Source organism: Pan troglodytes, chromosome 5, assembly GCF_028858775.2.
Source record: "Pan troglodytes isolate AG18354 chromosome 5, NHGRI_mPanTro3-v2.0_pri, whole genome shotgun sequence".
Taxonomy (NCBI): Eukaryota; Metazoa; Chordata; class Mammalia; order Primates; family Hominidae; genus Pan; species Pan troglodytes.
This window is the reverse complement of record NC_072403.2, coordinates 120,204,924-120,453,844: the sequence shown is the minus strand read 5'-3', so window position 1 is coordinate 120,453,844 and position 248,921 is coordinate 120,204,924. Positions and strand designations below refer to the sequence as shown.

At 39.5% G+C, this 248,921-nt stretch overlaps 1 protein-coding gene, 1 non-coding gene and 1 pseudogene across 8 annotated transcripts; 1 reads left to right on the top strand and 2 right to left on the bottom strand.

Moving 5' to 3' along the window:
- Positions 1-9,188: 9,188 nt before the first annotated feature.
- AFG1L (AFG1 like ATPase) lies at positions 9,189-248,283 on the bottom strand. Of its 7 annotated transcripts, none has more exons than XR_010158135.1 (16): positions 247,921-248,283; positions 219,476-219,699; positions 196,501-196,552; positions 187,809-187,910; positions 186,743-186,873; positions 177,214-177,313; positions 135,386-135,444; positions 90,242-90,324; positions 60,573-60,643; positions 60,216-60,316; positions 27,138-27,278; positions 17,634-17,747; positions 15,025-15,149; positions 13,883-14,145; positions 11,484-11,622; positions 9,189-10,804 (listed from the first exon to the last, which is right to left on the bottom strand). XR_010158135.1 is itself a non-coding variant. In XM_009451788.5 (14 exons), exons 1-14 carry the CDS (start codon positions 248,057-248,059, stop codon positions 14,109-14,111), a joined length of 1,479 nt encoding a protein of 492 aa, XP_009450063.1. In that variant the 5' UTR covers positions 248,060-248,283; the 3' UTR covers positions 11,661-14,108. The 7 variants fall into 7 exon arrangements, 4 of the variants coding, with proteins under 4 accessions (XP_009450063.1, XP_063669413.1, XP_518672.2 ...); XR_010158136.1 differs by having other exon boundaries at positions 10,551-10,804; positions 13,894-14,145; XR_010158137.1 differs by lacking the exon at positions 27,138-27,278 and having other exon boundaries at positions 10,551-10,804; positions 13,894-14,145.
- On the bottom strand, positions 151,028-151,132 carry LOC112209575 (U6 spliceosomal RNA). The gene has a single exon (XR_002944412.1). It is a non-coding gene; the product is annotated as a U6 spliceosomal RNA (small nuclear RNA).
- LOC134810348 (mitochondrial import receptor subunit TOM5 homolog) lies at positions 170,265-170,557 on the top strand (annotated as a pseudogene).
- Positions 248,284-248,921: the final 638 nt, after the last annotated feature.

Sequence of the window (248,921 nt, the reverse complement as noted above, 5' to 3'; positions counted from 1 at the left end):
TCTTCATTTTTGTCTCAGTCCTAAACACACCCTGTTGTTGTCTCATTTATTTTTATGGTGATTTGTTTACTATCTGTCTCCCCCACTCCACCCACCACCTCCACACTAGACTATAAGGGTCAGGGATGCTGTGATCACTGACCATAAAAATGGAGTGAGTGGCTTCACCCTGGTCCTCTTAAAGTACTTTGTTATAAAGTCTAGTTTGATGAAATGGCCTCACTTGAGATGACCTCAAAACCACTTAATGGAAAAAGAGAGAAGGGAGAGTGAGACAGAAATATAAAAGAGTTGGATTGCTCCAGTGAAATTTGATGTGTGAGGTTACCACGCAGTTTTAGTTTAATGCCTGTTTCAATCTACTTTGCCTCATTTCTCTAGTTTCAGTTAAAAACAAACAAACAAACAAACAAAAACTTACTGTGCTTCATGTATCTCTCAAAGCTGCCTTAAATTGTCAGAGAACAGTGATCAAACTAATAAATATATTTAAAATACTTTGGGGATATAACATCAATTATTTGATTTCTCAAACAATTTTATTAGGCCAGACTCGGTGACTCATGCCTGTCATCCCAGCACTTTGGGAGGCCAAGGCTGGAGGATCACTTGAGCCCAGGAGTTTGAGACCAGCCTGGGCAACATAGGGAGACCCTGTCTCTACAAAATCAAAAAAAAAAAAAAAAAAAAAGTAGCCGGCCCTGCCTCCCTGTAATCCCAGCACTTTGGGAGGCTAAGGCGGGTGGATCACCTGAAGTCAGGAGTTCACGACCAGCCTGACTAACATGGTGAAACCCCGTCTCTACTAAATACAAAAAAATTAGCTGGGTGTGGTGGCACATGCATGTAATCTGAGCTAATTGGGAGGCTGAGACAAGAGAATGGCTTGGACCTGGGAGGTAGAGGTTGCAGTGAGCCGAGATGGCACCATTGCACTCCGGCTTGGGCAACAAGAGCAAAACTCCATCTCAAAAAAAAAAAAAAAAAATTAGCCAGGCATGGTGATGTGTATCTGTAGTCCCAGCTGCTTGAGAGGCTGAGGTGGGAGGATCACTTGAGCCCAGGAGGTTGGGCTTGAGCTTGCAACGAGTCATGATCATGCCACTGTACTCCAGCTTGGGTGACACAGTGAGACCCTGTCTCAAAAAAAAAAAAAAAAAAAAAGCCTTCTTTAGGAAGGTTAAATGTTACTCAATATTAAGTCCTTGTTTCCTAATCTTAGTTAATCATTAGGTTCACTGATGACACTTATTTTAAAAGTACAGTTTTTTGGGCCTCTCCAAAGAAGATCCAAGTTCAATAAGTTTGGCATGGGGCTGAATAGTCTGTATTAGCTTCCCAGGTGGTTCTGATGGTTCACTAGGTTTGGGGAACAATGTAGGAAGTCATCCTTAATTATCATCCAGCAAACAGTATCAATGGTGAACTCTACTTGCATGAGAGCTCAATAGTGTGAAGAAAATAGTGTTAAAGAAGTGAACATTTTTGCTGAGAATGTGCTGATAATAATGTTCTCATATGTAATATAATGACATATTTGGTCAGATTCTCCCAATGAATGATGATGTCCAGAACATGCCGGCACCTCAGGGTGCCCTCTTCAGGAGCCTCTTGGGTGGCTGAGGACCCCCAGTCCTCCCAACCTGAGAGGAGGGTCGTACAGGTCACCCTCAGTACTTCCAACCGCAGCAACTCAGCCCTTGGAAAAACCAACACCCTGACTTTGTTAATCTTCCAGAGAGCAGGCGAGCACCAAGACCCTGGGAGAGGCTGCCGCACACACACGAGGAGGGACCAGAGCTCAGGTGTCTGAACTTGTGGTCATGAGCCCCTGGAGAATCTATGCAAAACCTCAGCAGATTTTTGTGCAGAACTTGGTTACAGTGGAGATTTCTGAGCATTCATCCTCAGCTTCTTGGTGGAGCCCATGACAACAAAAGGTTAGGGCCTCAGCTTAGAGAATGAGTTCACGTCACCAAGCGCAGATTATCCTCGGCCCTTTGCAGTCTGTCTCACAGGAGAAGGTTTGCACTGGGAGGAAGACCTAAAGTCCACCCTCCATTCTGCTTCATGTAGGCAGAGGGAGCAGAAGGCACACGTGCAAACATGAAGGGCCGTTGAGTGCTGCGCAGAGAAGCCAGAAGGTGAAGGTCAAGCTACCCCAGGCCAGGGTCCAAGAACAGGAGTGGAGGAGTGACATCTGGCCATCATCTGTGCCTCTGAGCCCCTAGCAGGTTCCTCAGGGCTGCCTCTACTCATCTTCCAGGTGGAACTGAAATGCCAGCCTGAAGAATGGGAGCCTGTGACCCAGCATCTCTCTCAGAATAGGAAGGGGGTTTGAGGACAATCGTAGATAACAATTGCTGGCTAATGAATGTCTGCGCAGTGCTGGGCACTGTGAGTAATGATCTCTGATGCCCACAGCACCCTGCAAGGTTGGTATTCTTTCCCCCATTTTACGAATGGGGAGATGAAGGTTGAGCAACTTTGGCTAACACACCAGGTCACACAGCAGGTATTTAACCCGGGTCTGAATCCAAATGAAGCTGGGTGAGTGAGGAAGCTGAGCTCCATACTAACTGGGGTTTGCCTATCATGGAGCTGAGAACCTAGCCGGCCTCTCTTGATCCCAGTCCAGACCCTTCTGCCACATGTGGAGCTTGGAAAGAATGAATGAACACAGAAAGCAGGTTTGGCTCTGCAGAGGATGTAAATAGGAGCAGATGCAGGCTGTCAAGTAAAGAACAGGCTGAGGACACCCTCCCTGGCCCCTGCCCCCTGGGGCATAAATTCTAGCCTTCAGGCACAGTTGAAGGGGACTGAAACTCAGTGGCACAAACTGGGGACAAACCAGAGCCTTGGAGGAGAAAGCCTTCCCCAAACCAAGCGTCAAGGTGGGTCTAGAGAGCACACACAGGCTGCAGATTCAGTTCAGTCTGAATAAGGACGGTGCCCTGGGTCACAGCAAGAAGAGGGACCTGCCTTTAGCTGTCATCAGGTTGCTGTGGGGCCCTCTAACTTATGCTATGACAAGAGCTCTGAGTGCCAATATTCTGCCTGCTCCTTCTCCATCTCCATGAAGGAGTCCCCTCCCAACCACCACAGCAAATCCTCTCTTCCTTCCTCTTTCTCTCTCTCTTCTTTCTTCATCTTTTTTCTTTTCTTTCTTTCCTTTTCTTTCTTTCTTTCCTTCCTTCCTTTCCTTCCTCCCTCCCTCTTTCTTTTCCTTCCTTCCTTCCTTTCCTTCCTTCCTTTCCTTCCTTCCTTCCTCCCTCTTTCTTTTCCTTCCTTCCTCCCTCCCTCTCTTTTCCTTCCTTCCTTTCCTTTCTCTTTCTTTTTTTCTCTTTCTCCCTTCCCCTTCCCCTTCCTTCCTCTCTCTCTCTCTCTTTCTCTCTTCCTTTTTCTTTCTCCCTTCCCCTTCCTTCCTCTCTCTCTCTCTCTCTCTCTCTCTCTTCCTTTCTTTCATTGATAAAGAGTCTCGCTCTGTCACCCGGGCTGGAGTGCAGTGGTGCCATCTCAGCTCACTGCAACTTCCACCTCCCAGGCTCAAGCAATTCTCCTGCCTCAGCCTCCTGAGTAGCTGGGATTACAGGCGTGCACCAGCACACCCAGCTAATTTTTGTATTTTTTGTAGAGATAGGGTTTTACCGTGTTGCCCAGGCTGGACTCTTGAGCTCAGGTGATCCACCTGCCTTGGCCTCCCCAAGTGCTGGGATTACAGGCATGAGCCACTGCACCTGGCCCCTTCTCTTCCTTATTCCCCACATGCAACTATGGGCTACAAAGTGGTGATGGTAAGGTGGGAGTTTAGCTCATCCATACATCAGCTGTCTATTTTGCCCCAGACTTAAAGTTGCTTTGTCATGGCTTGAGCATTATTTTTGTGCTGTTAAATCTAATTATGTCAGTACCACAAAAGCATAAGCAATTATTTTTAATTCTACAAACTATGTTGCTCTAATTAATAGAAATCAACTGATACTTCTTTAGCAATTGAATTTAATATTCTGCCTTTTCAAAGTTTGGTTAAAATGTGATAGGTTATTAGTGCAAAATGAGGGACACATTTTGATGATAGCAGCAGTTTTTAAACTGTGCACCCTGAATTTTGGGTTCTAAAGGGGAATTGTTATGTCTTGAAGGACCAAATTATGTCTAATTTCTCTTGGAACATTCAGAAGAATAACATTCATTATAGCTCCCTCTTCTGAATTGCCAGAGCACTTTGTAATTTCTCGTTGTATGGATGACACTCGGCCCTGCACTGGTACTCTCTCAACTCTTTTCATCTCCTGGAGACTAGGGATGGGTTTTGTTATTCTGCATCTCTCCTCCCCAGCACAGTGTTTGTCCCTCGGTCCTTTCTATGCCTTTTACTACATTTCCTGGCTGACTTGAGTGCCCTGGTCTTCCCAGGATACCTGGGCAAGGCTCTTCCTTGACACCACATTATGTCTGTGTGTTGTCCCTAAAAGATTACAAGCCTGTCATGGTGAGGGAGTTTGTCTCATTATTCTCAGTGTGCCCGGCTCCTGGCACAGAGTAGACAGCAAGTAAATGATGAATGAATGAATGAATGAATGGTGAATATCTGTACACCTTTTTTTTTTTTTTTTTTTTTTTTTTTTTGGCCAGAGTCTCACTCTATCACCCAGACTGCAGTGCAGTGACATGATCTCGGCTCACTGCAGCCTCCACCTCCTGGGTTCAAGCAATTCTAGTGCCTCAGCCTCCCGAGTAGCTGAGATCACAGACGTGCGCCACCATGCCCAGCTAATTTTTGTATTTTGAGTAGAGACAGGGTTTTGCCATGTCGGCGAGGCTGGTCTTGAACTCCTGGCCTTAAGTGATCCGCCCGCCTCGGCCTCCCAAAGTGCTGGGATTACAGGCGTGAGTCATCGTGCCCAGCCCTGTACACTATTTTTAATAGCTTGATAATTCACATACCATAAAATCCAACCATGTAAGGCACACAGTTCAGCAATTTTTAGTCTAGTCACAGAGTTGTGCGATCACCACTACAATCTAATTTCAGATGTTTTCATTACCCCTAAAAGAAATCTTGTACCCATTAGCAATTATTCCTCATTCCTGCCCTCACCCCCAGGCCCTACTCTTTATCGCTATAGATTTGCCTACTTGACATATCATACACATGGAGCCATACATATGTGTGCCCTTCATGATTGGCTTCTTTCACTGAGAATAATGTTTTCAAGGTCCATCCTTGTAGCAGCACGTATCAGGACTTCATTTTCGTTGCTGGATACTACTACTTTGTATGTAATGCCACATCATGTTTATCCATTCATCAGGTAGTGGACATTTGGGTTTTCACTTTGGGGCTAATATAATAATCTTTTGCAAACATTCATGTACAAGTTCTTGTGTGGATATATATTTTTATTTCCCATAGGTATCTAGGAGTAGAATTGCTAGATGCTTAATATTTTGAGGAGCTGCCAAACTGTTTTCCAAAGCTATACCATTTTACATTTTCATCAGCAGCATATGAGTTCCAATTTCTTCACATCCTTGCCAGCCTTTTTTATTCTCCATCTCTTTGATTCTAACCATCCTAGTAGTGTGAAGTGGTGTCTCACAGTGATTTTGATTTGCATTTCCCTAATGAGTCATGATACTGAGCATCTTTTCGTGTGTGTATGGGCCATCTGTATACACCGTTTGATCAAACTATAAATCATCAGAGCTTCACAGAAATAAAGGTCTTAGATGAGGCCCAAAGAGTAACATTAAGTGACTTACCCAAAGTTATGTGCATGAGATTATATATGATTAGTAGCAGTACAGGATCTCAGATACACTCCTGACTCCTAATGGTGCTCTGTTCTTCCCACCTGCCCCTTCTCTCAGGATGCCTCTGGATCCCCACCTGCTGGAGGAATGAAAGGCTGGATTCCTTATGGGTCAGGTTAAGCATGTGCCTTGGCACTGCTTGATTTTATGCCCTGCCTATTCTTCTTTGGTTAGATTGATTTCAACTCTGAAAATGGTTTTCTATAGATGCAGACTTCATATGTGAACAAATGGTTTTTATAACTTGCATCTGCTTAGAGTTTTAAACAACTGACGGCTCAAGTCCAAGCCCTAAAGAATTGGAAGCAGCTTTCTTGGCCACTTGAGTATCAAAGTCGGGTTTACAGTCATCGGATGCATTTAAACCTGTCTACCTAATATTTTCACTGTGACCCAAAAAACACAAAACCCAAGTAAGACAGTATTTAAAGTTAAGGGATGCAGGGGGGTTCTTCTTGGGGCAGTTATAGCATATGTGTGAATGTTGAGGTTTGGGGCAATAGAGAGATGTGTTGCTATTGCTAAGCCCTCCAGAGACAAGCCACATGGGTCTGGAGATGAAGCCAAGGAGAGCAGCCATTCTTAGTGTCAATTCCCAAGGAAGGGTCAGGTCCTCAGACAAGAAACAGACCCAGAAGGGGCTGGCCTGCGGGCCGTCTGGTGCATAGCCAAGACAAGCTGGATTATGCTGCCATAACAAATAACGCCAAAGGTCTCCATGGTTTATTAGAATGTAATTTATTTTTATTTTTTCCCTTATTTCTCCAAGAAAAAAACAGAATGTAATTTTATTTCTTGCTCACACAGCATTTGCCATGGGTAGTTTGGCATTTTCATGTGGTGGCTCAGCCTTCCAGGCAATTTTATCTTGGGTGTCTCTGTCTCAACATGGTATTTCCAGGTTTTCCATGCAAAAGAAAAGAGATCTAAAAGTTCTCAAGCCAGCTAGTAAGAGCTTCACCTTGGAAATGACACATGTCAGATCACTTCCACTCACTGCCAACTAACTGCTCAGAAATAATCACATGGCCTTGCCTAACTGCCAAGGGGGCAGAAAGTGTGACCCCACCTGTGTGCTTGGAAAGAGAGAACTGGTTATGGGCAAGTTCTAGCAATGACTGTCATGGAGAAGAGGCTTCTTTTTGGACTCTGCCCTTTCCAGGAAGCACTCAGAGGTATATGCATGTCTGTGAGTATCGTCTTGTGGAGGGGATAGAAGAGGTATCTGGAATCTGGAAGGAGAGCTAGAACAAAGTGGAGATTCATGCTGAAGATGATCACATTAAATTTTATTAGCCATATCATCTAGATTCCAAGTATTTTCTGAATTTATTATCTGTTTCCCCAAAATATATATATATTTTTGAGAGTTTCATTCTGTTGCCCAGGCTGGAGTGCAAAGGCACAGTCTCGGCTCACTACAACCTCCGCCTCCTGGATTTAAGTGATTCTCCTGCCTCAGCCTCCCGAGAAGATGGGATTACAGGCACAAACCACCATGCCTGGCTAATTTTCATATTTTTTGTGGATATGGGGTTTCACCATGTTTGCCAGGCAGGTCTTAAACCCCTGGCCTCAAGCAATCCACCTGCCTCAGCCTCCCAAAGTGCTGGGATTACAAGTATGAGACACTGTGCCCGGCCTGTATCCTCCAAATATTAATGAAGTCTTTCTCTTAGCTGAGAGTTGGAAAACTGAACAGGTGTGGCTCACGCTAGCCTGGTAGACAATGGAGAAGGTGATCTTAGGTGCAAGCGGGAGCCACATGTTCCAGATGAGGTTAGCCAGTTTTAGAGATTCAAGCTTTAATTTTGATTTAAATTGCTGACTTTTCCTTAAGGAGCAATGTAACCAACCTATAGATTCTCCTATTAAAATAATAACTCTTTTTCTTTTTTCTTTCTTTTCACTCCTGGCTTTAAGTGATCCCCCAACCTTGGCCTCCCAAAGTGTTGGGATTATAGGCGTGAGCCATCGTGCCTGGCCAAAATAATGACTTTTTTTTTAAAGCTGTAAACTTCATTATGTCCCACATAGCATCTAGCAGAGTGCCTTGTCATAAGAAGCACTTGACAGTGTTTATTCAATAAATTAAAGAGTGAATCAGAGAAATGAGAACCATCTACTGCATTCCCAAAGGCCAGCTTGTCCTAGGACTCTCTGGAGTCTTATCCCCAGCCCCCAGGTGGATAATGAGAACTGGGAGACTCCAGAACTGATCCAGTCACTGTAGACGAAACCATAGAAACATGCAGGACAGGCTGAAAGTCCTGGGATCACCTTTGCTCAAACTGCTCCTGTCTTCAGATTGTTGGATTTGCCATTCATTCCAATAACTAACCATTCTCCAAGTCCTGTCCTGCACTGATACTTATCTTGAACCCTTTCTCCATCATGTAACATGATTCTAATGTCTATCCCTTCTTTTCTATTCCCAACATCACTGGCTCTTGTCGACTGCCAAGGGGCCAGTGGCAGAGTATTAGAGTACTGCAGCTGTGTGAGTGCCTGAGACAGTATCATTGCAAAAGGTGTAGCACTGCCAGAAGATATTTCAGTGTGGAGGATTGGGTTGGGTAACTATTTGAGACACACTGAGTTTAAGCAACATTCAAAAGGAGAGATCCAGTAGGCAATTGGAAGTACAGAACAGGAGACTGGTGGAGTCAGGGATGGGAAGACACACTTGAGAATAACTGGCATCGGCTGGTATTTGTTGCTATGGACATCAAGAAAAGAGTGTGAAAAAGACGTTATGTGTGAAAGTACTTTGTATAATATTGGGTGTTGTTTTTTATAATCACCATTTTTATGTGGATCCAAGAAAGAACTTAGATGGTGAGAAAAGGAAAAGGAACCAGAAGCTTTCAGAGAAGGAGGAGCTGAGACACAGGAGGAGAAGCTAAAGAAGAGAGTTGCAAGGTTGGGGCTGGGCTGGCAAAGTGCTTAGGGCTCAGAGCAGCAGGCAGCAACAAGGATGACATGAGGCAGTGGCTAGGGGGTCTCAATGGGTAGACTGGCTACCATCTTCTCCTGTATTCAAATTCCCATCCAGCTTGGCCCCACCCTTCCCATGCTTAGCACCCTCTCTCCACTCCGGTTGCCAATACCAGCTCTTACCAGTGGGCTCCAGTGGGCACATGGGAATCCTTCATCCCATTAGCAATAAACTCAGCCTTGTCCAAGGGTGGTCCAGGGACCCTTGAGGGACCTGTGACTCTTAGTGAGTCCATGAGGTCAAAGTCATTTTCCATAAAACCACTAAGACATTATTTACCTTTCTCACTCATTCTCCCACATGCACACAGTTGATTTTTTCAGGAGCTACATGATGTGTGATATTCCAACAGATTGAATGCAGAGGCAGGTATGAGAATCTGTCTGTATTTTACTAAACCAGACATTGGCAAAAATTTAAAACAATGCCACTTTTCTCACTAACTTGTTTTTTGTTTTGGAAATGCTGTTACTTTTCATAATGCTATTTAGGTAATATTTCATGTGCTTATTGTTATTTTTAAATGAATTAAATATCTAACAATTTCTGTTTGATTTCTAATACTGGTGATTATATATCCCACCCACATAAAAGCTCTTTGGGGTCTGCAAGCATTTTGAAAGTGGAAAGTGGGGCCAAACGTGGTGCTCATGCTTATAATTCCAGCACTTTGGGAGGCCAAGGTGGGAGGATCACTTGAGCCCAGGAGTTCGAGACCAGCCCTGCCAACATAGCCAGAGCCCATCTGTGTTTTAAAAAAATTTTTAAAAATTAGCTCAGCATGGTGGTGCATATCTGTAGTCCCAGCTACTTAGGAGGCTGAGGTGGAAGGATCACTTGAGCCTGGGAGGTCAAGGCTGCAGCGAGCCATGATTGTGCCTGGGTGACAAAGTAGGACACTCTCTCAATTATTGTGAAGATTAAATATTTCAAAGTTTGCCAACCACTGATTCCAGTTCTTTGCCATCACATATGGGGTTGTGCAAAACAACACCCTTGTGCATACCCCTACACCCACATCTTTCCTGTTCTAGCCTCAAGACCCACGATGACTTTAAAATGGGGGCTACTATTATTACTACTACCAGAAGGGCTGCAGAGCACAGGGTCGGGATCCAGAAGACATGTGCTTACTCGATATGCTTGTGAAACCACTTACCCTCCGAGTGCCCCAGTTTCCTCATGGGTAGTAGGATAATCGCATCTCCCTTGCAGAATTTGCTGTGGACGACGAGTATGGTAGGAGCAAATGATCCTTCCGCCTTGGCCTCCTAAAGTGCTTTCTAAACTAGGAAGTGCTGCGTGGTTACCTATTTTGACGTTGTTAGTGTGGGTGGAGAAGAAAGGCAGAGGAGCCTTGGTCCCCAGGGAGGAGAGGGGTGGGCTCTGGGAGGTGACTTTGTGTGTGCCAGTGTGCTGATGACCTGGGCTCCAGGAATCATAGCAACAGCCTCTGCTCCCTGGAAAGTGCCGTGGTCTCTGCATCAGGCGCCCAGAGTCACGACCCAGCTGCAGGCAGGGCTCTCTGTGCGTACCGGCTGTGTAGTCACAGGCAAGAGCTCCACGGCCTGCCTGATTGGCGGTGATCAACCCTGCTGCACCTTAGAATCTTACAAGGAACATTAACAAGTGCTGATGCTGGGGCCCCACATCTGACCCACCATACCTGACCCTGGAGGTGGACCTAGGCCTAGGAATGTGTAGCCTTGAGAACCACTGGCCTTTTTTTTTTTTTCTCCTGTCAGTTCATGCTACTGACCACAAGATGGTGCCCTCTTTCTGGGAAATCTTTGATGTTCACCAAACAAGCAACAATTCATTTTCTGTATTAATCCTGAAAACATGGATTTGAATTTAACAATCTTCTCCAGCATCTCATTAAGCCAGACCCGTGTGCTCTTGGTGTCTAGCCATTTAATGCGTATCTTTTCCCTTCTGTTAGAAACCAGTGGGTTGGAATGTGTCTTCTGTTTTGCATTCCTCAAAAGGCTATAACACAAAGCAGAAAGTAGGATTTATGATCATAATCATTAGTATCAATAATAACTGATGTTCGTTTAATCCTTTGCCATTTGCAAAGCGCTTTTCACCAACAATCCTCATAGTAACTCTATGAAATGGGCATTATGATTCCCATTTATAAGATGACACAACTGAGGCTCAGAGCACTATCTTGGTCGAGGTCACAAAACAATAATTAGCAGAACTGAATTTTCCAATGCCAGATCTCAAGCCCTTCCCACTGCATCATTAGAGACCAGCAATCAACCACCGGGAACCCAGAAAGTACAGCCCTGAGACAGGAAAATTCTCGGGACGACATCCGGAAAGCCCCCTAGGCAAGCAGGTAAGACAGACTGATGGCTCCACACAGCACAGACGAAAGGCCAGTGGACAGGCATGTTTGACTGGACCAAATGACCAGCTAGGGCAACAGATGTGAGGGTCCTAGTGAGCTGCTGGACTGAGTCAGTAGACACTCGACAAGAGGGCAGATTTTAACATTTGTAATTTTCTGTTCCAGAAAAATGAACTGCTATATGCCAATAGGGAACATTCATCTTAATTCTGACTGTAAAAGAAGTTATAAACTCATTTCCAAAGAAAATCCTTTCCTACCAGCAAGTGACTTCTTTTGAGATTAGTAAATCTAATAAAGGTAACTTACAGACTTGCTGCAAGACAGATTCCCGTAACTGATCAGGAACCCAAATGTCAGGGACCCAGGCGCCCAATCCTTCTGCATGTTTTTAATCTCAGATAAAGCAGCCGTCAAGTGTAGGTTCAAGTTACTTGGACCAGCAATACTGTTTTCAGGACAGAGGCAATGAAATGGAAAATTTAATACGTTAGCACTTTGCTAATTTTATTGACTTCGGTTATATCTTAGCAATTCATTAATCTGTTTTAGCTGTTTTCTGTGTCTCAGCTTCCCTGTCTATAAAATGATTATAATGGCACCTATCTCATAAGACTGTTATATGGATCAAAAGAGTTTATTTATAAAGCACATAGAACCATGCCCAGGACACAGAAAACATCATGTGTTTCTTAAATAAATAAATGGATATAAGCACATCCACTTATTTTACAAGTGAAATTTTAATTTTTTTCAATATTCCAACTAATTTTAAAATTATGTCATTTGCACACTTATAAGTACAGGAAATATACTTTAAGAAGATAAAAGTATTGCCTTATTATTAAAATTTGAAGTCCCACTGAAAATGCATAAATTTGATTAAAATAATACTACAGTCTTTTTGGCCTCAGAAATAGGTTAAAAATTACTTAAGTCCATCCTGTTTTTCATCTCAGGATTAGTGATATCAGCAAATAAGCTCATACACTGCCTAAAGAAATATGAGAAGTGATAAGATTTTTCTTTTTCTTCTCTAAAGAAAGTTTTCCTTTTTCTCCGCTTGACCTCTGTTAAGTCTGGGAACTAGTCATCAGTTTGGAGAGCACCCTTGGCACATGATGTTTTCTCCTGACTCTAAAGACATCCCCCCCGTCTGTGTTTTGAATTGAGCAGGAGCTTTCCACAGCAGTACTCAGCTCAAACCTCTGTCTCAAAGTATACATTTAAAGCATTTCAAAAAAAGAGCATTTGCTGAGAGACTTCTATGGAGAAAGACTGGAATGCTGAGAATGTAATAGGGGCAGGGCTCAGAAGAAAGACATACAAAGTGAAATGTTGCTCTCCAATCTAGGGGTTGTTTTTCATGTTGGCATTACTTTTCTTTTAGTAGAGCTACCATACTGTTTCCTAGTGATGGCTATTCTTGAAGACTTGGGTTTTTTTCTTGCATGCTATTTTATGAAACCAACTTTGGAGATTTCCAGCCACCATGGAACTCCCTCCCCTCCAGAGATCCAGCCAAAGCCTTCTAGCCCCACTTTCTGCATAAACCCTTCTCCCAGCTCAAAGAGCCTCTTCCACTGCAGCCAATCCCAGCAGGCCCCTGGAACTGGGGAAGGAGATTGCGGATTGGGGGCACAGAAGTGGGCACATGCTCCAGTTACTTAGGTGGAGACTGAGCTACAGTTTTTTTCTCAGGGTTTAAGTTCTTTCGTACCAAAATGACATTATAGGGAAGCTACACTGAGAATTACATAGGCTTCTATGCGTTTGACCAGCACCCCAACTAACATTACGTGATTGTTTCAATGGAAAAATGAAACTTTATTCCCAATATCTGACCTCAGATGAACTTTTATAACATAACTTGACAGGGGGACTCTTCTACATACACTCACACTCAGGGACAGGTCTGTCTATCGGTCATACTGTCCATCTATCTGTCTGTCCATTCACATGATTTTTTTAAAAATTAAGATACAGAATAATTACCAAAGGAATGTGAAAAGTAAAAAGCTAAGATCTAAAGAATAAAGTTAAACATTTTATATTCACTGAGTTCAAATCAATGGTTCTGTTGTAAATTTATCTTCAACTTCATTCACTGAGTTAAATGAATCAATTTTTAAAACAATCTCTTTTTTTTAAATAGTAAGAGTAAGAGACAGTGTGGTATAAAATATAGTATATGAGTTTTGTAGTTGTAAACTGTGAATCTCAGGTCAAGCTACTTAACTTTCCCAAGACTCAGTTTTCTTATTTTTAAACAGGGGTTATAATATTCACTTTCTAAGACTATTTTTTTTAACTGAGCTAATGTAAATATATAGCATTCAATCCAGCACAAAGTGGTTATTTCCCATCCTTTCTCCCTATTACATAACCTCTTTGAAATTACTGTGTTTCACTTCAATAAAAATATCTTTAAACCACATTTCATTTATAGAAGGCTTGATTTAAACTCTTCTCTCGGCTTGGGTACTCATCCATCTACCTGCTTGCCTTAATTAGGTTAATATCTAAAAGAGACTATGTGATGGATTATTGACTAAGAAATTAAATAGGGCCATGCTGTGCCACACTACCCCTGCCAGGAGATGGCTAGAGTGGCCAAGATATAAAAAATAAAAATAATAATAAATAGAAAATAAATAGGTTCAAAGAGCTTACTTATGTTGACCATTGTATTCATTGGACTGACTCACCTATGCCTTACCTTCCCCCAAATGCTTAATTTTCACAAGATTTTGTGGATTTTATATTTTTTCTGTTTTTCACACTCATCCACAGCCGAAGATCCACTTTGTGACAATAGTTAGTAAAGCCAGGTTTTACTCAAAGAAGCAAAAGATGAGCTCAGTGAAGGACAAATCAGATTTCCTGTGAAGCAGGCTTGTCAGGCGTTCTTTCCTATTTCCTATTAGGTCCATCTCACGGCAGAGTTGGCGGCAAGGGCGGGGGCAGCATGCTGCAAGGAGAGCAAGTGTCTACAACAGTGGGAAGGAGCCTGCTGTCCACTGGGGTACGGCTGGCCTCATGTGAGCGGGAGTCTCCTCTGCTGTTGGAGTGCCTACGACTCTGACACCCACCCCCCCGCCCACACTCTCTCACTGGTCCCCATTCCTGGCTGCAGAGTTTGTAGCTCTGCCTGCAGATCTGCCTGTTGGCTGGAATTTGACACTTGCTCCTTATTTGATCCCATCATAATTTTCTATTTTTTTTTAGAAAACTTTGTGACCACTTGAGATCAAGTCCTGCCTACTAAACTTGATCTCAGGGTTAAAAACATATTCTTCCATTACGTAGAAATCTGAAGGCCTGGGAGATTTACTGTAATTCATAACCAAAAAAAAAACCACATATAAGCCCATATTCTAAAACATTATCCCTTTTAGTTTATATCAGATTGGAAAACTGTCTTTGTTTTGAATTGAAACATAGGGCATTCTTCCCCCATTATAAAAGATGTATTTCTAACATGCCACCACCATGCAGCCAAAGCTTGAAGGTATCCAGACGTCTTGCATTTACTTGTGCATTCAAGGTTCATTCAGGTGGTTTAATGTGAAGCTAAAATGTCTGGTCCTACATTCATCTTCAGGAATGAGATGATTTTAATTTCATGGTGCAGAAATAAGGCCAAATAAGAAAAAGCAGACCTAAAAAATGTTAAGTGTTTAACTTACTAATCCACTAGATCCTTGAGAGCAATTTTAGATTAAAATGGTCCAGAGGACAAAGTGCATAATTAATGATGAGGAAATGATTCCTTCAAGTCCCACAATAAGGAGTTCTGCCTGCGTTAACCATTTGTCTAGAGTTTTATTTATGCAAAAGTGGCAGTTACTTCTTGGTTCTGTCTCCTTCGTTCCAGTACTGTTCAGTCTGCATTTCCGTGAGTCGGGAAATTGTGCGCTGAAATGCAAAGATTTCCTCTTCTCCGGTAAACATGGAGAGTCCTTCTGCTGAATCCTGGTTATAAAACAAAGAAATTAAAATAAAGCTATCACAAATGAAAATTTACAGAACCTAAGTATAGGTTTAAAAAAACTTTTTAGGCTTACCGGTTTAGATTATGCCTTTTTTTATAACTTTTTTTTTCCATATACAATCTCTTAAATGAGACTAGAGAGTCAACCAATTTAAACTGATAGGCAGTAAACACATCAAATTATCAGAGAGAAAACTTAAAAGGGAAAACTTTCTCCAAAAGTGTACACCAGAAATAAGTAATGGCAAAAAAAAAAAAACCAGTAGTTCTGAGAAGCTAGAAAGAGGCTGGTGTAGGCCTCCAGACAGGGTCCCAGTGCCTAAGGGGGAGGCCCTAAGGACAAACCTCTGGAGAGCCTTTTCCAATCCAACCAATGACTAAAGGAGAGCAAATGCAAATGAGCAGTGGGTCTGGGTTCTGGAGAATGTGCCTGGGATCTAAAAGCCAGGGCTGAAAGGCAGGGCTGTTTTTAGTCTTCAGCTGCTGGGACAACTGATCCCACCATCTAGGACCAAATTGGGAAACTCTGTCTCTGTGAGGCTGGTAACCCCAGACTGGTGATACCAACACAGACTCATGGCCACTAAGTGGGCTTGGAATTTTTCTCTTTCCTTAGGGGTTTGCTAGTATGCTTTTTCGGAGAAAAATTCTAGATTCCTAAGTCCATCTTCTCCACTGATCCATTGTGAACCTTCATGACCCTGAGATCACATTCCCTGATTTCTTCATGCATGATTGGCTCTGTCTGCTGAGCTTATTTTTTCTTGATCCTAGGGGAATTTGAGATAGGGTCTCACTCTGTCACCCAGGCTGGAGTGCAGTGGTGCCATCTTGCCTCACTGCAACCTCTGCCTTTTGGGTTCAAGTGATCTTCCTGCCTCAGCCTCCCCAGTAGCTAGGATTACAGGTGTGTGCCACCACACCTGGCTAATTTTTTTATTTTATTTTTTATTTTTTGTAGAAATGGGGGTTTCACCATGTTGCCCAGGCTGGTCTTGAACTCCTGAGCTCAAAGCAGTCTGCCCACCTCGGCCTCCCAAAGTGCTAGGATTATAGGAATGACCCATTGCACCAGCCTAGGGGAAAAAAGTTTTAAGAGCCAATGATGTAAACTTTACCAACCTTTTGGCAACAGGGGCCAGTTTCGTGGAAGACAATTTTTCCATGGACCAGGGGCAGGGGGATGGTTTCAGGATGAAACTGTTCTAGGTTAGATCTGAGTGTTTATGTACATCCAAAATTCATATGCTGAAATCCTAACCCATAAGGTGATGGTATTGGAGGTGGAGCCTTTGGGAGATGATTAGGTCTTGTGGGTGGAGCCCTCATGAATGGGATTAATGCCTTTATAAAACATGCCCCAGAGAGATCCCTCACCCCTTCCACCATGTGAGGTTTATACAGAAAAGACAGAGGCTTAGGAACTAGGAAGTGGGCCTTCATCAGATGCCAAATCTGGCACCCTGATCTTGGACTTCCCAGCCTCCAGAACTGTTAGAAATAAATTTCTGTTGTCTGTAAGCTACCCAGTTCATGGTGTTTTGTTATAGCAGACTAAGACATACACATAGGTTTAAGTCACCATATTGGAAAGTTCACTTTTTAAATTGGCCTCGTTCTCCCAAACTCCTGAAAATGCCTCATTTCTATTCAGGTTGATAAGGAATTGTTTCCTTGTTCCAGAGGTCTTTCACCTGTGGGGCTGGAAGAATTGGGCTCCCCTCATGGGGTGAGTGTTGATAGTTGTAAACTTTTGACTAATATTTCAGTTGTCGATAGTTGAGAAACACATCCCGTAACGTTCTTATAGAAGAAGAAAACGCAAAGTCACTTCTAGTTGGCCTGGGGTGAATCACCAGACTCCAAGCTCCAGGAGAACTGGGCTAGCATCTGTTTGTTCCCTACAGAGTGTCCTCAGAGCCTGGCACCCACAGGTACTCCATAAATGTTTGCAGAATGGAGGTTGAGAGGTTAGGGATTTCTTTTCAAGCCTGGGGCCTTGCTAGGCACTCCATGGTCCTGGACTAGCCAGCCTACATGCTTGGATACTGTATCATGCACTCTACAAATCCAGCAATCATTTAGAAAGATACCCAGAAAGGGCAGCATGGTATAGCAGAGCAAGCCCAGAACCGGGCACAGGTGGTTTGGCATCCAGCTCTGGCCTGCCATTATTCAGCAGTGTGACTGTGGGCACCTTAGTCCACCTCCGTGGGCTTCATTTTTATCACATGCAAAATGGAGCACTGAACTACATGACCACTAAGGTTCCTTCCACTGTAAGTTTATAATTTTCTATATTCAGTGATATTGAGAATGATAAATTTGCTACATGGGCTTATACAAGAAGCGCCAATCAATGGTTAACTATACACTGCATTTCTTCTTCAAAATGTAGCCATGCATCAAACCAAAAACAATTAAGCTGTTTTATAATAAAAAGAGATTATGTTAATATCGCCTACCTGGCTCAGCCCCAAATCATCCATCAGTATTCTGCTTTGCTCCAACTCACTGTCATGATGTTGATGCAAAAATAAGCTTGATATAGGAGTCGACGCAGAGCAAATTATACGCACCTGAAATAGAAGAAAATGGGTAAATGTGTTACTCTTTACATTTCACAAGTTGAAGGTAAGAAAAATCTCACAAAATAAAAGCCTGTTTTTCACATACAGGAGCTTGGATCTTTGCTTTTAAGACGTCCATTTTTTCCCCTTAATTGTTTATCTCTTTAAAGCAGTGTTTTAAAACTGCATAGTACTTTTCAGAATATTTCCACACAACTCATACCACCCTGTGAAGTAGGGCACAAAGGTTTATTGGGAGACTTCAGGGCTGGAGAGGACTCAGCTCAAGATGTCAGCCCAGATCTTCAGTTCTTAGTCCAATGCTTTTGCCATTACTGCTCTGGTTTGAATGTTTTTGTTCCATCCAAAATTCATGCTGAAACTTACTCCACAATGCAACAGGATTAAGAGGTGTGGCCTCTAGGATATGATTGAGTCATGAGGCTCTGCCTTCATGCATGGGATTCGGTGCCTTTATACAGGATTTGATGGAGGGAGTTCACCACTTTTTGCCTTCCATTCCTTCCACCATGTGAGAACAACATTTGTGCCCTCTGCTGGCAACAAAGCAGATAATAGCCCTCACCAAACACCCAAACCTGCTGGCTCCTTGATCTCAGACCTCCCAGAACTGGAAGAAATAAATTCCTATTATTTATAAATTACCCAGACCATGGTATTTTGTTATAGCACCACATACTGACTAAGATGATTACACTGTGATGTTGACATTTATACCTGGCTGTTTGGAGCTGGTCTGTGCACCTAAGACGCTGCCCAGGGACACTGTAAAGAGGTTAGTTACGCTTTTGCTGCACAGCAGACTGCTAAGTTCAGTGCATTGCTATTCTAATTAGGCCAGTGAGTGTCCAGAACCTACATTTATTATCTCAGCATCCTGCTAGGACATTCTTCAAAAAGACTAAGATTTACATTAATATCTCTTGATTACATAAGTATTTGAATGAGTGTTCATATGTGATCATATATTGGAAACAGCTTTTATATTTTTTATATCCACTAGTTTAAATACAAAACATATTCTTTTTTTTATTATTATACTTTAAGTTTTAGGGTACACGTGCACAACCTGCAGGTTTGTTACATATGTATACATGTGCCATGTTGGTGTGCTGCACCCATTAACTCGTCATTTAACGTTAGGTATATCTCCTAATGCTATCCCTCCCCCCTCCCCCCACCCCACAACAAGCCCCGGTGTGTGAAGTTCCCCTTCCTGTGTCCATGTGTTCTCATTGTTCAATTTCCACCTATGAGTGAGAACATGCGGTGTTTGGTTTTTTGTCCTTGCCATAGTTTGCTGAGAATGATGGTTTCCAGCTTCATCCATGTCCCTACAAAGGGCATGAACTCATTTTTTATGGCTGCATAGTATTCCATGGTGTACATGTGCCACATTTTCTTAATCCAGTCTATCATTGTTGGACATTTGGGTTGGTTCCAAGTCTTTGCTATTGTGAATAGTGCCACAATAAACATACGTGTGCATGTGTCTTTATAGCAGCATGATTTATCATCCTTTGGGTGTATACCCAGTAATGGGATGCCTGGGTCAAATGGTATTTCTAGTTCTAGATCCCTGAGGAATTGCCACACTGACTTCCACAATGGTTGAACTAGTTTACAGTCCCACCAACAGTGTAAAGTGTTCCTATTTCTCCACATCCTCTCTAGCACCTGTTGTTTCCTGACTTTTTAATGATCACCATTCTAACTGGTGTGAGATGGTATCTCATTGTGGTTTTGATTTGCATTTCTCTGATGGCCAGTGATGATGAGCATTTTTCCATGTGTCTTTTGGCTGAATAAATGTCTTCTTTTGAGAAGTGTCTGTTCATATCCTTCACCCACTTTTTGATGGGTTTGTTGTTTTTTTTTCTTGTAAATTTGTTTGAGTTCATTGTAGATTCTGGATATTAGCCCTTCGTCAGATGAGTAGATTACAAAAATTTTCTCCCATTCTGTAGGCTGCCTGTTCACTCTGATGGTAGTTTCTTTTGCTGGGCAGAAGCTCTTCAGTTTAATTAGATCCCATTTGTCAATTTTGGCTTTTGTTGCCATTGCTTTTGGTGTTTTAGACATGAAGTCCTTGCCCATGCCTATGTCCTGAATGGTATTGCCTAGGTTTTCTTCTAAGGTTTTTATGGTTTTAGGTCTGACGTTTAAGTCTTTAATCCATCTTGAACTAATTTTTGTATAAGGTGTAAGGAAAGGATACAGTTTCAGCTTTCTACATATGGCTAGCCAGTTTTCCCAGCACCATTTATTAAATAGGGAATCCTTTCCCCATTGCTTGTTTTTGTCAGGTTTGTCAAAGATCACATAGGTGTAGATATGTGGCATTACTTCTGAGGGCTCTGTTCTGTTCCATTGGTCTATATCTCTGTTTTGGTACCAGTACCATGCTGTTTTGGTTACTGCAGCCTTGTAGTATAGTTTGAAGTCAGGTAGCGTGACGCCTCCAGCTTTGTTCTTTTGGCTTAGGATTGTCTTGGCAATGCGGGCTCTTTTTTGGTTCCATATGAACTTTAAAGTAGTTTTTGCCAATTCTGTGAAGAAAATCATTGGTAGCTTGATGGGGATGGCATTGAATTTATAAATTACCTTGGGCAGTATGGCCATTTTCATGATATTGATTCTTCCTACCCATGAGCATGGAATGTTCTTCCATTTGTTTGTATCCTCTTTTATTTCATTGAGCAGTGGTTTGTAGTTCTCCTTGAAGAGGTCCTTCACATCCCTTGTAAGTTGGATTCCTAGGTATTTTATTCTCTTTGAAGCAATTGTGAATGGGAGTTCACTCATGATTTGGCTCTCTGTTTGTCTGTTATTGGTGTATAAGAATGCTTGTCATTTTTGCACATTGATTTTGTATCCTGAGACTTTGCTGAAGTTGCTTATCAGCTTAAGGAGATTTTGGGCTGAGACGATGGGGTTTGCTAGATATACAATCATGTCATCTGCAAACAGGGACAATTTGACTTCCTCTTTTCCTAATTGAATACCCTTTATTTCTGTCTCCTGCCCGATTGCCTTGGCCAGAACTTCCAACACTATGTTGAATAGGAGTGGTGAGAGAGAGCATCCCTGTCTTTTGCCAGTTTTCGAAGGGAATGCTTCCAGTTTTTGCCCATTCAGTATGATATTGGCTGTGGGTTTGTCATAGATAGCTCTTATTATTTTGAGATACGTCCCATCAATACCTAATTTATTGAGAGTTTTTAGCATGAAGGGCTGTTGAATTTTGTCAAAGGCCTTTTCTGCATCTATTGAGATAATTATGTGGTTTTTGTCTTTGGTTCTGTAGATATGCTGGATTACGTTTATTGATTTGTGTATGTTGAACCAGCCTTGCATCCCAGGGATGAAGCCCACTTGATCATGGTGGATAAGCTTTTTGATGTGCTGCTGGATTCGGTTTGCCAGTATTTTATTGAGGAGTTTTGCATGGATGTTCATCAGGGATATTGGTCTAAAATTCTCTTTTTTTGTTGTGTCTCTGCCAGGCTTTGGTATCAGGATGATGCTGCCCTCATAAAATGAGTTAGGGAGGATTCCCTCTTTTTCTATTGATTGGAATAGTTTCAGAAGGAATGGTACCAGCTCCTCCTTGTACCTCTGGTAGAATTCGGCTGTGAATCCATCTGGTCCTGGACTTGTTTTGGTTGGCAAGCTATTAATTATTGCCTCAATTTCAGAGCCTGTTATTGGTCTATTCAGAGATTCAACTTCTTCCTGGTTTAGTCTTGGGAGGGTGTATGTGTCCAGGAACTTATCCATTTCTTCTAGATTTTCTAGTTTATTTGCGTAGAGGTGTTTATAGTATTCTCTGATGGTAGTTTGTATTTCTGTGGGATCAGTGGTGATATCCCCTTTATCATTTTTTATTGTGTCTATTTGATTCTTCTCTCTTTTCTTCTTTATTAGTCTTGCTAGTGGTCTATCAATTTTGGTGATCTTTTCAAAAAACCAGCTCCTGGATTCATTGATTTTTTGAAGGGTTTTTTGTGTCTCTATTTTCTTCAGTTCTATTCTGATCTTAGTTATTTCTTGCCTTCTGCTAGCTTTTGAATGTGTTTGCTCTTGCTTCTCTAGTTCTTTTAATTGCGATGATAGGGTGTCAATTTTAGATCTTTCCTGCTTTCTCTTGTGGGCATTTAGTGCTATACATTTCCCTCTACACACTGCTTTGAATGTGTCCCAGAGATTCTGGTATGCTGTGTCTTTGTTTTCGTTGGTTTCAAAGAACATCTTTATTTCTGCCTTCATTTTGTTATGTACCCAGTAGTTCATTCAGGAGCAGGTTGTTCCGTTTCCATGTAGTTGAGTGGTTTTGAGTGAGTTTCTTAATCCTGAGTTCTAGTTTGATTGCACTGTGGTCTGAGAGACAGTTTGTTATAATTTCTGTTCTTTTACATTTGCTGAGGAGTGCTTTACTTCCAACTATGTGGTCAATTTTGGATTGGTGTGGTGTGGTGCTGAAAAGAATGTATATTCTGTTGATCTGGGGTGGAGAGTTCTGTAGATGTCTATTAGGTCCACTTGGTGCAGAGCTGAGTTCAATTCCTGGATATCCTTGTTGGCTTTCTGTCTTGTTGATCTGTCTAATGTTAACAGTGGGGTGTTAGAGTCTCCCATTATTATTGTGTGGGAGTCTACGTCTCTTTGTAGGTCTCTAAGGACTTGCTTTATTAATCTGGGTGCTCCTGTATTGGGTGCATATATATTTAGAAGAGTTAGCTCTTCTTGTTGAATTGATCCCTTTACCATTATGTAATGGCCTTCTTTGTCTCTTTTGATCTTTGTTGGTTTAAAGTCTGTTTTATGAGAGACTAGGATTGCAACCCCTGCCTTTTTTTGTTTTCCATTTGCTTGGTAGATCTTCCTCCATCCCTTTATTTTGAGTCCATGTGTGTCTCTGCATGTGAGATGGGTTTCCTGAATACAGCACACTGACGGGTCTTGAATCTTTATCCAATTTGCCAGTCTGTGTCTTTTAATTGGAGCATTTAGCCCATTTACATTTAAGGTTAATATTGTTATGTGTGAATTTGATCCTGTCATTATGATGTTAGCTGGTTATTTTGCTCGTTAGTGGATGCAGTTTCTTCCTAGCCTTGATGGTCTTTACAATTTGACATGTTTTTGCAGTGGCTGGTACCGGTTGTTCCTTTCCATGTTTAGTGCTTCCTTCAGGAGCTGTTGTAGGGCAGGCCTGGTGGTGACAAAATCTCTCAGCATTTGCTTGTCTGTAAAGGATTTTATTTCTCCTTCACTTATGAAGCTTAGTTTGGCTGGATATGAAATTCTGGGTTGAAAATTCTTTTCTTTAAGAATGTTGAATATTGGCCCCCACTCTCTTCTGGCTTGTAGTTTCTGCCAAGAGATCCACTGTTAGTCTGATGGGCTTCCCTTTGTGGATAACCCGATCTTTGTTCCGTTGCTAGTGAGGAGCTGCGTTCCTTTGGAGGAGGAGAGGCGCTCTGATTTTTAGAATTTTCAGTTTTTCTGCTCTGTTTTTTCCCCGTCTTTGTGGTTTTATCTGCCTTTGGTCTTTGATGATGGTGACGTACAGATGGGGTTTTGGTGTGGATGTCCTTTCTGTTTGTTAGTTTTCTTTCTAACAGTCAGGACTCTCAGCTGCAGGTCTGTTGGAGTTTGCTGGAGGTCCACTCCAGACCCTGTTTGCCTGGGTATCAGCAGTGGAGGCTGCAGAACAGCAGATACTGGTGAACAGCAAATTTTGCTGCCTGATCGTTCCTCTGGAAGTTTTGTCTCAGAGGAGTACCCGGCCATATGAGGTGTCAGTCTGCCCCTACTGGGGCGTGCCTCCCAGTTAGGCTACTTGGGGGTCAGGGACCCACTTGAGGAGACAGTCTGTCCATTCTCAGATCTCAAGCTGTGTGCTGGGAGAACCTCTACTCTCTTCAAAGCTGTTAGACAGGAACATTTAGGTCTGCAGAGGTTTCTGCTGCCTTTTGTTTGGCTATGCCCTGCCCCCAGAGGTGGAGTCTACTGAGACAGGCAAGCCTCCTTGAGCTGCAGTGGGCTCCACCCAGTTGGAGCTTCCCAGCCGCTTTGTTTACCTACTCAAGCCTTGGCAGTGGTAGGCGCCCCTCCACCATCCTCGCTGCCGCCTTGCAGTTTGATCTCAGACTGCTGTGCTAGCAATGAGCGAGGCTCTGTGGGTGTAGAACCCTCCAAGCCATGCGTGGGATATAATCTGGTGTGCCGTTTGCTAAGACCGTTGGAAAAGCACAGTATTAGGGTGGGAGTGATCCGGTTTTCCAGGTGCCATCTGTCACCCCTTTCCTTGGCTAGGAAAGGGAATTCCCTGATGCCTTGTGCTTCCCGGGTGAGGCGATGCCTCGCCCTGCTTCGGCTCACGCTCGGTGCGCTGCACCCACTGTCCTGCACCCACTGTCTGACAATCCCCAGTGAGATGAGCCCAGTACCTCAGTTAGAAATGCAGAAATCATTCATCTTCTGCGTCGCTCATGCTGGGAGCTGTAGACTGGAGCTGTCCCTATTTGGCCATCTTGGCTCCACCATACAAAACATATTCTTCTTGATGTTTTAAAAGTCCTGAATTTGTCTTCAGGATTCATAGCTATCTTTTAAAATCATTATTTAAATAATAATACACCAGTACTTAAAAATCGTGTGTTGACATTTGACACTAGATTTTCCATATCCAAATGGCCTTCTACCTCCTCTTATAAGTTATTTTAATCAAAGACAATTTTTCATTATTTACATGGGTATATCCTTCTTTCACAAATCTCCATGAATACATTCTAGAATAATGTCTGTTTAATGCTACCAATTTTTGAAATAAAATGGTTTTGACTACACTTTAATAAAAAGTATAATCTCTAAATGTGTGATTTAGTTAAAGGGAATGTTAGGAGGGTAGTTTGAATATTCTATCATGTTGCCAGAAAAATTCTTTTTTCCTTCGATTAAGAAGTGAAAAGGTGGGGGTGAGGTAGGGTTAGGGGGTGGGACTGAGGGATGGGGACCATAAGCTTTTTGTAAGGCATTCCTAGCTGAAATATCAAAATAACGAGTCTCTCCATCCTCCACTATGAGCCATCCTATTCATGCCCCTCTGTTGTCTTCTTCTTGAAGCCTAGTCCTGTAAAAACAGCAGCCTCCAGGCCCCTGCCCTTCATTCCACCCCTGCCCTCCCCACCATTACTGTAGAGTCGAGTCTGTGGAAGGCCACCACTCACAGCTGATGGGCCTCCATCCCCCAGCTCTGTGTCCTCAGCCTTCTGCCTCTCCAGATTCCCCATCACATGTGTGTGGGCTCCGCGGGGATGCACAGCGGCTTTTGATAGCACTCCCTTACGTGGGCTTCCCTCAGCTTCTGCATCAGAGCCACACTTGCTGCCTTTCACACTCGGCCCATCCCAGAGAGGTTGCTGCAAACTCCCCATGCTGGTTACCCATTTTCATTCTGTGCATAGAGTTTAGCCCTCACTCTTCTCAGCGTTTATAAGAAGCACCTGAGAAACATGAGAACATGCAGTTCCTGGCCCCATGCCTGGTACTCATTTGCTGGGGTGGGAATGGGTGAGCTCTGGAATCTGGATTTTTAAGTAGGCCACATGGTTCTGCCACAGGTGGCCCTCAGAGGATTTCCCACCCCATAGATCAGTGCACTCTCCCCTGCTAGACTCTCACAGCACCATATGCCTCCTTCTCTGTCTAACAGGTCATCCCACAGTGGTGATTTTACATTGAGTTCTGTGGACATCTGATTCACGTTTCTCTGATATCAGGCTATCTAAGCTCTTTGAAGGCAAGCACCATCTATTTTCACTTGCCACTGAATTTCTAGTGCTTGGCATGATGAAGTTTACAGAATGAATGAGCAAATGAAACATTAAATTGTCACCTCTCCCTCCCAGCAGATTCTGTTGCTTATCTTCTTCCCACGAAGCCCCTTCAATTTAGAATCACTGCTCTATCTAATTCTGTGCAAAGAATAGGGAGAAAAAAGTATATCTAATGGTAAAATAATATTTAAATTAACTCTAACTTCAAATTGTACTTTTGCTATGAATCTATATTTACAGATATATTCTACTAATAGCTCACCTTTACTGAGAGCGTACCATAGGCCAGACAACATTCTTTGTGCTTTACATGCTTGTTTAATACTCACAACAACTTTATAAGTACCATTATTATCTGCTTTTTCTAGAAAAGGCAGTTGAAGCTCAGAGAGATTAAGGTGGCCTTTAGGATAGACAGCCTGACCCCAGGGCCCACTCTTGAACCAGTAGGCCATGCTGCCTTTGATGAATGGGCAGTGACTTGGCAATTCACACTAAAACATGTGGATTAAAAACAAACAAACAACAAGATGGTATAATGCTAGCTACTGGGGTTTCTGGGTCACAGGGAGAGAGAGAGCTTCAATATTCAGAAGGGTCCTCTAGTCATTCACTCATTTGTTTTCTTCTCCTTCTCCTTCTCCTCCTTCTCCTTCTCTTCCTTCTTCCTTCTTCCTTCCTCCTACCTCCCTCCTCCTCCTCCTCCTTCTACTTCTTCTTCCTTCTTCCTTCCTCCTACCTCCCTCCTCCTCCTCCTCCTTCTACTTCTTCTTCTTCTTCTTTTTTTTTTTTTTTTTGAGAGATAGGGCCTCACTCTGTCACCCAGGCTGGAAGGCTGCAGTGCAGTGGCGTGGTCATGACTCACTACTGTAACCTTGAACTCCTGGGCTTAAGCAATCCTCCCACCTTAGCCTCCCAAGTAGGCAGGATGACAGGCCCTCATCACCACACCCAGCTAATTTTCTTATTTTTTGTAGAGCTAGGATTTTGCTATGTTGTCCAGGCTGGTCTTGAATGCCTGGCTTCAAGCGATCCTCCCTTGGCCTCCCAAAGTGCTGGGATGATAGGCATGAGCCATCACACCTGGCTTGCTCATGCATTATTCTATCAGTGCAATCATTTATTCATGCAACAAATACTTACTGAGCATTCAGTTTATGCAAGACATTGTGTTTTAGAACGTGATAGATGAAGCGCATAAGCTGTCTGGTAGAATGATGCAATCATTCATATAGCAGAGTGTCTTGTGATGGGAGCTTTACTATAGTGCTACTGCTGCTTCTACTGATAGTGCTTATACAGCATTCAGCTTGTGCCAAATGTTTTAAATGCTTTACATGCATTTGCCTTTTTAGTCCTCGCAACAACCCTCAGAAGTAAATAATATTATCATCCCCAATTCACACATGAGGGAATGGAGGCACAAAGAGGTGCGGTAAGTGATAGAAGTATGTTAAGTCAGGATTTCCAGCCCAGGCAATCTGGCTTCACAATACAAAGTGTTTAGTTTTAAGAAAATTTACTACATCCTTACCTTGAGATCATAAAAGTTATCGATGAGAGTTATGAATCTTCGACCTTGAGTCCTGTTTGCCAGAGTAAATTGCGGAATGTTTCGTAAAAATATTGTATCAAAATTCTTTGATAGTTCCAAATAGTCACTGGCTCCAAGTGGCTATGATAAAATGAAATAAAAGAAAATTTAAAAATAAACCAATTCTGGTTGCCTTTGGAGTGGTTTAGTGTAAAAACACCTCTTTCTTGTCATGGTGTGATCTAGGTGGTAGCTGTGGGTAACTTGACCAAGTTACCCACAGGCAGTTGCCCTAGGCACTTCAGTGCACTTCTGATAATGATTTTCCTTGGGCATGTAGTTATTCTGATAGAAATCACATCCATGCATAACAAGTGAGCTTAATTATACATAACTACATACCTAATATGAGGTTTTACATTTTTTTACATATACTTTCCGGCTTACAAAAGATGAGACACTAAATCCTAACTGAGCTCCAAAAAAGTAGTGTACCCTCAGAGCATGAGAGTCCTAATGTATGAGTTTTCCTTTTTACAAAAAGACACTGTATTTTGCCCTCCCCTCTCTCCCTTTCGGGGATTGTTTTCACTATTTGGTGAAACCAAGGGCAGTGTTTTCAGAGTAGGCTAAGGACACAGATAACATACACTGTGTTGCCTTAATAGTGATGTGAAAAAGGGGCAAGAGAGAAGACAAGAGTGCGGTGGGGAGTTAAAGAATATCTCTAGCCACAGCCTTAGTTGGTAGTCTTTAGGTCTCTGTCCATATTTTTATTTCTATGACATCACTTTAAACATGTCCTAATAAACCCTTCCCGTGACTCAACTGCAAACTGCCACTATTGGTCAATGGAGCTATTTGATAACGGCATGCTGAAGATTATGCCACCATTTTGAAATAAAGATTGTGCTTCAGTATGAAAATCATCAGAAATTATGTTTAGTTTAATTTAAGGTACAATTATTCAAGTGCAACACTGCTAACCTCTGTAGGAAATACTGAAGGGCTTAAATAAGCAGGAGCAGATGAGAGCTCCAGAATAACTGGAGGCAGTACACTGCCTCCTGATACGAGGAGAGTATGGGACTCAAGGTCCACAATATTATTCACAAAAGTGCCACCTACAGATGTAAAGTGCTTGTTTCTGAAACATGAATTTAACTCCTGAACATTAGGAACACAATCTGCAAACACATTCTTTGGGGTTAGGAACACTCCCAGGAAATGTTACCTCTGCTCATTTTAAGCTGCCTGTGGATGACTGTACTCTGTGAGCAGCAAACCATGAGCAAATGTTGGGAGAGTGTTTCTGGCCCTGCTGGAGTCGGGAGAAGGCAGAGACTGAGTGGCCCAGGAGCTGCTCTGAAGTCCCTCTGGAAGCTCCTGGGTCACCCTGACCGACCTCTAGGACACAGGTGGCTGAGCCTCCTCAGTTTCTGGCAGAATCCATCAATATTCCTCCCTGTCCAGAAATGTCTATCTCATTTGGGAAGTCCTTTGCATGAAACTTCTTTCAGAAATGTTGATATGGCGATATTCCTGGGAGAATTAGGAAACCGTGAGGAGGAGGAGAGTCATTCTCACCTTTGTCCATTCACTTAAGCCTACCACTCTCCTACCAACCAGCTGAAATCAGTTATGCTCAGGAAAGAAGAATTTGCATGGAGGTGTGGGGAGGTACAAGTAAATCCAGAGAGTTAGGTTCTGGAGAAGTGGTTCCCTAAATAGAGAGCAGTTCTAAGAAGGATGCAGCAATTATGGGACCTAGGCAATGGGCACAAAACCAGAGACAAAGAGCACCAAGAATGACCCGAGTCCTTTGGAAATGTGCTGACAGTGCCCCTTCCTCCCATCTCTTCTCACCAACCAGATAACAAATGGCAGCCAGGAGGAGGCAAGCTCCGCCCTTCCCATTTTCCTTCCCTGGCTGGAAAGCCTCTACCTCCAGACCTCGTGCCTGGCCTTAGCTGAGACAAGTCACTCACCTCAGCCATGGAGGTTTCCAGCATGCTGTGGGTTTTTCTGGGAGTGGGGTGGGGTTGGTTTAAACCTACTTCTGTTCCAAGAGAATCCTGCTGTTGAGCCCAGTACAGACCAGGAGCACGTGTTAATAGAGAAGGTGGGAGTGAGGGTTCTGGAAGGCCTGGATCTGACTCCTCAGTTGCTACTTATCAACTGGGTGCCACTGGCAAATTACATCATCTTCCTGTTCCTTAGTTTTCCCATTTGTAAAATGGGGATTTGATTCCTATCTGACAGAATCGTGAGAATTAAACAAAATAATATATGCAAAGCGTTTAGCACAGTGCCTGGGGCATACATTAGTATTCAAACCATCTTGGCTACTTTTATTTTTATTATTTTGAGCTCAAATGATTGGGATCAGTACAAATGAATTGAGTATGTCATTCTCAAGAGGAATCCAAGACCCTAAATCAGCCTTTGTGCACTTGTCTGTCTTGGGAGTCACAGCAGGCACCAGATGAGACGGTGGAATCACCAAATAGTGAAAACAATCCCCGAAAGGGAGAGGGGAGGGCAAAATACATGTCTTGTTGTAAAAAGGAAAATTCATACATTAAGACTCTCATGCTCTGAGGGTACACTACTTTTTTTGAGATCAGTTAGGATTTAGTGTCTCATCTTTTGTAAACCAGAAAGTATACATAAAAAAATGTAAAACCTCATATTATGTATGTAGTTATGTATAATTAAGCTCACTCGTTATGCATGGATGTGATTTCTATCAGAATAACTACATGCCCAAGGAAAATCATTATCAGAAGTGCACTGAAGTGCCTAGGGCAACTGAAAAATCAGAATTTTGCCCATTCAGCTATTTTACAAATTACATACCTTTGTCAGTAGGTTCTGCATTTGCCATTACATTAGCAACTATTCCTTCCCCTCATATCCCTAAAACAATTACATGCTCATTCACATAAAGAAAACAAAGCTCAGTAGAGTTATCTTTCTCCTTTCAAGACAACAGTCATTGGGGGAACGCGGAATTGTTGTTTAATACATTCAGTCTAGGATGAGGAAAAAGTTCTAGAGGTAGACAGTGTTGATCACTGCACAACAATATGAATGTACTTAATGTCACTGAACTGTACACTTAAAATTAGTTAAAATGGTCAATTTTATGTTATATGGTATTTTACTACAATTAAAAAAAAGTCATTCAAACAAGGAGAGGTTATTCATTGCCAAAGAGATCTCTCTCAATTTAGGCCACGAGAGATAGCAATATTACTTTTTTCTTTAAAAACATGAGAAAGAAGAATGAAATGTATTTATCAAAGAAGGAAGTTTTTTCCCCCCAAAAAATCAGATCCAATAAGAATAGGACTAATTTAAAATAATGACATTTTGGTTTTCAATAAATTCATGGGTAAGCATATTTCTAAAAAGAAAAGTTCAAAAAAGTCAAAAATTAAAAAGAGAATAATAAATAGGAAAGATAAACAAGAAAAACAATTCAGTTGGCTCCCCATATCTGTGGGTTCCACATCTGCAGATCCAACCAACTGCCAATCAAAATATTTGGAAAAAAATGTAACATAAAAACCAATACAAATTAAAAAGCAATACATTATAACAACCATTTACATAGCATTTACATTGTACTAGGTATTATAAATAATCTGGAGATAATTAAAGAATATGGAAGGAAGCCAGGCCCAGTGGCTCACGCCTGTAATCCCAGCACTTTGGGAACCTGAGGTGGGTGGATCACTCGAGCTCAGGAGTTGGAGATTATAACAACTATTTACATAGCATTTACATTGCACTAGGTATTATAAATAATCTGGAGATAATTAAAGAATACGGGAGGAAGCCAGGCCCAGTGGCTCACACCTGTAATCCCAGCACTTTGAGAAGCTGAGGTGGGTGGATCACTTGAGCTCAGGAGTTGGAGACCAGCTTGGGCAACATAGTGAAACCCCATCTCTACAAAAGATACACAAAGTTAGCCAGGTGTGGTGGTATGTGCCTGTAGTTGCAGCTACTCAGGAGGCTGAGGTAGGAGGATCGTTTGAGCCTGGGAGTCTGAGTTTGCAGTGAGCTGAGATCACCACCATTGCACTCGAGCCTGGTCGACAGAGACCTTGTCTCAAAAACAAACAAACAAAAAATATGGGAGGATGTGCATGGGTTATATGCAAATACTACTCCACTTTATATCAGGGACTTCAGGATCTGCAGATTTGGTGTCTGTGGAAGGTCCTGGAACCAATTACCCATGGATACAGAGGGGTGACTGTACTTTAAAGTAAACCAGTCAAAACCCGTGACCACAGTCCAGGTCAATATGCTCCCATTTATAGCATGTCTTAATTTTCGCAATTTTTCCCCATGTAAGCATGATGACTAGTGTGTTGTCCGTATTTTTCTCCATAAATGTCAGACAATATCAAGTACATCTACATATGTATATTGCCTCTGCTCCATTCCCTTTCTCTTCTCCTTCTGATACTTTAAATGCACCTAGGTTAAACGTCATACTCTCCTTTTATCCTTTATTTTGTATATTTCTTTATTACTTCTCCATGATTCATTTTGGATAGTTTTTCTGATCCACTGTGCTTCTCCTTAGCTGTGTTTAATCTGCTCTTAAGCTCATCCCTTGAGCCCTTAATTTTGGTTACTGCACTTTGTAGCTCTAGAATTTCCACTGATTCTTTTTCAAGGTTGAGATGTCTCTTTTTATTATCTCTAGATCCCTTCTGAAGCGTAGTTCCAAGCCCACTTTTTTTTTTAAAAAGTTCTTTGAATATGTAAGTCTAACTGTTTAAAGTATAGATTCATACTTCCAATATCTGGAGTTCCTAATTTTATTGTCTGTTGTTTTTGTTTGTTCTCATTCACAATGTCTTGTCTCCTCATATGCCTGGTTATCTTTGTACATCCTGGATTTTACCTTTGAAAAAAAATACATATAGAAAAAAATCTGGCTGGGCGCAGTGGTTCACGCCTGTAATCCCAGAACTTTGGGAGGCCGAGGCGAGTGGATCACGAGGTCAGGAGTTCAAGACCAGCCTGGCCAAGATGGTGAAACCCCATCTCTACTAAAAATACAAAAATTAGCCGGGTGCGGCGGCAGGCGCCTGCAATCCCAGCTACTTGGGAGGCTGAGGCAGGAGAATCGCTTGAACCTGGGCGCGGAGGTTGCAGGGAGCTGAGATCGTGCCATTGTACTCCAGCCTGGGTGACAGCGTGAGACTCCATCTCAAAAAAAAAAAAAGAAAAAAGAAAAAAAAAAATCCAAGCTCAGGGCTTGAGGTTTTCTAAGTATTCAGCTGAAAATCTGGCTAAAGTCCATGAGAGGGCTGGCTTATTTCTGCTTTACACTAATTCCTAAGTGCAGTCCTTCAGGACTTCAGGATGAAATCCACTCAGGACCTTATCCAAAGTGGGGGATACAGGCAGTTAAATAGGTTCCCATCCTTGGATGGCTCTAGTCTCTGACTTTTGTCCCACTAACCCAATAAGGCTGCCAAAAGTAAGCTCAGCTCACCTCATTTTGAAAACAAGATTGCTTAGTGCATACCAATATCCATGTTTTTCTCTTCTTTCTGGGCACACAGATAGACTACAGGCACACTTCATTTTATTGTGCTTCATTTTACTGCATTCTGAAGATACTTTTGTTTTGTTTACAAATTGAAGATTTGTGGCAACTCTGCATCAAGCAAGTCTGTTGGTGACATTTTTCCAACAGCATGTGCTCACTTCATGTCTCTGTGTCACATTTTGTTAACTGCCACAATATGTCACACTTTTTCATTACTATTACATCTGGTATGGTGATCTGGGATCAGTGATCTTCCATGTTACTGTTGTAATTGCTTTGGGGTGCCACGAACCACATCCTTATAAGATGGTGGACTTGATACATTTTGTGTGTTCTGACTGCTCCACCACTGGCTGTTCCCCCATCTTTCTCCCTCTCCTCAGGCCTCCCTATTCCCTGAGATACAACAACATTAAAATTAGGTCAATTAATAACATTACAGTGGCCCCTGTGTTCAAGTGAAAGGAAGAGTTGTACATCTCTCATATAAAAGCTAAAGCTAGAAATGATTATGCTTAGTGGGGAAGGCATGTCAAAAGTCAAGACAGGCCAAAAGCTAGGCCTCTTGAGCCAAACAGTTAGCCAAGTTGTGAATGAAAAGGAAAATGTCTTGAAGGAAATAAAAAGTGCTACTCCAGTGAACACACAAACTATAAGAAAGTAAAAAAGCATTATTGTTGATTTGGAGAAAGTCTGAGTGGTCTAGATAGAAGATCAGACCAGCCACAATGCTTCCCTAAGACAAAGCCTAACACAGAGCAAGGCCCTAACTCTCTTCAATTACATGAAGATTGAAAGAGGTGAGGAAGCTGCAGAAGAAAAATCGGAAACCAGCAGAGGTTGGTTCATGAGGTTTAAGGAAAGAAGCCATCTCCATAATGAAAGTTCAAGGTGAAACAGCAAGTGCTGATGTAGAAGCTGCAGCAAGATCTAGTTAAGATTATTTATGAAGGTGGCTACACTAAACAACAGATTTTCAATGCAGATGAATCGAAAGAAGATGCCCTCTGTGACTTTCATAGCTAGAGGGAAGTCAATGACTGGCTTCAAAGCTTCAAAAGGATAGACTGACTCTCTTGCTAGGGGCTAATGCAGCTGGTGACTTTAAGTTGAAGCCAATGCTCATTTACCATTCTGAAAATCCTAGAGCCCTTAAGAATGATGCTAAATCTACTCTGCCTGTGCCCTAAAAATGGAACAACAAAGCCTGGATGACAGCACATCTTTTTATAGCATGGTTTACTATGTATTTTAAGCCCCCTTTAAGAGCTACTGCTCAGAAAAAAAGACTTCTTTCAAAAGATTACTGCTCATTGACAATGCACTCGGTCACCCAAGAGCTCTGGTGGAACTGTACAAAGAGATGAATGTTGTTTTCATGACTGTTAACACAACATCCATTCTGCAGCCCATGGATCAAGAAGTAATTTTGACTTTCAAGTCTAATTATTTAAGAAATACATTTTGGAAGGCCATAGCTGCCACATATAGCGATTCCTTTGATGGATCTGGGCTAAGTTAATTGAAAACTTTCCGGAAAGGATTTATCATTCTAGATACCATGAAGAACATTAGTGCTTCATGGGGAGAAGGTCGAAATATCAACATTAACAGGAGTTTAGAAGAAGAGGATTCCAACCCACATGGATGACTTGGAGAGGTTCAAGAGGAAGTAACTGCAGATGTGGTAGAGAGATATGGCAAGAGAACTAGAATTAGAAGTGGAGCCTGAAGATATGGCTGAATTGCTGCAATCTCATGATCAAACTTGAACTGATAAGGAGTTGCTTCTTATGGATGAGAAAGAAAGTGGTTTCTTGAGATGGAATCTACTCCTGGTGAAGATGGTGTGAACACTGTTGAAATGACAACAAAGGATTTAGACTAATACATAAACTTAGTTGTTAAAGCAGTGGCAGGGGTTGAGAGGACTGACTCCAATTTCAAAAGAAGTTCTGCTGTGAGTAAATGCTATCAAACAGCATCACTTGCTAGAAAGAAATCTTTTGTGAAAGCAAGAGTCCATTGTACAGCAAAGTTCATTGTCTTATTTTAAGAAATTGTCAGTCATCCTAACCTTCAGCAATCACCACCGTGATCAGTCAACAGTCATCAACATTGAGGCAAGAGGTTGGGTATGGTGGTTCATGCCTATAATCCCAGCACTTTGGGAGGCCGAGGTGGGCGGATCACTTGAGGTCAGGAGTTCAAGACCAGCCTGGCCAACATGGGGAAACCCTGTCTCTACTAAAAATACAAAACCAGGCCAGGCACGGTGGCTCATGCCTGTAATCCCAGCACTTTGGGAGGCCGAAGCGAGCGGATCACCTGAGGCAGGGAGTTTGAGACCAGCCTGACCAACATGGAGAAACACCATCTCTACTAAAAATACAAAATTAGCCAGGCATGCTGGCACATGTCTGTAATCCCAGCTACTCAGGAGGCTGAGGCAGCAGAATCACTTAAACCCAGGAGGCAGAGGTTACGGTGAGCCGAGATCACGCCATTGCACTCCAGCCTCGGCAACAAGAGCAAAACTCCAACTCAAAAAACAAACAAACAAACAAACAAACAAACAAAAAGCAAAACCAGGCATGGTGGCTGCACTTGTAATCTCAGCTACTCAGGAGGCTGAGCCAAGAGAATCGCTTGAACCTGGGAGGCAGAGGTTGCAGTGAGCCGAGATCACGCCACTGCACTCCAACCTGGGCAACAGAGTGAGACTCTGTCTGGGTAAAAAGAAACAAAACATTGAGGCAAGAAAAGCCTATAACAGTAAAAACACTACAACTCACTGAAGGCTCAAATAGTTGTTAGCATTTTTTAGTAATAAAGCATTTTTAAATTAAAGTATGTATTTTTTTGACATAATGCTATTGCACACTTAATAGACTACAGTATAAACGTAACTTTTATATGTACCAGGAAACAAAAAAATTCCTGTGACTCATCGGTTCCAGTGGTCTGGAACCAAGCCAGCAATATCTCCAAGGTATGTCTGTATTATTGCCCAGCCTCCCTTAGATTTAAGTGTGGCTGTGTGATCAAGTTCAGACCAGGGAGTGAGAGAGACAGTAATATGATCACTTCAAGGTCTAGCCCATAAAAACACTCTACACAGAATCTTCCTTCTTTTCCTCATCTGCAGGTGAATAGAGAGGAGTCTAGGGACTTAAAGGAGAGATGAAGTCTGAGTCCATGAAGGACTGCATGGAGCTACATTTCCTTGTCAGCCTGCATTGGACAGTAATATGATCAAGAAATACATGTTTGTTTATTAATCCTCTAATTTGGGGGTTATTTGTTGCAGCAGTTAGCCTATCCTACTACTAATTTCATCTAGCTTCCTTCATTGCCCTAACAAAAAATGTGGTGCAAATTACAGAGAGTCAACCATTACTGAAAATACAAAACTTCTTAATGTCTCCTTGTATGAATGAGGATTCTTGTTCACATAGATGGTAACTATCAAAAATTTCTCTTCGGCCAGGTGCGGTGGCTCACGCCTGTAATCCCAGCACTTTGGGAGGCCAAGGCAGGCGGATCATGGGGTCAGGAGTTCAAGACCAGCCTGGCCAACATGGTGAAACCCCATCTCTACTAAAAATACAAAATATTAGCCAGGCATGGTGGTGCGTGCCTGTAATTTCAGCTACTTGGGAGGCTGAGGTAGGAGAATTGCTTGAACCCAGGAGGCAGAGGTTGCGGTGAGCGGAGATCACACCGTTGCACTCCAGCCTGGGTGACAGAGCAAGACTCCGTCTCAAAAAAAAAAATTATCTTCAAAGTGGGCAAAAAACATGCACAGACACCTCTTAAAACAAGAAATACAAGTGGTCAACAAAGATAGGAAAAAATGCCCAACATCATTAATCATCAGAGAAATGCAAATTAAAACCACAATGAGCTATCATCTCACACAAGTCAGAATGACTATTACTAAAAAGCCAAGAAATAGCAGATGTGGGTGAGGAATGTGGAGAAAAGGGAATGCTTATACACTGTTGGTGGGAATGCAAATTAGTTCAACCCCCATGGAAACAGTATGGAGATTTCTCAAAGAACTAAAAATAGAACTACCATTCAACCCAGCAATCCCACTACTGGGTATCTACCCAAAGGGTAGTGCAAAAGACACCTGCACTCACGTTTATCAAAAAGACACCTGCATTCACGTTTATAATAGCACTATTCACAACAAAGGCATGGAAGCAATCTAAGTGTCCATCAATGGTGGACTGGATAAAGAAAATGTATGTGTGTGTGTGTGTAAATATATATGTATATATATCACTATTGGTCACATTGATCAAGATGCCACACATCAAAAATGATATCCTTTGTGTGATACACAGGCTTATATAAGATGATTTGGCAGCATCGATATGTAGTTTGGTGAAAACATTCATTATATTTCTGTATATTATATAATCATGAGAAGAAAAATAAACTTACAAATATATTTTGAAATATATCGGCTGGGCATGGTGGTTCATGCCTGTAGTCCCAGCACTTTGGGAGGCCGAGGCAGGCAGATCACCTGAGATCAGGTACACACACACACACACACACACACACACACACACACACACACGCACCATGGAATACTACACAGCCATAAAAAAGAATGAAATCATGTTCTTTGCAGCAACATGGATGCAGCTGGAGGCCATTATCCTAAGCAAATTAACAAAAAAACAGAAAACCAAATACTGCATGTTCTCACTTGTAAATGAGAGCTAAACAATGGGTACACATGGACATAAAGATGGAAAAAATAGACACTAGGGACCCCAAAAGCAGGGAGCAAGAAAAGGGGGCAAGGGTTAGAAAAATTACCTATTGGTCACTATGTTCACTATTCAGATGACAAGCACCCTAGCAGCCCAAATCCCAGCATTATACAATACACCCATGTAACAAACCTGTGCATGTACCCCCTGAATCTATTATTTTTTTAAAAAATTCCTCTTCAAATTTTCTTCAGGTTTTTTTTTGAGGGTGACGGGGACAGGATCTAGCTCTAGCTCTTTTGCCCAGACTGGAGTGCAGTGGCGTGATCTCAGCTCACTGCAGCCTTGACCTCCTCGGCTCAAGTGATCCTCCCACCTTAGCTCCTGAGTAGCTAGAACTACAGGTGTGCTGCACCTACCAATGGAGCCCAGCTTTTTTTTTTTTTTTTTTGGTAGAGATGAGGTCTTGCTATGCTGCCAAGGCTGGTCTCAAAATGCTGGGCTCAAGCAATCCCAAATACCTTGGCCTCCCAAAGAACTGGGATTACAGGCATGAGCAACCATGCCTGGCCTGGATTAAAATTTTAAAAGTCTTAATCAGGAATTTCATTCATCCCATTTCAAGTATCAAAACTGACTTTTAGAAAGTTATGTTTATGGGCTGGGCATGGTGGCTTATACCTGTAATCCCAGCACTTTGGGAGGCTGAGGTTGGTGGATTGCTTGAGCTCAGGAGTTTGAGACCAGCCTGGGTAACATGGCAAAACCTCATCTCTACAAATAATACAAAACTTAGCCACATGTAGTGGCACGTGCCTGTAGTCCCAGCTACTTGGGAGGCTGAGGTGAGAGGATGGCTTGAACCCAGGAGGCAGAGGTTGCAGTGAACCAAGATGGCGCCACTGTACTCCAGCCTGGGCGACAGAGCAAGAACCTGTCTCAAAAAAAAAAAAAAAAGTTACATTTATGGAGGGAAGTTTCTCATTACAAATTTGAAAACATTTTATTTGATAGTTTTATTCAAATTCAATATTTCATGTATATATATATTTTTGAAATAGAGTCTCACTCTGTCACCCAGGCTAGAGTGCAGTGGCACAATCTTGGCTCACTGCAGTCTCTGCCTCCTGGGTTCAAGCGATTCTCCTGCCCCAGCTTTCCAAGTAACTGGGATTACAGGTGCATGCCACACGCCTGTCTAATTTTTGTATTTTTAGTAGAGACAGGGTTTCACCATGTTGGTCAGGCTGGTCTTGAACTCCTGATCTCAGGTGATCTGCCTGCCTCAGCCTCCCAAAGTGCTGGGACTACAGGCATGAACCACCGTGCCTGGCCGATATATTTCAAAATATATTTGTAAGTTTATTTTTCTTCTCACGATTATATAATATACAGAAATATAATGAATGTTTTCACCAAACTACATATCGATGCTGCCAAATCATCTTACATAACCCTGTGTATCACATAAAGGATATCATTTTTGATGTGTGAGATCTTGATCACTGTGACCAATACTGATTTAAATACAATGTTGCCACTCACCCTTTTGTTCCCAAGCATTCATTATTTAAAAATGTTTGGGTTATTTAAAGATGTTTACTTGGATTAACTAAAAAATTCTCTAGAACTAAATTATGATAATTTAAAACCCATTGGAGAATTGAAGAAGGCCTATGTGGGGTGGGGGGTCATCTGATTATAGTAATGGCTGCAATTGTTCTTGCCTCCTTGTCCATATCCTTTGGATTGCAACTTTCCAGCTCTTGCATTGTGACGTGGAGTCTATTCTTTACCATGGCTCAACTTTACCACGGCCAACAGAATGAAGCAAAAGTCACAGTTTTCAAGTTCTGAATTTAGGTCTCAAGAGGCTTTGCATGCTTCTGTTCACTCTTTTGCAATACCTCGGCTAGCCTGCTGGAGGAGGAGAGAACACAAGGAGGACAAAAGCCAAGAGAGCATCCTAGGCTGCATACAGCCAGCTGGCCCCACACAGATGAGAAGAGCCTAGCCCAGTGCAGCAAATTGACTGCAGATGCACATATGAACCCAACAGAGATCCAAAGAACTCCCCCATAGCCTGTAGACTAGAGGGTAATAACAAATGCTTATTGTTACTCAGTTTATGTCATTGAATTTTGGGGTGATTTATTATGCAGCAAGAGCTAACGAAAACACTATACTTGCTACAGAGATTTACTAGTGAAAGCTTTTAAGTCATTAGCAAGTCCAGCCCCTGCAGAAAAATATGATCCAGCTTTTATAGTTAAGAATTAGTTTTGCATAATTGATAAGTATATTTAAACACATATATCATCATTTATTTTATGTTCATTTATTTTTATAATCAATTTTGGAATTTTTATGGTGTAATATAAAACTTATTTCCAGAAATAAAACTTATGATTTACTGTATACAAGAACTAGAAGGAAAAAGTTGGTAAATTTTGTGGTATCGTTTTAGAATACAAGACATGGACCCAATCAAATACAAGCAGAGAAATGCAGGGAGAGAGCAAACTGATATGAAAAAGGAATTAAGTGAGACAAGGATTGACTACAATAAAACTAAAATTGTAAGAGCATTGCAACAGAAAAAAAATGAATATAGAATTTGAATAGACAATTCATGGAGCAAAGAATATAGTAAGTAAAAGAGGCTAATAAACAAATGAAAAAATAGTGAAGCTCAGTAGTAATAAAGAAATTCTTATTTCAAAGAAATAAGAATGTTATATCATTTTTCAAATAGCAATTTGGCAAAGAAAAATAAATTATGCAATTTGATGCCGGCAAACATGTAATGCAGCATCCATCGCTGCTGGAAGAGCAAATCAGTTTAGTTGTTCCTGAAAACAGTTTGATGGGTTGTAGTAAGAGCCCTAAAAAAAAGTTATAAACTTACACCAGTCATTTCACTTCTAGAAATCAATCAGGAGAAAGTGATCAGAAATTCAACCGAAGGTTATACATAAGATTATAACTATGTCACCAAAAAGCAACTTTAATATCTGATAACAGAAGAATGGTTCAATAAATTAAGGCACATTGATATAATAAAATAATATGTTGCCAACAAATAATGGTGTCCATGAAAAATATTTTATGATATGGAAACATGCCATGATAAAAAAAACTAAGTGAAAAAGCATAATGCAAAATTATATATTTGTTTTGCTCAAAATATATATGCAGAAAAAAGCATAAGTAAATATATTTAAAATGTTACTTGTTATTTCTAAATGGTTGGAGTGAAAGACTTAGAGGTATGTTTAATAATCTTCATTTTTTTTAGATTTGTCAGTATTTTCCAAAGGAGAAAGAAGCAAAATAATGACAGAAAAGAGTCAAACCAAAATAATGATGTAGAAAAACAACATTAAATATTTTTATTAATTCCAAAGTATATTCACTGTGCATTTTTATTTTTCAGCTATTTCATCCCCTGCATCTTCCCTAATATTACAATACATCATGAATATGTAAAATATTCAACACAAAGCATATACTAAAGACCTTGAGGAGCTACAATGCCATTTACATTTGCTGTTGCCACACTCATTTACGTCATTGTACAAGGCAGGGAGTTCTATTCACCTCAGTGTCCCCAGCACCTAGCACAGACTAGGGAACAGAGTTTTGCATAACACATAATTAATGAATAAATAAAGACACTATCACCAAGTCTTCAAAATCAATTATAACTATTGAATGCTTAATAAATATGAGGCATTGTATTAAATCCTACAAGAACTTTGCAAAACACGGGGAAAAGACATTTCTCTACTCCTTTGACCACATTAACAAACAACTAAATTACATGCACAGTATATCTATGGCAGTTGCAAATATTTATACTTTTGTTTTGCATTAGTTGATCCTCCTATGTAACTAAATCATAGCATAATACACTTTTTGAAACCATAATTAGTATTGTGAATTCATGCATTGTGCCCTAAGAATAATTAAAGCATATGATTACTTTTGAGTACTAAATGGCACTTCAGTTAGTAGCATCCTTGAGTATGTTATTCTAACTCAAAATTCAAGTAGGATTATCTAAGGCTGATTCTTCTTATGATAGATAATGATGACATTCTCCATCTTTCCACCTGAGCAATTAAAAAGTTTAATAGTCTTTGATGTGGCTGGTTATCTGAATAATTTTCTTAACAGGAACAATTAAAATCCACTTACTCGATGGTTTGTGCATTCTCCACTATTGTTTCAAACTCTTTGTTTCTGTGGAAACCTGATGAAAACTTAAAGAACTTTAAATCTATAATGACTTTGCAAAGAGTATTTGTTTTCCTTAATTACCAAGAGTATACAGCTTGATTATATGTAGCCCAGTTTCTCTAACAAACTTAAAAATAAAGAGCTTGCTTGCTGTCTTTTTTCTCCTATATGTGAAATGGTCCAGTTGTCTGCTTTGGTATTGACCCTGGTGCCAGAAGTGGGAATTTTCTCAATGCCACACCAATGTGAAATGCACGAGCATTACCATCAGACCACCTTCTGCCCTACAATGATCCACTTCAGTATACCCAAATGAGCTGTCAGCTGGAGTTTCTTTTTCCTCTGCCTCACTAATGCTCTGCTCTGCTACCATTATTTCAGCTGAAGTAGGACGATTATGATTTCAAGCTCTATCTAGATTATACGGTCCTAAGGGTTACTCTTTATCTGTATAGACTCCTCCTTATAAACCCTTTGTAGGAATACGCTGATAGCTGTTCATTAAACGAACATGCGTGGTATCTTACTTTATTTACATGGCAATGACAATACTTCATATCTTAAAGAGAAGTACCTTTTAATAGAAAATGCTTGAATGGAATTAGGATGAATGTATCCTTTTCAAAACAAACTGAAAATATCACATGAATTGATGTTAAGACTATTTTTATGGGCCAGATTCCAAAATAATAAATATAATAATTAGAAAAACAAGGCTGGGCGTGGTGGCTCATGCTTGTAATCCCAGCACTTTGGGAGGCCGAGATGGGTGGATCACTTGAGGTCAGGAGTTGAAGACCAGCCTGGCCAACATGGTGAAACCCCATCTCTACTAAAAATACAAAAAAAATTTAGCTGGGCAGGGTGGTGCACGCCTGTAATCCTAGCTACTCAGGAGGCTGAGGCAGGAGAATCACTGGAACCTGGGAGGCGTAGGTTGCAGTGAGCTGAGATGGGACCACTGCACTCCAGCCTGGGTGACAGAGCAAGACTCTGTCTGGAAAAAAAAAAAAAAAAAGAAAAAGAAAAGAAAAGAAAAAAAGAAAGAAAAGCAGAGCACTGAAATGTGTGTATTTGCAGAGTAAATAATTTCCCAAGATTCATATGGCACCTCAATATGAGAAATCTCATGAATATGAAGTCCAAACACCCAGCTGGGAAATATCTCACCATTCTAGAAAATATCACCAATTCTTAACACATTCTGCTTCTCAGGGTGTTCTTTGGAGTGCTGAGGGAAAGTTTTGCCATTTGATTTACACAGTCTCAATGGCAGGAGGTTGGTTCTACCTAAATCTGCCAGATTTTTGCTAAATTCTCATCCCCTTTTAATGGTTAATACAGTATTTTTTTGCGGGGTGGGGGGGCATATTTTGCTTGTAGAAACAATGACTTAACAAAAAAATCAATGTGACAAACTAGAGGAGGGTACACTCCTCTACTCTACTTGACCAGCTTTGTGTATGTAATAAAGAGATCTCCAAATTCTGGAGATGTCTAATTCTGGGGATCCTGGAACTGACAATTTTCTCAAGACACAAGCCACATCAAGTCAGGTCTATCGAATCAGATCTACCAGGTGAAAAGCACCGTGCTGGACTCACTGGGGCAGGGGAGCAGGGGGAGCGGGGATGGAAACAATTGGCATAAAAACAGAAAACCAAAATGAAAATGTGACGCCAGGTGTGGTGACTCACACCTGTAATCCCAGCAGTTTGGGAGGCCGAGACGGGCGGATTGCTTGAGCTCGAGACTGGCCTGGCCAACATGACAAAACCCCATCTCTACTAAAATACAAAAATTAGCCAGGCATGGTGGCACAGGCCTGTAGCTACGCGGGAGGCTGACGTACAAGAATCGCTTGAACCTGAAGGGCGGAGGTTGCAGTGAGCTGAGATCATGCCACTGCACTCCAGCCTGAGTGACAGTGAGACTGTGTCTCAAAAACAGAAGAAAAAGAAGATGAAGAAGTAGGAAATCGTCCTAATTAGCATCATCATCATTAATGAACATCGCTAAATGTAAGCATCAATACAACTCCAAGACATACATAACAACTGCAAAAGCATATCCACGACATGGTAAAAATTAGTGGAATGGGTTGTACTAACCACCTGGGATTGAATGAACCAGACTATACCTTGCTAATTACCTGGTATCTGTTGTTCGGTAGACATCTAAAATCTAGGAGAAGTCAAGTTGCTCCTTTTGGAAATGGGATAAACTGGGTTCGACCGTACAACAGAATTAACAACAGCAAATGAGCTAGTGTAGCTCAGAGCCCCCACTCAGAAAGACCCTCCATATTTCTAGAGTTAGAAAGTCTTGCCTAGCTACTTTATTCAGCTTAAGTTTTCAGCTTAACTGTAGTGTGAGGGGCAGTCAGAAGGCAGAGGGAGCCTGCGAAGAACAAGGCTGCTGCTTTGGTTTGTGAGGCTGGAGGAAATGGGTCTTCACACAACTTGGCTCACCATGTTCTGGAAGCTATCTTCACCACCAGACGATTTAGCCTGGCTCGACTCTCCTCCTAGTTCTCACAGTATCTAAGGTTTCTGAATTAAAGAAACCAGAGGTTTAAGCTTTGGAGTTTATCAGATGCTGTGGGAACACTTCGGATCACTAGGTTTTGATTCTCACGGCTCCCTTGCTAAGATTTGTTTAGCTTCAGGCCAATCCTAAGCAAACCCTGTTCTAGAAAAACAGGAACAGCACAAGTGAGCTGGATAGTACATTACAGTAAGCATTTAGCCTAATAAAAGAACCCATACTTTCCAGATCCAGGAACATAGATAATATAACATTTTTTAAAAACATGCCGTTACAAATGTATGTCTCTCTCTCTCTGTGTGTGTGTGTGTGTGTATAATTATTTGATTGGTTAGTTTAATATTTTTGAGAAGCTTTTTGTTAAAAGGCATTTACTTTAACATGATCCTGTACTGTTAAACATGTACAATTCACCCTTTAAAGTCATAAAGAACAAAGAAAAAATTTATTGTAACTGCATTAATAGCTAGTCCTGTGAAATTACTCTGAATATTAGCAATCCAGTAGATACAAAAAAAAATACTGGCAAGGGGAAGAAAAATAGCCCAACTGTTGCTAGAATTATTTCACAAGCTCCTTTATTAAAATAATGTTGTAATAACTCCTTCTAATTTCCCATTGGAAAAGGTATTTTCTTAGCTAGTTCAAAACAGAAGGAAGTTTAAACATTATCATGAATGCCTCAGACATAGTGCTGTGATATCTGATTGTCCAGACTACAGAACATAATAAGTGAATGTGGCCAAGGCTGAAATATGTTTCCACCACTTTTGTATTCTCTTTCTGAATATAATGATTTTAATAAGAAAGTATATAATAATGATGAAGTAATTAGTACCAGCATTATTCTACCATAATCATTGAAATCAGTACTTAATCATTAACATAATCAAGCCATCCTGATTGTATCCTCAGTAGAGGGCAGTATTTGCTACATCTCCGTGGGAGGAAAGACTTGTACATTTGTCTGGCTTTGAGATCTACCCAGAAGAAATGGGAAAGATGAGCTGCATAGTGCAAGGTCAGGTTCTAGACTCTCTGACACCAGTCTTGCATGTGCATGTGACAATGAAAGGTGAACCAGTGTTAACTTTTTCCTTTGGAAATCAGAGCTAAGTGGCACGAAAAGAGATATTTAGGATCCCAAAATGAAAAAGGAGAAAAGGCTTTAGAATAGCCAAGAAGTTATTTTAAATTTGAGAACTGTAACTTCTGAACACGTTAAAGTCTTGTAAATGCAGAGGTTTTGTTACTTTTGTTTTGCTTTTTGCTGTTGTTTCTGTTTGTTTTGCTTTCTTTGTGAGAGTTCATTGGAAAGAAATGGAACTCTCTCAGGCTTGGATATTTGAAAAGCTTAATCAGAGCTGGAAAAGAAGTGGATATTGAAGAGTTGCTTTCTTCCTCCCACTCTTCTGCTTTCCAAATCATGGAAATACTCAGTTAAAAATTCTAATTCATATTCAAAAGATATTAAAAAGTGAATCAGGGCAAGACTGAATATCTCCCCGTGCTGCTGGAATAAAGGGCCAAGCCCTTCAAACTATGAGTAAGACGAACAGAATTATTCACTTCATCTTCTTGCCAAAAGACAACCTTGAATTATCTGCTGCCCAAATTTTATTAAAAGATAAAAACATCCATGAAAGGCCGGAACAACATGCATTTATTCAATCTCTAAACATTTAGAACTATTTTTTCTGGATCAAGCCAGATAAATAAAGAGAAAAGCTCAGCTGTAAAGTACTATTTTTGCCCTTATAGCATAGTTTCATTAAACTTTACTTTGTCATTATGTTCTCAGCTTGGATATAAGAATCTATCAGATACAAGCATATGTCAGCAGCAGGAATGGTGCTGAGGAAATGTCTCCTGGCATCTTTCAGAAGTCCATTTATGAAAGGTACAAGTGCCAGTAAAAATCATCACTTCTGAGTAACTGGTTTGTTTTTATCTTCTAACTTACTGAATATCTTTTCCCCTCTTTGGCTGATAGAAGGCTGAGTGTTGACTTAATTGTTTGATTTTAAGAACTATGTAGAAGTTTATGACGTAGATTTATGTATATTAACTTTTCTGTCTTTCAGCTTAAGTATTCATTATTTTCCCTTTGTCCTGATTTTTAAAAAATTTAATTCTGTGTGTATATGGTTGTGTGTGTGTATCTGTACACACATATAAAATACTTTTTGGAATCAGATAAGACATAAATAAATCCATGCTAAAATTATTCTATTTCTGCTTAAAGCTTATTTCATCTGCTTTCAGTTAAACAAGAGGCAAAAGAGAATCAGGGAAATAAAATGTCAGTAAGAACTTCAGATAATAAATAGCAGTGCCTCTTTTGATTTTGTTAGTTACCAAGTATGTACTGAGCATCCGTCAGTAGAGAGAGATATTCTTAGAGAAGGTGGGTTTTCAACAGAGGGAAATAGCCCAGTGTAGGGAAGTAGAAATCTATTTCATGAACACAAAATTGAATGGAATTTGGCATAAAGAAGTAGCCTGAGAAAGACAAAGCATCATTGGCTTTAATAAAGCAGTGAAGGGGGAGATTAAGAAGTGCATTGCAAAGGCTGCAGTTCGGATGATGTGACTATGTAACTATTTGGATTTATATAGGACATGATAGGGAGACAATGCAGAAAGTTCAGGAAAGAAATTGACAGTACAAACATGTATGCAAGATAATTTTTATATTCCCATGTAAATGTGTATAGTAATTTACAACTTACAGTTTTTCACATATGCTAAGGCTAAAAAGCAGTAAGATTAGGTAATTAATAAACTTACGACAGTGGCTTACTATATTAAGATTTTCTACAAAGTAACATCCAAACCCTAAGATATTACTGATCTAGTAAATTACTTCTGTTTTTTTGTTTGTTTGTTTGCTTTTGAGACGAAGTCTCTCTCTGTCGCCAGGCTGGAGTGTACTGGCGTGATTTCGGCTCACTACAACCTCCGCCTCCTGGGTTCAAGTGATTCTCCTGCTTCAGCCTCCCGAGTAGCTGTGACTAAAAGGCATGCGCCACCACACCCAGCTAATTTTTGTATTTTTAGTAGAGATGGGGTTTTACCATGTTGACCAGGATGGTCTCCATCTCTTGACCTTGTGATCCACCCACTTCAGCCTCCCAAAGTGCTGGGATTACAGGCGTAAGCCACCGCGCCTAGCCTAGTAAATTAATTCTATGTTTTAAAAGTCTTCAGTAAAATGGTGAGGAACGTGTATAGTTTCTCCTGTGCCTTTGATTAAACTATACTAGTCCTCTGGCTCTGTTTCCTTCCACTGACTCTAGTGAAAACATACTTTTCAACCCCACCCACACCCTCATCTCTTCCTTTTTCTATGTCAGTTCAGATGATGTCATTGACTCCTTTAGGCTCCAAACTAACACACCTTTATAAATGACCTCTACATCTTTATCTTCAGTCCTAAATTTCCAACTGTTTGTAAGCCCCGTTCTCCTACCTGTAGCATTTTGGTTTGTCTGTTAAGGGTCCTGCCATTTCTCTGGTTATTCAAACTGAAACCGTTGGAGCCCTAGGTGGCTTGTCCTCGTCCCTGACCTCCTCCATGCCCTATCCTCTGATTTCTCTTCTATTTATCTTGTTTCGTGCAATCTCTCAAGTATACCTGGTTCATGCCCCTCCTCGAGGCAGCAATTAGGAGCTGAAATCCAGTCCATACTCTGTCCAGCCATGTACCCTGATGAGGGGCATGGTAACTTGAGACTGTATTCTGGACATTGTATATGGTATGTCGTGGAGACTTGGGATTCTTAAGTATATTGATTTTTTGTTGTTGTTGCTATGTTAGCAGGTAATTAACTTGGTTAGCCTCAAGCTCCAAACTCTGTCTCCTCCATGATGCATAGCAGCGAAAATCTCCGTTCAGTTATTTTAGCATTTGCTGTGTATGTATATTTCACAGGTCAGCCCAAGATTTGGGCAGAGTTTACAGGAAAAATTTCAGGCTATTCCTCTGTGGTTCTCTCCTTTCCCAGATTTCTCCTTATACTTTCCAGCTGTTATGGTCACTGATTTGCTCTTCTCTGGTTCTTCGAGCTAAAAACAGCAGGTTTCTACTGAGTTTTAGACATCCGTATAAGACTAACTGTGATCTGCCCTCAGGAGAAAAACTATAAAAATGAGAAACTCACCAGTATCAATCCTTTCTTCCAAGTGTTGGCTGTGCTCTACTTTCTCCCTGCTTTTGATAAGCAGTGCCTTCTGGATAGTTATTTTTCAGATTTTGTCCAGAGTTTGCAGAGGTGATCTATAGGTAATTTGATCAAATAGGAGCTACTCTGACATAAATGGAAGTAGAACCTTTCTGAGTCTGTAGTTCTCTGAATATACTCTGTAATTGCCAACTCCGGTTTTTTGTTTGTTTGTTTGTTTCTGGAGACAGAGTCTCACTCTGTCACCCAGGCTGGAGTGCAATGGCGCAATCTTGGCCTCCTGGGTACAAGTGATTCTCATGCCTCAGCCTCCCGAGTAGCTGAGATTATAGATGTGCGCCATCACACTCAGCTAATTTTTTTTTTTTTTTTTTTGGTATTTCAGTAGAGATGGGGTTTCACCATGTTGGCCAGGCTGGTCTCGAACTCCTGAGCTCAGGCAATCTGCCCTGCCCACCTCGGCCTCCCAAAGTGCTAGGATTACAGGCGTGAGCCACTGCGCCCAGCCCCAACTCTTGTGTTTTCCCCAGAAACATAAAACTTCAGAGAAGGAAGAGATGATAAAGATGCCCCTCATGATTTCCTTTGCTTAGGAAAAACCAAACAGCTACTGCCTCATACTCCCCCCAACCTTTGCACCAACAGAATCTCCAACCCTCCATCCAGCCTTCAAGGCCCAGTTCCACTTCGATCATCCATAGCATTCTGGTCATACTGATCCTGTAGTACTAATTATAATCTGCCTCACATTCTAGTGATCTATGTGCTGACCTCATTTTCTCTTCTAAATTAAGACTCCATAAAAGTGGAGACTCTTACTCACATCTTGGTACCCACTACAGTTCCTAGAAATATGACAGCCTTCTATTAAGTACTCTATAAATATTTGGTGGATGATTAGGGAGAAGTGTGAGTAAAATATTAAAAGGGTAGGACTGTGTCTGTTACCCTGCATAAGGGAACAAACAAATATCTAGCATGTTAGTTTATTTAACCAAGTTTCCTTCTGGAAAGAAGAATCTTCCCAAGAGGAGATACTATTTGCTGGTCCACTGGACATGTTGGTGAAAGTTACAACCTCTCCCAGAGTATACTGACCTGTTAATCTTCCTAAAACATTACTCTAGGTACCACATTCCTGCTCAAAACCTAAAATGACTCTTTCTGGATTACAGTAAGAAGACTATTTCTCTGCCTGATTTTGATGGTAGAATCTGTCTGAGATCTGTTTCATCTTTATTTCCTTTTCCTCCCCAACACGCACTCTGCTCTCATTAGGCATCAGTCTGTCCTCCTGAAACACGTGATGCTTGGCTTCTGATTATGGTTGAAATACTTTTACTCCACTCATCTAAATTCTGCTCACCTTTCCAGGTCAAGGTCAATTTCCTCTTTAAATCTCATATCTTGTTGGAGCCTTTCCAACCCTTAGCATCCTTACTTTGAACTCCTGATATACTCATATTATGTAGCTAACTAGTGAGCACTGCTCTTTAAAGGAGACTGTTACAGCTAAAAGGAACGACAGATCAGTATTCATCAAAACTGATGGTATAAAAATAAAATGAAATAAAATAAAAGGAATGACAGAAATGTGCTGATCACATCATGCATTTCACAAGTGAGGAACTTAGACCCAGAATGGTGAAGTGGTTAAGTGATCTGCCTAAGGCAACTCAGCAAAATAGTATCTTTTTTTGGTAGGGGTAGTCAGAGTCTTGCTATGTTGCCCCGGCTGGAGTGCCTTGACTATCCTCAGACATGATCATAGCACAGGACAGCCAAGAACTCCTGTACTCAAGTGATCCTCCTGCCCCAGCCTCCCAAGAAGCTGAGACTACAAGTGTGTGCCACAGCGCCCAGTGTCAGCTAAACAGTATTTGAGTTAATGACTGGAATTGTTATCTCCTGACTCAGTTGGGCCTCTTTCTACTCTGCTTCGCTGTATAATATTTGGCTCATGTTATTTCCTTTATTAAACTGTAAACTCTTTGAGAGAAACTTCTTACTGACTTCTTTTATATTCCTCATAACATAGGCATACAGATAGAGAAGTACTTAAGAAATAGTTGCTGACTGGCTGGGCATGGTGGCTCATGCCCACAATCCCAACACTTTGGGAGGCTGAGGCAGGTGGATCACTTGAGGTCAGGAGTTCAAGACCAGCCTGGCCAACATGGTGAAAACCCATCTCTACTAAAAATACTAAAATTAGCTGGGCGTGGTGAGGTGTGCCTGTAATCCCTGCTATTTGGGAGGCTGAGGCACAGGAATTGCTTGAATCTGGGAGGCGGAGGTTGCAGTGAGCCAAGATCATGTCTGGGTGACAGAGCAAGACTCCGTCTCAAAAAAAAAGAAAAAGAAAAAGAAATAGCTGCTGACCAAAGTCAATGTAGTAATCTTGGAGGGCTGGATCTTACATAGCATATATTTCTTGATTAACAATAAAAGACAAAAGAATGAAGTAATATTTAACCCTAAAATATGTGAAAATCTTATAATTCTTAAGATATTATGGCTCCTTTGCTCCTTTCTAGTTTTTTCTCAAAATCTTTTGCCTGACTCAATAATATCTTCACCAAGCCATTTTAAAAAACAAAAATAGTATATTCTAACAATTTCTAAACTTTTTTCCATAAAATATATTTCAAAGTGATAAAATGGAATATACCTTATTAAATATTCTAATTGGCAATGTAATAAGTAATTACTAATTTTGGGTCAACTGATCTAATCTGGGAGAAGGTACTATGGAAAATGGCAAATCATACTCTATGACAGGAAACAAACACTTAAGGATTACTTGATTTAAAAAAAATTTCTGTTTAAGAAAAACCAGGCCAGTTGACAGGTAAGCAACAGAAAAACCATCAGTGTTAAAGCTTTTTAAAAAAATCAAACAAGTACTTTTAAAGTGTTTTATATTCATATTAATTGGTTGAATTAGACTTGTTTTCTCTCGGCACTTTACCAATCTCTTCATACAGGTCTTCTGTTTAGAGAGCTATTCTTAATTATTATTTAGAGCTCTGATACATTTATTATTAAAAGTCAAATGAGATCATTTATCTTTAAATTAAAAACAAATTCTATTTTTAAAAAATTAATGACCATGGGCATGGTGGCTCATGCCTGTAATCCCAGCACTTTGGAAGGTTAAGGCAGGGTGGATTGCTTGAGCCCAGGAGTTCGAGACCAGCCTGGGCAACATGGCAAAACCCTGTCTCTACAAAAAATACTAAAATTAGTTGGGCATGGTGGTGCACGCCTGTAGTCCCAGCTACTTGGGAGGCTGAGGTGGGAAGGATTGCTTGAGCCTGGGGGGCTGAGGTTGCAGTGAGCAGTGATCACACCACTGAACTCCAGTCTGGGCAAAAGAACAAGACCCTCTCTCTCAAAAAAAAAAAAAAAAAAATATATATATATATATATATATATATATATATATATATAATATATATATTTAAATTCGTATTTCTTAATCTTTGTACTTCTTAATTATTGTCTCAGCAAATGAATGACATATTCCTCTCAAAGACTGAGGCAAATATTAAATATTAGTTTCTCATACTTTCCTAGAGTAGAAGTGACCTTAAAACAAACATGAGGACTTGTGTCTACTACTAGATCCAATCCTCAAAATAATATTATGGAGAACATATTGAAAGTATACAGTTTTTGGCACACTTACTCTTCCATTGAGACCCTCTGGGAATCCTTGGGCATTTTCTCCCCATTACAGGAGAGACAATATTTTTGAACCATTTCAGCTAACAACATGACATAAATATATTCACAGAAAATGAAAGCACGTTTTCTCCTGCAGAGGAGCTTCAGGCTGCTGAGTCTGAGAAGTCCATGGCTTGCAGAGCTTAAAATGTGCAGCCCTGAGTGGCATCATCTAAGAAGCTGCTCTTGCCTCAGTTTGGGAACAGAAGCTGGGCAGGATTGTCCAGCCTCACTATGTGTCCTATTACAGAAAATTTGCCAGTGAAGAAAGGAGGAAGGTGTTCTCTTCATTCCTTTAATCCTTCTTCACTCCCTTTTCATCATGGAAACGTTCACAATTATTCAAAGAGGCTACAGTTTTCAAATTTCTAATCCAGACCTTCTTTTTCAGACATTTCTTTTTCCTTTAAATAGTAAGATATAAAAAAAAATCAACAACTTTTAACCTGATATACAGTGATTTCTTTGGAAGATATAATCAATCAACAATTAGCAAAAATGGATCCCTCAGTCCAATCTCCAGTCTTACAGAGAGTTCACTTTTTCTTTTATGTATAAAATATCAGAACAAAATAAATTCATATAAGAAGTTACTTGTGTACATCTTACTTTTTAAAATCAAATTATAAGTCAATTATGGGATTTTATTCCAAAAACCTTCTTTATCATTCTGAGGACTCATGAAATAGGCTAGGTCTAGGTGTGTATGGTAAAATTTTGCACCTATCTGAACATGTCCTATATTTCCTCTCACATATTTAACTGCATTCCCCAATTTGGCATTGCAAGGCAAGTGGAGGCCTGGGGTCTTGTAGGATTCAGGGTTGGTTGAATGGTTAGATAAGGTGACCCTTGAGGTGCCTGGCAACACCAAGACTATGACTCTTTAGTTTAAGGATTGACTAGGAATGTGGATGGGGAAAGATAGACAAAAGACTTATGGCTCATTTGTGACAATGGATTCATATTCCTCCCTACAAGAATCTGACCCATTCTCTATTAAGCTCTTTGCAATCTCATTTCTGTCCTCCCTGTCACTATGCTGTGGCCAGGCTGGCTGGCTGCCTTATTTGGACACGGCAAGGCCAGAAATCAGGAAATGTGGGAAATGAGCATACACAGATCAGCAATGCTATAAAAATGGTTTTGCTTCTGGGAAGGTAAAAGGCCAAGGAGATTCCTGGGCTGCCTCAGCTCTGGTGATTAATGCCCTTATTCCTTGATGCTAATTACCACTGTTGGCATCCCAACACCATCAGCCTTGACTCTTGGCCAAGTAGTAGAGATAAAAGCTATTCATCCTTTAGTATGATATTTACTGAGAGTGAATGAAGCACAGGACACAAACCAGAAGTAGCTCCCAATCAGTGGTTTCACTTGGAATAAAGCTAAATAAAGCATAAAAAGAGCAAGAGAAGGGAAATGTCACTTAACAGCTCCCTAAGGGATACTATATGGTATACTTTAAGTCTAAGGATATATACACTAATATGATATAATCAAGATTAATAGTAAAATGGAGGCCAATACACTTATGTGATGGGCTTTCATTTCCTGAGTACTAAAAACCAAAGAAGAAAGGTAATAAACAAGAAGTTGATAGTGAGCAATGCGTACACCCATGCATATGCATCAACTGATATATTTTTCTGCCTAGACTTTTTGCAAACACACCTGGCCACCTGTCATTATTTTTAAGACACAAATAACAAACTGCTCTTGCAAACAGTTACTTTTGAGCACAGTTATCAGTTAAGGAAAATTTTCTGCAGGTGTAAAAATTATATTTCTCAACAAGGAAAATTCAGGTCTAGTCAGTTTACTGATTAAGCCTTTAGAATTTAGCTTTGGCTTATTTTCTTTTGGTAGGATTCTTTCATTTTTGGTCCATGAAAGTTTAACCCTAAAGCAAGGAGTTCTCAAACTTTTTGGCTCCAGGACTCCTTTATACTTTTAAAAATTATTGAGGAACCCAAGGAATGTTTGCTTATATGGGTTATTTCTCCCAGTGTTTACTGTAATAGAAATTAAAACTGAGAAAAATTTAAAATATTAATTCATTTAAAGCAAAAATGATAAAGCCATTACATTAAGCCCATCAAATTAACACAAATCACATTTTTATGAAAAAATACTTCCGTTTTTTGAAATGAAAATAACTAAGAAGAATGGCATTGTCTTACATTTTTGTAAATCTCTTTAATATCTGGATTAATAGAAAATAACTGGATTCTCATATCCATTTTTACATCCAATCTATTGCAACTCAGTTATTTGGGTTGAAGTATATAAGAAAATCTAGCCTTATGTGGATATGTAGTTGAAAGAGGGAAATGTATTTTAATAGCCTTATCAGATAATTGTGGATATTCTTTGATGCTACATGAAAACTCAACAAGAAGCTACTGCCAACGAGTACACTGTGGAAAGGGGGAGAAAGAATAACTTTAGGGCAAAAAAAAAAAACCTGACAAACATTATCTCAGACAAGTATGATGAAGGTTAGCATCAACAGTTATAAGCCATGTTGACAGTATGAATCCTTGACATGATGTGATGAAAGTAGTACTTGATTTCTGTGGTCTATTCCCCAAAGACCATCATTCTAGTCTAATCATAAGGAAAACATCAGACAAATCCCAGTTGGGAGACATTTTACAAATACCTAACTAGTACTCCTCAAAACTGTCAAGATCATCAAAAACGAAAAGTCTGTGAGAAACTGCCATAGCCAAGAGAAGCCTAAGGAGACATAGCTAAAGGTAATGTGGTATTGTGGAACAGAAAAAGGACATTAGGTAAAAACTAGGGAAATCTGAATAAAATATGGACTTTAGTTAATAATAATATATTAATATTGGTTCATTAATTGTAACAGATATACCATATGAATGTAAGATGTTAATAGGGGAAACTAGATTAGGAAGTATATGGAAACTCTCTGTACTAGAGTCTTGATTTTCTATAAGCCCAAAACTGTTCTAAAAAATAGAATCTATTAAAAAATTTTAACTTGAAAGGAGGTCATTTTTAAACTGTTAGTTGCAATGTAGAAACTGAAGTAGTATCAGTATACTTTTTGAATTCTGTTATATTAAAATCCATTAGTCTTTCCTGCACTTTAAGTAGATCTTTTGTCATGTATGATTTTGTAAGAGCAAGCATTGGTTATTGGAAAGTATTGGTTCATTGAGTTATGCAGATCTTCCAAATGTTGACACATTTAATTAAACAATTATCAAAACATTGCATGTGTTAATATCACCATCAATCTCATCTGAAAGATGTTTAAGAATTGGGAAGCTGTCAAGCTCATGATGGCAGAAACAAGTTTTCCAAAATTCTAATTTTCACTTGTTTGCTCAAATTTTATCACTGGCAACAAATATTGTCAGTTGTTTTCCTTGAAATGACAGCCTTATTTCATTCATTTTCAAGAAAATGTCTATCAAACATTGTGAGAAAATGTCTGCCAAATCTGAATAACCATAGTTTGTCTGTCAAGCAGTCTTCCAAGTAAAAATGGTATTCTGTGAAAATAGTGGCTAGTTCAGCTTGCAACTCTAACAACCGTACAAGTGCTTTTCCCCAGGACAGCCTTCATATTTGATATAGTGTAGAAGTGTTTTATTACGTGTACTTTCACTTCATCACAAAGAATATTCAAAAGACATGTTCTCAAAGTTGAGATTTAACAAAATAATTGTTACTGCTTCTTTAAAGATATTCTTAAATGAAACTGGGTTATTTATTATTTATTTTTACTGTGAGTATATGATCAGTGAAAAATATAGTATTTTTTGGTGCTATTGCCTTGATTCCTGCTAAGGTGCCAGCAGTTTCACCTATCAGTGCTTTTGCATCATTACTGTAAATACTACCAGAGTGAAAAAGGCAAGAAGTGTTACAGAGAGTTTAGATTCCCAGGACCCCTAAAAGGGTCTCGGGGACCCCTAGAGGTCTATAAACCACATTTTGAGAACTACTGTCTTCAATAACCATATTTCTAACTTCTCCACTACCCTTGGATTAAACCAAGTAGCTGTATCAAGGTAAGGAAAGGAAACTTGAAAGCTCATGTCATGTCCACAGAGATGGATCTGCTTCATGTTCCTTTGCCACAGCTCTGATATGGAGGGAACGGCAGGGAACAAAGACCACCCAAACATATTCTCCTCCACCCTCCCACACTTCTCTAAGGCAGCACTTCCCAACCTTTGTCATGGCAGGAAGAGAAAGTATTTTTATTAATGGGCAAAGGGATGAGGCTGCCTAAGGCTTGGGGCCTCTTGCCTGGAGCCACAAACCCTGGAGGTACAGCCTTCAGAAGAGCAGAGGGGCTCGTAGCTGGACTTCCCAGTGGGTATGCCAACACACATGAGTTGGGCAGGTCCGTACTAAGGTTTTCAACACAGAGGGAGGCTCTCAGGACTGGAGGATGTCTGTTCCCCATTCAGCTTCATGCTCCATAAAATTCTTAAAGCTTAGCTCAGATGTGAGAATTCACAAATTATCTGATTACACTTTATTTATTTTTGTTGTCGTTATTTATTTATTTATTTATTGAGACAGAGTCTCTCACCCAGGCTGGAATGCAGTGGTGTGATCTTGGCTCACTGCAACCTCCACCTCCTGGGTTCAAATGATTCTCATGTCTCAGCCTCCTGAGTAGCTGGGATTACAGATGCTTGCCACCATGCCCGGCTAATTTCTATATTTTTAGTAGAGACGGGGTTTTGCCATGTTGTCCAGGCTGGTCTTGAACTCCTGACCTCATGTGATCCGCCTGCCTCGGCCTCCCAAATGATTACACTTTAAGATAGAGTCCAAAGTATATTAAAGATTGAGGAAAAACTTGTCCAGAACATCTTCAGATACAATGTAGTGATTAAAAGCACAGAATCTGACTCCCAAACTACCAAGAAGTCTGAGCTCTGGCTACACCACTTATTAGCTTTGTGACCTTGGGAAGGTAACTTAACATCTTGGTGTTTCAAATTCTCTACCTATAAAATGGGGACAATATTAGTGCCTACCTATTGTAAGTATCAAATGAGTTAATATATAAAAGCGCTTAGAATGATACCTGATGTGTGGCTATATTCATTATTATTATTATGTATGTGTTGCAGGGTCTCCTAACTCAGACTGCTGAACATGACGGTACTGAATTACAAATTTATGAAGAAAGAGAATCCAGGAGATACCAAGAAGCTAGATGTTAACCTGCAGGATTCTAAATCTGAGGAACTGTGCTTGGAACAGTGAGGGAAGAGGTGTGCAAACAGCAGAATGTGTCAGGCTTTTTCATTTTACTTATGGCATATGTCAAGGGCTTCCAATCTAAACCTTCTTTTACCTTATCAAGACACAGGTAAGTTTCTGTATTATTTTTTCCTTGGAAGGGGCCATGGCTCAAAAATAGTCATTATGGACTGTTAACCAATCTACTCCTTGCCAAAGACTTTTTCATGATGGTATCAGGTGACTGGGCAGGTCTTGGGCTTCAAGAGCCTTCTAGAAAATTAGGATAGATGATCCAAAGCTGGGACTGTCCCAGGCACACCAGATAGATGCCTGCTTCTTTACCTTAGGTTGGATGTGTTTTTATCTTTACTTAATGGTTTTTGGCAATTATTTAGCCTGGCTCATAAGATCATTATAACTCATTAAGAGTTTTAGGCTACATCTGAAGTTGAGGGATTTCAATTGTCCTCTTCATGCAAGAAATCAATATCTGAATTGCAGTTACAAGGTTGCAAAGCAATGCAAAATCATCATAACAAGAAAATAGTCATAAACAAACTAGCTACTTAAAAACTTAGCCCTTCCTGAAAGATCCCTCATAGCTTAACACTGCGACCTAACCCCACTTATCACGTCAATGCCTTTTGCAGGTCATTCAGTGCTTGTGTAATGTAGTAAACACCCCACAATTACAGTCTAGATAAGGGGCAAACCTGTCCATGCAAACTCACTGACAAATGAAGATCTGGCCAACTTGGAGAAAAAAAAAATCAACAAATAATAACATCACAAAAACTTCAAAAGAAAATAATTGACAAGGCTGGTCATGGTAGCTCACATCTGTAATCCCAGCACTTTGGAAGGCTGAGGTGGGTGGATCTCTTGAGGCCAGGAATTTGAGAACAGCCTGGACAACATGGTAAGACCCCCATCTCTACAAAAACTTTTTAAACTAGCCAAGCATGGCGTTGTGTGCCTGCAGTCCCACCTACCAGGGAGGCTGAGGTGGGAGGATTGCCTGAGCCCAGGAGGTCGAGGCTGTAGTGAGCCATAATCATGCCACTGCACTTTTTCATTGTTTAATCTAAGAGTTTAGTTTGTAGTTGCTATTATAATCCATATTTTTGTCAAATAAGACAAAACAATTTATTTTTATAAGTGTTATTTCATTTTTCAAGATAAAGTCTCAATCAATCTTCTTCCCCATCACCCTTGGACAGTAAATAAACTGAAGATTTTGGTTCCTGATAAGTGGCCTTTTCCTGTTACTAAAACTCCTAAAACAATGAGCATATTTTTAAAATGTGGATAAAACTCAGTGTCTGCTCCAAAAGAGACCATCTTTTCCTTCCTCCCCCAAGATTCAACAGGCCTGTCTTTTCCCGTTCCCCTCTTCTGCAGAAAGTGGAGGAGCTTCATCTTTTGGATATACAAGATTCTTCTCAAGTTTATTTTCCTTGCAAAATAAGTCAAACCTAAGTGGGAGCCTTAATAGAATTTTGTCAGGAGATGTTAGGTTATCAGGACCTTAAAGATTGATCCAGGAGAGGTCTGAAAGGTCCATATCACCCAGAATGACTTTCACTAACAGAGATCAACATTACCACCCTGTCGGAGGATCCTCATTGATCCTAAACTATACTGGTTCTGAAGTGCTAAATAATTGCTTTTTCGAGACGGAGTCTCGCACTGTCACCCAGACTGGAATGCAGTGGAGCGACCTCGGCTCACTGCAGGCTCCGCCTCCCGGGTTCACGCCATTCTCCTGCCTCAGCCTCCCCAGCAGCTGGACTACAGGCGCCCGCCACAACGCCCGGCTAATTTTTTGTATTTTTAGTAGAGACGAGGTTTCACCGTGTTAGCTAGGATGGTCTCAATCTCCTGACCTCATGATCCACCCGCCTCGGCCTCCCAAAGTGCTGGGATTACAGGCGCGAGCCACCGCACCCGGCCGTCACTAGCTTTTAAGAAAAGCACTCATAAAATGGCCACAGGTATAAGTATTTTGTCTTTTCCCTTACTGAAAAGCAACTGTTCTTTAGTTACCTAAAAGTCAAGATAAATCAGAGACCAGCTAGAATGATAAATTAAGCATGTCAATCGAAAAATTATGCTTAAAATTATATCTAATTTGGATTTGTTTTCCTCAAGATTTGCAATCAATAAATACATTGAATATCCACTGAGTACTTAGAATTCCAGATTTTTTAAAAGACAGAATTCATATCTATAATGAATCTGCAGTCAAGATCTTTCTCAGTTATATGAATATGTGCATATACAGCTAAACATTTTTTCTCTGTTGAACATATTATTTAATATATAATATAGATGCCACAGTTATAGAAATTCACCTTCTTTCACCCTGGCCCTAGTAGGTCCAATGTTATGGCAATATCAGATGGGCAATCAGTACAAGGAGTGGAAATTCTTTTATGTGATGCTTCCTTGGATCATGATAGCATTATTTCATCTTCCTTTTTCCTAACTCTCACCTCAAATATTTTTCCAAAATCTCTTATGTTTGACTTTTACAAAACAGCCCCAGAACTGATTTTATTTTTGCTTCTAGCAACAGTTGACAGTTCTCTCTGCATTTCTAATTTTGCATTAGAGCCCCTCTAAGTGCAAATTTTGTGCCAATATCTATAAAAAGCACATGGCAAAAATAGATGAGTATTTCCCTTAATGAGACTTTTAAATCGATTCTGACTCTGTGAATGGTATTTTAAAATCTGAAATGGGCAGAGAGGAAAACACGAAGTATTTTAACATGTGAAAAGGCCAGTGAGTCTGGACGTGCCTGGATACTTACTCTCTCACACAGCTCTTCAAATGTGCAGTCGGCAACGGTTCCACAGGCTTTATTCAGGCGCAGCTCTCTGCCTTGCACTTTTAGAATCCTTGGTCTAGTTACTATGGGAACATGAACAAAGACTCAATCTTGTCTGGATAATTACTATAAAATTCATCTCTTACAGATAGGAAATGCATAGCTTGATGAATAATAGCACATGATTCAACACATAAATTAGACAAAATGCTGATACAATGACTGCCACTTGAGCGTGGCATCAACCCATATACAGCAATGGAACTTATTAATTGGTCAGTGGAGATTGGGCATTGTGTTCTAAATGTATTCTCTTTCAAGAGAAATTAACTTACGTACAATCATTTTGTTTCTGAGCCAGCTCATCAAACAACTTATCCATGACAGCCTCCACATCAGCTTCACTTGTGCTACAGTGAAAAGAATAATAGAATATGAAATTAATAACACTTGAAGCCAACATCAAACAGCTGCCTGAGCCTGCTTAGCTTTTTGCCCATAAAAAAAAAAGAACAGGATGTTATGCTCTAAATACAAACATTAGATTTAGAATACACTTAAAAGCAGAGAATATTAACTCTCAGGTAGATGATTCTGCCCTATTTGCATACACTGAAAGACTTCTGTGCTTCTAGCTGTTTCCAGTAATGAGACGATACAGGCAGAGTAAATCCATTAATACCATGTGTACACAATGAGAAGAAAGCTTCTGGCTCTCTCTTGCATGCAAAACAAGAGCAAATAGACAAGGCAGTCAAGCATCCAGCAAAGTATCCTTTGAAATCTCTACTGAGAGGGTACATGTGAAATTAAATATTGAAGCTGCATTTTAAAAAAATCAAGTCAAGCCACTGACTGAGAGGATCAAACCTCCAGAATTAAATTACTACCTTCGAAATGCCAACTTGATCTGCACATCAATAACTTTGTCAGACTTCTAGTATAAGGACAATTATAGACCACACAGTTTCTCTCAAAAGTCTCCTTGTTGGAAATTGAAGAAAACTCTCTCCTTCTGTGATGCCCACTGTTACAGCTACTATGAAGTTAGTCTCATCACAGAATCTTTTGTATTCTAATTAGAAATCACCATATGGTTTAGGGAACTCATATATAAATGTGATGATGCTATGGCCTTTTTCCTCTCGCCTTTTTTTTTTTAAGAGGGGTGGTAAATTAACAGTCAATAAAATAACTGGCAGAAGAAATAAACTGTTAAAAAGAGCTTCAAGTAAAAATGTAAGTTTACTTCAACTCCACATACAAACTTTTACAGGTTGACCTGCCAATATGCTTAATTTTGACACACAGATCACTCTTACATAGTAGTGGAAGCAATTAAACTAAATTCTGGACATCCATCTTACTAAAGTCTTATTGAAAATTAGTGTGACAGGTTATCTTTTATTTAGATTAAGCTTAAACTAAACAAATTCTCCCTTGAGATAATTATCAGGTGGTAGGCATTTAATACACAAGCACCCAATTCTTCAACTGTTCTAGAGCAAATGTCTTTAAAATGCAATAAAGCATATAGTTATTATGAAAAGTTTGAAATTGTCACATTCCAAGTAATAACCACTCCACCTCAAAGGACATTAAAAACATCATTTGCAATGGTCAACTTTGCAGGAGAAATGCTATTAGACTTCCATGAGGTCTAGTGTCATATTCAAATAGAGTGGTATTAAAATAATGAAATGACACTATAGAAAGTAATTTTAGAGACAGAAACAATCTTAAAGGAAAAAGAAATCACACAAACCAATGTAAATGTCAATGCTCATGCCAAGCACATGTCTGTTTAGACATTATTCTAAACCACCAACCTTTGGTGTATACAACCAACACCACCTTTGGTGTATACAAGCAAAAAAAGAAAAAAAAGAGCTTAAAAGTAAGCTACTTTTGAGCCCATATAGCCAAGACAATCTTAAGCAAAAAGAACAAAGCTGGAGGCATCACGCTAGCAAACTTCAAACTATACTACAAGGCTACAGTAACCAAAACAGCCTGGTACTGGTACCAATACAGACACATAGACCAATGGAACAGAACAGAGATCTCAGAAATAAGACCACACATCTACAACCATCTGATCTTTAAGAAACCTGATAAAAACAAGCAATGGGGAAAGGATTTCCTGTTTAATAAATGGTGCTGGGAAAACTGGCTAGCCATATGCAGAAAACCAAAACTGGACCCCTTCCTTATGCCTTACATAAAAATTAACTCAAGATGGATTAAAGGCTTAAATGTAAAACCCAAAACCATAAAAACCCTAGAAGAAAATCTAGGCAATATCATTCAGGACATAGGCATGGGCAAAGATTTTATGATGAAATCACCAAAAGCAATTGCAATGAAGGCAAAAATTGACAAATGGGATCTAATTAAACTAAAGAGCTTCTGCACAGCAAAAGAAACTATCATCAGAGTGAACAAACAACCTACAGAATAGGAGAAAGTTTTGTAATCTACCCATCTGACAAAGGTTTAATATCCAGAATCTACAAGGAACTTAAACAAATTTACAAGAAAAAAGAAAACAAACAACCCCATCAAAAAGTGAGCAAAGGACATGAACAGACACTTCTTGAAAGAAGACATTCATGCGGCCAACAGACATATGAAAGAAGGCTCAACACCACTGGTCATTAGGGAAATGCAAATCAAAACCACAATGAGATAACATCTCATACCAGTTAGAATGGCGATTATTAAAAAGTCAAGAAACAACAGATGCTGGTAAGGCTGTGGAGAAATAAGAACGCTTTTACATTGTTGGTGGGAATGTAAATTAGCTCAACCATTGTGGAAGACAGTATGGTGATTCCTCAAGGATCTAGAACCAGAAATACCATTTGACCCAGCAATCCCATTACTGGATATATACCCAAAGGAAAATAAATCATTCTATTATAAAGTTAAATGCACACATATATTTGTTGCAGCACTATTCACAACAGCAAAGACAGGGAATCAACCCCAATGCCTATCAATGATGGACTGGATAAAGAAAATGTGTACACATAGATTATATGGAATACTCTGCAGCCAGAAAAGGAAGCAGATCACGTCCTTTGCAGGCACATGGATGGAGCTGGAAGCCATTATCCTCAGCAAACTAACACAGGAACAGAAAACCAAACACTACATGTTCTCGCTTCTAAAGTGGAAGCTGAACAATGAGAACACATGGACACATGGAGGGGAACAACACACACCAGAGCCTGTCAGGAGCCGGGGGGAGAGGGAGGAAGAGCATCAGGATAAATAGCTAATGCATGTGGGGCTTAATATCTAGATGATGGGTTGATCGGTGCAGCAAACACCATGGCACACATTTACCTATGTAAAAATCTGCACATCCTACACATGTATCCCCAAACTTAAAATAAAATATATATTTTTAAAAAGTGAGCTGGCCGGGCATAGTGGCTCACGCCTGTAATCCTGGCACTTTGGAAGGCTGAGGTGGGTGAATCATCTGAGGTCAGGAGTTCGAGACCAGCCTGGCTAACATGGTGAAACCCCGTCTCTACTAAAAATACAAAAAATTAGCTGGGTGTGGTGGCATGCGCCTGCAATCCCAGCTACTCGGAAGGCTGAGGCAGGAGAATCGCTTGAACCCGTGAGGCGCAGGTTGCAGTGAGCCAAGATTGTGCCATTGCACTCCAGCTTGGGCAACAAGAGCAAAACTCTGTCTCAAAAAATAAAAAAAATTTAAAAAAAGTGAGCTGCTTTTTAAGGAACGAAAAGAGAGCAACACCACCCACTCAGTATGGTCTGCTGTCATTTAGAAAGTTAATCTTTCCTTAGGACAGGCACATTACTCAACATAGGAGTAAAACTGAATTCTGAAAAACAACCAAGAAAGAAGACAGGCCTCCAAAAGCATATTTGGTGAATAAATAATTCCTTGCAATCTTCCTCAGTGGTGATTTCTTTATTACTCTATGGTCTCATATATACTATATTATCAAAATGTGACTCACTAAACTTCAATCAGGTCACCTCTCCTAAGTCACCTGTGAAATTACAATACTTGATTTTCTATATAGTGAAATTACATGTGAAATATCACAAAATTATTTTTATTATAACAGTGTCTTATAAGAATTCTATTATAATCACTCAGAAGTTACAAAATGCAAAATAAAAAATTTTATTGGTGTAATCCAGGCGTGGTGACGCATGCCTAGAATCCTGGCACTTTGGGAAGCCGAGGTGGTCAGATTACTTGAGGCCAGGAGTTGGAGACCAACCTGGCCAACACAGCAAAACTTTATCTCTACAAAAAATACAAAAATTAGCCGGCATGGTGGTGCGTGCCTGTGATCCCAGCTACTCAGGAGGCTGAGGCATGAGAATCCTTGAACCTGGGAGGTGGAGGATGCAGTGACCCAAGATCATGCCACTGGACTCCAGCCTGGGCTACAGAGGGAGACCATGACTCAAAAAAAAAAAAAAAAAAAAAGAAAAGAAAAGAAAAAGAAAGGAGGGAGGGAGGGAGGAAGGAAGGAAGGGAGGGAGGGAGAGAGATTGTGCCACTGCCCTCCAGCCTGGGCGACGGAGTGAGATTCCGTCTCAAAAAAAAAAAAAAAAAAGATAGCTCGGTGAACAAGCCGCATATGTAAAATCATTCTGTTTTTAACAAGTAATAACAAATGCAAAGTAAAATAATAAGATGCCATTCTTCTATCCAAATTGGCAGAGAGAAGGAAAAAGATAAACTATCCTAAGCAAATGGACATTCGTTTAAAAAAATATTTTAAACTTTTTTGTTGTATATATTAAGGTGTACTACATGATGTTTTGATATATATAGTGAAATTATCACTACAGCCAATCAAATTGACATATCCATCATCTCAGTTACCTTTTTTGTGTGAGGGGTTGGGGGTGGTAAGAGCACCTAAAATCTATTCTTTTAGCAAATTTCCAGTATACAATACACTATTTTCAACTATAGTCCTCATGCTGTATATTTGATCTTTAGACTTAGTCATCCTTTGTAATTGCAACTTGCTATCTTTTGACCTACCTCTCCTCATCCCTTCCCCTTCTCCTCACTCAACCCCCATCCCTGGTAATGACTGCTCTATTCTATTTCTACATATTTGATTTCTCTGTTTCTAAGTATTTAACTTTTTTAGAAGATCCCATATCCAAGTGAGATCTTGTAGTATCTTTCTGTCTGTATCTAGCTTATTTTACTTAATATAATGTCCTCCAGTTTTATCCATGTTGTTGCAAATTGCAGGATCTCCTTTTTTAAGGTTGAATAATATTCCATTGTGTATATAGACCACAATTTATCCATTTATCCATCAATTGACACTGCGTCCTTAGAGACTTTTAAACATAATGCTTTCCCAGTATGCTCTGTTCTGTATAATTACTCCAGAGGAACTTGGGAATATGAAAAGAGAAGAGTAAGCAAGTTTCGGAATGAAGCAAGAAGGCAAGATGAAAACATGGTCCCATAATTATATTTCTTGTCGAAGTATCCTCTGGTGTAAATAGGAGGCAGCATGTTTTCAAATTTTTAATAAGAACACGATGGATTTGGGAGGCCGAGGCGGGTGGATCAAGAGGTCAGGAGTTCAAGACCAACCTGGCCAACATAGTGAAACCCCATCTCTACTAAAAATACAAAAACTTAACAGGGCATGGTGGCGGGACCTGTAATCCCAGCTACTCGGAAGGCTGAGGCAGGAGAATCACTTGAACCCGGGAGGGGGAGGTTGTAGTGAGTCAAGATCATGCCACTGCACTCCAGCCTGGGCAACAGTGTCAAAAAAAAAAAAAGAAGAAGAAGAAGAAGAACACGATAGAACATCAATTTAAATGAAACATTCTGAATTTCATTTCTATGGCCCAATACTATCTTAGGAGTGATGGGAGATCCAAGAGTATTGATAAAAACATATTTGCATCAGAGGTTTAGTCCAAGAAAAATGATCAGGTCCAGTCCTGGGGCCAGTGGTATTTAGTTCAGTCTTATACGGTGTCTCTGCCTTCGTCATAGTGCTGAAGGTTGAGAATTTTATGTTCTCATTAATTATTTCCAGAGGTTTCAAATCTCGCCCTCAAGAAAGATTCACTCACATTCACTACATTCCACTTAGTCACCTTTTAGGAAGATGATCAATTGAGAAGAGTTGAAATGATTCTGTCAGCATGTCCTCACATTTCTCCCTCCTCATGGTCGACCAAGATTCTGGTCGACCAAGATTCTTGTTTAATAGTTTATTACAAAGGATATCTTAAAGGAAATAAATACACAGCCAGATGAAGAGATACATACAATGAGCTCTGCAAGGGTCCTTAGCACAGGAGTATCTGTCCCCTTGGAGCTGGGCTGTGCCACCCTCCTAACATGTGAATGAGTTCTTGTTCATGTTCCTGTGGCTCTCCTCCTGTTCAGTTATCTCAAACAACACTCTTATGTACAGCTGGAAGGAGTACAAAAATAGTACCAGATTTCAGGCAAACAGATAATATTTAATGAAAGTACTAAAAACGTGTATGTTTTTATGAAATATGAAACTCATAGGAATTTTACCTATGGACATAATAATGGTTAACTACTACAAGGGTGATCACTGTAATACTGTTCCTAGCATCACAAAAGTGAAAAAGAAATGTCCCACAATGGGGAATTTGGTTAAGTACATTTGGATACACTTATACAATGGAAGAGTAAGCAGTTCTGTAAGTGTAATATTTCCCTCTTGTCCTAGAATTACAATTAAGGCACAAAGTTGATGGTTAGAGTGTTAAGTATCCCCCTACTTTCTAAACAGAACTGCCAATGAGCCACCTAGTGCCAATAGCCACTAGGTCTATATAAGCCCTCATGGTTATATAAGCAGTGCCACTTCTATTGCCACCCCTCCTCCACCATCTCCTGTTATACCCCACAACACAGTGTCTTTATAAGGAGGGGGAAATGGAACAACAGTCACTAGCTTTTGGGTATAGTATGTGTGATAAGAGCCTTTCCCTGCCTTCCCCTTGGGAAAGAAGAGGATGACAACTTATCCTCCCCAAAGGCAAGTGATGAGGGAAGTGTTCTCTAAGAGAATGACCTGGAAACATTAGGGAGCCTAGAAGAAGGAATGACTGACATTGCTTTCCTTACTTGGATGAGCAGAACCTTAATTGATGGGAAATCAGAAGGTGAGAGGTGGAGTACAGAGCCAAAATGAAGCAGACCAGTTCTCACCAAAGAACTCTCCAAAGGCTTGGCACTAGCAGATACAACTGAATGTACAGGTGAGGAGTTAGGCTGCAAACGGGTATTTGTTTGAAAATAAGATAAAGACAGTTCCTTAGATTCTCTCCTTCCACTTGGATAGCCAGATTCCTGCCCTCCTCCACTCCAGCAGAAACTGGCAAGTCTGGAATTCTAATTAAGGGAAAAAAGTCAGGCTGGCAGGACCAGAGGAAAGCAAAAAGAGAAAGCAGATAAGTCTGCCTTTCTTGATGGTCCAGGACACATACTCCTCCTGTGCAAATAACTCAAAATCTTCCTATGCCCAGCTATCACCAGCCACTCAGTTGATAGAAAAATGCAAGTTAGTTCACTGCAACCTTGGCATTATCACTGCACAAAGCCCTCTTCAGCACACAGCACAAGTACCAGCCTATAAAATCCCCAGCAAACCTCTGTCTCCTTGCAGCCACCTTCTTTCTTGCTGACCTGCCTGTTGCACCCTTACAACGTATTTTCATACTTTCTCTAATACATTTGTCTTTCTTTACCCACAACTGTCTTCTTATCACTCACACAACCAGCCAGACAGTCATTACCCACAACAGTAAGTTTAGCAGCTGGGGTAAATTTAACGATGAAGAAAAAGGGAGAGATACCATACTGAAAGCCTACATTAAAATTTTCTTTTCTTTTTTTTAATGTCCCTTGAGTTGTATAAAATCCTACATATTAAATAGTGTAACTAACAATCTGTACCTTTTCAGCATCCAGAACCCAACCAGCAAAACTTCTATCCCAGGAATTAGACAGAAAGATTTACCTTTGGAGGAAACTGAATAGCCGAAAGAAAGACTTACAGATATTCACATTTGGAGATCTCCAATGAAAAACATGACCAGCCACCTTATCACCCTCCAGTGAAGCCCACCAATCAATAAAACTCTGCTTATGCACTCAGAACTTCTGATTAGCTTTTTAATGCCTTATTCTTACATGTGAATGGACAACCAAGTATTTCCAAAGGTAAAAGACAAAGACCCAAAATAAAGACATTTTTAAAAGGACCCTGGAGGAAGCAAAGAAAAAAATAAGAGAGCAGAAAGGGAAGAACACACTATAATATGCTTGGAGAGAATAAGATATTGCACCCATAAGACAAAGAAGAATGCTGCAAACCAAAAGAACAACAAAGGCATAAGGAAGAGCTCTAAATAGGACTGCTAGATCCAAAATGCAGGAAAAGGATTGAAGGAAAAAGTTGAGGTCATATCAGAAAATAGAACAAAAAGACCAAAAAAAAAAAAAAAAAGGAAAATAGAAGAGAAAACAAAAGAACATTAGAAGATCAATTCACAAGATTCAGTTCAATTCACAAAGTTCAGGAGGAGTTCCGGAGAATATGAGGTGGGGTGGAGGGGTGGGGAGAAGAAAAGAATGAGAATAAAATTGACTTTCCTAGAACTGCAGGACATGACTTTCTAAAGCTGACAGGGTTCAATGAATACCCAGCACAAAGAATGGAAAAAAGCTCCATTCCAAGGCATATCTTATGCAATTTCAGGAAACCAGGAACAAAGAGACTATTCTAAAAACTTCAAGAGGAAAAAACAGGTCAAATATAAAAAGTCAAGAAACAGATTCACATCCAACTTTGTAACAGCAATAATGGAAGCTTGAAGATAATGGTATAGTGTCTAAAATATTCTAAGAGAATATTATTGTGTGATAACCGTGATCATTCAAACTATTAATCAAGTAAAACAAATATATTTTTAGGACATGTGAGTTTTCAAAATATATATTTCCCATGTACCCTTCTCAGGATGATACTCAAGGGTGTGTTCTATTTAGAACAAGGAGAAGAGTTCTGCTTCTAATAGGACCAAGTTGGCTCTGCTTCAACCAACCCTCCCTGTTGATAACAACTATATGTAAACTCTGGAAAAATATAAAAACAGGCATCTGAAGGCATGGGACAGTGGACAGAAGTGAACAGATTCTGGTGGGGTGCTGACACTTGGGAGAAGGGATAAATATGGGTTTAGTTACCCAGTCTTACAGCTTTCAGACTGAAGACAGTGCAGTCAGTACTGCTCAGGTCAACTAAAACTCCAGTAGAAAACCTGCAGTCTTCTGACATGAATAACCAGAGGAAAGCTGCAAGTTGGGGAATCCCAGAAAACATGTTCCCAAATTCCCAATAGATACTAATCTTAAAAAATATCCTGAAACCATAAGTTATTCTGTATTTATTACATTTTATGTGTTTTCAAACAATAATGCATGCCCATAATAATAGTGAATCATTTCTCTACCATAGGGTTATATTCAGTAGTTTTCTGTAAAATAACAGTATAATAATAAATGCATGGCTTATCACTATTATAAATCAATGTACTGTGACAAGATTATATGTTGCAATAATATGTAAAAGTGATCTCTACCTGATACAGACATGTAAAGTGGAAAACAAAAGACCATTAACACAAAATAAATGCTAAGTAAAAATTACTTTAAAATGTAAGTACCCAGTGGCTCACACCTGTAATCCCAGCACTTTGGGAGGCTGAGGTGGGTGGATCACCTGAGGTCAGGAGTTTGAGACCAGCCTAGCTAATATGGCGAAACTCCATCTCTACTAAAAATATTAAAAAACTAGCCAGGTGTGGTGGCGGGGGCCTGTAATCCCAGCTACTTGGCAGGCTGAGGCAGAATCATTTGAACCCGGAAAGCAGGAAGTTGCAGTGAGCCAAGATCGTGCCATTGCACTGCAGCTTTGGCAATAAGAGCGAAACTCCACCTCAAAAAAAAAAAAAAAGTAAGTACCTCAAATATTTAATATGTAAAAGTTATTATTTTTAAAATTAAAAACTTCTGAAATACAATGCATTAATTACCCTGACAGTCCTGATCTTTGCTGGTTGACAAACATTCCAGACACAGGAAAATTCTTTGATTTTGCACTGACATTGGTCAAATCTCTAAGAGTGCATCCTAAATCAGTTTCAAGCTGGGTATAAGTACATATTGCTTCATATAAGCTCATTTCCCTTATTCACATGTATGTGACTTCTCTCACTCAATATTGTGTTTGTGAGATTCATCTATATTGATGTGTGTAGAAGTAGTTTGTTTATTTTTGTCACTGTATTGTATTGCATAAAAATATCACAATTTATTATCATTTTACCGGTGATGGGTGCATTTGTCTGCTAGGGCTCCCATAACAAAATACCACAGACTGGGTGGCTTAAACAACATATATATATATTGTTTAAAATATATATATATATTTAAAATATATATATTTTAAGCAATATATATATATAATTTTTTTTTCTCACACAGTTCTGGAGGCTAGAGGCCAAGATCAAGGTGCTGCCAGGATCGATTTTTGGTGAGGGCTCTCTTTCTGGCTTGCAGACGGCCGCCTTCACTATGTCCTCACGTGGCCTTTCTTTCCTCTGTGTGCACGCACTCCTGGAGTCTCTGCCTTTTCTTATGAGAACACCAGTCCTATTGGATTAAGGCCCTATCCTTATGACTTCAGTTAATCTTAGGTACCTCCTTAAAGGCCCTATCTCCAAATATAGTTCCACTGGGGTAAGGGCTTCAACCTGTGAATTTTGGGGGACACAATTCAGTCCACAACAATGAGCATTTGTGTAGTTCACATTTTGGGGATACTGTGAATAGTGCTACCATGTACATTCTAGTACATTCCTTTTGGTAAACTCATATATACATATCTGTTGGGCATATGGCTAGAATTGCTGCATACGGGGTATACCTATGTTCAGTGTAGGAGATGTTGCCAGTTTTCCAATTGGTTGTAGCAATTTATACTCCCACCAGTGATACAAAAAAGAGTTCCATTTTCTCCACATCCTTGCCAATACTTGGCATTTTCCATCTCTTCCATTTTAGTGATTATGGTGGATAAATTATAAATGACTTCAATATAAGTTGCCTCAAGTTTATTTTTTAACAAGGATTGGGCATAAAAACACAAATATAATTTAATTTAACAAAAGACTTAATCCATAGTGTAGTGACTCATGCCTATAGTCTCAGCTACTAGGGAGGCTGAGGCAAGAGGATCACTTGAGCCCAGGAGTTTGAGGCCAGCCTGGGCAACAGCACTTTTTTAAAGTGTCACTATGTTTTAAAGTGTTAAACATAACTCTTTAAAAAAGTTAAATTAAATTAAAAGAACTAATTAATTAAAAATTAAAAATAAACAAAATAGTTAATCTAGAAACATTTTCTCAATTGTCAGGATACACATAAAATTTTAAAACCCGTGCTTCAAGATATCTTCACTTTTTAAAGTAGGAAAATTTAAGAACACAACTTTATTGTAAAAACTTTGGCAGCAGCAGCAGCAGTGACTCTATGACTCTAGGGCCCTCTTGTTAGTTCTGTAGTGAAACCATTTAAAAAGATAGTAACATTGCCTTACACTAAAAATCTCTATTCAGAAATATATCCATGCTTGTGAGGCTCTAAAGAAGGACCAGGATTATCTCATTTTTAAAAATCTGGTATTTGGGACATAAGACCTAAGGTCAGCAACAAGCCTATATGAAAAACAAATGTACAAAAAATATGCAAGGATATAGATTATATAAAAATACAAACAGTGATTAAAATTAAACTCAAACTGTAAACATAATTGAAAGATATTCCAGCCTAACCAGTAAAATTTGAGGAAGTAGAGACATCTGGTAGTCAACAGTAGTTGGATGGAAAGACCCCAGCATGAAGACGGCACTAAATTTAACATGATTTTCTTTTTCAGTGTAAATAAGGAGCTAAATTTAGAGTTTTCTTTTGGGGCTACAAGAATATAATGTCACATGGCATAGAAGAAAATATCCCGTTCAGCTTTGTATAATTCCATTTTAACCACAAAGAAGAGTATCTTGACTAATAGTGACCTGGGTAGCATAAAAATGATCAGGTGGAAATAAATAAATTAAGTTCAGTTGCTATAAATCATCTCCTCTTCCTTCTCCTAAGGAGAGACAGACACTGAGTAAGGATAAAGAATTTAAGTGACTTCCTTTCATTCCTGTGAAACAGCTCCATTCTGAGTAATTGCCCCATCAGTGGGATGCTACAATAAAGTAGGCCTTTGTGCAGATAATGCAAACAAGAAAGTCTACCCACAGATAATCAAACGTTGATCACAGTAAAGAAACTGAAGTCATATCTGATGAAGAAGCAGAGTCACTCTTTTCAAGTGTTTTTTTTTTTGTTTGTTTTTTGTTTTTTGAGGGGAGGGGGTTGGGAGGTAGGGTTGAGGAGCAAAGCTCAACAGAAGATGGGCTCTTTTTTCTTTTGTTGTGCAATGCCCTGATAAAACCCATCCATTTCATTGCTTCTGTCACCTTTTGTTAAACTCAGAAACTGCAGCGGAGGGGCAGGTTTCTATTTTCTATTGAGTAGTACCACTGTGTCTTTAAGTCAGAAAAACCCTGGAATCGACCACTGTTCAGTTGCCAGGAAATTTGGCATCGACTCCTACAGGAATCCTGTGAGTACAGTACCCTGGATGAAAAGCCTGAGTGCTTTGGGAGTATGAGAATCATGATTTATTTTTCCATATTAAATTAGTGAACAGAGAGGAAAGTAATCAAGTCATTTCCATTTTGAGAAAATTTCTACAGCTAAAATCAGGCATTCAACATAAAACTTAGACTCTCAAAGAAACAGAACATGTCAAAAAAGACCTTATTATTGCTGGATCATTTGAAATTCTCAACAAAAATTCCAAAACACTTGGGGGTTTCTGGAAGAGGGTCACGCATGAATTTAAATGGAAATTAATTTCTTCAAGAACCTCCTACTTCATTAGGATTGACTCAAGGGAACAGAATGCTACCCACACTTTGCTTCTTTATCCCTTTTCAAAAATCAACAGCTTGTTAAGGTATCAACAAGTAGAATAGGGTTGGCTTTCCTTAGTCCCTCTCTCTCCATGTTCTCTATTCCAGAGAGCCAAAGTTGATTCGACGCAGAAATTTCCCCTTCCTCTTAGAGTTCTTTGCCAAACTTCCCTGGCAGTGAGCCTTCTCACTCTACTGATTGCCTGCGCATTCATGCTGTACAGCTCTTTGTCCTTATACCAAACATAATCTGGGGCTGGAGGCAGGTCTAAAATTAAGTTGGTTTATACTTGCCTTAATATAAAACAGACTTGGTTGCATTTCAAATCCTGTAGGTTTGTTTTACATAACGAAATCAGTTGTTAGAATGGATTTTGTCTGAGTATTTATCTTCTCAATCACTCAAAGGCTTAACTGACTGTTCAGAGATCCATTTCAGTCTCTAAATTTCCCACCCTTCTCAATCACCTGGAGAGTAACTTACCTGGTTCCATTAATCTTGACCTGTACATTATGCAGAAAGTGGTATCTAGCACCCTTAGCTCTCAAATTCCAGACCTTCACCTCCTCTTCTCAGCCACAAACTCCCATATAAAATTTCTATCAAATCTATATATTGTATTTTTCCCCAAATAAATCAGTACCATAACATCTAGAATTGCAACTTGGTAGATATAAAAATACTTCTTTTTAAAAGGGAATTTCAGAAAGGATATAATGATTGAAGATTTCAAAAAAAAAAAAAAAAAGAGGGAGAAGAAGTTGGAGAGTAAAAAGCTCTAACCCCTCTTCAGGAGAAAAAGATGGTCACATCCACTTGGGAAAGAGAGGCCAGAGGCCAGGGAATTTTTTTTTTTTTTTTTGACAGAGTCTCACTCTGTCACCCAGGCTGGAGTGCAGTGGCGTGATCTCAGTTCACTGTAACCTCTGCCTTGCAGGTTCAGGCAATTCTCCTGCCTCAGCCTCCTGAGTAGCTGAGATTACAGGCATGCACCACCATACCTGGCTAATTTTCGTATTTTTAGTAGAGATGGGGTTTCACCATGTTGGCCAAGCTATCTTGAACTCCTGACCTCAATTGATCCACCAGTCTCAGCCTCCCACAGTGCTGGGATTACAGGCATGAGTCACTGCACCCAGCTGAGGCCAGGGAGTTTTAATAGCTAAAAATGAACACAGCAAATAACTAAAGACCTAGGGTTTTTGCCAGATCAGCTTTTCTTATGCAGCAGATTGATCTTCAGTTATAACTGTGATCTATTTGGAGATGAAATAATGCAATGAAAATTCTAAGGAAATCTAAATACCCTCTTCCGTATTTTTATACATATAAGAATACATATTATCTACTAATATACACATTATATATATACACAATTATTATTTACACTCTACTAGATGACTGTGGCCATACAATTGGATATTTTGTCCATGTGTTTAGCTGGATATAGTGGGCCAGCTCTATTCTGGTTCTCCTGCTGGAAAACAAACACTATTCAATAAAGGAATAGGAGATAAAAGGCATACTAAACTGACTGGTAGAACCTGGTACTGAAGTCTATATTAGATGGACTTCTTTTGTTGCTGTACCACTTTATAGGTGCTGTTTCAAATAGTGAAATTAATTTCTAGTTCAGTAGTTTTTGAGTTAATGCAAGATTAATTAATAAAGATTTAGAAGGACATCTAAATTATACCAAATGTACAATTTTGTGATTCGGGAGTGTTTTTTTTTTGTTTGTTTTTTGAGACAAGGTCTCACTCTGTCACCCAGGCTGGAGTGCAGTGGCACAATCATGGCTCACAGCATCCTCGACCTCCTGGGTTCAAGCGATTCTCCCATCTCAGCCTCTCAAGCAGCTGGGACCACAGGCACACACCACCAAGCCCAGTTAGCTTTTTTTTAACCTTTGTAGACATGAGGTCTCTACATGTTGCCCAGGTTGGTCTCAAATTCCTGGGCTCAAGCAATCCACCCATCTCAGCCTCTCAAAGTGCTGGAATTATAGGCATGAGCCACTGCACCCAGCCTTTTGTGATTTTTTTTTTCTTTTTTTGAGACGGAGTCTTGCTCTGTCGCCCAGGCTAGAGTGCCGTGGTACAATCTCGGCTCACTGCAAGCTCCACCTCCCAGGTTCACGCCATTCTCCTGCCTCAGCCTCCCGAGTAGCTGGGACTACAGGCTCCTGCCACCACATCTGGCTAATTTTTCTGTACTTTTAGTAGAGACAGGGTTTCACCATGTTAGCCAGGATGGTCTTGATCTCCTGCCCTCGTGATCCGCCCACCTCGGCCTCCCAAAGTGCTGGGATTACACGTGTGAGCCACCGTGCACTGCCAGCCTTTTGTGATTTTCAATAGACATAAAACAATTTTTTAAAACAGTCTACTTGGGCTGGGCACAGTGGCTCATGCCTGTAATCCCAGCAATTTGGGAGGCTAAGGCAGGTGGATTGCTTGAGGCCAAGAATTTGAGACCAGCCTGGGCAACACAGTAAAAACCAATCTCTACCAAAATAAATACAAAAATTAGCCAGGCATAGTGGCACGTGCCTGTAGTCCCAGCTACTCAATAGGCTGAGGCGGGAAAATGGCTTGAGTCTAGGACGAGGCTGCAGTGAGCTGAGATGGCACCACTGCACTCCAGCCTGGGCTACTACTGAGCCAGACCCGGTCTCAAAAACAAACAAACAAGAAGAAACAGCCTACTGGATCATGTCCTATAAAATACAAAACAAAAAGTTGTTGTTTTGTAGTTGTTTATAATATACAGTTATAAGTGTACAACAGGGCTTTACTCATTCATAAAATATCAACAGGAGTTCTTATGACAAAGATACTACTGTGCATCTACTCTTGAGAACCAACTATATTTCCCCACCACAGAGCCCTTCCCCCTCCCAGGTGTTCTTTGAGCACAGATTCATTACCATTACTGATCAGCTACTTATCAAAAACATATGGCAACACACAATGCTTTGATTTGAATCTGAGACATCTCAGTTTGAATACTTTGTATTTCTCATAGAAATAAATAGTTCTTCACTAAGAAAGTAACAAAAATACAATGAAAAAATTATTCAAAAAATTAAAATGTTACTAAAAAGTCAGATTTAGCCCCAGCTACATGAGAGGCTGAGACAGGAGGACTTCTTTTTGTTGTTGTCGTTGTTGTTGTTGTTGTTGTTGTTGTCGTTGTTGAGACGGAGTCTCGCTCTGTCGCCCAGGCTGGAGTGCAGTGGCGCCATCTCAGCTCACTGCAAGCTCCGCCTCCCAGGTTCACGCAATTCTCCTGCCTCATCCTTTTGAGTAGCTGGGACTACAAGCACCCGCCACCATGCCCAGCTAATTTTTTGTATTTTTAGTAGAGACAGGGTTTCACCGTGTTAGCCAGGATGGTCTCGATCTCCTGACCTCATGATCCTCCCGCCTCGGCCTCCCAAAGTGCTGGGATTACAGGCGTGAGCCACCACGCCTGGCCAGGACTTCTTGAGCCCAGGAGTTTGAGACTAGCCTTGGCAGCATAGTGAGACCTTGTCTCAAAAAATCAAAAAACAGAAAACACTTAATGTAAGAGAAAGCAGTAAAGGAAGAACAGATGAGGGGAAATGAACAAGAAACATAAAGAAAACAAAAAGTAAAAAGCAAATGTAAATTTAATTCCATCTATAATAACATAATTTGCAAATGAATTAAACAATTTAATCAAAAAGCAGAGATTGTCACACTGGATAAAAAAAGACCCAACTACATGCTGTCTATAGGAGACAGGTTTTAGATTCAGAGATACAAATAGGTTCCTGATGTTTTTCTATTCTCTATTTCATTAATTTCTACTAATCTTTATTATCTACGTCTCCTTTAAACTAAAGGTTCCCTATCCATCTCTCTCTCTCTTTCTTATTTATTTATTGAAGAAGCAATTGATTTATGTCATTTAAAATTGCATCTTGATAAAGCTATAAAAATAAATTTTAAAAATAAGTATAATACCCTATCACACCTAACAAAGTTAACAATAATTCCTCAATGTCATGAAACATCCTGCAGTATTTGCATTTTTTATTGCGCTGTAGCTTTTTTTTTGTTTTGTCTTTGTTTTCATTCTTATAGTTTGTGTGATTCAGGATCCACATAAGGCCCATGCACTGTAATTTGTTGATATGTTTCTACGTCTCCTTTAAACTAAAGGTTCCCTATCCATCTCTCTCTTTCTTATTTATTTGTTGAAGAAGCAATTGGTTTATGTCATTTAAAAAATCTACAGTCTACATTTTGATGGATGTATTCCTGTGATGTTACTGAACATATTCCATTGCCCCTATATTTCCTGTAAATGGATAAAATTCAGGTTTCATTTTATAGCAATTATTATAGAATTTGTGATCATTAACTAGATCCATTAAATTATGAGTGTTTTACAAAATGGTGATATTCTAATTCTATTATAATTCTCTCAACATTTTTTCAATTGCTACCTAGAAAACTTTTATAAAGAGAAGCTTCCCCTCATCAACTATTTTGTTATACTATGGATCAGTTATTTTAAAACAGGCAGGAAAAAATACTTGATTCTTTCCTTTTATTTACCAATTTTTCAGAATAATGGTCTAGACACTTCCACTTCTGGCCATGATGGGAATAAGAGGGCCCAGAGTTACCTATCTGCCTTAAACAACCGAAACAATCTAAAATATATGAAACAATGGTTTGCAGACACTGGATAACAAAAAGCACAGTACAGCGATCCCCAGGGAAAGGGAAACAAATCAGTTCAGCCTCAATTTACTGCCTAGTGAGTTTCCAGACTTCAGGAATAGGGACACAAATACAGCTCAGCATTTAGGAGGTTGAGAAAATAGAATTCAGCATTTGGGGAGGCTAGCACAGCTAGAATTTGCAAGGTATAATACTGGAAAAAAAGATATAGAGACAGAAGTCCAGTGATCTGCAGAGGGCTTCCCTGAGTCTTTAGTTGAGTACTAAACTGTGTATGCATAAGCAACTACTTGAAACAGGCAGGTGGGAGAGGACCCACTGGAATCACAAAGCATTACCCCTGGAGCTCATACATGGCCAGGAATAGTTCATGTTCCCTCTAGTCAGAGGAAAGTCCTACTAAAGCATAGGGTATCAGGTGGAATTCTCAGAAGGGTATTGCTTCAGGAATAATTAGCCCTAGAATAAAGGCACTCTGGTTCTGCTTTACAAAGCCTAGCCTCAAGAGGATAAAATTGTTTCCAAGTAACTTAACTGTGTCCCAGAACAAAGTCTCAAAGTACTTAAAGGAATACAAAAAACTCCAGTACCCGACAATATAAAATTCACAGTATCTGAAACGCAGTAAAAAAAAAAGCATGAAAGGCAGGAAAATCAGCTCATAAAAAGGACAAAAACTTATCAATAGAAACAGACCCAGAAATGACATAGATGATAGTATTAGTAGACAAAGACATTAAAACTGCAATTATAAATATGCTGCATATGCTCAATAAGGTAGAGGAAGGCATGAGTATAAGAACAAACAAAGAAGATATAAAAAAGAAACCCCCGCAGCATGGTGGTGTGTGTCTATAGTCCCAACTACTGAGAGGCTAAGGGGGGAGAATCTCTTGAGTCCAGGAGTTCAAGACCAGCCTGGGCAACATAGCAAGACTTTGCCTTTTAAAAAAGAAAAGAAAAGGGAAAGAAACCCAAGTTTAGCTTTTAAAAAGGAAAAACGCCACCTCTAACATGGACAAATACACTGGATTATAATTAATAACAGATTAGACACTGCAAAAGAAACTACCCAAAATGAAACACAAACACAGGAAGAAAAAAAGAATGAAAAAAGTGAACAGAGCATCAGTGAGCTGTGGGATAATATAAAGAGGTCTAATATAAGTGTAACTGGAGTCCCAGAAATTGAAGAGGAGGGGAAGGGATGGGGAGAAATTGTAAAGAAATGAGAGAAAATTCTCCAAACTAATTGAAAACTATAAACCCACACATCCAAGAAGCACAACCAAATCCAGGCAAAAGAAACATGCTGAAAACCACACCAATGCACATGATAATAAAACTGTTTAAAACCAAGATAAAAATAAAATTGTAGAAGCAGCCAGTGATAAGACTTATATCCTTATGCAGAGAAGGACAAAGAATGCCAGCAGACTTTTCATGAGAAACAATGCAAGCCAGAAGAGAAGAAAGCAACATCGCCAAAGTACTATAGAGAAAAAGTGAAGGAAAGAAGAAAGAGAGAGGAAGGAAGGAAGAAAAGGGGGAAGGAAGAAAGGAAAGCCAGCCAGCCTATCAGCCTAGAATTCTCTAGCCAGCAAAAATCTTTCAAAAATAAAAGCAAAACAAAAACTTTAATATGAGAAAATTCATCACCAGCAGAGCACTACTATAAGAAATGTTAAACCGTGTCCTTTAGGAAAAAGAGAAATTATATCGGGGGAAATTTCAATCTATATAACAGAATGAAGAATACAAGAAATAGTAAATATGTAGGTAAATTAAAAGACTTTTTCTTATTTTAAAAATCTCTTTAAAGGATTATTGACTGTTTAAGCAAAAGTAATGACAATGTATTATGGAGTTTATAACCTAAAAAGATAATAAAGTACTGCATATAATAATATTATATAATAAAATACACAATTACATAATAAAATAACAAAAAAGACAATAAAAGCACAAAGCCCAGGATAGTAAAAATGGAAGTATACTATAGGTTTTTATGTTATACATCAAGTGTTATACTCTTACTTGAAGGCAAGCTATGATAAGTTAAAGGTGCTTACGCTAAGCCCTAAAGTGACTGTTAAAAGAAAAAAATCAAGGAGGTATAGCTAATAAGAGGTAAAAGGGAATCTTAAAAAAATAACTAATATGAAGTCAGAAAAAGGGGGAAATTGGAAAAAAGAACAGATGGGACAATAGAAAACAAACAGCAAACAACATGGATTAACTTTGAAAACATTATGCTAAGTGAAAGAAGCCAGGCACAAAGACCACATCTTATAGTATTAAACTGGTAACAACAGATAACACGCTTGATCTTAAACAAAAGACTGAGAAGTAATATACATCGTATATACAGTGGCACATTACTTAACAATGGTGATATGTTTTAAGAGTGTTGTTAGGTGATTTTGTCATCATACAGACATGATAAGAGTATACTGACACAAACCTAGATGGCATAGCCTGCTACGCACTTGTGGTGTACGGTATAGCCTAATGCTCCTAGGCTATAAACCTATACAGCATTTTACTGTACTGAATATTGTAAGCAACTGTAATATAATGGCAAGTATTTGTGTATCTAAACATAGAAAAGATACAATAAAAATACAGTATTATAATCTTATGTGACCACCATCATATCTATGCTATGGTCCATCATTGGCTAAAATATTACTATGCGGTGCATGATTATATTACATCTTATGTGATTCCATTTATATGAGATGTATAAAATAGGCAAATTCCATAGAGAAGGTAGATTGGCAGAGGGTAGAGGGGTGAGAGGTATGACTGCTAACGGTTATGGGTTTCTTTCTGGGGTGATAAAAGTGTTCTGAAATTAGATAGTGGTGATGGTAGTACAACTCTAAATATACTAACAAACCACTGAGTTATAGACTTTAAAAGAGTGAATTGTATCTCAATAATTTTTTTCTAAAAAATACAAAAAAAACAAGTAGCAAGATAGTATATTTAAACCCAGCCATATCAACAATCACATCAAGTGTAAATGGTTTAAATATCCCCAATTAAAAGAAAAAGATTGTCAGATTGCATAAAAAATAAATACCCAAATATATGTTGCCAAAAAGAAACCCATTTTAATATAAAGACACAGATAGGCTGAAAGTAAAAAAGATGAGAAAAGACATATCATGCAAACACTAATTTTAAAAAAGCTGAAGTGGCTACATTAATATTAAGCATAGTAGAAGGAATATTACCAGGAATAATGAGGTTCATTTCATAATTATGAAGAGGTCAATTCATCAAGAGAACATATCAATCCTAAACATTTATATACCTAATAACAGAGCTTCAAAATACATGAAGCAAAACCAGACAGAACTGTAAGAGGGAATAGAAAAATCCATAATTATACTTGGAAATTTCAGCACCTCTTTCTCAATACTTAATAGAAAAAGAAGACAAAAAATCAGTAAGAATATAGGAGACTTGAACAACCCTGTCAACCAACTTGACCCAATGGCATTTAAAGTACACACTACTAACAATAGCAGAATACATAATCAAGTGCATGAGAAACTTGTTCCAAGATGCATCATATTCTGGGCCATAAAGCAAGCCTCAATAAATTCAAAAGGATTCAAATCATACAACATAGATTCTGTAACCATAATTAGTTAAATCTGGGAATCATTAACAGAAAGATGTATAAAAAAATCACCAAACGTTCAGAAAGTAAATAACACACTTTTAATAACCCATGGGCCAAAAAATAAATCACGAGAGAAAACATGACATAATAAAACATGTGAGATGCAGCTAAAGTTTAGTTTGAAAGTGCTTATATGAGAGCAGAAAGGTTTAAAATCAAGGACTTAATCTTCTACCTTAAAAAACTAGAAAAGGAAGAGCAAATTAAATCCAAACTAAGCAGAAGAAAGGAAATAATGAAAGTTCAGAAATTAAGGATATAGAAAACAGAAAGTAATAATAGAGAAAATCAACACAACAAAAGCAGTTTCGTTGGGAAGATCAATAGACTTAAAACTGCAGTAAGCATGATCAGAAAAAAACAGAGAAGGCTATCTTTTTAAAAATCTTTTGATTATGAAAAATTTTACACATAAACACATGTGAAGAGAATAGTTCTATTAAAACCCCAATGTAAAATCACCCACTCAATACATGGCATGGTCAATCTTGTTTCCTCTATACCTCCCCTCAATTCTCCTACACTGGATTATTTTGAAGCAAATCCTAGACATTGTATTATTTCATCTGTAAATATTTTCATTTCTGATTATTTCTTATGTAGAAAAACCTAAATGTTCTTCTGTGCCATGATGCTAAGAAGAAGTAAAACATAATCTGTAAACATCAGAAATATCCCAAATATCTTCATCCCTTCCCCAGACTGAGGAATTAGCCAGACAACAGTCAGAACCTCAAGAAAGTAGACAGTTTCTTTGATTGCCAGAGACAGAAATTCTATCTCTTGTTCTCTGAGGAACAGACTTCAGGGTCAGGCACGGTGGCTCACTCCTGTAATCCCAGCACTTTGGGAGGCCGAGGCAGGCGGACTGCTTGAAACCAGCCTGGCCAACATGGTGAAACCCCAGCTCTACTAAAAATACAAAAATTAGCTGGGCGTGGTGGCATGCGCCTGTAATCCCAGCTACTCGGTAGGCTGAGGCACGAGAATTGCTCGAACCTGGGAGGCGGAGGTTGCAGTGAGCTGAGATCGCACAACTGCATTCCAGTCTGGGCAACAGAGTGAGATTCTGTCTCAATAATAATAATAAAAAAGAACAGACTTCAGGAAGGCCCAGTGACTGGTGCTGCTGAAGGATGGGAAACTGACCTTTGATTTACACTGACAATAAACATTCAGTCATGGCTTAGGGTTTGCACCTGGTAATTCTACCTGGCAAGCAGGCAGGCATATAGCCAGAGTCTCCACAGCAATCAAGACTTACCAGGAGGGTATAAACCCACTCACCTAAGAATGACAAAGGTGATCTAATGGGATCCTTATCTTGATCAGGTGCTATCTTTGTCACCTAATGGGCCCTCAAAGGCCAAAAAAACTTACAGCTTCATCTGGGAATATGCTCTATTATCTTCTGTTTTGTGCAAGTGTCTCCATGTGGATACATTTCTGCAACCTTGACTGCTAAATAAATTTTATAGTCTTAAACTGTGTGGTATTTTTCCATTGATACCATCACTATTCCATTGTGACACCATGCAAACTAGTGTGAGAAGTAGAAATGATAGGAATATAATAGAGTCTAAAAGACACATGAGAGAATTTAAGGAACTGGAGGAGGAGTAGAGCCAGCTCATATTTGGCATAAGACCATAAAAATTTTGTTGCAGAGGATGAAATAAATATTTCAATGGGGTGTGCATACTGCCTGCTACAGGACTCTGGGCAGTCTAGCACAACGTATTGAAACAAATGACGGCCTAAAAGGAAGGGGGCTGGACTTAAGCATTTTCAAGTTGCTTGCACTGGTCAATGTTTCAGAGGTTCTTCAGTGGGAATTGAAATGGGAAATGACTGGGCTAGCTGTCTAACTGGTAAGAAAAACTGAGACTGAAACTGCAGATTCCAGTGTCTGGGGCAGAATTGTACTGGTAATGATGGGTGGTGGAGAGAAGGTACCAAGCTGTCCTAGACACTCCACTAAACCAGAAGGTGGCAACCTTAGAGGCAGAAGCTGGGTCTCAGCCAAAGTTTAGGTATGGGAAGATGTGATGATCATGCTAAGAAATGTTTTTAAGTTTCATTAATCTGATTCTCACAGTTGAGAGCAGAGGAGTGTTTGTAAGTAATATCACAGGCAAGAAACATGAAGTTTTTAACTATGGGGAAGTATGTTTTAACACATACAAGCTTCAGTCTTAGTTTTCACAGACCTTTCTTCTGAAACAGAGCTATAACCTTGAAGCTGTGTGTCTTTTTGTCAGCTAATTGTTATTCTTTTTAAAAATGGTGTTCAAAGTTATATTCTCCAAAATGATTTTCTATTTGGAATAGATATTTCCCAAGTGGAAAACCAAGAGTGCTTGAGACATAAAACTTCCACTAGTAAAAGTATTTAAGAAAAAACTTTTTTTTTGAAATCTGTTCAAAAGATGGGTAAATACATTATATTAGCCAAGTACAAATATGTGAATATTTGGGCTGTATCTAAAAATCCATAAATTAGATTTTTTACCATTTTCAGGATGATCCAAAATCCCCATATTGAAATGGTCTTGAGACAATTTAAGTTTTAAGCAACTGAACAATGTGCTTCAGATGTAGTTTTGTTGAAGTGGTGGATTACTTCAGTGGACAGAAGCCAACTGAAACAAAGGGAGGAAGCCCGGTTCTTTAAGGTCTAATGTCTGGTAAATGCCCCCTGTTGGGAGAGACAAGCCCCTCCATGGGTCTCTCCATCACATCTTGCTGAGTATGCCAAGAATGCGAGGCCCTAACCATTTCTCAAGGTTGTGTGTGTAGTGAGCAACCTTGAAAGATGAGACAATGTCTCCCTCGAGACAAAAAGCAGACTTGCTTATGTCTGGCTATAAAATGGCAGATTTCACAAGCTCAGAGCTATTTTCCTGTAACACAATTCACTGCCTGTTGCAGGAATTATCTAGGCCCTCAGCAAAACACCCTCCCCTCCACTCCATGGGACTAAGGAGCAAGGAGGGAACTGACACAACATGCTAATGCTCATACTGCTATCTGTGCCAAGGCTAATAAGATCCTGTGTCTCTGACCCAGGTCTCTGTTGTCTTCTGCCAGCACTTATGAAATAATAAAAGGCAAACCTATTTTAGGTTTAGGCTCGTAAGTGGGGTAAAATAAAATCCCAGGACCAATGCCTGCCCCCATCCCTTTTGGTTCAGTTTAAAACTTCCCTTGAGGTTATGGCATCTGTGTGGAGGGCAGAGTGTTTGTATGTGAGTATGGAAAGATACGGTGTTTGAATAGAACCCTCCCTTCAACAGACTTAGTAGAGAAAAGAACCTATAGGACTCAGCCTTGGAACAAAAAAGAGACAGCAAGTGTGAGTCCAGGGTGATGTGAACTCCTCTCCCCAGGAAACCAGTAACGCTTCACAATAGGGACAGCAAAATGGCCTGGGGCAGCATATCATGGATCCTTCAGCAATGGTGCTTCCTGTTTAAAAAGATATGCATATATAAAATAATAACCTCTAGTATTACCAGCCCCCAAACAGAGAGCTAATCTGAAGCAGTTAAATTCTCTGTAAGCATGAGATGGGGTCACCCTTGATCAGTACCAGACAATTCAAAATAGATTACTGTCCAAGTCTCCATCCAGATGTGAATGGAAGCCCAGTGCTTGATTGATCTGTTTGGACTTCAGCATGGGGACCTTGTTGAGTGCTATTCACCAAGCAACTAGAAAAGAAACAAACTGGCCGGGCGTGGTGGCTCAACGCCTGTAATTCCAGCACTTGCAGAGGCTGAGGCGGATGGATCACCTAAGGTCAGGAGTTCAAGACCAGCCGGGCAAATCTGGCAAAACCCCGTCTCCACTAAAAATACAAAAATTAGCCGGGTGTGGTGGCGTGTGCCTGTAATCCCAGCTACTCAGCTGAGGCAGGAGAATTGCTTGAACCCGGGAAGCAGAGGTTGCAGTGAGCCGAGATCACGCCACTGCACTCCAGCCCTCCAGTGACAGAGCAAGACTCCATGTCCCCCACAAAAAAAAATGAAAATAAAATAAAAAGAAACAAACTGTGCTCATCTCTGGAGTGATCATGCATTTAGTACAGAATAAAAAACTGGACAAGCATGGGGTGTTTTAATCTATGCAAAAGTTTGGATATTTGCAATCAAGGTCTCTGTTTTGTAGCTTGCTAAATTTAAATTCTCTGAATTTGCTGTATATGAGGTTGTTACAGGGCCAAAAACGTCTGAAACTTACTTACGAAGGTACTCTAGGATTCCTAAATTTAATGTGATATATATTACATACAAACATGCAATGTCTTATGTGAATTAGTTCTTGTGGGACTCAGGCAATATTACGAACTACAGAAATTGCTCCATGTCAACTTTTTGGGTAGTTTTAGAAATCTGTGGTAATTCTTGATATTATTTGGATTGTATTTTGGATATTCTTAATTGGTGTTGGGAAATCAAACTAATAAAATACTGACTGAGTTGATGAAGATTAATATTTCTGTTTCATTAAAGATCTTATGTGGGATTCTACTTGTATGAAATTCTGAGATAGCGCTTGGTGTTCCCCTAGAAGGAAGCTAAAATTTTGTTTTTTATGTTTTTGTTTGTTTGCTTGTTTGTTTTCTGGCAGTTGGGGCTCCAGTGAAACTGACAAGGGGGTAGTCTGGACTTGCATCTTCAGGAATCGATTCCAGATGTCTGGCCAGATGGTAATAAAGAGAAACACACGCTTTAATAGGGCAATATTTAGCATAGCACATTAAAGTCTGTTACTTTTAAAGGGTAAAGTTAATAAGTTTTTCTTTTTTTTTTTTTTTTTAATACCAGTGGAACAGAACAGAGCCCTCAGAAATAATGCCGCATATCTACGACTATCTGATCTTAAGAAATGGGGAAAGGATTCCCTATTTAATAAAAGGTTCTGGGAAAACTGGCTAGCCATATGTAGAAAGCTGAAACTGGATCCCTTCCTTACACCTTATACAACAATTAATTCAAGATGGATTAAAGACTTAAATGTTAGACCTAAAACCATAAAAACCCTAGAAGAAAACCTAGGCAATACCATTCAGGACATAGGCATGGGCAAGGACTTCATGTCTAAAATACCAAAAGCAATGGCAACAAAAGCCAAAATTGACAAATGGGATCTAATGAAACTAAAGCGCTTCTGCACAGCAAAAGAAACTACCATCAGAGTGAATAGACAACCTATAGAATGGGAGAAAATTTTTGCAATCTACTCATCTGACAAAGGGCTAATACCCAGAATCTACAATGAACTCAAACAAATTTACAAGAAAAAAAACAACCCCATCAACAAGTGGGCAAAGGATATGAACAGACACTTCTCAAAAGAAGACATTTATGCAGCCAACAGACACATGAAAAAATGCTCATCATCACTGGCCATCAGAGAAACGCAAATCAAAACCACAATGAGATACCATCTCACACCAGTTAGAATGGCGATCATTAAGAAGTCAGGAAACAACAGGTGCTGGAGAGGATGTGGAGAAATAGGAATGCTTTTACACTGTTGGTGGGAATGTAAATGAGTTCAACCATTGTGGAAGTCAGTGTGGCGATTCCTCAGGGATCTAGAACTAGAAATACCATTTGATCAAGCCATCCCATTACTGGGTATATACCCAAAGGATTATAAATCATGCTGCTATAAAGACACATGCACACGTATGTTTATTGTGGCACTATTCACAATAGTAAAGACTTGGAACCAACCCAAATGTCCAACAATGATAGACTGGATTAAGAAAATGTGGCACATGTACACCATGGAATACTATGCAGCCATAAAAAAGGATGAGTTCATGTCCTTTGTAGGGACATGGATGAAGCTGGAAACCATCATTCTCAGCAAACTATGGCAAGGACAAAAAACCAAACACCGCATATTCTCACTCATAGGTGGGAAATGAACAATGAGAACACATGGACACAGGAAGGGGAACATCACACACCAGGGCCTGTTGTCGGGTGGGGAGAGGGGGAAGGGATAGCATTAGGAGATATACCTAATGTTAAATGAGGAGTTAATGGGTGCAGCACACCAACATGGCACATGTATATATATGTAACAAACCTGCAGGTTGTGCACATGTACCCTAAAAGTTAAAGTATAATAATAAAAAAAAAGTTTTTCTACAAGAACAAGATAAAAAGAAACCTAATTAAATCAAATGTTAACATAACCTCAGAAAATCTTCATGAAAGAAGTTCTACCCAAGTCCTCATGTGAAACAATATAATACACATCTCTAGCATCCTGTCTTAGTAACTCATATTATTTTCCCACTTCTGAGATGATTTTAATTGCTAATTCTCTTCAGGGATACTTACATATCTGCCTTCTCCTCTGACTGAGGGGTGCCCCCAGGCTTTCTATTCTTGACTATGGTCAAGCCCTTTGGATGTTAAATTCAGGAACAAATTTATCTTCCTTGAGGATTAAATGAATAGATAGATAGATAATAGATAGACATCTATCTATCTATCTATATCTATATGTCTGTGTATATATATGTGTGTATATATATAAGTGTATATATGTAAGTGTATATATATACACTTAAATATATATATATATATACTTTTTTTTTTTGAAACACGGTCTTGCTCTGTCACTCAGGCTGAAGTACAGTGGTATGATCACAGCTTACTGCAGCCTCCACCTCCCAGGCTCAAGCGATCCTCCCATCTCAGCCTCCCAAGTAGCTGGGACTACAGGCAGGTGCCACCACACCCACTATTTTTAAAATTTTTTGTAGAGACAGGGTCTCCCTATGTTGCCCAGCTGATTTCAAACTCCTGGGCTCAAGTGATCCTCCAACCTCGGCCTCCCAAAGTGCCTGGATTATAGGCATGAGCCATTGTGCCTGGCCTTTGAATTTATATACTTCTCAGGAAAGCTGGTCCAGAGTTTCCTGGTGTCCTTTGTAGGTCTGGTTTCCTGGACTCTGGACATTGTTAGTGTTGGTTTTCCTCTAGCATATTTTTAAAGATCAAAACTGAACTTCACTGGGTTAGAATGCTATTACTTTTATCAGGAAAAGGAAGGGGTAACACAGGGTAAGTCAGAGACAAAAAATGGCTATGCTCCAAGCAAAAGTAGCCTTTTCACCTCCAGTAACTTCCAAGACCTCTTTGGCACTATGAAACAAATTTTATAATTTAGACTCAGACTACCATCTTTATTTAAGGAACTCCCCATCAGGAAAATATTTTTATTCTTCCACATGAGGATACACTTTTTGAAAAAAAAACAGAGAACAAGAATTACCTCCTTTAAAAAAAGAATAAAGAGAATAATAATTAATTAATGCATTGGTACCATACATCTGGAATATCAAGACACAGGTAGCAAAAAATCAGGGAAAGGCTGTGAATATTAGAAAAATAAAATATCCAGTAAACACAAACATAAAAGAAACTGGGAAGAAAAAGTCCAAGTTAAAGCAGAAAAATGTGCTCTATGAATTTTTTAAAATTATAAAGTACTTTAAAGACAAAGTACTTGAGGACAAATGAAGAATCTCCTATAATAATCATCAGGATCTGAATAATAAACTAAAATAGTCCCCTTGGTACACTGTAAAGTATGCAACTTTAATTATGTGATTTTTCTAGCTAATTTCTGCTTCAAAAACAGTAAAGTACTTCTGCTTACAAGGTGGCAGAGACAAGAACTTTTCTCAACCTCTCAAATGCACGTTGTCATCAAAATTTAAATTACCAGAAACATGCCTTTTAGTTAAATTACAATTAGTCCTTAGACAGATCTATTTACTGAGAATTTGCTATGTGCCCAACACTGTTGGCATATACTAAACAAGTTTGCTTTTTTAAAGCACTTTTTCCTTTTCACATTCTCACAAAGGACATTTTAAAACAAACTATATTTGTTTTTCAGTATTAACTGCACGTGCTGAATACACCTATTATTATAAATCGCTCCTACTCAGGAGTATCTTAGCTTTTAAAAGACAAAAATATATCCAGTTGTATTTGTGTATATATATTGTATATCAGTTATATATGGAAGTCAATCAACAATGATAAATACAAACAGATTGACAAATAAAACAACAATTTTGGGGGGAACGGAAATGGCACACTTGTCAGATGATATCCACAAATAATTAATTACCTCACACATTAAAGATATTCTCGTAATAATAGAGTCTCTTATAAAAGGATACTCATTACATTCTAACCATCTGTCATCATTCCACCCCAAAAAACTAATTAGGGTTTTGTCCAATCACACATTATAAATGATGCAAATATGGATGGTAAAGACATGGGTTGAAGAAGTTAACATGAGAACATTTGCAATTTAAAAATCATGGGCTTCAGAACCAGCCTTTCACGTTCCAATAATTAAACTGCTTATTTTTATGTTCTTTTTCTGATTAACGATTAGACATTAAACTTTAAAAATTAAAAACACTTACAGGTAGTAGAGTTTTCCTGCAGCAGGAAGTTCCCTTTTCCGGTAATCTATCCCAGAATCTAGCTGGACTGTATTACAATATTCCTACAATCCAAACAAATGAAGTGCCTTTTTAAACAAGTAGTGGCTCAGAATTACAATCCTTCCCTTATACTATACATTTTTAAAATTTTTCAAATGTTTGCTCAAAAACTAATATAATGAGATGACAAGAAAACAACAGAACTCATGCAAGATTCATAAAACTAAAGTTGCAATATTAAATATATCAAGCCACTGAAATATCAGTTTAAAAAAATTAAAATTTGCATCATGTTTTCTGAAACATTGCCCAAAAAGTGCTGTCAGCAAATTCCCCAAATAACTTCATCTGGGTTTTTTTTAAAATAGCCCAATTTCTAATACCCTGGAGTGAGAAACTAGAGGCTACCAGAAAGAATAACTCATGGGTCTTAAGCACCACAGGAGGGCAGAGGCAGCATAAGAGAGCTGGGAGTGGACAATGGTGGCTCACGCCTGTAATTCCAGCACTTTGGGAGGCTGAGACAGGCAGATTGTGTTTGTCCAGGAGTTTGAGACCAGCCTGGGCAACATAGCAAAACCCATCTCTACAAAAAATACAAAAATTAGCTGGGCGTGGTGGCACACGCCTGTAGTCTCAGCTATTTGGCCGGCTAAGGTGCGAGCATTGCTTGAGCCTGGGAGGTGGAGGTTGCAATGAGCTATGATCGTGCCACTGCACTTCAGCCTGGGCAACAGAGCAAGACCTTGTCTCACACACACACACACACACACACACAAAAAAAAAAAGAGAGAGAGAGAGAGTTGGGCCAGAACATTAGTGTCCACATTTTAAACCAAATGACCAAACTAGAATGATGTTGTAGGTATGCCCATCCTTCGCTTCTAAATGGCTGCCACTGCCCATGTCTCCCTTTTAGTTTCCTCTCTGGCCACCAACATTTCAGTGCGCTTTCCTGCTGTGGATGCCTCCTTTCAACCCGAGTCACCCTGTGCCACTAATGCCCTTCTCTTCTCCCAAGTGCTCCTTTCTTTCCATTCCCCCAGGGTGCATATGTGCACACAAGCACATACACCACACACATCCCAAATTCTTACTTTGAGAGCAAATGTACTTTTGCAACACCTATCTTCTTGGTCAGTTGGATTTTGGGGGCCATGAGAGGAATATATGTAGGGGTGTGTGTGTGTGTGTGTGTGTGTGTGTGTGTGTGTGTCTACATAGATAAGAGGCATACTTCATTTTGTTGTGTTTCCCTTTATTGTGCTTCTCAAATATTGCAATTTTTACAAAGTGAAAGTTTGTGGCAACCCTGCATGAAGCAAGTCTATTGGCCTCAATTTTCCAACAGCATGTGCTCACTTTGTGTCTCTGTATCACATTTTGGTAATTCTTGTAATATTTCAAACTTTTAAAAATTATATGTCATTAATTATATGATCGGTGATCACATATTATGTGATCAGTGATCTTTGATGCTATTACTGTAATTGTTTTAGGGTACCACAAACTGCACCCATAGAAGAGGGTGAACTTAATTTATACATGCTGTTTGCATTCTGACTGCTATACCAACTGGCTGTTTCTCTCTCTCTCTCTCTCTCTCTCTCTCTCTCTCTCTCACCTTAGGTGTCCCTATGCTCTGAGACACAAGAATATTGAAATTATGTCGATTAATAGCCCTACAATGACCTCTAAGTGTTCAGGTGAAAGGAAGAGTCACACATCTCTCACTCTCAACCAAAAGCTAGAAATGATTAAACTTAGTGAGGAAGGTATGACAAAAGCCACAACAGACAAAAACCTAGGCCTCTTGCACCAAAAAGTTAGCTAAGTTGTGATTGAAAAGGAAAAGTTCTTGAAGGAAATGAAAAGTGCTACTCCAGTGAACACATGAACCACAAGAAAGCAAAACAGCCTTATTATTGATATGGAGAAAAGTTTGAGTGATCTGGATAGAAGATCAAAACAGCCACAACATTCTCTTAAGCCAAAGCCTAATCCAGAGAAAGGCCCTAACTCCCTTCAATTCTATGAAGGTTGAGAGAGGTGAGGAAGCTGCAGAAGAAAAGATGGAAGCTAGCAGAGGTTGGTTCATGAGGTTTCAATAAATAAGCCATCTCTATAACATAAAAATGCAAGGTAAAGCAGCAAGTGCTGATGCAGAAGGTGCAACAAGTTATCCAGAAGACTTAGTTAAGATCATTGATGAAGGTGACTACACTAAACAACAGATTTTCACTGGAGATGAAACAGCCTTCTGCTGGAAGAAGATGCCAACTAGGACTTCCATAGCTAGAAAGGAGAAGTCAATGCATGGCTTCAAAGCTTCAAAGGACAGGCTGACTCTCTTGTTAGAGGCTAATGCAACTGATGACTTGATGTTGAAGCAAATGTTCATTTACCAATCTGAAAATCCCAAGGCCCTTAAGAATTTTGCTACATCTACTCTGCCTGTGCTTTATAAATGAAATAACAAAGCCCTTGGATGGCAGCACATCTGTTTACAGTATGGTTTACTAAATATTTTAAGCCTACTGTTCAGAGCTACTGCTTAGAAGAAAGATTGTTTTCAAAAGATTACTGCTCATGACAATCCACTTGGTCATCAAAGAGCTCTGATGGAAGTGCACAAGGAGATAAATGTTGTTTCCCTGCCTGCTAACATAACATCCATTCTGCAGCCCATGCATGAATCAAGAAGTAATTTCAACTTATAAGTATTACTATTTAAGAAATACATTTTGTAAGGCTATATCTGCCATAAATACCTTTTGTGAAAGGAAGAGTCAATCTATATAGCAACCTTCAACATTATCTTAAGAAACTGCCACAGCCACTCCAACCTTTAGCAGTCACCATCCTGATTAGTCAGCAGCCATCAACATCGAGGCAAGACCAGCCAAAAGATGACCACTCACTGAAAGTTCAGATGATTATTGGCATTTTTAGCAATAAAGTATTTTTTTAATTACGGTTTTCTTTAGACATAATACCATTGCACACTTAATAGACTATAGTATAGTATAAATATAACCTTTATATGCACTGGGAAACCAAAAGCTTCCTGCAACTCATTTTATTGCAATACTGTTGTATTGCAGTAGCCTAGAACCAAACCCTCGATATCTCTAAGGTATGCCTGTGCAGATATAGATAGATAGATAGATAGATAGATAGATAGATAGATAGATAGGGAGATATTCACTTCAGTAGAAGAATGGTGACTAAGGGATTTCAGGACAAGTCAAGAAACAACTATAGGCTGACATTTTGTTTGCATTCAAAATGAAAATTGTCTTAATGGCAATTCATGGGAAAAATATATTTTAACAACATCACTATTTTTTTTAATGAAAAAATGCAATTTTTTTTTTTTTCGACAGAGTCTTACTCTGTTGCCCAGGGTGGAGTGCAGTGGCATGACCTTGGCTCACTGCAACCTTCTCCTCTTAGGTTCAAACAATTTTCATGCCTCAGCCTCCCAAGTAGGTGGGACTACAGGCATGTGTCACCATGCCCCGGTAATTTTTGTATTTTTAGTGGAGACAGGGTTTCTCCCTGTTGGCCAAGCTGGTCTCGAACTCCTGGCCTCAAGTGATCTGCTCCCCTCAGCCTCCCAAAGTGCTGGGATTACAGGCATGAGCTACCACGCCCAGTCAAAAACTGCATTTTTCAAACCTTCGGAACCAACGTAATTGTGGTGGGTTTTAAGACTTGTACATTGTAAAATAATCTCTCCATCCCAACATGTTCTTCTTACAATGTGATGTTGATATTCCAGTTATCAAGAAGTGAAGTCTATGTCCCACTCCTTGAATGTTGTTACTATGATGGAAATGGTCTATGCAATAATATCCTAGGTGACACTTGAGGCAGCTTCTTATTGGTTGGAATGCTTGCTCCGGAACTCTGAAGTGCCAATTGAGCATTTAATTGCCTGGAGGCTACTATGCTGTGAGAAAGCTTAAACTATCCCATACAGAGAGAGGAGGCCCTGGAGAGGCACTGAGATGACAGGAAGACAGAGGTGTTGACAGTCCCCAGCTGTTCTAGCTGTAGCCACTCTTACTGAGGGAGCCAGAATTGCCAGTTGAGCCTTTACCAAATCCCTGACCTACAGAAACCAGGAGAGAATAAAGTAATGTTTTTTAAACCTCTTTTACAGTCATTTTACAGTAATTTGTTATGCAGCAAGAGAAAATCAGAACAGCAATATCTGGGCACACTTGAGAAGTAGCAATGTTCTTCCTCCCTGAAAGTGCATCCTGGGTTGTACTGTTACGCAAGGGCTGAGAGCTGTTTATCATCTGCATCCAGGGCATAGATTGCATTTCCCCTCCTCCCATGCTGCAGGTGCTAAGGGGCTCAGGAGAGTAAAATAGGTGACCAACAATCCCCTGGAAATGAGGGGTTTCCCCAAGACTAAGGGAGGTTTCTGGATATAGAACTTTCAGTGCTAACACTAGGACAATCCTAGACAATCTGGGATGCTTGGTTACCCTGAGTGAAGACCCAAAGACTGGGTTGTGGCTAGTATAGGTATAGCATTTTGATTATATATCAGCAATTCTGAATTTGATTAGCATAAAATAACACCCAAGAAGCTGGTCCTCTAGGGAGGCCTACAAACCTAGGCTTTTGAACTAACATTTGAAGAACAGCCCTGAAAAACTAGCAAAAGTCATGGCTCCCTGCAATGCTGGCATGAGCAACCTGTTGGAGTCTCTATACAGATATCTCTAGCTCATTACTCCAAGTTGTCCAAACCCAACTCCCCAGGCCTCTCCTTTAGGACCTGGGCCCTATAACCAATCCCACCAGAGGAAAATACAGCATTGCCCAAATACATGCATTCTACTCTCTCTCTGCCTCAAGATGTCCTGTGTTTTATATATATACTACATTACTTCTTGAGAAGAAAAGAGATATATGAATATATATTTCTCCCCTTGCCTCAAGATGTTCTGTGTTTTTCTTGATGTCATAAATGTGAAAAAATACTTTCTTTCCCTTGTTCCTGCTATAATTGCGAGAGCTCAGTCACCCAGTAAAAAAAAAAAAGAAGAAGGAAAAATGTCCTTATGTAGGGAACATGTCTTACTCAATCTCCCTGAGAAAAACCTGCCCTACTATGGTAAGCAATGGTCAATTTTTCATAAGCTATCTTTACTACAGACATCAAATACAGTGTCACAATACAGTCATATAAATATATTTGCCAGGTTCTCTATTTCTTTTAAACTACAATTTATCTTATATGACTCAGTATTCCTAATTTAGTCAAAAAGTTTTCTTATTTTTTGCTATTAAAAAATAAGGCTAATGAAAGTTATACAGCTTCAATTTCTCTTTCTGGGTAACTAACTTCTCGATCATATGAGTGATTAAGACCTACCAAATGATTGCATTTGTACATTCACTAATCACCACTGAGGAATACCTAATCAGCAGCAAAAGAACTATTACCAAAGCGCTTAGATGTTAGCACTTAATTGTCTGAAAAATACTAACACTCAGTTTAGATATATATATATATATATATATATATTTTAAATAAACCTCAGATTTTCAGATTTCATTCACTTACACTAGATTCTTCAAAGCTCTTTGCAGAAGGGTGGAGGTGGGGGGAAGCTAAGCTGCAAGTTGACAGTGGATCTAGTCAAAAGAGCATGATCTCTAAGAAATTTCCTAATTTCCAGTGATATTTACAAGGCCTGTGACCTCTTATCACCATCCGATTCTAATATACAACACTAATCAGCCAGCAAACAAAATTTATTTTAAAATAGTTTGCATATTTATATATACAAAGGACAAATACAATTACACAATCTAAAAAAAATGCAATTAGAAAATTTGGAGAGGAAAAGGAGGGAGGTTAGCACACCCTTCTGAGCATACTCATGTGTCAAAGGCCTTTGAGTTTGGAAAGAAAAATGTATGACTAAAGGAACTGTATTAAAGCAGTTTATATTGTCCCCAAAATCTATTGTGTGTATTTTTAGCAATCCTGAATAATACCATTAGAAAAACAGCCATCTCACAAAATAACTTTATATAGCTTCTACTCCATCCCAGTTGGAACAAAGAATAAAGATATTGTGGAGAAAATCTTTTAAAACTATAACATACTAACCTCTTAAGCAAAGATTGAAATAATAAACACAGATTTGCCCATCTTAGCATTTTTTATTATAAAAGCAATTTCACTTATCATAGAAATTTGGAACATGAGGAAAAAATCCCAAATACATAAATCGAACTTCTATCCCTTATCTAAGTGACTATATTAAATAGGCATTTAAAGAATCAAAATTATTAGTGTTTTTCTTGATAACAGTCAACTAATTTATTTTATAAATTTTTAATGAGTAAACAATAAAAAGAAAAAATGGTTGAGACTTTTCTTTTCCTTTTTTCTTTTTCTTTTTTTTTTTTTTTTGAGATGGAGTCTCACTCTGTTGTGCAGGCTGGAGTGCAGTGGCATGATCTCAGCTCACTGCAACCTCTGCTTCCTGCGTTCAAGCAATTCTCCCTGCCTCAGCCTCCCAAGTAGCTGGGATTGCAGGTGCCCGCCACCATGCCCGGCTAATTTTTGTATTTTTTAGTGGAGACGGGGTTTCACCATGTTGGCCAGGCTGGTCTTGAACACCTGCCTCAGCCTCCCAAATTGCTGGGATTACAGGTGTGAGCCACCGCGCCCAGTCGAGACTTTTTCTTATTCCAGGAAATAAAATTTTAAATAACTAAGATATATCATTTTACTTGATTCTTTAAGAAACGTATCCTTTTTAGGCCAGGTGCCGTGGCTCACGCCTGTAATCCCAGCACTTTGGGAGGCTGAGACAGGCAGATCACCTGAGGTCAGGAGTTTGAGACCAGCCTGCCCAACATGTTGAAACCCCATCTCTACTAAAAATACAAAAAGTAGCTGGGTGTGGTGGCATACACCTGTAATCCCAGCTACTCAGGAGGCTGAGGCAGGAGAATTGCTTGAACCTGGGAGGTGGAGGTTGCAATGAACTGAGACTGCTCCAGCCTGGGCAACAGAATGAGACTCCATCTCAAAAAATAAAATAAAAATGTATCTTTTTTGAACTGAAAAAGTGATCCATGCTTATTATAAAACATTCAAACAATATTAAAAGCATAACAGTAGAAATGAATATCCCTTTCTCAGAAAAAAGTTTGTTTATAGCTTATATAAGTTTTTCCTATACATATGGAGATTACAGAGGTAGAAATCTATCAGATTATATATAGTTCTATGCTTAATTTTTTTGATATCTTAAAAGTTCTATGAAAGAAAATAAACACTTAAATACAGAAAAGCTTAATTGCATACTGTACTAACTTTTTTTGCTAAGAATACAATTTAAGGGTGGGAGACTGAGTGGAGACTGCCTTTTACTGTATTTTGAGGCAGCTATCCATTCTAAGACAGCTGTTTGAGTCATATTTAAAGTAATCATGTACTACTACTTCTAAGCTTAAACAATGATATATAAGAAAATTCAATACATAAGCTGCTCCACATTTTAAGGTTTTTATAATTTAAGTATAACTTAATACAGGAAAGTATACAAATTATAAGTGTCCGGCTCAGTCATGAAATAGAATATCACCAGAATCTCTGAAGCCCCCCTAATATCACCTTCTACTCCCCAGAGGTAACTACTATTCTAAGTCTAGCACCATAGAATTTTGCCTGTTTCTGGAGCTTTTTATAAGTGAAATCATACAGTATGTATTCTTTTGTGATAGGGTTCTTTTACGTCTGTGAGATTCTTCCATCTACATGGAAGATCAGGATGATACTAAAGATGTTTCATACATTTAATAAAATGTGCCACACTGTTTTATATCACAAAAATGTGCACTTATGGTTTAACAAGTCCCCTCCAAATTTAATATTTATTTTGGATCAACCTAACAAACATAATTGAATACTACAGGTTGGGCACTTCCCTGGCTACTAGAGATATAATGATGAATAAGATATAGCTTTTGCTCTGACAGTCTGGTAGTAATCAGATATTTGTTCAAGTTATCATTTTCTTCTCTCAATCATAGACGTAATTTTTCAAGTTGATAAATTGAGAAGTCCTCTGCCAATTGTCACGCTGTGTGGTTTTAGCCTGTTATGTAACCTCTCCAGATGTCAGTTTTCTCCTCTACAGAATAAAGGAATTGATTACGATCCCTTTAAACTCTAAATTTTTAACATTATCGTGAAGTTCTCTCACTTCAGGGCTCTTCAGGGCTGAGTTCTTCCTTGGGCTTACCTCACTTTAGAGCAGACCACACGGCCTGAGTCTACCTTAAGCTATATCAGCCTCCTTTGCTTTCTTGATCATCTCATATACCAAAGTAAATCAAAAACATTTTTTTCCATATCTCCCCACTCCTCTTTCCCTAGCTACCCTACTTGTCTCACACTTCAAATACCCATACCTGATTAACTTATTAGGTAAGGCCTGTATCCCTTCTTTTTATCAAGCAGTTTCAGAATTTCTTTCTCCTTCCAAAAAGCGGGAAGGGGGATATTTAAGCATCATGAAGTGCTTATCATGTGCTTTAGATGGGCTAGGCAACTGACTTGGCTTTATCTCTTATCTTCCTCATAATATCCATCTACAGGGCAAGGCAATATTTTTTTTAAATCCCCATTTTACAGTTGAGGAAACATAGGATCAGAGAGGTAACTTAAAAAAAAAAAGTAATATTATGGGCTTAATTGCATCTCCCCAAAATTCATGTTGAAACTCTCTCAGTACCTCAGAATGTGACTGTATTTGGAGACAGAGCCTTTAATTCAGTTAAAATGAAGTCTGACTGGTATCCTTATGAGAAGAGGAAATGTGGACATGTGGATACAGTTATGTGTGTACCCCACAGAAAGGCCATGTGAAAACACAGTGAGAAGGTGGCCACCTGCAAGTCACGGAGAGAGGCCTCAGGAGAGACCAAACCTGCCAACGTCTTTGTCCTTCTAGCCACCAGAACCGTGAGAAAATGAATGTCCATGGTTTAAGTCATCCAGTCTGTTGAATTTTATTTTAGCAGTCCTAATAAACCAATACAATCACCAATATGCTACCTTGCTCCAGTAATAAGCATACAGAAAGGCATTTTCTAAAAGAGCAAAAAAAGAAAGAATAATTGCAAGATTCAAAAAAGCAAGCAAGCAAGTCAGGACAGAAGCTAAAAGCACACCTCCATACACTTGCTTGTGAGGTGAGTCACAATCTGACTCTTTCTGCAGCCACAGCCAGAAGAAAACATCACAGTAAATTCACAATTCACAGTGCATCCAAAAAGAGGCCACATAGTTTGTAGGTGGCTGAGCTGTGATTTGACCAGGACAATCTTGCCTCCACCAAATCCATGGTCCTCCCACTATGTCACACTGAGTTATTCAACAGTAGCCACAGGATCATTTTTCTTTAGTCTTACACAACTTACATAATTCATTTTTGCTCCTCCACCTCTCCCTCCCATCTCAAATTAATTACCTCTGCACAGTGTAAATATACTAATTACTCTTCTGGGGGCCATACAATATGATTTTATATTATTTCCTTTACGTATTTAGTCCAAGACCATGTATGAGATAAATGTACCCCATACTAAATTCTATACTATAATGGGTTATATTATAGTAAATTTCCATTACATAGGACATTTTCTATGTTTATCTAAAATGTCTGCTCATCTCATAGTCCACTGTTCCTATGGCTTTCACTTGATCATCTAAACCAAGGATGTCAGTCTTGGAAACTCCAAGACAGTGGGACTGCCTCTTAATCCTACACAACACCATATACTCACAGACCCTTCAAAGCAGAAGAGAGTCTAACAAGGATGATGATTTCCCCGCTCTCTCTCAGAGGTGCCAAAGTAATCTCGGACAATTACTCTCTTCCACAAAATACACATGATAATTCCTCTCACATTTTAATAGGTCCCATAATAAGACCTGGCATAAACTTGGTAAGGGAATTTGAGGTGTAAATAAATGAGTCCATCATTATCATCTGCTATGGTCTAAATATTTGTGTCCCCCCAGAATTCATATGTTGAAACCTAATCTCCAGTGTGATATTAGGAGGTAGGGCCTTTGGGAGGTGATTAAGTCCTGAGGGCAGATCCCTCATGAATGGGATTACTGCCTTTATAAAAAAAAGGCTGAGGGAACTTGTTTGTCCCTTCCTTCCATGATGTGAGGACACAGCTAAAAGGTAACATCTTGGAATCAGAAAGGGAGCCCTCACCCGATACCAAATCTGCTGGTGCCCTCATCTTAGATTTCTCAGCCTGGACTAAGACGCCATGGTAATAGCAAACACTGGTATAAGGGCTTACCATGTGCCAGGGACTATTCTAAGATCCTTAAATGTATTCATTTAATTCTTTCAACCACTCTATGAGGTAGAAATTATTATTATTCTATTTTACAAATGGATAAAGAAACTAAAGCACAGAGAGGCTAAGTAACTTGTCCATTGTCAAACAGCCCAAAAGTGACAGAACCAGGATTCAAACGCAGGCATTTTGGCTCTGGTGTTTCATCACAGCCCATGATATGCTCAGGCAACTATGGCTCTTGCTTGGATACACAAAAGGCAATGGAAGATTCACATGGGCTTGTTGGGAGGTGTTCACAGTACTGACAGCTTGCCTCACAAAATCCTACATCTGTTGCCCTCTGCTCCTGTGCTCACTGAGTAAGGCCCAAACTTGCTTGCTTTCCTGAGAAATAGCTATGTTGCAATAAACAGATTGGTTTATTTGTTTAGAACCTAATCTCAGCCGGGTGCGGTGGCTCATACCTGTAATCCCAGCACTTTGGGAGGCCAAGGCAGGCAGATCACAAGGTCAAGAGATCAAGATCATCCTGGCCAATATAGTGAAACCCCGTCTCTACTAAAAATACAAAAATTAGCTGACCATGGTGGTGTGCACCTGTAGTCCCAGCTACTCAGGAGGCTGAGACAGGAGAATCACTTGAACCCAGGAGGTAGATGTTGCAGTGAGCCAAGATCGTGACACTGCACTCCAGCCTGGCAACACAGCGAGACTCTGTCTAAAAAAAACCTAATCTCATACAAAAATGATATGGGGCAGCTTTCAAGAAACTTTGTGTAGCTGTTATATATTACATTGTAACATAACAAAATGGGTCATTTTTCTATACTGAATGAGATTGTAGAGACAGATTTGGGTTTCAAGCCTGTAAGTTCTATGTGACCAGGATCATGTCTGTTTTGCCATCATTGTCTCTTCAGCAGTTACTATCTAGCACATAGTACATAGTAAATGCTCAGTAAATATTTATTAACTGAACAAACCATTAGCAGACACATATGTGTAAAGCTCTAGTGCAAGTTAGTATGTTAGGAACTACAGGAAGAAGCCAACCAGTGCAGTCCCTTTCTCAAGGAGCTTTTATGACAAAATGAAGCATTCTTCCAGCTATGTTCTGCCAGTTAAAAGGTCAGCAACTGAGAAAACGGCAGGATTTCCAAAAGGCTGCACCCTGGAGTTCACAGCCCATCTCTACCTACTCATCATCAGGTCTCATTACCCACACCCTGAGTGCCACACACTCGAGTCTATATGAGGAAACATCTTCTCTCCTGGCCTCAAGCGATTCTTCCACCTCAGCCTCCTGAGTAGCTGGGACTACAGGCATGTGTCATCATGCCCAGCTAATTTTTGTAATTTTTGTTGAGACAGAGTGTGGCTTTGCTGCCCAGGTTGGTCTCAAACTCCTGGCCTCAAGCGATCCTTCCATTTCAGCCTCCCAAAGTGCTGGATTACAGGCGTGAGCCACTGTGCCCAGCCCTGTTGTAAGACCTAAACACTCAGGTGCTACCTTGACATTTTTGAGCCTCACAGAGCCATTCCCTGCTCTTGTCAGATACACCCAGTGGTTCCCATGCCCAGAGGTAAAGTCCTCCTACCTGGCCAGTATCCCTATCAGCCAGACCAGCTGTATCCCACCTTCATCTTACTACAAAGCCTGCCTCCCATAGCCCCTTCTGGTTTATAATCGTTATGTGTGTAGTGTCCCTATCCCTCAGGCTGTGAGTTCATGTGACTAATACACTGTTGCCAATCTCGTTTGTCCAATGTCGGGCATCTTAATCACTATTTGGTTGGGGATCCCTCCTTTACTGACAGGGTAAATAGGAGGTGATCAGAACATCCGTCTAGCAAGGAAGACAGATGGTTAAGAATCAGAACAGGATGCTCTGGAACACTGAACAGTAACAACTAACCCCAAAAAAGTGGCAAGTAGCCTCATTTAGCAGGTGAGGGAGAAGATGTAGGAAAGAATGTTTCAAACTCAAGAAATATCACCTATACATCTAGAGATGCAAAAGACAGCTTAGCGAATTGGGGATCTAAAATTAGTTCAGCATAGCAAGAATGCAGAGTTCAAGCATTAGGATGCTTTCAGTTGCATGTATTCTAAGAGTGGCCCAAAATGGGGCTATAGAAGCTGGCAAGAGCTCATGTCGTAAAGAGCTTTGCAAGTTAAATATCCTAAGTCCATAAAATGGAAGTAATGTAAAGATTTAGGAAGGGAGGTGACAGGCTCGGATCACTGCTCCAGAGTTGGGAAAACAATGGAGGGGGGAAGAAAACTGCATAAACGTCGCTGAGTTAGCAGGTGTCAGAAAAATCTAGGAAAGATGTGAAAGTAGCCTAGAAAAGCAATAGAGTAAGGAGAGAGAGAAGTGGATAGATCAACAGAGCTTGATTGCTTTAAAGGTAAAGAATGAGGAAGAAAGAGTCAAGAAGACTGTTGGGTTTCTGGCTTAGGCAACCACATGGCTATGCCATTCAACAAAGAACTGGAGTAAGAGCAAGTGGGGAAGAGGATCATTCAGTTTGGTGGCATGGTGAATTTGAGGATCTTGGGACTTCTCTAGGTGCAGATGTCCAGCCTAGATATTAGGCTTGGCACTCTAGGAGTTGGAGCCAAGACAAAAATTCTGAGTTAGGAGCCATCAGCATAGAGCTGTAATACATTTAAATGTTAAGTCTCCATCCCAAGGTGAACATGGGTACTATGCTACATGCATGTTTGTTCAATATACATGTGTCAGAACCACATTCATAAATATTCATAGCTCCTCCTATAACCTGTTCAATATGTATATTTAGACAACCCATTCAGCATAAAGCTCCTATTCCAATTCCTGTTCCCTTTAAGTGCCTGTCTTGGTCTTTGTCAAAGGCTATGCTTCCCAGCCTGCGGGATGGCCATGTTGCAGGCTGTAACCCTTTAAAAGAAATAGTCTCTTTTTCTAAAGTTACATTTCTGTGATTTTTAAAGTTAATGTATGTGGCCGGGCACAGTGGCTCACGCCTGTAATCTCAGCACTTTGGGAGGCAGAGGCGGGCAGATCACCTGAGATCAGGAGTTCAAGACCAGCCTGGCCAACACGGTGAAACCCCATCTCTACTAAAAATACAAAAATTAGCCAGACATGGTGCCTTGTGCCTGTAATCCCAGCTACTCAGAAAGCCGAGGCAGGAGAATCGCTTGAACTGGGAAGGCAGAGGTTGCAGTGAGCTGAGATCGCGCCACTGCACTCCAGCCTGGGCAACAGAGTGAGATCCATCTCAAAAAATAAAATAATAAAATAATAAGGCTGGGCGTGGTGGCTTACACATGTAATCCCAGCACTTTGGGAGGCCGAGGTGGGTGGATTACCTAAGGTCAGGAGTTCGAGACCAGCCTGGCCAACACATAGTGAAATCCCGTCTCTACCAAAAAAAAAATACAAAAATTAGCTGGGTGTGGTGGTGCATGCCTGCAGTACCAGCTACTTGGGAAGCTGAGGCAGGAGAATCGGCTGAACCCGGGAGGCGGAGGTTGCAATGAGCTGAAGTCGCGCCACTGCACTCCAGCCTGGGCGACTGAGCAAGACTCTGTCTCTCAAAAAAAAAAAAATAATAATAACAATAATAAAGTTAATGTTTGTGGTTAACTTAGTCACATGTATCAGAAGACCAATTAAATAATAAAGCAGATTTATTTGTTCACATAACTGAAAAGTCTGGGGGTATAAAACAGTTTAATCAGGGCCCTGGTTCTATTCTCTTCAAATCTGTCATTTCTGCCCTCTTCAAAGTAACAATTTCATCCCACGGCAGGATTTCCTCATAACAAAGGGAGGAGACTGAGAACTTTTCTATGTCTATAAAACGAAAGTCCTGAGCTACCCTGATTATGTTGATTATAACCACGACAACCAGTTCCTGTAGCTTGGGGAATGGCAAAAGCTAACTGGCATAGGTGTGAATTTCCTGAACCAATGTCAGTGGCAGGGAAGATGGTAGACCAGTGGTTCTCAACACTGGCTGCCCATTAGACTCACCTGGGAAGTATCTAGAAAGTGCCAACATCCAGGCCCCACTCCCAGGCATTTCAGGGAGGAGGATTTGGTTGGCTGATTTTTTTCTGTTTTGTTTTAAGCTCCTTAGGTAATCCCAATGGGCCAGGATTGAGAACCACTGGCTTAGCCTAATCAGGCCCCATCTCTGGTCAGTTCCATCCAAACCACATGGCTACTACACAGTAGCAGAGAGTGAAATGAATTTTGGGTAGACAACCACAATGTCCACCATGGGTGGCAACTAAAGCCATAGGATCATCGAGGGCTGCTGGTGTTTGTGATCTTAGAACCATAGAGGTAGAGACTGGTGGCAATAACTTCCTTCTGGTTTATATTTGGATAAAATAAAATGAAAAGAAAACCACCATTACTCCGCAATGGAGGTAAAGGACATAAAAGTATATGAGTAGTCCAGAACTATTTGAATAAACTGAGAAGAGTAGGGTACTGTGGAAACAAAGGACTGGTAAAGCTAAGGAAGTGTTCCAAAGCTGAAGTAGTTTAAAGAGGGCTTGAGAAAACACATAAGAATGTACAGAAGGGGTAGAAGAAGTCCTGGGTGGTGAGATACTACAGATTATTCAGTTAGACATTTCAACATCTCAAACCAGATGACCGTAAGTTATACAGTTGGGTTTCCAACCCATATTGTAAATAAGGTGACATTTTTATCTTTTTGAGGACCACTATGATTTGGAACATACCAATCTCCCTCTGAAACAAAGACTTTCTGGATATGTCACTAAAAATATTTTCAAAGTACTTAGAACCAAAAATAATAATAACCAGGCAAAGCGCCGGCACCTGATGGCATACCAGATAGAACTACAAGTGTATCACTGAAGACCAGCAGAGAGAGTTGTAGGGTCTCCCTGTCAGTGTCTGGAACTCTGTGGAGGACCATAGTGCTTCAAAGACACCATCACTCTAATTATAAAAAGAAAGGTGAGGGCTGGGCTGAGCGCGATGGCTCATGCCTATAATCCCAGCACTTTGGGAGGCCGAGGCAGGTGGATCACTTGAGGTCAGGAGTTCCAGACCAGCCTGGCCAACATGGTGAAACCCCGTCTCTACTAAAAATACAAAAAATTAGCCAGGCGTGGTGGCAGGCGCCTATAATCCCAGCTACACGGGCACTTGAACCTGGGAAGAGGACGTTGCAGTGAGCTGAGATCGTGCTATTGCACTCCAGCCTGGGTTACAACAGCAAAACTCAGTCTCAAAAAAAAAAAAAAAAGCAACAAAGAAAGGTGAAACATCTGACTGTGGCAACTGCTACTGTGTAACACCAGAGGTCTTGTTCAGAATGCCAATGACTTACTTTTTCTTCCATACTCTATCTTAGACATAATAATTTCTACAAATTATTCAGACTCTTGTAAAATATAGTATTTGTAATCTTTAGAATATCAGTAAGAAATTATAAAGAATAGCCAGGCGCGGTGGCTCATGCCTGTAATCCCAGCACTTTGGGAGGCTGAGGCAGGCGGATCGCCTGAGGTCAGCAGTTCGAGACCAGCATGGCCAACATGGTGAAACCCTGTCTCTACTAAAAATACAAAAATTAGCCGGGCGTGGTGGCAGGTGCCTCTAATCCCAGCTACTCAGGAGGCTGAGGCAGAAGAAGCGCTTGAACCTGGGAGGCGGAGGTTGCAGTGAGCCGAGATCACGCCACTGCACTCCAGCCTGGGTGACATCAGCAAGACTTCGCCTCCAAAAAAAAAAAGAAATTATAAAGAATAAAAATCTGTACCAACATTGTCAACTTGGTCAAGACCTTGGGTCTATTAGCATATCAGGAAACTGATGTGAATGATCTAAGGTACTAGTTTGCATTCTAATAGCTATGTGCCAGGATGCCGAGCAAGTAAGAATTGATGAAGTCTTGTCCTTATACTATTCAAATTATTTGGCATGGGAGTGGAAAACGAAACAAAAAATCCTAATGTTAATATGAAGAGTTACTTCTGTTCATCCAAACAATTTACAAAATGGTAAAATTTGAGAGAAGGGGCACTATATAGTGCTTATGTGTTTTTATCTGTTAGACAGAAAATGCCCCACTGCCTTTTAAACCAGAGAATAAATGTTTAGCCACAGTTATCTTTATAACACTGTTACAGAAGAATAAAAATAACAAGGGCCATCATTTATTGTGCAGTTAATTTTATAGCTTTAAAGATAAGATTCTTTAAAGACAGGCTCATTGGCTCCAATTTGTCAATGCATTACCTGATGTTCAAAAGGATCAAGTATTTTGATCTCTATCTGTCTAGAGTTATTAAGCCTGTTCATGGGTGTGGGAAGCAGTAGCTGAAATCAGGTTTGCAGACTATGTGCTCTTAACCACTACACACACCTCCCATGTCCAGAACAAGGCACAGAATAAAAGTTCAAAACTTCCACCACCCTTAAATATTTTGGTAATGATAATTTTGCAATAGCTTGTTGTTAATTCAATATGTATAAGCAACACCCAATAAAATTTCCAGAGTATGATACCTCAACTTAGATGATTTCTTGTCATTTATTTATATGCCCTACTGTATTCTAGAAAGGTTAATGTGGCTTCTTAAAAAATACCATCTTATGACTGGGCACAGTGGCTCACACCTGTATTTAGCACTTTAGAGGCCGAGGCGGGTGGAACACTTGAGGTCAGGAGTTTGAGATCAGCCTGGCCAACATGGTGAAATCCTATCTCTACTAAAACCACAAAAATTAGCCGGGCGTTGTGGCGGGTACCTGTAATGCCAGCTACTCAGGAGGCTGAGGCAGGAGAATTGCTTGAACCCAGGAGGTGGAGGTTGCAGTGAGCTGAGATCGTGCCACTGCATTCCAGCCTGAGCAACACAGCGAGACTCCATCTCAAAATAAATAAATAAATAAATAATAACATGACACAAACAAATGAAACTACCTCCCATGCTCATTGATTGGAAGAATCTATATTGTGAAAATGACCATACTGCCCAAAAAAAACTACAGTATTTTGAAAGGAATTGCTTTGGGCAGCAAAGCAATTTTCCACAGAATTAGAAAAAAAAATCCTAAATTCATATGGAATCAAGAAAGAGCCCTAATAGCCAAAGCAATCCTAGCCAAAAAGAACAAATCTGGGGGGTATCACATTACTCAGATTCAAATTATACTGCAAGGCTATAGTAACCAAAACAGCATGGTACTGGTATAAAAGTAGATACACAGACCAATGGAACAGAACAGAGAACCCAAAAATAAAGCCAAATGCTTACATCTAGCTGATCTTTGACAAAATATACTGATATGGTTTGGCTGTGTCCCCACCCAAATCTCATCTTGAATTGTAGCTCCCATAATTCCCACGTGTGGAAAGGACCTGGTGGGAGGAAATTGAGTCATGGGGATGGGTCTTTCCCGTGTTCTTCCTGTGGTAGTGAATAAGTCTCCACAAGATCTGATGGTTTTATAAAGGGGAGTTCCCCTACACAAGTTCTTCTTGCCTGGCACCATGTAAAATATGACTTTGCTCGTCATTTGCCTTCAGCCATGATTGTGAGGCCTCCCCAGTCATGTGGAAGTGTGAGTCAAACCTCTTTCCTTTATAAATTACCTAGTCTCGGGTATGTCTTTATTAGCAGCATGAGAACAGACTAATACACATACAAAAATATAAGTTGGGGAAAGGACACACTATTCAATAAATGGTGCTGGGAAAACTGGATAGCTACAGGTGGAAGAATAAAACTGGATCCCTATCCCTTACCTTATACAAAAGTCAACTCAAGATGGTTTGAAAACTTAAACCACAAACATTCTAGAAGAAAGCCTAGAAAAAACTCTTCTGGACATTGGCATAGGGAAAGAATTTATGACTAAGACCCCAAAAGCAAGTACAGCAAAAACAAAAATAAATAAATGGTACCTAAACTAAAAAGCTTCTAAACAGCAAAGGAAATAATCATTAGAGTAAACAGACAACCCATAAACTATGTGTCTAACAAGGACTAATATCCAGAATATACAAGGAAGACAAGCAAATCAGAAAGAAAAAAACAAATAATCTCATCAAAAGTTGAAAAATAACACGAATAGATACTTCTCAAAAGAAGATATACAAATGGACAACAAACATATGGAAAAATGCTCAGTATCACTAACTGCCAGGGATATGCAAATTAAAACCACAATGAGGTACCACCTTACCCCAGCCAGAATGGCCATTACTAAAAAGTCAAAAAACAATAGATGTCAGTGTAAATGTGGTAAAAAGGAAACTCTTATACACTGCTCGTGGGAATGTAAATTACTACAACATCTATGGAAAATAACATACAGATTTCAGAGAACTAAAAGTAGATCTACCGTTCTATCCAGCAATCCCACTATTGGGTATCTAGCCAAAGGAAAAGAAACCATTACATCAAAAAGACACCTCCATGCATATGTTTATCACAGCACAATTCACAATTGCAAACATGGAGAACTAATCGAAGTGCCCACTGACCAATGAGTGGATAAAGAAAATGTGGTATATATATACACCATGGAACGCTACTCAGCCATAAAAAAGAATTAAATAATGTCTTTTGCAGCAACTTGGATGGAGGTAAAGGCCATTATTCCAAGTGAAGTAACTCAGGAATAGAAAACCAAATACCACATGTTCCCACTTACAAGTGGGAGCTAAGCTATCAGCATGCAAAGCATAGACAGTGATATAATGGACATTAGAGACTCAGAAGATGGAGTGGTTATAGAGGGGTGAGTATAAAAAACTACATATTGGGTACAATGGATGCTACTCAGATGATGGGTACACTAAAATCTCAAACTTCACCACTATACAATTCATTCATGTAACCAAAAATCACCTGTACCCCAAAAGCTACTGAAATACAAATATATAATAACTTTTTAGAAATGTATTTTATAATTTAATGTTTAATGTTAGCTAATACACAAGTAAAGAGCAATATGACAAAATCCAGCAAAGTTTTAATTACAAGAGCCTTTGACCTAGAAATTCCATTTTGAGGCCAGGGTGGTGGCTCACGCCTGTAATCCCAGCACTTTGGGAGGCTAAGGTAGGTGGATCACTTGAGGTCAAGAGTTCAAGATCAGCCTTACCAACATGGTGAAACCCTGTCTCTACTAAAAATACAAAAATTAACCGGGTGTGGTGGCGTTCACCTGTAGTCCCAGCTACTCAGGAGGCTGAGGCAAGGGAATTGCTTGAGTCCGGGAGGCAGAGTTTGCAGTGAGCCAAGATTATGCCACTGCACTCCAACCTGGGTGACAGAGCAAGACTCCAACTCAAAAAAAAAAAAAAAAAAAAATTCCATTTTGAGAAATCTAACCTACAGAAATATTGGCTCGTATGCACTAAAAACACATTTGCAAACATATTTTTAAGGCATTACTTTAAAAGTAAACTAAACTAGAATAAACCTAAGTATACAAAAATAGCAGATTAGTTTTAAAATAATAATGCAGCCATTTAAAACTGAGAGTGGGAGGTAAGAGAATTATATAAGGCCACGGGTTTGAGACCAGCCTGGGCAACATAGCAAGACACCATCTCTACAGAAAATAAAAAAGTTAGCCAAGTGTGTAGTCCTGGCTACTCAGAAGGCTGAGGCAGAAGGATAACTTGAGCCAGGAGATGGAGTCTGTAGTGAGCTATGATCACACCACTGCACTCTAGCCTGGGCAATAGGGAAAGACACCGTCTCCAAAAAGATAAATAAATAAAAATTAAAAAATTAAAAATGAGATTGAATTATATCTAATATCAAAAGATCTTTAGGATATCTCTGGGGATAAAAGTATAACTCAGACTAAGGTATATATATTACCCTCATTAACTTACAACAAAACAAAACTATATGTTTGGACATATATATAGATATGTATGCACATAAATGTAAAGAAAAATGCTTGAAAAGATACAAACGAAATTTTTAATAGTGGCTACTCCTGGGGAGGGAAGTAGGAATGAGGTGGAGTAGAAGGTGGAGGAGGGATGGGAAGAGGGAAGAGTGGTGAAGGGGGAGTTTTAATATTTAGTTTATATATTTATGTGATGTTGGCATTTGTTAGCCTATCATGCATTCATTTATCTCTTATGAAAATTTACAAAAGGAAAGATCTTTGAGTATTGTCCCCAAAGACTGGTGCTGGTGCTGGGAAAAAGCTGATAGCTGTCTTATGGAAATCACATCCATTATACATTTCCAACTCTGTCATAACAAACAGAATTTTAATTAATATTCCATTCTTCTCCCACTGTTTACCTTATCCAAGAAAACCAGAGTCCTCATTCCTAGGGAGAAAAAGAAAAGAAAAGTAGAAGAGTGGCACACCACAGGCTGCAAAGAAGTTGAAATGTGCACTTTTTGAGGATCTTTTTTATAACTATACTACCAAACACACAACTGCAGCTCCTGTAAGCTTTAATTTTCTCCCACAGAAAGGAACTATGCAATACAGCTTCAAGCTAATAGGAAGTTCCCACTATACATGCAGCTTTGCAAAATTAGTTTTTCAACATCCAGTAAATTTACCCACAAGATTTTTTCTTCTTCTGTATAAATAATCATAGGTAAGCATAACTTTTCTAACTAAAAAAAAAAGTGCACTATAATTACACAAAGCCCATAAGGCATATGATTCATTTACACTGTAATTACCACTCTGGAATAACCAAGAAAAAGAATATCTCAATAAAATATTTAGCTTAAAAAATGACCCCTACCCATTTACAGAGGCTTCATTATTTAGAGTTTTAGTATCCAGGATAGCATTTATAAATATTCTAAACTTTGGTTCTGTTCTTTCTTCATTGTATTTGCTCAACTTTTTGTCATTTCACTGCTTATTAGTACCTTTATCTGAAGATGAAAAGAGACAAATTTAGTCACTCTTAACAATAGTCAATTGTTATCGCTGATAAAAGATCTGAAGAGTAAATTTTAAGCTATTATCTAAAACAGTATCTGGATATCACTATATTTAACTTACCATTGTGTATGACTAAAGCTAGATTAATAAGATAGATTATACTTTTATATAAAGGAAAGATAAAGAGTTCCTTATCAATAAGAGCAATTGAGAATATAATTAATTCCACCTAAAGACAATAAGGTATGCAATATGTAAATATAGTGAATATATGTATATATGTGTATGTATATATGTCTTCATACATACACATACACACACACATATTGTGCAACATGGTTTGGCAGAAAGAGCTCTCAATAAAAACTAGGAAATCTGGATTGTAGACCTGGCTCTGCTGCTATCCAGGCAATCTTAGGTAAGATGATCTCAGGCATGAGCCTCAGTCGCCTCCACTGTATAATAAGGTGGTGGGATAAGTGTTTCTAAAGTGCCTTCAAATTCTGTGAGTATACACATACACACACACACACACACTTCTATTTATAGGTAAGGCTGGTACTCACTAGCATACACCAGTATGGGGCAACTGATCACAACCCAGCATCTGCTATGTTTGGTCTGTCAATGCTATACCAGTTTTTAAAAAGTGTGAACAACCATCCTTATTTACAAGCATTCTTAAATTATAAAATGTCTACCATGTGTAACCCTCTGTTTGTATTCTGCCTTCTACACACAGTGACATTCCAGGAGTTAAAAAGGCTCTCTTAACCTCTGGTTACAACCTAGAGTGCCATCCCTTTCCCACTGCCCCCCCTCAAAAAGAGTTTCTACATATGCCTTGCTCTGTATTTCTCAGCTGTCACTATGCATAACTTATTCAGTTCTACGTCAGGTAACTTCTTCTGTATACACTGAAACATTTTTAGCTTTCTTCCTCTGCTCTTTCTGTCTAAGCTTTGTGCAGTTTTCTTAGGAAATCTCCATTTCATTCCAGTATCATAAGCATGACTATTAAACCAAGAGTGATGGCAGTGATACATTTATATAAAGAAAACAAAAGGCAAAACAAAACTCCAGTTTCATCAACCTCTGAAACTTGTAAACACATACAGGAGTCCTTTCAAAATTCACAAACATTACTATCTCATCCTTTCCTCCTCCACAATTACCAGCATCACAGAGGGAGAAAACGGATTTAAAAGTTGTGTTTTTAATTTAATATATTGCAATTTACATAATTGCTAGTATTATAACCTCCCACCACACAGCTAACCACTTCTAACTCATTCTCTATTATATATGTTACAATATATCTCTAACATTATAATATTTTTATATGCTATATAATAATCATTTTTTGTCTACTTCCCCTACTAGAACATCCTAATTTCCCTGATGGCAGGATTCAACTCAGTAACACATTTATCATTGTAACCCCAATGACTAAGCCCTTCGTAAATGCATGTTGAAATCTAACTATTGCTTTCTTCTACTTCATTTTACAAGGGTACAATAATATGAGCTATTTGGGGCAATTAGGCTTTTGTAGACTAGGTAGCCTAAGACTTTATTATCATATTTAGAACACTATTTGAGGGAGAAATCTATCATAGTTTAAAAGAAATAATTTATAAGTAAACTTCTGAAACTTAATCTTTTTGAAAATAAATAGCTTCATGAGAGCCTTAGCAACCTTGTAGTCCAATCCCATCATTTACAGAGGAAATGAGCTCACACAGGTTTAAGAGGCTTGCCAGTGACAGAGCAAAGTCAGTGACAGAGCCAGGTCCACAAAGATTGCCTTCTTATCCCATTGATTTTTCTGTTACATCATGGAAACCAGAAAAAAAGAAAAGTGTGATGTGATTGTGTAGTTTGTGTATATACATATACTAACACACACACATACATGCATGCATATTACATATATATATTCCACATTCTTCTACTTTCAGTTAATAATTATAAAGATTTAAGTTATTTTAAACAGTATGTCATAGTTTATTCAGTTAATCAACTATGTATTTATAATACATGAATCCTATCAATCATAATTGGCTAAGGAATACATGATAAGGATTTCCACATACATTTAGAGACAAATTACAAAGTTCACATTTAATAAAAACCAAACTATCAGTAGTTAGTGTTCAAATTGTATATTCTGATGAGTATATTCTGATTACACATTAGTAAGTCCTTTTATGTATTCTAACTTAAATGTTAGTACTCATTTTGTTCTTATTACTTGTATATGCTTGTGTATATATTTAGAGGTGACACTGTCCCAATAACCTATATATACTATTTAACGCAACTTAAAAATGGGAGGTGTAGATACAGTCAATAGTAAATAAATATACAATGTATTTTGTACCAAGCACCCCTAATATACTATAATTTTGATACAGAAAAACTAAATTCACTATGGCAGAAGAAGATTTCTTAGATATCTTGAAGCCCTAAAAACTTAAGCCAAACTATTGTTCAATGTGCACACAGTTTGTGTCTTCATGCTCAGATGTTGTTGAAACAGCAGACTTAAAAGAAATAATGTCAATGAATCCTACCAAGCACTATACATGACCTCTGGGGTAATTAGCAATCATTCAAAAGCAACAAGACTAAAATGTTCTATTCTTTATTACTGTCAGCTCTTATCTTGATCAGCATTTTAATAAAGATGGTTCGTTTCTAAGACAGTTTCATGAATCAGTCATAATTACATTCTGACATGCAGTGAATAGTAAAGCAAAACTAAATATCACTTCATCAACCTTTCTAACCTTTATGCAAGTATTAACTGTAAATAATTTTTACACAGTCCTACAACAGAAAATCTGCATATTTCTTAGCTTTGTGCATACTTTACCCCAAATGAATTTCCTGTGACCTATACCTGAAAAACACAATCAGCCATAATTATCCAGTTTTGTGAGATGTTCAGGTGTTGCCTTTCAGAGTTCAAATCAACTTCAAGTATAAAAGGCTATTTTATTCTACAAATGGCACAATATGCAAAATGGGTTAAGTAGCCAAAAGCATCTCAGAGCATTGTGGCTTGAAAGAAGTCTATCCAGAATCAAAACGTCATAGTAAAACTACTCTAAAGCAGGGCAATGCTTATAAAAATAGCTTCACAGATTACACATTAAGGAATGGATCATGGATGACTACTGCAGAAAGTCCTATAATTAAAATACGTTAAAAGAATAATATTAATTAGACGGAAACCTGAGCACTGAAGTATTTGAAGGGTAGATTTTTTTAAACGTAGTTTCAAAGTAGCTAATAAAGAGATTGAACATTTATCAGAATTATAAAACTTACTTAGAGATGCTATTCTGATATTGAGGATAATATACAAATTATTTCAGCACCTCCTTCCCCCAACAAAATACCTGATTTACTTTAGATTCTGAAATAGAGCATTTCTTCTTCTTTTTTTTTTTTTTTTTTTTTTTTTTGCTGAGGACTAATTTTAAAAAAATATTTTGGATAGACAAAGTGAACATAATTCAACTGCCAGAAAAAGTTGATAACTGCATTTTAGGTGACTTATTGTTTCAGTGCTTCAGAAAATTTCAAAATAAATGCAATGCTTTCTCAAACTCCTGAGCTCAAGTAATCCACCTGCCTCAGAATAAATGCAATGCTTTCTCAAGAATAATTTCTTGACTTCCCAGTAGTGGATATCGGACAAATTAACTATTCTGGACACAGGTTCTCAAACCTATGTTTTAACTATGCCTCTTGAATAAACAAAGTTTGCAGTAAAGCTACTAATATTTTTAACCAAACTGATTTCCACTTAAAAACTTAAATTCTGTGAAACAGTAACCTACTTACCATTTTACTTTGCGTAATTTCAATTTGAAAACAAGTTCTTTCCAAAAACAATCTAAAATTATTCCCTATATGTTTTCTTACATTTTCTATTACAAAACAACTTTACTAGAATGTTACTGATTTAAAGGCAAAAGGGAATATAGCAAGCATCTTTTTCATGTGGGATTAAAAAATGTATACATCTTTTATGTGATAATTTTTGTTTAACTTTTCCATTTAGCTTTCTTAAGCATGATTCCCATCTCTTATTGGAGGTGCAAGCAAAGAAGAAAAAAGAAGTGTTGATTTAAGAAAACAGATTTCCCAGAAAGAAAAAAAACTGAGATTAAGGTTTAAACAAAAGCTAAAGATGGCTTCCTCTGAGCCCTGATGAGGTCCGCTACCTCATTACGAACAACTGAAAACTTGTGATGCATTTTGTTTCAAGAGAATCCAAAAGTCCTTGGTCTAAAGCAGACGGGGGGGGGGGGGGGGGGGGGTGCAGGGTCCATTCACTCTGTCTGTATCACAACCATTATGTAAAAAGTATAAAACACTGCCTTTATGCTGCCAAGCCACAATGACTCTTCCTACATCAAAGGATTTTCACCACTAGGGTTTTTTTCTTCAAAATTTATTCAAGCTAAGGGCAGAGAGACAACGATTCATACACGCTAATTACGCCTAATTATCTATTCCCTTTTCTGACCAGCTTCGGCCAGTGTTATTTGGTATCTGGATTTCTCACAACCTCCCTTTGCCCTGTCCATCCAGCCCAACAGTGAAGGCTTTGAAGAAAACAGTTGTGGCTTTTTAGAGTTTCCTCAATATAGAGTTCAAGCAAATTAAATAATGATTCTGTTAGTTTTGACACATTTATGCGTTCAATATGAGGACCTCTTGGTTAATTTGGCAAATTCCTCACATCTCTTCATGGTTGGAATCATAGTAACACCCTCTCTTACAGGAGCTTCTCCTCATGCTTTCTTTTCATGATCTAAATGAAATGTTTATTGGATTAAAGTTCTTCTCTGCAGACCTCCATGGTGGCCTATGACAAAGAGCTTAAAAGTTCTATTAATTGGCTTGAGTTTTCAGGGAGGGGAAAGGGAGAATTTTATTTCACATTACATCACTAGCCAAGAAAATTGCCACGTGTAATTAAACTAATTTATCTCATCATTCAAAGAACTAGCTAATCCATATTTAAGACACACTTCCTTTAAGCCATTTTTGTCATCAAATAATTGATATCTTGTGATTTAACCAAAAATAACTATTTATTGTTCTAAGAGAAGAGAATTCAAGTCCTAAACAGTATATATTTTACATGTAAGCAATAGCTTGTTTTTTTCCAGATAACTACAAATATATAATTTACATATGTCACGAAAAATATTTATTTTTATTTTATATGAGATAATTAGAGAAAATATTTTAAAAGGCATACACCTAAAATTACTTTTCTATAGATAGGCCCTGACTAATACAAGGTCTACATTCTGTTATGAAGATGGAAAAGGACTGTATTTTAAATCCACATCACAACAATTTTCATCTTAGATATTTATTAATTGCAACGACACAGCACAAAAACACCATTACAAATAAAACTTTAGTGCCTGTTACTACAGCCAATTTTCTTAAATAAATTTTCCCAAACATATATGGAATAGGTTAATTTAATAAAATATCTTGGGTAGATTTCCTAGACTTAGACTAAAACTTGATAATTTTAGAAATATTTTACCACATACAGTTTGTAGGGGAAAGCAACAACTCTTTCCAATTCAGGAGTTGTCTGCTACTTTTGTTCTGTCTTTTGTTTCTTTCAATCTTAAGTATTAAAAAGCCAACTCATAAGTAAAGACATTATCACACTAACAAAGGGTTAATCCCTGCAAGGCTGACTCAGGTGACAACGCAGTAGAGGTCATAGAGGCTGACTGACACTGACCTCAAAGGCTGATTCTGATTATTTAGCACTCTGGAAGCTCTGGTATTGAAAGTTACAATGAACAAACTGACAAATCAATTTCACCAATGAAATGAAAACTGTGGCAGGAAAAATGGCAAATATACATTTATTTAGCAAGTCTATAAATCCTAATGCAGATGGCTGGACAAAGGCTGAACACTGAAGCATTTTATCTAAGGGTTATAATCAAACAAGTTTTCTAAAGTTTGTAGCTGGAAATCACACCATGGGAATATTCTAGTTTACTATCAGGAAAAATTTTCTTATCATTGGAAAAATTTTCTCAGGAAATAAAAACATAAAAACTAATATATCACTTAATTTTTTTAAGTTTTATGTAAAGGATGCACAACAGTCAAGAAACACGAACAACCAAGTAAAAGATATGATGTCATTACCTGAACATTAAACAAATTACAAAAGTAGCAATAATAAGAACAAAATTGTTACTACCTCAGATTATAAAGTATCACTTCTTTATGTTACATATTTAAACCGAACAAATAAATCAGATAGTGATGCCTTCCAAATGGGCAACTCTTTATTAGGAAAAGGAAAATTCATATTTATAAGAGTTAATGCTGGAATTATTTTTCTCTAATCGAACCATCTGAAATTCATCAAGAGAAAATTCTATTGTAGAATGCCTTGTTGGTTATTTTTCACCAGTTTAGTTATCATTCAGCAATCTAATCATCAAACATTTAATTTTAAGAAGAAATTTAAAAGTTAAGAAAGAAGATAGCATGCTAAGCTGTCATTGTGAATGAGAATCAAACTGCTAAATTACTGATATTAAGATCTATCATTGTGTGCAAAAACACTACATACAATCTTGCACAGGAACATTTCCCCTGGGGAGATTATTTTAGATTATTTCACACTGTTAAACTGATTAAGAAAATCATAAAAAGAAAGCTAATGAAATTCACATTGATAATTTTTTTAACCTTAAAACTTATGAATAGCATTTATCTCTTTTAGGGTTCATTATGGAATGAAACAAACTAAATGGTTTATGAAAGTGTAAGTGATGGAGTAAACAGACAGATTTTTACCCAAATGGAAAAATTTGTGTAAAATATCATGAATTGCTGGACCTTGATCAGATGAGAATAGCAATGCTTGCCAGGCAATCTAATCTTCAAGAAGGCTAGTAATAGTAAATTGAAAGTAACCTAATAAACTATTCTTCTGTTCAAAATATCAACTGGTTCCCTTTTCCTTTTAACCACACTAATTTTAAATAATGTTTACAAATGCAGTGAGATTATACTCCATAAATATTGTTCAGTGAATGTACATTTAAGATATATTATTCCTTTTAAATGTATGAAATTGAAGATATTTCTAAGAAAGTTGATCCTAACAAAGCTGATATTTCTCAAGTTACTAAATTATCTGAAATTGATACCGAACCACTATCTTTGCTTTTGGTTCACTCACCAAGCTTCCTCCCTTCGATCAACCATTTATCCAGCAAGCTCTTGGAATGCCCCTTTCTCCAAGACCTACTAATAAATCTATGCTGACACAGGATTTTCATCACATAAAACAAGTCATACTTCATAGAAAAAAAAGGTGCTATTGACATATGTCGTTTTAAGCAATTGTTTGCCCTTTGTATATTATATAGATCAGGGCCAGCAAACTTCCTGTAAAGGGTCAGATAGTAAATATGTTAGGCTTTGAAAGCCGTAAGTCTCCACTGCAGCCACTCAACTCTGCAACTGTACTCCAAAAAGAGCCATAGGTAATACATAAATATATGAGCATAAAATTTTTCAAGAAAACTTGATTTATAAAAACAGGCAGCAGGCCAGATTTGGCCACTGGCTATAGTTTGTCCACCCTGGTATAAACTATCACAGGCTACTTTAAAATACTTTCAGTGCAGAGGGTAAAATGAATGCCTTTAACTTTATAAAATGATGCTATATAGATACCAACAAATGCTTTAACAATTATATTTGTCTTTGGGAGGCCGAGGCAGGTGGATCTTGAGGTCAGGAAATTGAGACCATCCTGGCTAACGTGGTGAACCCCCGTCTCTACTAAAAATACAAAAAATTAGCTGGCGTGGTGGCAGGCACCTGTAGTCCCAGCTACCCGGGAGGCTGAGGCAGCAGAATGGCATGAACCCGGGAGGTGGAGCTTGCAGTGAGCCGAGATTGCACCACTGCACTCCAGCCTGGGTGACAGAGTGAGACTCCATCTCAAAAAAATATAAATAAAATAAAATAAAACAATTATATTTGTTCTTATACTTTAGGAGAATACCTAAGTTTTATTAATATTGGTAAAATAAAGATACTATGTCATATGATCAGAAGGAAATTTCAAGTTAAAGTACAGACTTATTGAAGGAGGGACAATTATTATAATTACAACCAAGAGAAAAAGAATTACCTAAATTTTTCTATTTAAATACAATACAAAACATATCTTGCTTTTATTTGGAGAAAAATCTGAGTTTTAAATAAATCTGCCAACCTCAAGTAAACAGACTAGTGACAGTTATTTTATGAAAATTATTTTTCTCAATGAACTGATTACTGAAAATAAAATTTTTAATTACAGTTCTCATACTTCTATGTCTTTTCCCTGCATGGTAAACGTCCTTTCCCACTTTTCTTGGTAACTTAATTGTCTTTTAAGTCTCAGTTTAAGCATCATCGGCTCTTTGGAAAAATACTCCTGACATGTGCTACCTCCTCCACTCAAACTGCCAGTGTGGGTCAGGGCCCCTTTTCTTTTTCTTTTTTCCCCGTTTTTCTGTGTGTGTGTGTGTGTGCGTGTCTGTCTGTGTGTGTGTGTGTTTAAGACAATGTCTTGCTCTGTCGCCCACGCTGGAATCCAGTGGTGCAATCGTGGCTTACTGCAGCCTGGAACTCCTGGGCTCAAGCAATCCTCCCACCTCAGCTTCCTAAGTAGCTGGGACCACAGGCATGCACCACCATGCCTGACTAATTTTTTTAATTTTGTAGAGATGAGGTCTTGCCATATTGCCCAGGCTGATCTCAAACTCCTCAAGCAATCCTCCAACCTCAGTCTCCCAAAGCACTGGGATTACAGGTCTGAGCCACCACACCCAGCCCAGGCCCCTTTATTTATTTATTTATTTATTATTATTATTATACTTTAAGTTCTAGGGTACATGTGCACAACATGCAGGTTTGTTACCTATCTATACCATATCTATACATGTGCCAAGTTGGTGTGCTGCACCCATTAACTCCTCATTTACATTAGGTATATCTCCTAATGCTATCCCTCCCCTCTCCCCACACCGCATGACAGGCCCCAGTGTGTGATGTTCCTCACCCTGTGTCCAAGTGTTTGCATTGTTCAATTCCCACCTATGAGTGAGAACATGCAGTGTTTGGTTTTCTGTCCTTATGATAATTTGCTCAGAATGATGGTTTCCAGCTTCATCCATGTCCCTACAAAGGACATGAACTCATCCTTTTTTATGGCTGCATAGTATTCCATGGTGTATATGTGCCACATTTTCTTAATCCGGTCTATCATTGATGGACATTTGGGTTGGTTCCAAGTCTTTGCTCTTGTGAATAGTGCTGCAATAAACATATGTGTGCATGTGTCTTTATAGCAGCATGATTTATAATCCTTTGGGTATATGCCCAGTAATGGGATGGCTGTGTCAAATGGTATTTCTAGTTCTAGATCCTTGAGGAATCGCCACACTGTCTTCCACAATGGTTGAACTAGTTTACAGTCCCACCAACAGTGTAAAAGCATTCCTATTTCTCCACATCCTCTCCAGCACCTGTTGTTTCCTGACTTTTTAATGATTGCCATTCTAAAACTGGTATGAGATGGTATCTCTTTGTGGTTTGGATTTGCATTTCTCTCGTGGCCAATGATGATGAGCATTTTTTCATGTGTCTGTTGGTTGCATAAATGTCTTCTTTTGAGAAGTGTCTGTTCATATCCTTCACCCACTTTTTGATGGGGTTGTTTGACTTTTTCTTGTAAATTTGTTTGAGTTCTTTGTAGATTCTGGATATTAGCCCTTTGTCAGATGAGTAGATTGCAAAAATTTCCTCCCATTCCGTAGGTTGCCTGTTCACTCTGATGGTAGTTTCTTTTGCTGTGCAGAAGCTCTTTAAGTTTAATTAGATCCCATTTGTCAATTTTGGCTTTTGTTGCCATTGCTTTTGGTGTTTTAGACGTGAAGTCCTTGCCCATGCCTATGTCCTAAATGGTATTGCCTAGGTTTTCTTCTAGGGTTTTTATGGTTTTAGGTCTAACATTTAAGTCTTTAATCCATCTTGAATTAATTGTTGCATAAGGTGTAAGGAAGGGATCCAGTTTCAGCTTGCTACATATGGCTAGCCAGTTTTCCCAGCACCATTTATTAAATAGGGAAACCTTTCCCCATTTCTTGTTTTTGTCAGGTTTCTCAAACATCAGATGGTTGCAGATGTGTGGAATTATTTCCGGGGGCTCTATTCTGTTCCATTGGTCTATGTATCTGTTTTGGTACCAGCACCATGCTGTTTTGGTTACTGTAGCCTTGTAGTATAGTTTGAAGTCAGGTAGCATGATGCCTCCAGCTTTGTTCTTTTGGCTTAGGGTGTCTTGGCAATGTGGGCTCTTTTTTGATTCCATATGAACTTTAAAGTAGTTTTTTCCAATTCTGTGAAGAAAGTCATTGGTAGCTTGATGGGGATGGCATTGAATCTATAAATTACCTTGGGCAGTATGGCCATTTTCACAATATTGATTCTTCCTATCCATGAGCATGGAATGTTCTTCCAATTTGTTTGTATCCTCTTTTATTTAGTTGAGCAGTGGTTTGCAGTTCTCCTTGAAGAGGTCCTTCACATCCCTTGTCAGTTGGATTCCTAGGTATTTTATTCTCTTTGAAGCAACTGTGAATGGGAGTTCACTCATAATTTGGCTCTCTGTTTGTCTGTTATTGGTGTAGAGGAATGCCTGTGATTTTTGCACATTGATTTTGTATCCTAAGACTTTGCTGAAGTTGCTTATCAGCTTAAGGAGATTTTGGGCTGAGACGATGGGGTTTTCTAAATATACAATCATGTCATCTGCAAACAGGGACAATTTGACTTCCTCTTTTCCTAATTGAATACCCTTTATTTCTTTCCCTTGCCTGATTGCCCTGGCCAGAACTTCTAACACTATGTTGAATAGAAGTGGTGAGAGAGGGCATCCCTGTCTTGTGCCAGTTTTCAAAGGGAATGCTTCCAGTTTTGCCCATTTGGTATGATATTGGCTGTGGGTTTGTCATAAATAGCTCTTATTATTTTGAGATACATCCCATCAATACCTAGTTTATTGAGAGTTTTTAGCAAGAAGAGCTATTGAATTTTGTCAAAGGCCTTTTCTGCAACTATTGAGATAATCATGTGGTTTTTGTCTTTGGTTCTGTTTATGTGATGGATTACTTTTATTGATTTGTGTATGTTGAACCAGCCTTGCATCCCAGGGAAGAAGCCAACTTGATCATGGTGGATAAGCTTTTTGATGTGCTGCTGGATTCGGTTTGCCAGTATTTTATTGAGGAGTTTTGCATCGATCTTCATCAGGGATATTGGTCTAAAATTCTCTTTTTTTGTTGTGTCTCTGCCAGGCTTTGGTATCAGGATGATTTTGGCCTCATAAAATGAATTAGGGAGGATTCCCTCTTTTTCTATTAATTGGAATAGTTTCAGAAGGAATGGTACCAGCTCCTCTTTGTACCTCTGGTAGAATTCGGCTGTGAATCCATCTGGTCCTGGACTTTTTTGGGTTGGTAGACTATTAATTTTTGCCTCAATTTCAGAACCTGTTATTGGTCTATACAAGGATTCAACTTCTTCCTGGTTTAGTCTTGGTGGGGTGTATGTGTCCAGGAATTTATCCATTTCTTCTAGATTTTCTAGTTTATTTGCATAGAGGTGTTTATAGTATTCTCTGATGGTAGTTTGTATTTCTGTGGGATCGGTGGTGATGTCCCGTTTATCATTTTTTATTGTGTCTATTTGATTCTTCTCTCTTTTCTTCTTTATTAGTCTTGCTAGTGGTCTATCAATTTTGTTGATCCTTTCAAAAAATAAGCTCCTGGATTCATTGATTTTTTTGAAGGGTTTTTTGTGTCTCTATCTCCTTCAGTTCTGTGCTGTTCTTAGTTATTTCTTGCCTTCTGCTAGCTTTGAATGTGTTTGCTCTTGCTTCTCTAATTCTTTTAATTGTGATGGTAGGGTGTCAATTTTAGATCTTTCCTGCTTTCTCCTGTGGGCATTTAGTGTTATAAATTTCCCTCTACACACTGCTTTGAATGTGTCCCAGAGATTCTGGTATGTTGTGTCTTTGTTCTCGTTGGTTTCAAAGAACATCTTTATTTCTGCCTTCATTTTGTTATGTACCCAGTAGTTCATTCAGGAGCAGGTTGTTCAGTTTCCATGTAGTTGAGTGGTTTTGAGTGAGTTTCTTAGTCCTGAGTTCTAGTTTGATTGCACTGTGGTCTGAGAGACAGTTTGTTGTAATTTCTGTTCTTTTACATTTGCTGAGGAGTGCTTTACTTCCAACTATGTGGGTCAATTTTGGAATAAGTGTGATGTGGTGCTGAGAAGAATGTATATTCTGTTGATTTGGGGTGGAGAGTTCTGTAGATGTCTATTAGGTCTGCTTGGTGCAGAGCTGAGTTCAGTTCCTGGATATCCTTGCTAACTTTCTGTCTTGTTGATCTGTCTAATGTTGACAGTGGGGTGTTAGAGTCTCCCATTATTATTATGTGGGAGTCTAAGTCTCTTTGTAGGTCTCTAAGGACTTGCTTTATTAATCTGGGTGCTCCCGTATTGAGTGCATACATATTTAAGATAGTTAGCTCTTCTTGTTGAATTGATCCCTTTACCATTATGTAATGGCCTTCTTGCTCTCTTTTGATCTTTGTTGGTTTAAAGTCTGTTTTATCAGAGACTAGGATTGCAACCCCTGCTTTTTTTTTGTTTTCCATTTGCTTGGTAGATCTTCCTCCATCCTTTTATTTTGAGCCTATGTGTGTCTCTGCACCTGAGATGGGTTTCCTGAATACAACACACTGATGGGTCTTGAATCTTTATCCAATTTGCCAGTCTGTGTCTTTTAATTGGAGCATTTAGCCCATTTACATTTAAGTTTAATATTGTTGTGTGTGAAATTGATCCTGTCATTATGATGTTAGCTGGTTATTTTGCTCATTAGTTGATGCAGTTTCTTCCTAGCCTTGATGGTCTTTACAATTTGGCATGATTTTGCAGTGGCTGGTACCAGTTGTTCCTTTCCATGTTTAGTGCTTCCTTCAGGAGCTCTTTTAGGGCAGGCCTGGTGGTGACAAAATCTGTCAGCAGTTGTTTGTCTGTAAAGGATTTTATTTCTCCTTCACTTATGAAGCTTAGTTTGGCCGGATATAAAATTCTGGGTTGAAAATTCTTTTCTTTAAGAATGTTGAATATTGGCCCCCACTCTCTTCTGGCTTGAAGGATTTCTGCTGAGAGATCCGCTGTTAGTCTGACGGGCTTCCCTTTGTGGGTAACCCGACCTTTCTCTCTGGCTGCCCTTAACATTTTTTCCTTCATTTCAACTTTGGTGAATCTGACAATTACGTGTCTTAGAGTTGCTCTTCTCGAGGAGTATCTTTGTGGCGTTCTCTGTATTTCCTGAATTTGAATGTTGGCCTGCCTTGCTAGGTTTGGGAAGTTCTCCTGGATAATACCCTGAAGAGTATTTTCCAACTTGGTTCCATTCTCCCCGTCACTTTCAGATACACCAATCAGATGTAGATTTGGTCTTTTCACATAGTCCCATATTTCTTGGAGGCTTTGTTTGTTGCTTTTTACTCTTTTTTCTCTAAACTTCTCTTCTGGCTTCATTTCATTCATTTGATCTTCAATCACTGATACCCTTTCTTCCACTTGATCAAATCGGCCACTGAAGCTTGTGCATGCATCACATAGTTCTCGTGCCATGGTTTTCAGCTCCATCAGGTCATTTAAGGACTTCTCTGCACTGTTTTTTCTAGTTAGACATTCATCTAATCTTTTTTCAAGGTTTTTAGCTTCTTTGAGATGGGTTCAAACATCCTCCTTTAGCTCGGAGAAGTTTTGTTATTACCGATTGTCTGAAGGCTTCTTCTCTCAAGTCATCAAAGTCATTCTCCGTCCAGCTTTGTTCCGTTGCTGGCGAGGAGCTGCGTTCCTTTGGAGGAGAAGAGGCGCTCTGATTTTTAGCATTTTCAGCTTCTCTGCTCTGGTTTCTCCCCATCTTTGTGGTTTTATCTACCTTTGGTCTTTGGTGATGGCGACATACAGATGGGGTTTTGGTGTGGATGTCCTTTCTGTTTGTTAGTTTTCCTTCTAACAGTCAGGACTCTCAGCTGCAGGTCTGTTGAAGTTTGCTGGAGGTCCACTCCCGACCCTGTTTGCCTGGGTATCAGCAGCAGAGGCTGCAGAACAGCAAATATTGCAGAACGGAAAATGTTGCTGCCTGATCCTTCCTCTGGAAGCTTCGTCTCAGAGGGGCACCCAGCTGTATGAGGTGTCAGTCGGGCCCTACTGAGAGGTGTCTCCCAGTTAGGCTGGGAGTCAGAGACCCACTTGAGAGGCAGTCTGTCCATTCTCAGATCTCAAACTCCGTGCTGGGAGAAGCCCTACTCTCTTGAAAGCTGTCAGACAGGGACTTTTAAATATACAGAAGTTTCTGCTGCCTTTTATTCAGCTATGCCCTGCCCCCAGAGGTGGAGTCTACAGAGGCAGGTAGGCCTCCTTGAGCTGCGAAGGGCTCCACCCAGTTCGAGCTTCCAGGATGCTTTGTTTACCTACTCAAGCCTCTGCAATGGCAGATGCCCCTCCCCCAGCCTCGCTGCCGCCTTGCAGTTCAATCTCAGACTGCTGTGCTAGCAGTGAGCAAGGCTCCATGGGCATGGGACCCTCCAAGCCAGGCGCAGGATATAATCTGGTGTGCCGTTTGCTAAGGCCGTTGGAAAAGCGCAGTATTTGGGTGGGAGTGTCCCGATTTTCCAGGTACCGCCTGTCATGGCTTCCCTTTGCTAGGAAAGGGAATTCCCCGACCCCTTGCGCTTCCTGGGTGAGGCAATGCCCCACCCTGGTCCAAGGACTGCACCCACTGTCTGACAAGCCCCAGTGAGATGAACCCGATACCTCAGTTGGAAAGGCAGAAATCACCTGTCTTCTGCATTTGCTTACGCTGGGAGCTGTAGACTGGATCTGTTCCTATTCGGCCATCTTCAACCTCCTAGGGCCCCTTTATTTTTTAGTTAACTCAATTACAGAAGTTCTCACATAATATGATAAAAATTTTTATTGTCTGACTTACAGATCAGAAGAAGACAATGTTTAGTCAGATTCAATGACCACCAATATTTTCTTACCACAATATCTCCATTTATATTATTAATTTTGACTGGTGGTATAAAATCTTAAAGTTGTTTATTCAGGAAACTTCACTAAGGACTATAAATCCTAAATTATCATATATCCAAAACATATATCTGTGGGCGTAGAGGTACATGACAGCCTAGCTGACCAGATGTCACATTTTTAAAAAATTGAATTTAGTAAAAACTCTTCTCTTCTCTTCTAGTATCTATTTGCAGTTTACAAGCCTCAGACCAGCTTGACTTCTTTTCCCATTGATTTTTCTTCCATATGATTGTAAGATTCTTTTTATAATCCTTCAGGTTCAGGTTCAGTTGTGCATCAAAAAATTTATGATCTTTTTTTTTTTTTTTTTTTTTTTGGAAGACAGAGTCTCGCTCTTGCCCAGGCTGGAGTGCAGTGGCACAATCTTGGCTCACTGCAACCTCTGCCCCCCAGGTTCAAGCTATTCTCCTGCCTTAGCCTTCCAAGTAGCTGGGATTACAGGCACCCACCTCATGGCTGGCTAATTTTTTTGTATTTTTAGTAGAGATGGGGTTTCACCATGTTAGCCAGGCTGGTTTCAAAATCCTGACCTCAAGTAATCCACCTGCCTCGGCCTCCCAAAGTGCTAGGATTACAGGTGTGAGCCACTGCGCCCAGCCAAAAATGTATGATTCTTGATGGGGGGATCATACAATGGGAAATAAACAATGAACACTTTGAATCTAGACTTTCAACCTAACTTTCTTTCATGAAAGTTTTCTTCTGATTTATCTTTGTGTTTTCTTTTTTAGAAATATGAGTTATGTGAATGTATGATCTCTGCTGTCTGCTTTCCATATCTAGCATTTTTTTCTGCAGTAGTTTTCATGTCTGATTATTCCAGCATCATTTTATATGATCTTTCATAAGTTTGGGCTCTTTATCACTGATTTTATTTTCAGCAGTGTTGATTCTATCATTTGCTTTTTCTAAGATGCTTTTCCTTTTCTTAATGGTCTGCTCTCAGTTTATTTGAGAGCTGCTCTGCCAGCTCACTTATCATCTAATCTTATAATTATTTCATGTCTAATCTCTTATGTCATCAGTACCATGACTACTTTAATTTCTCTTAGAATATAGAAAATTTTACCTGAAAAATTCTCCCATTTCCTGAGGTAGTTCTTCCTCCAAAATATATCTATCACGTGCTTTTACTTGTTAGTTCGTCTCTGCCTCTCCCCCCACTCCTGCTCCTTCCTCCCTGTGCCTGCCATCCCATTTATTTTTGTAATAATGGTCTCTACAGATAGGACCCATGTTCAATCCATTTTGCTTTTTGCTGATTTCTCAACTTTGATTATGAGTTCTCCTAGTCAGGTCTGCTGATTTCCAAAGAGGAGTGAGCAAAATTCACCTGTTCAAAAATGGTTTTCATTATAAAAATAATACAAGATCATTCCAGAAATCTTAGAAAAGTCTAAAAGAGAAAATTTAAATCACTCATAATCTTAATATCCAGAAATATATTCTATTAACATTTTGGGATATTTCTTTCCAGTATTTTTTGATGTATGTATATTATTTCCACAGTTGAGACAGGAATAGATGTACCCTTGCATCATACTTTTCCACTCATGTTATCTGTAAGCATTATTCTACATTATCGAAAGCTTTTGAAAAATATTCCGTATAACTGTTATATCCCCTCATGTGACTGCATCATCATTTACCTAACTGTTCCTCTAAATGTGTGAAAGCTGAAACAAAATTCCTGTGCCCACAACTGTCTTTTTATTGTTATCCTATTTATTTTTTTGTTTCTATGAAAAAATATGGCTCTAAGTTCCTAAATTACTAAAAAAAAGAAAAAAGAAAAAAAACCTGATCTTCTTTTCCTTTATAACTAAAAACTAAGAAAGAGATTTATGCTTTTGGCCAAGGCAGAGTAATTGGAACTGGATTTTGCCCTTCTGTAATAAATAACTAAAACACTGGACAAAACATGTGAACCAGCTGATACCAGACATTACGTAATAGGTAGCAAAAGACAGCAATCCCTGAGATATGAGGGAAAAAAATCAGGCAAGCAAGCTGGCCACATTCCCTGGCTTTCTATCTAGAGGCAATTTCTAGACTGCAATAGAACAATCTAAATGAGTTGAAGAGACAGTCCTCAGAGTTTTGGGATGCTGAAACAGTTGGAATTTGCACAGTAGAGTTCAGCACAGGAAAATGCTATGCAAAAGAAAAGCTCCAGATATCTGCATAGGAAATGTAATCTTTGGCTGAATAACAAATTGCATATGCAGAGTTGGGCAAAGAACAATACACATAATCTGGGAGATATAAGCATTCTGATATAGTCAAAGCTGAAATACCTCAATGAATACCACAGGGATTCAGTAAAGAGCTTAGAAAGGTCCTAAAACCTAACACCTAGAAGGGCTAAAACAGACCTGGAATAATGGCTAATCTACATTCACCCTATCAAAGTTTAAAAATAAGCCTCACGCCACTGCACTCCAGCCTGGGCAACAGAGTGAGACGCCTGCACAGGGAAAAAAAAAAAAAAGCCTCAAAAAGATCAACCTGATCTGCAAGAAACTTAACCACTTGCCAAAATAAAATTTGACACCCTTAAAGGAAGTAACAGACTCAATGTAATAATCACTAAATGCAGCATCCAATCAAAACTTACTTGACTTGCAAAGAAGCAGGAAAATAGGACTCACAACCAGGGGGAAAAAATCAAACCATAGAAACAAAACCAGAAATGATGGAATTAGCAGACAAGGACCTTAAATAAGCTGACTTCTGCTTCTGGGAAGATGGAGATGTACTTTTCCCTATCCCTCCTCATATGTACAATCTGGAAATTATATATAAAAGAAACATCAGGAGACCCTGAAAAGTAGAAAGAAGGAAAAACAGCTAGACCTGTTCAAGACCTGAAGAACAACAGATGGTGAGGTTCCCTCCTGTGGGATTGATTTTTTTTTTTTTTTTTTTTTTTTTTAATTTCCAGAGACAGGGTATTGCTTTGTTGCCCAGGCTGGAGTACAGTGACACAATGATGGCTCACTGCAGCCTCTACCTCCTGGCCTTGTGTGAGCCTCCTGCCTCAGCTTCCCAAGTAGCTTGGAGGACAGGTACACACCGCAATGCCTAGCTAATTTAAAAAAATTTTTTTTTTGTAAAGATGGGCACTCACTATGTTGCTCAGGCTGGTCTCAAACTCTTGGCCTCAAGCGATTCTCCCATGTTGGCCTGCCAAAGCACTGGGATTACAAGTGTGAGCCACAGGGTTTATCTTTGACTCATATATCCCAGACTTAGAGCTAAAGAAGCCAGCAACCCAGAAATGCTGATGGAAATATACAAATGAGGCCCCCATAAAAGTCTGTTCTCTTTAGCCAAAGGAGCAGGAAAAGGGCAACTTAACAAAACATAAAACTTTTAGACAATAACTGTTCTAACTAAAGCAAATACCACAGAGAAAAACTGTAGCTCCACCTCCCCAACCATGCCGGCAAAGGCTAAGGGAAGCCTAGAATTCCACCCTCATAAGGCTGTCATGAGGAATCCCAATACCACTGCCAGGGTGATGTCACAGAAGGCCAAGTAGGAACTGGAACTTTCATCCCAGCCAACCAGTAATGAGCATCCTCCTCCCACAGTGATATCAGTGGAGATCACATGGGAGTCAGAACCCTCTTTCCAGCAGTAACAGGTAACAAGGAGCATACCCCAAACCACAGCTCAGGTGTCAATGGAGGCTGAATAGGGAACCTGGATTTCTAGCTATATCCGGTAGTAAAGGAAGCAAGCAGTGCCTCCCCTTCTCTTGACAGAATAATGTCTAAAAAGAGCTAACTAAAACAGAAAGTTCAAATAAGATCCACAAAGACAAACAGAATAACAATCTATTTTGTAGAATGAGATGTTGCCCAATTTGAAAAAAGAGAAGATAAGGCCAGGCGCAGTGGCTCACACCTGTAATCTCAGCATTTTGGGAGGCTGAGGTGGGCGGATCACCTGAGGTCAGGAGTTCGAGACCAGCCTGGCCAACATGGTGAAACCCCATCTCTACCAAAAATACAAAAATTAGCTGGGTGTGGTGGCATGTGCCTGTAATCCCAGCTACTCGGGAGGCTGAGGAATGAGAATCACTTGAACCCAGGAGGCAGATGTTGCAGTGAGCCAAGATCATGCCACTGCACTCCAGCCTGTGTGACAGAGCAAGACTCCATCTCAGTCAATCAATCAATCAATAAAATAAGCACATGAAAAGATACTCAATATCATTAATCATTTGGGAAATGCAAATCAAAGCCATAATGAGATATCACTTCACACCCACTGGGATGGTTATTAACAAAAAAAAAAAAAAGGGAAAAAGAAAATAAGTGATAAGTGTTGGGGAAAATGCAGAGAAACTGGAATGCTTGTGTATTGCTGATGGGAACGTAATATGGTACAGCCGCTATGGAAAACAGTATGGCAGTTCCTCAAGAAATTAAACATATAATTACCATAAGATGTAGCAATTTCAGTTCTGGGTATGTACACAAAAGAATTGAAAGCAGGGACTCAAACAGATATTTGTACACAAATGTTCGAAGCAGCAATATTCATAATAGCTGAAAGGTAGAAACAACCCAAATGCCCATTGGCAGGTGAACGGATAAACAAAATGTGGCATATCCTTACAATAGAATATTATTATGCCATAAAAAGGATTAGAATTCTGACACATGTTACAACATGCATAAACTTTGGAGACAATGTGCTAAGTGAAATAAGCCAGAAAGAAAAAGACAAATAGTAGGTAATTCCACTTACATGAAGTATCTAGAAAAGACAAATTCACAGAGGCAGACAGCAGAATGGTGGTAATCAGGGTTGGGAAAGGGGGACAATGGGTGGTTATCATTTAGTGAGTACAGAGTTTCATTTTGATAAGATGAAAAATGCTGGAGATGAATCATGGTGGTGCTTGTACAACAATGTGAATGCACTTAATGCCACTGAACTGTACCCTTAAAAATCATTAAAATAGGCCAGGTGTGGTGACTCTTGCCTGTAATCCCAACACTTTGGGAGGTGGAGGCAGGCAAATCACTTGAGTTCAGGAGTTTGAGACCAGCCTGGGAAACATAGTGAAACCCTGTCTCTACAAAAAATACAAAAATTAGCTGGGCATGGTGGAATACGCCTATAGTCCCAGCTACTCAGGACGCTGGGGCAGGAGGATCACCTGAGCCTGGGGAGGTTGAGGCTGCAGTAAGCTATGATTGTGCCACTGCACTCCAGCCTAGGCAACAGCGTGAGACCCTGTCTCAAAATGTATTAAAATAGTAATTTTTGTTATGTATATTTTGCCACAATAAAAAATTTGGTTAAAACATTAAGATTCAAAGTCTCATGACAAATTATGAAAATGCCAGTTTCCATTGTAAATCACTTATACCAAAAATCAGGAAGACCTCAAACTGAATGTAAAGAAATGGCAACATCAAGATGGCAGAGACGTTAGAATTATCTGATAAAGATTTTAAAGCAGTCATGATAACAATGTTTCAAGAGACAGTTACAAACACACTTGAAAAGGAGCAATGCTACTCAATAATATTTAAAAGCTCCATTTACAAGCAGTATTTAACTACTGTAAATCTGGCCAGGTGCGGTGGCTAACACCTGTACTCCCAGCACTTTGGGAGGCCAAGGCAGGCAGATCACTTGAGGTCAGGAGTTTGAGACCAGCCTGGCCAACATGGTGAAACCCCATCTCTACTAAAAATACAAAAATTAGCCTGGTGTGGTGGTGTGCACTTGTAGTCCCAGCTACTCAGGAGGCTAAGGCAGGAAAATTGCTTGAACCTGGGAGGCAGAGGTTGCAGTGAGCCAATATTGTACCACTGCACTCTAGCCTGGGTGACAGAGCAAGACTCTGTCTCAAAATAAATAAATGAATAAATAAAATAATTATTATAAATCTGTATGCAACTTATAACATAGCCTCCAAATATGTAAGGCAAATGACAGAATTACAAGAAAAATAGACAAATTCACAATTATAGTGAGAGATGTATCCCCTAAGTCTCTCAGTAATTGATAGGAAAAAAAATATGAGAATAAAGATTTGAACAGCATAATTAACAAACCTACACAATAATACAAAACAACCGAAGAGTACTCACTATTTTGAAGAAATATTTTAAAGAAAATATTCACAAAAATTGTCCACATGTTGGGCCATAAAGCAGGCTTTACTAAGAGCTTATATACATTTTTGTTATTTTTCAATATCCCAAGCAACAAACCACAAGCTTCTGTGGTGAATTACAAACTTATAACTATTTGGTTTATAGAGAAGAACATTTTTGAAAATGAATTTTACAATATACTTTTTCCTCAACAAATTTCTATCTTGTTTATAATAATTTCTTTTTATTAAACTAAGATTCTCAATTTGTTTTAAGATTGACTTTTGCTATACCTTTCTCTCAGCTAGGCCAGAATGAAGAAGTAACACTAGCATCTGTGAAGAGGCAAAACGTCACTTAAGTTAATATTAAACTACCTTTCCTTACAAAAGAAACTTTATATGCCCAAACAGAAAAGCTTCAGAGAAACCAGCTCTAGTTTTCATTTCATTGATGTTTTGTCATATACGAAAAGTCTCTTGAATAAATTAGACATTTTAGACCTTTTCTCATCTAATCTGGTATTTAGTTTCCTGGGAAGTTCAGTCCATGTTCAACTTTAAATTGTATATTATATCTCTCAGTTCATGTTCACTTTCAAATTGTTACTATTCATTTTGCCTATTAATACTGCTATTATATATTGAAGTATGACTACTGGCCAAACAAAACAACAACAAAATATTTGGAGGAAAAAAAAAAAAGTACAGCTACAAAGTTGTTCCCTCAGAACCCCTTAACTTGTTTCTTTCTGAGACTTCTCTTTTTATATTTTGTGTATTTTATGCTATATGAAGACACTATTTTTAGCACCTATTTTTCCTAGCTTCCTCTTTATATTTTGGTATCTGTGTATACCATATTACTTTGGATTCCTAGCATGGAGAAAACGTTGCAAGTCTACGTCCTCCCTAAATGCAAAGCATGAATATAAAGGGAAAAAAATTACTAACAGCATAAATCTTCCAAAAGTACTTTTCCTACATCTATAAATATCTCCGAGAAATTAAAATCCTTGGGAACCTAAAATTGGTCAAGGAAACAGATGTTTGAATTCTCCTAAGTATAGCACAGGGAATAAAGTTTGGCACGAACAGTAATTCCAACCAAAGTACACGTCAAAAAGATTGTCTGATTATGTCTTTAGCATGTCTGAAGGTAAAACATTTTAACCCTTCTTGGGTAAGAATTTTTAAGGTTTCAAGTTTTAAAAAATTCTTTATCCTTTCTTCAGATTTGTTGATGTGCATGGGGAGAAAGTATTTATCTAAAATTATGGGAATTATATTTTGGCAAATTTTGCTTTCTCTTATAGGGATTTTTTAATATATTTTACATCCTCAACTAGATTATAAATAATGTGCCAGAAAAACAGCTTAGTTCATAATTCTATTATCCATTATGCCTAATGCAACACATTGTACATAGTAGGTTCTCAATAAATATTGGCAGAATGTGAAATCATTAAATAATCACGTAAAATATTACTTAAAATTAATAGTAAAAAAGGAGGCTATTTTATTCTTAATCATATTGTAATGAAGACTATTTTAAACTCTATGCAGTGATGATACACACAAATATTTAAACAATTTATGTGCCTCAACTTGACATAATTTCATAACTTGATGGCAATCACATTTAAATATATTAGAATATTTTTGTAATAATGCTATTCTAGAATAGCAACTTTAATAGCTGGGAAAACATGTTAATAATGGCCATTAACCTGAAGGAAACAGGGAACATTAAACATTTTTTTCAGAAATAAATGTATAAGTTTAAATATTCCACTATAATATTTATGAGCATACCTCAATTTAAAATTTATAAAATGCAAACTATTCAATGTTTCAGTTAGATAATAATTTAGACTATATTTTGTAATTTTTTCAGTGTACACATGGATGAATATTATATCAAAAGATTCTTTTCTCCTTTAGTGTCTTTGACTATTACTATCTAGAGAAGAGGTTTTGCCATGTTGCCCTGGCTAGTCTCCTTTTTTTTTTTTTTTTTTTTTATTCGAGACGGCGTCTCGCCCTGTCACCCAGGCTAGAGTGTAGTGGCGTGATCTCGGCTCACTGCAACCTCCGCCTCCAGGGTTCAAATGATTCTCCTGCCTCAGCCTCCCCAGTAGCTGGGATTACAGGTGCATGCCACCACACCCAGCTAATTTTTGTATCTTTAATAGAGACGGGGTTTCACTGTGTTGGTCAGGTTGGTCTTGAACTCCTGACCTTGTGATCAGCCCACCTTGGCCTCCCAAAGTGCTGGGATTAAAGGCATGAGCCACCGTGCCCGGCCCCTGACTATTACTATCTAAATGCCAAAATAAATTCTGCTTGAATGCCAAGACTAAGACAATCCTACTAAAGCCCTTGATTGTCAATAAGTATGATCTTAGTAAACACAAATAAATAATTTGTTTTTACCTTCAAGACTGCTATGAATGGTACAAAGTTAGCTCTTTGGAGTCCATTTTTATAGAGATCTGAAAGAAAAAAATGATATTAGTTTTTTGCTTAGCCTAAATCATGATGTTAATTTATCGTTTAGCCTGGCAAATAAAGCTTTCTACTGATTTAAAAAAAAGATAAAGGAGCAAAAAGAAAAAAAGACCAAAATTGATTTCTCTTTGGGTCCTACACACATTTTATTATAATTTTAATAAAAGAAAAAAATTAACAGCCACAGAAAGAAGATCAAAAGGTATTCAATCAAATTAGTTTTAAACTGTAATAAGAGGCAATAAAAGAATTTGGAAAGTATCACTTCCAAAATTCAAAATCAATAACCCAATATGAGAAGATTAGATATCAAGCATTTAATACTTGAATATACAGAATTCTACTATAAAAAAATTCTCTCCTTTTCTCAATCTATAATGAAAATTCTTAGTAAAGAACTTGGACGGGCTCAGTAGCTCATGCCTGTAATCCTAGCACTTTGGGGAGGCCACTTGAGGTCAGGAGTTCGAGATCAGCCTGGCCAACACGGTGAAACCCCAACTCTACTAGAAATACAAAAATACAAAAATTAGCCAGGCATGGTGTTGGGAACTGTAAGCCCAACTACTCAGAGGGTGAGGGAGGAGAATCACTTGAACCAGGGAGGTGGAAGTTACAGTTAGCCAAGATCACACCACTGCAATTCAGCCTGGGTGACAGAGCAAGACTGTCTCAAAAAAAAAGAAAAAAAGAATTAAACATTGAGTAATAAGGTTAGCCTTTTTAGAAAATACATCAATAGAATTGCTCATGTATTTGCATTACATATATTTGCATTATATATAAATATATATTTTATATATTATATATATTTATTATATATTATATAATTTTATATATTATATATATTTATTATATATTATATAATTTTATATATAACATATATTATAAATATATAACATATATATCATATATAATATATTATATATAATATATAATATATAATAATATATATAAAATTATATAATATATTATATATAATATATAATATATATAAAATTATATAATATATAATATATATAAAATTATATAATATATAATATATAAATTATATATTATACATAAATTATAATTTATATAAATTATTTTATATAAATTATTATATATAAATATATAAATTATATATTATAATAATAAATATGTATTTATATAAATATATAATGCAAATTATATTATATATTTGATATCAAGGTTTTAAAAAGTCACTTTAAACGAAATTGCCTAAAAATTAAAACTCCATTCTTTGAAGGACAAAAACCATATAATAATTTCAATTGATGCTGAAAAATTATCCGATAAAGCTCAATATCCCTTCATACTAAAAACCCTCAGAAAACTAGGTATAGAAATAACAGACCTCAACATAATAAAAACTATATATGACAGACCCACAGCTAGTATCATACGAAATGGGGGAAAACTGAAAGCCTTTTCTCTTAGATCTGGAACATGACAAACTATGCCCACTTTCACCATTGTTATTCAACATAGTACTAGATGTCTGAGCTAAAGCAATCACATGAGAAAGAAATAAAGGGCTTCCAAATTGGAAAGGAAAAGTAAACAGTCAAATTATCCTTGTTTGCAGGTGACATGAGCTTATATTTGGAAAAACCTAAAGATTTCCCAGGGAGGAGCCAAGATGGCCGAATAGGAACAGCTCCGGTCTACAGCTCCCAGCGTGAGCGACGCAGAAGACGGGTGATTTCTGCATTTCCATCTGAGGTACCGGGTTCATCTCACTAGGGAGTGCCAGACAGTGGGTGCAGGCCAGTGGGTGCGCGCACCGTGCACAAGCCGAAGCAGGGCGAGGCACTGCCTCACCTGGGAAGCGCAAGGGGTCAGGGAGTTCCCTTTCCGAGTCAAAGAAAGGGGTGACGGACGCACCTGGAAAATCGGGTCACTCCCACCCGAATATTGCGCTTTTCAGACCGGCTTAAAAAACGGCGCACCACGAGACTATATCCCACACCTGGCTCGGAGGGTCCTACGCCCACGGAATCTCGCTGATTGCTAGCACAGCAGTCTGAGATCAAACTGCAAGGCGGCAGCGAGGCTGGGGGAGGGGCGCCCGCCATTGCCCAGGCTTGCTTAGGTAAACAAAGCAGCCGGGAAGCTCAAACTGGGTGGAGCCCACCACAGCTCAAGGAGGCCTGCCTGCCTCTGTAGGCTCCACCTCTGGGGGCAGGGCACAGACAAACAAAAAGACAGCAGTAACCTCTGCAGACTTAAATGTCCCTGTCTGACAGCTTTGAAGAGAGCAGTGGTTCTCCCAGCACGCAGCTGGAGATCTGAGAACGGGCAGACTGCCTCCTCAAGTGGGTCCCTGACCCCTGACCCCCGAGCAGCCTAACTGGGAGGCACCCCCCAGCAGGGGCACACTGACACCTCACACGGCAGGGTATTCCAACAGACCTGCAGCTGAGGGTCCTGTCTGTTAGAAGGAAAACTAACAAACAGAAAGGACATCCACACTGAAAACCCATCTGTACATCACCATCATCAAAGACCAAAAGTAGATAAAACCACAAAGATGGGGAAAAAACAGAACAGAAAAACTGGAAACTCTAAAACGCAGAGCGCCTCTCCTCCTCCAAAGGAACGCAGTTCCTCACCAGCAACGGAACAAACCTGGATGGAGAATGATTTTGACGAGCTGAGAGAAGAAGGCTTCAGACGATCAAATTACTCTGAGCTACGGGAGGACATTCAAACCAAAGGCAAAGAAGTTGAAAACTTTGAAAAAAATTTAGAAGAATGTATAACTAGAATAACCAATACAGAGAAGTGCTTAAAGGAGCTGATGGAGCTGAAAACCAAGGCTCCAGAACTACGTGAAGAATGCAGAAGCCTCAGGAGCCGATGCGATCAACTGGAAGAAAGGGTATCAGCAATGGAAGATGAAATGAATGAAATGAAGCAAGAAGGGAAGTTTAGAGAAAAAAGAATAAAAAGAAATGAGCAAAGCCTCCAAGAAATATGGGACTATGTGAAAAGACCAAATCTACGTCTGATTGGTGTACCTGAAAGTGATGCAGAGAATGGAACCAAGTTGGAAAACACTCTGCAGGATATTATCCAGGAGAACTTCCCCAATCTAGCAAGGCAGGCCAACGTTCAGATTCAGGAAATACAGAGAACGCCACAAAGATACTCCTCAAGAAGAGCAACTCCAAGACACATAATTGTCAGATTCACCAAAGTTGAAATGAAGGAAAAAATGTTAAGGGCAGCCAGAGAGAAAGGTCGGGTTACCCGCAAAGGGAAGCCCATCAGACTAACAGCGGATCTCTCGGCAGAAACCCTACAAGCCAGAAGAGAGTGGGGGCCAATTATTCAACATTCTTAAAGAAAAGAGTTTTCAACCCAGAATTTCATATCCAGCCAAACTAAGCTTCATAAGTGAAGGAGAAATAAAATACTTTATAGACAAGCAAATGCTGAGAGATTTTGTCACCACCAGGCCTGCCCTAAAAGAGCTCCTGAAGGAAGTGCTAAACATGGAAAGGAACAACCGGTACCAGCCGCTGCAAAATCATGCCAAAATGTAAAGACCATCGAGACTAGGAAGAAACTGCATCAACTAACGAGCAAAATCACCAGCTAACATCATAATGACAGGATCAAATTCACACATAACAATATTAACTTTAAGTGTAAATGGACTAAATTCTCCAATTAAAAGACACAGACTGGCAAGTTGGATAAAGAGTCAAGACCCATCAGTGTGCTGTATTCAGGAAACCCATCTCACGTGCAGAGACACACATAGGCTCAAAATAAAAGGATGGAGGAAGATCTACCAAGCAAATGGAAAACAAAAAAAGGCAGGGGTTGCAATCCTAGTCTCTGATAAAACAGACTTTAAACCAACAAAGATCAAAAGAGACAAAGAAGGCCATTACATAATGGTAAAGGGATCAATTCAACAAGAGGAGCTAACTATCCTAAATATATATGCACCCAATACAGGAGCACCCAGATTCATAAAGCAAGTCCTTAGTGACCTACAAAGAGACTTAGACTCCCACACATTAATAATGGGAGACTTTAACACCCCACTGTCAACATTAGACAGATCAACGAGACAGAAAGTCAACAAGGATACCCAGGAATTGAACTCAGCTCTGCACCAAGCAGACCTAATAGACATCTACAGAACTCTCCACCCCATATCAACAGAATATACATTTTTTTCAGCACCACACCACACCTATTCCAAAATTGACCACATAGTTGGAAGTAAAGCTCTCCTCAGCAAATGTAAAAGAACAGAAATTATAACAAACTATCTCTCAGACCACAGTGCAATCAAACTAGAACTCAGGATTAAGAATCTCACTCAAAGCCGCTCAACTACATGGAAACTGAACAACCTGCTCCTGAATGACTACTGGCTACATAACGAAATGAAGGCAGAAATAAAGATGTTCTTTGAAACCAATGAGAACAAAGACACAACATACCAGAATCTCTGGGACACATTCAAAGCAGTGTGCAGAGGGAAATTTATAGCACTAAATGCCCACAAGAGAAAGCAGGAAAGATCCAAAATTGACACCCTAACATCACAATTAAATGAACTAGAAAAGCAAGAGCAAACACATTCAAAAGCTAGCAGAAGGCAAGAAATAACTAAAATCAGAGCAGAACTGAAGGAAATAGAGACACAAAAAACCCTTCAAAAAATCAATGAATCCAGGAGCTGGTTTTTTGAAAGGATCAACAAAATTGATAGACCGCTAGCAAGACTAATAAAGAAAAAAAGAGAGAAGAATCAAATAGACACAATAAAAAATGATAAAGGGGATATCACCACTGATCCCACAGAAATACAAACTACCATCAGAGAATACTACAAACACCTCTACGCAAATAAACTAGAAAATCTAGAAGAAATGGATACATTCCTCGACACATACACTCTCCCAAAACTAAACCAGGAAGAAGCTGAATCTCTGAATAGACCAATAACAGGCTCTGAAATTGTGGCAATAATCAATAGTTTACCAACCAAAAAGAGTCCAGGACCAGATAGATTCACAGCCGAATTCTACCAGAGGTACAAGGAGGAACTGGTACCATTCCTTCTGAAACTATTCTAATCAAGAGAAAAAGAGGGAATCCTCCCTAACTCATTTTATGAGGCCAGCATCATTCTGATACCAAAGCCAGGCAGAGACACAACCAAAAAAGAGAATTTTAGACCAATATCCTTGATGAACATTGATGCAAAAATCCTCAATAAAATACTGGCAAACCGAATCCAGCAGCACATCAAAAAGCTTATCCACCATGATCAAGTGGGCTTCATCCCTGGGATGCAAGGCTGGTTCAATATACGCAAATCAATAAATGTAATCCAGCATATATACAGAGCCAAAGACAAAAACCACATGATTATCTCCATAGATGCAGAAAAAGCCTTTGACAAAATTCAACAACCCTTCATGCTAAAAACTCTCAATAAATTAGGTATTGATGGGACGTATTTCAAAATAATAAAAGCTATCTATGACAAACCCACAGCCAATATCATACTGAATGGGCAAAAACTGGAAGCATTCCCTTTGAAAACTGGCACAAGACAGGGATGCCCTCTCTCACCGCTCCTATTCAACATAGTGTTGGAAGTTCTGGCCAGGGCAATCAGGCAGGAGAAGGAAATAAAGGGTATTCAATTAGGAAAAGAGGAAGTCAAATTGTCCCTGTTTGCAGACGACATGATTGTTTATCTAGAAAACCCCATCGTCTCAGCCCAAAATCTCCTTAAGCTGATAAGCAACTTCAGCAAAGTCTTAGGATACAAAATCAATGTACAAAAATCACAAGCATTCTTATACACCAACAACAGACAAACAGAGAGCCAAATCATGAGTGAACTCCCATTCACAATTGCTTCAAGGAGAATAAAATACCTAGGAATCCAACTTACAAGGGATGTGAAGGACCTCTTCAAGGAGAACTACAAACCACTGCTCAAGGAAATAAAAGAGGATACAAACAAATGGAAGAACATTCCATGCTCATGGGTAGGAAGAATCAATATCGTGAAAATGGCCATACTGCCCAAGGTAATTTATAGATTCAATGCCATCCCCGTCAAGCTACCAATGACTTTCTTCACAGAATTGGAAAAAACTACTTTAAAGTTCATATGGAACCAAAAAAGAGCCCGCATCACCAAGTCAATCCTAAGCCAAAAGAACAAAGCTGGAGGCATCACACTACCTGACTTCAAACTATACTACAAGGCTACAGTAACCAAAACAGCATGGTACTGGTACCAAAACAGAGATATAGATCAATGGAACAGAACAGAGCCCTCAGAAGTAATGCCGCATACCTACAACTATCTGATCTTTGACAAACCTGAGAAAAACAAGCAATGGGGAAAGGATTCCCTATTTAATAAATGGTGCTGGGAAAACTGGCTAGCCATATGTAGAAAGCTGAAACTGGATCCCTTCCTTACACCTTATACAAAAATCAATTCAAGATGGATTAAAGATTTAAACGTTAGACCTAAAACCATAAAAACCCTAGAAGAAAACCTAGGCATTACCATTCAGGACATAGGCGTGGGCAAGGACTTCATGTCTAAAACACCAAAAGCAATGGCAACAAAAGCCAAAATTGACAAATGGGATCTAATTAAACTAAAGAGCTTCTGCACAGCAAAAGAAACTACCATCAGAGTGAACAGGCAACCTACAACATGGGAGAAAATTTTCGCAACCTACTCATCTGACAAAGGGCTAATATCCAGAATCTACAATGAACTCAAACAAATTTACAAGAAAAAAACAAACAACCCCATCAAAAAGTGGGCGAAGGACATGAACAGACACTTCTCAAAAGAAGACATTTATGCAGCCAAAAAACACATGAAAAAATGCTCATCATCACTGGCCATCAGAGAAATGCAAATCAAAACCACTATGAGATATCATCTCACACCAGTTAGAATGGCAATCATTAAAAAGTCAGGAAACAACAGGTGCTGGAGAGGATGTGGAGAAATAGGAACACTTTTACACTGTTGGTGGGACTGTAAACTAGTTCAACCATTGTGGAAGTCAGTGTGGCAATTCCTCAGGGATCTAGAACTAGAAATACCATTTGACCCAGCCATCCCATTACTGGGTATATACCCAAATGACTATAAATCATGCTGCTATAAAGACACATGCACACGTATGTTTATTGCGGCATTATTCACAATAGCAAAGACTTGGAACCAACCCAAATGTCCAACAATGATAGACTGGATTAAGAAAATGTGGCACATATACACCATGGAATACTATGCAGCCATAAAAAATGATGAGTTCATGTCCTTTGTAGGGACATGGATGAAATTGGAAACCATCATTCTCAGTAAACTATCGCAAGAACAAAAAACCAAACACCGCATATTCTCACTCATAGGTGGGAATTGAACAATGAGATCACATGGACACAGGAAGGGGAATATCACACTCTGGGGATTGTGGTGGGCTGGGGGGAGGGGGGAGGGATAGCATTGGGAGATATACCTAATGCTAGATGACGAGTTAGTGGGTGCAGCACACCAGCATGGCACATGTATACATTTGTAACTAACCTGCACAATGTGCACATGTACCCTAAAATTTAAAGTATAAAAAAAAAAAAAAAAAGATTTCCCAAGAGGGCTGGGCATAGTGGCTCACACCTGTAATCCTAGCACTTTGGGAGGCCGAGCCAGGTGGATCCCTTGAGTCCAGGAGTTCAGGACCAGCCTGAGCAACATGGCAAAATCCCATCTCCACAAAAAATACAAAAATTAGCCAGGCGTGGCGGCATGTGCCTGTAGCCCCAGCTACTCAGGAAGTTGAGGTGGAAGGATCACTTGAGCCTGGGAGGCAGAGGCTGCAGTGGGCCAAGATCTTGCCACTGCACTCCAGCCTGGGCAACAGAGTGAGACCTTATCTCAAAAAAAAAAAAAAAAAAAAAAAAGAGAGATACTTCCACACCCCACCCCAGCCTCCCCAGTAGCTGGGACTATAGGCACACGACACCATACCCAGTATTTAAAAAAAAAAAAAAAAAAAAAAAAAAAAAGGAAAACTATTAGAACTGATAAACAAATTCAGTAAAGTTGCAGGACACAAAATCAACATAACAAAAATCAGTAGCATTTATATATGCCAGCAGTAAACAATATGAAAAACAAATAAAACAAATTTAAAAAATAATCCCATTTACAACAGTCACAAATAAAATCAAATACCTAGGAATTAACCAAAGAAGTGAAAGATGGCCAGGTGCTGTGGCGCATGCCTGTAATCCCAACACTTTGGGAGGTCGAGGCAGGCAGATCATGAGGTCAAGAGATCGAGACCATCCTGGCCAACATGGTGAAACCCTGTCTCTCCAAAAACTACAAAAATTAGTGGGGTGTGGTGGCACGCACCTGTTGTCCCAGCTACTCAGGAGGCTGAGGCAGGGAAATCGCTTGAACCCGGGAGGCGGAGGTTGCAGTGAGTTGAGATTGTGCCACTGCACTCCAGCCTGGCGACAGAGTGAGACTCTCCCTCAAAAAAAACAAACAAACAAACAAAAGAAGTGACAGATCTTTGCAATAGAAACTATAAAACATTGATGAAAGAAATTAAAGAGGGCACAAACACAAAAATGGAAAGCTATTCCATATTCATAGATTGGAAGAATCAATTTTGTTAAAATGCTCATACTATTCAAAGCAATCTACAGATTCAATGCAATCCCCACCAAAGTCACAATGCCATTCTTCACAGAAATAGAAAAAGCAATCCTAAAATTTATATGGAATCAGAAAAGATCCAAAATAGCCAAAGCTCTCCTGAGTAAAAATAACAAAACTGCAGAAATCACAATACCTGACTTCACACTATACTACAAAGCTATAGACAAAAACAGCATGGTACTGGCACAAAAACAGACACATAGACCAACAGAACAAAACAGAGAACCCAGAAACAAATCCACATACCTACAGTGAACACATTTTTGACAAAGGTGCCAAGAATACACACTGGGGAAAAGACCATCTCTTCATTAAACAGTGCTGGAAAAACTGGATATCCATATGCAGAAGAATGAGACTAGACCCCTATCTCACCTTATAGAAAAATAAAATAAAAATAAAGACTTAAATCTAAGACTTCAAATTATGAAACTACTGTAAGAAAACATTGGGGAAACTCTCCAGGACATTGGTCTGAGCAAAAATTTCTTGAGTCATACTTCACAAGCACAGACAACCAAAGCAAAAATGAACAAATGGGATCACATCAAGTTAAAAAGCTTCTGCACAGCAAAGGAAACAGCTGGCAAAGTGAAGAGACAACCCACAGAATGGGAGAAAATATTTGCAAACTACTCATCTGGCAAGGGATTAATAACCAGAATATATAAGAAGCTCAAATAACTCTATAGGGAAAAAATCTAATAAATCTGATTAAAAGATGGGCAAAAGATTTGAATAAACATTTCTTAAAAGAAGACATACAAATAGCAAACAGGCAAACAAAAAAGTGCTCAACATCATTGATCATAAGAGAAATGCAAATCAAAACTACAATGAAGTATCATCTCACCCCAGTTAAAATGGCTTTTAAACAGACAGGGAATAACAAACACTGCTGAGGACGCAGAGAAAAGGGAACCCTCAATACTCTATTGGTGGGAATGTAAATTAGTACAACCACTATGGAGATGAGTTTGCAGGTTCCTCAAAACACTAAAAAAAGAGCTACTACATGATCCAGCAATCTCACTGCTGGGTATATATCCAAAAGAAAGGAAATCAGTACATCAAAGATATATCAGCACACTCATGTTTGTTACAGCACTGTTCACAATAACCAAGATTTTGAAGCAACCTAAGTGTCCATCAACAGATGAATGGATAAAGAAAATGTGTTATTTATACAAAGTGGAGTACTATTCTGCCATAAAAAAGAATGGAACTTGCAACAACATGGATGGAACTGGAGGTCATTGGGTTAAGGGAAATGAGCCAGGCACAGAAAGACAAACATCGCATATTCTCACTTATTTGTAGTATCTGAAAGTCAAAACAATTAAACTCACAGAGAATAGAAGGATGGTCACCAGAGGCTGGGAAGGGTAGTGGGGGATGGGGGAAGGTGGGGATGGATAATGGGTACAAAAAAAAAAAATAGAAAGAATAAAAAAGGCGGAGCGTCATGGCTCATGCCTATAATCCCAGCACTTTGGGAGGCCGAGGTGGGCGGATCACTTGAGGTCAAGAGTTTGAGACCAGCCTGGCCAACATGGTGAAATCCCGTCTCTACTAAAAATACAAAAATCAGCCAGGGCTCACACCTATAATCCCAGCACTTTGGGAGGCCAAGGGGGCGTGGATCACCTGAGGTCAGGAGTTCAAGACCAGCCTGGCCAACATAGTGAAATCCTGTCTTTACTAAAAATACAAAAATCAGCCAGGTGTGGTGGCACACGCCTGTTATCCCAGCTACTTGGGAGACTGAGGCAGGAGAATCGCTTGAACCCAGAAGGTGGAGATTGCAAAAAAAAAAAATTAGCCAGGCATGGTGGTGTGCACCTGTAATCCCAGCTACTCAGGAGGCTGAGGCAGGAGAATTGCTTGAACCTGGGAGGCAGAGGTTGCAGTGAGCTGAGACCACGCCACTGCCCTCCAGCCTGGGCAACAAAGCAAGACTTTGTCTCAAAAAACAAACGAAAACAAAAAAGAATGAATGAAAAAGGCCTAGTATTTGACAGCACAACAGAATTATTATAGTTCAATAATAATTTAATTGTACATTTAAAATAACTAATAGAGTATAATGGATTGTTTGTAATACAAAGGATACGTGCTTGAGAGGATGGTATATCCAGTTTTCCATGATGTGAATATTACCAAATAATCTCATACCTGTACCAAAATATCTCACATACCTCATAAAGATATACACCTACTATGGCCTGGGTGCAGTGGCTCAAGCCTGTAATCCCAGCACTTTGGGAGGCTGAGGCAGGTGGATCACTTGAGGTCAGGAGTTCAAGACCAGCCTGGCCAACATGGTGAAACTCCATCTCAACTAAAAATACAAAAATTAGCTGGGGGTGGTGGCGAGTACCTGTAATCCCAGTTACCTGGGAGGCTGAGGTAGGAGAATAGCTTGAACCCGGGAGGTGGAGGTTGCAGTGAGCCAAGATTGCACCACTGCACTCCAGCCTGGGCGAAAGAGTGAGACTCTGCCTCAAAAAAACAAAACAAAACAAAAAAAAGATATACACCCACTATGTATCCACAGAAAATTTTTAAACTATTTCTTAAAAACTCTTAATAAGCTGTAAATATAATGCAATTATATCATAAACAGGTAGTATTTATTGCCTTAGGAAGATGTTTTTTAATATACGTAACTGTCACAGTGTATGTATATTTACACACACATACATGTAAACATATGTATTGTCAAGAACAAATAAATGAAAAGGGACAAGTTTTAAGCTCTTCATATTTTTCTTAAAAAAATGGAGGTTGAAATTTTATTTCATATAAACATTCCTTTTAAAAGTCATTCTATAGGTGTGCATGGTGGCTCATGCCTGTAATTTCAGCACTTTGAGAGGCCAAGTCGGGAGGATCGTTTGAGCCCAGGAGTTCAAGATCAGCCTGGGCAACATAGGGAAACCCCATCTCTACAAAAAAAAAAAAACAAAAAAACAAAAAACAAACAAACAAACAAACAAAGACACCTAGCCAAGTGTGGTGGCACACACCTGTGGGCCCAACTACTTGGAAGGTGAGGTAGGAGGATTGCTTGAACCCTGTATGTCGAGGTTGCAGTGAGCTGGATAGTGCCACTGCTCTCCAGCCTGGGTGACAGAGCAAGACTCCATTCTCTCTCTCTCTATCTCTCTCCCTCTCTATCTCCCTCTCTCTCTCCTTCCCTCCCTCCCTCCCTCTCTACCTATCTCCCTCCCTCCCTCAAGGTCATTCTATAAAGTTATGAGATTTTTAAAATTTTATGAAAATAGATACAGTAGTAGACCCAGCACGCTGGCTCATATTTGTAAATTCCAGCACTTTAGGAGGCCAAGGCGTGTGGATTGTTTGAGCCCAGGAGTTTGAGACCAGCCTGGGCAACATGGTGAAACTCTGTCTGTACAAAAAATAGAAAAATTAGCCTGGAGTGGTGGTACATGCCTGTAGCTTCAGCTACTCAGGAAGATGAGGTGGGAGGCTCACCTGAACCTGAGAGGTTGAGACTGCAGTGAGTCATGATAGTGCCACTGCACTCCAGCCTGGGTGCAGAGTGAGACACTGTCTCAAAAAAAAAAAAAAAAAAAAAAGAAAAGAAAAGAAAAAAGGAATAGTAAAAAATTTTCAATAATAAAAAACACAAATTAGATTATGTGTCTCAATTTTTTAAAAAAAGTATGGCATTATGGGATTTTTTCCATATTTCCTTGTTTAGAGAAAATTCGATAACTATGATAGACTTCAAATGCCACATATACTTATGGAAATAAAATATGGTCATTAGGAAACATTTATTCTCTTTAGAAAAGATTCATCACAACATCATTATAGTAAGCAAAGTATTTGCATAAGCTCTTTGGGTAATTAAAGACTACAGGTTTCAATTTGGTTATATTTAAAATTTTTATTTAGGAATGTCATAAAAGGTAAAATAATGCTGGCCAGGCTATTTAGATTTCAAGATTCAAAATGAGATTTTTTTCTTCCCTATAATAAACACCTCTAATGAGTAAAAGGATTCAAATGCAGGAAATGGGTTTAATGTTAAATATTTTCAGTCTTTCCTAACTGCCAAGTTGCTGAGGAAGGTGGATAAAAACATTGGTGTATGTTAAGAGTTGATAGCCATGATTGTGGGAAGTGGTAAAAATGGAAAATCAGACAATTTTTAAATCATACTCGATGTTTACAGCAGCTTTGTTCATAAATAAGCTAAAAACTGCAGCTTTATTTGGGATAACCAAACACACAAAGAAATCTAAATATCCATCATCAGGGGAATGGATAAACAAATTATGCCATATCTGTACAATGAAATACCACTCAGCAATAAAAAGGATAGACTATCATACACATAGCAAAATAGATTAATCTCAAAATAAGTATGCAGAGTAAAAGAAGCCAGACCAAAAAAATGAGTACATACTATGTGACTCCATTTATATAAAACTCTAGAAAATGCAAACAAATCTATAGCAACAGAAAGCTAATCAGTAGCTGCTTGGGGAAGGGACGATAGGTTTGGTAGTGACAGATAAAAAAAACGGCAAGGCCAGGCATGGTGGCTCATGCCTGTAATTCCATCCCTTTGGGAGGCCAAGGCAGGTGGATCACCTGAGGTCAGGAGTTCAAGACCAGCCTGACCAACATGGTGAAACCCCATCTCTACTAAAAAAAAACAAGATTAGCCGGGTGTAGTAGCACATGCCTGTAATCCCAGCTACTTGGGAGGCTGAGGCAGGGGAATCACTTGAACTCAGGAGGCAAAGGTTGCAGTGAGCCAAGACTGCGCCATTGCCCTCCAGTCTGGGCAATAGAGTGAGACTCTGGAAAGAAAGGAAAGGAGAGGGGAGGGGAGGGGAGGGGAAGGGGAAAGGAAAGAAAAGAGAGAAAGAGAAAAGAGAGAAAAGGAAGGAAAGGAAAGGAGGAGGGAGGGAGGGAAGGGAAGGGGAAGGCGAAAGACAGAGAGAGAAAGAAAGAAGAAGAAAAAGAGAAAAGGGCAAGAGGAAACTTTTTGGGGTGATGGAAATGTTCACTCTATTAGTTGTGGCAATGGTCTCATGAAGGTATACATATGTCAGTATTTTTAAAATTGTATCCTTTAACTATGTGCAGCCCATTATATGTCAACTATATTTCAATAAGCCCTTTAAAAATTTTATTGGGAAAAAAGCCATACATATAATTAGTGATTATTAAAGAGCACAATGTTATAGAATTAAAACTAAGATACTACACTAATGAAAGTTCATCTATGTTAAGGTAACACTTTGGTCCTACTTGTAGAATAACATCTTTTTTATGGATGTATAAGGCTCTGAGATGTAGTTTAACAAGCATGCACCTTTTAGTTCATTAATGACAATGAGAGATGTAAAGACCCACTTGTAATATTCTTGATTAAAAGAATTCCACTCATCAACAAAGTTAAAGTAGAATACCAATGCCTTTAAGTCTTACGGACTTAATTTTTTAAAGGATGAACTTTTTAAAAAATCAGCCTTTACAAGGATATATATATCATCCAAAACTATATGCTCTGAGAAATGTATTCTAAACAGAATTCTAAACAGAAATCATTTGGCTTAAGAACCTTTAGGTTTTTATAGAACACAAGTGAAAATGGACCATACGCATTAAATTGAAGAGTTTTTTGTAATTCAAATATCATGCTAATTATCAATGCAATACATCCATCTCTTGAAATGTTATTTAGCCACCAAAATTTTTAATATTAGCTGTTTAATATTATTTTTCTTAGACATAAAGATTTCATAATACATTTATATCAACATTTGTCATTACTAAATACTATTTTAAAATTCAGGAGTTCTTGACTATGATTCCTTCATGATCTCTAAACAGAGTGAAATGAGCACTTGGTCATATAAAACAGAATGCTAGAATTATGGGACATTCATTTTGTAAAAAATGGTATAAGTACCTCTAAATTCTCAACAGTGAATAGCTATAATACCTACAGATGAAACACAAGCAAAGAGGATTTTTAAAGTAATTACAAGTACCTAAATAAATATTTTGGAGATGCACATGGATACGCAGATCTTTTCCTTAAAAATCCAAGTGTCAAACCAAGAAGCTGAATAATGCTTATTTATATATATACATATCGATTTAGAGTAAGAAAAACTTTTAAAACATGTTGTTAAAGGAGGTTTCCTATAAATTATCACACAATAATTTTATGGTTTCATGGAACCAATTTGATTTATCCTTCTAGGAGATTCTTATTGTATTACAGACTAAAAGAAAAGACTACCTATAGACTATTTAAGCAGCTGTTGCTGAAATAGCTTCTTTTAAAAGAACTAAAGTTCAAACAACAATTTACTAAATCTGTAGGTAGTACAGCTCATTAAATGTTCCCATTTGATAGTATATTATAGCTTGATATTCAATTCAACACACATTAATGAATTCTACTATGTCTTCACTGAAACGAGTGCTGAAGACAACAGATAAATAAAAAGAGGAACCAAGATTTACAGAATACCTACTAGAAGCTACACAATTTGCCAGGCACTGTACACAAATCATAATAAGTAAGACCCAAGTCAAAACACGAAATTCATTTATGTTCCATATATAACTTATATACATCACCTAAAAGTAATTTTATACAATATTTTTAATAATTTTGTGCATGAAACAAAGACTGTGTACATTTAATGATCAGAAAGCGAAGGTATCACTATCTCTGCCACCCATGAGGACAATCTGTGGTTGTTAAGCATCACCATCATTCCTGTCTTTATATGCTACCAATATGCAAACATTTTCTTTTTTAAAAAATTTTACATCTTTTAAATAAAACTTATCCTTGTGCAGAAGCCATGCTAATCTTCTCTGTATCATTCCAATTTTAATATATGTGCTTCCAAAGCAAGCACAGCAATCATTTTCTTACACTTATTCACATATAAGTACTCAACAGGAAAAAATATGACATATCATTAATACAATAAAAAATAATGTGTTCATGGTAAGTAAGCAGCATGGTAGCATCATCAGAACACCTACGCTGGTTGCAAACAACATTAACAATGGCAGGCTTTCAGTCTCTACCTACAATGTTGAGCCTTGTACTGTATGCTGTATTTTTATTATTATTACTTTTTAGGTGAGAAAAGACATGAAGCAGTTGAGGGACCAAGAAATGCATCCTCTAGAAACGCATTCTGTTGGATGGCTTTTTAAAATGTTTCATCCAAAAAATTCCAGAAGATAACATCAAAAAAACCCTTCTAGACATTGGCTTAGACAAAGACTTCATGACCAAGAAACCAAAAGCATATGCAATAAAACCAAAGATAAATAAGTGGGACTTAACTACACTAAAGAGCTTCTGCTCAGCAAAAGGAACAGTCAGCAGAGTAAACAGACAACCCACAGAGTGGGAGAAAATCTTCACAATTTATACAACTGACAAAGGACTGATATCCAGAATCTACAAGGAACTCAAACAAGTTGGCAAGAAAAAAATAAATAATCCCATCAAAAAGTGGGCTAAGGACATGAATAGACAATTCTCAAAAGAAGATACATAAATGGCCAACAAACATGAAAAAATGCTCAACATCACTAATGATCAGGGAAATGCAAATCAAAACCACAATGCAATACCACCTTACTCCTGCAAGAATGGCCATAATCAAAAAATCAAAAAATAATAGATGTTGGTGTGGATGCGGTAAAAAAGGAACACTTCTACACTGCTGGTGGGAATGTAAACTAGTACAACCACTAATGTGAAGATTCCTTAAAGAATTAACAGTAGAAATTCCATTTGATCCAGCAATCCCACTCTTGGGTATCTACCTCCCACTCTTGGATATCTACCCAGAGGAAAAGAGGTCATTATACAAAAAAGATACCTGCACACGCATGTTTATAGCAGCACAATTCGCAATTGCAAAAATACGGAACCAGCCCAAATGCCCATCAATCAACAAATAGATAAAGAAATTGTGGGGTGATGGGGGTTCCAAGATGGCCGAATAGGAACACCTCCAGTCTACAGCTCCCAGCGTGAGGGACGCAGAAGACGGGTGATTTCTGCATTTCCAACTGAACTTTGAAGAGAGTAGTGGTTCTCCCAGTATGGAGTTTGAGATCTGAGAAAGGACAGACTGCCTCCTCAAGTAGGTCCCTGACCCGGGAGCAGCCTAACTGGGAGGCAACCCCCAGTAGGGTCAGACTGACACCTCACACAGCGGGTACCCCTCTGAGACGAAGCTTCCAGAGGAATGATCATGCAGCAACATTTGCTGTTCAGCAATATTCGCTGTTTGCAGCCTCCAATGCTGATACCCAGGCAAACAGCGTCTGGAGTGGACCTCCAGCAAACTCCAACAGACCTGCAGCTGAGGGTCCTGACGGTTAGAAGGAAAACTAACAAACAGAAAGGACATCCACACCAAAATGCCATCTGTAAGTCACCATCATCAAAGACCAAAGGTAGATAAAACCACAAAGATGGGGAAATAACAGAGTAGAAAAGCTGAAAATTCTAAAAATCAGAGCACCTCTCCCCCTCCAAAGGAACGCAGCTCCTCGCTAGCAACGGTACAAAGCTGGACAGAGAATGACTTTGACAAGTTGAGAGAAGAAGGATTCAGACGATCAAACTTCTCCAAGCTAAAGGAGGAAGTTCGAACCCAACTCAAAGAAGCTAAAAACCTTGAAAAAAGATTAGACGAATGGCTAACTAGAATAACCAGTGTAGAGAAGTCCTAAAATGACCTGATGGAGCTGAAAATCATGGCATGAGAACTACATGATGAATGCACAAGCTTCAGTAGCCGATTCAATCAACTGGAAGAAAGGATATCAGTGATGAAGCTGAAATGAAGCGAGAAGTTTAGAGAAAAAAGAGTAAAAAGAAATGAACAAAGCCTCCAAGAAATATGGGACTATGTGAAAAGACCAAATCTACGTCTGATTTGGTGTACCTGCAAGTGAAAGGGAGAATGGAAGCAAGTTGGAAGACACTCTTCAGGATATTATCCAGGAGAACTTCCCCAACCTAGTGAGGCAGGTCAACATTCAAATTCAGGAAATACAGAGAACGCCACAAAGATACTCCTCGAGAAAAACAATTCCAAGACATGTAATCGTCAGATTCATCAAAGTTGAAATGAAGGAAAAATGTTAAAGGCACCCAGAGAGAAAGGTCGGGTTACCCACAAAGGGAAGCCCATCACACTAACAGCGGATCTCTCGGCAGAAATTCTACAAGCCAGAGGAGAGTGGGGGCCAATATTCAACATTCTTAAAGGAAAGAATTTTCAACCCAGAATTTCATATCCAGCCAAACTAAGCTTCATAAGTGAAGGAGAAATAAAATACTTTACAGACAAGCAAATGCTGAGAGATTTTGGCACCACCAGGCCTGCCCTAAAAGAGCTCCTGAAGGAAGCACTAAACATGGAAAGGAACAACTGGTACTAGCCACTGCAAAATCATGCCAAATTGTAAAGACCATTGAGGCTAGGAAGAAACTGCATCAACTAACGAGCAAAATCACCAGCTAACATCATAATGACAGGATCAAATTCACACATAACAATATTAACTTTAAATGTAAATGGACTAAATGCTCCAATTAAAAGACACAGACTGGCAAGTTGGATAAAGAGTCAAGACCCATCAGTGTGCTGTATTCAGGAAACCCATCCCACGTGCAGAGACACACATAGGCTCAAAATAAAAGGATGGAGGAAGATCTACCAAGCAAATGGAAAACAAAAAAAGGCAGGGGTTGCAATCCTAGTCTCTGATAAAACAGACTTTAAACCAACAAAGATCAAAAGAGACAAAGAAGGCCATTACATAATGGTAAAGGGATCAATTCAACAGGAAGAGCTAACTCTCCTAAATATATATGCACCCAATACAGGAGCACCCAGATTCATAAAGCAAGTCCTTAGTGACCTAGAAAGAGACTTAGACTCCCACACAATAATAATGGGAGACTTTAACACCCCACTGTCAACATTAGACAGATCAACAAGACAGAAAGTTAACAAGGATACCCAGGAATTGAACTCAGCTCTGCACCAAGCAGACCTAATAGACATCTACAGAACTTTCCACCCCAAATCAACAGAATATACATTTTTTTCAGCACCACACCACACCTATTCCAAAATTGACCACATAGTTGGAAGTAAAGCTCTCCTCAGCAAATGTAAAAGAACAGAAATTATAACAAACTATCTCTCAGACCACGGTGCAATCAAACTAGAACTCAGGATTAAGAAACTCACTCAAAGCTGCTCAACTACATGGAAACTGAACAACCTGCTCCTGAATGACTACTGGCTACATAACGAAATGAAGGCAGAAATAAAGATGTTCTTTGAAACCAACAAGAACAAAGACACAACATACCAGAATCTCTGGGACACATTCAAAGCAGTGTGCAGAGGGAAATTTATAGCACTAAATGCCCACAGGAGAAAGCAGGAAAGATCTAAAATTGACACCCTAACATCACAATTAAAAGAACTAGAAAAGCAAGAGCAAATACATTCAAAAGCTAGCAGAAGGCAAGAAATAACTAAAATCAGAGCAGAACTGAAGGAAATAGAGACACAAAAAACCCTTCAAAAAATTAATGAATCCAGGAGCTGGTTTTTTGAAAGGATCAACAAAATTGATAGACCGCTAGCAAGACTAATAAAGAAGAAAAGAGAGAAGAATCAAATAGACGCAATAAAAAATGATAAAGAGAACAAAACTTAGACATTTCTGGGAATCCTTTGTGTGTGAAAAAGACCCAAAACCCATGTACAAACTAATGGCAGTGACCAGAATCCTCCTGTTAACTTTTAAAACTATCTATTTCATTATGAAGTATGAGTGACTGAGGCTCAGCCAACAATAGCTTCTACTTTGCCTCTAGATTGTCTTTGGAGTCTAAAGGCCTTACTACCAGATGGGGTGTTAGCGTAAGTGGATGGAATTATTCAACTCATTTGTTTAAAGAGTTCATTTAAGTTCACTGTGGTCTTTTGCTTTTCTTAAACTAAAAAATAAATAAATAAATAAATAAATAAATTCTAGCTGCTAGACAATGTGAGACATTGTGGTTTTTGAACTACAGAAAAATTGTATGAATGAATTGGCGCAGTCTGTAGCATCTTTCTCTGACTTCTCCTTTGTGATAATAGCACACATTTGTCAACTATAAAATTAGATAGGGCTTGCTGTCAAAAATTTTTTAATCTATGACTTGTCCCTTGATATAAGAAAGAAAAAAAACTTAAAAATCATGTAATCAATTCCTTAATGTTGAAAATATTTCTTCTTTTTGATATCATAAATGATTATAGCTGAAGCTAACGGTTGTTGAACTGATCTTAGAATCAAAACTGTCTTCCACAAGCCACCATACAATACTTGATTTATCTACAACCTAATCCCTAGAAGACAAACTTCAGCACTATGGCCCAGGAACAAGGGACACAGGCCTAGTTCTGCCAGAAACCAACGAGGGAAAGGCTGAGCCCTGCACAAACATCCGCTGGTGGGGCCCATAGCCCAGGTGTATGTGCAGGGCATGCAGAGGGGACAACTGCCTGTTTTCTCCACTCACCATGGCCTACCCACTGGCAGTCACATAGGCCTGCCTCAGCATCTGAGACCATGGTGTGGCCACAGCCTTCGCCACCTTGGGAAGCCACCCTGGGAAGCTGACCTCCCCATCCACCTCAGAATCCATCTTTGCTGTGAAAGAGAAGCCCAGCTTTTCCTGAAGTTTATTTAATCTGGCACTAATACATCCATGTTAGCCGTCTATCATTACTGTTTGGATGCTATATCTTTTTGCATACAATTGCTTTCAATCTATCTGTGTCTTTATTTTTAAAGTATATCTCTTGGTATTTTTAAAATTTGTTCTGATAATCTCTACCTTTTAATTGGAATGTTCATTAACATTTAATATTTAGGTCCATGATTTTATTATTTGTTTTCCTTCTGTCCCTTCTTTTACTTTTTGCCTACATTTTTTGGATTATTTGAATACATTTTAAAATTCCTTTTTAATTTAATCTATCAGCCTTTATTTTAGTTGTTGTTCTATGATTACAATATACATCCTTAGCTTTTCATGCTCTACTTAGAATATCATATCACTTCAAAAAAATGTAGAAACACTGCATTCGTATAGAACCAACTAAACATCCCCCTTTCTGCTACTGGTGTCACATGTATCACATCTACATACACTATAAACTCTATAAGACAACACTATAATTTTATGTAAAACAATCAATTACATTTTAAATAAACTAAGAGAAAAAACTAGTGCTTATATTTACCCCACTATTCACCATTTTCATTTCTGATGCATTTCACTTCTTCATCACTGAAGTACCCATCCATCATTTTCCTTCTACCTGAAGAACATGTTTTGGAATCTCTTGTAGTACAAGTTTGTTGGTGATAAATTCTCTTAGGTATTTTTCTTTTCTTTTCTTTTCTTTTTTTTTGAGATGGAGTTTCGCTCTTGTTGTCTAAGCTGGAGTGCAATGGCACAATCTTGGCTCACTGCAACCTCCACCTCTCAAGTTCAAGTGATTCTCCTGCCCCAGCCCCCCAAATAGCTGGGATTACAGGTATGCGCCACCATGCCCAGCTAATTTTGTATTTTTGGTAGAGACAGGGTTTCACCATGTTGGCCAGGCTGGTCTCAAACTCCTGACCTCAGGTGATCCACCCGCCTTGGCCTCCCAAAGTGCTGAGATTACAGGCATAAGCCACCGTGCCCAGGAGAGGCATTTTTCTTTTTAATCTTAGAATGTCTTTATTTTGCCTTCATTCTTTTATTTATTTATTTATTTGAGAGACAGAGTCTCATTCTGTTGCCCAGGCTAGAGTGCAGTGGCACAATTATAGCTCACTGCAGCCTCAAATTTGTGGGCTCAAGTGATTCCCCAACCTCAGCCTCCTGAGAAGCTCCCACTACAGGCATGTGCCACCACACCAGCTAATTTTTTCTAAATTTCTTGTAGAGATGGGGTCTCACTATGTTGCTCAGGTAGGTCTTAAACTCCTAGCCCCAAGCAATCCTCCTGCCTCAGCCTCCCAAAGCACTGGGATTACAGGTGTGAGCTACTGTCTTCATTCTCGCAGGAAGTTCTAGAATAAGATTCTAAGTTGATGGTTCTTCCTCTCAACATTTTAAAGATGTTCCACTGTCTCTGAGCTCCAAAGTTTCTAACAGAAGTCATCAGTTCCCAATCATCATTCCTCCATGCAGAGACCAGCTCGCTTGTGGAGACCCTAACCCAGCGGCGCTAGAGAAATTAAAGACACATGTACAGAAATATAGTGTGTGTAGTGGGAAATCAGGGGTCTCACAGCCTTCAGAGCTGAGAGCCTCGAACAAAGATTTACCCACATATTTATTGACAGCAAGCCAGTGATAAGCATTTTTTCTATGGATTATAGATTAACTACAAGTATTCCTTATGGGAAACAAAGGGATGGGCTGAAATAAAGGGACGGGCTCTGGCTAGTTATCTGCAGCAGGAACATGTCCTTAAGGCATCGATCACTCATGCTATCATTTGTGGTTTAAGAATGCCTTAAGCGGTTTTCTGCCCTGGGTGGGCCAGGTGTTCCTTGCCCTCATTCCAGTACACCCACAACCTTCAGCGTGGGCATCATGGCCATCACAAATGTGTCACAGTGCTGCAGAGATTTTGTTTATGGCCAGTTTTGGGCCAGTTTATGGCCAGATTTTGGGGGCCTGTTCCCAAAACCTCTATATTTAATGTGTCATGTTTTCTCTGGTTGCTTTCTAGATTTGCTCTTTACCTTAGGTTTTTAGCAGTTTTACTAAAGTGTGCTTAATTTATTCTGCTTTAAGTTCACTAAGTTTCTGGAACCTATAAATTCATGTGTTTCAGATTTGGAAATTTTTCAGTCACTGTTTTTTCAAAAGTTTTTCTGCCTCATTCTCTCCTCTTTGTCTTCTGGGATTCTAATTGGAAATATGTTAGAAGCTTGCACAGTTCCTCACATTCCTAATGCTCTGTTTCTTTTCTTCTAATTATTTTCTTTCTATTCTTTACATGGGATAATTTTAAGTTATTTGAACCTTTCCTCTGTTATCTCCATTCTGCTATTAAGCCCATCAAGCGAATTTTTATACAAGATATTATATTTTATAGTTCTAGAATTTAAATTTTTTATGATTTCAGTTCTCTGCTGAGATTTCTTGTCTTTTCACTCATTCTGAACATATTTTCTTTACCTCACCCTCTCCCAGCAATTGCTTCCCCAGCTGCTTTATAATAGTTGTCTGCTAATCCAGTTCATATTGGGGGATAGTCTCTGTTAACTGCTTTTTGTCTTCAGAATGGGACACATTTTCCTCATTTTCAATTTTGGATTGTATCCTGGACCTCATGAATGTTATACTGTGAATTTCATTTTCTTCACTGAAGAGTGTTGATATTTTTGCTTTAGTAGGCAATTATCTTGCTTGGATTCAAACTACAAACTCTTCTCTTGGGCAGCAACTCAAATCTCAGTTCTGGACCTACCCCTAGTTGGGTAGCTGTTAGTCTGCCCTGCATATGCATGGTTCAGAAGTCAGTCTGAGATTTGGGCAGGGGTTACACACAGAACCTCAGGCTATACCAATCTAGTTCTCTCTGGGATCCATTTCTCATTTTCCAGCAGTAGTTCTTACCGCAAACTCTGTCATCTGGTTTTTCAGGCCAGAAAGACTGGATTTTCTATGAGAATAGCAGGTATCAATGCAGCACTGACTTCACCCTGCCCTGAGGCTGGTATCATGAAAAACAGGAAACTCTCCATGCTGGACATGCTTCCAAGTGTTGTCTTTCCTCAAGAATCTGCCAGCCTTTTTTTTTTTTTTTTTTACTCTCCAGGACCTTCACATAGTTGTGTAGAGTATTTTGCTCAGAATTTATCATTATTATCTGCAGAAAGATCATTTGGCTATGGCCTTACATATACTGAAGAGGTTTTAGTTTTTAATAGGGAACTCAACCCATTTATATTCCCTGTCAGTGAAATATCTGATCTTGTTTCACACATTTTGTTCATACTTTTTTTGCTGTTTTCTAGCTTTTGCTCTAAGAAATATTTTTTCTTTGATCTTTCATCTTTTCTACTTTTGTAGAAAAGATTTTCAAGTAATTTGAAAAGCAGAAGGCATATTTCAAATTCTAAAATGCTCGACTGTATCTGTCTCCAATTACCAGTGTTACAACTGATGACACTGCCCCTCAAGATCTGTAAACTCTCCCTGCAAAGGGAACAAAATTATCATTTATAACCAAAGGACTTTTTCCTTTCTTCATCATTCTATTATTCTATTTCTGTATTCTGGCAGAGCTTCTTATGTTAGTTTTCCTACATGACCGATTTTACTTTCTTCAGTTTTAAGTCTACAGTTCAGTGCTTCTACTGAAAATTTTAATTTATTTAATTTTAATTAATTTAATCTCTTTCTATTTCATTTTGCTTTCTTTTATCACAGCTGATCTCAGTAAATCAGTTTTCAGCTCAATCTGTTGTCTTTTCTCAGCTTGGATCATCTGTATTGCAGAGTCTATGTTTTCCTGATTTTTGAATAATATGAAACAAAAAATTCCTAAAACATACTTCTCTTTGCTCTAGTAGATCATCTGCAAAAGGATGTTATTCTTTCACCTTTTTAATTTAATTTTATTTATTTATTTATGTACTCAGACAGACTCGCTCTGTTGCCCAGGCTGGAGTGTAGTGGCCTGATCTCAGTTCACTGCAACCTCCGCCTCCTGGGTTCAAACGATTCTCATGCTTCAGCTTCCTGAGTAGCTGGAATTACAGGTGCGCACCACCACAAATTTTTTTGTATTTTTAGTGGAGACAGGGTTTTACCATGTGGGCCAAGCTGGTCTCCAACTCCTGGCCTCAAGTGATCCACCCACCTGGCCTTCCAAAGTGATGGGATTATAAGGCATAAGCCACGGCACTCAGCTTCTTTCACCTTTTAAGAATTAGATTTATTGCTGCAGTATCTTTTGTTGTTCTCATATTAGGGTATTTTCTTAAGCAAGTGTATATAATCTTGAACAAGGTCTAATTTTGATGCAACTCTACAATCAAGATATGTGGCTTTTTCCTAGTTTCCCTCACTTCCCACCTAGTTGTTGTCATAATCTGTCTGTACTTTAGTTCAATATTAAAAAGTAATCATTGTCATCCTGGATGTGTTCATAACTGTGGCAGAAATGCCTCCATAGTTTCCCTGCTAAGCATAATTCAGACTTTTTAACTAAGATACATACATTTGGTATTCATATTAAGGAACTATTCATTTACTTATATTTTATGAAGTGATTCTATGAAGAAATGATGTTGAATTTTGCCAAATGCTTTGTCGGCCTTTAAGGTGATGAACATTGTATTTTTTCCCCCTAGAAGCATTAAAATAATAAATTAAAATTAGTATGTGTGTGTATGTGCATACCCATAACTGTTAGCCAACTTTCTAGTGATATTCAGTCTTTTATTTAGTATGAATATGCTGGTCTGAGTAGGAATCACATAATGCCATTGCCTGATAATCTAAGAAAAATAGTATTATTTTGACATTCTAATGCTATCTAATGCATTTTCATTATAATAAACAGTGAATAGCCAGGCGCGGTGGCTCACACCTGTAATCCCAGCACTTTGAGAGGCCGAGGCGGGTGGATCACCTGAGGTCGGGAGTTCGAGACCAGCTTGACCAACATGGAGAAACCCCGTCTCTACTAAAAATACAAAATCAGCCAGGTGTGGTGGCGCGTGCCTGTAATCCCAGCTACTCGGGAGGCTGAGGCAGGAAAATCGCTTAAACCTGGCAGGCAGAGGTTGCAGTGAGCCGAGACTGTGCCATTGCACTCCAGCCTGGACAACAAGAGCAAAGCTCCATCTCAAAAAAAAAAAAAAAAAAACAGTGAATAAAAACCAGAAACTCCAAAGTTCACTGCTCTTACAGTTCTAGGGTCAGTCAGCATGGGACATTTTTAGCACCTTGTGTTAATCTGCCAAAGAAGCATAGTCATTTCAATTCATGTAGTCTATTTCCCCATAAAAATGTATTTCTATTTTTGATTGAATAAATTTCTCAAGTTGAACTATTAATTTAATTTCAAATGTTTAACTAATTTAACCTACTAGTCTATTATTAATTTGTTGTCAGAGTCTTCATCCACTTAAATCAGTCGTATTATATTTCCCTATTGGAATGTCATGAACTTAACAAAATTTTATTGCAGTACCTAAAACGTGAGAATCACGTATGTGAAATTTCAAATCATGGATTTTTGTTTCTAGCTATTCTGATGACTTGACACTATAATTTTTTTTTTTTTTTCCAGAGACAAGGTCTTCCTATGTTGTCCAGGCTAGAGTCAGTGGCTATTCATAGGCATGATTGTAGCTCACTGTAGCCTTGAACTCCTGGACTCAAGCGATTCTCCTGCCTCAGCCTCCCAAGTAGCTAGGATGACAGACATGTGCAAATGCACCCAGCTCCTGACACTAGAATCTTTGAAAAGTAAAAACCATAATCCAGGTCTCTTCTGATTAAAAAAAAGAAGAAAAGTAAAAATGTATCTACTTGTATGTAGACATTAAGATATTTACCTAAATGACAAAATTGCTGAATGAATAATTTACTTGAAGCTTTATAAAAATAAGAAATTAAATACGAACTCTCTCTGCGTATATTTTATCTGAAACTTTTCAAATAATTTCCTATTCCTATGGATCTGATCCAAGATCCTCTTTATTTCAGGTTCAAGAGCCTTAACCAGATTGTCCCGTGAAATATAAAATGAGTGTTTTTGGTTGGTTTTTTTCCAAGATGGTGGATTAGCGGCTTTCAGCATGCCTCAGACACTTGGAAATAGCAAGATAGTATATAAAGATAAACTCTGTGAGTTTTAATTCAAGGAGGAAAATGGAAATCTACCAGAATCATAAAGGACATCCCAGAACCCACGGAGGAGAATGCCAGAAAACAGCCCCCATGATAGCATCCAGCTGATAGAGATGAGTGAAGCCCCAGTATGTGAGAAAGGAAGAAGTCTCCTCTGTGACTCACCTTTCCACTGGGGATCCAAGCAACCCAGGCCAAGGGAAAGCATTTTGCTTCTCCCAAGCCCGAGAGTTAACTTGAGGAGAGGATTGGAGACACTGTGAAGGAAAGACACTGGGAAATGCTGCAGGCATTTTCCCAGATCTGAGACTGAGAGCAGGACACCATTTTTAATCTCGGCCATTCTTTGGCGACCTGCAGCATGGCTGTATGGGCATTTTAGTCTCAGGCCAGAGATTGGAACACCTGCTCCAGAGTTGGATAGGGGGCCTCCACATCCAGAACTGTGGAAAGTGCTTCAGCAGTAGGTGCTGGAATTGTGCTCTCCCCTGTCACAAGCCTGGCACGGAAGAGAGCTGCTACAGCTGCAGTTTCTCCTGGGTGGCGAGACTTGCAGCCAGGGCCAGCTTGGAAACCTGCAACTGATCTGTGTGTGCCATTATTGGGTGCCCCACTCTGCTTCCCTGAGATCATGGTGCAGCGGGGCCCTCTCTCTTCCAACCCTAGGCAGAAATCCAGGCATTTGGAATACGTACTTGCCTGAACCAGTAGCCCAAGCCACCCCAGCCTTCCTGGACACAGATTGCGGTGCTGCGAGGCTCTCTCTGCTCCACACCTAGGCAGATCTCCAGGCACTTAGAACACCTGTTTGCCGGGTTCAGCAGCCTAAGCTGCCCCACCCTTCCTGAACAGAGATCCTGGTGCAGGGGGACCCTCTCTGTTACATGCCCAGGAAGATCTCCAGGCATTCAGACCACCTGCGTGCACGTTCCAGCAGCCTAAGTTGCCCCACCCCTCCTGTGTAAAGATCTTGGTGCATGGGGGCCCTCTCTGCTCCATGCCCAGGCAAATCTCCAGGCATCTGGAGCATCACTCACCTGGATCGGCAGCTTGACCTGCCCCACTCTTCCTGTGCAGAGAGTCTGGCACGGAGAGGCCCTCTCTGCCTCACAACCAGGCAGATCTCCAGGCATTCAGAGCACCCTCTCATCTGGTTCAGCAGCCTAAGCTGCCCCACACTTCCTGGGTATAGATCATAGTGCAGCAAGACCCTCTCTGCTCCATGTCCAGGCAGTGCGCCAGGCATCTGGAGCACCCACTCTCCTGGATTAGGAGCTTAGGGCATCTCCTCATCCTCATGCAGAGAATTTGGAGCTGAGCAGGTTTCCCAGCTCCACACCTAGGAAAACCTTTGGGTACCTCATGGTCACCCACTGGATTCTCTCTTGGCACTAGTGCTTGTGCCTACCATCAGGGGACCTGCAGGCAGATTTGCCAGGTCTGCCTCTGCCCTTCATGGCTCCCATTGCCACCCTCCCAACCCCTGTCACCACCAGAGCTGAACAAGGAGTGCAGACCACTGTGCATTCTACAAATCAGCTAATCGCCTGGAGCAACAGAGAGCTTCTGCCAGTAAATAAGGATCAAGTATATACCCAAACACACTGGCTGTAGCTGGCTCTCACCTGTGCATGCCATCTACAGGCTTGTAAGACAAACTCCACAGCCCAATATAAAACATGCTGAAAGAAGTACATAGGGCAGCCGGGCGCGGTGGCTCATGCCTGTAATCCCAGCACCTTGGGAGGCTAAGGTGGACGGATCACTTGAGGTCAGGAGATCAAGACCAGTATGGCAAACAAGGTGAAACCCTGTCTCTACTAAAAATACAAAACTTAGCCAGGCATGGTAGTGGGTGCCTGCAATCCCAGCTACTCAGGAGGCTGAGGCAGGAGAATTGCTCAGACCTGGGAGGAGGAGGTTGTAGTAAGCCAAGATCAGGCCACTGCACTCTGCACTCCAGTCTGGGTGACTAAGTGAGACTCTATCTCCAAAAAAAAAAAAAAAAAAAAAAAAAAAAAAAAGAAGAAGGAGAAGGAGAAGAGCAGCAGCGGCAGCATAGGGCTGTTCAAGCAAAGCCAAAAGATCTTACCAAGCATTCTCTACAGTCACATCCCCTAGGCAAGCAGGGAAAAGGGAAAGGAAAGAAGAATTAATAATAATAATAATAATAATAATAACAACAACATTATAGGGAAAAAAAAGAAAAAGAAAAAAATCCTACGTGCATGAAAATAATTACAAAAATCAGAAGTGCCAGGGTCTCCAGATGAGAAGGAACCAGCACAAGAATTCTGGCACCATGAAAAAGCTGAAGGTAGTGACACCACCAAAAAATTTCACTAGATCTCCAGCAATGGTCCCTAACCAAAATAGAAACTCAGAAATAACAGATAAGGAACTCAAAGCATAGGCCGGGTGTGGTGGCTTATGCCTGTAATCCCAGCACTTTGGGAGGCCAAGGTGGCCAGATCACCTGAGGTCGGGAGTTCGAGACCAGCCTGGCCAATATGGTGAAACCCCGTCTCTACTAAAAATACAAAAATTAGCTGGGCGTGGTGGCATGTGCCTGTAATCCCAGCTACTCAGGAAGCTGAGGCAGAGAATCACTTGAACCTGGGAGGTGGAGGTTGCAGTAAGCTCAGATTACATGACTGCACTCCAGCCTGGGCAGCAGAGTGAGACTCTGTATCAAAAAAACAAACAAACAAACAAACAAAAAAACAACTTCAAAGCATGGCTTGCAAGGAAGCTCATGGAGATCCAAGACAAAGTTAAAAATTGAGACAAAGAAACTTCTAAAGCAATCCAGGAAATGAAGAGATAAACATCTCAAAAAGAAATCAATCAGAGCCTCTAGAATTAAAAAACTTGCTTAAGGAATTTCAAAATAAAATTGAAAGCTTTATAAATGGACTGGACCAAGCAGAAGAAAGAATTTCAGGACTTCAAGACTGGTCTTTTGAACGAACCCAATCTGACCAAAAAAAAAAGAAGAAGAATTTTTAAAAATAAGTAAAATAAGTAAATTATTTGAGAAATGTGGGATTATGTAATGCAACCAAGCCTTCAAATTATTGGCATTCCTGAGAGAGAAGGAGAAAAAGCAAACAACTTGGAAAATATATTTGAGGCAATAATTCAAGAAAACTTCCCTAGTCCTTAGAACATGGATAAATAAATTTGTGAAAAATGTCAAAAAAAAAAAAAAAGGAAACTTTCCTTATCTTGCCAGGGAGGTAGACATCCAGATACAAGAAATCCAGAGAACACCTGCAAGATACTATATAAAAAATGAACATCACCAAGACATATATAGTCACCATACTGTCCAAGGTCAGTGTTAAAGAAAAAATCTTAAAGGCAGCTAGAGAAAAGGGGCAGATTATGTACAAAAGGAACCCCATCAGGCTAACAGTGGACCTGTCAGAAACCTTGCAAACCAGGAGAGATTGGGAGCCAATTATCAGCATTCTTAAAGAAAAGAAACTCCAACCAAGAATTTCATATTCTGCCAAATTAAGTTTCATAGCAAAGAAGAAATAAAATCTTTTCCAGACAAGCAAGTGCCAAAGGAATGTGTTACCACTACAGCAGCCTTACAATAGATCCCTAAGGGAGTCCTAAATATGAAAACAAAAGAATGATACCTGCTACCACAAAAACACACTTAAGTACATAGCCCACAGACCCTATAAAGAAAAAAACAATAGAAACTACAAAGCAAACAGCTAACAACTTCACAATAGGATCAAAACTTCACATATCAGTATTAACCTTGAATGTAAATGGTCTAAATGCCCCACTTACAAGGCAAAGAGTGGCAAGTTGGATAAAGAAACAAGACCCATCCATCTGTTGTCTTCAAGAGACCCATCTCACATGTAATGACACCCATACGCTCTAAGTAAAGGGGTGGAGAAAGATCTACCATGCAAAAAGAAAACCAAAAAAAAAGGCAGAAAAAAAAGACCAAAACAATCTTATTATCAGATTAAATAGACTTTAAACCAACAACGGCAAAAACATACAAAGAAGGGCATTACATAATGATAAAGGGTTATATTCAATAAAAGTTAACTATCCTAAATATATATGTATCCAACATCGGAGCATCCAGATTCATAAAACAAGTACCTATAAACTTACAAAAAGACTTAGAGAGCCACACAATAATAGTAGGGGACTTCAACGCCCCACTGACAGGATTAGATCATCAAGGCAGAAAATTAACAAAGACATTCTGGACTTAACAGTTGACCAATTGGACTAATAGATATGTACAGAATACTCTATATATCGACCACAAATATACATTCTTCTCATCTGCACACAGAACATACCCCAATATTAACCACATGCTCAATCATAAAGCAAGTCTTGATAAACTTTTTAAAAATCAAAATCATATCAACCATACTCTTGGTCCACAGTAGAATAAAAATAGAAATCAATACCAAGAAGATCTCTCAAAACCACACAATTACATGGAAATTAAACAACTTGCTCCTGAATGACTTTGGGGTAAACAATAAAATCAAGGCTGAAATCAAAAGATTCTTTGAAATAAATGAAAACAAAGACACAATATCCCAAAATCTCTGCGATATAGCAAAAGCCATATCCCAGAGATACTAACCAACAATCCAACATCACACCTAGAAGAACTAGAAAAAAACAAAAACAAACTAACCCCAAAGCTAGCAGAAGAAAAGAAAACTAAAATCAGAGCATAACTGAACAAAACTGAGACTCAAAAATCCACACAAAGAATCAGCAAAACCAAAAGTTGGTTCTTTGAAAGGATAAACAAGATCTATAGACTGCTAGCTAGATTAAAAAAGAAAAAGAGAGAGAAAATCCAAATAAGCACAATCAGAAATGACAAAGGTGACATTCCAACCAATCCCACAGAAATACAAAAGATCCTCAGAGACTAATATGAACACCTCTATGCACACAAACTAGAAAATCTAGAGGAAATGGATTAATTCCTGGAAACATACAATCTCCCAAGATTGAATCAGAAAGAAATCGAAACACCAAACAGACCAATATCAAGTTCCAAAATTGAATCAATAATTAAAAACCTACTAATCCAAAAAAGCCCTAGACTTGGATTCACAGCCAAATTCTACCAGACATACAAAGAAGAGCCGGTAACAATTCTACTGAAACTATTTCAAAAAACTGAGGAGAGACTCCTCCCTAACTCATTCTACAAAGCCAGTATCACCCTAGTACCAAAACCTGGCAAAGAGACAATAAAAAGGCTGATATCCCTGATGGGCACAGATACCAAAATCCTCAAAAAATACTAGAAAACTGAATTCAACAACACACCAAAAAAAGTTAATTCATGATAGTCAAGTAGGCCTCAGTCCTGGGATGCAAGGTTGGTTCAACATACACAAATCAATAAATGTGATTCACCACATAAACAGAATTAAAAACAAAAACCATAGAATCATCTCAATAGATGCAGAAAAAGTTTTAAGTAAAATCCAACATCCTTTCATGATAAAAACCCTCAAGAAACTAGACACCGCAGGAACACACCTAAAAAATAATAAGAGCCATCTATGACATAAACACAGCCAACATCATACTAAATGGGCAAAAACTGGAAGCATTCCCTTTGAGAACTGGAATAAGAAAGGATGTCCACTCTCACCACTCCTATTCATGTACTGTAAGTGCTAGCCAGAGCAATCAGGCAAGAGGAAGAAATAAAAGGAATCCAAATTGGAAAAGGAGAAATCAAACTATTTTTCTTCACAGACAGTATGATTCTATACCTTGAAAACTCTAAAGACTCCATCAAAAGTCTCCTGGAACTAATAAATAACTTCAGGAAAGTTTCAGGATACCAAAATCAATTTATAAAAATCAGTAGCATTTCTATACACCAATAACATTCAAACTGAGAGCCAAATCAAGAATGCAATCCCATTTGTAATAGCCATACACACAAAAAATGCCTACGAATACATCTAACCAAGGAGGAGAAAGATCTCTACAAGGAGAACTACAAAACACTGCTAAAAGACATAGACGACACAAAGAAATGGAGAAATATTCCAGGCTCATGGATTGGAAGAATCTATGTCATTAAAATGGCCATACTGCCCAAAGCAATCTATGAATTCAATGCTATTCCTATCAAACTACCAATGTCATTTTTCACAGATTTGGAAAAAACTATTCTAAAATTCATATGGAACCAAAAAGGAGCCAAAATAACCAAAGCAACCCTAAACAAAAGGAACAAAGCCAAAGGCACCACATTAACCAACTTCAAACTATACCATAAGGCTATGGTAACCAAAATAGCATGGTACTGGTACCAAAACAGACATATAGACCAATGGAATGAAATAAGGAACACAGAAATAAAGCTATACACCTAAAGCCATTTGATATTCAACAAAGTTGACAAAAATAAGCAATGGGGAAAGGACTCCCTATTCAATAAATGATGCTGGGATAGCTGGCTAGCCAATGCCGAAGAATGAAACTGGACCTTTCACCATATGCAAAAATTAACTCAAGATGAATCAAAGATTTAAACGTAAGACTTCAAACTATAAGAATCCTAGATGAAAATCTAGGGAACACCATTCTGAATATCAGTCTTGGGAAACAATTTATTACTAAGTCCTCAAAAACAATTGCAACAAAAACAAAAATTTGTAAGTAAGGCCTAATTAAACTAAAGAACTTCTGCACAGTAAAAGCAACTATCCACAGAGTAAAGAGACAACCTACAGAAAGGGATACAATATTTGCAAGCTATGCATCTGACAAAGGTCTAATATCCAGAATCTATAAGCAAATTAAACAGCTGAACAAGCGAAAAACAAATAACTCCATTAAAACATGGGCAAAAGAAATGAACAGACACTTCTCAGAAGAAGACACACAGTGACCAACAAACATATTAAAAAAAATCCACATCACCAATCACGAGAGAAACACAAATGAAAACCACAGTGAGATACCATCTCACACCAGTCAGAATAGCTTGTATTAAAAAGTAAAAAATAACAGATGCTGGTGAGGCTGTGGAGAAAAGGGAATGCTTATACACCATTGGTGGGAATGTAAATTAGTTCAGCCACTGTGGAAAGCAGTTTGGAGACATCTCAAATAACTTAAAACAGAACTACCAGCCAGGCGCAGTGGCTCACGCCTGTAATCCCACCACTTTGGGAGGCCGAGGCAAGTGGATCACTTGAGGTCAGGAGTTCGAGACCAGTCTGGCCAATATGGTGAAACCCCATCTCTACTAAAACTACAAAAATTAGCCGGGCATGGTGGCGCATGCCTGTAGTCCCAGCTACTCGAGAGGCTGACGCAGGAGAATCACTTGAACCTGGGAGGCAGAGCCGAGATCACGTCACTGCATTCCAGCCTGAGTAACAAAGCTAGACTCCATCTCAAAAAAAAAAAAAAAAAAAAATCTCAGAACTACCATTTGACCCAGCAATCCCATTACTGAGTGTCTATCCAAAAGAAAACAAATCATTCTACCAAAAGACATGCATTTGCACATTCATCACAGCACTATTCACAATAGCAAAGTCATAGCATCAACCCAGGTGCCCATTAATGACGACTGGATGAGGAAAATGTGGTACATACACACCAAGGAGTACTACACAGCCATAAAAAGAATGAAATCATGTCTTTTGCAGCAACATGGATGCAGCTCGAGGCCATTAGCCTAAATGAATTAACGCAGGAACAAAAAAACCATATACCACATGTTCTCACTTATGAGTGGGAGCTAGACATCGGGTACTCATGGACATAAAGATGGGAATGATAGACACGGGGGACTACTAGAGGGGAAGGGTAGAAGCGGGTAAGGGTGGAAAAACTAACTGTTAGATACTATGCTCAGTACCTAGGTGATGGGATCATTTGTACCCCAAACTTCAGCATCATGCAATATACATAGGTAACAAACCTGCACGTGTACCCCCTGAATCTAAGACAGAAGTTGAAAAATAAAAAAGTAAAAAACAAAAATAAATAAAAATAAAAATCTAGGCTGAGTTCTGGGCACAAGGCAACCACTGAGAAGAGCAGAGCATGGCATATGCTGAGTCAGACCATGATGTTCTGGATGGAGGGCCTCATGCCAAAGCTGGACCTGGAGGAGGTGAAAGAGAAGATGCATGAGGATGTGTTCTCCTCCATATAGAACTTCCTCCTGTACATGGCCCTGCTGAGAATCATTCTTTTTATCTTAAAGAAACTGGACAGCATATGAAGATTGAGCATCACATGTGAATGCATGACATGAAGAACCTGGTTACAGTTTCTACTCCTCTCTGCAAGTGAATAGGCCCAGAAAGGTTTAAGAGACTCTTTGACTTAATGGACATAACAATTTTACTTGTTAAGAACAAGTTTGGGCCAGGCGCGGTGGCTCACGCCTGTAATCCCAGCACTTTGGGAGGCCGAGGCGGGCGGATCACGAGGTCAGGAGATCGAGACCATCCTGGCTAACACGGTGAAACCCCGTCTCTACTAAAAATACAAAAAATTAGCCGGGCGTGGTAGCGGGCGCCTGTAGTCCCAGCTACTCGGGAGGCTGAGGCAGGAGAACGGCGTGAACCCGGGAGGCGGAGCTTGCAGTGAGCCGAGATCGCGCCACTGCAATCCAGCCTGGGCGACAGAGCGAGACTCCGTCTCAAAAAAAAAAAAAAAAAAAAAAACAAGTTGGGGCCAGGTACAGTGGGTCACACCTGTAATCCCAGCACTTTGGGAGGCCGAGGTGGGCGGATCACAAGGTCAGGAGTTTGAGACCAGCCTGGCCAACATAGTGAAACCCCATCTCTACTAAAAATACAAAAATTCACCAGGCATGGTAGTGCGTGCCTGTAATCCCAGCTACTCAGGAGGCTGAGGCAGGAGAGGCGCTTGAACCCAGGAGGCGGAGGTTGCAGTGAGCCAAGACTGCACCACTGCACTCCAGCCTGGATGGCAGAGCAAGACTCTGTCTCAAAAAAATAAAAAAAAAGAACAAGTTTGGCTCTGGTAATTGACCTTCATAGCTAAAATATAAAACTATTTGGTAAGTAAAAAAATAAAATAAAAATCTTTTCCTAGCAAAAAATAAAAATAAAGAAAATAACCAAATGTTAATTTTATAGTTATGTCATCACATATTTGAAATAAATGAAAAAAAGTGAATTTACATAATTTATATAAAGTGAAATATATATATATATATACACACACATAATAGTACTACTACTAGAAATGTTATTTAAAATAAACTAAACAGGCTGGGCGTGATGGCTCATGCTTATAATCCCAGCCTTTTGGGAGGACTAGGACGGAGAACTACTTGAGCCCAGGAGTCTGAGACTAGCCTGGGCAACATAATGAGACCCTAACTCTACAAAAAAAATTAAAAATTAGTTGGGCACAGTGGTACATGCCTGTAGTCCTAGCAACTCAGGAGGCTGAGGCAGGAGGATGGTTTGAGCCCACGCATTCAAAGTTACAGCAAGCCATAATCATACCCCTGCACTCCAGCCTGGGCCAGAATAAGACTCTGTCTCTAAAAATAAATAATTAGTTACTTAAATTTAATAAACATTTTGAGACTGCCAGAAAGGAAAATCCCTAGAGACCAAAAAACAAAGAGAAAGCTAAAAACTAAAATAGTAATCATGCCAGGCACAGGGACTCAAGCCTATAATCCCAACATTTTGGGAGGCTAAGGTGGGAGAATAGTTTCAGCACAGGAGTTTGAGACCAGCCTGGGCAACATAGGGAGATCTACAAAAAATTTAAAAATTTGCTTGGCCTGGTAGTCCAAGCTACTCACAAGGCTAAGGCAGAAGGATCGCATGGGCTCAGGAGGTCGAGGATGCAGTGAGCAGTACCACTTGCCACCGGGCCCAACTAATTTTAAATTTTTTATAGAGATAGGGTCTCATTATGTTGCCCAGGCTGGTCTCAAACTCCTGCGCTCAAGCAATCCTAGGCCTCCCAAAAAGCTGGGATTGTAAGCATGAGCCATTACACCCAGCCTGTTTAGTTTATTTTAAACAACATTTCTAGTGTCTTGTAGTGGTATCACACCACTACACTCCAGTCTGGGTGACAGAGTGAGACTGTCACAAAACAAAACAAAAATAAAACAAAACAAAAAATAAAGTAGTAATCACAAGCTTATACTGATTTGGGGTTTTAACAGCTGCATGGTGTACAGAGGGTGAGGCCTTGGACCCAAACAAGGCATGAACTGGAAGTTAGGGCTAGAAAAAACAGTGAAGTGCAGGAAAGCAGTCTTTGGTACCTTATTCCCTCCACCCGCCTCAAGTATGACTTCCCCTTCTCTTCCACAAGACCTTCCAAGACACTCCACTCCACAGCTATTTACTCTCTTAGGTTCCTAAACTTGGTGTTGCTTTACATGACCACCAATTACCGAAGCATTATAACTAGAAATGGAGGGAATGAGATGAATGAAGCAGAAGGAATTAATCAGAGGGGCTAAACGATTAATAGAGAGAGAAAAAAAAGAAAATGCGTGTTCTAGACTCCTAACCTCTAGTTTTCTGTCTCTGTTGAATGGCAGACACACCATTCACCCAGCTGTACAAGCCAGAAAATTAGAAAGTGTCCTTTCCTTTTTCCTCAGTATCCAACCTATATCCAAGTGCTGTCTACTTCACCCCCTAAATCTCTCTCAAATCTATCCTTCTCTCCATATCCATTGCCATCACCTTGTACCTGGGTTTCTTAACCCAGGCTACGTAATTCCTTGTTGCAGGGGTTAAATTATAGGACACTTTGGCTATATTCCTGGCCTTTACCTACTAGATGCCAGTAGCAGCCCTCTTCCACCAGGTGAGACAACCAAAAATGTCTCAGATGTTACCAAATATTCCCTAGTGAGCAAAAGAGGCCCCTCACTGAAAATCACTGCCTTATACCCTTACACCAATGTATCATCATTTCTTGTCTAGTGTGCTACAACAGCTTCCTAATATGTCTCCCTGCATGCACCATATTACTATACCCCATCTAGTAACCTATTCTCCAAACTACAGCCAGAAGGATATTTCCAACTCAGATCACATCAGTCCCTGCTTAAGATAAGCTTCAGTGGCTTAGCGTTTCTCTTAGAATAAAATCCAAAATCCTTATTATGCTAAAAGGTTTAGCTCTTTCCTCTACAGATTCAACTTGTACCTTACTGCATCCTTCTCCTCCTCACTCTCCACTCTAGCCCCACTGGCTACCTCAAATGGGTCATTTCTCCAGCCACTCAGCTTTGCCTCAACCCTCTGCCAGCTCTTGTAGCAGTCTAAGACGTTGGTTCTATTTTAAAAGATAGATAGACAGATAGATAGATAGATAGATAGATAGATAGATAGATAGATAGCCAGCCAGCCAGCCAGCCAGATCAATCTAGGGCTGGGCGCAGTAGCTCACGCCTGTAATCCTAGCACTTTGGGAGGCCGAGGCAGGTGTATCACCTGAGGTCAGGAGTTCAAGACCAGCCTGGCCAACATGGTGAAACCCTGTCTCTACTAAAAATACCAAAAATTAGCTGGGCATGGTGGTGGGTGCCTGTAATCCCAGCTACTTGGGAGACTGGGGCAGGAGAACTGCTTGAACCCAGGAAGCGGAGGTTGCAGTTAACCAAGATCGCGCACTGCACCCCAGTCTGGGCGACAGAGCAAGGATCCGTCTCCAAAAAAAAAAAAAATTGTGACCTAAAAAAAGTTGAACGCATTTTGATGGCTGGAAAAGAGGACACTCTTCTTTATTTTCTTCTCCCCCTCCCCACCTTTTTTTAATATAGTACTTTGAGCTGCTGTTTTAAGAAAAGGACATTCTTTCTCTGGGACAGGATAGACAGAGATCAGTGATGACCATAAGGCAAAAAGATAGAAAACAATGTGTAAAAAGAGTCACAAAACCTAAGTTCTAGTCTTTGTTCTGTCATTCACTATCCATGTGATTTGTTTTTAATTTACTTATAATATGTAAGTTTTTTGGCCTACGGTTCTATGAGTTTTTAGCACATGTAACCACCACTACAATCTGGATGCAGCAGTTGCATCCTGAGCCTGCCCCTTTGTAGTCAAACACCTCCTCACCCTGGACCTTGGCAATCACTGCTTCATTCTTCATCTTACAGTTTTACCTCTTCCTGATATGCTTAGTCTCTCTGAGTCTTTTTCTCCACAAATAAAATTATACACACGCACACGCACACATATACATGTCATCTTCATTACTTTAAAATATTAAGTTATTTATGATGATTGTCTGCTGTGGCTAAAAAACCTGGTCTGTGACAAAAAACCATTCCTTCCACTGTTTATATTTAGAAAAGGCTTTCTCTAAGTTTGTCCAATTTTTGCAATTCCACATCTTGAACTTACAGTCTTCTCCAGAAGGGTGGCTCCAGCTCAGATTTCTGCAGGCTACCCTGACACACCAGTAGCTTTGTTCACTCCTACAAAGCTAGGAGCTGCAAAACATTCCTTAATCCCTCCTGGTGGCTGTCCTTCCTCAGTTAGTTAACCACACTGCCATAGTCTGAGCAGCCTAATTATCCTTTCAGCAGTCTTTGCTAAAGGGCTTCCAAAATTGTTCTAGCTCTTTGCTATTTACGAGCATAGCTTGTCACTGAATGTCTAAAGGTAATAATGATGCCACTGTCAAATCAACACATCAGCTGTAGTAGAGACAAGTTTCACTTCCACCTAGATAGAAGATCTAATATTAAAAAGCTCACTCCCTTGGCTCATAGGGTGGCTAACACTAGTTAATCACAAGAATGCTGTATATAACATTATATGGATTTTAATAAGTACATCTGCAAAATCACTCTTAATTCTTTTGTAGTACAATGGATGAGGTATGACTATAATTGTTTGAATAACTGGATCCAAAAGGTGTTGATTAGTTAATTGATGTCTTCCTAAGATAAGGCCTCCAGTGGTATGCAACAAGTAACTTAATTTAGTCCTATCTGATTTACACATTTTAATTAAGGAATGGCTAAAGACATAGAAATATGATTATCAAATGTATAAATGTCATAGTAGGGATAGCCAAAAAAAATTTATGTTAGAATCATACTTCAAAAATACTTCAAACATACTCCATTTGCAAAACAAAAATAAATAAATAAAAACAAAAATAAAAATAAAAAATACTTCAATAAAAATCAATAAAATGGAACAACGTAAGACTAATAAGCTGAAATGTAATAGAAGAAAAAGAAATCCACTACACAAACATAGAATGAGAGAGACCTAGTTTCACAGCAGGCTACATAGTAAGATCTGGGTCTGTTAGCAATTTAAAATTCAATATACACCATCAATGTGGCATAGCTTACTTTAAAAAAAAAGTTCCCACTATGGCATTACTCTTTTCAGACTCACTAATGAATTCCATGTTACTAATTGCAATTGTTAATTCTCAACCTCATTTTCAGCTTGTAGCAGCACTTAACAGAAGTAATCATCAATTCTTTTTGTACTACTTTTCTTTTCCTCACTTGACACTCTCCTGGTTCTCCTCCTACCTCACCAGCTGTTCTTTCCTGCCTCCTTGAGGACTGATGACTTCCAAATGTATATCTCCAGCCCAGACTTTCCCAATGAAGTCCAAACTCTTATATGCATCCCCCTTGTCACCACAGAAACCCCTACCTCCACCTCCCTAACCAAATCTGCTTTTTCTGTAGTCTTCCCCATCTCAGTAAACAGCAACTTCATCCTTCCAATTGCTCAGGCCAAAACCTTTGAGTTACTCTTGATCCCTCTCTCTTTTTTCATACTCTAGCTCCATTCCATCAGTAAATCCTGCTGACTCTGCCTATATAGTATATCCAGAACCTGCCCTCTTCTCACCACTTTACTGCTCCATCACCTCCCCTCCCCTTGGGATTGCTGCAGTAGTCTCCTAAAAGGTCTCCTTACTTCTAACCCTGAAACCCCATACCCACACTCTATTCTCAACACTGCAGCCAGAGAGATCTTTTTAAAACATGCAATCATCCAATGTTCATTCTAAGACTATTTACTGAGAACCATCTATGTGTAAGACACTGTTATAGGTGCTGAGAACACATCTGAGAACAGGAGAGATAAAAATCACTGCCCTCATGAAGCTTTTGTATCCTGGAAGGGAACAGACAATAAACTATAAATATAATAAATAAGTAAATTATATGGTAGGTCCATAGTGCTATGGGTAAAAGAGAGAGCAGGGTAAAGGGAAGCAGCACCAAGAAGAAAGGGGTGTGTTGCAGGTTCAAACAGGGAGACAAGTCTAGGCTTCACTGGCAATGTAACTTCTGAGCAAAGACAAAGGAGGTGAGGGCTTAGCCATGCAGATATCTGGAGAAACAGCACTCCAGGCAGAAAGATGTTCCCATTAAGTCTCTCAGGAAATATTTGTGGTTTCTTAGACCTTTAACTGAGCACGTGATGGGCTGAAAGATGCAAGATTTTAAAGTTGTTGTTTTTAATCTAAATATTACTTGTATTTTAATTTTTAAGTACTTTCCTAATAAGCCACAAGTGCTTTTTTAGAAATGATAATTTAAGTGAAGTATTAGAAACTATTCATGCAAGCAAGTTTTCGGTCTTTTTCTAAAATTTAATTATGAGTTTTGTCTTTCATTTGGTTGAGTTTCTTTTATGGGCCATAAAAAGCAGTCCAAAAGGCCTGCATTTTTTGCTAAGCACATATGACATATCTAATATTTAGGGAAAAAAAAAAACAAAAACACAGCAAGTGCACCAAACATGGGAATCAACTGGATTTAGCTTGCTAAGGATACAAAACTTTTCAAATGCAAATACCAACTGATTTTTCAGATTAAGCCAGTTATAAAACTAATAATAAGCAAAGTCATCAGATTTATTAACACAATACATTTAGTTCAAAATTATGGATTTTTAAAAGCTTGTTAGTTTCCACCTAATTGGATGAGACTAGCACAATGTTTGTTTTTACCTTCCGGTGGCCTGTTGGATGTTGCCACAACGACGACCCCGTTTTTGAACAGATTTTCAAAAAGCTGTTTCAGAATCATGGCATCAGCAATGTCAGTGACCTATTGACAACAACACATTTGTTTTATTTTAATTTCACTTCTGCTGTAACAAATTTGCTAGTGGATCATCTTTTTTTTTTAAGATGGAAGTAAATTCCAAGAGAAAAATTCTAATTATCGTCATGAAGAAAAGAGTAGATAATTAAAAGCATGAAACACTGTATAGCAGTCTTTTAAACTTGACTCTTCTTTTTTGCAAGCCTATCATTTCTACACAAATTACCAAATGGTTCTATGATAACTTCTTTTATAGAACTACAGGTGGAAAGCATAGATAATTGTCCTAAACATTTAGGAAGTCTAATTAATTAGAACTAACATGACCAACACCCTCCTCCTCTTCCCACCCGCTTCCCACACCCCCTCAAAAAAGAGAGATGAAAAAATAATAATAATAAAATACACAGGCTGTTTGAGATTTCTAATACCTTTCTGGCAAAGGTCCCTGGAAAGGTGACTTTAAATGGTCATGGGCCTTTAGAAATAAGGACAAGTAGCCAGTGAGACATAATCAGCTGCTGTTGAAAATAGAATGATATGACATAGATACTATTGTGCAATTGTTGCACAAAACAATTCAACAGATGGCCCATCACAAAAATAAGCAATTTCATTGTTCTTTTTAAGTGCCTTCTATTACTGTCCATGAATAATCAAAAGGCACTGCAGTCACTTCCAGCACAGCCAGCCTCTGCTAACCTTCACAAACACAAATATTCCTTCTACCAAAAAAAAAAAAAAAAACCTTTCAAGAATGGCTAATATAGTCCCTTAAAAAAATAACTTGTGACAATACAAGAAATGCATAATACAGACGAAACTATTCCATCCAAGTTAGGTTTATTGATCTTTTCTAAAATTATTTTTTAAATTCACAATTACGAAGTAAGCTTAATGATGTAACTTTTTCTAAAGGCTTTTAAAATTCACAAAGACAACAATTAAGAAGGGAAAGAAGTTGACTCCAAAAATAAATGTGTAATGAAGATTGACATCAATCATTGCAACTTCCCCTAAGTATATAATAACATGGACTTTAGATACTCCCAGTGTAAAAATGTTTTGATCTTTCTTTGATAGCACATTTCAAATAATCTCAGTACAACTTGCTTTACATATATCCACAAGATATAGTACATTGTTATTTTTAAACCCCATTAGAGGACATAAAAATTGGTGAATTCTTTCAATTAAATCAAAATACTAAAAGTTACAAACCGAATGGTTATAATGCAATTAACAATAACCTGGGTTGCACAGGTCTAAATCACTTTTCTTTTTACAGCTAATATCTTCCTCAAAGCTTTAATTATTTCTTTCCCACCTGAAAACAACAAAACCATGAAATAGAGATGTACTTTTTTTTTTTTTTTTTTTTTGCTGTCTCAGGTTATAACTAAAAAACTGCTAAAGATTCCTTACATTAAAAAGACTTCAGGAACTTCAAAATGGTGATTAAATGAAAAGGAAAGTGGTGCTGATATTATTTAATTTGGAGTTTAGGATCACTGTCAAATTTGGCTTCCGCAAAAACACTGACAGAGAAAGTCCTTTTCAAATGCTTGAACACCAGTGGCATTTCTGATGAGAGGACAGAACAAGCTTGCACATTTTAATAGCAACTGCACTTTTAAATTACATTGCCAATACACTGACTTTTTAAAAGAACAGTATCAATGAAAGTTTACCCGATTTTAGAGAATAAAAATGGTCATTTGACTGTATGATTAATGTCTTTGAAAAAAATGTAAAATAGCTTTTGTGCCCTAAGGTTTAGAAAACTGAAGGGACATTTAGCTTGTAACATAATGCAAAGGTTTAAACTGAAAGTTGAAGAAAGCAAACAGTAAAGGCTTGTGGTTGAGTTATAATTTGCTGTTTTTATATTTCAGAATGTTTTTGCCCTATCAGAGTAAATTAGCTTGGAGAAGCTATGACTAATTAATAAAGCAGGAGTCACTTGCTGTAGCCGGGTGCCAATGTATACTCTTTTGATCTTGTCCCCGCACTTGTTCGGCCTTGCCGGGGAACAGTAATTTTACAGTATAAGTGAACAGAAGACAATTGGCCACACATTCTTGGAGAGCTGGCTTTTTCAGTACCCAGCATTTCATTACCACCACGAACAAAAGAGAAGGCTACAGATTACCAATAAGGGTAGTCTGCTAATACAGAGAGTGGAGACATTTCATTAGCATTAAAGAGAAAAGATTTTTTTATAACCTAGAGTTGCTTTCCATTATGACTCACTTAAGTAAAAAAGAAAAAAAATCTAATGGTTAATTTACATGTGTGAGTGTTTGAGTCTCAGTCATCCACTGATTGGTACAGTGCCATATAATGAGTGACAAACATAAGCATGCATTATCAGTAATTAGGATTAGCACAAAAATAAGCACCTACTTTTTATTAGCAGTTTTTAATAGCTTTCTTCCTGCTTCATAAAAATGGTTAAACCTATTTTTTAAATGATATTGATAGCTGATAGAGAAGGATTTTGCATGATCTTCTGCTCATCAGAATTCTTTTTTTTTTTTTTTCTGGACCCATATTAGTAAAACATCTATTCAGTGTCCCTCTCAGAAGAGATATGAAGAAATAACACTTTTAAAAATCAGTTTTCCTCACTAATCTGATGTCTTCAGAATCATAAACAGTTTAACATGTAACATAAATATTCCAAGAGGACATAATGAAGATCCTAAGGAAAACTCTGAAGATAAGCTATTATTTATTTCACCAACCAAAACACATGTTAAAAACAAAAAACAAAACAAAAAAACCTATCCAAACACATTTCTCAACCAAGGTAAGAACCGTGTATCTAACACCTCAGGTAAAACTGAAATGCGCCTACTTGAGTGTAGAGGGTGGGAGGAGGGGGAAGAGCAGAAAAAAGAACCATTGGCTACTAGACTTAGTACCTGGGTGACGAAATAATCAGTACAGCAAACTCTTGTGACACATGTTTACCTATATAACAAACCTGCACACACACCCCTGAACCTAAAAGTTAAAAAAAGCTGAAATTCTACACTTAGTAAGGAAGACCAAACTAATGAAGAGCATTCTGCAAGTGTAATCTGAATGCTTACCAAAACATAATCTTTAAAATTCCTTAAATTCAAGAGCACAAAAAAGGAGTATATCCATGTTTTTAAGCAGCAATAATTACCATTCGTCTCCCTAGTAAAATAAATATTATATTAATTAACACTACCTAAAGGCCAATAATAACTAGCTAAAAATCAAGGCTACTAATACGATTCCATTTTAAAAGTGAAGTGGTGATTGTAGATATACTGTCACTAAGAATAAAGTGCCTTAAAAACTCTTTTCTAATAAATCAGCAAGTATTGTACTAGGCTTAATAGGCTTAAGGATAATTTTTAGGTTCCATCACTAAAACATCTACCAAAACCCCACCCAGCTCTAGAACTGTATATTTAAACACATAATACAAGACTTTATATACTAAGGAAAATGTATAGCATAGCTGTTACTGGTAAACAAGAGCATTAGTGCTGGACTTAAACTGTTAGTTACCAGTTGTGTGACCTTGGTCAAGTTACTGAACCTCTCTGACCCTCAATTTCCTCATCAATGCAACGAAAGCAGTAATAATACTTACCTTGCAATATTGTTATGAGACATAAAGTAAACTCTCAAGAAATGAGAGACCATTAACTTTGACTATTACCTATGTATGGTATATATGCTAGTATTAATATAATTCTGTATTATTAATGTATAGCTACATAGAATTTTAGCTGTAGCTAGAATTATATTTAGCATTATACAGTTATTAAGAACACAGGCACATAGAAAAACACTCAATAAACAGTAACTAATATTATAGAACATATATAATAGATGGAATATAAGCATTCTAATAAATAAATGGGCAATACCTCAAATAGTTCATAAAAGATGGATTTAACTAGCATGTAAACAAACATGAAAAAAAATCAACCATATTATTTCCTAAAGGAATACAAATTAAAACAAGACACCATTTTTTATGTATTCAATTAGACAAAAATGTTCAGATAATTCAGAATGATGACAGGAAAAAATGTGGGTTGAAGTTATAATATACCTTGGGTTCTGTAAATGCTGCTTTTGCTTGAGAAATGCTATTATATGTAAGGGGAGTGGGACTTAATATGGGAACCACTTCCACAGTTTTCATTTGGTATTAGATTCATTCATTCATTCATTCATTCATTTATTCACTACTTATTCATTCATTCTCAGACACTGTCCTAGAAACCTGAGACATCAATTAATAAAGATTCATGCCTTCAAGTTTACATTCTGGGAATACAGATAAACAATAAACACAATAAATAAGTAAATTACATATAATATGTTAAAAGGTGATATATGATATGGGAAAAAAGGTGGGTAAGGGGCATCAGAAGCGTGGGGGTCAACGGTAAGCTGCAATTTCAAATAGGGTGTTAAGATGGGCCTTGTTAAGGAGGTAATTGAGCAAAGATATGATGAAATGAGGGAGTTCCTCTTAGGAATATGTTAGGGTGTGAGGGAAACCACACAGCAACGGTTGCTGCCTAGGCATTAAAAGTAGAACCCAATGGCTCAAGCCTGTGGCCAGAGATAAGAGCTTAGAGGCATAGCTCTTGCTTACAAGATGGGGCTCCTCACTTTTCCTGCTGCTTCCTTTACTTTAAATGAACGATTCAGGCTTTTGCTCACAAACATAGTTACCCCGTCCTATTCCTACATATATATAAAATACACACATACACGCATGCTGCTAGTTGCCATACTCGCTCTCTCTGCCTGACTCTTCATTACTGCCTCCTGTGACCGGAGACGAAAGACTGGCCTTCTGACTCATTGCTCCCTCCCTGCCCAGCATCTGTAAATAATCAATCTTTGAACTTATTTTCTATTGTAGTGGTGTATTGATTTGCACCTTCCATCTGAAGAACCAGGGTCTGCGCCAGGCCAGGATTTTCCTGGGATGCCAGGAAGAACACAAGATCAGGCTCCCAGTGCCAGAGCAATGGTCAGACAGGCATAAACTAGACATTGGTCAGACAAGAGCCACAAAGGCATATGCCAGTATAAACAAGTTTCCTGTGTGAGGGACCCCCTGGTCATGGGTCAGACAACCAGGCATTAGGCCATCCTCCAGGTGAAAGAAGTACCCTGTGAAAGGCATGCTGTAAACACCTATGTCCAGCTCCCTGCATTTCCTGTTAGGGCAGGGTTGCCAGCCGCTCTGGTGCTGGAACCCCAATTTAGCTGGGGGCTCTCAGAACAGAGGGACCACTCTGTGCAGAAAGAATCCCCAGTGCAAAGGCTCTGCTTGCTCATTATACATTGTGTGGATGATGGGGATCAGAGTGCTGGTGCAGCAACATTTTGGAGTATATTTCACCCTCTTGAGTCTTAGGGAAGGGGGATAAGTAGAGATTTGGACTTGTGATCATCTAATTTTGGTGTATTGGAGAAACTTCTTTAAGACCTGTAGAAGACAGTTCAGGATACTGAAACTAGCAGAGATCACTTCTTCCCTTAGGGGGCACACTCTTGCCCTTATATTTTCACTTTCTCTGGCTCTGCTAACACTGGGTATATGCAGATATCAGCCTTTTCTTGCATGCAGCAGTAATCTCCAAGATTCAAGTTGGAATTGTAAAGGAAATAAAAGAGCAAGACTATTAACATTTTTGCATTCTAGGACATTCAGGCCAAACTTGCTCAGGGGAATAGGGTCTCCCATGTTGTCAACTCTAACATACAAGAATGCTATATTATGCAATAATTGGGAACAGAAAAAAAATGCTACACTAAAATTTGGGATCAAATGAAAGCAATCAATTTGGTATTGTCTTGTTTTGTCATCTCTGTGCATGTTTTCTTCAGAGCCCTGCGAGAAATAAGTAGTTGGTATAATACCCAACTACTAACTGCGGTTCCTTAATCTATGAAGAAAATAGTATTGGGAACAGTAGGAAGCAATGAGTGAGGCTGAACCTGTAGGAGACAAGGTCAGAGAGGAAGCAGAAGGGTTTGAGCAAGGAAAATGACACTACCTTATATAACAGAATATTTCCCCGTTAGAGTACAAGCCCTTTTAAGTTGGGTTTTCTGTTTCCTGTGGCCAAAAGCATTCCTAGCAGATACCTCATCTTTCTCTTCCTGGGCTTTAGCTCACCGATTAATTCTTCCACTGGAGGTAAGAGATTTCATATTAAGGAAAGTGACATTTCCTCACAGTACTTCTTACCAATGTTTATGCTATCTTTTACAGATCATAGGGAAATACGTCTTCACATAGCAGATGGGAGCAAAATATGACTTGAATAGTTCTATTCTCATCAAGACTGTTTGTAAGAAATAGGCACTGGAGATCCAGCTGAAGAAAAGAGATTTACTTGAAACTCCAGGATGGGGACAATACTGATGGCACCTTATGGGAACTGGAGCTCCATTGTTTTCTATATTTCTTTGTTTCTGTTTCATTACTAAGAAGAGCTTCCCTCTGTGCCATTTAGTTGAAATTCAATAGAGAGGGTCTACGACTGGCCCATTCGCCAAGCCACACCATACAAGTCCAAGGCTGCTGAGGAGATTGTGGATTAGCTACTTATAGATCAGCTGTCCAGGCATGGTCCATTTAGCTATGGGACAGATAGGGCCCTGTCCTGTGATACGGAATAAGGGCCTTCAAGGCATCCTTGAGATGAATAAGTCAATGAATGAATAAATATCAAAGCAATCTGGACAGGGCAGGCAATAACAGGGATCTCTATCACATATGCTTTCTCTCCATCAGCAAGCAGCATTTTATAAGAGCCTGTCTCCCCTGGATCTCTCTTACACTCAACATGTAATCTGAAAAATCCTTTCTGTGGCCTGCATTTCTTTGCAAGACTCAGTTCATTTGGAACATTAGTGTTCTGACAGTTGTTTTTGTTTCCTTCTTTCTAGTTATATATCAACCTTTCAAAATCTAAACCCAATGGCGTATGTCAGTACAACCAGGCAGGTTTTTGGTAGGACTTCACTATCAAGGTGGCATTATGACTCTTGTAAGCCCTAGGAACTTTTACTTTCATAAGCCCCATCCTCAATTAAAAAAAACACTACGACTATGTTGGTATAAGGACAAATATAATACAAAATAGACAGATACAGGCTGGAGTCATTATTGATATATTCATTTATGTCCACAAATTTTAAAAGAAATTAAAATATTTTCTTGATCCCTAAAAGTATCATGAGCCCTAGACACTATGTCTGCTGCACCGACTGGGCAAGTTGCCCTGCTTGCTCTGTATCTTCTTCAGGATCATGTGCTTTGCACAGCCAGATTTTCATAGCATCCTAACCTTCTTAGTCTTGCCTTCCAATACGCTTATGCCATAAAAACATGCCAATCAGGCCGGGCTTGGTGGCTCACACCTGTAATCCCAGCACTTTGGGAGGCTGAGGCGGGTGGATCACCTGAGGTGAGGAGTTCGCGACCAGCCTGGCCAACGTGGTGAAACCCCGTCTCTACTAAAAATACAAAAAAATTAGCTGGGCATGGTGGCGCCCACCTGTAATCCCAGCTACTCAGGAGGCTGAGGCAGAAGAATCGCTTGACCCAGGAGGCAGAGGTTGCAGTGAACCAAGATCACGCCATTGCATTCCAGTCTAGGCAACAAGAGCAAAACTCCATCTCAAAAAAAATAAAAATAAAAATAAAAAAGCCAATCATTTCTCTGAAAGTTTTGAAATCTACATTTTTAAAATTAAGGGTAATGATTTTTACATGATACCTAGGAAATTCTAATGCCTTTAGATTTCTCATCTCCATGTGGAGATATCAACTATTTTGCAGAATTAAATGAGATAAGGATGTAAAAACACACTGTAAACTACGGATCATTTTACAAAGGCTAGGTATTAATAAACCTCTTTAAAAATTTAACTTCAATACCTTAATCAAAATTGTAACTATGCCAGTTCAGTTTTATTTAGAGATATTTGGTTAAAAGGCTAGTAATGGAAAATCAAGAGAAATGGCCTCTATTGATTCACCACTGACTTTTGTTCTTGAAAGCAGCGTAACTGTTAAGTCAGTGCTTTTTCAAACAACTCAATGAGGCCCTTCTCCTGCAAAACATTGATGTGGTTAGTATGCCTCTTCAGAGCGGCAGGAGAGCATCTGTTCTTTTCCATAAAGCCTTTACTTGGAAGACCTTTGCAGTTCTAAATACAAAGGTGAGTCTAGTCTGTCTTATTATGACTGAAGGAAGAAAGAAGCAAAGATCCCTCTTCCCCAGATGGTTTAGTGTAACAGCATTGCTGGTGAAAATTCTTTCCCCTCCATCATAAATCTAGACTATTGTTAGCTATGTGTACCAGTTGCTAAAGGAGACCAATCATGCATGCTTTGGGATAAAAGCATCTTGGCCATATCATCTTCCCACTAATCCAGATTATAAAACACAGAAGAACAGGAAATAACTCACTACCAATTTAAACGCATAATTTCAGAGAATCCTAAAACTAAGAGAAACTTTAAAAGTTCAACTAAGGCAATTCCCTCCCTTTATCACAGATACATATGTTGTGAGGCTTAAATGAGATGAATCACTTGTTCTTTATATAACACTTTTTAAAAATACTTAAACATCTTTAAAGACATTGTTTTATAATAATTACATTATCTTTGTGGTGTAGGGGAGATGTACAGTCATTGACCAAAATTTAGAGGTGGGCAGACTTTTTGTATAAAAGACTGAATAGTAAATATTTTAGGCTTTGCAAGCCATATAGGGTCTCTTTTGTACTTTCTTCTTTTTCTTCTTCTTTCAGCTACCTTTAAAATTACAAAAACTTGGCTGGGTGTCATGGTTCATGCCTGTAATTTCAGCACTTTGGGAGGCTGAAGCTGGAGGATCACTTGAGGCCAGGAGTTTGAAACCAGCCTGGGAAACATAATGAGACCTAATCTCTACAAAATTGTTTTTAAAAATTTGCTAGGTATGGTGCATGAGCCTATAGTTCCAGCTACTCAGGAAGCTGAGGCGGGAAGTTGAACCCAGGAGTTTGAGGTTATAATGAGCTATGATTATGCCACTGCACTCCAGCCTGGGCCTGGGTGACAGAGCAGGACCCTGTGTCTTAAAATATGTGTGTGTGTGTGCACGTGCATGTGTGTGTGTATGTGTGTATACACTCTTCTTTTCTCACTAACCATAAAAAAACAGGAAGGTCAGATTTGCCCTGTGCAGCTGTGCAGGTTGTGATTTGCCAGCTCCTGAACTAGATAGTAAAATTGAAGCAGTAAGAGATAATGTGTCAAATCACCTTATAAACCAATGATAAAATCAGGAGCAAAATTTAAATCTTCATACCTCATTCAATATACCATTCTGTATCTATGAAAAATCTCTACTTTACCTGAAATTCATCAAAACATAGGAGACATGCTTCTTCGCTGATTTCTTCGGCTATGGGAGCTATTGGGTCATATGATTTAGCCATGAATCCTGGTTTCCTTTTTGGCAAACTCTGTTTAAGGCGATGTATTCCTTAAATGCATGAAATTAAACACAGATGAAATATATTAGTACATTTTAGACAATTATAACATATTTTTAAAATCTCTAAATGAAACTTTAGTATGGACATAAAATTAAGTTTAAACTCCATGTAAAATCAAATTTGATCATTGAAATTGTTTGCATTTTCTCTACAAAATAAGTTGGTTCAAATATTATTATGTTCTTATAGTTGTAAGGAAACTTCAAGGTCATTTCATTTCTACTCTTTAATCATTTCAGAAATGACAAGGTAATAGACAAGTGATTAGATGCATCAACACATCCACCTTAGTCCTTTATTTCAGGGATGAGAGCAGAGGATGTGATCCTGCCCAAGTAGTGCATGTTATGTCTAGCATATGCAATCGAAATGCACCCTTATCTCTAGCCTAATACGCTAAGGCCAGTCCACTTCATTCATTATGTGTGTACTAAATGCTGCAAGTATTAGAGGAAAAAAACACATGATTCCTGCTCTGGGGAGGTTACAGTGCAGCTGGTAAACAAATCATGCAAAAGTGAAATAACGTAAGATCACTAGCAAAGCAATAAAGCTTACATGCGTACTCAAACTGAATGCCTACATGCTAAGGTAACACAGAGTAAAGGGCCTAATCAAGAAGCACTTATTTAAACAGGTGCATTTTTAACACTTTTTTTATTGGCCCTTAGTAGAAACAGAAAATGCCTGAGCTTCATACAGCAATCTCTGTTCTCTGATTTGAAAGTATTAAATTGGTCTTAAGGACCAACTCTGGACACATTACTGACTGTTTCAACATAGCACAAAACAAATGGAACCAAATAAAATCTTACTGCAAGCAAAAATCTAATTTTTAAAGAGTATATGTTCATTCAATGAAGAAAACCATTTTGTAGTGTTTCCGCACTGAAAAAATCACTTCTTTCAGATCATTGCTTACTTTTGTGCACATCTAGCATGAAACCATGAAAATGAACCCGTTTTTTCCTCTTCATTTCCACATAAGCATAAAACATGTCCATCACCATTGTTTTTCCTGTACCTTAAAAATAAAAAAAAAATTTAAGAATACTATTAAATAGTATGTACTGATTGCTGTAATGATTGTTCATTAGCTTTGAGATAATGAAACCATACTCTTCCGCTACGAAGCTGAAGACTATGTCACTTCTTTAGAAGGGGGAGCTTACTTTGTATGTTAAACTAGCTAAAAATAAAATGTTAATATTACTCTTTTCTGTTAAAATCCTGTTTATAGGAAATACAACATTTAGTTAACATTACACGGGCTATTTCCCCCTGAAAACTATGTGCATAAACTGGCAAGATTTACAGTCTTCTCTTCCAAAAGACACTAGCATAAATAAAATAACTTAATTAAATATTTACTGGGTCATTACTATGCATAAGGAACTGTTTTAGGCACTATGGGAAAATTCAAAAATGAAAAATAAGAGGCTGGGCACAGTGGCTCATGCCTAAAATCCCAGCGCTTTGGGAGGCCAAGATGGGAGAATTGCCTGAGCCCAAGAGTTCAAGACCAGCCTGGGAAACATAGCGAGACCCCCATCTCAAAACAAAAAAAAAAAAAAAGAGAAGAAAGATGAAATATAAAGATTAGTATCTAACATAAATATTGAACATGAATCACATATGTAGATTAGAGCTAGAGAACTGTCAATTGTAACACTTCTATTTTTAAAAGCTGAGAATATAGATCTCTCAAAATAAAGCCTACTTGAGGAAATTCTGATACAGTCAATCCTTGTAATTAAATTATCTAATTTTCAACACTCTAAAACTTTTAATGACTACAATCGCATTAGTAGTAGAACCCTCTTATCTGAGAATTCAGTTACTCAAGGCCCACAATCAACCATAGTCTAAAAATATTAAATGGAAAACTCCAAAAATAAACAATTCATAAATATTAAATTGTGTGGCTATCCTGAGTAGCATGAAGAGGCCTCATGTCACCCCGTTCCATCCCACCCAGGACATAAATCATCCCTTTGTCTAGCATATCCACACTGTATTCACTGCCCTCTCGCTGGTCACTTAGTGGCCTTCTCTGTTAAAAACATAGTATATAGGCCAGACGTGGTGGCTCACACCTGTAATCCCAGCACTTTGGGAGGCCAAGGTGGGTGGATCACCTAAGGTCAGGAGTTTGAGACAGGCCTGGTCAACATGGCAAAACCCTGTCTCTACTAAAAGTACAAAAATTAGCTGGGCATGGTGGTGGGTGCCTGTAATCCCAACTACTCAGGAGGCTGAGGCAGAAGAATAGCTTGAACCTGGGAGGCGGAGGTTGCAGTGAGATCGTGCCACTGCACTCCAGCCTGGACGACAAGAGAGAGACTCCATCTTAAAAAATAAAAAAACAAAAAAAAAACATAGGGTTCAGTACTATGTGAGGTTTCAGGCATCCACTGGAACTATCCTCTGTGAATAAGGGGAAACTACTGTAATTGAATATCCAACAGCCTGAGCATTTAATGCAGGCAGCATAAAATGCCTTATTCCCTCTCAGAAAGCCTAGGGCATTCGGGTCAGTGGCCCAAGCTCAGTTTGTACCTGGCATTCCTCAGTAAGCCAGGCTAGCATGTGCTAGTCCATCTCACATCCTCCCTGCTTCCCCGTCTCCCACCACCACAAGATCACTTCCTGTCTAGTAATTCCTTTGCAATTACTAGAATCCAAAGGCACTTCAGAAAGTTAAGAAGATCTAAGTCTTATCTTTTGGGTTTCCTTCAAGCCACAAGATGACACTGGGCCCATGCCATTTGAATGTCAGAGTGCTTTTGTATATGAAAAAACAATCCACCAAACATTTTTTTAATAAAGAAGTCACTTTGATGGAAAGTCATTCATTGCAAAAATATTCAGTACAGTATCTCTTGATATAGTGATTAGCAGTAGATTTTAAATAATTATATTTACCCAGAAAAGTTAATAAAGTTTCAAATTCTGCTGCATGCAGTGTAGTATACTTATAGATTCAGAATAAAGTCATGAATTATCTAACCAAAAATGCATTCACTAATCATTAGGGTAAAGCAAATCAAAACTACAAGATACCACTTCACATACATTAGAACGACTATTAAAAAAAAAAAAGAAAATAACAAGTGTTAGCAAGGATGTATAAAAATTGGAACCTGTGCATTGCTGGTGAGAATAACAATGGTACTGTCACTGTGGAAAACAGTATGGCAGTTCTTCAAAAAAATTAAACACAGGCCAAGTGCAGTGGTTCACGCCTATAATTTCAGCACTTTGGGAGGCCGAGGAGGGAGAATTGCTTGAGCCTAGGAGTTCAAGACCAGCCTGGGCAACATAGTGAGATCTCATCTCTACTAAAAATTTAAAATATTAGCCAGGTTTGGTGGTGCATGCCTGTAGTCCCAGCTACTCAGGATGCTGAAATGGGAGGATTGCTTGAGCCCAGGAGTTCAAGGTTGCAGTGAGCTATGATCGTGCTACTGCACTCCAGCCTAAGGAACAGAGAGAGACTTTGTGTCCAAAAAAAAAAAAAAATTAAACATTGTGTGACCATAGGATCCAGCAATTCCACTTCTGAGTATATGCACAAAACAACCGAAAGCAGGGATTCAAACAAATATTTACACTTCAATATTCACAGCAGAATTATTCACAATAGTCAAAAGATGGAACAACCCAAACATCCATTAATGGATGAATGGATAAACAAAAAGTGGTATATACATAAAATGTTACAGTTGGCCCTCTGTATCTAGTTTCTACATCCCCAGATTCAACCAACAGTGGATCAAAAATATTTTTTAAAATAAAAAATAATATAAGGAACAGGTGGAGTGGCTCACACCTATAATCCCAGCAATTTGGGAGTCCAAGGCAGGCAGATTACTTGAGTCCAGGTGTTCGAGACCAGCCCAGGTGATATGGCAAAATCCCATCTCCACAAAAAAATATAAAAATTAGTTGGGCATTGTGGTGCATGCCTGTAGTCCCAGCTACTCGAAAAGCTGAGGCAGGAGGATCGCTTAAGCCCAGAAGGTGGAGGTTGCAGTGTGCTGAGATCACGCCACTACACTTCAGGACCTGGGCGACAGAGCGAGACCCTGCTTCAAAATAATAATAATCATCATCATAAACAAAAAACAATACAGTATAACAACTATTATAGCATTTATGTACCATTTACATTGTTATAAGTAATCTAGAGGATTTAAAGTGTACAGGACAACACACAAAGTTTATATGCAAATGCTACACCATTTTACATAAGGGACTTGAGCATCCTCAAATTTTAGTATCCAAGGGCATCCTGAAACCAATCCCCCATGAATACCAAGTATATTATTCAGCCTTAAAAAGGAATCCAACTCATATGCAATACACAATAATATGGATGAATCTTGAAGATATTTTGCTGAGTAAAATAATCCAGACCCAAAAGGACAAATATTATATGATTCCATTTATATAAGGTACTGAAGAATAATCAAATTCATAAAGACAGAAAGTAGAATGGTGGTTGCCAGGCCAGGGGAGTCAGGGGGTGGGATGTGGAAAATGTGGGAGAGAGGTAGAATAGGATGTTGTTATTTAATGGACACAGAGTTTCAGTTTGGGAAGATAAAAATGTTCTGAAGATAGATGGTGGTAATAGTTGTACAACAATGTGAACAGACAATACTACTGAATTATACACTGAAAATGTTTAAAAGGGTAAATTTTATGTAATGTGTTTTACCATAATAAAAACAATTAAATACATTCTTAAAAAGCTTTAGTTAATATGCTTATTGGTAAAAGACTGAACACTTCTCCCCTACAATTTGACAAAGGCAAGGATGTCTACACTCATGTTGTGAAAATGGATGGTGGTAATAGTTGTACAACAATGTGAATAGACTTAATGATACTGAATCATACACTGGAAATGTTTAAAAGGGAAAATTTTATGTTACGTGTTTTACCATAATAAAAACAATTGAATACATTTTTTAAAACATATAGTTAATATGCTTATTTGTAAAAGACTGCACACTTCTCCCCTACAATTTGACACAGGCAAGGATGTCTACACGCACTACTTCTATTCAACATGGTACTCGGGTCCTAGCTGGCACAAGGAGATAGCAAAAAGAAATAAAAGGCATAAAAATTTAAAGAAGTAAAATTATCTTTATTGGCAGATGACCTAATTGTATACACAAAAAAAATCCTAAAGAATCTACCAAATCACCACTAGAGTTAATAATTAAATTTAGCAAGATCACAGGATACAAGGTCATCAAAAAATCCACTGCATTTCTATAAACAGTAACGCATATAATGACATTTTGGTCAACAATGGACCACATATACAATGGTGGTCCCAAAAGATTATAAAGAAGCTGAAAAACTTCTATCACTTAGTGATGTCATAGCTATCCTAACATGGAAGTACAATTAATTTTTTTTATAAATTTAGTGTAGCCCAAGTACACAGCACTGATAACATCTTGTAGAAAGTGGTATACAGAAATGTCCTCAGCCTTCACATCCACTCACCACTCACTCACTGATTCATTCAGAGCAACTTCCAGTCCATTCATGGTCAAACAGGCATCCCATATTTTATCTATTACACTGTATTATTACTGCACCTTCTCTGTTTAGATATGTTTAGATAAACAAATACCACAGCGTTACAACTGCCTACAGTATTCAATACAGTAACATGCTGTACAGGTTTGTAGCACAGGAGCAATAGGTTCTATAATACAGCCTAGGTGTGTAGTAGGCACATGTATCCCTACATCCAAGCCAGGGAGAACTATGCTTCCTAACTCCTAACCTTAAAACCAGCCTACCTTTCACCTGGTGAAATTAGAATCTGAATCAATGTGAAACAGGTGAGGTGAAACCAGGAGGCAGCAGGAAAGGGGCTGATAAGCAAAAGGTACTTTTATTCTCTTCTAGTGTACCAGAGAAATCATTAACCCTGCCATCACCACCGCAGTCAGCTGGTCAAGAGCTGAGGCTCTGTTGTGAGAAAGCCAGCTGTAGGGTATGAATGAAGTCACAAAATACTACTACCACAGCTTTTGGCTTCTATATGAGATGTGATAAACATTTTATAACAAAAATAATTCAAGATTGAACCATGATAATAATCCCTCCAACTCATACATCAACCCTACTGCAGTTCCCAGGATTTAGGATCCATCTGAGTCAATCATCTCAACACATCTGCGAAGAAAGATGTGAAGTGAGCAGGACAAAGCCCAAATAGAGTGCAAGAATGAAAAGTGGGAAGGGAGTGCTACCAGGTAGGTATTCTCTATCCCATGAAGTCTCCTTAAAAAGTATTTATTTATTTAAATTTTTCTTAAAAAAAAAAAAAACATAAGAGATGAGGTCTCCCTATGTTGCCCAGGCTGGTCTCGAACTCCTGAGCTCAAGCATGTTTATTTATTTATTTTTATTTTATTTACTTATGTATTTATTTATTTATTTTGAGACAGAGTCTTGCTCTGTTGCCCAGGCTGGAGTGCAGTGGTGCGATCTCGGCTCACTGCAACCTCTGCCTCAGCCTCCTGAGTAGCTGTGACTACAGGCACCCACCACCACACCCGGCTAATTTTTGTACTTTTAGTAGAGGCGGGGTTTCGCCATTTTGGCCAGGCTGGTCTGAAATCCTGACCTCAATGACCCGCCCCCCTCAGCCCCCCAAAGTTGCTGGCATTATAGGCGTGGGCCACCGCACCTAGCCCAATTTACTTATTTATTTATTTTTAAGATAGGGCCTCACTCTGTAGCCCAGGCTGGAGTGCAGTGGTGCAATCTCAACTCACTGCAACCTTGATCTCCCAGGCTCAAGTGATCCTCCCACCTCATCCTACTGAGTAGCTGGAACCACAGGCACACACCACCATGCTCAGCTAATTTTTTAATTTTTTTGTAGAGACGGGGTCTCACCTGGTTGTCCAGGCTAGTCTCAAACTCCTGGTCTTAAGCAATCATCCTGCCTCAGCCTCCCAAAGTGCTGAGATTACAGGCATGAGCCACCATACCCAGCCTTGTTAAAATTTAATACCTGTTTCCCAAGTCCAACAAAGGAAAAGAATAAAGAATAAGAGCTTATGGTGGCATTTTGAGGCTACTCTCCCATACAGAGAGCCCCTCAAATGAAAACTTGATCTTTTATTACCTATTTTATTTCATTTTTGAGATGGGGGTCTCACTCTGTTGCCCAGACTGGAGTGCAGTGGCATAATCATGGCTCACTGCAGCCTTGACCTCCTAGGCTCAAGTGATCCTCCCACCTTAGCCTCTCGAGTAGTTGGGACTATAGGCACATGCCACCACGCCAGGCTAATTTTTGTATTTTTTGTGGAGACAGGGTTTTGCCATGTTGCCCAGGCTGGTCTTGAACTCCTGGGCTTAGGCAATCCACTCGCCTCGGCCTACCAAAGTGCTGGGATTACAGGTATGAGCCACCATGCCTGGCCGATTACATATTTTATAAGTGGTCTGAACTAAACTTATTATAGCCACCAAAATGTTCGTCTCACTTCCCATTTCAGAATTCCTTTCTCTTCCCCTCTCTATATTATAAGGATGTTTCCAAACAAAGGTTGCCACATACCCAAACTATATGAACATCCCATACTATCACATCTTTTCTATTGCTTTCAAACACTCAGATGAATAACTTGTAATATGCTTCCCTTCAATTAGTTACCATATGGCTGTATTTTCTAAACTAAAATCCAACAACATTCATAGGGTTTTTAAAAAAAAAGTGCTTTTACAGAAGTGGAAGCAGTTATGCTTCTTTAACCATCTCCATTTATGGTCAGGTGGTTAAGGTAACAGGAGGAACAAAGTTGTTGATTTTAGTGATGACTTAATATGAAAGTGAAGGTACTGGAAGTAGATGTTCTCAGGAGGCAAAGAATGAGACCTGACAACAAGATGAGAATCATTAATGGTGCCCAAAGGTGCAGGAACATAAAATTGATCAAGTGTCTGTTATAACTGCTTTCAAAATAAGAAGTAAGTATACATTGGTCTCAAAAGTACCAATTAGCCAATGAACTAAGAAAAAGAATAGTTTGACCTTCTTTTCTGTAATTTCAAGAACCTGAAGAATTTTAAGGGGCAATCTCTAATGTTCACTTTTGTGAACTAAATTATTCTCTCTTATTAGATTAGCTAAATCTGGAAATACAAAACGGACATTCAATGCAAGGCAGCAGTAAACAAATTAGAAAAAGAAGGAACAGTTTAGAAAGGAACAGTTTAATCTTTAAGGCATTAAAACTACTTATTCGGCTGGGCGCCATGGCTCATGCCTGTAATCCCAGCACTTTGGAAGGCCGAGGAGAGCGGATCACAAGGTCACGAGATCGAGGCCATCCTGGCTAACACGGTGAAACCCCGTCTCTACTAAAAATACAAAAAATTAGCCGGGCATGATGGCAGACACCTGTCGTCCCAGCTACTTGGGAGGCTGAGGCAGGAGAATGGCGTGAACCCGGGAGGCGGAGCTTGCAGTGAGCCGAGATCGCGCCACCGCACCAGCCTGGGTGACAGAGAGAGACTCCATCTCAAAACAAAAACAAAAACAAACCTACTTATTCAATGCCCTTTTTTTTTTCTTTTCCTAAAAATGTTACTAAGATAATATTCCCTGCCATCACTCCCTCATAACGCAAATGTGTTGTGGCTATAGGGGAGCCTAGAGTGTGAATATTAGTCTAGGTCCAAAACTGACCTCGTTACATGTGAATGTGAGTTTTGAGTACGCCAGTAGAAGAAATAATTGATTGACAGTAAACTGAGGGATTAGAAAAAATTAAAATTAAAAAATTAAAAAAGACATCAAAGAAATAATTGAAAGCAAGGAGGCAAAAAAGCCAAGTAGAAACTCCTTCATGATATCAGTGGCTGAGGGTGGCCAAGGAGAGGTTTAAGACTAAGAGAAAAGGATTTGTTTGAAGAAAATAGAAACCACAAAACAGAATATTTCAGTAAGAATGAGGTCAGGGAAGACTTCATAAGCAAGACACTACATGATTAGGAAAACCTAGAAAGAAGTGACCACTCAGAAGGTTTCCAGCAATATGTGAGTCTTTCTGCCCAATGTCTAGAACCGGGAGACCAAAGAAATGTTACCACTTATGCATTAAGAGTATCTACTATCAACTACATTAAAGATAATAACGACTAAATTATTCATCTAAGGGCTTAGGTTATGACTAGAAATATTAATGGAAATTAAAAGTAAAAAAGAACAGCTTATTTTTTTAAAAAGTATTAAGCTGAGTTAATGAGTCATGGAATCCTGATTTGTCTAATAACCTATCTGTAGTTGATTTCCTTCCCTGATATTAATTACTTTATACATTAAATAATGTTTGCACCCTAACATGGTGACTAATTCTGCCCTAGACTACAGCTGTATCCTGTGAGAAGTAAAGTAAAAGCTGAGATAACTGCCCTCTCTCCCTTTTCTTCTCTCCCTACCTTACCCTGCCTCATCCTATTCCCTTGCTGGTAACAGATTGAGGGATAGAAATAGAAATCATCCCTGAGAGAAAGCTGAGAAACTTTCTGTTTTGCCCACCCAAAACTTATTTTAACACACTTACCAACATCTCCATAAACATACAGGCCCCTTGGAGGTTTGCTCCTTGAAAAAAGCTGCAAATTAAGAACAAATTATAAATCTCTACCATGCAAATAATTAAATATAATCATATACATAGTCTTCCTAACTGTCCTATATACAGAACCAAGAGGGGCTATTATATACAATAAGTAAGAAAAAAACTTGATATAAAAGTGTGTAAAGCTGAAATATTATGCAGCCTTAAAAAGGGAAAAAACTCTAATGTATACATGAATGAACATTGGGGACATTATGCTAGGTGACATAAACCAGTCACAAAAAGACAAATATTCTCCATTCCACTTCATGAGGTACTTAGAACAGCGAACAATTAAAGAGACAGAAAGTAGAAGTCAGGTGCTGTGGCTCACACCTATAATCTGAGCACTTTGGGAGGCTGAGGTGGGAGGATCACTTGAGCCCAAGAGTTCAAGACCAGCCTGGGCAATATAGGGAGACCTCATCTCTGCAAATAGTTAAAAAGAATTAGCCAGGCATGGTGGCATGCGCCTGTGGTCCCAGTTACTCAGGGGGCTGAAGTTGAAGGATTGTTTGAACTCAGGAGGTCAAGGCTACAGTGAGCCATGTTCACACCACTGTACTGCAGCCTAGACAACAGAGCAAGACCCCATCTCAATTTAAAAAAAAAAAAAGTAGAAAAAGGGGTTGCCAGGGGCTGGAGGGAGGAAGGAATGGGGAATTATTGTTTAATGGGTTCAGAGTTTCAGTTTTACAAGATGAAAGTAGTTCTGGAGATAAATGGTAGTGATGGCTGCTTGACATTAAGAATGTATTTAATACCACTGAACTGTACTCTTAAAAAATGATTAAGATGGTAAATCTTATGTGTGTATTTACCACAAAAGAAAATTGGAAAAAATGCTGTGAAGCCCCTCTTAGGATTCAACACAGGAGGCAATAACCATAGTAGCCCACAGCGAGGGGTTCACAGTCACACAACTTGAATGTACATCCCCTCTACCATTTACCAGCCATGTAGTCTTTCCCTTCTTCTTTCCCAGATGGGCTCCCCAAACAATGACAGCTAGGTTCATTCTCAGCAATTAATAGAGTAGAAGAATTTTTCTGGAGAAACTGAATGATCTCCAGATAAAAAGGCCAGAAGGCACTTACACTGGTTAAGCTTCTCCCAAAGAAAGACCTAGATCCCTACCAGATTACCTTCTGGTAAAGCACACCAGTCACCAAACCTCTCAAGCTGGAGCTTCAATCAGCTTGTTAGTACCAATGGTCAACGGATATTTGGAAAAAACTTCCAACATAAAAGTCAGAGACCAGAACAAATATGCAGAGGGGAATAAACTCAGAGGAAACAGAGGACTATTCAGACATCAAAAAAAAAAAAACCTCAAAAATAAAAGTGGGCCAGGCATGGTGGCTCACATCTATAATTCCAGCACTTTGGGAGGCCAAGGTGGTCAGATTGTTTGAGCTCTAGCCTGGGCAACATAGCAAAACCCCATCTCTACAAAAATCAGCCAGCATGGTGATGTACTCCCACAGTCCCAGCTACTTGGGAGGCTGAGGTGGAAGGATTGCTTGAGCCCGGGAGGTGGAGACTACAGTGAATCGAGATCACATCACTGCACTCCAGCCTGGACAACAGAGCAAGACCCTGTCTCGCTCAATCAATCAATAAAAATAAAAGTGAAGTCAATATAATAATATACTGAAGAAAAATAAGAGAAGCTACTAAAACTATATAAAGCATAGTGGGAGAAAGAAATTGTCTCTTCAATAAATGATGTTTGGGAGGCTGAGGCATTAGGATTGCTTGAGCCCCGGAGTTTGAGACTAGCCTGGGCAACAATGCAAGACACCATTTTTACAAAAAAGAAATTGTTTCAATTGAGGAAAAATGATTTCCTACCAATCCATCCAACCTATTCATCAAGTGTGAAAATGGAAAATTGTCCTTTCATAAATTCAGGGTATGAACAAAACTTCCTACTCAGCAAGAAGAAAACATAGGCTCTGGGAAATGTAGAGGGCCCCTGAGAGGGAAAAAAGCTTGTCAGAGGGAGGCCTGCTTCCAGGACCACAGTGGCACTGCAGGTCAGGAAAGCAGTCAGGTCCAGAGCAAAACTGGAAACTGAAGGGCTCTGGAGATGAAGCAAAATAGAACTTATCTTACCTAATGCTATTATCAACCCAAATAACCATCTTGAATTTTGTTACACTTAGACGAGTAACCTTCATACTCTGCAGCAGTTCCTAACACCTGTGCAAAAAACAAGGTATGATAGGGTGGAGTGAGTTCAGAAAGGGAGGGTAAAACAGAAAAAAGTGAAGATTATGCCACTTAGCATCAACCGGAGTGGTCAATAATTTGGCAGAGAACATTCTCAAAACCTAGCTTTCAGGGTCTCATCCATAAGGCTTTTGGCTTTGTCTTATTTTATTTATTTTAGAGACAGGGTCTCACTCTGTCATCCAGGCTGGAGTGCAGTGGCATGATCATAGCATACTACAGCCTTGAACTCCTGGACTCAAGCAATCCTCTTGCCTCAGCCTCCTGAGTAGCTGGGGCAGGTGGACACCACTACATCCAGCTAATTTTTTATGAAAAAAACTATCCTGTAGGCTGGGCGCGATGGCTCATGCCTGTAATCCTAGCACTTTGGGAGGCCAAGGCAGGCAGATCACTTGAGGTCAGGAGTTCAAGACCAGCCTGGCCAACATGGTCAAACCCTGTCTCTTCTGAAAATACAAAAATTAGCTGGGCGCTGTGGTGCATGCCTATAATCTCAGCTACTTGGGAGGCTGAGGTGGGAGAATCACTTGAACCAGGAGGCGGAGGTTGCAGTGAGCCGAGATCACACCACTGCACCCAGCCTGGGCAACAGAACGAGACTCCATCTCAAAAAAGAAACAAACAAACAAACAAACTATCCTGTAGAGATGAGGTCTCACTATGTTGCCCAGTCTGGTCTTAAACTGCTGCCTAGGCCTCCCAAAGCGCTGGGATTGTAGGCATGAGCCACCATACCTGGCCTGTTTTTGTTTTATAATTTATGGGTTCATTCCAACCTGCCTCAGAAACCTCTCTTGCTTTCCTGTTCCTTTTTGCTTTCTTTCTCTACTAAATGTAGCTTGTGCCTTCTAGACCTCACTCATGGTCTAGGCCAGACAAAAGGATCTTCTTTGCTTTGACTCTGCCATCTGGATGGCTTCCTGGTATCTCTCTGCATGTTAACTCTCCATCTATTCTTAAATCTCCACTCAAAACAGTTTTCTACTCCTGCCAAAACTTCTTAATTTTTCTTGGTTTTTTGTTTCTTATATGAACCATTATCATGCAATGGTTATTCTATTTTCAACTTGCCAGAAAAAGCATTATGCTCTTAATTTTAGAACAGCTTCAAATTGGAAAACTTGCATAAAACCTAATAATCTCTAAGTATATTCTATGTATGTGAAATCTTTTGAAAGCAGCATTTTGTATTAGGTAACTGAGAGTGTCATAGCAATTCATAATTCTTCACAATACATTTTGTGGGAATAGTTTAAGGCCTATTCAAATACTGCTACATTATGTACTCAAGATAGGCTGAATAAATGAAGTTCAGGGAAAAGGAATGAAGAAAGATGGGGGGAAAGATTGCATGGAGAGAGCTGAATGCTGCTAAAAAAAAAACAAAAAGGTTGGCCGGGCGTGGTGGCTCACACCTGTAATCCTAACACTTTGGGAGGCCCCAGCGGGCAGATCACTTGAGGTCAGGAGTTCAAGACCAGTGGCCAACATGGTGAAACCCCGTCTCTACTAAAAATACAAAAATTTGCCAGGCATGGTGGCAGGCTACTCAGGAGGCTGGGCAGGAGAATCACTTGAACCAGGGAGGCAGAGGTTGCAGTAAGCCAAGATCGCACCATTGCACTCCAGCCTGGGCAACAGAGGAAGACTCCAACTCAAAAAAAAAAAAGAAAAAGAAAAAGTTGCACTCACGGTCCTCTCTTCTATTTTTCCCTCTCAACTCAATATATTTTAGAAAGAGCACTTTAGCAAATACTACATTATATATTACATATATAATCTGTTATGTTGTATTATATTTTATAGTAATATTCAGAAGATGACAAAGAGATACTGCTGTGCCAAAGAAAAGATCCTCAAACGTCTAAGATCACAAATACCTCATATCACATGAATACTGTATAAGACGGGGATTTTAATATAAGTAAATTGATCAACAAAATGAATACCCTCCTAACGAGAATCATTAGACACAGACATAGTCTATCTAAACAATATTATATACTCCACGTATTTTTACTTGGGGAAACAAGCTAATTTTCTCCTAATAAAAATTTCAGTTTTCTAATAATTATTGAAATTATTTTAAGGGGCTTAAAAATCTATGTCTTAAGGGAAAAATCAGAGGATCAAATGGAGAACAGTAAGACTAATCAGAAGGATATAAAATGGGTCCTAAAGAAGTTTTTGAATTCTTTATTAATAGTAGTGATTTCAGGGAGAGGAAGGGTTACACGGTTTTCTTCAAAATGGCTGTCCCTTAGGAACCCACATCATTTGCATGCTCCTAATTTACATTTTCTCACAACTTAATGCTATTTTTCTATTCTATTAAATTTTCTTCCTTAAATTTAATTCCCTATAACTTGTCCTTGTATCTCAGAAATCACAGTGAACTCCACCCTTACACTGTTTCTTGGTGCTGGTCATTCTCCATGTGCTCCCTTCCCCTGATGCCTTCTCCGTCCTGTCTGTACCCCAAGCGACTGCCCTTTCTGGCTGGCTCCTGGCTGGTTCAGCCTGTGGGAGGCCCTTGCAGGAAACAGGACAGAGGGCATAGAAAGGGATGGGTCGTTCTCTCCCATCCCTCCCTGCTTCAGAGCTGTGTCCCAGTAGAGCTGCATCCCTCCAGACCAACAAGCGACCCATCCCTCAGGCCACAGCTCCAGCTCTCACCAGTCTCCTCCTTTGCCCTTCCATCCCTTGTTTGCTGCCTTAAGCCTGCCCATGCCTCTCTAAGTAGTCTCTAAATCTGGTCTTTATTGAAACATCTGCTGTGAATTGTTTTCTGCCAGGACTCTGATACATCCCGGACTCCCAAAATGCACACACGTAACATTAGACTCAGACTTCAAAATCTGAAATGACTAAGTTTCTCTAGTGACCAGTTATAAGATTTGTCACAAGTTACCTGTATCTTAGGGAGTTTGTAAAGTAGGATGATGACACCTTCTCTAATGGGCTTTTGATGAGGATCCAGTGACATCACCTTTTAGATTGTGCAGATAGATCATAAGCTCATAAGCTTAAGGATGATGTTGGAAGACAGTGATAACCTACCACCTACCTCCACCAAGCATAAGAGATATGGCAGAAGAGTATTAGAGTTGAACCCAAAAGATCTAGGTACAAATCCTGGCTGGCTATTTATTAGCTAGGTGACCCTGGGTAAGCCCTCTCAACTCTCCAACCTGCTGTCTCCTTATCTGTTGGGTGCAGGGCCCAGCACAGGGAAGTTCCCCATCACTGCTCACCTTTGCATGTGTAATCACGCCAAAGACTGCAAGCATAATGTGCTTACCAATACCTGTTTATACTCAGACCTGTAATTCGTGAAAAAAGAAACATCACACCCTTTGACACATCCCTCTCAAAGATCTGAACAATACAATTAGTAAGTTCAAGCAATTTACATCCATATAAACTCTAAACCCAACAAACCAAGAATACATTCAAGAACTAGCAGCATAATTTCAAATATAGTCCATATGCTAAGCCAGAAAGAAAACTTCAATAAATTCCAAAGAATCAAATGTACTCTAACCATAATTTAATAAAATCATATATAAATGATAAAAAGATAGCTAAAAATAGAAAAATCTCATACTAAAATATATACCCTTCCATGAACTTCACCCAGATTGCTGAGGATTGCTGAAAAAAGTCTGACAGTCGTGCAGAGAGGACCCTCTCTCTGGGCCCTCCATATTGTCAACAATTCTGTTTTCCTGGTGAGTTCACTGTGTCTCTGCAAAGAATCTCTGGAACCTTCTTACTTCCCATTAAGCAAAACTACATTTCACTCATCACTTTCAGAAGATGTCTCCTACTTCTTCATAAAGAGAACAGAAGGCATTGGGTTGAAAGTCCTTCAACTTCCTATGTGAAACTGCAATCCCACCCACGTCTGCACCCATCCATTCCTCCCTCCTGTGACATTCCTCCTGTTACAAAGGAAAACGATTCCTCTTCCTGTCCTTCTTCCAACCTTCTATCAGTGTTTGATTTTATACCCCATCTACCTTCTCAGGAACCAGGGCCCATCAAATCAAATTCCTCTTCTCTTGTAATCCTTATCAACAGCTTATAAAGCTCACACCTGTAATCCCAGCACTTTGGGAGGCTGAGGCGGGCAGATCACTTGAGGTCAGGAGTTTGAGACCAGCCTGACCAACATGGTGAGACCCTGTCTCTACTAAAAATACAAATATTAGCTGGCTGTGGTGGCACACGCCTGTAATCCCAGCTACTTGGGAGAGGCTGAGGAGGAGAATCGCTTGAAATTGGGAGATGGAGGTTGCAGTGAGCTTAGATCACACCACTGCACTCCAGCCTGGACAACAGAGCGAGACTCCATCTCAAAAAAAAAAAAAACACTGAAATTATAACTTTCTGTTAGAAAAAATCCTAAGGAAGGAAAAACAGCAAATAAACTGCAAAAAAAAAACTGCATCAGTTATTATGGGCAAGAATACACAGGAGTCCTATTCAGCCATAAAAAAAGAATGAGATATTGTTATTTGCAACAACATGAATGAAACTGGAGGTCATTACATTAAGTGAAATAAGCCAGGCACAGAAAGACAAACACTACATATTCTCACTTATTTGTAGGATCCAAAAATCAAAGCAATTGAACTCATGAACATAGCGAGTAGAAGGATGGTTACCAGAGACTGGGAAGGGTAGTGGGAGGCTGGGGTGGAGGGGGAGGTGGGGATGGTTAACGGGTACAAAAAAAACAGAAAGAATAAGTCCTACTATTTGATAGCACAACAGAATGACTATAGTCAATAATTGTAGATTTTAAAGTAACTAAAAGAATATATAATTTGATTGTAACACAAAGGATAAATGTTTGAGAGGCCGGATATCCCATTCTCCATGATGTGATTATTTCACATTGCAAGCCTGTATCAAAACATCTCATGTACCCCATAAATATATACACCTACTATATACCCACAAAAATTAAAAATTAAAAAATAATTTAAAAGAATTTCAGTAGTTCACACCTGTAATCCAGCACTTTGGGAGGCCAAGGCGGGAGGTCAGGAGTTCGAAACCAGCCTAGCCAACATGGTGAAACCCCGTTTCTACTAAAAATACAAAAATTAGCCAGACATGGTGGCACACACCTGTAATCCCAGCTACACGGGAGACTGAGGTGGAAGAATCACTTGAACCTGGTAGACGGAGGTTGCAGTGAGCAGAGATCATGCCACTGCACTCCAGGCTGGGCAACAGAGCAAGACTGTCTCAAAAAAAAAAAAAAAAAAATTAAAGAATTTATTTTCTGCCTGGGTGCAGTGGCTCACACCTGTAATCCCAGCACCCTGGAAGGCCAACATGAGCAGATCACTTGAGGCCAAGAGTTTGAGACCACCCTGGCCAACATGGTGAAACTCCATCTATACTAAAAATACAAAAATTAGTCGATGTGGTGGCACGTGCCTGTAGTCCCAGCTACTCGAGAGGCTGAGGCACAAGAATCATTTGGCAGAGATTGCAGTGAGCTGAGATTACACCACTGCACTCCAGCCTGGGCGAAAGAGCAAGACTCTGTCTCAAAAAAAAAAAAAAAGAGTTTATTTTCTTAATAAACAAAGAGCTTTTATAAATCAATCAGTAAGAAAAACAAATGCAAATGGCTTTAACGTTGACAGAATACTCTCATTCACAATACAAGAGGTAAGATTTAAAATATTAATGAAATACCATCATGGCAAAAATCTGAAAGTTTGAGAGGACACTGTATTAACAAAGATGTAGGGGGACAGGCGAGCTGAGATCATGCCGCTGCACTCCAACCTGGGTGACACAGCAAGACTACTCTGTCTGGATAAATAAATAAATAAGCATTGAATGTCTTAAAGCCAGAATCCAGGATGTGTGTCTTGGTAACGGGGTCTCGCATCTTTTGTTGAGTTCTCACTACATGTCAGACACATCAAACAATTCCTATGAAGCAAGTAGGGTTTTCTAAAGTTTATTGCATAAAGCATTATTTCTGCATTATGTTTATGGGTGTTCATTTTAAAAGAAGCCACGTGTTCAAGTTGGAGAAACACTGAATTACAGGACCAAAGCTTAAAAGTTTCTTTGACTATGCATGGTAGCTCACTCCTGTAATCCCAACACTTTAGGAAGCTGAGGCAGAAAGAATGCCTGAGCCCAGGAGTTCAAGACCAACCTGGACAACATAGAGAGATCTCATCTCTACAAAAAAATAAAAAATAAAAAACAACAAAAAAAAGTTTGTTTACTGCAGAATTTCTCAGAGTCTTTGATATACTAACGGCATTGTGATTCTCTGAGAGTTATTCACATAGCATTTCCTAAACTTATTTGATCACAGAGCTCTTTCTTAAATATTTCACATTTTGTAATCATGGAGGAAAAAGTTTTCTCAGAGATAAATATTCCCACTCTTAGCAAATGACTTATGAATTAGATGGCAAAACTAAGACAAAGATGAAGATAGTGTCAGAGCCAAAATGGAAATGCACTTCAAATCTGACTCCAAAGTCCAAAATGATTCTTTTGTTTTTTTGAGACAAGGTGTCGCTCTGTTACCCAGGCTGGAGTCCAGTGGCACCATCACAGCTCACTTCAGGCTTGACCTCCCGGGCTCAAGAGATCCTCCCACCCTAGCCTCCCAAGTAACTGGGACCACAGGTGCCCACCACCATGCCCAGCTAATTTTTACATTTTTTGTAGAGATGAGATCTCCCTATGTTGCACAAGCTGGTTTCAAACTCCTGGGCTCAAGCGATTCTCCGGCCTCAGCCTCCCAAATTGCTGGGATTACAGGCATGAGCCACTGCAGTGAAATGTTTTCATTACACCATCTCTCTGAGGATTTAGTAACAAAAACAGAAAAGCTTTAGTAAAAGCCCTGTCATTCATGTAACCACCAAGCACCAATCCCAAGATGAACATTATAATATTTAGCTTCGGAATTTTTTGATTATTTATTTCAATATACCTCATTGTTACTACCCATAATATATGATATATGTCCAATTTAGGTTTCTACTTAACTGAAAAGCAGAAGCTCAAGTCAGGGTCGTATTTGAGAACTAAGATCTCTTTATCACTAACAAACATTTCTGAACACGAGATATTTCTGCTAACCTTAGGCCTTTGTGTCTCATTAATAAAATTAGGAGATTAACCTAGATTCAATTTCATACAATTCAACCAGCATTTATTGGCATGTACTGTGCTATGTGCTGAGGATACAATAATGTGTAGAAAACAATCCTTGTTTCCAAGGAACTCACGGAATAGAAGGGGGGACAAAACACAAATAATAAAACACACAGAGCATATGACATAATATATACTGCATGTGTAGTGAACACACAATGCTCACATGTACTAAAAAGTCAATACAACATATTGCAAAGAATTGAAGTTCTCAAATTGAGGCACCCAGGGCACTGCAGCAAACTCGAAGGAGCCCTAACGGCTATTTTAAATGTTTCAGGAAGATACAGCAACATTTCTCGTATATCAGGTAAACTATTAGCTTGAGGTAGTTCATATCTTCAAGGTTAGATCGTGCTACATTCCTTTCAAAAATGTCATATCTTGTACTTGTAATCTAGCTACCCAGGAGGCCGAGGCAGGAGGATCACATGAGCCCAGGAGTTAGAGACTAGCCTGGGCTATAGCAAGACCCCATCTCTTACATACATACATACAATTCACATTTATCTGGGCAGCCTGTATTTTTATTTGCTAAATCTGCCAACCCTACTTTAGATAACATTACTAAATGAGTGTTAAATTTCTGGAATGTGATGATGATAATATAGTTATGCAGGAAAAGGTCCTTGTTAGGCGTTATATGTGATATATTTAGGGGTCAAGTGTTATGATGCAACTTACTTGTAGATGGTTCTAGAAAATAAGATATTTAGAGAGAAAATTAAACAAATGTGGCAAAATATTAACCATTAGTGGATCTAAGTATATCGTTGAAATTTTTCAAAATGAAAAGTTGGAAAAAAACAGAACAAAATTTGGTAAGGTGACTACTGTATTACTTTTACTTTTGAAATAAGTCTAAAATTATTCAAAAATATCTGCATGTTTGTATTGTAGACATTTGCTTTCAAAACTGTTATCAAAACTATTCCTTTACTGCAAACTAAAAGAATGTATGTCATCCATCATTCCAAATATTTTGATTTAATGATTTTAATATTATCCTTTGTTCCCTATGATATTAAAATTCTAGCATTAAAAAATGATCCAAGGTGATTCTCATCAAAGTTATACATTGAAATAGCACGTCCTCTGCCTTTCTGGGTCACTATCCACCTGCTACTCTGGCATCATTTCCACTAGGACAATTAGATAATAAGGGTGGTGCTGTTAAAATAAAAAGTGTTGTTTTCAATTTGTTTAAAATGCAGGAATACTACTTTTCCTGTTTCTCTCCATTCCCCCCACCATTGCATTATTATCTCCCAAAATGATAGAATCAGAAACAATGATTCCAGCTGGAATGCTGAGCATAATTACATCTTTTAAAAACTGGCATTATAGCATTCTCAACATGGACCACTTTTTGATAAAAGTAGATCATTTCAGGTTTCTAAGAAGATCTTTAAAAACTAAAAAACTGAACTATATATTAGCACCCATAAATTCTCTTTAAATGAAAATGGTTTTTGAAATGTCTTTAGCTGATTTGCAAAAGAATCTCGGCAGCCTAAAGTATAATACACCAACTTGCTCAGTTTACTAGCATAATTAAGCCTATTTAAGTATCTAAATAAGTTGGGGGTGTGCTTAAAACTCTAAAACTACTAGTGTAAGAAATGGTTCAATTTCTGATTATAACACAATTTAAAGATGCAAATGACTTTTTGACGTCTCATGCATTCAAGTCACAAACATTTATAAGTTCCTGTGTGCACCACTGGGAGACAAATGACAGCGGGCTAGTTTTCTGGCAAATCCTTCCATGTTCACTTTGCTCCTACCTGATACTCTGCTTTTGGCCAGCTTAGGTGAAGCTCTGCTAGGTCTGGTCTATTCCAGTCCACTACTAGTTCAGTCCACTATTGAGATACGAGCATTACTCTCAAGCCAATCTGGGCTTCATCAAAAGAAAGATGTGGAAAATATCCCTTGTTCTGAACGCTGTTGTTGTTCTGAATCTGAGAAATTAAACTGGCCTTCCAGGCATCTTCAGGGTTAGCTAAAAACTGATGTTAAGGAGGGAATGAGAAGAGGACATATTCACAGAGACATACGTGGATATAGGCACACAACGGAGACACCTACACTCTCACACAGATATATGGATAGGCTCTGTGACTCTTTAGTGATGGCTTTGTTACTCATTCACATTTCATTTGTTCCACAAACATGAATTGAGTATTGAGCACCTACTTTGTGCTAGGCAGTGGGCTGGGATCTTCAGGCCCAGAAGACCAAGAAAAGAAAAACTGGCCAGGGGCAGTGGCTCACACCTGTAATCCCAACATTTTCAGAGGCCAAGGTAGGAAGATCACTTCAGGTCAGGAATTCAAGACCAGCCTGGCTCATCTCTACTAAAAATTAGCCAAACACAGTGGCAAACGCCTATAATCCCAGCTGCTTTGGAGGCTGAGGCATGAAAATCGCTTTAACTTGGGAGGCGGAGGTTGCCACGAGCTGAGATCGTGCCACTACACTCCAGCCTGGGTGACAGAGTGAGACTCCATCTCAAAAAAAAAAAAAGAAAGAAAGAAATACAATATCTACCAGAGGAGCATGTGGTCACCGAGCAGGCAATGTGAGGTGAGCCATAACGAAAGGATGGAGGGTGGGCAGCTTTAGCAAAGACCCAGAGACAAAATAAGGTCTCAGCCTCGTCCAAGGATCTTTAAGCAGGTCATCATAGCTGGGGCTTTTATTGCCAGCAGAGAACAATGGCAGAGGAGGCTGGCAAGATGCAGGGACTAGGCTCTCAAGAACTTTGAAGGACATGCTGAGTTTGTAGTTTATCCTGAGGGGGCTGAAAGCTTTAAGCAGGAGAAGAGTGTGATCAGATTTATAAGTATTCAGTTTATGAAATTTCAGAAAGAGGAAAAGATTGCATTGCTAAAACCCTCTTATAAACATATTTCATATGCCTTTCTGAGGACTGTGCTAATAATTCTCCTTCCACAGTCTGTTTTTTTTTAAAATTTTTTTATTTTTATTTTTTAGAGATGAAGTCTTGCCATGATGCCCAGGCTCATCTCAAACTCCTGGGCTCAAGTGATCCACCCACCTCAACCTCCCAAAGTGCTGGGATTACAGGCATGACGCACCACACCCGGCCCCTCAGTCTATTTGTAAGAAGGAAAGGCTGAACTAGTAGACTCTAAAATTATATTTTCAAGAAAAGTTGTAATTTTTTCAAAATGAAAAAAAAAATCAATTAACCCTGCCAGGCACAGTGGCTCACACCTGTAATCCCAGCACTTTGGGAGGCTGAGGTGGCAATCATTTGAGGCCAGGAGTTTGAGACCAGCCTGGCCAACATGGTGAAACACAGCATCTACTAAAAATACAAAAATTAGCCAGGCGTGGTGGCGCATGCCTTAGCCCTACCTACTCAGGAGGCTGAGGCACGAGAATTGCTTGAACCCAGGAGGCAGAGGTTGCAGTGAGCCGAGATCGCACCACTGAACTCCAGCCTATGTGACAGATCAAGACTCTGTCTCAAAAACAAAACAAAACAAAACAAAAACAAAACTAACCTGTTGAAATATCTCACAATCACATGTAAAATATTTTCACAATGGAATATTACAAACAGGCAAAATTGAAGACTATATGGAACACCTCGTTACCCACCCTCCAGCTTTATCAAATCTTTCTATGTTGACATTTATTTCAAATTTAAGTAATAAAGCATTAAGTATAGTTGAAGCCTCCTTTGTCCCCTTCCTCCTCAGTATTAGCCACCTGAATGTATAGTTTATCATCCCCATGCTAAGCAACATTCCATTTTATAAATACATTCTGATTTGTTTATCCAGTCTTGTGGCATCTGCTAGTTATTTCTGAAAAAAAATACTCTCCTTTGTCTATTTTTCTACTGGGTTGTCTGTTTTTCTATTATATGGTAGATGTTATTTATATATTCTTTATTATTATTATTATTTGCAGAGATTAGGTCTTGCTATGTTGCTCAGGCAGGTCTCAAACTCCTGGCCTCAAGCGATCCTCCCAACCCTCAGCCTCTCATAGTGTTGAGATTACAGGCGTGAGCCATTGCACCTGGTCAGGGTTCTTTATGTATTCTAGAGAGCGATCCATAATCAATTTTTTTTTTTGAGATGGAGTCTCGCTCTGTCACCCAGGCTGGAGTGCAGTGACGGATATCATCTCACTGCAACCTCCACCTCCCAAGTTCAAGCAATTCTCATGCCTCAGCCTTCTGAGTAGCTGGAATTACAGGCGCCCGCCACCACACCTGGCTAATTTTTGTATTTTTAGTACAGACGGGGTTTCACCATGTTGGCCAGGTTGGTCTCGAACTCCTGACCTCAGGTGATCTGCCCGCCTCGGCCTCCCAAAGTGCTGGGATTACAGGCGTGAGCCACCGCGCCCAGCCAGTAGTCAATTACTTTTGATGAAAAATCTTTTCTCCCAGTCTGTCGTCTACCTTTTCACTTTTTCTATGGTACCTTTTGTTAACTAGAAGTTTTAAATTTTAACATAGTCAAATGTATCCGTGTTTACCTTTATAAGTTGAACTTTTTTATTTTCTTTTTAATTTACAGGACAACATGAACATATATATTGGACTTTCATATCTTGTATAAGAAATTCTTCTGGCTGGGCGTGATGGCTCAGCTGGTAACCCCAGCACTTTGGAAGACTGAGGCAGGTGAATTGCTTGAGGCCAGGAGTTTAAGACGAGCCGGGGCAACATGGTGAGACCACATCTCTACAAAATACAAAAAATTAGCCAGGCATGGTGGTATGCACATGTAGTCCCTGCTACTGGGGAGGCGAAGCTGAGAGGATTGCTTGAGCCTGGGAGGTCAAGGCTGCAGTGAGCCATGACTGCACTCCAGCCTGGGCAACACAGCAAAACTCTACCTCGAAAAAAAGAAAAGAAATTATTCCTTTTCCCAAGTTCACAAAGTTACTCCTCTATATTTTCTTCAAGAAGTTCTAAAGTTTTCACTTTAAATTTAGGGCATTTATTTCTAGAGGTAAGTACCTAATTTTATTTTAATCTTCACATAGATAACCAATGATCCCATGCTAATTTAGTGAATAGACAATCCTTTTCCTACTAATTCACAATGTCAACTCAATCATATATCAAGTTCCCATGTATATTCTGAACTTTCTATTTTGTTCTATTTGTCTGTTTGTCTATTTAATGGAATAGTGAATAGTTCCTGTTGAATAGAGGCAGGAATACAATATAGTAATGGAATATTAAACTTGAAAGCTAGACTAGGTAAAGTTCAAGCAGGACTTTGAATACAATTAATGATCTACCAGCCCTCATATCTAGTCAGGTAGCAGTCATCTAGAGCAAAGGCCAGCAAATTATGGCCATGGGCTAAATCCAGCATGACACTTGTTTTTGTAAATAAAGATTTATTGGAATACAGTTATTTATGTATTGCCTGTGGCTGCTCTGAGTGCAATGGTAGAATTGAGTAGTTCTTTTCCATCTGCCTCATGCATTGTTCTTGGAAGGGTGAGGAGGGGGTATCCAAATAAAAGATGGTAGGATATAAGAGGGAGTTGGAAATAAGTTCTCATTAGGGAAAAACTGAAAATTATCTGGTAGAGGGCAGGAGAAAAAGGAAAGGAGTTCTGTGGCTCCCAATTCTCAGGTCTCTTGGGCTACGATGTCTCCTCCCAAGAGATGAAAAAACCTGGCTGCCTATAGACCCCTGATTAATGGAAATAGAGATTTTCAGAGTAGCTCCATACTCTATTTAATTCTCTCCCTCCCTGACTCTGGAAATGCTTGATTTGGCTGTGTAAAAGTAATTCTAATTATAGTGATTTACATGAACTACTTACCATTTATGCCTAATTACCTCACAGCACAATAACAATTATGCATACATTAAAAGTGTCAGATTAACCTGGTTGTAAATTTTATTCAATAACAAAAGTAAAGTGTTTATAAATGTTCATTCTTCATAGTTTGTTGCTCATATGGCATGGTCATCTGTTCATAACATCTTCAAATGTTAATTTACTAGAGAAAACATTGTTACATAGGTAGGTGAAAGCAGCCTGGTAGTTTGTCACCAATTTTATCACCTTGGTTAATAAATTTGGTATCTTATGAAGAAGGTATACTTTATTTTAATATTATAGCATAGACTTACAGAAAGTTTCTTAGGAGTATAATGAGGGAAAAAAAATAAGTCCACCATAATGAAGTCTATTTGTGTTTTGTTTTGTTCTGTTTTGTTTTGTTTTTTGAGACAGTCTCTCTCTGTTGCCCAGGCTGGAGTGCAGTGGCACGATCTCGGCTTACTGCAGCCTCAACCTTCTGGGCTCAAGTGATCCTCCCACCTCAGCCTCCCAATTAGGTGGACCACAGGCATGTACCACCATGCCTAGCTAATTTTTTTTTTTTTTTGGTGGAGATGGGGTCTCCCTATGTTGGCCAGGCTGGTCTCAAACTCCTGGCCTCAAGCAATCCTCCCATCTCAGCCTCTCAAAATGCCGGAATTACAGGCATGAGCCACCACACCCAGCCTATAATGAAGTTTAAACAACTGTATTGAAAACAAAATCCAAAGTTCATAAAATCATAAATCCTACTTAGTACATGTCTTAGTTCATTTTCTGTCGCTTATAACAGAATATCTGACACTGAGTTTCAGATATTCTGAAATTTATTTATTTATTTATTTTTAAACAGGTAGTAATTAGCTGAATTTAATGATAAAATGAAGACCTTGAGAAATAGTATTTGTTATTTAAAGTTCACGAAAATGGGCAGTCAGTACTGCTTAGCTTTCCTCCAAAATGGCTGAATGTGTATCAAAGCAGCAAACATGCTGTAGCTAATAAACAACTTAAGTTCTTGAGTGATCTGTCTTCTCCTTAGCTGTTCGGATGGCCTATCAGAGAAAGAAGACTGTGCTGTGGTGAAACTTGTTGTCCCTTACAGTTTCCACTCTTCTTTCAACAATGTCAAGGTTTCATACCCAAGACAAAGGTTTACAGTCCAAAGTCAGAGTTTTATCTTCAGAAACTGAGTAATTTATAAAGAAAAGGAATTTATGAGCCAGGCGCAGTGGCTCACACCTGTAATCCCAACACTTTGGGAGGCCCAGGCAGGCAGAGCACGAGGTCAGGAGTTCAAGACCAGCCTGGCCAACATGGTGAAACCTGGTCTCTACTAAAAATACAAAACTTAGCTGGGCGTGGTGGCATGCACCTGTAGTCCCAGCTACTCAGGAAGCTGAGGCAAGAGAATCGCTTGAACCCGGGGGAGGCTGCCATGAGCTGAGATCACACCACTGTACTCCAGCCTGGCAACAGAGTGAGACTCAGTCGCAAAAAAAAAAAAAAAAAAAAGGAATTTATTTCTTACAGTGATGGAGGCTGAGAAGTCCATGTTTGAGGGACCCCACCTAGTGAGGGCCTTCTTGCTGGTGAAGACTCTCTGCAGAGCCCCAGATGACACAGGGGCATCACATGGCGAGGGGGCTGAGCATGCTAGCTCAAGACTCTCTTCCCCTTATAAAGCCACCAGTCCCACTTCCATGATAATCCATTAATCCATTAACCCATTACTCCATGAATGGACTAATCCATTCATGACAGCAGAGATCTCATGACCCAGTCACCTCTGAAAGAATTCACCTTTCAATACTGCCACACTGGGGATTAAATGTCAACATGAGTTCTGAAAGAGACAAATATTCGAACCATAGCACCAGAATAAAGAACTCCATCACTGGAGTTTTTCCATCACTGGAAAACCTAATAGCCCAAAGTTTCCTTTTCTGATAATTGGCATATCAGTGTTTGTTTTTAGAAAAAAATAGGTCTGTGTCGTCTTTATACTCTTTAAAAACTAAAGTTTTATATACTTTTTTTCAAATTATGTTAGATGTTTGGATCTCTTTCAGTATTTTAAAGATTTAGTGGGGCCAGGCGCAGTGGCTCACATCTGTAATCCCAGCACTTTGGGAGGCCAAGGTGGGCAGATCACTTGAGGTCAGGAGTTCGAGAACAGCCTGACCAACATGGTGAAACCCCGTCTCTACTAAAAATGCAAAAATTAGCCAGGCGTGGTGGTGGGCGCCTGTAATCCCAGCTACTCAGGAGGCCGAGACAGGAGAATCACTTGAATCCGGGAGGCAGAGGTTGCAGTGAGCCAAGATTGCACCATTGCACTCCAGCCTGGGTGACAGAGTGAGACTCTGTCTCAAAAAAAATAAAAAATAAAATTTTTAAGTAAAATCTTTATTTAAAATAAAGATTTAGTGGGTTTAGGAAACTATAAGGGCCAAGAGCGGTGGCTCATGCCTGTAATCCCAGCACTTTGTGAGGCCAAGATGGGAGGATTGCTTGAGCCCAGAGATCAAGACCAGCCTGGGCAACATGGCAAGACCCTGTCTTGAAAGGAAGGAGGGAAGATAGGAAGGAAGGAAGGAAGGAAGGGAGGGAGGGAGGGAGGGAATAAGACAAATACTATTAGAAAAAGATGTTGCTCTACCTACTAAACATTTATTCACATGCACTAGGATTTAACAAATAGGACCTTTCATTAGACACATTTGAAACTCTACCTGACATATCAAATCTTCCATTTACATTAGATTTCAACTACCCAATAAAACCAGGGTTATTCACTAGCTGGCCCATCATAGCCAACTCAGATATCAAAGGTGGACATACGGGAAAATACCCCTAAGAAGAGCCAAAGATTTTTTTAAAAACCACCATTGTTGAATTGGCAACCAAATAAGTTAATAGTTACAGGATACTTGTGATTGGATGGGATGTCACCAACTACTGTAAGATGGGTCCTGGGAATGCTATAGAGTAGGGAGGAGGGATAAAAGGAATATATTTCCAGGAGGCTGGGGCAGACAGATTGCTTGAGCTCAGGAGTTCAAGACCAGCCTGGACAACATGGCAAAACCCCATCTCTATTAAAAAAAAAAAATACAAAAAATTAGCTGGGTGTGGTGGCATGTACCTGTAGTCCCAGTTACTGGGGAGGCTGAGGTGTGAGGCTTGCTGGAGCCCAGGAGGTCGAGGCCGCAGTGAGCCATGATTGTGCCACTGCATTCCAGCTAGGCAATAGAGTGAGACCCTGTCTCAAAACAAAACAAAACAAAAGGAATATATTTCCAAAAGGAAGAGGACTAGAAAGGGAACAAGATGTAAAATTCAGGAAAGCAATTCAAGTCTCAGATAACCAAAATATCCAGTTGAGTACAACATGTTGTTTCCTGGCTAGGCCACATAACCAAATTGTTATTTTACTTGGATGCCCACCTGTATCACAAACTATATAATTACATAGTTTTATATGTTATAGTTTATATACTATATGCAAATATATCCCTATATATATATCACATATAACTAGATATGCAGTACATAAGCAGTCTATATTTTTCAAATTTGTTGGTTCTTTACTCAACAATAAACTGAGAAATATGGGAAAAAGAGGTTGGTCATCAAAAGAAATAATTCCTCATTACCTATAACCATTGTGCTGGACTGGTCACTCATGGTGCCCACCACACTCACAGTCCATTTCTGAGAGCAACTGCCATGCTCACAGGAGCAGCCCTGCATGGGACCATAGGTAAGCCAATCTTTACGCTGGTTAACGGCCTCTAAGAAACCCAATGTGAAAGCTCTACCCAAACAGGGATGAAGTCATTGGGTGGCCTATGAGATCCTTACTCAGGAATTTAAACTACAGACACACAGAGAGAATTAAGAAGTTGGTAGAGTGAACAGAAGTGGAAGCAGACATGAGAGAAAAGGAACAACAAAATAAGTGGGTGCTATGGTCTCAATGCTTGCATCACCCCAAAATTCATATGTTGAAGTTCCAACCCCCAAAGTGAGGCTCTTAGGAGGTAGGACCTTTGGAAAGTGATGAGGTCATGAGAGTGGGGCCCTCCTCAGTTGGATTAGTGCCCTTACAAAAGAGGCCTGAGGGAGCTCATTTGTCCCTTCAGCCATGTGAGGACACAGTGAAAAGACAGCTGTCCAAGAATAGTTAAGCAGGCCCTCACCAGACACTGAATTTGCCAGCACTTTGATCTTGGCCTTCCCAGCACCCAGAACTACAAGAAATCTTTTTCTGTTGTTTATAAGCTACCCAGTTTATGGTATTTTGTTACAGAAGCCCAAGTGGACCAAGACAATGAATGACATGAATGGCAGAGCACTGTAAGGCCTAGCTGTGTCATGGAGATGCCTTTCATTGCTATGTTCTTATATAATCTTATTCTAAATCTCCATTTCTTTCTGCAATCTAAATGAATCTCTATTTCTTTCAACTAATAGTGTTAACACAATGGGAAGACATTTTCTTTACATAAAAATAAAACTAATTATACTCTCAGGAGCTTTATTAAAAAGTAAAATTACTTTCATTCATTTTTTGTTTCTTTGTTTTTTATTTGTATTGTAGAGACAGGGTCTCCCTATATCGTCCAGGCTGATCTCAAACTTCTGGCTTCAAGCTATCCTTCCACCCTGGCCTCCCAAAGTGCTAGGATTATAGGTTCAGCCACCACACCTGGCCCTTATTCTTTTTTTTTTTTGAGACGGAGTCTCACTGTCACCCAGGCTGGGGTGATCTTGGCTCACTGCAACCTCCGCCTCCTGGATTCAAGCGATTCTCCTGCCTCAGCCTCCTGAGCAGCTGAGATTACAGGCACCTGCCACCACGCCTGGCTAATTTTTGTATTTTTAATAGAGACAGGGTTTCATCATGTTGGCCAGACTGGTCTCGAACTCCTGACCTCAGGTGATCTGCCCACCTCGGCTTCCCAAAGTGCTGGGATTACAGGCGTGAGCCACTGCGTCTGGCCCCTCATTCATTTTTAAATAAAGTACTACTAATGGTTGTTCTATGGTGCCTTTCTTCTAAAGACGTTACAGTAAAAGCATATTTGGCAGGGGGTGGGGAAAGTCAATTAAAGGAAAACTAGTTTCTTAGGTTGGACCATATTTTAACTCTTACTACTATTAATGTTTTCTCCAGAATTTAAAGATGAGACTATTGGCTTCTATATTAGATAAGGAACAGGAGTTTTCCTGTTGTCATAGAATTTCAACAAAAGCTCAAAGCTGATGACCAGGGAAAATAAGCTCCCACTCACTCTAAAGAAAGACATAGGCTGAGTGTGGTGACTCACACCAATTATCCCAGTGCTTTAGAGGCTGAGGCAGGAGGATTGCTTAAGACCAGAAGTTCAAGACCAGCCTGGCAACATAGTAAGGTCCTGTCTCTAAAAAAAAATTAAAAAATTAGTGGAGCATGGTGGTGCATGCCTGTAGCCCTAGCCTACTCAGGGGGCTGCGGGAGGAGAATCACTTGGGCCCAGGACTTCAAGGCTACTAGTGAGCTATGATTGTGCTACTGCACCCCACCTGGGTGACAGAATGAGACAGTATCTCCAAAAATAAATAGGCCAGGCACAGTGGCTCATGTCTGTAATCCCAGCACTTTGGGAGGCCGAAGCAGGGGGATCATTTGAGATCAGGAGTTCAAGACAAGCCCGGCCAGTATGGCAAAACCCCATCTCTACTAAAAATACAAAATTAGCCAGGCATGGTGGCAGGTGCCTGTAATCCCAGCTATTTGGGAGGCAGGAGAATCGTTTGAACCTGGGAGGCGGAGGCTACAGTGAGCCAAGATATCACACTACTGCACTTCAGCCCGGGAGACAGAGTAACACTCTGTCTCAAATAAATAAATAGGTCAGGTGCGGTGGCTTATGCCTGTAATCCCAGCACTTTGGGAGGCCGAGGTGGGCGGATCACCTGAGGTCAGGAGTTCGAGACCAGCCTGACAAACATGGTGAAACCCCATCTCTACTAAAAGCACAAAAATTAGCTAGGTGTGGTGGTGTGTGCCTGTAATCCCAGCTACTCAGGAGGCTGAAGCAGGAGGACTGCTTGAACCTGGGAGGTGGAGGTTGCAGTGAGCCAAGATCCCACCACTGCCCTCTAGCCTGGGCAATAGAGCAAAAATCCATCTATAAATAAATAAATAAATACACACTAGTCACATCCATGCAGGAATTAGGTTTAAAAAAAAAAAAAACGCAAAACAGCCCTAAAACCAAAGTGAAACTGAAGAAAGTGATCAAGGTAGAAAGTTAGCTAGGTAGAGTGCCATGGTGTGCCCTTCAGATATCTCGTAACAAATACGAGGGGTTCCCAAGAGAAGCATCCAAAGAGATGAGGACTGAATATAAATTGAGATGGACATCGCTCTCCCCAGCTGGATGCTTGCCTAGGTAAGGAAATGCACAAGCAGCTGCCAGAGCAGAGTGTGGAAGAGTTCATGGGAGAACTTGATATAAGTCCCCAGGAGAAAGGGATATGCATGACAAAGACAGAAACCAGTGCCTGCTTCTTGCTTGCAGAAGTCTGAGGACAGGAGGCTGACTGAGGCTGCCCATGCAGCAAGGGGTGGCGAAAGGAGATGTTATGTTTCCTGTGGCCTGCACGGACACCATAAAAGATGACCCAATAAGAAATGTCCCAGGCCAGGCACAGTGGCTCACACCTGTAATCCCAGCACTTTGGGTGGCCGAGACAGGTGGATCACTTGAGGTCAGGAGTTCAAGACCAGCCTGGCCAACATGGTGAAACCCCGTTCTACTAAAAATACAAAAATTAGCTGAGTGTGGTGGTCCACGCTTGTTACCCAGTTACTTGGGAGGCTGAGGCAGGACGATTGCTTGAATCCAGGAGGCAAAGGTTGCCAGGAGCCAAGATATCGCGCCACTGCACTCCAGCCCAGGTGACAGAGCGAGACTCTGTCTCAAAAAAAAAAGTCCTGAAAGGACCCCACCCAAGAAGGCTAAGGGCAAGGGCAAGGCGGTGTCGGCAGAATGCAGGGTTGTGAGTTGCTTCCCCAGAGTCATAAGAGGTTAGTCAAAGACTGGAGAAGTGTGGAGGTCCCCATGGGAGTCTTGAAGAACCCACCAATAAGACCCTCAACAAAGAGCTAGCATGTCAGCATCTACCATACAAAGGCCCCAGTAACTAACTGGTCACTTAAGGCTGCTGTTTCACTCTAATCTTTCATTCTTCTCATTCTGACCCTAGAGATGTCAGGCAAACAGAGAAAGAAGGAGGAAGAAAAGGGAAAGAACACATCACTCCTCCTTTTCCACTGCTGATCCCTGGATGAGGCCTGAGCTAGAGGAAAGGGAAAGCTTTAATTTCCATAGAAGTTTTTATTTAGACTGGACTGCATTTTTTAAATACCTAAATATGAAGCTATTCAAACCCCTGAAGGCAAAAGAAAGCTATGGAACATCAAAAGGCCAGGAATGGGGATCCAACAGAATTTGTGTAAAGGAACTGGTGAAAATTTTTCAAGATGTTTCATGATTGTGTCCTAACTGCATTGCATCCATTTTAGAAAATGCTTACACTTTTAACTGTTTAATCTTTCATATCACACAAGCCTCACCTTTGAAAAAAGGCCTTCTGCCTCTATATTGTATCCTTTAAGGTCCTCGTGTAATTTCTGCAAACACTGTATGACTCTTCTTTGATGTTCATCATCCTTTAGCTCATGAGCTTTGATCAGAAAATCATAGTGGTCCAGAGGTCCATGGCAAACGGCCAAAGCTTTCAAATAAGTCTCTGAAGTGGCAGTTGGGGTCATGCTCTCGGATGTCTGAACCGTATAGGCTATAAACAAAAACATAAAATTTTAGACTTTCTTAAATACATTTTCACAGTGCTCTACACATTTCTTAAGGGTCAAATTCAAACTTTTAACTAGTTACAAGTATATCTATTGGAGCAGTTTTTGTAAATGTCATTTTGATAAAAATAATATAAAATACATTTTCAGCCAGGCATGGTGGCTCACGCCTGTAATTCCAGCACTTTGGGAGACCAAGGCAGGCAGATCACTTGAGGTCAGGAGTTCAAGATCATCCTGGCCAAATGGTGAAACCACATCTCTACTAAAAACACAAAAATTAGCCGGGCATGGTGGTGCATGCTTGTAATCCCAGCTACTTGGGGGGCTGAGGCACGAATTGCTTGAACCTGGGAGGCAGGGGATGAAGTGAGCAGAGATTGTGCCACTGTACTCCAGCCTGGGTGACAGAGTGACACTTGGTCTCAAAAAAAAAAAAATTAAACAATGAATATATTTCTAATTGTTTTATTTTAACAAAAGGAAACAAACCCCAAACCCATAAACTATAATTGTAACCTCTCTTCCAGAAGGCCTATTCCTACTACAGCTTCTGCTTTGCTTCCAGTCCACTAAAGGAGACATTGGGGTTCCTCATCTCCTTCCCAAAACAAGAGAGTTGCCTTTCTTTGAGTAAACCCTAATTCTGGTTCTTAAGCACCAAGACAAAGACGTGAAGACTAGTCCCAAGGGTTTTCCACTGTTCCTTAATTCTCTACTCAAAGACAACATAACATTCAGATATTACCACATCGATTTCAGCCCTCTGCTTCTGAGATCTTTTTCTGTTTTCCATAACCTTTAGGGAGTTGGACATGGAATTGAGACACAGCAAGAGTGTCTGCTTCAAAGCAGGGTGGTGTTCTGATCCTATTTTTGGCCTCTCCTGGGAGAGAAATGATTGTGGCGAGGTCCAACCATAATTCCATTCCTTATGTGGGGCAGGTTTAATAAGCAGCTAACTCCTTCTCTACTGTTTAGAAGCAACAATAAACAGCAGCAACCTGGCACATTTTTCAGAACAAGATTTCCCAAAGGTACTCTGCCAGCGTTTTATTCATTTCATTGAACATCATGTTTCCTTTGTCACAATAACATAAAAATTACTTTAGCAAAAAGAATTAACAATCACAATGTTAGGTCCATGTTTTCCCCAAAAGAGGGGGAAAAGTCCTTAAATATACCATGAATGTTGGAGATAGGGACGGCTGTCTTCCATTATTTGTTCCACCTTTCTAAATAGAAGTTTTAGCTGGATGCATGGCTGCCCAGACACATATTACATCTCCTGGCCTCTCTTGCAGTCAGGTATGGCCATGAGAGCAGGTTCTAACAATGGGATATGAGCAGAAACATGTGTAGTTCTGACATACCCCATTAAAGGAAAAGGGCATATCCTCCTGGCTCCCTTTTCCTCCCTTCTCTCTAACTGGAGTGAAAGTGTAATGACTGCAGCTGGAAGAGGCAATGAGATGCACACAGAATGTTGAATGAAGCAGAGCAACAAGATACACAAAGCCTGGTTCTCCAACAATGCTGAGCTGCCAAACCAGCTTTGGATTGCCTACCTGGATTTTTATGTAAAAGAATAATAAACTTCTGGCCAGGCACAGTGGCTCACACCTGTAATCCTAGCACTTTGGGAGGCTGAGACAGGCAGATCACTTGAGCTCAGGAGTTCGAGACCAGCCTGGGCAACATAGTAGGACCTCATCTCTACTAAAAATAACAAATTTTAAAAAAATTTGTTTTTAATTAGCCAGGCTTAAAATTAGCATGTGCCTGTAGTCCCAGCTACTTGGGGAGGCTGAGGTAGGAGGACGGCTTAAGCCCAGGAGTTTGAGGCTGCAGTGAGCTATGACCTACACCACTGCACTCCAGCCCGGGCAACAGAGTGAGACTCTCTCTCCAAAAGAAATTAAAAGGGAGTAATAAACTTCTATCTTGCTTTTAAAGTAGTGTATAATTGGGGTCTCTGTTACAGAAGCCTAAGTTGTACCCTAACTGATATAGTTGCTTAAGGCCTGTAAAACAGAATCTAAGGGTATCCTGGAACACTGGGCCTCACAGTACCAGGATAAGGTTTGGGTTCAATGTTGAAGCTGGAGATGCAGGTTGAGAGTTCCTAAATGTTCCCGGCAATTTGAGATATTTGCCAGTGTGGTATAATAAGAAATATATTTGATCTTTGCCCCTGGTCCTTGGCACAGAGTTCCTAAAACCCTTGGAATTTCCTGAGTAATAGGAGTGTTTTCTGTTATTCATTGCATCACACCTGAGTTTATGTTAAGGAGGTGACTCTAGGGTGAGGCTGGTAGCCAGAAGGACCAAGTGGGTAGAAGGTTGGAACTTTCAGCCCCACGCACTGACCCCAGGAAGGTGGGGTTAGAGATTGAGCTCTGTAAACACTCAAGGAGACTTGGAGAACTTCTGGGTTGGTGAACACATCTAGGTGCGTTCAACCTCTAGGTATCCCCCTAGGCCATCTCTTCTACTGGGCTCCCTGAATTGTATCCTTTATCATAAACCAGTAAACACAAGCAAAATTTTCCCCTGAGTTCTGTGAGCTATTCTAGCAAATTATCAAATCTAAAGGGGAGGAAGGCTATGGGAATTCCCGAATTTGTAGTTGCCAGGTAGATATGTGGGTAGCCTGTATACCCCATTTGCAGCTGGCATGTGAAGTGGGGGCATTCTGTGGGACTGAGCCCTTTTACTTGTGGGATCTGATGCTCACTTCAAATAAAGAGTGCCAGAATCAAATTGAACTGTTGAATACCCAGTTAGTGTTACAGGATTTGAGAATCTCACAAGAGAAAAACGCTCTTCTCCACCCCCTCTTTTAGACTTCTGGAGTCAACCAAGTGAGAAACTTCAGGGTGATTACTGATATATTCCTCTTCCTCCCACAATCCTGTTCTCTACTCCTCAACCAGGTTCTCAGCCAATCAATCATCGATGCTACTCAATTTTGTATGCGAAATACTCTCTAATTCATTCCCTCCTCTCCTTCCTCATCCTACCACCCCAGCTTGAGCCCTTTAAAGGAAGCAGGGGTCTCTCTTAGGGCCTGCCATGCCCCCTGCAACGTGGAAATAAAGAAAAATCTGGAAATTCTTCAAGGGAAATTCCAGACACCTAGCTAGCCCTGAGAAGTAAATGAGCCACTTGATAAGCAAGAAGATAATAGAAGCTCAAAATCATGGCCAAAGAGGTTAGAGATGTTCCCTATAGAAACTAAAGATAACATCTTAATACATGTCACTGAGTTGTTTTTCAGAAACTCCAACCCCTACCAAATGGATCCACTGGCACACAGACTTCAAATAAGGGGGAACAGAGGACTGAATTCTGACCACTATTCTTTGTTCTAAATTTCTTCCTGAGGGGCCTGGAGGAGGTTATGCTCACCAGCCAGAGCTAACATTCTTTTCTGTTGACCCGAAATTTTTAGACAAAGCTTTGTTTCCTTAACCAATTGCAAATCAGAAAATCTTTTAATCCAGCTTTGACCGGCGGGCCACTCCCTTCAAGATGTCCCACTATTTTAGGTCAAATCAATGTATAGCCTCCATGTACTGATGTATGACTCTGATCACCACCACTGTGCCAAATTTACCACTACCATGATCTGTCAAATATCTTCCGCCAACTCCAGGGCTGATCTTACTAAAATCCATATGTGATTTTATCAATCTTTGGCTTGAAATTCGTCTCATTGTTTAAAGGAGTGGTTTTCCAACTTTATTTTTTAATAGCTGTACCTTTTTTACATACAAAATATTCCATAGAATCCTCAATTTATTAAAGAGAAAAGTGGGAAGGGGGGCACAAAGTCCCACCTTTTTCATATCCCCCTCATTCACATACCCACACCACCCCTATTTCCCAACAGCCTCACTTCAGAGGATTATATTTAGTACAAATAATGTGCAGAAAAGGGTTAACACAACAGGCCTGAGACTACCATCCACAGAGCATATTTACTTATGTCTCAAAATAAATAAATAAATAAATAATACCTAATTTTTTAAAGTTGAGGCTGGGTGGAGTGGCACACATCTGTAGTCCCAGCTACTTGGGAGGCTGAGGCAGGAGTATCCCTTGAAACCAAAAGTTGGAGGCTGCAGAGCACCATGATCATACCTGTGAATGGCCACTGCACTCCAGCCTTGGCAACATAGCAAGACCTCATCTCTAAAAAAAATAAAAATAAGATAAATAAAAATTGTTTTGGCCAAGCACAGTGGCTCACGCCTGTAATCCCAGCACTTTGGGAAGCTGAGGTGAAAAGATCTCTTGAGCCCAGGAGCTCGAGACCAGCCTGGGAAACATAGTGAAACCTCTGTCTTTACAGATGGAAAAAAAAAAAATTTAATTAGCCAGGCATAATGGTATATGCCTCTAGTCCTATAGGGATTACTACTACTAGGAACTATTGCTACTCGGAGGGCTAAGGTGGGAGGATAACTTGAGCCTGGGAGGTTGAGGCTGCAGTGAGTGGAGATCGTGCTACTGCACTCCTGTCTGGGTGACAGAATGAGACCCTGTCTAAACAAATTAATTAATTAATTAATTTGAAAGTGTTTAAAAGTTATTCATAGGAAATATCAGTATTGTGGGTAAAACGTACTGTTTATCTTGGCATCTGCCTTTGGAGAGGCTTAAAGTCCTTCTACTTTTATTTTCACTAGCCTAACATCTTGATTTAATAGTGTAGACTTCATTCCCAGTTTTTGGAAAAGAAAACCAAGGTACAGTGAAGATGAGGCATAAATTCAGCTTCAAGGCTGACAGATTGGCCAGCTTAGCCCTGGATAGCAGCTGTATAAATTGAAATACAAAAGACTTCTCAAAAGCTGCATTAAATTAAATCTGTTACTACATCAGTGTACACAAATTATGTGATGCTGCTGCCATATTATTTTGATTTGTATTAATTTGTCTTATTGTACTCCAAATGGACAGTGGGAAAATGCCATTCAGAAGTTCCACACACTAATTTACAAACATAAATGAAAGATTTTAGGAACCCAAAAAGTCTGCGCTATTCTTTCGAATACTTCAATTTTGTACCTTATTTCACTATATTCTCCTAAACTAAGTTTCAGGAAGATCCTACTATACTCCACAGCCCACTTTCTAAAAGATTTAATCAATATCTTGTGTCCTACATCTGAATAACCTATTAAAACTTCCTTGTTATGGTAAAAATTACTCCTATTTAGTTTTACTTTCCCCAGGGAAAAAATGAGTTTCCTCAGGCTTTGTGTATAGTCGTAATTACTTTTATTTTCTCCAACTTTTTTAAGTAAATGTAACCTCAAGATTTTATTATCTGCATAATAAAACAAAAGATGATACTTAGAAACTAGATCAACACTTGGCCTTTCTCTTAACTCTTCCCAGTTCAAAATGCTTGCATCCCTTATGGCCAGCATTCTCTTAGATCTGCAGTTGGGCTCAACGCATTCAAGTCTCAGCACAGTCTTCTTTGTGTTTTAGCCTTTTTCTGGAAAATCAGCTTAGTCTGCCTATGATGATGATAGCCACTCTGCTTCCTATCATAACGCCACTTTCCTTGGGCACACAGAGAATCCTTGCCCTTCTTATCCTGATCTTGGCATGAAGTTGGTACTTGGCACATGCCACACATGTTACAGAAAGTCTAGAGGGTTTTAGAGACATTCACCATGTTTATGGGAATGCTATCTATAAGAAAACACATGATTTCCTTCAATTTTTCCATTTTCACTTTAAAATATAAGTTTGGAACAAATAAAATTCTCCTGAAGCTGTGGAGTCCCAAGTTTATGCTGATATGCTCCCCTTAACTAATCTTACATTAAACAAATAATATATAATAAACTGAAACTGTCTTTACAAAACTATGACAGTAAGAGAAATCTGACATAGTTGACTCCACCTTGCTTCTGACCTCCAAGCTCTGCCTGATCATTCCTGGGCACAGGCCAAGCTAACTTTAGGATGAATTTAGTTTACAGTTTAACTTTAAAATAATGACGACAATATTATTGCTCCCTCCCTTAGGCTAACCCCACCATTTCTCAAAAACCAAAAGCCACCTTTGTAAGACTAATGAAAGCCTACAAGAATAAAATTATGAGAGGAGCCTGAACTCTGCTAAAATGTAGGCCAAGTTTCTACAATCCCTTACTGCTCAGGGGTCATGTGGCCAGAGGTCACAAGATTTGTGACTTCTCCAACTGCTTCTACAAATAATATCACTGTTATAGAACCTAAGATTGGTTTTGCTGAAATGTCTTTCAGACTGACCCCACCTGGACTCATGACTCATGACTCAACTGGTCCTGTTGTCCCACCCACAGTTGGACTCAGTGCACGAGGATCGATTTCCACACCCCTATTATTTCATCCCCAACCAATCAACAGCGCCATTCCCTAGCCCTCTGCCTGTGAAATTGTCCATAAAAACCCTCAGCTCGAAGCCTGCAGAGAGACTGATTTGAGGGATAACTCCAGTTCTCCTGTGTGGGACTGCCTTGCATCAGTTAAACTCTTTTCTCTACTGCAATGCCACAGTCTCAGGGGATTGATTTTGCCTGTGCAGTAAACAGGTAATTACAAATTCATAATCATGTTCTTCTTAATAGCACCATCCAAAAAGAAGAGGCAATCCAAATTGTCACTGATATCCTTACAAGAATTGTTATATAATAAATATAGGGCTTTTTTTTCTTAACAAGGTCTGAGTTGGCATCCAAGACAGACTTAAGGGGAGGTAGGTGTCTTGGAGCCTCTTGAAATTAAAAGAAAATTGTATATTGTATATTTCAAAATTAATAATGGATTTTAAATGGTCTCATCACAAACATATAAGGAGTTGAGGTGATGGATGTTATTAACTTGATTTAATCTTTCTAGAACATATATATCTGTTAAAACATCAGAGTGGGCCGAGCGCGGTGGCTCATGCTTGTAATCCCAGGACTTTGGGAGGCCAAGGCGGGCAGATCACGAGGTCAGGAGATTGAGACCATCCCGGCTAACACGGTGAAACCCCGTCTCTACTAAAAATACAAAAAATTAGCCAGGCATGGTGGCAGGTGCCTGTAGTCCCAGCTACTCGGAGGCTGAGGCAGGAGAAGGGCGTGAACCTGGGAGGCGGAGCTTGCAGTGAGCCGAGATCGCACCACTGCACTCCAGCCTGGGCAACAGAGTGAGACTCTATCTCAAAAAAAAAAAAAAAAATCAGAGTGTACCCCATAAATATATACAATTACTTGTCAATTAATTTATGAGTTCTATAAAAGAAAGAAAATTATGTGTGAGTATGTTTAATCTGAGGCAAGTCCTCTAAATATACAACTTCCCGATTTTTAAACAAGATAAGAACCAATGTTTCATAATTTTTTTTTAAGCAGGGTCTCTCATTCTGTGGCCTATGCTGGAGTGCAGTGGCATGATCATGGCTCACTGCAGCCTCAACCTTCCAGGCTCAAGCTATCCTTCCCCTCCATTCTCCTGAGTAGCTGGGACTACAGGTGCACACCACCATTCCTGGCTCACGTTTCATTTTTTGTAGAGAGGGGTTCTCCCTGTGTTGCCCAGGCTGGTCTTAAACTCCTGGGCTCAAACGATCCTTCAGCCTTGGCCTCCCAAAGATCTGGAATTACAGGCATGAGCTACCACATCCAGCCCAAGAACCACTGTTTAAAAAAGAACTGTTGGGCTGGGCACAGTGGCTCATGCCTGTAATCTCAGCACTGTGGGAGGCTGATCACTTGAGACCAGGGGTTTGAGGTTACAGTGAGCTATGATTATAACACTGCACTCCAGCCTGGGCAACAAAGGAAGCCCCTATCTCTAAAAAAGCAACAAAAAAGGAAGGAAAGAAAAGAGAAAAAGGAAGGAAGGCAGGCATACAGAATCTGAGGCCCTACCCCAGCCCTCTGAATCAAAATTTGCATTTTCAACAAAATACTTAGGTGTTTTACATGCACATTAAAGGTTGAGAAGCACTGTGCCAGGGAATGACCAGAGACTCCTACAGATTATCAGGAAAAAGCCTTTCTGTGAAAAACACTTTAAGTTGACACCCGAATGCCAAAAGGAGTCACCCATGAGAAATATCAATAACATCCCAGCCTAAAGTTATAGATGAGGCAAAGTAGAAATGGAAATAAGCTTCACATTTTCGAGGTAAGAGAAAGGAAGTTTATATGGTTGATGCAAATGAGCAAGGTAGAGTATGTGCTATAAGAAGAGGTTGGAAAGGACAATAAGAGGCCCAGCACAGTGGCTCACACCTGTAATCCCAATACTTTGGGAGGCTAAGGCCAGCAGATCACTTGAGGCCAGGAGTTCGAGGCAGGCAGATCACTTGAGGCGGGCGGTGATCACCTGAAGCCAGCCTGGCCAACATGGTGAAACCTCGTCTCTACTAAAAATACAAAAAAATTAGCTGGGCATGCTAGTGCATGCCTGTAACCCCATCTACTCATGTGGCTGCAGCACGAGAATCACTTGAACCCAGGAGGCAAAGTTTGCATGAGCCAAGATCACCCCACTGTACTCTAGCCTGGGTGACAGAGCAAGACATTGTCTCAAAAAAAAAAAGTACAAGCACTAAATGATGTAGGGCCTTAAAAGCCATGGTAAGTAAGGCAGATTTTGTAAGTAGGATTGAGAACAAGGAGGTTTTTCTGTTTTGTTTTGATTTCCTTTTTTATTATTATTAAACTTAACCCCTCTAAGAAGCAGAAGGGGTTTGGAGTGGTGGCTCACGCCTGTAATCCTAGCAATTTTGGGAGGCCGAGGCGGGTGGATGGCCTGAGCTCAGGAGTCTGAGACCAGCCTAGGCAACACGGTGAAACCCCGTTTCTACTAAAACACAAAAGAAATTAGCCGGGCATGGCAGCATGTGCCTGTAGTCGCAGCTACTCGGGAGGCTGAGGTAGGAGAACTGCTTGAACCTGGGAGGTGGAGGTTGCAGTGAGCCGAGATCGCACCACAGCACTCCAGCCTGGGCGACAGAGCGAGACTCTATCTCTTAAAAAAAAAAAAAAAAGAAGCAGCAGAAGGTTTTGATCAGGGTACAAGATATTATTGAAGATAATAAGGCTTGATAATAAAAGATTGCTTTACAAAATAAGACTAGGAATGCAAAGTGGAAGCAGAATGTGTGAATTATATAGTATGTGAATTATTTTCTTATCTTTTTTTTTCTTTTTTTGAGATGGAGTTCTGCCCTTGTTGCCCAGACTGCAGTACAATGGAGCGATCTCAGCTGACTGCAACCTCCACCTTCCGGGTTCAAGCAATTTTCCCACCTCAACCTCCTAAGTAGCTGGGATTACAGGCACCCGCCACCACGTCTGGCTAATTTTTTGTATTTTTAGTAGAGATGGGGCCATGTTGGCCATGGTCTGGCCATGTTGGCCAGGCTGGTCTCAAACTCCTGACCTCAGGTGATCCACCCGCCTTGGCCTCCCAAAGTGCTCAGATTACAGGCATGAGCCACTGCACCCAGCTGTGAATTATTTTCAATAAAACTACTATGTATTTTTTTATGTGGAAGTAGAAATTAGGAGACTATTCAAATAGTTGAGTTAAGAGATATCTATGGGCTGGACTCAGTGGATCATGCCTGTAATCATAGCAATTTGGGAGGCCGAAGCAGGCAGATCACTGGAGTCCAGGAGTTCAGGACCAGCCTAGGCAACATGGTGAAACCCCGTCTCTACAAAAAATACAAAACTTAGCCAGGTGTGGTGGTGCACACCTTTGTACCAGCTACACAGGAGACTGAGATGGGAGAATCACTTGAGCCCAGGAAGGTTAAGGCTGCAGTGAGCCGTGATTATGTCACTGCACTCCAGCCTGGGCAACAGAGTGAGACCCTGTCTTAAAGAAAATAAATAAAAGAAAGAGAGAAAGCAATGTCTATGATTTGGGCCAGGGAGTTAGCATTGTAGGTTAATAGACCAAGATCATGTAGTTACTAACAGTAGCAATTGTTAACCTTTACTGAGTATTTACTAAGTACCAGGTTACTTTTCTAAGGAATGTCTGTACATTAACTGATTCGATCTTCACAACTACCCTTTGAGGTAGGTACTACTTTATTATCCCTACTTTAAAGATGAAGAAACTGAGGCACAGAGAGGCAAAGTAACTTGTCCATGTTCCCAAAGCCAGGAAGTGGCATCTGTGGCCCCCAGTATAGTAGGAAGGCAGGATGTTATAATAGTGGAAGGAATGTGGGCTCTGGAATAATAACCTCTAGATTCCTCACCTGACTCCACCGTTTCAGCTCTAAATCATGATAACGTTGTTCTCCATGGTGGACTGAGCATGTGATCACCACCCTGGCCAGTGATGCCTAATGGGGAAGTTAGCTTCTGGCAAAGTCTTCCCTGATGCTCTTCAAAAGGAGACCAAGACAGGGACGTGCTCCTTCCTGCCTTTGTACTTCTACCTGTGAAATGAGGATACCTGGACTGCTGCATCTTAAGAACATGAGAGGAAGGCTGGGTGCAGTGGCTCATACCTGTAATCCCAGCACTTTAGGAAGCCAAGGTGGGAGGATCACTAGAGCACAGGAGTTCAAGGCCACAGTGAACTATGATCTATGATCGCACCACTGCACTGTAGCGTGGGCAACAGAGCGAGACTCTATCTCACAACCAAAAAAAGAACATAAGGGGAAACATTGTTGACACAGGCAAGATAATCTTAATCTTGACATATGTCATAAAGCTTAATTGTATTGACACTGTTTCCACATAGCTAGGGTGATAATAGCAAAGGGAATATGGGGCCTATGTGTTCTTTGGTGCTTTAAGTTGGACTGGATTCAATATCTTTATTGTATTGATATTCTTTTTTATTATTATTACTTTATTTTAGAGACAAGGTCTCTCTCTTCATCCAGGCTAGAGTGCAGTGGCTCAAGCATAGCACTGCAGCCTCAAATTCCTGGGCTCAACTCCTGGGTTCAAGGGATTCTCTCAACTCAGTCTCCCCAGTAGCTGGGACTACAGGTACGCACTACATGCCTGGATAATTTTTTATTTTTTTTACTTTTTTGTAGAGACAGGGTCTCACTATGTTGCCCAAGCTGGTCTTGAACTTCTAGACTCAAGTGATCCTCCTGCCTCCGGCTCCCAAAGTGCTGGGATCACAGGTATGAGCCACTTGCCTGGCCTCTATATTTGATACGCTTTAGAAACTTAGGAAAAATGAGGGACCAGAATCTTTCAACAGAAAGTAAACATTTTCTTTTTAAAATTATATTTTAGGCCGGGCACGGTGGCTCACTCCTGTAATCCCAACACTTTGGGAGGCCAAGGCAGGCGGATCCTCTGAGGTTAGGAGTTCAAGATCAACCTGGCCAACATGGTGAAACCCCATCTCTACTAAAAATACAAAAATTAGTCGGGCATGATGGCACATGCCTGTAATCCCAGCTACTCGGGAGGCTGAGGCATGAGAATCACTTGAACCCAGGAGGCACAGGTTGCAGTGAGCAGAGATCGTACCACTTTACTCAAGCCTGGGCAACAGAGCAAGACGCTGTCTCAAAAAAATAAAATAAAATAAAATAAAATACATAAATAAATAAATAACTTAATTATCCTGGAAAGAATCAGTTTTAAAAAGTATAAAATGGAGAGTTTAGTGAAGTAATAAATGGTTCAAAAATAATGATAAAGCGTCTATAGTGTACAAAGCTCTGTGCTAGAAACTGCAAATACAATCAGTGGCGAGCTGGATGGATGCTGTTAACTGCACTCAAAGCAGTGACAGCTGGGCTTGGTGGACTGCATCTGTAATCCCAGCTACTCAGGAGGCTGAGGTGGGAGGATCGCTTGAGCCCCGGAGTTTAAGACCAGCCTGGGCAACACACCAACACATCCATCTCAAAAAAAAGAAAAACAAAAACAAAACAAACAAACAAAAAAAGAAAACAAAAACAAAAAAAAGGTAGACACAAATAAGTGGATGAACAACTCTAATAAAGTGTATGGTATGTCATAAGGGGAACGGGCAGATGCTGTAAGATCACAGGGCCAAAGCTAGTAATCTAGGTTAGGGAGTTTAGGAAGGGTACTCAGAGGAAATGATGTTTCCATTGAGATCAGAAGGGCAGACAGAAGTGTGCCATGGAAAGGGAGGGAAGGAAGGAGGGAGATGTACTAGCCTGAAAGAAGGCCCAGAAACACGACAGTGTGGAACACTAGAAAAAACAGAACAAGTTCAGTTTGGCTGAGACGTAAAGTGAAAGGCGGAGAGAGGTAAGAGATGAACTACTGGAGCAGTACAAGGGAGCCCGGTGAGGCAGAGCATTGCAATGATAAGCAGTTTGAATTTAACCCTTAAAGGCCACAGGAGCCCTTAAAAGTTTTAAAGAATGCAGTGGCTTATGCCTTCTCTTAAGCCAAAAAGAAGGATACTGGAAACAGAGAAACACATTTTACTATCTTTATCTTTCAGCATACCATAGATAACCAGTTGGAAAATACAATAGAAAAAAAAGGATCCCATTCACAATTACAATAAGAATTCTAGAATAAAAATAATATTAACTTCCAGGCACAATGACACACTTGCCTGTACCTTCAGCTACTCAAGGGGTTTAAGTGGGAGGATTGCTTCAGAGCCGAGGAGTTTGAGACCAGCCTGGCCAACATGGCGAAACCCCATCACCAATAAAAATACAAAAATTAGCCGGGTGCGGTGGCACACGCCGGTACTCCCAGCTACCCCGGAGGCTGAGGCATGAGAATCACTTGAGCCCGGGAGGTGGAGGTTGCAGTGAGCTGAGATCACCCCACTGTACTCCAGCCTAGGTGACAGAGCAAGACTCTGTCTCAAAAAAAAAAAAAAAGAAGGTGAAAATACAACCCACAGAATGGAAGAAAATATTTGCAAATCACATCTCTGATAAGGAATCTGTATCCAGAATATATAAAGAACTTTTACAATTCAACAATAAAAAGACAAATGCAATTTTTAAATGGACAAAGGATTTAAGTAGACATTTCTCCAAAGATATATAAATGGTCAATAAACACATGAAATGATACTCAATATCATTAGTCACCTGGGAAATATAAATCAAAACTAAAATGAGATACCATTTCACATCTACTAGGATCACAATGATAAGAAAGACAGACAATAACTAGTGTTAGAGAAGATGCAGAGAAATTAGAACCTCAGACACTGCTGATGGAAATGTAAATGCTGCAGGCTTGTTTGCTGTCTAGTATAATAACGTCTCCCCCAGGTCAAAAGCCGGGAAGGCTTGTTTGCAACCCTTATAAAAGATGAGGTTTCCTAAGCTTGGGGTTCCTGAACCGTGACACAAACCTGCTGAGTATACATCACCCACCTGGACCGATCTCTGAATAGCCCCATGGGACTTGAGGAACAAGGGGAACTGAGGCACACATAAAGCTCACGTTGCCTGCTAGTCCATGATAAAGTTCTTTATCTCTGATCCAGGAGTTCCATGTCTTTTTCCAACATCCATGAAATAGTAACAGGCTAAAGTGTTGTCTTGCAAGCTGGGTAAAAATCTCAGACCCCTGAGAGATGTTGACATCAAGAATTGTAATTGGCATGTAATCAACATATAATAAAAATTTTTTAATTATTAATAAGATATTTTGTGTTCTTTTTTCTATTAGGTCTTAAAGTATTTGACACCTGCAACACATCTCAATTTGGAAGCTAAATTTTCATTGGAAATATTTAATCTGTATTTAGACTTCATAAAACCTACAGTTGAGAAAAAGTAGATTCACTTTCCCAAGATGTTCCAAGAATATTTAAAAGTTTTCCAATAGGTGAACAGTTTTCCAATAGCAGAATCAAGTATCCTTTTTAAATTTTATATTTAACTAAAATTAAATGAAATTAAAAATTTAGTTCCCCAGTCATATTACACATTTCAAGTGCTCAGTGTCCACATGTGGCTAACGGCGATGGTATCAAAGCTCAGGTCTGGTCAATCTTGAAAAAGAACAAAGTTGGAGGACTTACACAACCAGATATTAAAACTTATTATAAAGCTACACAGTTAGGACAGTATGATACTGGTACAAGAATAGACCAATGGAACAAAATAGAAGCCCACACATACACGGTCACTTGATTTATGTCAAAAGCAGCACTGCAGTAGCCCAGAAAAAAAAGATGCTCTATATAAAAAATGTTGCTGGATCAACTGGATATCCATACAAAGAAACATAAATCTTGACCCTAACCTAATGTCATACACAAAACTTAATTCCAGAGGTATCATAGATCTAAACATGAAAGGTAAAACAATAAAGCTTCTAAAAGAACATATGAAAATACCTTCGTGACCTTGAGGTAAGCAAAGATTTCATAAATAGGACACACACAAAAAGATTGCTAAATTGGACTACATTAAAATTTAGAACTTCTTGGCCAGGCGCAGTGGCTCACACCTGTAATCACAGCACTTTGGGAGGCTGAGGTGGGCAGATCACCTGAGGTTAGGAGTTCGAGACTAGTGGGGCCAACATGGTGAAACCCCATCTCTACTAAAAATACAAAAAAGCAGCTGGGCGTGGTGGCACACGCCTGTAGTCCCAGCTACTCAGGAAGCTGAGGCAGAAGAATCACTTGAACCTGGGAGGTGGAGAGGTTGCAGTGAGCCAAGATTGTGCCACTGTACTCCAGCCTGGATGACAGAGTGAGACTCTGTCTCAAAATAAATAAATAAATAATAAAATAAATAAAATTTAGAACTTCTTCATCTGGGCACAACCCTAGAGTCCTAGCTACTTGGAAAGCTAAAATAGGAGGATCGCTTGGACCCAGGAGTTTGAGGCTGCAGTGAGCTATGTTTGCATCACTGCACTCTGGCCTGGGCAACAGAGCAAAACCCCATCTCTAAAAAAATTAAAATTAAATAAGTAAAATAAAATTTGGAGCTTCTGTTCATGAAAAGACTCCATTAGCAATGAAAAAGCTAAATTGGACACAGTGGCTCATGCTGGTAATCCCAACACTTTGAGGGGCCAAGGTGGGAGGATAGCTTGAGGCCAGGAGTCTGAGAACAACCTGGGCAACATAGAGAGATGCTGTCTCTATAAAAAATTTTAACAATTAGCTGGGTGTGGTGGCGCATGCCTGTCGTCCCAGCTACTCGGGAGACTGAGGTGAGAGGACTGCTTGAGCCCAGGAGGTCCAGGCTGCAGTGAACCATGATTGTACCACTGCACTCCAGCCTTGATGACACAGAGAGATCTAGTCTCAAAAAAAATGTTTTTAATGAAAAAGCTAGGCTTACACCACTTATAAGATAAGAGATAAATGAAAAAATAAAATTAAAAAGCAAGCTACAGACTGGGAGAAAATACTTGCAATCTATGTATCTGACAAAGGACTTACATCAAGATTATATAAAGAACTACAACTCATTAAGAAACAGACAATGTGCATGTCACAAAAGAGCCTATCCAAATGTCCAGTAAATATATAAAAAAGTATTCAACCTTAAAATGTATCAGGGAAAAGCAAAATAAAATCATAATGAGATATCAGTACACACTTATTAGAGTGACTAAAATTAAAAAGAATACCAGCTGTTAGTGAGGATGCATAGTAACTGAAATCTCACACACTGCTAATGGAAAGATACACTGATATAACCATTTTAGAAAACTGGCCTTGTCTACTAAAGCTGAACATATGTATAAAATATGAGCCAGCAATTCTATTATTTGGTATCTGCCTAACAGAAAGCATACATATATGCACCAAATATATGTACAAACATATTCACAGCAGTACTATATAGGCCTGGGCAATATGGCGAGACCCCATCTCTACAAAAATACAAAAATTAGCCAGGCGTGGTGGTGCTCGCCTGTAGTCTCAGTTACTCAGGAGACTGAGATGGGAGGATTACTTGGACCTGGGAGGTTTAGGCGGCAGTGAGCTGTGATCACACCACTGTACTCCAGCCTGGGCGACTGGGCAAAACCCTGTTTCCAAAAAAAAAAAATAAGATGAAAGAAAAATTAAAGTTAACAGCAGTTGTCTTTTCTATATTTTCTACTGTAAACATGATGTAGTATTTTTATAATTAAAAGTAATTTATTTTTAGGCCGTGTGCGGTGGCTCACGCCCGTAATCCTAGCACTTTGGGAGGCCAAGTTGGGCAAATCACGACGTCAGGAGTTCTAGACCAGCCTGGCCAACATTGTGAAACCCTGTCTCTACTAAAAATGCAAAAATTAGCCAGGCATGGTAGCATGTGCCTGTAATCCCAGCTACTCAGGAGACTGAGGCAGGAGAATCTCTTGAACCCAGGAAACAGAGATGGCAGTGAGCTGAGATCATGCCATTGCACTCCAGCCTGGGTGACAGAGCAAGACTCCATCTCAAAAAAAAAGAAAGAAAAAAAAAGTAATTTATGTTTAAACAGAAAAAATAATAAATCAAATACAAACAGGAGAGACTTGTTTTAATAACTCTAAGAGTCGCAAGTGAGATATGAATGTGACCTGACCACCAAAAGTTAATGCCACAGGACACAGAAAAGGTAACCTAAACAAGGCTCTAGGCTGACCATACTTGAAGGAATATATTGTGATATGGGGGCCACATTTTCAGAATGTCATTCAGAAAGTAGATAGTAATCTCAAGAAGGGAAGGAGTTCAAGGATCTAGAAACTATGTTGTGAGACTTGACTGACAGCACAAAAGACTGCTGACATTAACAAGACACTTAGCATACATCCCAGCATCCTGCATGTAGCATATGGATGGCAGCAAGAAGTGCTTGGAAAATGAATGAATGAATGGGAGAAATATAATAAGCCTTTAATGTTTAAAGGTGATTAAATGGAATTGGGACAAGGTGGCACCCAATACTTTGAAAAATGAATGAGTAAATGAATAAATAAATGAATGAAATATTATCAGTCTTGATATGTTAAAAGAGCGGTCACACATGGAATCAGTATTAGTGTTATATATACCGCACCTGAGGAAAGATTCAAGATGAATGGGGAGAAGTTACATAAATGCTCAAATTTCATCCTACTTTAGAGTTTTTTCAAAATTAAGGCTATCCAAAAATCAATAGGAAGCCTCAAAAAGAAGCAGTTAAGGCAGAAGCTACATGTCTAACATTGTTTGACTATATGGCCCAGAGGCCATCTGTAGCACTAATACTCTATGCTTCTGTGAAATGCCATCTTGAGGCTGGGCACAGTGGCTCACATCTGTAATCCTAGCACTTTGGGAGGATGAGATGGGTGGATAACCTGAAGTCAGGAGTTCAAGACTAGCCTGGCCAATATGGCAAAACCCCATCTCTACTAAAAATACAAAAATTAGCCAGGCGTGGTGACAGGCACCTGTAGTCCCAGCTACTCAAGAGGCTGAAGCAGGAGAATCACTTGAACCCGGGAGGTAGAGGATGCAGTAAGCCAAGATCGCACCATTGCATTCCAATCTGGGCAACAGAGCACAACTCTCAAAACAAAACAAAACAAACAAACAAACAAAAAGCTATCTTTAGATCTCACTGTACAGCAAATAATTCACAATCACTCCAGTTCCTTTTGAAACCAGCATCCATTTCCTACTAAATGAAGATAGTTTACCTGTACAGTATAAATCAAATTTCAACAGCTTTCTTTGAAACATAATGGCAAAAGAAGTAATTCATAGCCTGGTGTGGTAGCTCACAACTGTAATCCCAGCAATTTGGGAGGCTGAGGCGGGCGCACTGCTTGAGCCCAGAAGTTCAAGACCAGCCTGGGCAATATGCTGAAACCCTGCCTCTACCTCCCCCCAAAAAAATTATAAAGTAGACTTAGAGGTTCACGAAAAAAAAATACAAACATTAGCCAGGCGTACTGGTGGGGCTTGTGCCTGTGGTCCCAGCTACTCGAGAGGCTGTCAGGAGGCTCACATGAGCCCAGAAGGTTGAGGCTGCAGTGAGCCGTGATCATGCCACTGCACTCCAGCCTGGGTAATAGAGCAAGACTCTGTCTCAAAAAAGAGGTAATTCATAATTTCTAAGAACCTCTAGGTGTTCAGAGTATCCAGAGGAAAGGTAGTGAAGTCCAGGAGAACAAAAACCACCCCTGGTTATCTACAGAGGCCCTTTGCACAATCTCAGAAAAATCAAAACTGCATTTTCTGGAATTCAAAGCACTGAATTCAGATTAGGCCCTTGGCCATTGTTAATATAATGAGCCTCTCCAGAATTAAAATGGCTCTAGAAATTCTGTATAAAGTTGAGTACATTCCATTTCTACTCACTGACTAGAATCCACCACCTCTGGCATGTCATTGTTAATATTTCAATTACATACATTTATGTAACATTTCTTACAGTTTTCAAAAGACCTTCTCACATAATAACCTATTTGAGTCTCATAAATTACCTGCAAGGAAGGTAGAGTTAGGAAAATGCATCGCATTCTACAGATGACAAATGGAAATACCAAATCAAATGATTGATCCAGCACTGCAGAATGAAACCAAAATCGCAATCTAGTCTTTTCCAGATCAGGTTTTATTAGTCATCTGGTATCCCATATGTTCACCATTCCTAAAACAGAACTGATCAAAATGCTTCAAAGTAACAGTTATGGAATAAAGGAGCTTCACTTCTTCACAAAGAGAAAGAAGAGGGTTGCCAAAAAGAACACATGCTTAGTTAAATGAAATCAAAACTATATAAGGAATTCAGATTTCCAGTTTAAAATGTTTACCCAACTGCTGTGAGAAAAATGCACAATCAGTAAAAGCACTTTAATATTTCTAAAGGGCTGGATTAAAATTTCAGCTGTAAACTTCATTACTGTAATGAGATTTTTAATGCATATTTATTAAACATCCATTTAAATACTGTGTTCACAATTATTCATGAGTTATTTGTACATTTGTGCTGATTTTAACAAACTGTAAACAGTGGCCACTGACCAGAAATGTTCTCCTGCAATGACAGAAGCCCATGCTAAGGTCATAGGCAGCCCATTTTATGCTCTATTATGTTCTAATCATACCCAAAAGATAAATATTCAGCTGCTTTTTTGAAAACTGCAATGGTCATCAATGACCCAAAAAGTCAGACTTACCATTGACATTAAAGACCTATGTTTCATTCTGTGATGAATAAACAAAGTACAGAATAGAAGAAAATCAAATCTTAATTAAACTTTCTTTAGAAAAACAACATAAGCCATCATCAAGGAATGCACTGCAAGATGATTTACTTTATTTATAAAAGGCTTAGTTAGGGGCTTTAAAAGGGTGCTTTTGATTTAAATAGAAAAATTATGAAAATTAAAACTAAATGCTTGGTGGTTATCATTCTTTTCCTTCAGAAGCTAGTTAATCTTAAATGTGCCAATGTGTATAACTTTACAAAAGGAAAAAAAATTGTACTTTAAATTTCATGATAACAAATCAGTGAAATAATGCCTAAATATCTGAATAAAGCTATTCTGAAGTAATTACAGGCATGGCCCAGCATACTGAGTAACTCCTTAATATTCACCCTGTTCACATACTATTTAATAAAGACATCTAAGGGATCTAATTTTTTTCAAAAGATTTTTAAACCCATTCATTTGTTATGTTAGTTTAAATTTTATACACACACATACATAAATGAGAATTTCAAAATGGAATCTACAGGAGTTGCATTTAAATGATATTATGAAGAAATGGAGGAACGACTATAAAGAATTACATGCTCAGGCTTAAAAACTTGTTGAAAACTGCCACCTGGTCAAGAGTATGGATAGATAACATGTTCATAGAGTAGCTTCTGGGATGGGAGCAATGAAGAGAAGAAATAAGAAAGATAAGCAGGATGGTAAAAAGAGGTTATGAAAGAGATTCTGGAAATTGAAGTATCAGGTATCTCCAGGCAAGGAGTAGAAATGGTCCTCAACAAAGAACTTGGGCAAGAGAGGCAAAAGACACCAGGAAGAGCTAGCATCCATAACGCTTTTAGGAGAGAAGATAGAGCTAGCACACCTGAAGTCTACTACTGGAGACTGGGGTTGGAGGATCACTTGAGCTCAAATTAGAGACCAGGCTGGGCATGTTGGCTCACACCTGTAATCCTAACACTTTGGGAGGCCAAGGCAGGAGGATAGCTTGAGCCCAGGAGTTCCAGACCAGGGAAAGCAATATAGTGAGACTGTGTCTCTAATTTAAAAAAATAAAAAGGCCAGGCATGGTGACTCATGCCTGTAATCCCAACATTTTGGAAGGCTGAGACAGACAGATCACTTGAGATTAGGAGTTCAAGACCAGCCTGGCCAACGTGGCAAAACCCATCTCTACTAAAAATACAAAAATTAGCCGGGTGTGGCAGCTCACACCTGTAATCCCAGCTACTCAGGAGGCTGAAACACAAGAATCGCATGAACCTGGGAGGCGGAGGTTGCAGTGGGTGACAGAGCGAAACTCCGATTTCCAGAGTCAAGGAAACTTTTTTTTTTTTGAGCTATTGACAGCTTTTAACAATTAAGCAAAGTATACTTCTATAAACAAAATTTGGAGCATAATTGTTTCTCTCTACCTGATTTCTCCAGAACTTGAAAACTATTAGTGAGTATCTTAACTTACGGCAATAGTTATTTGCATAAGTGCAATAAAAATCTGTTTTCATTTGTAACAGGGCACAATTGGAGAAATTGGTTATTTTACCAAGGTTTTGACTGGAGTGGTGTGCTTTCCTTTAAGGAATCAAACTTGACTTATAGCGCCAATAAAAGCTCCTTTGGAAACTGGCCTCGTATCTTGTCTACACAGTCCCTGCCCAGGGTTCCTGACCTGTAGTAAGTAAATAAGTAAAGTACAGGCCCAGGAGCCCCAAGTTATCTCGGAACCTCAAGAGAAGAGGTATTTACTCAACTCATAGGTATTTGAGGGTACAAACCCATGGCTGGGCTCGGCTTTAAAAAAAAAAAGTCTTATCTGAGATTCCTTCTATGGAACAGAGTTCCATCAAAGTCAATTTTAAAAGCCTATGTGAAAAATAATTATTTTTCCTGCACTTTATACAAATGTCAGGCCAAGTATAACAAAGCAAATCAGTCTTACCATGATTTGTCTTTAGTAAAAATGGGAGACCGGAGAGAAAAATTATGTTTCAAGAACTGTGGTATACCTGTTATTAAATTCCAGTCTCGGGCTGGGAGCGATGGCTCACGCCTGTAATCCCAGCACTTTGGGAGGCCAAGGCGGGCAGATCACCTGCAAGAGTTCGAGACCAGCCTGGCCAACATGGTGAAACCCCGCCTCTACTAAAAATACAAAAATTAGCAGGGCATGGTGGTGGACACCTGAAATCCCAGCTACTCAGGAGGCTGAGGCAGGAGAGTCACTTGAATCCGGGAGACGGAGGTTGCAGTTAGCTGAAATCATGCCAATTGCACTCCAGCCTGGGCAACAGAACGAGATTCTGTCTCAAAAAAAAAAAAAAATCTAGTCTCATCAGTTGTTTTTAAGGTTTTTCTGCAATTTAGACTGCCTCTGCTTATTCTTGTAAATCAATCAGTGATCTCTGGTTGCTCCTCAGAAGAAACAAGAGGGATGGGTAATGTAAAAATCTGGATCAATATTCTAATCCTGGGCACATATTGGAATCACCTAGCAACCCCACATCAGCGTGGTTCCAACAGTTGCCCCGTTCATGGAAAGCCTTCTAAGTTCATTTACTTGGGATAATTTTATTTATTTTACCTTACTGTTGTGGAATATATTGCTATTGTACTCTTCATGAAGGAATGCAGGATAAGCTTACTCAATGTTCTTTTAAACTGAACAGTTATTAATTTTCCAGATATCACCTTTTGTCAGAACTCAAGAGTTATGAATGGCCCTTGCCATACCAACGCTTTCTGACTGAGCTCCTCTCTACCCTGAATACAAGAGACCCTAATAGTTAGGCAGGAATAGCATTGCCCCTATTCAGCCTGAAGAAGTTGCAGAAGATAGATCTTTGTTTCTCTTCAACACTTATTAAGGGATCCCTTGTAAAAGGGAGTGGGGGGAAATGTCAGAGGCATTTGAACTCGAGCAACTCCATTTTAAATAAGGGCTGGGTAAAATAAGTCTGAGACTTGGTGGGCTGCATTCCCAGGAGGCTATGGCATTATTAGTCACAGGATGAGATAGGAGGTTGGCACAAGATACAAGTCATAAAGACCTTGCTGATAAAACAACTTGCAGTAAAGAAGCCAGGCAAAACCAAGATGGCGATGAGAGTGACCCCTGGTTGGCCTTACTGCTATACTCCCACCAGCACCACAAAATCCTCCATTATCATAAAGATAATCAGTCTCAGGGATAGGCATGACATTCTTTTCTAATATAATAAATATTAACAAAAATCCAAGAAACATGAAATAAGTTCACATAAAGATATTCATCTAATTAGATAATTAAAAGTAAGTTCAGGCTGGGCGTGGTGGCTCACGCCTATAATTCCAGCATTTTGGGAGGTCAAGTCGGGCGGATCACAAGGTCAGGAGATCGAGACCATCCTGGCTAATACGGTGAAACCCCATCTCTACTAAAAATACAAAAAATTAGCCAGGCGTGATGGCGTGCGCCTGTAGTCCCAGCTGCTCAGGAGGCTGAGGCAGGAGAATCGCTTGAACCTGGGAGACAGAGGTTGCAGTAAGCCGACATCGCTCCACTGCACTCCAGCCTGGATGACAGAGTGATATTCCGTCTCAAAAAAAAAAAAAGTAAGTTCAAACGCTATAACCAGTGAGTATTAAGGGAAACAGACAGTAAGTCCAAAGACTATTTTCTTAACTAGTAATATGTACTACTAATAAATTGTACCTTGGCAAGTAACATGTAAAAGAGAAACAAAATATGTATAAATAAACAAATAAATAAAAAATAAACTATACCAATTCATATATAGGAGGGTTAGTTCTACTCACATTAATACCTAATCAGGGGATGGGCCTGATGGCTCACACCTGTAATCCCTGCACTTTGGGGGTCCAAGTTGGGCAGATCACCTGAGGTCAGGAGTTCCAGACTAGCCTGGCCAACATGGCGAAACCCTGTCTCTACTAAAAATACAAAAAAATTAGCTGGGCAGTGGTGGCACATGCCTGCAGTCTCAGCTACTTAGGAAGCTGAGACAGGAGAATCGCTTGAACCCAGGAGGCAGAGGTTGCAGTGAGCCAAGATTGCACCATTGCATTCCAGCCTGGGCGACAAGAGCGAAACTCCATCTCAATAAAAAAAAAAACCCTAATAGGGAATAAACTCCTATGTATGTATACTAAAGAGATTGTGGAGTTAAATATGAATCATCATTTAATAGAGGCACCTAAAAATATAATATTGTGATATTGTCAGCATAATAAAAAGAAATCATAAGATGTGATCCTCATATTACCTTGCTTCTATGAAATACATTTAATTTCTAAGGCTAGCTTAAAGAAAATGGAATTTCAGATATGCTCATTTTTAGGTTTTAGAAAACCTATAAACATTTCCCTCCCTGGCTTCTCTCCTAGTCTCCTAAGACCACTCTATGAGGCCCCCTTCTTCTGCTCACAAAATGTCAAGTTTCCTCAAGCACTAGCCCTCAGCTTTTGCTTTTGCTTTTCTTTTCTCTTCTATTTTTAGAGACAGGGTCTCATTATGCTGCCCAGGCTTGTCTCAAACTCCTGGCCGCAAGCAATCCTCCTGCTTTGGCCTCATGAGTAGCTGGGATTTCAGGCACAAGCCACAGGCTCTTTTCACCCTACACATATATTCCCAGGCTCATTCTTCTATTCTCATGGCTCCCAATACCTCATATTTTCTTTCTTAGTCTCAGATCCCCAAGTGTCCTACAACTAACTAGACTTATTTACCTGGAACTATAATAAATGCCTCAAATTTAACAAGCCCCAAATTGAATCTCCCTCTAAAATCCTTTGGCCCTATCATTTTGTTTCATTTGTGTTTTGTTTCTTTTGATTAAATTGCCCAAACTCAGAAACCTCAATTGCTTTTTTATTGTTTTACTTTTTACTTATTATGTCATTATTTCACCTGCAATAGGAAACCTAAATTTACCTTCACTCCTCCCTTTCCTTGTCTCTTCCAAGTATGTCCAAGTATGTTAATTTTTTTTTTTTTTCTTTTTTGAGATGGAGTCTTGCTCTGTCCCCCAGGCTGGAGAGCAGTGGTGTGATCTTGGCTCACTGCAACCTCCGCCTCCTGGGTTCAAGCGATTCTCCTGCCTCAGCCTCCCAAGTAGCTGGGATTACAGGCATGCACCACCACGCCCAGCTAATTTTTGTATTTTTAGTAGAGACGAGGTTTCACCATGTTGGCCAGGCTGGTCTCAAACTCCTGACCTCAGGTGATCCGCCAGCCTCAGCCTCCCAAAGTGCTGGGATTACAGGCATGAGCCACTGTGCCTGGCCAAGTATGTTAATTCTATCAAAGAAGTGTCTCTGAATTCCCTCCCTCAGCTGCCCTGCTCTCCTTCACCACAGCAGTAATTCAGCCCCTAAACCACTCCCTAACACTCTATCTACTTCAGCTTCCTCCTAAATAATCACCCAGCTTCCAGTATTCTCCCATCCAGGCATTTCTGGTTTGTTTTTCAGGTGGCCACAAGAACAATCATGCTAAAACAGATCTGATCACTTCTATTCCTGAGAAACTTCCACTAGTGTCCCACTGAGCTTAGACATCTTAACATACTGTAAGAGACTCTTCTCAACCACATCAGCCCACCTTTACAGCTTCATCTCTAGCTGCTCTCTCAGAGACCATAAACCAATAAGGGCCATGTACAGCTCACATCCACACTTTTGCTAAAAATAAAAAATCTGGCCAGGCACAGTGGCTCACACCTGTAATACCAACACTTTGGGAGGCCAAGATGGGTGGATCACCTGAGGTCAGGAGTTCAAGACCAGCCTGACCAACATGTTGAAACCCCCTCTCTACTAAAAATACGAAAATTAGTTGGGTGTGGTGGCGGGCGCCTGTAATTCCAGCTACTCAGGAGGCTGAGGCAGGAAAATCGCTTGAACCCAGGAGGCAGAGGTTGCAATGAGCAGAGATCACACCATTGCACTACAGCCTGGGTGACAGAGCGAGACTCTGTCTCAAAAAAAAAAAAAAAAAAAAATTCTTCCCCTCTCCAAGCAGAGCTGCTTCCTCCTCTGCAGTCTTATAACACTTCAAACAGGCTTAGATCATGGTACAATATGTTATTAATGTTCACTGTTACATTAAAAAGCTAGTACAAATAGCAGTTAAGTTTGTGACTCTGAAGCAAAAACACCTGGGTTTAAAATCCAAGTTGGGTGACCATCCTTGTTTATTCATCTATAAAATAAAGACAACAATTTTTATAGAGTTTTGTGAAGATTAAATTATGAAACAGAAACTGCTAGCAAAGTGCCTAGAACACAGAAGGGGCTCATCAAATGCTGGCTACCATAATTCCATATGCCTCTCAAGACTATGGGCTATTCAAGGGCTAGAACTCAGGTTCATTCACTTTTCCTTTTTTTTTTTTTTTTTTTGAGACAGGTTCTCACTCTGTCACCCAGCCTGCAGTGCAGTGACGCCATCTCTCTCAGCTCACTGCAGCCTCGACTTCCTGGGCTCAAGTGATCCTCCCACCTCAGCCTCCCAAGTAGCTGGGACTACAGGCGTGCACCACCACACCCCGCTAAGTTTTGTATTTTTTATAGAGACGGGGTTTTGCCATGTTGCCCAGGCTGGTCTCAAACTCCTGAGCTCAAGTGATCCTACTCCCTCAGGCTTCCAAAGTGCCGGGATTACAGGTGTGAACCACCACACCCAGCCACATTACACTGTACTAAATAGTAGACTTCAAAAGATGAAAAATGAAGATAAAATAGAAATGTACCCCCCCAAAAAAACAGGAAAGGGATAGAAAATTGATTTGTAAATCAGACTCTGAATACTGAACAAAATTTCAACTAAAATTTTCCTTTTATTTAAAGATGGGGGCAGGGCACCATGGCTCACGCCTGTAATCCCAGCATTTTGGGGGGCCGAGGCTCTGGATCACCTGAGGTCAGGAGTTTGAGACCAGCCTGCCCAACATGGTGAAACCTCATCTCTACTAAAAATACAAAAACTAGCCAGGCGTGGTGGTGGGTGCCTGTGATCTCAGCTACTAGGGAGGCTGAGGCAGGGAGAATTGCTTGAATCCAGGAGGTGGAGGTTGCAGTGAGCCGAGATTGTGCCATTGCACTCCAGTCTGGGAGACAGAGCAAGGCTCTATCTCAAAAAAATAAATAAATAAACAAAATAAAAATAAACAGGGGAAGGGAGCGTCCTTAGATACAATTAAATGGACCTCTAACCTAACTGCATTTTCATCAAATCTTCACACCCAGAATTGGCTAAATTTTGTGTTTTGGAGAAAGTGTGAGTATAGATTAATAGCACAGCCTTTGCTTGAATCCAGTTCTGACACTTACTAGCCATATAACTTCAGCAACCTTGGATTCATGATCTCCAAAATGAGGATAATGAGGAATAATAAGATAATGTATGTAGAAAGTACTTAGTATATTGTATGACACAGAATAAGCATTCAGTGAATTTTATATGTTATAATGATGCTCCTTAAATCTTTAATGTTCATAAATCATGGTATATACATAGAATGGAATACTATTTTTAAAACTTAAAACACGAGGCAGTTCTATTCATATAAAATTGATATGGTATTGATATGGAATGATCTCCAAGCTACTAAATTTAAAAAGAAATTAACAATTAACAGAATTAACTGCTGTATACACAAAACAATGTGTACAGCATGTTACTACTTCTATTTTTTTAATACCGTTATCTATATATGTATATGCTTATACAGACACAGAATATATCTGGAAGAATACATAAGAAACTAGTATCACAGATTGCCTCTGAGGAGAAAAACTAAGCAGCTAAGGGATAGGGATAGAAAAAAGCCTTACATTTTGCCATATTCTTTCTTGCACCTGTTGAAATTTATAGCATTTGCTTTTATTGACTACCAAAAATGAAAAATAAAATTTATATTATAATCCACAGCTTACACTACCAGAATATTCCATTATATCTTTATTTATTTACTTTTAACGACTACTCCAGCAGATCAGGGCTACCCCCAGGCAGTGTGTGGAGCCTATTCCATTATACTAAATGCATTATGCTAATCTTTGGAGAAAAACGTAAGGTGACCTAATCAAAGTTCTAGTATTAATTTCAACTGCATTGATGATAAGGGTCAAAGATTGTCATATTTTTAGCTAAATTAATAAATAATCTATTAAGGTATATACTTTATTAAGGTCTATCAATCTATTAAGGTATATTACAGGGGTTGCTTGGATTTGAGAAAAAGGAAAACGAGTATGTGGATGAGGGAGACAATGAGAATAATTTCATTCATTCATTCACTCAAAAATCATATTTGCACATCAAGTACCAATCATTGCGCTAAGTGCTTAGGAAACAATGACACAATGTCCTTGCCTTTGAAAATCGTGCAGTTTAGTGCGAATATATGAATAGAGCAGTAAAACTGGCACTCTTGGTTACTCAGAATATACATTCATTCATTCATTCATTCATGAACATATAACTGAATGAAGGAAGCCAGGGAGAAAGAAAGCCCGGTGACAAAATAATTCCACTGAAGCCTCTAGTGACTTGAAAAGAACACCAAGAATCGATCCCTCAATCTGAGAATGTGTGTGGACCTTCCTTCCTAGAATCACGAGAGACATCAGGGCCTGCAGAGGTCCCAGGCGCGGCTCTTCCTCCAGTGCCCGTCAGTCACCAGCCCCGAGAGCCTGGAAAACGCAGAGGGTAGGGGTCCCCAGGCCCCAACCCCACACCTGCATCTCTTCAAGCCAGGCACTCCCACTAAGCTCAGCTCTCTAAACGTCCCGGAAGGAACAAACTCTGAGTCGACCTCTGACCCTCAAAATGAAAGTCACTCAGGGTCATTTCCCTCAGTGCTCAGGGCTCATTCACAGACAGTATAAAAGGTCAAGAGAAATGGAAACTCCTCTCGAGGAGCCCTCAGCTTCATGAAAGCAGGAGACACCTGGGGTAGATCGGACAGGGAGGGTAATCCCAGAGACTTCTCCAGTCATATGCAGTCGGCTCGGACTACTCATGGCACAGTCACTGACCTTTCCAAAAGGGCTTCCCAGGGGCGGTGGCCAGAGGAGCGAGAGCGGCGGCCCAGGCCCCGCACCCAACACATCTCCCTCTCAGCGGGCTCTGTGCTAAGGGGCGCAGGGTAACCAAGAGCGACCAGGAGGCCGCCATCTTGAACTCCGTACGAGGAGAGGAAGAGGAAAACTTTATTGGAACCCAGAAGAGAGACGGTGGCAAAGTCAAACCCCGCCGTGCACGCTGAAGGCTCCACCCGAGAGAACCAAGGGATCAGTTAGGGAACGTGACCTCCAGTAGCCACATGGGCGGGCTGCACTCCCGTGCCCTCCCGTCCTTCCGGACGCTGCCAGCCGGGACTACGACTCCCAGCATGCAGTGGGGTGGGGCGGGGTGGAACGGAACAGGCAGCTCCAGTCTGGGCAGTGGGAGGGAGGGCGATTCTCCGCCCGGCGCTGGCGGCCGGCCGAGGAACCCGAAGTTTTCAAGGAATTGGGAAGTGATTATGACGGGTAGGCAGGTAACCACTCTTGAGCCTTTTAAGTTAGCTCACATGACCGAGATTCCGAAACCTGAATAAAATGGAGGTGACCCAATGGGCCCTCGGGTTTTAACGGAAGAGTGGTGTCACTTCGTCACACCTCTCTAAATGGTAGGCCCATTTTTTATTTTATCTCCAGCGTCCAACTCATCTTTGACGAGTACCTGAAATGTGCGCCTACCGCTTTCCCTTTTCGTATTTGAATAATATAAATGGTACGCACTCAAATGTTTTGAAAGATTGTATAAGTGGCATGGGAAAGCCAAGGGCCTAAGAAGGACTGTCGGTGGACGGAGAAGTCATGGGACAGTGTATCCGAAGGGTAACTTCTCATTGATCTGCCCTAATTTGATTAAACAATAAATGCTTTGACATACTATAATAAGCGGATTAGGAGTACAAATTGCTGTCCAGAAGAGGCTGGCAATCCAGTAAGCGAGATGAATTCCAGAAAAGATAATACAGGCCTGGCTAGGT

Coding starts and splice junctions, on each gene's coding strand:
- AFG1L (XM_009451788.5), bottom strand. CDS start 248,059: ATGGCGGCCTCCTGGTCGCTCTTGGTTACCCTGCGCCCCTTAGCACAG. Junction 187,911..196,500: donor GTATGTTTATGGAGATGTTG/GTAAGTGTGTTA, acceptor TTTATTTTTAAG/GTACAGGAAAAACAATGGTG. Junction 135,445..177,213: donor ATCCAACAGGCCACCGGAAG/GTAAAAACAAAC, acceptor TTTTTCTTTCAG/ATCTCTATAAAAATGGACTC.